The 288,358-nt window shown below is 37.4% G+C and overlaps 1 protein-coding gene across 2 annotated transcripts; it reads right to left on the bottom strand.

Annotated features, from left to right (window-relative positions):
* Positions 1-99,820: 99,820 nt before the first annotated feature.
* On the bottom strand, positions 99,821-262,890 carry LOC136337642 (sodium channel protein type 9 subunit alpha). 2 transcript variants are annotated; one of them, XM_066279172.1, is made up of 27 exons: positions 262,722-262,890; positions 209,789-210,095; positions 204,715-204,833; positions 204,282-204,371; positions 203,625-203,753; positions 201,478-201,569; positions 200,252-200,452; positions 191,162-191,225; positions 189,804-189,945; positions 186,736-186,942; positions 180,893-181,183; positions 178,730-179,101; positions 175,776-175,905; positions 170,552-170,790; positions 158,747-158,920; positions 157,605-157,961; positions 154,313-154,786; positions 128,456-128,576; positions 120,989-121,143; positions 117,820-117,993; positions 115,560-115,682; positions 110,653-110,928; positions 109,946-109,999; positions 108,950-109,091; positions 106,574-106,674; positions 105,694-105,964; positions 99,821-104,385 (listed from the first exon to the last, which is right to left on the bottom strand). In XM_066279172.1, exons 2-27 carry the CDS (start codon positions 210,044-210,046, stop codon positions 103,196-103,198), a joined length of 5,946 nt encoding a protein of 1,981 aa, XP_066135269.1. In that variant the 5' UTR covers positions 210,047-210,095; positions 262,722-262,890; the 3' UTR covers positions 99,821-103,195. The 2 variants fall into 2 exon arrangements, with proteins under 2 accessions (XP_066135269.1, XP_066135268.1); XM_066279171.1 differs by lacking the exons at positions 201,478-201,569; positions 204,715-204,833; positions 209,789-210,095; positions 262,722-262,890 and adding an exon at positions 201,263-201,354 and having other exon boundaries at positions 204,282-204,366.
* Between the last annotated feature and the right edge of the window lie 25,468 nt (positions 262,891-288,358).

Below are 288,358 nucleotides of genomic sequence, written 5' to 3'. Positions count from 1 at the left end.
ATGAGGTCTTTATTGCAATATTGGTACAAAATGGATATTAAATTCCAAAACTAGTCTGACCTATGATGGCACAGTATATAAAGTGTTAACCTAGAATGCTGATGTCACCAGTTTAAAACCTTGGCCTTGCCTGGTCAAGGCACATACTGTATAGGAAATGACTGCTGTGAGTTGATGCTGTCCCCTCCTCCCCATATCCCCTTTCTCTCTCTCATCTCTCTAAAATCAATAAATAAAAATCTTTGAAAAAATTACAAAACACCTTTTTATCACTTATATAATATTATTCTTCCTCTGTTATATGACCATCCAAAAATATCTTAAAAATCACATTATTTCTTAGTATACGCATAATATATCAAGTCATTACACCTAAAACTAATCCAATGTTATATCAATTATGTCACAACTTTAAAAATCACTTTAGTGTTCTGTATGAATATTCAGTTTTAAATCTTTTCTCATTTGTGAGCCTGGTTTATTTATTTGTTTATTTATTTATTTATTTTCTTCAGCTAAAGTATAAGAGTACATATCAATCTTTACTGAGGATGACATTAATGTCATTTTTCACAAAAACAAACCTTCTGCCTTTCCCAAAATAAGCAACCTTCCTTCATTTCCTCTGCTTAAAGACCTTCTCTTCTCTGGCTACATCCCCTCTATCCTTCATCTGTGTACCTCGCCACCGTCTGCCCCATCCACAATCTCTTTAAAAGCAAGAACGATGTCTTATATATTCTGCTTTCCAAACATGTGCCAGTGTCTGTGGTTGAATTCAGGTGTTCTCTGGAGATGAATTGATGACATCTGCTGACTACTGATGAATCAAAATCTCAGAATAAAATCCCACATACATCTATATGTTGGATAAAATAACTTTTATAATCTTGTAAAACACAATGTCAACTGACACTAATGTTTATTACTACTTTATAGAGGTGATAATCATGGAGGAATTGTGGAGCTCAAAAATTCTCAGAAGCCATCCAGACAAGGATGCTTATTTTGGAGATGAGGAATGATGTCAAGAGAAGCAATGTGATTTGTCCAAGGTCACACAGCTAGTTTTATACCACAAAAGTCCATTCAAATTTCTTCCACATGAAGAAAATTAATATTGAGTACGTACATCTACACATAAGAAGCAAAATGGAAGTGAGTGGAATATTTCTAGAAATGCCACAATTGATTTTCACTCATGTTTTGACAGAGATAGATGTGATGGAGTGAATGATTGCAGTTATTGTTTAAAAAGGTGATGAACTAACCAATACTGGTTTTAGCAAAGGTTAAAGAAAATGACTGTCCTTCAGTTTTGCTCCATGTACTGATCTTAAATATTAATTAACCACAATGAGTTCAAGCTCAAGGGCATGAGCACCAGCTAATCAGAGTATAATGCTGACAGATTTCAGGAATGCAGGCCCAAAAGGATCCCTAAGAAATTATCCAGAAAGCAAATAGTAATAAAGTTCTAAAATTACTCTGTAAATCCAAAATGTAACCTGAAAATATATTTTCTGTTTCTTTAGAATCATAAGCCATATTTATATGGCAGTTATCTTTCATGTATAAGAACAAAATTTAATGTTTCACATACTTACATTTTTATGCCTTTCTTTAAATATATAAAAGCTCCATAAAGCTTTGACTCTTGAAACAAGATAAAATACATCACAATATTTAAAACATATGTCCAGAGCTACTGCCACAGAAGGATAAAGAGAGAAAAGAATGATAAATATAAATTGTAAAAATGCATGAGCAATCATAAAAAAAATAAGTTACTGTGCTGGGTTCTATTCTGTGCTTACCTGTGCTCTTTTCCATCCTCTTATATCAATTAAACATTATGCTTGGGTTTTTGCATCATCTATTTTATGTAGCAATTCACCCCCCCCACACACACACACCACCACCACCACCACCACCATACTCTGCAAAGAAGAGTCAGTTAAAGCTAGCATTAAGAAAAATAGTTTTGATTACTTATTGGAACCAAAATACCAGTTAGCTATTTCAACATATTTTTAAATCAACTACACCCTTGTCTATATATTGAAGAGGTTTAATTAGATATTTTTAAATGTTTACTTTATTTACTTTAGAGAGAGAGAGAGAAAGAAATATTTATCTGTTCCTGTATGTGCCCTGACAGCGGATTGAACTGGCAATCTCTTTGCTTCAGGATTATGCTCTAACCAACTGAGCTCTCCAGCCAGGGCTAATTCAATGTTTTATGAAGAGGACTGTTTTTACACTAAATAGCTTTTATGCAGAACACTCTTTACAGAATAAAAGTAAACTTTGCAATAACTTAATATGAGCAAATATATAGTCTTGTTCCATGAAAGGATTCTTACCAACATCTTTTTATTTCATGTCCTAAGGCAGAATACCATTGACCTCACTAAGAACATAGCAAAGCTATTCATAATGTGTGCAAATATCATTAGAATATCTGTTTCTCTGGGAGAGTTTACACACTCTTAAGTAGTTTCAGTCTTCAGAAATCTATTCACAAATTTACATAACTCACATATGATTACATGTCTTCTTCTTTATCTCCTTGGGTAAAACAAGAACTCCACTGTGGCCAAATAATGGACAGAGGTCATTCAAGACCCGCTTTAGGGTTTCAAATTCTTTAGAACAGATTGGCAAATCAGTGGGCAGAAGTCTTCAAGGAGAGGCGGACAATAATTACAGTTACTTTATTTCTCCCAGAATGCCTTAGAAATTTTGTCGCCCATGAACTGAGTTGCTGCTTCTGGGGTTGTTGCCATTCATATTGGATAGCAGAGCACTAGAATGTTTTACCTACAGCTGGGTCACTGGGGCTTGGGTGTAGGAGTGTGGTGCTGGTGCCGTATTTCCATGCCTATGGCAGTCTCCTCTCCCTGGTCTGCTGTAGTCAGATAACAGATTTCTCTACTCAATAGAGGGTGCTGACATGACAAAACCACTTTGTTTTATGTTTTCTATGACTCTTCATACATAGGAGGCTCAGAGACCAATATGCCTGCTTCCATGCTCCACTCAGTCTCTGAAAGACTTTACATTCTGGTTGTTACCGTTACATTCAAGTAAGCTGTTTTCATGTGCTTTGTGGGCAAGAGCAGGCTGGATGACAGAAAAGGGCTCTTTCTGCATCTGCACCTCTTTTATTATCTCCTATGTGATGAGACAATTTACATTTCTGCTCCTCTCACTCTTTCTGCAACTAAGTGAATATAAAATGGGGGTCTTTCATGACTTTAGCAATGATGAAACACAGAAATTATTTGCCCTCTTCACATAGTAGTTGCTTCTAAGATTTCAAATATCTATATTTTAGCTGTTTGTTAACATCTTAACTCCTCTTTTCTGCTTTCCTACTCTTTTCCCCTCTGTTCCCCAAGACAGCCATCCCTTTATTCATGTTTTCATCTGCCCAGCCTCCTCTCTAGGGGGTCGCAAGAGCCACCCTGCCATGAAATGTCAAATGCTTTAAATTTCAGGATCCTGGCAGAAATAGATATTTCCTTCAAAAGAGGTTAAATAAAAATAATTTAATTTAGAAACTATTTACTGAGTAGATTAAGATGGTGGATGGAGCATCCAGGAACCAGCAATGAAAAGAACCAAGGCCACTCTTGGAATTAACAGGCAAGATGTGGCCCCAGGTTCCAGTGAACGCTGAAGAGCTAGAAGACCCGAAGGGGAATACCCAGAGAAGAATCCAACCACTTCCTTTGGCTAGAAGGTGGGGTGTGGTCGGAGAGAGCCTCCAATTTTCTACTAATTCCTGCCTTGAGCAAAACTCCAAGAAGCAGGGAGACAAGGGGCTCTCAGATTGTATCTATGAAAAATGAGTGTTGGGGGCTAAGGGTCTCTCCAGCCTCTGGTCCCATTCCCTGACTCCTGGCTCTGAATGTGCATTCTGCAGCTTCTGCTGACACAGCCCCTCTTCCGGCCTCACCTCTTGCTGGGCTGTGGAATGCCGTTTCCTCCATGTGCATGTTTAGTGCTCCTCAATTTTGCCTATCACTTGGTACCCCATCATTTTGCTTTGGTTCTCTTAAACCTACTTTGTGTGCAGTCCCTCATTCACACTGTCATTAAAACTTCCATTCTCTTGCAAGCACAGGGAGGATGGCTTGCAATTTCTATCAAATGTGAGGGGCTAGTGAGAAGTACGGAAAAAGTTGAACTGTGTCTCATCCTACCTCTAAAAGCACTCCTTTATTTTTGTTTTAAAAATCAAACACATGAATTTACACTATTGTACAGAGATAGACAACATCTTTATGATATGAGGTTCTATTTAATTCTTTACTTTTAGCACAATGCTTAGTATACAGTAGGCACTCAGAAATAAATATATTGATATTCCAACATCACTATTTTCAAATCATTTCTAGTAATGATTAAAGACAACTAATGATTAATATTGGCTGAAAACTTACAGCAGTCTTACGAAATAGATTCTGATATCATTATAATTTTGTAGATAAAGAAACAGACTCAGAACAGTTGAGTAATTTGGCCATGGTCACACAGTGTGGAGATGATTCAGTGTGGTCTTGAAACCAACAATCTGTCTCCAGAGTAGCTGATCTTTCCACAAGTTCATACTGTCTTCTTTTATATAAATCTCTGCAATGTCACATTATTAAAATTATTGTGGTAAGTCTCTGGGATCTAAGTTTAAAGGTAAACAAATAGGCAATGATGGAGCTGCTCCTTAGTGGGCTGAATTACAACACATTGCACTAACACAGGATACAATGGAGGAAAGATATTTCTTCCTGTGGCCAACCCAAGGTGTAAGTGTATAGTAGATATACAGCCCAATTTCTGCCAAACATGTTGGGGGGATATGGTCTGTGGCAGGGCGGGAGGGTGGCAGGTGGCAGTTCTTCCTTTTCTCTTGTTTTGGATTCTTCGATCTTCCACGAATGTGAAAGAATGCAACTATGTTTGGAAATATACTCTCCAAGTCAACAAATAAATTAAACACATGAGGAGTGGAAAGGAGAAGCTGGCCTCAGTCTGTCAATGCTTTAGTGTCTAGAAGTCTACATTCGTTACAAAGGGAAAGGTTCCTCAAGTGGTACTGCTGATCCTGAACATTTGACAGTAAGATTGTTTTGGCAAAACATCATGTTGCAAACATCATACTCACTGAGCTGTTTTCTCTCTGCTTGTTTTTGACAACCAAAAAGTAAAGCACTTTCTGGCTCTGCCTGATATTTTTGGAGACAAAAAACACATGAAAACACCATATTTTCTAAGTTTTAAAGCCTTGCTTCTCAAAGTATGGCAGTGGACTTCAGCCTGGGCTTTCCTTGGCAGCTTGTGAAAATGCAGAATCTTGAGTTCCTTCCTCCCTGCTACAGCAGGATTTGCATTTTCACAAGACCACAAGGTGATGCCTGTGCACAGTAAAGGTAAAAGCAGTACTGTTGGCAATGACCTTCACAATCTGCCTCAGATCCTTAAGACTACCCACATTCCTCTGCACCCAGGATGTGTAAATCTGCACTGTCTTTCTCGCCATTCCTTAATGCTCCCAACCACCTTTAGAAAGTATGTTTGTATGACAAGTTGGGTGGGTACTCCACTTCTTCAACCAAGAAAACTCCTTACCTACATTCCAGGTAACCTTTGAGCATCAGTTATCCTTTGTGGACCTTAACTTTCTCTCTCTCCAGACCCATACTGCCACGCCTTACTTCTCTGAGATATCTTGTGTCTATCCAAGTATCTGAAATATATGCTATATATATTTTACATATGTTTTTAGAATTGACAATGTACTATACAATGTAGTATACACATGTATATTGATGTACATGTTGTTTGGGTTACATAATTTATCTTGAATCTCTTACCTTGTTTGTTTGTTTTTTCTTGAGAGAGAAAGAGAGACAAGAAGAGAGAGAGATGAGAAGCAACACCTCATAGTTCTGTCACTTTTAGTTGTTCATTGATTGTGTCTCATATGTGCCTTGACACAGGGGTTAGGGTGGCTCATAATGAACCAGTGACCCCTTGCTCGAGCCAATGACCTTTGGGCTCAAGCCAGTGACTTTGGGATCATGTTGATGATTTCACACTAAAGCCAGAGAGCCCATGCTCAAACTGGTGAGCCTGTATTCAAGCCAGATGAGCCCATACTCAAGCCAGTGACCTCAGGGTTTTGAACCTGGGTCTTCAGCATCCCAAGTTGACGCTCTATTCACTACACCAGGGGTCTCAAACTCGTGGCCCGCAGGCCGCATGCGGCCCGCCCACCAATTTTGTGCAGCCTGCAGACTAATCAAACTTCGTGGATTAGTCTGCGGGCCAGTCTGCAGCCGCACAAAATTGGTGGGCGGGCCGCATGCGGCCCGCGGGCCGCGAGTTTGAGACCCCTGCACTACACCAACACCAATCATGCCTCTTACCTTGTTTTTATTTAGAGTATTACAGTATATTTATATACATATATGTATATAAATTTTATTCATCAGTCCTCAAATGATAAACAATAATAAACACTTATTTCCAGGGTTATTTATTTATTTATTGAGGGTTTTTTGTTGTTGTTGTTGTTATTTCAAACAATGCTGGTGTAAAACATCACTTTACAAGTTTTTGCCCCACTTATACAAGGCTTTCTGTGGGCTTCATTTTCAGGAAATGGCTCTGTTGAAGGCGAGTGTATGTGCCTTTTAACTGGTAGATATACTAGTCTTTCATCCGAAGTCGTGGCACCATTTTGTACTCCAGCAACAGTGTTAACCTGTTTCACACACCTTTGCCACGTGAACCCTGAGAAAACAAATACCTACAAGAAGGACTCTTGGTGGCTAACTGGGCTCAAATTTTAAAAAACAGAGCCTAGCATCCATTCTATACAGAGGCCTCTCACATACACTGCACTTCAGGGAGAAGCCTGCACTGCCTGCCTCTGCACTGAACTGCCTGCTTGCACTGTGTTCTGCCATCTGAACCAGCCATTCATTATAAAGGAGTTTCTAGAATCTTATTTTAACCAATAGGGTTGAGCTTACCCCATACAATCTGAGCTGTGTAGCAATAGCCCCATCAGTGTCTTCACTGATTAATCAGAGTGGTTTCATTTTGACCAACCAGCACAGTGCCTTTTGAACCAAACAAACTGCGAGGATTTGGAGTCCTCAGTTACATAAAGATGAACCAATCAGAAACCAGGAATGGGGATTTTTGACTATATCGACCAACTGCACTCAGGCTATAAGGCACACTATCCTTTTCCATCAAAGACCGAAGACTACATTTCCCTTGCTGAGCTGAAACACTGAAGATGTCTCTCCAGAGAAGATCAGAGCAGAGCCGACCACCAAAGAAGAGCTGTCCAGCCAGAGAGGGGCTAGCCCCAGGGCTGCGTCAAAGCCTTGCTGTCTCCACAACGGTGCTGTATCACAGTTGAACTGCTTGGCACTGAATGAAGTTTCCTCTTCACCACAATCCAAATTGGGGATTCCTGTTGGTGCTGAATTGGTGCCAACATGGGTGAATAGGAATGATCAAACTTTTTTTCTTTTTTGACTAGGAAGTGAAATCTAGGCTAAGTTTTGACTTAACCTAGAAGTTTCCCATAGGAATTTACTAGGAGAAATACAAAGATATGTGGAGGAGAAAGAGAAAGTGCATGCTAAGAAAAGGAGTACTGTTACAGATGTGAGGTTCTGTCAATAGATAGGTAAACAGTTGGCCAGAGCACACAGGGCCTGGGATACTTGCTACAGAAAGAAAGATGAGACCATGTTCACAAGGAAACCAGGAGAATACAGTTTTGAGAAGCTAAAACCAAATATTTCATAATTTTTTTTTCTACCAGTTTGAGAGAGTCATCTATTTTTGTCAGGGCACTGACTAATACAGCAGTGTTGTTATAATTGGCTTGTTTGTTCCTAAAATCCTATTTAGACAAGGTGGGTGTGTATGTGGGAGGGCTGGCTAATTGGCGAGGGGATAGTGGTTAGGAACTCTGGATACCAAAACATTTCTTTCTTATGTCCCACTTGTGCTAATACAAAGTTTTCTTTAATGCTTTTACGAGAAACTATACAATTGAAATCCAAACTCTCTTACTATTACTGCCATGCCACTTTCCCTTCCCCCAATATTAGACAATCACAGAATTTTTTATAAAATTTCATATGGAAGATTGACACCTGTTCTACTTTCCTTGTATCCCGAAATCAAACAATCCTACCAGCACATTGACAATTCTTTTAGATATCTTATTTCACTGCTTCACTTTTCGGACATAAAAATAAGTATAATGCTGCCTGACCTGTGCTGGCGCAGTGGATAAAACGTCGACCTGGAATGCTGAGGTCACCGGTTTGAAATCTTGGGCTTGCCTGGTGTCAAGGCACATATGGGAGTTGATGCTTCCTGCTCCTCTCCCCCTTCTCTCTCTATCTCTGTCTAAAATGAATAAATAAAGTCTTTAAAAAATAAATATAATGACACTTTATCAAGGAACTATAATTTTATTTAAAAAACAATAATTTTTTGGTCAGTGGAAGTGGCTAGTTTGGATAGGTGGACAATTGGCCAGAGCACACAAGAGCAATAATTTTTCACAAATGAGCATATTTATCAAATAAAGTCTGATCATGAGACATATGCAACTAATGATGCACATTAAAATAATGATACAATGTCAATATTAAGAGTCACTTATTTATCTTTAATTATCAATGGATAAATAAAATGGGTCTATTAAATCTGATCAATCGTCTTGGATTTGGTTGTTATTTAGGTAATCATATTCCAGAGTTAAGCATATTTACACAGAACATTATGATTAGAAAAATATTGGAGGAATTGTTTTAGTTCAGGTTCTGTTTCCCATACATTAACTTGATAGTTTTATCCTTATGTCCAAATTGTTTTTATTTAAATAAATAAAATCAGTGTACCTTTAAATTTATTTTACTTGTTCTTTCAATAATTATTCCTTGTACTCTGGAGAAAAAATTCTACATTTCTTAGGCTTTTCAGCATCTCTCAAATGCTTATTTATCCTGAAAATATAATTTTTTAAAAATAGGGGCTGATATCATAGAAAAAAACAAACGACATCTGGCTGACTAGTGATCTTAGGATATTAATTTTAAAAAGTATCTTAAAGACAGGGTAAGCAAATCCAGGCATTCATTCATTGTTGGTTAATGTTGTCCTACCCAATCACCACTTTTTAACCCATCAATTCTCTAAACCTCAATTCTTGCATCTAGCAACTTCTGAGTTTCAAATTCTGATGTTGATATCAATGTCCTAGTTGCTCAAGAATATTAGGAACACCCTCTGCGATAGCCTGATATATTTGGGAATATATGATGTGAAATATTATTATAAACTATGATTTTCTCAACACTTTTATTTATTTATTAAATTAGCAAGAGTGAGAGAGAAGGGAGAGAGATGAGAAGCGTCAACCTGTAGTTGCGGAACGTTAGTTGATCATTGACTCAGGGTCTCCCGCCAAGCCAGTGACCCCTTGCTCAAGCCAGGGACCTTTGGGCTCAAGCCAGTGACCATGGGATCATGTTGATGATACCATGCTCAAGCCAGTGAGCTTGCACTCAAGGAGTTGAACCTGTGCTCAAGCTGGTAACCTCAAGGCTCGAATCTAGGACCTCAGCATCCCTGGTTGATACTTTATCCACTGAGCCACCACTGGTCAGACTTAACGCTTTTAATATTATGAAAAACACTATAATAGGGCACTTGACATAACACTATTTCTTTTGAATTCTGACAAGGGGATAGTAAGAGATTTTCAGAGAGGTTAAATAAATCATCTGTGGTCACACAGCTAACTAGTGGTGAGAAAGGGAATTGGTTGACTACAAACTCACACCCCTAACTCTACAGAGATAGGATGTTGTCTGAGACCTTCCACTCTGAACAGAGGACTCTAATCCTAGGTGAATGACAGCTTCAGAAAAACAAAATCACATATACTGCCAGTCCATTTGGCTCTCACTCTGTTGAATATGTGTTTAGGTTAGCTTTTATTTTTGATAATTTTTTCTGAATTAATATTCTGAAATGGAATAAAAGATCTTTCAAGTTCTCAGGTATGTAAGATCAAATAAAGTTGCAAGTGATTGTGTGACCAGGTATTGGAAAATAAGACTTTAAAGAAAGAATTTATATTTAATGTTGGAAATTTATTTTCAGGTTGTTAAATTTAAGTAAGTTCTATATCAAACCCAAAGGAAGGATTTTTTTCTCTAGTTAAATAAAGAAAGTAGCATGAATGAGTGAGAGTTGTAGGAGGTTTCATATACATTGCAGCAATAGGGAATCCACTTCTTTCTTCTGGAATTTGATTTTCCCTTTTAGATCTCATTTGTAAGTTGCTATTTAATTGACGTGGGTGAATAAGGTTACGTAAAGTGAAAAATATAATGAAACTTGGTAGCAATGACAGTTTTTTGACACTCACTCCATAAACAATGTCCGGCATTGTGCCATGCACTGGGCACAGCAGTGAAGAGAGGGTCTGTTGCTCTGCATTGTTGCATGAAGACTGAGCAAATAACTGGGTCAATGCAGTAACTCTGCTAAAGCTCAAGTTTAAGCTAAATGGAATTTAATGATTTCTTTTAGGTGGGGAATTATTCCATCCTCCTGGAGATTCTGAGAGCTCTAAATGACATAATACATATGATTAGTAATATAATAAATGATATGTTGAAATCACTCTATAAGTACTTAAGTAACATATAAAGAACAATTAATTGAGCATATTATTTAAATAAGTGCATGATAAGTCTGGACAAATTTATTAATCTTGGCAAATAAAGCAAAGAATTGGTAACACATATCAGCCCGTTAGCTATATGAATGATTTTGGAGCCAGCAGATTCTTGAAATAGTTCTTTATCAAAAATTGCTTAGAGCCTGACCAGACAGTGGTGCAGTGGATAGACCATCGACCTGGGATGTTGAGGACACAGGTTCAAAACTCCAAGGTCACCAGCTGGAGGGTGGAATTATAAACATGACCCCATGGCTGCTGCTGGCTTGAGCCCAAGGTCACTGGCTTGATCAAGGGCTCACTGGCTCAGTTGAAGCCCCTGGTAGAGACACATATGAGAAAGCAATCAAAGAACAAGTAAGGTGCCGCAATGAAAATTGATGTTTCTCATTTATCTCTCTTCCTGTCTGTCTGTCTCTGTCTGTCCTTCTCTTTCTCTCTCTCTCACTAAAAAAACCCAAAAAACAAAAAACCACTTTGAAAGTATATTCACCAAAGTGTTTAAACTACATACAGTATTGAGACTTGCCTTGTAAAATAGTGGAAAGAGAAGCACATTTAGCATCTGGGGATCTTGAGGTTTTATTTTCTTATCTGTAAAATGATAACAGTAATGGGACCTATCATACAGGTTTGTTTTAGGTCTCAGAATGAATCATGTGCATAAAATCACTTGGAAATACAGATACAGTCATTCAAAAATAAGCTATAATTATTTTTATTTTAAAAATATATCTATTTGATATGTTTTTTAAAACATACACTTTAGATTAAGTCCCTAATTCACAGATATCTTGGAACAACACTTACTTTAAAGTTGTAGTACAATGTATTAAAAAGAATTCCTAAGTCTTGGAAAGTGTGTGTGTGTGTGTGTGTGTGTGTGTGTGTGTGTGTACTTACCTATTTCTACCATACATAATAGCTTTAAAAGATGTCAGGACTAAGTTGCTGACCTGTTGAGGTAACAGTTCATGGGCTGATATAATTTAAAATTCTTTGTCAGCCCTGGACAGTTAGCTCAGTTGGTTAAGAGTGTGGTCCTGAGCTTGACCAAGTGGTGGCACAGTGGACAGTACATTGGACTGGGACAAGGAGGACTCAGGTTCGAAACCCCAAGTTTGTTGCCTTGAGTGTGGGCTCATCTGGCTTGAGCAAAGCTCACCATCTTGAGCCCAAGGTCACTGGCATGAGCAAGGGGTCACTCAGTCTGCTGTAGCTCCCCGGTCAAGGCACATATGACAAAGCAATCAATAAGCAACTAAGGTGCCGCAATGAAGAATTGATACTTCTCATCTCTCTCCCTTCCTGTCTCTCCCTATCTGTCCCTCTCTCTGTCTCTCTCTGTCCTGAAATAACAAGGTTCCGGGGTTTGATCCTGGGTCAGGGCACACATGGGAAAGAACCAATGAATGCACGACTGAGTGGAATAACAAATGAATGATTTCTTTGCCCTCCCCTCTCTGTCTCTTCCTCTTTGTTTCCCTAAAACTCAATAAATAAATTTAAAAAATAATTAAGGCCTGGCCAGATAGCTCTGTTCATTGGAGAGTCGTCCTGGAGTGCGGAGGTTGCCAGTTTGATTCCCCAGTTAGGGCACATACAGGAGAAGCTCAATGTTCCTGTCTCTCTCTCCCTGCCTTTTCCCTCCCCTCCCCCCAAAAATTCCATTTCCAGCATGCAACACATGTAATTTTAAGGGTCAAGAGCTGTCATTCAGTATGACTTCTAAACACATAAAAATAAACTTAACTCAATGTTAGTTTCAGCCTTATGATTTTATGATGATATATAAGCCCAACTGCCTTTTGGGAAGGGGAGATGGCTCTAAACAAAAGGCCCTTGATCTTCTGAACTCTTTGAAGGATTTGGGCATTACATATAGACATAATAGCTGTGAAATATCTGGATTATTGTGAATCTTAGAAGAGGAAGAATTTGTAGCTTTCAGGACATCTTATGGGGAAGGGGTAAGAAGATAGGAGAGAGATGGGGGAGGATGATGGGGAAGAGCCCAATGCCTTCATGAAATCTATTAAACCCAAATGATGATTAATATAAACAAATATCTTGTGGAAATTAGTGGTGGTTCGAATCTGGGTCACTTTTTTAGAATGATGAGGTAGTATACATGCTTGGAGCTGGGACTTCAGGGCACAGAGGATAACGTAAGACTTGAAGTCTCTGAGAGGTTACAGAAGAATTTTGGACTTCCAGATTGTGAAACCGATGGGTATTTGAGAAAATTATATCTACATCATTAAGGGGGCAAAGAAGCCCAGCTTATACCTGTGTTATACCAGTAAGATACATATTAATTTACTTATAATTTTTAATCTCCCAGCTTTCAAAAGGAAAAATAATACATTTGTTGTATTATTTAATATAATAGAAATTTAGGTAGTCGAGTTAACCTAGGCCAGTCATTATAAAACATGGGAAGGGAAAAGGAAACATGTGAGAGGGTAGGAAGGGCAATTTTGCCCTCAGGGCTCAGGATAAATGCAATAATGTCTGGAAATAATTTTACTTTTCAGAATTGTGGGTTGCTATTATCATCTTGTGGGTAGAGGCCAGGGATACTCCTCAACAGATGATGGTGCAAGACAGACTCTATAGAACAGAATATCTGACCCAAAATGTCAACAGCATCAAGTTGTGAAACCCTGACTTAGGCCAACCCCTCATAATATGAATGAGAAGATCAGAGAAGGTCAGTGATGCATGCTAAGTCACACAGTGAGCAAAGAGAAGGGATAGGTCCTTTAGTGTTTCTCCCGTCACACTATGTAACTTCTAAAAGCTAAAAATGAAACTGTTGGAAAATACAGCTTCTTATGGACGAATTTAGGCTTAAAGATGTCTAAATATGCAATTGCATAAACCTTAAAAACACAATATTGCTTACATTCGGAAATCTGGGCAACCAGGAAAATAGAGAATTTCATTAAGTAATGCATATTTGATTGCATGTAAAAAAACCTTATTTTTTATGATATTTAACCAAAGTACTATTCAGACAATAGTTCTCAAACTTTAGCATGTTTAACAGTAACCTGGGAAGCTTGTAAAAAAAACAACCCCACCACAACCTTAGAGGTTCTTACTCAGTAAGTCTTGAGCAAGCCTTGAGAATCTGAATTCTTAGCAAGTTCCCAGGTTGATGCTGCTGATTAGATGACACTTTAAGAACCACTGGCTTAGAACAGGTACTCCATGAAGGTTGGCCCAATATCGTAGGTTTAAAAAATATAATCTCACTTTATAATGTAATCTCACTTTAGCAAAAGTTAATCAATAAAGCTAATTCACCCTTATAGAATCTACAGATGGTAGAACCAAAACTAATTTTATACCTCATTTAACTAAAATCTCTTACTTTAAAAATAAAGAAATTAATTTCACTTTTTTTTCTTTTCCAATGGAGGGAGAGGGGATAGAGAGAGATAGACTGCCACATGCATCCTGACTGGGATCCACCTGGCAACCGCTATCTGGGGCCAATGCTTTGCTCATCTTGGGCCATGTTCGTAACTGAGCTATTTTTAGCACCTGAGGTGAAGGCTCCATGGAGCCACCTCATCACCTGGGGCTGATGTGCTTCAACAGGGAGGGGAAGAGAGAGAGAAACAGAAAAGGGAAAAGAGAGTGGTGGAGAAGCATATGGTTGATTCTCCTGTGTGCCTTGACAAGGAATCAAACCCTGGATATCCACAGGCTTGGCCAATGCTCCATCACTCAGGCAACCAGCCAGAGCTTAATATAACTTTGTAAGCCTCTTTGACAAAAAAGAAGAATCTTTTGACAATAGCTAATTAAAAGTATCAAATAAAATTATGTATAGACAATTTGAGTACTGATGGCATTGTCTTGAAAGAGACATAAACCCAAAGATTGTGAGTACAACTATGTAAGTTGTAAGTGTCATTTTAAATATTACATTTATAAGGGATATTCTAAATGCCAAACTGAGTATAATCTGGTCTGATGAGTCTCTTATGCCAAGCTAAGTGTATGGGGAAAATGCCTATTGACATCAGTAATATAAAGGCAAGCCCTAAGGGACCATAACTGTCTCTTCAAATTATTTGGAAAAACATGTACACATTTAATCAATTAAATATAGCATAAAATGATAAGCAGTATATTTCCATCATAAGTAATCAATGTGCTCCTGTTAATCATGATTAATAGAATGAAAAGTACACCCAAAGAAATTTATTTTAGCAACACTCATTTTTATTCCTTTAATTTAATAACATAAATGCAAGAAATTTCAGATACTTAAAATGATCTGTTTACTTAGTGAAGATGCTCTGATTAACCTTGTGACATACCCCCTCCTTGACAAACACCCAATGACTGACCATTCAACTTCCCAACTAGCATTTTACATCATGGAGACAGTTTACACAGCCTTCATTTTACTAACTCATGACATCCTGTCCAAGGGACTGAACTTCACTTGCCAAGGGCACACAGGAAGCCAAACCCTCTCAAATGTGCTGCATTTGTTTTCAGTTTTTTAAATATCCACCTATCTGCTAAATTTGGTGCCATCTGTTGTATCATCCCTCTGGTAAAATCTTATTAAAATTCCTCACCCATATCACACTGCAGCTGCAATCTCACCCTGCCCCTTCTCCGGTTTTTCTGCAGCATTCAATGAGAGCCTGCTATTTTAATTAATTCCCGTACCAGCACACCGTGTGTGAGCCTAAAAAGGAATCAGCACTCTATGGTTTCTACTTTCACTCAGGGAGTGAATAACTGTCCACGTCAAACCTGGGGTCATGCCTCTAGGTCCCCAATGCAGCACAATTTGAATCAATGTAGTTAACCCAACACCATTCAGTGCTAGGATCAAATGGCACTCTTACTGCAGTATTCACCTTGGCACTAGGTAAGTAGGATTTATTATTTACTGAAGTCACATCACTGCCAGGTTATTCAGGTTCTGTTCTCACATTAGCACAATCACAACAGAAGACACATACAGTAAAACAATTAGCTCATTTGCAAGGGAAGCAAATTTGCAATCAGACAAGAGCAGTCATAACAGTCAGGAACTGCAGTAAACCTCTTCAAACTAATAGCCACATCTAATCATCTCTCCCACAACACCTCCAAGCAGATGGGTTCTAGGCAGAGTTTAAACAGTCAAATCAATAACAGTCATTCCTTGACGGTTAGAGATGATGCTTGATAAGCAAACACTAATTTATGATTCATTCACTCCTTAAATGCCTTAAAGCTAGATTTTATAGAACATTTACTATGCTTAGTCAAGCATACTTACAGAATGGGAATCTCTTAGTAATTTCTTCCTGCACCTCTCAGCATGGCTGACGGGCATCTGCCAAGACTATAGCATATAAATCACTGAATCATGCAAAAAATATTTACCCCCAAAAGATGTAGTACAAGCTCAGCTTCCTCCAGCTTCCATAGCCCCTGAAGTGTTAATCTGAAGGTAACAGTTCCATGAGTTTTCACAGGCCAGCAGTGTCTCCTACACTTGACCTAGACAGCCTTACATAAGAAGCATCGGGACTGGAGAGCTCACTGAATGTCATCACCAGCAAGAGTAAGAAGTATTGGCAGCAGCAGGCAGGCGGGCAGGCTGGGAGTTGCATGAAAAACATACAGTCTTTCTTGTATTTCTTCTTTGAAATGTTTTGGAAGGAGAGTTAAGAATAGCCCAGAAACTGATTGCATTCTTTTCGTGGGAAGAATGACCAGAAGCATAAAAGCTAAAATCTTCCAGCAAGTGCAAGACACCTCTTTTAGTGTTTGCAGTAAACCTAGCAGGATGAATTGCTGTCTGTAAAGTCCTGTGCCATGACACCTGAAATGACGGGAATGGTAATGCAAAGTAGTGACCCAAAGGCTGCCACCGAAAGCTTGTGTCTACCTTTAACTCATTGTGGTGAGTAAAGGGGTATATGTGTGTATGAAATGAGTGTAATAGTTGGAGGTGTGAGTTGGTTTGCAGGATGACAACTAAAAGATTGTACAGAGTGTTTGTGTTCCTTAAACATCTTGTTACAAGCAAGATGAGAGTATTTTTAATCTTGTATATCAAATTCAGAATGGGTTAAACTGGTTGTGCTTAATTTAAAGTATTTCAATTTGAGATATTTTTGTGAAAGCAACAAGAAAAACAGGTACCTCTACGTGGTGGTTTGCAGATAACTGTCAGATGTATTAATTAATTCCACTGTCAATACTAAAAAAGAAGATATGAATTTCAGCCTTCAGATTTTGCATATAAGGAATTCTTTGTTAGAGCAATTTCTTAGAATGGGGCAAGAGCATTACTGTGGTTTTGAAATAAACTTTGTTCGAATCACTTCTAAGTATGGGAGGGGGGATATTTTAAAATAGTTTTAAGATGATATACTATCTCTATCTAATTTCCATTCAACTATCTCAAATGTGCGCAATACATGTCCTGGAGAGCTAGAAATAGTAAAACCAACCCTGTATTCTTGAGTACAATATGGTATTATAAATAAAAGATGAATTATTATTTAATTATATATAAAATTATGGTTCGATATGGGGTTGTGGGCTAAGACATAATTCTTGAGAGAACAGAAATTGAGAGGAAGCAATGTAATCATTTAAAAATAATCTTAATGTGCTGTCCTTAGCTGGAAAACTTGTCTATTAATGCATCACACTGAGAATAGAGCAGGGAAATAAGAGAATTTTAGGTCCACAAAACAACATAATGATATAATTTCACCCATCATTTAACCCCAGAGGAAACTGAGGTAGAAAGAAGTTAAATGGGGTGCCTAAGGTGACAGAGGGGAAGAGGTGAATATAAAGTGGTTTTCCTGATACTCGTACCGTATTTTGCCTAGTGCACTCCAGTGAATAATGGTCTTTGGATACTGATGAAAGGTATGATTTTTTTTTTTTAATCATAGAAATGGCAGAAAACAAAGTAGAGTAGAACTAGTCTTTTTTAGCAGTAGCCTGATTTTGGGAATACAAGTTCTGTAGTGGACAGAATGGGAAATTTTATTCATTTGTTTCTCACAACTAATGTTGAACATTTTGGTGCATCATTGAATTAAGTTTTCAAATTACAAACGTGTTCTGAGCTTTAAGCAATGGACACCACTATGGTGGCTAAGGACCTTTTATTTTGCTAATACCAGTTGTGATGCTGGGCTTTTGTGTCTCTTGTAGAACTAATGTACATGAAATAAACAACCCGTAGGAAGCAAGGAACTGGAAAATAGAATGCTTTTTAAAAGACTTGTCCTATTACCTTTAAGTAAACTGAGCCCCTTGTAGTTAAGTATTCCTTTTCACCCGTGCATTTCTGCCCCTAGCACAGTGCTTGCTGGGTCCTCAATAAATGATTGCTGAATGAAAAAGTGGAGGGGTGCAATGGATTCATAATAATCCATTTATGGGAGCTGTATATGTTATTGTCCAGTAGAGTTCCTTGGAGGGGTCATTTTAAGAAATGTAAAAAGTCATTCATGGATATATCAGTTTAATAATTGCCAATGTAAATGAATGTTTTTGAAATACTTGTTAGGAAATTATTCTTATTAAAAAAATTTTTAGCATTCTCCTTAAAGCCTAATTGGGTCAACTTGGTATAGGTTTGACAGCTTATGAAAGTAGTCCAACTTTCACTAGGTTAATTAAAGAGAGGTTTTGTTTTTCTCAAGTGACATTCAGTCAGGTCAAGTGACACTGAGGTCAAGTAATATTAAGGTAAGATTTCACAGTCCTGGCAAACCCACAGTCCTTGGGGACCTTAGCTCATTTTTCTTCTGCTTAGCCATCCTTAGTATGTGGCTTTTATCCTCTAATTTGTTGCCTTGTGGTCTCAAAATGGCTACCTCATTGTCAGCATCCTGACTATATTGCAGGTAGGAGAACAGGAAGTATAAAAGGCCAAAGGCAAGTGTTAGCTGAATCAGCTCTTTCTCTTAGAGATTTTTCAGATCACCTACATATTTTGACTTGTGTCTTATGGTCGTAGCTGTAAAAAGTGCTGCCTCTCCTGCAGGGGAGCCTGGAATGATTGTGTCTTATGGTCGTAGCTGTGAAAAGTGCTGTCACTCCTGCAGGGGATCCTGGAATAATTGAGTTTTTAGCTGAGCCCATTGCCACTCCAAGTAAAGTTGGGTTCCTTTTCTAAGGCAAAAGGGTTTGCTTCCCCCATATCTGTTCTCCCTTAGCATGTAGTTCTGATAGCTCTGGTAAAATTATAAAGCATTCAGTGTGATCATTTCATCTAAACTGATTTATCTTCCCAAAGAAGGAAAAGGATTTTCATTTTATATCTGGGTCTTCTGTGGAAAAAAATATCCTCTTTTGCACTAGAACGTTGCTTGTGTTAACAATGGATTTCTACATGCATTGTAGTCAAATAGATGAAATGAGAAGGCTATCGATAAACTTTTTATAATGAAAAGAAAAAATAATCCCGTGCCATTTCATCCCATATTCACTGCCAAAATAAGGCTGTCTAAAGTAATTTCTTTCTGAAAAGATTTTGATTATAGAAGAATGAATAAACACTGAATTAAAGCTCTAATCCCTAAAATTTCTGCAATTAGCAAGTAAAATGGTGTCACAGTTAATACACACGCACACACACACACGCACACACACACATTTTTCCAGTTCTCCCTGTTATCTTGCTGGAATCAGCTGGATTGAGAAGCATGTGGGTCCTCCTGCTGGGCCACGGGAGGGCTTCATAAAATACACATTTAGCTTGCAAAAATTCCTCTCTGAGCCAAAAGCTGCTTTTTATATTGGGATGAGGAATAATACTGACATCTTTTAAAGGACCTGAAACAAGATGGCCCCTCAAACCAAATGTTTTACTTTAACTTGTAGAGGGTTCTTCGGGTAAACTGACACAGAAGTCTCTAACTCTAGAGGAAATTAATAATGGCTTTCTTAGTTTCTAGTAAACTAAACTTTTACATGGAAAATAATTGGCTTCTGGAAGCAAGTCACAATTACCTTAAATTAACCTGTTCAAAAAATTTTTGAATATTGCAGTAGTCGCTACTAAAAAGCCACATGGAGTATGGTATTTATGAGTGCACTTATAGGAATAAAGAGAGAAATTATTTGCAGAGAAGCAGACTATATCCAGCCGAACAGGACACAGAAAAATTTAAATACATTTAGTAATTGACAAATATGTTTTTTTAAGACTGTATTATTTAAAAGAAGGGGGGAGAGAGAGAGAGAGAGAAGGGGAGGTGGAGACAGGAAGCATCAACTCCCATGTGTGTCTTGACCAGGCAAGTCCAGGGTTTCAAACCGGGGACCTCAGCGTTCCAGGTCAACGTTTTATCCACTGTGCCACCACAGGTCAGGCAGGTATGAGTTTTATAAATTGTAGACTCAAGGGACAATAAAACTGTAACTGTCTTCATTTTTCTGTAAATTAATTTTTATTTTAATGTTCTATTTTTGCCTAATGGCAGGAAATTTAATTATTTGTAGGCCAGCTCGATCACCTTAGTACCTTTTTAGTTATCTTAGGTTTAAACTCCATAAAATGTGAGGTTTTTATTTTTTCCATTTATATTGATTAGAGTAACACTAGCTTAGGCAACCAGTACACCCAAAAGTCTTGGTGGCATAGCACAGTAAGATTGCGTTTTTTACTGATGCGAAGTTCTGTGTGGTTGTTCCTGGCTGGCAGGGGGCTTCCATGTGATCACTCTTAAATCCTGGGATCTCTCTATCTTGTGGATTCTCTTGCCTCTGGGTACTCAGAGGCAGCCAGCAAATGGAAGAAAAGATCAGAAAGAATTACACCTACTTCTCAGCCCAAGAGATACATGTGAACTGGCTTTTATTTCAATGGGGAGAAATAGTCACACTGCTCCACTTTAATACAAGAGAAGGTTGAGGAATGTTTTCCCTAGCTAGGCAGTTACTTCCAAGAAGGGATCCTTAGTTATTGTAGTCACCAAGCTAGGCTGCTTACCAGCAAATCACGCAGTCAACAAACCTTTCTTGTGTGCCACTCTTTATGGCTTCTGTAACATCCTCAAGCATTTTAATCAGAATTCCAAATTAAGCATTGTATTTGAAACCCCATTTTAGAAATGCTGTCTTTAAATAGCAAATATCAGCACCATCAGATCTTTTGAACATGAAAATCTGTAAGTTTTAACATGAAAATCCAGACCAACAGAGCTCCCTTTGCTTAAAGCCAGAGTTCTCCTAGAAGTTGAAAATTAAGGCTATAGATTCTGAAGCAGGCAACTCAGCCTTATTTGTTTGTTCCTCTGGCCTCATCTCTTTTCTACCCCTCCTCCTCCCCAACCCTACTTTTCAGTTGGCGAAAGATGGAAAAATTAGATAACTTGCCTGAGGCCACATAGCTTGTTGTCCCTAGGGCTTGATCTACATAGAGGTTCCTTAACTAGGGTCAACTAAATAAAAAATCAATTATTAGAATAGACAATAAATAGTTCAGATTTTTTTTGTACATATAGCTGGATTATAAAAAAAATTAAAATGTATTCCATTTAGTAAAACCTCCAAATGTGTTCTTCATAGTGACATTATCCTTTCTTTCTTTCCTTTTTTCCTTTTTTCCTTCCTTCCTTCCTTCCTTCCTTCCTTCCTTCCTTCCTTCCTTCCTTCCTTCCTTCCTTCCTTCCTTCCTTCCTTCCTTCTTTCCTTCCTTCCTTCCTCCCTCCCTTCTCTCTCTCTCCTTTTCTTTCTTTCTTTCTTTCTTTCTTTCTTTCTTTCTTTCTTTCTTTCTTTCTTTCTTTCTCCTTTCTTTCTTTTTTTTGCTTTCTTGCTTTTTTGTAATGAGGGAGAGAGAGAGAGACAGATAGACAGACAGACAGACAGGGACAGACATGAGAAAAATGAGAAGCATCAACTCAAAGTCCTGGCACTTTAGTTGTTTATTGATTGCTTTCTCATATGTGCCTTGACTGGGGTGCTCCTGCTTAGCCAGTGACCCCTTGCTCAAGCCAGAAACCTTGGCTTCAAGCCAGTGACCATGGGGTCATGTCTATGATCCCACGCTCAAGTCAACTTCGAGCCAGGTGATCTCGCGCTCAAGCTGGTGACCTCGGGGTTTTGAACCTGGGTCCTTGGTGTTCCAGGTTGATGCTCTATACACTGCGCCACCACCTGGTGATATACTTCCCTTTCTAAGTGAAGAAATTGATAAAATATTGAGCTAATGACAGACAAATGTTAATCATAACTTATATTTGTATGAACATGTTTAATATTTTAAAAAGCACATTCTTTTATTTGATCTACTAAGACAGCAATCTTCAACCTTTTTCATCTCATGGCACACATAAACTAATTACTAAAATTCTGTGGCAAACCAAACAATAGGTACAGTTTTGATTCGTTCACACTGCACAGCTCTTGTGTTGGCTGTTGTAATTTTTTATTTGAAAATCTAAGGGAAAGGAGGTCACTGTCCCTGACTAAACAGTCAGATATTTGCATGTTTTAAAAATCCTTATGGCACACTGTTTGAAAATTGCTGTACTATAAATCAAGGTCCTTATCAGATCCACACAAGGTCTGTAAGGCAGTCACTGGCCTAATTCCCTGCTTCTCTTAGGACGGAATCAGGGCATATCCCAGGTCATGAAATTCTGTACATCACACCATAGGATTCTCCTAATCAAGTGTAGGGCTATATGCATAAGAAGTGGAAAATGTGAGTAAGGAATGTCCAGTGCTAACCCCAAACCAGCGACAGAGAATCTTGTTAGCACTCAGGACTCCCCGTGGCCCTCAGGAAGAGAAGCTCAGGATGTCAGAGATGGGCTCAGGCTTGTGAAATCCAGTGATGAATAGATCTGCAGAAATGCCAAGCCCTTTTACTATTCTGCCTAACAATTTGTCCCCAGATGATTTTTATTTTTAGGAAAAAAACCTCAGAAGTGATTAGTCAACTAGCGGAACAGCTGCAGATGTCTTTAGATTTGAAAACATTGCCCTTTTTGCAGAGGACAAGCAATAAGGCTCCAAATGCAAGCACATTTTGCATATGCGAGGAACTACTTTGTCAGCAAGCTTAATGAGGTAGAAAAAAAGGGTGCCTCTAACTCCAGTGTTACGGCACATAATAAACCAGCAACTCATAGGATTTGGACACTGGAGGAAGTCCCAATTTTCTATCTCCTCACATGGTTACCTTGACAAATACAGAAGCAGACAAAAATCTGACTTTGATTATTTTGTTTAAGAAAAGATATTTCTAGAACACATTCCAACCCACATCTTTTTTTACTAATATGACAATTTTTAAAATGTAATGTTTATAGTTTGTTATTTAAATTTTGAGCCCTAATATATATTTTTAGCCTAATAAGCAGTATCTCTTGATATGTATTGTTAAAAACACAAGCTATTTTATTTCAAAATAAATGTATTTTATAAAAGACAGCAAAGATTGCCTATAAGAAATATCACATTTGTCCATATTCTCTCTGTCATCCTGGTTCCCTAGCATCCAGGGAAACTTTTGGAGGAAACATGAGAACAATACTGCCTCTCTTAGGATTGTTGCCAATTTTAGGGGGGAAATATATGGTAGTCACTAGGCATGTGATGGTGGCCGTTCACATTCACTTCTGCCTTTCTTGTTTTCCTCATGCAGAGATGGGGATTATGTTCCCTGGCCCACCAAAGGAAGATTGTTTTTAGCTAAGTAAACTTTCAGATGAAACTAAATTGGAAATCTTTTCTTTGAGTTCCTTTTTAAGCCATTTCTGTTCTTCTTAATTCTCTGTAACAGGAAAGGCTGAAAGTGTTCTTTCTTCACAGAAAAAGTCCACTTTCAGCATGTGTGTTAACCAATGACCCACTGATTGAATTTCTAAACTATCCTTGCTTCTGATGCACTTAGCCATTGCTATGCATTCAGTCTATCTATTATACCTACCTTGTAGAACATATACAACTCAATCCTTTTGTAGTGTTTAAGGTCTGGGGAATATATGATGATATTACACTGTGTGATCAGATAAGTATCAAGTGATGGAAATATAAAGTCCGTTGCAATTCAAAAGAAAACAAGGTTGCTTCCTCTTTTGATGATCTGAGATATTTTGGGAGAAAGTGAGACTTGATTAACAACAACAACAACAAAAAGTGGAGGTGGGTTTGTCACAGGGAAGAATATAAAGAGGATGGAGTGGTTAATTCTCCCTGAAGAAAAAAGGGAAGGAGAAGAATATTCCAGCAAGAAGGAATAAGACAGTTTATCCAAAGCTGAGTGTTTGTGCATTATCATGATTAATCATGAGAACAGTTGCCAAGCTTTCATCATAAAAATATTCTTCAGGAGAATTCATAATGGTCTATTGCCTATTAATTCTACTGATGCATTTCATTTAGCATTTTCAGTGACAGAGGATACTTTTTTCTGAAAGAAGTGAAGGCAAGAAGATAAAATTCATTAGAGGAATGACTTATGTGTGATATTTAAAAACTAAGCAATGTCACCGCCCCAAGCAAATTACACATCTTTAGTTTTAGTACAGCTTTCAGTGTCCTTGAAATTTCTAAATACATGACTTGACATTTTTACTTGGTACTTATCAATTGAGCATTTTATTATCCTATATTTATTATTTATCCAGTAATTATAAAACAAAGCAATGTATCTTGTGGCACATGTTTTGACTTAGAATGAGTAAAACATGGTTTATCATCCTACATTTACTATTAAATACTTGTTTGACCTTGAATATATTTCTCATCTGTGAATATGTATAACCATGTACAAAATAAGCATTTAATTCCTTTACGTTTTAAAATTATGTAAAATATTTTCAAAAAACCCTCACACTCTTCTAATATTTTTATACTTTTTAAAAATTACATTTATAATAGATGGGATCTGCACAGTTTAAATGGCTTTTTCATAGGTAGTGAAAGAATTTTTCAAGGGCTACCTAACAGCTTTTGGTCCAGTTAAGTCTTAATGTTAACGAGAGGACTGGCTGAAAGAAGGTGAAAGGACTAGTTAGTAAAACAAATATGCATAACACATGGACACAGACAACAGGGTGGCAATAGTCAGAAAGAAAGAAGGAGTGGGGGTTGGTGGAGGAGGGCAAAGGGGGTGAAATGGGGATGGAGAGAGACTTTGCTTGGGGTGGAGGGTGCATGATATGGTGTGCAGACGGAGTTATATTGAATTCTACACTTAAAACCTGTATGGTTCTGCAAATCAATGTCATCTTAATAAATTCAAATAAAAATAATATGACAAAAAACACAAAAGATCGTAATATCAAAACCAACATCCTAAAGAAAGTTAGATAAAGAATGATGTTAAAAGAAGGTCTTGCTGCTCTTGGTTGGGGTTTACAAGGAATTCTGAAATATGTGTAATTTAACATTCATTAAAGCAAATCAAGAGGTCCCAAGGCGTATGCACTCATATAATACATTTGCCCAAAATACCTTTTAGTGACAGATAGTAATGTATTCAAGCATCGCCACTGGACCTGGAGATGGGTATACTGCCCTTATGAAGAGTGTGTGCTATCTTCCATGTTGAGGATATACCTGCAGGAGGACAACTGCTCATGGATGGTTAGCCCACCCACAAGTATAGCCAAAATGTTTCTCTTTTGAGAAACATTGAGAGAGATAATGTTGTTATCTCTCTCAATCTCCCAGCAGGAAGACTGAGCTCCTTGTCTCTGAGTCTATGTGTGTTAGAGAGGACATTTACAGATATCAACCAGCACATTCCATGATGCATCTCTACCAATGGAAGCCACAGGGGGACAGGGAGGTGTCAGACTCCTGCAAAGAAGCCCACAATAGGCTTCAGTATAGTTATGGTTTCTCATATCCCTGAGAAACCCTACCAGACATTTTCATAAGCCTGGGTCCTATATGGGAATATAGTTCTGGCTACACATAAGTAAATAACATCAGTGCTAATAGTACATACACTTTTTGTTGTGAGGTTATTTTGTCCTAAATGTCTGCTACTATACATTTTTAATTCCCTTCAGATTAAATTAAACAGAAGTTTTTTTTAACAAAGTTGTTACTGAAAGATAAAGCCCTTCTGCCTGGTCAGGTGGTTGTGCAGTGGATAGAGCGTTGGACTGGGATGCAGAGGACCCAGGTTCGAAACCCCGAGGTTGCCAGCTTGAGCATGGGCTCATCCAGCTTGAGCATGGGCTCATCCAGTTTGAGCACGGGCTCACCAGCTTAAACACGGGGTCACTGGCTTGAGCATGGGACCACAGACACGACTCCATGGTCGCTGGCTTGAAGTCCAAGGTCGCTGGCTTGTCAACACACTGAAACTCCATCCCCAGCTTTACTCAGATATTTATTAGCAAGTACAAATAGCTTAAGGAAGCAGACAGCAGTAGTTTTCAGAGAGTGAAGTAAAGACAAGGAACATGTTGATTTCTTATCTCTGTTCTGAGAGCCTCAGCATTTTCTGTGTTGCTAAATCTTATTCTGCTCTTTCTATCATGCACTGTTTCCAGTATGAGATCAGAGAGGCCCTGGACTCTAGTCCTCTTAGAGCTTTCACCGTAGGGCACATCGCTGTCTCTAATTGCATCCCAACTCTGCATATTTTCATAGCACATTCCTACATGTCCCCTTTTTTGTTTCAGTAAAGATTAACAGAGAGTAAGATGGTTAAGTGGTTGCAGTGGAAGGTGAAGGGCAAGCATAGAGAGAAACAGGTTTTTTAGGGGTTACAGGAGTGTCTGTATTTTGCAAAACTTCTTCAGCACGCCTGTTTAAATATTTCAAAGTGTCCCAGGTGATGTCAGGTGCTCTCTGAGTGCTTGGAAGTGAGTTAGGTGTCCTCTTTTTGGATTTATTTACAGAGGTGAATTCACTATCAGCTTCTAAATCTCTGGAACCAGTTGCTTTCTAGGGGCTGATGCCAACTCATGATAAGACTTCATATTCCTCTTTGCTGGTATTCAAAGAGAACCTGTTGATGACAAAATTGCAGCAAACCATCACCCCCAGGTTAGTAATTTGACTTCATTCTGCCACTCTGGGCTAGCTAATATATTCCAGAACAACTCGAGAAGTTTGGGCCATTGCTCAGTTGGTATAAAATGCCTCTTGGCTGCAGTAAGTCCAGAAGAGGAAGTATTTAAAAGATTTAGAGTAAAAAGAGCCTTATACAATTGTTTTTGTGGGGTATGTCTCTCTTTCTGACTCCCCCTTTTTTGTTTGTGTAGTTGGGGCTTAAAAAGGTTATTGGCCCTTTCTGTATACCTTTACGTTTGGGTGAATTTCTCAGGCTCCTGAGGCCCCTAAGCATGTTATAATGTTCCTTTTTCTTTTCTTTTCCTTTCTTTTCTTTTTTCTTTTCTTTTCTTTTCAGGACAATCCATTTTTAAAAATCCTTCCTCTCCTTTTCTCATCTTTGTATACTTTTTCAGTTTCTTCTCTTTTTGTTTCTTCCCTCTGCACAAACCTTTACATCCTGCACAAACCTTCTGCAACTTACATAAATGTTCTTTCTGCAACTTTCATAACCTTTCTTATCCATTCAGAAATGACTAGCTTTCTGAACTTACTTACTTTCTTTTTTCCTTTCAAAAGTACCTTTATACCTTATACTTTTATATTAAAACTATTTAATTTCCTTCTAATTAATCAGAATTCCTAATTTCTAAAAACCTTAACTTTCAGTGAGGACTAAGTTAGTAATTAGCAATTTAAATTATACTTTTAGGAACATATTTCATGACCTTTAGCAACAGGTTCTTTCATTGGCAAAATATTTTTAGAAGATACAACAGAGATAACAGTAACCTTTTGTAAACCCAGGCAAAACAAACATATATTTTCTATTAAGAACTTCAAAAGACATTAATTAAATCAAACTAGTAGTAATAACAAATGTATTTCTAGATCGCCTGGTTAAAAAATATGGGAAAATAACTTTATATTTTACAGTATTACTAATAGTTGCAGAGAAAGCAAGACTCCTTATTCATCCTTGGCAGCAATCCAGGATGACTAAAATGAGAGGAGGGGAAGGGCTACTGAGCTGCCTGGATTTTAAAAAGTGCCCTTTATTCCCCTCCTTTACATTGAGATCCTGGCATGACCCCTACTTAATAGGAGATGAGTGAGGGGAATTTGAGTTTAAAGGAACCCTGAACCCAAACCTAACATTCCAGCCTTTTGTTTTTTAAGGAAAAGGGGTGAAGGTCTATCTTCTGTCCTTACTTCCTGCTGATTAGGGTTGGTGAAATATCTAGAAGGAGGGGCTGGTCTGAGGTTCAGGCTAGGTGGTGAGAGCAGTTTTTACAACGCTTTCCAATCCCAAGGAATCATTTCATATCCCGTCCCAATTGCTTTAATCATTCCCTTGGTAAAAGTGCTTTCCCAATCTTCTAAGTCTAAACTTCCTTCCTTCAGAAATCAAGGACATTGTTGTTGGATAGTGAGAAGGAGGGCAGTTAAATTTCAATCTGACACCCTGCAGTCCGGAGGAGTCCCCATTGCTTTAACTTGAGATTCTGCTGCTCAGGGGAAAGGGAATTCCTCATGAGGAAGGAGAGATGAGGGGAAAGGGAAATCCCCTGGCTTGTTTCTTAAAAATGATCTCACCAGAACATCTAAGGGCTTTCCCCCTGCTTCTTGTGTCCCTTACCAAATGGAAGGAGCAGATCCTTTTCCTTTGTCAGGTTTTGGGAGGTCATTTATTACTGGATCCTCATGTGGGGACCCACTTGTCATGGCAACAATGAACTAATCAGAGTAGCAAACCTGTTGTTTGATTCCCATTCCTCACACAGGACACCACTTGTCACGGTGACAATGAACTAATTGAAGACCAAATAAAATACTCCAAGTGGCTGACGAGAGGCAACAGTCCTGGTCAGCAGACCAAAGGACTAAAGCCCCATCCCCAGCCCTACTCAGATATTTATTAGCAAGTACAAATAACTCAAAGAAACAGGAAGAAGAAGTTTTCAGGGAGTTAAGTAAAGGAAAAGGAAAATGCTAACTTCTCATCTCTGTTCTGGGAGCCTCAACATTTTCTGTGTTGCTAAATCTCTTATTTTTAATTTTTTATTTATTCATTTTTTTTTAGAGAGGAGAGGGAGAGACAGAGAGAAAAGGGGGGAGGAGCTGGAAGCATCAACTCCCATATGTGCCTTGACCAGGCAAGCCCAGGGTTTCGAACCGGCGACCTCAGCATTTCCAGGTCGATACTTTATCCACTGCGCCACCACAGGTCAGGCTGTGTTGCTAAATCTTATCTTGTGGTTTTAATGTTTCTAGTATGGGATCAGAGGCCCTGGACTCTCGTCCTACAGGGCTTTAATCCTAGTACACCTCTCTGTCTCTAATTGTTATTCTAACTTTGCATATTTTTATAGGTTTTTCCTACAGGTTGCCTTCACTGCCACTCAAGAGTTGATATTGAAAGCTCTCTCCAGTAAATTTCCTGCACAAAAACTTTAACCTAAGTCTATTTCCCAGAGAACCCAACCTTGACACAAGACTCTCCCATGGACAATTTAGCATTTCAGCTTCAGTCTGTATGGCTTCTTCCCTTTATATGCTATCCTTTATTTAGTCTGACCTAATTTTAGTTCTTCAACTATATAGCACTCTGCCTTTGACCTTGGTACTTGTCTTTTCCTCTGAGCTCTCCTCCCCCTCATTCTATTGATTTTTTTTTTTCAGAGACACAGAAAGAGAGGGATAGCCAGGGACAGACAGACAGGAACTAGAGATGAGAAGCATCAATCATTAGTTTTTTCATTGCGCGTTGCAATACCTTAGTTGTTCATTGATTGCTTTCTCATATGTGCCTTGACCATGGGCCTTCAGCAGACTGAGTAACCCCTTGCTGGAGGCAGCGACCTTGGGCTCAAGCTGGTGACCTTTTTGCTCAAACCAGATAAGCCCGTGCTCAAGCTGGTGACCTCGGGGTCTCGAACCTGGGTCTTCTGCATCCCAGTCCGATGCTCTATCCACTGCGCCACCACCTGGTCAGGCTTATTGATTTTTTTTAAGTATAACTTCTTTCAGGAAGCAGTTCTGATCTGAATTCTAGTTAAATGTGTTTCCTTTGTATTCTCTTGACATTTCCTTCCTTTATAGCTCTCACCACTTCCACATCATAATGTTACAACCCCTGATCATGTCTAGTTTATATTATTGACTAGCTGTAGGTGAATAAATTATTCACCATTGTATCTTAGTGCATTTCAGTGTTTGGTTTATGCTATTTCCTCAAATATATTTGCTGAAGGACTGAAAGAACAAGTAAATGAATGAACTGTTATTGAAGACTGGATTTACAGTGGTTAGAATTAAGACACTCAAAAATGAGGAATTTATTTGTATTTATTTTTAAATGATCATATATATACACATATATATTTTAGATGAGAACTTTAGTTATCACTTAATATACTCATGGGTGTGTTAATTTAGACATAAATACTCATTTATCATTCAAATGCAGTGGTTTTAAAAATTCCATAATACATAGCCCTCCATAAGAATTGCTTAAAATGTCAATTTGATCTTGTTAGGAATTTATGTCTAACTATACTAACATTATTCTAAAACAGAACTTCCATAAAGAACTAACTTGAAAACTTGTCAGAACTTATACTACTTTTCCCTGCCATCTACTCTCCTTTTGCTATTCTCAACAATGGACTGTCTGAAAAAAGAAGAAACAGAATTGATAAATTTTCAGGGTGGTTTTATTAAGTGACCCAAGAAATTAAATGACTCAAAAAGGATTTTTATATTAGTAAATTTCTGTCCTATGCCATAAAATGGAAAAGAAGGAGGAAATTTGATATAAATGCCGACCATCCTCCACACTGACAACCACAGGGTGAGTTCCCTTAAAGCAGACTTTGAGGCATCAGATATTCCCTTGGGAGAGACGGTAGGACTTGTCATGCATTTCCATATGAGGAAGACACTCCTGCTAGACTTGGGCAGGAAAGGGGAAAGCTATGTAAGTTTTTTATATCAGCATTGACAACAGCTGGGAGAGCTGTACCTTGTCCTGGTAAAAGTATTTGAGTGAGGACCACAGCTATTACACTATTCCCCTACCTCTGTGTCCATGTTTGGAGATAACTGCAGCCTGTCCACGCTACTCACTATCTCCTATATTTAGATCTTATGCCCTTATTTTGAAACAGATAAACCTGTATCAAAATTTCCTCCATTGTTCAGAAGTTATCACTAATTTTCTTAGGATTTATAGTAACCTTATTGTAATGGAACAGCGAGAAACAAACATCTTGCCACACAATCATGAAGCCAAATTAAGTAATTAGGGAGCTTTTATTTTTTTATTTTTAATTTAATTTAGACATTAATTTTAACATGACATTGATCAATTAGAGTGTATAGATTCAGAAAAAAATATCTCCAGATCATTTTGACATTTGATTATGTTGTATACCCATCACCCAAAGTCAAATTGCCCTCCATCACCCTTTATTTGGTTTTCTTTATGCCCCTCCCCTCCCCTACTTTCTCCTTCTCCTCCCTCCCCCTCCCCCTGGTAACCACTGCATTCTTATTTATGTCCATGAGTCTCAATTTTGTGTCCCACATATGTATGAAATGATATAGTTCTGAGTTTTTTCTGATTTACTTATTTCACTCCGTATAATGTTATCAAGGTCCATCCAATGTTATGGATCCAATATTGGATCGTAAATGATCCAATGTTATCATTTCTTATGAGTAAGTAGTATTCCATAGTTTATATGATATGTACCACATCTTCTTTATCCAATCATCTATTGAAGGGCTTTTTGGTTGTTTTCATGTCCTGGCCATTGTGAACAATACTGCAATGAACATGGAGCTCCATGTGTCTTTATGTACCAATGTTTTTGAGTTTTGGGGGTATATACCCAGTAGAGGAATTGCTAGGTCATATGGTAGTTCTATTCTTAATTTTTTGAGGAACTACCATACTTTCTTCCATAATGGTTGTACTAATTTACATTCCCACCAAAAGTGAATGAGGGTTCCTTTTTCTCCACGGCCTCTCCAACACTTGTTGTTACCTGTCTTTTTGATAATAGCTAATCTAACAGGCATGAGGTGGTATCTCATTTTAGTTTTGATTTGCATTTCTCTAATAGCTAGTGAAGATGAGCATCTTTTCATATATCTATTGGCCATTTGTATTTCTTCCGGGAGAAGTGTCTGTTCATCTCTTCTTCCCAATTTTTATTGGATTGTTTGCTTGTTTGTTGTTGAGTTTTGAGGGTTCTTTGTATATTTTGGATATTAGGCCCTGATCTGAGCTGTTGTTTGAAAATATCGTCTCCCATTTAGTTGGCTGTCTGTTTTGTTGTCAGTTTCTCTTGCTGTGAAAAAGCTTCTTAGTCTGATGTGGTCCTATTCATTTATCTTTGCTTTCACTTCCCTTGCCTTTGGAGTCAAATTTATAAAATGTTCTCTACTGCCAAAGTCCACGAGATTAGTACCTATGTTTTCTTCTATGTAATTTATTGTTTCAGATCTTATATTTAGGTCTTTGAACCATTCTGAATTAATTTTGGTACAAGGGAACAAACTGTAGTTGAGTTTTATTCTTTTGCATGTGGCTCTCCAGTTTTCCCAGCACGTTTTATTGAAGAGGTTTTCTTTTCTTTATTGTGTGTTTTTGGCTCCTTTATCAAAGATGATTTGACCATATTTATGTGGTTTTCTTTCTGGGCACTCTATTCTGTTCCACTGGCCTGAGTGTCTATTTTTCAGCCAATACCATGCTGTTTTGATTATCGTGGCTCTATACTATACTATAATTTGAAGTCAGGTATTGTAATACCCCAACTTTGTTATTCTTCCTTAGGATTACTTTGGCTATTCAGGGACTTTTATAGTTCCATATAAACCTGATGATTTCTTGTTCCATTTCTTTAAAAAATGTCATTGGAATTTTGATGGGAATTGCATTAAATTTGTATATTGCTTTGGGTAATATAGTCATTTTAACTATATTTATTCTTCCTAAGAACAAGGAATACTTTTTCCATTTTATTGTATCTTTTTCAATTTCCCTTAACAATGCTTTATAGATTTCATTATAAAGGTCCTTTACATTCTTTGTTATGTTTGTTCCTAGGTATTTTTGTTGTTGTTGTTGCAACTGTGAAAGGGATTATTTTTTTTAGTTCATTTTCTGAAGTTTTATTGTTGGCATATAAGAAGGCAATAGACTTCTGTATATTAATTTTGTATCCTGCGACCTTACTGTATTGGTTTATTGATTCTAATAGTTTTTTTTGTGGAGTCTTTGGAGTTTTCAATGTGCAGGATCATATCATCTGCAAAAAGTGAAACCTTTACTTCTTTTTTTCCCAATATGAATGCCTTTTATTTCTTGTTCTTGTCTTACTGCTCTGGCTAGAACTTCCAGCAATACATTGAATAAGAGTGGAGAGAGTGAGCAGCCTTGTCTTGTTCCTGATTTGAGAGGAAAGATCTGCAGTTTTTTTGCCATTTAATATACTGTTAGCTAATGGTTTGTCATAAATGACCTTTATTATGCTGAGATATTTTTCTTCTATACCCATTTTGTTGAGTGTTCCAAACATAAAATGATGTTGTATTTTATCTTTATTGAATGCCTTTTCTGCATCTATTGATAGAATCATATGGTTTTTGTTCTTTGTCTTATTGATATGGTGTATTATGTTAACTGTTTTACATATGTTGAACCATTCTTTTTTTTTTTAATAAATTTTTATTAATGTTAATGGGATGACATTAATATTTCAGAATACATATATTCAAAGAAAACATGTCTAGGTTATCTTGTCATTAAATTATGTTGCATACCCCTCACCCAGAGTCAGATTGTCCTCCGTCACCCTCTGTCTAGTTTTCTCTGTGCCCCTCCCCCTCCCCCTAACTCTCTCCCTCCCTCCCTCCTGCGTCCTCCCTCCCCCCACCCCTGGTAACCACCACTCTCTTGTCCATGTCTCTTAGTCTCGTTTTTATATTCCACCAATGTATGGAATCATGTAGTTCTTGTTTTTTTCTGATTTACTTATTTCACTCCGTATGATGTTATCAAGATCCCACCATTTTGCTGTAAATGATCTGATGTCATCATTTCTTATGGCTGAGTAGTATTCCATAGTGTATATGTGCCACATCTTCTTTATCCAGTCTTCTATTGAAGGGCTTTTTGGTTGTTTCCATGTCTTGGCCACTGTGAACAGTGCTGCAATGAACATAGGGCTACATGTGTCTTTACGTATCAATGATTCTGAGGTTTTGGGGTATATACCCAGTAGAGGGATTGCTGGGTCATAAGGTAGTTCTATTTGCAGTTTTTTGAGGAACCACCATACTTTCCTCCATAATGGTTGTACTACTTTACATTCCCACCAACAGTGTATGAGGGTTCCTTTTTCTCCGCAGCCTCTCCAACACTTGCTATTACCCGTCTTGTTGATAATAGCTAATCTAACAGGGGTGAGGTGGTATCTCATTGTAGTTTTGATTTGCATTTCTCTAATAACTAATGAAGCTGAGCATCTTTTCATATATCTGTTGGCCATTTGTATTTCTTCCTGGGAGAAGTGTCTGTTCATGTCCTCTTCCCATTTTTTTATTGGATTGTTTGTTTGTTTGTTGTTGAGTTTTATGAGTTCTTTGTAAATTTTGGATATTAGGCCCTTATCTGAGCTATTGTTTAAAAATATCAGTTCCCATTTAGTTGGCTGTCTGTTTATTTTGGTATCGGTTTCTTTTGCTGAGCAAAAACTTTTTATTCTGATGTAGTCCCATTCATTTATCTTTGCCTTCACTTCTCTTGCCATTGGAGTCAAGTTCATAAAATGTTCTTTAAAACCCAGGTCCATGAGTTTAGTACCTATGTCTTCTTCTATGTACTTTATTGTTTCAGATCTTATATTTAGGTCTTTGATCCATTTTGAATTAATTTTAGTACACGGGGACAGGCTGTAGTCGAGTTTCATTCTTTTGCATGTGGCTTTCCAGTTTTCCCAACACCATTTGTTGAAGAGGCTTTCTTTTCTCCATTTTGCGTTGTTGGCCCCCTTATCAAAGATTATTTGACCATATATATGTGGTTTTATTTCTGGGCTTTCTATTCTGTTCCATTGGTCTGAGTGTCTATTTTTCCGCCAGTACCATACAGTTTTGATTATTGTGGCCCTATAATATAGTTTAAAGTCAGGTATTGTAATGCCCCCAGCTTCATTCTTTTTCCTTAGGATTGCTTTAGCTATTCGGGGTTTTTTATAGTTCCATATAAATCTTATGATTTTTTGTTCCATTTCTTTAAAAAATGTCATAGGAATTTTGATGGGAATTGCATTAAATTTATATATTACTTTGGGTAATATGGCCATTTTAATTATATTTATTCTTCCTATCCAAGAACAAGGAATATTTTTCCATCTCATTGTGTCTTTTTCTATTTCTCTTAGCAATGTCTTGTAGTTTTCGTTATATAGGTCCTTTACATTCTTTGTTATGTTTATTCCTAGGTATTTTATTTTTTTTGTTGCAATCGTGAAGGGGATTATTTTTTAGAGTTCGTTTTCTAATATTTCATTGTTGGCATATAGAAAGGCTATGGACTTTTGTATGTTGATTTTGTATCCTGCGACCTTACTGTATTGGTTTATTGTTTCTAGTAATTTTTTTGTGGAGTCCTTTGGGTTTTCGATGTATAGGATCATATCATCAGCAAAAAGTGATAGCTTTACTTCTTCTTTTCCGATATGGATGCCTTTTATTTCTTTGTCTTGTCTGATTACTCTGGCCAGAACTTCTAGCACCACGTTAAATAAGAGTGGAGAGAGTGGACAACCCTGTCTTGTTCCTGATTTAAGGTGGAATGTCCTCAGTTTTACGCCATTTAATATGATGTTGGCTAATGGTTTATCATATATGGCCTTTATCATGTTGAGATATTTTCCTTCTATACCCATTTTGTTGAGAGTCTTAAACATAAAATTGTGTTGTATTTTATCGAAAGCCTTTTCTGCGTCTATTGATAAGATCATGTGGTTTTTGTTCTTTGTTTTGTTGATATGGTGTATTACGTTAATGGTTTTACGTATGTTGAACCATCCTTGAGATTCTGGGATGAATCCCACTTGATCATGATGTATTATTTTTTTAATATATTGTTGTATTCGATTTGCCAGTATTTTGTTTAGTATTTTAGCATCTGTATTCATTAGAGATATTGGTCTGTAGTTTTCTTTCTTTGCGCCATTCTTGCCTGGTTTTGGTATGAGGGTTATGTTGGCCTCATAAAATGTGTTTGGAAGTATTGCTTCTTCTTCAATTTTTTGGAAGACTTTGAGTAGAATAGGAACCAAGTCTTCTTTGAATGTTTGATAGAATTCACTAGTATAACCGTCTGGGCCTGGACTTTTATTTTTGGGGAGGTTTTTAATAGTTTTTTCTATTTCCTCCCTGCTGATTGGTCTGTTTAGGTTTTCTGCTTCTTCATGACTCAGTTTAGGAAGGTTGTATTGTTCTAGGAATTTATCCATTTCTTCTAGATTGTTGTATTTGGTGGCATATAGTTTTTCATAGTATTCTACAATAATTCTTTGTATATCTATGATGTCTGTGGTGATTTCTCCTCTTTCATTTTGGATTTTATTTATTTGAGTCCTGTGTCTTTTTTCCTTGGTGAGTCTTGCCAAGGGTTTGTCGATTTTGTTGATCTTTTCAAAGAACCAGCTCCTTGTTTTATTGATTTTTTCTATAGTCTTTCTGTTCTCTATTTCGTTTATTTCTGCTCTGATTTTTATTATCTCCTTTCTTCGGCTGGTTTTGGGTTGTCTTTGTTCTTCTTTTTCTAGCTCCTTAAGGTGTGAAGTTAAGTGGTTTACTTCGGCTCTCTCTTGTTTGTTCATATAGGCCTGAAGTGATATGAACTTTCCTCTTATTACTGCTTTTGCTGCATCCCAGAGATTCTGATATGTCGTATTTTCATTTTCATTTGTCTGTATATATCTTTTGATCTCTGCACTTATTTCTTCTTTGACCCATTCATTTTTTAGAAGTATGTTGTTTAGTTTCCATAATTTTGTGGGTTTTTCCTCCTCTTTTTTACAGTTGAATTCTAGTTTCAAGGCTTTATGATCAGAAAATATGCTTGGTACAATTTCAATTTTTCTAAATTTGCTGATATTGTCTTTGTGGCCCAACATATGGTCAATTCTTGAGAATGTTCCATGTACACTAGAGAAAAATGTATACTCTGTTGCTTTGGGATGAAGTGTCCTGTAGATGTCTATCATATCCAGGTGTTGTAGTATTTCGTTTAAGGCCACTATATCTTTATTGATTCTCTGTTTGGATGACCGATCTAGAGCCGTCAGCGGTGTATTGAGGTCTCCAAGTATGATTGTATTTTTGTCAGTTTTTGTTTTAAGGTCAATAAGTAGCTGTCTTATATATTTTGGTGCTCCTTGGTTTGGTGCATATATATTAAGGATTGTTATGTCTTCTTGATTCAGTGTCCCCTTAATCATTATGAAATGACCATTTTTGTCTCTGAGTATTTTTTTTGTCTTATAGTCAGCATTATCAGATATGAGTATTGCTACACCTGCTTTTTTTTGGGTGTTGTTTGCTTGGAGTATTGTTTTCCAGCCTTTCACTTTGAATTTGTTTTTATCCTTGTTGCTTAGATGAGTTTCTTGTAGGCAGCATACAGTTGGATTTTCTTTTTTAATCCATTCTGCTACTCTGTGTCTTTTTATTGGTAAGTTTAATCCATTTACATTTAGTGTAATTATTGACACTTGTGGGTTCCCTGTTGCCATTTTATAAATTGCTTTCTGTTAGTTTTGTATCTTGTTTGATTCTTCTCTTTTGTTTTTCTATCATTTGTTTTTGTTTGTTTGTATTCCATACTTCTTTCTTCTGTTGCTACCTTTTTTAAGTCAAGTGTTTTTGTGGTGGTTTTTTCAAGGGTGGTCACCATTAAGTAATGAAAAGGGTACCTACCATATTCATTGTAGTACCCTTTCTTATGAGTATTTCTGCGCTTCATCGTCCTTTGCTACTGTTAACCTTCATCCTTTCTCCCCCTTTTTTTCTTTTGTTGTCACAGTTTAAGTTTGGTTTTATTGTTTTCTTGGTGGAGCTGTTACTTGTGGTTTTGTTTTCTTTTGTTCTTTGAATCTGGTTGGAAAACCCCCTTTAGTATTTCCTGGAGTGGGGGCTTTCTGATGATAAATTCTCTCATCTTTTCTGTATTTGTGAATATTTTTATATCTCCTTCGTACTTGAAGGATAGCTTTGATGGGTATAGTATTCTTGGCTGAAAGTTTCTCTCTTTCAGGGCTTTGAATATTGGGGTCCACTCTCTTCTAGCTTGTAGAGTTTCTGCTGAGAAGTCTGATGATAATCTAATAGGTCTTCCTTTATATGTTGTATTCTTCTTTTCCCTGGCTGCCTTGAGAATTTTTTCTTTGTCATTGTTTTGTGTCATCTTCATTATGATGTGCCTTGGAGTGGGTTTGTTGGGGTTAAGAAAACTCGGTGTTCTGTTTGCTTCTTGAATTTGAGGCTTTAGTTCTTTCCACAGGCTTGGGAAGTTCTCGTCTATTATTTGTTTGAGTATATTCTCCATTCCATTTTCTTTCTCTTCTCCCTCTGATATACCTATTATTCTTATGTTATTCTTTCTGATGGAGTCAGACAATTCCTGTAGGGCTTTCTCGTTTTTTATTATTTTTGAGTCTCTTTCTTCTTCTCTCTGTTGTGCCTCAAGTTGCTTGTCTTCTATTTCACTAATCCTATCTTCTATCTGGGCTGTTCTATTAGCTAAGCTTGTTATCTCGTTTTTCAGTTCGTGAATTGAGTTTTTCATTTCTGTTTGATTTGTTTTTATAGTTTCAATTTCCTTGGTAATATATTCTTTGTGATTGTTGAGTTGTTTTCTGATTTCCCTAAATTGCCTTTCTGTGTTTTCTTGTATATCTCTGAGTATTTTTAAGATTTCTATTTTAAATTCTCTGTCATTTGGTTCCAAGGCTTCCAGTATGTTAAATCTTTTCTCCATAGATCTTTCCACATCTATTTGTGTTACCTCTCTATCTTTTGTATCCATAATATTCGATTTCCTTTTTCTTATTGGCATCTGAAGGTGGTCTTGTTGATATTGTTAATTAGAATTAATAAAGAATAAAAAGGGGGGGGAAAAAAAAAAGAAAAACACTCCACACTCAAAAAAAGTAATGATTTATTATTTTCCCCTTTTTCCTTTCTTCTCCTCCCCTCCTCTCACCTCTTTAGGTAAATATTGTGATGACCTGTGAATTATATTATGCTAAATGGAACAAAAACTGCCTATAACAGAGGGCCTGATTTGGGGTGAAGAGTTCAAGGGGCAAAAAAGGGAGTAGGGACCTACTAAATGCAAAAAAAAAAAAAAAAGGAGGATATCTTAGACAAGCATAAAATGATTTGCTTGTAAGTGATGGTCGACTAAGAGATATAGTGAGAGGGATAAGAGGGAAACTGAAAAAAGGAGAGAAAAAATAATATTTAAAGAAGAAAAAAATAAAAATAATAAGTAAAAATCTGTTGTATTAAGTGGAGTGAAGACTAAATACAATGGAGACTTTGGGTTGGGAGGAATGCTAGTGAGTTAAAAAGCAATGTAAAAAGTACCCAAAATGCCACAAAAACAAACAAACAATGGAAAACCAAAAACAAAAGCAGAAAATAAAATTAAAAAAAAACAAACAAACAACAAAAAAAAAAACCTTGAGTCCCAAATTAAATAATTTGTTCGTGATTGAGGATTAAATGAGAGGAAAAGTAAAAGGAGAAAAGAAGGAACGAATAGAAAGGAAAAAATAAGAAAAAGAGAAACGAAGGAAGAGAAAAAGGAAAGGGGAAAAAAACAAAAAAGAACAAAAAGAAATCAAAAGGGGAGAGAGTGAGAGTTAAGGGTTTTGGAGTGTAACCCTAAGGGAGAGTAAGGATGAAGAAAAGAAATAAAATGTAACACTCATGGGTAGTGTAGTTCAAGAAAAGGGTAGCATAAGATGGGCAGAGAATAAAAGGACGGAGATGGAGGAAATACAAATAAAGGCAATAAGAAAGAAGAGAGAAACAACAACAAAGAATTAGTGGAACAAGTTATAAAGTCTGTGGATTTTTCTTGATATTGAGAGGTTAACTTCTTCCTTTTTCTTTTCTCTCCCTCTTCCTGGTCGATGACTCTGTACCCCAGGTTCTGCCCCTGTGTCACGCTTAGGTAGGGATTTGCAGTTGATGGGATTCTATGGCAATGTCATATAATTGGCTTTAGTCTCGCTGGTAGTCAAGGCTTGTTGGCGTTTGTAGAGTCCAACAATGAGAGAGAGTTTGCTTTCCTGGAGTTTCTCCCCTAGTCTCCCCTTTCTGAAATAGCAGCCTGGTGATCCAGCTATGAGGCTGCCACTGCTTCTGTCTGGGGAGTAAGAGGCTCAAAGAGCTGGGAAATCCCCACTCTATCCTCACTCAGCCCAAGGCTCTGGGTAAGGCTCTGGCAGTCAGAGCCTCCAGCGTAATCAGGTGGGGCTGGGAGTCAATTGTTGTCAAGGTGACTGTTCAGCACCTACCATTCAGTTGGACCACTCAATCCAGGCTTTCCACACTTTGTAGCCTGTTTTGGCTGGAAAGAAGATGCACTATTCGCTGCTTGCTATATAGATCTTAATATCTGCCAAGTCCCTCTTGTTAGGTATATCCCTGAATATGGAGGCTCTGTCAATCAGATATTGCCCCTGCCCCTTTAGCGAAAGGCACTGAAAAATATTATGCCTCTTGTCTTGGATCACTGAACTGGGAGAGATCTTATCAATTAGAGCCCCGTGGGTGCGTAGATTTCGTGGGTTAAGCTAATTTCAGTGATTGGATCCGCAGCTGTGCTCCAGAGAGTATTTCAGGCTGCCTACGCGCCCCTCGCCCAACGCTTGATTGTTAGCTCGAATGGCTGGGTGAGGTGCTCCGTTCCCGGAGAGAATCTCCTGACTAGGAAAGACAGGTTTGGCGCCCCTCCCAGACTATGGCACGGGGCCCGTGGCTTCTCAGAGCACGCCGGTGGTTGCCGGCACTCCCCGGGACGCGGCTTGGGGTGCGTGCGGCTTCTCAGAGCACGCCGGTGGTTGCCGGCACGGACGTGGCCGCTCGGGGTGTGCGCGCGCTCGGCTTCTCAGAGCACGCCGGTGGTTGCCCGCACGGACGTGGGGGCTCAGGGCACGCGCACGGCTTCTCAGAGCACGCCGGTGGTTGCCGGCACTCCCCGGGCCGCGGCGGCTCGGGGCGCGCGTGCGGCTTCTCAGAGCACGCCGGTGGTTGCCGGCACTCCCCGGGATGCGGCTGGGGGGGGGGCGCGGCCTCAGAGCATGCCGGTGGTTGCCGGCACTCCCCGGGACTCGGCTGGGGGGGGGCGCGGCCTCAGAGCACGCCGGTGGTTGCCGGCACTCCCCGGGACTCGGCGGCTCGGGGCGCGCGCGGCTTCTCAGAACACGGTTGGGGGGGCGCGTGGCCTCTCAGAGCACGCCGGCGGTTGTGGGCACTCCCCGGGACGCGGCAAGTGGGGGGGTGTGTGCGGCTTCTCAGAGCACGCTGGTGGTTGCCAGCACTCCCCGGGACGCGGCGCGGGCAGCTGCACGCGTGGGTTGACTCACCACAGGCGTATTCCCTCCTCAGCAACAGTCCTTTTGTTTTCAGTGTGTGTGTGGAACTCTAGGATGCTCCGAAGATAAATTTTTCTGTTTCTAGTTGACAAATTTGTTGATTTTGGGGAGATTTGTCGGACGCGCTGCTCACGGTGCCATCTTCGTGACTTCCTCAGCAGCTTGGGTCTCTTGATGCAGCAATGTAAGACCGGTCAAGTCTCTATTCTCCATCTCCTTCTCCTACAAAAACTGGCTTCTCCTTCAGCGTTCCGCCATTTTGGCTGCCTCTGTTGAACCATTCTTGTGATTCTGGGATGAATCCCACTTGATCATGATGAATTATTTTTTTAATGTGTTATTGTATTTGATTTGCTAGTATTTTGTTTAGGATTTTAACATCTGTATTCATTAGAGATATTAGTCTGTGGTTTTCTTTTTTTGTGTTGTCCTTGCCAGGTTTTTTGGATGAGGGTTATGTTGGCCTCATAAAATGTGTTTGGAAGTATTACTTCTTCTTCAATTTTTTGGGAGACTTTGAGTAGAACAGGAAATCTTTGAATGCTTGATAAAATTTACTAGTATAGCCATCTGGCCCTATATTTCTATTTTTTGGGGTTTTCTTTTATAGTTGTTTCTATTTCCTCCCTGCTTATGGGTTTGTTTAAGCTATCTACTTCTTCGTGACTTAGTCTAGGAAGATTGTATTATTCTAGGAATTTATCTATTTCTTCTAGAATTTTTAAATTTGGTGGAATATAGTTTTTCATAGTATACTATAATAATTCTTTATATTTATGATATCTGTGGTGATTTCTCCTCTTTTATTTTTGATTTTGTTTATATGAGTCCTTTCTCTTTTTTCCTTAGTGAGTCTTGCTAAGGGTTTGTCAATTTTGTTGATCTTTTCAAAGAATCAGCTCCTTGTTTTATTGATTTATTCTATAGCTTTTTCATTCTCTATTTCATTTATTTCTGCTCTTATTTTTATTATTTCCTTTCTTCGGCTGGTTTTGAGTTGCCTTTGTTCTTCTTTTTCTAGTTACTTAAGATGTGATGCTAAGTTGTTTACTTGGGCTCTCTCTTGTTTGTTTATATAAGCCTGTAGTGATATGAACTTCCCTCTTATTACTGCTTTTGCTACATCCCAGAAATTCTGATATGTTGTAATATCATTGTTGTTTGTCTGTATATATCCTTTGATCTTTGTTTTTATTTCTTCTTTGACCTACTCATTTTTTAGAAGTATATTATTTAATTTTCACATTTTTGTGAGTTTGTTTACTTCTTTTTTGCAGCTGAATTCTAGTTTCAAAGCTTTGTGGTCAGATAATATGCTTGGTATAATTTCAGTCTTTCTAAATTTGTTGATGTTAGTTTTGTGGCCCAACATATGGTCAGTTCTTGAGAATGTTCCATGCACACTGGAGAAAAATGTATACTTTTGTGTTTTGGGATGAAATGTCCTATAGATGTTTATCATATCCAATTGTTCTAGTGTTTCATTTAAGGCCAATATTTCTATATTGATTTTCTGTTTGTATGAACAATCTTATGCCTTCAGCAGTGTATTGAGATCTCCAAATATGATTCTATTTTTGTTAGTTTTTATTTTTAGATCAGTTAGTAGATGTCTTATATTTTTTGGTGCTCCTTGGTTTGGTGCATATATATTAAGAAGTGTTATATCTTCCTGATTCAATGTCCCCTTTATCATTATGAAATGACCGTCTTTGTCTCTGATTACCTTTGCTGTCCTGTGGTCAGCATTGTTAGATATGACTATGGCTACACCTGCTTTTCTTTGGATATTATTTTCTTGGAGAATTGTTTTCCAACCTTTCACTTTGAATTTGTTTTTATTCTTGTAGCTTAGATGTGTTTCTTGAAGGCAGCATGCAGTTAGATTTTCTTTTTTGATCCACTCTGCTACTCTTTTTATTTGTGAGTTCAATCCATTTACATTTAATGTAATTATTGACACCTGAGTATTTCCTATTGCCATTTTATATATTGCTTTCTGATAGCTCTGTATCTTATTTGGTTCTTCTCTTTTGTTTTTCTGTCATTTGTTTTTGTTTAGTTGTATTCCATACTTCTTTCCTCTGTTTCTTCTTTTTTTAACTCATGTGTTTCTGTAGTGGTTTTTTTTCAGGAGTGGTTACCATTTAGTAATAAAAAGAATATTTACCATATTTAATGTAGTACATTATCTCATGAGTGCTTCTGCACTCCATCCTCCTTTGCTATTGTTAATCTTTGTCCTCTCCCATTTTTTGTTCTTTTTGTCACAGATTAATCTTGTTTTTATTCTGATCTTGTTGGAGCTTTTACTTGTGATTTTATTTGGCTATTTTCTTTGCATCTGGTCTGATAATCCCCTTCAGTATTTCCTGAAGTAGGGTTTTCTGGTGATAAATTCCTTCATCTTTTCTATATCTGTGAAAGTTTTTATTTCACCTTCATATTTGAAGGATAGCTTTGCTGGATATAGTATTCTTTGATGGAAGTTCCTCTCTTTTAGAACTTTAAATATTGGGGTCCACTCTCTTCTGGCTTGTGGAGTTTCTGCTGAGAAATCTGATGATAGTTTAATGGGCCTTCCTTTATATGGTTTTTTTTTTTTAACAGAGACAGAGAGAGAGTCAGAGAGAGGGATAGATAGGGACAGACAGACAGGAATGGAGAGAAATGAGAAGCATCAATCATCAGTTTTTTGTTGTGAAACATTAGTTGTTCATTGATTGCTTTCTCATATGTGCCTTGACTGTGGTCCTTCTGCAGACCGAGTAACCCCTTGCTTAAGCCAGTGACCTTGAGTTCAAGCTTGTGAGCTTTGCTCAAACCAGATGAACCCATGCTCAAGCTGGCAACTTCCAGGTCTCAAATCTGGGTCCTCTGCATCCCAGTCCAGTGGTCTATCCACTGTGTCACAGCCTGGTCAGGTTCCTTTATGTGTTGTATTCTTCTTTTCCCTGGCTACCTTGAGGATTTTTTCTTTGTCATTGATTTGTTATAATTTCACTATGTTGTACCTTGGAGTAGGTCTTTTTGGATTAAGATAACTTGGTGTTCTCTTTGCTTCCTGGTTTTGAGGCTCTAATTTTTTATACAGGCTTGGGAATTTCTCATCAATTATTTTTTTGAGTACATTCTCCACTTCATTTTCTCTCACTTCTCCTTCTGATATACCCATATTCTTATGTTGTTCTTTCTGATAGAGTCAGACAATTCCTGTAGGGCTTTCTCACTTTTTAAAAATTTCTGACTCTCTCCTCCTCTTTCAGTAGTATCTCTAGTTGCTTGTCTTCTATGTCACTAATTCTCTCCTTTCTCTGGCCTGTTCTATTAGCTAAGTTTGTTACCTCATTTTTCAATTCATGTATTAAGTTTTTTATCTCTGGTTCCTTTCTATAGCTTCAATTTCCTTGGTAAAGTTTTCTTTTTGTTCATTAAATTGTTTTTTGAGCTCTCTAAATTGCCTTCCTATGCTTTTTTTGTATTTCCCTGAGTATTTTTAGGACTTCAATTTTTAATTCACTGTCATTTAACTTCAAGGTTTCCAACCCATTGGAATTCTTTTCTAGAGATTTTTCATCATCTATCTGAGCTACATCTCTGTCTTTTGTATCCATGATATTTGATTTCTTTTTCCTTAATGGCATTTGAGAGTGGTATTGATAATAACACTAATAAGAGATAATTTAAAAATAAAATAAAAATTGAAAAAATACAGTGAAAAAATGAAAATTCTATAATGATAAGTGGAACAAAAACTAAAAATTACAAGGAGCAAGGACTGAGGAAAGATGACAAAAGAGATAAAAAATGAAGTAAAAAACACGCAAAATGCCACAAGGAAAAATGTGAATCCAAAATATAATAATTTGTTGTTAAGTGACAATTGAATTAGAAAAAAAGTAAAAGAAAAAAAGGAGAAAAAAAAAGTAAAGGTTTTTGAAATGAAACCTTCATAAAAAATAAGAATGAAAAATGTAACTACTATGGATAATGAAGTCAAAAGGAAAAGGAAAGAATAATAAGGAAAGAAGATAAGATGACCAAAATGAAAAAAAAAAAGTTATAAAAATGTAATTTTTTCATGGTTTTGAGAGTAGCTTCTTCCTTTTTTTTGGCAGTTGGCACTGTACTACAGTTTTTGGGCAGAGATTTGTTGTTGTATCGATTGGAGGCTCTGACAATGGGAGACTGTTTTCTAGGTGCCTCTCCCCATGTCTCTCCCACCTGAGTTAGCAGCCTGGGGACTTAGCTGTGAGGTTCACCTTAGCCACTGCTTGCAGAGCAAGAGGCTCTAACAGCAGCCAGATCTTTCCTCCAGTATTGCTCAAATCACAGTTCTGGGTAAAGCTGTGCCAACCACAGCCTCCAGTGAGAGCAGGCAGGGCTGGGAGCTGATTGCAGATCTAGTGGCTTTCTAAGAGCTGGTGGACAGGTCTAGCAAGTCTCAGTGTGCCACAGACTGAGAGCTGTTTGCAGATCAAGTGCCATTCTAAGGGCCTCTGAGCATGTCTAGTATGTCTCAGTGCCCCACAGGTCTAATCTCCACAGACCTCTCCCTTGTGGACTGTTTAGTAGCTCACAGCAAGCCATGTCGGTGCCCAGGCCCCATGCCTTCAGCCATGCACATGGAGACTTGCACCCACCCACTTAAGTGGATAGCACCTGTGATCTCAGTCAGATCCAGGAATGCAGGCCAGTGGAGGTGCCCCACCTGGCCAGTCTTAGGCCCAGGGATCCCAGTGTTTGTGCACATCTCGTGCTGGTGGTGGAGCTGGGAATGCACAAAGACGCTGGCAACAGCCTATGCAGATGTCTATCACTGATAATCTTGGGCTATGCCCTCCATCCCACATGCATGTGCACCCATGCCAGTGATGTTTGATGGAGCCATTCGCGCACCACCTGAGATTGCAGAGCCAGGAGCACACAAAGCTGCTGACCCCGGTGCTGGCTTAGGGAGCCTTTATTAGCTAGCTATGAGTGAGGACCACATGGAGGACAAAGCCTTTCAAATCATGCAGCCCTTACTGAGTTTGGAATTAGCTTTTACAGGCAGAGTTACATACTAATTGAGAAATAGGGAGGGGGGAGTAAAACAGAGCAGTGAAACCAACTTTCTTACAATGTTTATCTATAAGGAGAAACATTTTGAGAACACCTGCTAAGAGCCTCTTTTTTTCTATATTTCAGCCTCTATATTGTAAATATAGAATCTCATTTCTAAATTGAAATTAGAAAATAATTCTAGCCCAGAATTTAATAATAACATCCAATTTACTATATTAAATCTCTCATTTAGAAATGAGAAGATATTGAAAACTAGAAGATTCTTACACAGTTGTTAGTAAAAACAAAAGTTATTTATTCATTTATTATTTGTGGCAGAGACAGAGTCAGAGAGAGGGAGAGATAGGGACAGACAGATAGGAAGGGAGAGAGATGAGAAACATCAATTCTTCATTGAGGCTCCTTAGTTGTTCATTGATTGATTTCTTATATGTGTCTTGACCAGGGGGCTATAGCAGACCGAGTGACCCCTTGCTCGAGCCAGCAACCTTGGGCTTAAGCTGGTGAGCCTTGCTCAAACCACATGAGCCCACACTCAAGGTGGCAATCTCAGACTCTTGAACCTGGGTCCTCCACACCACAGTCCAAAGCTCTATTCAGTGCACCACCACCTGGTCAGGCAAAACAGAAGTTATCTTTTGAAGTTCCACTATAATCCTTATTTTTTAAATACTTGGGGACATTGTTGGTGTCTATGGGAAATCTGCACAGAATTATGTGTTCATTCCCAATGAAATAGAAAAGAGATAAATTGGTAGTAAAACAATTGGGCAGTTGTAGAGTAAGGGAAGCCATACCATGGTTCCATCTCCTATGTAAGATACTTGCTTAAGATGTTGTTCACTTTAGACCCTTGTCAGAAACTATAACATCAAATTCTGTTTCCTGACCCTTATCAAAAGTTATAAAAGTGAAGTTTATAGAGGATTCTCAGAGGGCCTACATTTCAGTCTTTTTGTATTGTTTCTAGACCTCATTATTGGATAAGCAGAGAGCTCTATCCTGGGATCGTGTTTTTTTCATCCAATATGGAAACTGAATAGAAGCACACAGTGTTCAAATTCCAGAGAAACCCACTACAGGTTTGATTTGATTATGATTCTGTGCTTTCCAGTGATGTCAAATCATAAGATGATGCTGTTGAAACCAGCAGAGTCTATTGATAGTCTGACAAAACAATTGTAGTTTAAAACTAATCATTGTTTAAATATGCGTCTTTTGGACAAAAGAGAAGGAAAAACAATTCAAAGTAAGAATTGGCTTCACACTCATGTTCAAAACCATTATGGAGGAAAGTATGGTGGTTCCTCAAAAAACTGCAAATAGAACTACCTTATGACCCAGCAATCCCTCTACTGGGTATATACCCCAAAACCTCAGAATCATTGATACGTAAAGACACATGTAGCCCTATGTTCATTGCAGCACTGTTCACAGTGGCCAAGACATGGAAACAACCAAAAAGCCCTTCAATAGAAGACTGGATAAAGAAGATGTGGCACATATACACTATGGAATACTACTCAGCCATAAGAAATGATGACATCAGATCATTTACAGCAAAATGGTGGGATCTTGATAACATCATACGGAGTGAAATAAGTAAATCAGAAAAAAACAAGAACTACATGATTCCATACATTGGTGGAATATAAAAACGAGACTAAGAGACATGGACAAGAGAGTGGTGGTTACCAGGGGTGGGGGGAGGGAGGATTCAGGAGGGAGGGAGGGAGAGAGTTAGGGGGAGGGGGAGGGGCACAGAGAAAACTAGACAGAGGGTGACGGAGGACAATCTGACTCTGGGTGAGGGGTATGCAACATAATTTAATGACAAGATAACCTAGACATGTTTTCTTTGAATATATGTACCCTGAAATATTAATGTCATCCCATTAACATTAATAAAAATTTATTAAAAAAAAAAAAGATTTTAAATGAGATTATGTAGATTAAACTAAAAATTCATGCAAATCACTACCTAAATACTGACCATGAAACTTAGCACATCAGTTACTAAACTAGAAAGTAGTTGGACAATTCTTTGTTCTCTGGGGAGTGTGAAAACTTCCAGGCTGGATGCCTGGTTAACTTCAAGCTGGCGAACACTTGCTGTTTAAACTGAAAGCTTATCAAGTGGCTCAGGTGTAACTTTGGCAGATGGGGTCTGAAGAAAAGCGATAACACGGCCAAGTTTTCCATCTCAAAGAGCTTCTCCAACCTTTGCCAAGTATAGTGTTTTCTTGTAAAAGACTGTTTACAGATTTTTAAGAATATATACATGTGTGTATGTATGTATGTATATTTCAACTTTTATTCTTAAAAGCATAATCAATTTTATGCTTTAAGGTTAAACATTTTTCTTAGTTTTTGCATAAAACATTTTTGTTGATTCAAAGAAAACACAAGAGATCTTTAGATTTGTAATCAGAAAATGCCAAAAATAAGTTACTTTCAGAGTTATCTCGCAGGACTAACTCTTATAGTCACCTTCTACCCCCTCGGTGGTACATGACATGGAACTGCTGTTATTTTGTACCAGGTTTGTATAGACTTCCTCGGCTTATTTTAGCCAGGTGTTCAGAGAACTCTGAGGCCCCTGCAGGGAGTCTTTATCTCTTTCACCACATCTGGTTCTATGAATCATAGTGCTACACGGGTGGGCAGGGTGTTAAATTTCTGTGGGACAAAAGGAGAGGAAAGATACAGCAGATAGATTTCCTCTCTTTTCCCTCTTCTTATAAACAGTTTCAAATCCTAATATTGTTAGCTAACATGTCCAGAGAAATCCACATATCTGAGTGACAAGTTATGTCTCTTGGTGAAGCAGGCCAGCTCCAGAATGCCCCACCAGAATTTACTCCCCTTCCCTAGCTCAATCCCATTGCTTTCTCACTTGTTCCTCTGAGATTGATGGTCTCAGGCTGTTTTCTAGCTGACCTAGGCAAAGATGGGAGCATAATCCCTGAACTACTGCTTGATGAAATAACTATGAAACACTAAATTCTAACCATATGCCAACATTCCTAACTCCAGCTTAATACTTCTTTTCATCCTTTATTGACATTACGAAAACAGTAGCTAAAAGCAAGAGAAAAAGGAAAGTTTAACAGAAAAGTAATAAGAGTGGTTTCCTTTGGTAAATTTATTAGAGATTTTTAGTTTTTATTTTCTTTCACTTTTTTTTTACATATTCCTACTTTAAATTTTTTCCTCAAGTGTAGGTATTTATGTATTTAAAGAACTATTAAAATGAAAATACTTTATATTATATTTTAACATGTTATAGTGTCTATTTTTGATTAAACTTTTTTATAGAGATAAATAGAAGAAGGGATAAAAAGAGAGAGGGGAAGCATTCATTTGTTGTTCCACTTAGTTATGCATTCATTGATTGCTTCCCATGTGTGCCCTGACCAGGGATCAAACCCACAATCTTAATGTTTCAGAACGGCACTCAGCTAACTGGTCAGGTCCTTATAGCTACTATCTGATTTTTTTGTGTGTGTGTGAATTGGCTTAAAGTATCATTCTACAATGTTTTATTTTCATTTTTATATCTCAAGTACCAAAACAGAACTTGGAGGTGCTTAACAAAGGTTTAAATAAATAAGTGAGTGTTTTGAAGAAAGCTTAGGAAATAGATCTAAAAGAACATTATGTCTTTTGCAATATTACATCTGCCCTCCTTTATTTTACTGCCTAATCCAAGACCCCATTATCTCTTGACTACACTATTGTAAAACCTTCCTAATTATTTATATAATTCCTGCTTCCACACACCCTGTTTTTACTATAGCAAGCAGCCAGAAAGGTCTTTTAAAAATGTAAATAATTTATTGATGATAGCTATTCTGACAGTTATGTTGTGATGTCTCATTGTGGTTTTACCAGTGATTTGCATTTTTCTGATGATTAGTAAAAGTTGAGCATCTTTTCATATGTCTATTGGCCATACTACTCTACTGTAAAAAAGAATGAAATTTTATGTTTGCAGCAGCATAAATGGAACCGGAGAGCATTATCCTGAGTGAAATAAGTCAGTCATAGAAAGATAAATACCATGTTATCTTACTTATATATGTAATCTAATAAACAAAAAACTAACAAACAAAATAGAAACAGATTCATAGATACAGAGAACAGACTGACAGCAGTCAGAAGAAGGGTGGAGGTTATGGGCACTGGATAAAAAAAGGTAAAGGGATTAAGTAAAGAAAAAAAACCCATCATAGACACAGACAACAGTATGGTGATGACCAGAGAGAAAGGGGATGGGAGGAGGTAGAAGAGGGTAAAGGGAGGATAAATGGGGATGGAAGCCTTGACTTTGGATAGTAAACACACAATGCAATATATGGATGATATATTATAGAATTGTGTACTTGAAACCTATATATAATTTTATTAACCAATGTCACCTTAATTAATTCAATAAAAAACAAGTAAGTCATTTCAGTTTAAGACATCCTTAAAAAACCCCACAGCCTTTATCAAATTACACAAAGCCCTACATGATCAGGCCCTGGCCTATCTCAGGCTTCATTTCTTATCATTTACACCAGCTTTCTTTTCCTCAAATAACCTGCACTCAATTTCCCCCTAGTTATTTGCCACAGACCAGCGCAGCTCGTAATTCTGGGTCTTGAGTGAGAACGGTGTGGAATTAAGAAAACAGACTCATTAAGAAAAAAGGATGAGACCGGGAGGCCTCTTCAATGCTGATGGCAATATCCAAGTGCCCCATAGCCCCAGTTTGCTTTATTATATAGCCATATGCAAATAAGGACATCTTTGATACAAAGTCACACATCTGAGGCAAAAACAGAAACTCTCCCAAGGCATAAACAGGAATCCCCCCACCATGCGCAAGCAATATCACCCAATATCTGAATCAAAGAGTGAAAGGAAGGGCATGTAAATCGCTTCCAGCAACTTAAGCAAGTAAGTGAAGTGGGGGCAAATATTCAGCATCACAGCCAATATGGAGATGGAGGAGGGAGAACTTAGCCTTTTGCTAAGCCTCAAATCTACAAAGGCTTTTTGCCATTTACAGCCTACAACAGTTATTTGCCCATACTGTTTTCTTTGTCAGGAATGCTCTCATTCTGGATCTTGAAATGACTTGTTTTTTAGTCATTCCAGCTTCTCAGCAAGGTCTATCTCTAGCGAATAAATCCAATTTAGCCCTCTCCTGCCCTACTCCACAGTTATTGCCCCTCATACCCCACTGATTTCCTTTCATCCTAGAATTTACCACTACTGGAAATTACCTTGTTCATTTATTTGATTAGTTTTTCTAAAAAAATTTCAGATTCCTTACCTCACCCCTAACCCAGCATACATATATTAGAATATATACTCAGGCGAACAGGGGTGACTAATGTTATGTTCAGACCTGATGCATAGTAGATATGGAATAAATATCTCCAAGTTTGGCAGCGTTTTGTAAATTGATTTTAAGGTTTTTCATCTTAGAAATGTTATCTGAAACCTCAGGTAGATTTAACTTAGTGAAGGAAAAATAAGCTTATAAAGTACTTCTTTGGTCAGAGTATTCCATCAAGGAACTAAATAATATCTAGCCACTTATTTTTAAAAATTGGGTAATGGGTAAGAATATCCATAGGAAGAACTAATTGTTCACCAACTGAAACTCACATACTGTGTTACCACTCACTCTCCTTTTTAAAAAGCCTGTTATAATCTTTCTGGCATATTAAAATACATTAGGGTTTCCATGTTTTTGTAGATGATGCTTTCTGGGTCTAATAGAAGTGTCTAAGTCTTCAAGTTGAGATGATGCTACTTTTGCTTTTTTTGGAGGCAAATACTTGAAGTATTTCTCTGCAAAATTTAAGACCTAGATTCCTAAAAGCAATTTCATCTAGTTAATTGCTCCACCATGATCTAAAAGATCTTTCATTCCCACTGCTGTTATCAGAAACTAGACATCATCAGATAGTGCAGCAAGAAGGATGGGCAACTGAGACAGAATGATGGCCTCAGCACTTTTGCAATAAACAGGTTCCAATTACCAGCTGACGAGGAAGTAAGAGAGGTTGCTGCCTTGAGAAAGCACTTCCTGGAGCTGGAACCTCAGGTCAGAAAACCCTCCAAGAGCTTTGAAAACTGCATTGAGATTTTAGTTTCTTCTACACTTATTTGCTCACCTCCACTTCAAACACATTTTTATGCACCCCAAAAACTAATATTAAGTAGTAATATTAATATTGCACAAACAAGCACACACACATCCTAGTTCATTGTCCTGGGGATATGATGATATAATAACATTTTTCTTAAAAGAAAACCTTTATTTTGTAAAAGATATCTCCTCCAAACTTCTTTACTTTTCAAGCATGCTCCCTTTATTTTCCTGTATTAGAAAGTACACAGTAGTCAGTAATATTGCTAGTCTGCACCTTGATTTAGGGTCTGCAGATGGAGTTAAAAACACTTTAATCTATTCTTCAGTCCAATATTACCACTTCCTAGATAGTTAAATTGGGTTCAAGTGCTTCAGTGTGTACCAATAGCCAAGTCCATGTTAAACAGTGATTGTGGGGCATATATGTTTCATCAGTATTTTTGCCTGGAATCTCGGATGCTGTCTTTTTTTTTTTTAACAGGGACAGAGAGAGAGTCAGAGAGAGGGATAGAGGGATAGGTAGGGACAGACAGACAGGAACAGAGAGAGATGAGAAGCATCAATCATTAGTTTTATGTTGTGACACCTTAGTTGTCATTGGTTGCTTTTTCCTATGTGTCTTGACCAAGGGCCTTCAGCAGACTGAGTAACCCCTTGCTCGATCCAGTGACCTTGGGTCCAAGCTGGTGAGCTTTTTTTTTTTTTTTTTTTTGCTCAAGCCAGATGGGCCCGCACTCAAGCTGGTGACCTCGGGGTCTCAAACCTGGGTCCTCCCCATCTCAGTCCGATGCTCTATCCACTGCAACATCGCCTGGTCAGGCCAATTCTGTCTTTATATAGGGGAACTAAGTACAACATCCTGGATATTTTCTGTATGCATTGGAAAAAATATTTAAATGTAGTTGTTGAGAAGATATAACATTCATATGTCTGCTCTGTACTTTTATTTCTCTTTTAGTTGTACCCTAAATATGAAGTGAGCTTCACTTTGCAGAACACATCTTTTAAATTTCCTTTTTTTCATGGCTAGTTGGTAGAAAGGAAAGGGCTGATGTGAATCCATTTTCCTATCTAATCCTTGGAAAGCCATAAGAATGGAAATTTCTTTGTTTTATTTGTTGTCTCTTTAATCCAAGAAGTAAAATAAACTCACACATATTAGAACACTCCTTAGCAAGAGATTAACAGTTATAAATATAATTTTTAGGAAGCAGTCTCCAAATATTTAATCAAGGATTAAAGAGTTCTTATCAATTTAGTGATACCTGTTCTCTAACTGAAATACCATATTTGTCTATGAAAATAGGGCTGATTCATTGTCTTATCATTTCTCATGTTTATCAAAAATAATCGAGCAGCTACTCACTGGTTCTCAACTCTGTTCCATATACTATTATATCTGGACAGCAAGGAAGGAAACGTTTTGCCATACAATTAAGTAGCCAAATTAAGGAGTCTTTATTCTAAGGCCAGGGACCATGAGTGGATTCACATCCTAAAGAATTCGCAGCCCTGAACGAACTCAGGGGTTTGCTTTTAAAGGCAAAAAGAAGCGAGTGAAGGGGGTGAGAGCCTAGCTAATGCAGTTTTACAAAAACAAAACAGGCTTTTGGTTATTGTTGGGACAATCTAGGGAGAGAGTGCTCAGCAAAGCATTTTATAAAAAGCAAAAGAGTGTGCTCAGTTATCTTGGCCTTTTACAGAGGTTGTTAAGGCCTTTTACAGAGGTTGTTAAAGCCCTCCTGAGGGCTTTCTGGAATCTAGATATTAGTGAACATTTATGGCCTTTACAGAACTCTTTTCATTTACTCATTTGTAAATCTTGCAAAATTCATTCTATGGTCAGGGATATGGTGTTTCTACATTTCATTCCCTACTGGTTTTACGGGTACTTCTTATCAGCTGCTTGATTTCCTCTTGCCTCCAATGAGTTTCCTTTCTGGTGCCCTAGGCAATGAATGAGAGCTACAGTCTCAGGTAAGTAAATGGCTTCTAATAATGCTAAAATTTCTTCTTTGTATTTAATGTCCTTATAAGTAGACATCCTTATAAGTCAGAAATCCTCTCTCTTTGTAAATTGCTGCATGAACATGAGCAGTAGCAAAAGCATACCTACTGTCAGTGTAAATGTTGACCTTCTTTCTTTGGCCCACCTTAATACCTAGGTGAGAGCGATAAGTTCTGCCTGCTGAACCAAGGTCCCATGGGGCAAGGCTTGGGCCCAGATGACCTTATCAAGAGTCACTATAGCTACTCCCATATCTGAATCCCGTCCAAGTCAAAACTGTTACTATCTGTGAATAACTCTTCTTTTACCCCAGCTAGGGGTTTATCAGTGAGGTCCTGCCTGCCTTGCAGTTTGAACAATCTAGTACTGTAGAGCAGTCATGCAAAGGGATGCTAGGATCTTTATCAGGCTTGCTGAGTTGATAGCCTGCGTCTGGACAAACTTGACGCGAGGCTGATCAATGAGCAGAGCCTGATACTGGGTCTAGTCATTTGGAGAGTTAAGCAATAGGCCTGCACCATGGCCCTAGCATCTGGGTCAAGACCCCTTTTGAGATTCCTTTGTTTTCATGAACAAAGGGCTGGAAAGGCTTTGTAATATTGGGCAGAGCCAGGGCAGGAGCCTTAGTGAGGGCCCTTTTGAGGATTTTGAAACCTTCATGTTCCTTATCTGTCCAAATTAATTCTTGGGTTCTTGCCGTGCAGAAAGATAAAGGCTTGGCTATCTCTGCAAACCTAGGGATCCACAACCTGCAGTATCCAACTGCTCTGAGAAATTCTCACAATTGTCTCTTGGTGGTGGGAGTTTGGATCCAAAGGATAGCTTCTATATGGCTGGAGTAGGGAGTGCACTTCCCTGACTCAATGTGGTAGCCTAAATAGGTTACCTTGGAAGTGCAGAGTTGTGCCTTTTTAGTTGACTTGTTATCCTGGAGTCTGCAGTGTTTGTAAAAGACCCTTAGTGGCTGTCAGGTAGCTTACCTCAGTTTCTGCAGCTAGGAGCAAATCATCTACGTACTGTAGCAGCGCCCAATCTGGATGTTCCTGGTGGAAGTCAAGCAGGTCCTGATGCAGTGCCTTGTCAAAGAGGGTTGGTGAAGTCTTGAAACCCTGCAGTAATTTGGTCCAGGTTAGCTGTTCTGAGATGCCTGCTTCCAGGTCACTTTTACTCAAAGGCAAAGATGGACTGATTTATAGGGGATAGAAGAATACTGAAGAAAGTATCTTTTAAATCTAAGACTGTGTAAAATTTCAAGTCCAGTGACAACAGGCTCAAGAGAATGTAGGGGTTAGGCACAGTGGGGTGTACTGTGTATTTTTTCAACCCGCTTATTTATCTCCTGTAAGCCCTGGACTGGACAGATAGTCTCTGGTGCCTGGCTTCTGAACAAGCACTTAAAGGGGATTGACAAGGAACAGAATACTAGCTTCTTTTTTATTTTATTTATTTATTTATTTACTTATTTACAGAAACAGAAAGAGAGTCAGAGGAGGGATAGAAAGGGACAGAAACAGAGAGAGATGAGAAGCATCAATCATCAGTTTTTCGTTGCGACACCTTAGTTGCTCATTGGTTGCTTTCTCATATGTGCCCTGACTGTGGGCCTTCAGCAGACCGAGTAACCCCTTGCTCAAACCAGCGACCTTGGGTCCAAGCTGGAGAGCTTTGCTCAAACCAGATGAGCCCGCGCTCAAGCTGGCAGCCTCAGGGTCTCAAACCTGGGTCCTCCGCATCCCAGTCCTACACTCTATCCACTGTGCCACCGCCTGGCCAGGCAGAATACTAGCTTCTAACAGTCTTTTAATATGGGAAGTTATTCCCGTTTTAGCTCCCCTTTCTTTTTATTCTGGTGTTCTAAAACAGCTACAACTACCTTAGTTATTTTCTCAGTTTGTTTCTTCTCTAAGGTGTCTCTATTATTGTAAACTTTCTAAGCTATCTCTAACAGTTAGGAAATTACCATCTCTGGGAAGCCTTCTAATTTTTGTTGCTTCTTCCTAATATTTGTAGCTGAATGGGACATGAAAGCTAAGTTAACTTCCCTAGCATTTTTTGATGCCTCTGGAGCTAGAGGTGTATAGACCCTGTAGGCTTCCTGCAGTCTTTCTAAGAAAGCCGCAGGAGTCTCCTGAGGATCTCAAGTAAATTTTAACACCTTAGATAAATTCATGGGTTTCTTAGTAGCTCCCCTGATCTCGGCTAACAGAAACTGGTAAAAAGTACTCAAAACTTCCCATCCCGCTGTGATGTTAGGGTCACATTTAGGCCAGGTAATTGGAAACACCTTCTCGAGGTGGTCTCGGTTATCCTCCTCAGACCCATTCATTCCTATCATAGTAGCTTTTCTTGCCTCTGATTTCATTATTTTCGTTTCTTTGGCAGTGGACAAAATAACTAGAAGCTGCTGACAATTGTCCCAAGTGGGGCAAAGTGTGTACAATACAGATTATAACAGTCTTGTTAGAGCCTGAGCTTTCTCTGAGAAAGGGGATTCTGAGCCTACTAATTATACAAGTCACTAGAAGAGAAAAGGACATAAACTATGAAAGGTGGCTTCCCTCAGGGACAAAATGGTTTAGAACGGGCAGTATTTCCTAAGTCTTCTCCTCAGGTCTGGCTCTAGGAATGAGGCAGTGATTTCCCAGAGCCAAAGCGGGGGGGGGGCTATAGCAAGGGGGTTGCAACCCTGGATTCCTCTAAAACTCTCTTAGGTCTTTAGTTAATTTTAGCTTTAAGCAATATAATATTTCTATAAATTTTGCTTTGCTATTATTTTTTTTATAATTTGTATGCTTTAGAAAGGTTTTCTCAGAGTTGACCTTCAAAAGTGACAACCATCTGCTGAGTTCACCTTGAGATATTAGCTCTCCTTAGCATAGGCCGGTCAGTATGCACCCCTGACTAGGTCGGACCCGGAGATGGAAGAGGTTTTCCTTAGCTTCCAGTGGACAGCCACTAAACCATATGGAGTTTATGAATTTCCTTCACTTTTGCCCTCTGGTTTTAAGCAAGAAATTTCCAATTTTAATTGCACCAGAGATTTTTCTGACAAACAAAGAGAACCTACAAAATAGACAGTTGACTATTTACATTTACACTTGACTTTTCAACACAGTTTAACGAACAAGAAAAGGGGTTGCCCCATGAGGGGCTACTTAGGTGCCCACCTGGCAGTGTCCCTTGCGGGAGCTTGGGCATCTCATAGCATTAGTGGAGCCAGAAACTGGAAACTCAGGTACAGGCATCAGAGATCCTCATTCACACACTAATCAGGGGTTTTCAGTGTAGAGACAGAATAACAAAGAAAAAGCAAAGAACAAGATCTCAGCAAGAACAGACAGCACAAACAGACGTGTCCTGGGAAGCCCAAGGTGAGACTTACCTTAGTCCCTGAAATGTCTTCCCTGAGAGCACACTTACTCTCCGCCAACATCTTGGCCCTGGAGAGCCCATTGTGGTAGTGCGATTTCATCCAATCTTCAATCGCAACAGTTGCAAGACGGCTAGCCACAAACACATTATGAATTTGAGCAAATTGCAAACTTGCTTTACTCACCTTTGGAGGCTTTCTAGAGGTATATAGACCCTGCAGGCTTCCTGCAGTCTTTCTAAGAAAGCTGCGGAAGTCTCCTGAGGATCTCGAGTAAGGTTTGACACCTTAGACAAATTCATGGGTTTCTTAGTAGCTCCCCTGATCCCAGCTAACAGAAACTGGTAAAAAATACTCAAAGCTTCCCATCCCGCTGTGATGTATTAGGGTCCTATTTAGGCCGGGTAATTGAAAACACCTTCCAATTGGTCTTTCCATTTGGAGGAAACACCTCCAAATGGGTGGATGGACATGCTGATTGTCCACAGCTGACTGTCAGCCAGACAGAAAAGACCAGCGAGGCCCTGGAACATCTCAGGTGGCACCTCCCCTGCCGGGTTTCCGTTCCTGGCAGTCAGGCCGAGGAGGCCAGTTGCCCGTGTGTGGCAGAAACCAAATGTGTCCGGAGAACACAATCCTGGACAGGGCCCTAAATGTTATATCTGGACAGCGAGGAAACAAACATTTTGCCACACAATTAATTAGCCAAATTAAGGAGTCTTTATTTTAATGCTGGTGACCACGAGTGGATTCACATGCTAAAGAACTCGCAGCCCTGAACAAACTCAGGGGTTTGCTTTTAAAGGCAAAAAGAAGCGAGTGAAGGGGGTGAGCGCCTAGCCAAAGCAGTTTTACAGAAGTAAAACAAGCTTTTGGTTATCGTTGGAACAATCTAGGGAGAGAGCACTCAGCAAAGCATTGTACAAAAAGCAAAAGAATGCGCTCAGTTGTCTTGGCCTTTTACAGAGGTTGTTAAGGCAGCCTCCGGAGGGCTTTCTGGAATCTAGACATTAGTGAACATTTATGGCCTTTACGGAACTCTTCATTTACTCATCTGTAAATCTTGCAAAACTCATTCTATGGTCAGGAATGTGGTGTTTCTACATTTCAATACTAAGAAAATAAAATGCTGATTTTTTTTGTCTTCACTTTTTATGTTCTAGTCATCCTCTTTTTCTGTCTAGGTTCATTAACTTCACTAGTAAAATAAAATATTTCGTTCACTTCTGAACAGCATGTGCAACCAGAATCATTCTGTAAAGTGTTCATACTGAGATTAGCTCTCTTCACTCTAAAAAATCATATTTTATTAATAACCTTGTTTTTTGTTTTGTTTTTAAAAAGACAACATTTTGGAGTGCACTGTAAGAATAATTAGAATCTTCTTACAAGTAAACTTTGTCTTTACTTTTCTTTAATATCATATGAACAGTTAAATGTAACACAAGGTAAATTATTTTTTATTTAAACTTCATATAGTCAATTGTTTATTTGCAGGCTCAAGGTATTCTTTTTTCAAAGTAAATTATTTAATAAATGTATTGTTGATTTTTGAGTATATCCAGATATTGAATGAATAAATAATAATTTCTAAGACCTTTGTGCTTGTTTGGAGATTCCTGATAAATAAGTGGGAAGCTTATCTCATCTACTGCCTGTGATCTTGAATATAATTCTATGCAACCTAGATGCTGTTTGGGCACTAGGGATCCATGTCAGGTATAGCATTGCTATATTTTCATAATTTGTCCCTTTTTCCTTTCACCATGAAACCTTTCATACACAAAGATTCAAGTCAATGTTAATCAGCTAAAATCTTTATCAACATGATTTTAAGGGATATTCAAATAGTAAGGTCTGAATCCTGCATATCCTCAACTGGTAATCAGCCCATTCTCTGCATTCATCATTGACCTGGTTGTGCTTCCTGTCCTAAAGCTCAGACTACTACTCCAGGGCAAAGTCGGCCCCAAAGTTAAAGCCTCAGTGTAGTATTCCAATTTTATTTTATTTATTTGTTAGTTAGTTTGTTTATTTATTTGTTTATTGGTGACAGAGACAGAGAAAGGACAGATAGGGACAGACAGACAGGAAAGAAGAAACATGTGAAGCTACAATTCTTCATTGCATCTACTTAGTTGTTCACTGATTACTTTCTTATATGTGCCTTGACTGGAGGCTTATAGCAGGATCAGTGATCTCTTGCTCAAGCCAGCAACCTTGGGCTTCAAGCTAGCAACCTTTAGGCTCAAGCCAGCGACCATGGGGTTATGTCTATGATCCTATGCTCAAGCCAGTGACCCCATGCTCAAGTCGGTAACCTCGGAGTTTCGAACCTGGGTCCTCTGCATCCCAGTCCAACACTCTTTTCACTGTGCCATTGCCTGGTCCGGTGGTATTCCAATTAAAAATAATCTCTCTGCCCTATGATTATTCTACCTGCTAAACTGATTACAAAATTTATTCACCAGAATGAACATCGATCTATGAAAGCTCACAATTATATTTATTAGACTATAATGTATACTAGTTTTTTGAGTTGCTCTTTATTTGAAAGTCTACTTTCCATTATTTTCCTTTTAGTAAAAATGCCAGGATTCACTTTGGAAAATTTTATGGACCTCATTTTTGCAAAGTCAAGGTGTCTTGCTCTCTGCTCGTTAAGAGGAAGAACAAATAACTAAGGTTAAGCCAACTCAATTCTCCCCCCCACACACACAAGACTTGAGCCAAGAGCGAACACAAGAATTGAAAAAGTGGTCACAGCCTATTCTTTGGGTAGTGACACTGATGGGTTTCCTGTTTTAGATCTTTAGAGTCTTGTTCACAGCTTTCTTCCCCCCCTGAGTCTTCTACTTTAGCCTTCTCATAAATTTTGAACTACGAAATATCCTTATGCTACATTATTTTATCCTTAAGTTAGCCAGAGTTGATTTTGTTACTTGTAACCAAAGAATTCTAGTTGAAATGTGTGGCCTTCTTGAGCGTTAAGTCTGAATTGTATCTATGTCCCTTGTGAATTTAAAAACATTTTTGCTTAATGTGTACTTCTGGGTAAATTTTGACAGTTTTAGACATGGTTTCAGAGAAGGACATAATACCAGCTTTCATTTTATGCCTATGTAAAGAAAAGAGCAAATTAAAATTATATTATTAGTCATTCGATAAGTATTTATTTGGGTGCTTATAACCAGTATGTTTCTATCTATGTTTGATTACAAGGGGGCTATAAAATAATAAAAGCTCCACATCTTCATATGAAAAAAGTTTAGCTTCATATCCTAATAAGTTTATAGTAGATACAACCACAGAAATTCAAACAAATGTAAGTCTTAAGTAAAAATAAAACCACAATACAGAAGACGTTTTAAGGCAATCACAGGAGTCATTGCCAAATGTGGGGCAGAGATAACAGTGCTGTGATGTGAGAGGAAGGTGAGATTCCTAATGTTGAAGTGATCTAAGAAAGTGTCAGAGTCCCAGAGTTGATTTGATTGAACTGGGTCAGAAAGGATGTTTCCAGTAGAACAGTGTAGTTAATTTAAGGATCGCCCCAACTCTGCAAAGCATGCCAAACCACAAGAAAGGACAGCTATATAGGATACATGATAACAATATTCCCGAATTGCCTCTGCCACACCAATACCTACCCCTTTTACATCTTTCAAGTCAACTCTCACATTAACTTTCTGATTTTTCATTTGCTCAGAATGTTTGACTTGGAACCTTGTTTGATCAAATATCAGAGCTCTTGATTCTTCTACTTTACCCTCAGGTTGAAAATTGCCTTCTTCTTCCAGTATTGATTCTGGAGTACCTCTTGGTAACACCCTTCTTCCCCCTGGCTCCTCTCCTGGAGCAAACTGTCCTTTTGAGCAGCACCTCCTGGGTACATGCCAAGCTTCTTTCCTTTGCAGTCCCAAAGGTAGTACTCAAACAATGGGGAGGACTTGAATAGACTGAGGAAAAAATATTCTAGAATGATAAAGTGCAGACAAAATAGCATGAGGCCAAGGGCAGATGCGGAAGAGTGTCTGAACTATTCAAGGGTGCAGCCCTGATCCGCTAGGGTGATAGGCTTGAATGGGAGAATAGTGAAAGATTAGACTGACACAGCAAGTTGGAGCTGATAAGAGTGGTGGCACCAGAATAATCAGCACTGATTTTATCCTGTAGGAAATGGAGCACATAGACTGTTTTCAAGCAGCACCGTCTGTGTGAACATTGACAAGATCTTGAAAAGATTAATTTGGGAGGTTATGACCGATGGATTGAAAACAGAAAACTCTTGCAACAACCTAGATATGAAAAGATGATGTCCTTGACTAGATGGTGACAGCAGATATGAAAATAAGTGACTGATGCAAGGAGCATAATATGTTCCTATGACCCCAAATGGTTTTTATTGTTCTGGGCTTATGCAGACTAAATTACCGACAATATTTTCTATAGATTATAAAGCAAAGTATAATAAGAAAAAAAATTATTCCTACTGTTTTATTCAAATTAGGGTTGTCAAAAATAGTCTGATTCCTCAAAATTTTTCTACTTGTGATGTACAGACAGAATAATTAGTCAGCAAAATGGTGGATTAGGAGACCCCGTTTTTCATCCTCCCACAAAGATAAATCATTTGACAGCTATTCTCAAACACACACAGCTCTGGTAGAGCTCAGGATTCCACGTAAGAAACTTCAGCAACACAGTGGAACAAAAAAACAAACTAACAAAAGCCTGTGAGAAAACAAAAGGGAAGGCAGTACAGCTCATTTTGTCCTCACTGTCCCCAGCCTCAGGTTGTCACAGCCATGTGTCTAGCAGCTCTACAGCTAGAAGAGTAGAGGACATGGATGAGTGGAGCTTCCCCAGCCTCTTGGGCCACCACGGGAAGGACCTGGTTTGGTTTCAATGAGGAGACCTGCGAAGCTGCAACATATAGAGATGCTAGAAACAAGGAAGGAGAGTGGGAGCTACTACCACTGTCAGCCACATAGTGGGAGCCATACCTCCTGCTGGTCAGAATGACAGCAGAGAGAGAGAAAAAATTATGAGGAAGATGTGGAGATAAGGAACCGTGGTGCACTGTTGGAGGGAATGTCAATGGGAACAAATGGAAAACAGTGTGGAGCTTCCTCAAAAAGTAAGACTAGGACTACCAAATGATTCAAAAATCCCATATCTGGCTATATAATATATCCAAAGGGAATGAAAGCACTATCTCAAATAGATATCTGCACTCTCATATTTATTACATCACTATTTACAATAATCAAGACATGGAAACTACCGAAAAGCCCATTGATGGATGAATAAAGAAAATGTGGCATATGTTACTCAACCATAAAAATGAAGAAAATTCTGCCATTTGTGGCAACATGGATAAACCTTGAGAACATTATTTAAGTGAAATATGTCAGACTAAGAAAGATAAATATTATATAATCTTATTTATAGTGAAATCTGGAAACGTCATACTTATAAAAATAGAGATTAGAATGGTGGTTACCAGGAGCTGAGGGGAGGGGTAAATGGGGAGAGAGTGGCCAAAGGGTACAAACTTTAGGTGGGAAGATGGGTAAGTTCTGGAGATCTAAAGTATGGCATGGTGACTGTTAAGGCCAGTGGCCAAGCTTGTGGCCATGCAAATTCATATTGGATTTGAGCAGACTGTAAAGGAACTGTGGAGCCTGAAAATGGTGGGCCTTTCCGTTTATTAGAGTCTTGTAATGGCAGACAAGCAAGCAGGCAGGGAAGACTGCTTCCCTTTCTCTAGGGACTCACCAACCTCAGCACTCCCCAGCCAAACAGCTGGGTAAAAAACTCGGGGCTCCCAAGCCCCTCAGCGCTCTCTTTGTCTCTCTCTCTCTCTGCACTCCCTAGCAAAACAGGCTGGGGGAAAAACCCCTACTCCAGCAAACAATAGCAAACAATCTGCCACCTTGAGGGCAAGCACTCGCAGCCTTCCACAGACTATACACACATGGTGCTGCCCCAATACAAGCCAGCAAACCTAAAAAAATTTGCTTACCAAAAGTGACTACAGTTAATGATACCATATTCTATATTTGAAAGTTGATATGAGCCTGACCTGTGGTGGCGCAGTGGGTAAAGCGTCGACCTGGAAATGCTGAGGTCGCCGGTTCGAAACCCTGGGCTTGCCTGGTCAAGGCACATATGGGAGTTGATGCTTCCAGCTCCTCCTCCCTGTCTCTCTCTCTCTCTCTCTCTCTCTCTCTCTCTCTCTCTCTCTCCTCTCTAAAATGAATAAATAAAATAAAATAATTAAAAAAAAAAGTTGATATGAAAGTAGAGTTTTAACATTCTCACCATAACAACAAAATAGTAATAAAGAATGTGTTTATTAACCTTATGTGCTAAACATTTGCAATATATACATGTATTAAGTCATCATAGTGTACAGGGGGAAATAAAGAATTATCAGAGCTGTAATACTAAAATAATTCATATTCCAAAGTCTTTTTGCTAAAGGTTTCTTCTAGAAATATTTTTTCCAGTTTCAACATAGTTTTAATCATTTTATCTTAAGCCTTGTTCTTTGAAGAAAGCAGTCTGTTATTTTTATTTTATTTTTTAAAAAATAATAATTTATTTTTCAATCATATTTGACACACATTATTATATTAGTTTCAGGTGCACACCCCAGTGATTAGACATTACATAACTTGATACTATACATAGTTATTAGAATATTATTGACTGTATTCCCTATACTGTACTTTACATCCCCATGACTGTTTTGTAACAACTAAATTGTACTTCCTTTTTAAATACCTTTATTTTATTTTTTAAAATGTTTATTATTGATCTTAGAGAAAGAGAAAGGGAGAGAGGCAGAGTCAGGAACATCAGTCTGCTCCTGCATGTGCCTGACTGAGAACAGAACTAGCAACCTCTGAACTTTGAGACGATGCTCTAACCAGCTGAGCTATCCAGCCAGGGCTAAATTGTATTTCTTAATCTCTTTGCCTTTCTCACACATCCCCAAAACTCCTCTTCTATCTGCCGACAGTCAAATGGTCTCTGTATCTATGAGAATATTTCTGTTCTGCTTGTCCATTTATTTTGTCTACTATTTCACTGTACTCGATGAACTAAAGAATGTGGGTAAATTGTGTTATGTTTATCAGAGGAACAATTACATAGACTGGAAATAACATGTTTCCATGAGATTGCTTTCCAAATAATAAGTGGGTTCACAGAATTTTTTAAATTAAGTACACATTGTTTCTATTTATTTAAACATAATGCTTTCCTGCCTGACCAGGTGGTGGTGCAGTGGATAGAGCAGGGCTCGGGAACCTTTTTGGCTGAGAGAGCCACGAACACCACATATTTTAAAATGTAATTCCATAAGAGCCATACAACAACTTGTGTACCTTACGCATTATCCAATAAAAATTTGGTGTTGTCCCAGAGGACAGCTGTGATTGGCTCCAGCCACTCGCAACCATGAACATGAGCGGTAGGAAATGAATGGATTGTAATACATCAGAATGTTTTATATTTTTAACGTTATTATTTTTTTTTATTAAAGATTTGTCTGAGCCAGATGCAGCCATCAAAAGAAACACATCTGGCTCACGAGCGATAGGTTCCCGACCCCTGGGTTAGAGCATCGAACTGGGACGCAGAGGACCCAGATTCAAAATCCTGAGGTCACTGGCTTGAGAGTGGAATCATAGACATGACCCCATGGTCGCTGGCTTCAGCCCAAAGGTTGCTGGCTTGAAGCCCGAGGTTGCTAACTTGAGTCCAAGGTCTGGCTTGAGCAAGGTGTCACTCTGCTCTGCTGTAGCCCCACGGTCAAGACATATATGAGAAAATAATCAATGAATAATGAAGGAACCACAAGGAAGAATTGGTGCTTCTCATCTATGTCCCTTTCTGCCTCCCTGTCCCTATCTGTCCCTCTCTCTGTCACAAAAAATAAAAGTAAATAAATAAATTAATTAATTAATTTAATGATTTCCAGCTGGTCTTTGTCCTTATAGGGTAGGCTGAAAACCTCCAAAGACCTCTATTTATTAGGTTTACATCTGCTCTTGAGAGTCTTTTTTTTAAACTGATTTTATTATTTTTATTAAAATTTTAAATTTATTGTGTTAACATAAATTCAGGTGTCCCACTCAATATAACACCCTCAACCAAAAACAACATGCTCCTCATTGCACTGCCTTTACCCCCATCCTCCTGACTCCCTCCTCCCTTTCCCTCTGGGGTTTGCTGTCCTGTTATCTGTATCTATGTGTCATGTATATATTATTTTGCTAATTCTTTCACTTTCTCTGATCCCGCCCTTCATTCCCCTTCCATCTGACAGCTGCTCCCCATGACTCCGCCTCTGCCTCTTTTCCATTTATCAGTTCACCTTGTTCATTATTTTCGACATATAAGTGAGATAATATGATATTGTCTTTCTTTGCCTGGCTTATTTCACTTAGCATACTAATCTCCAGGTTTATTTATACCATCACAAAAGGTAAGATTTTCTTCTTTTCCACATCTGTGTAGTATTCCATTGTGTATATATAACCACAACTTTTTTTGTGTGTATGACAGAAACAGACAGAGAGAGGGACAGATAGGGACAGACAGACAGGAAGGGAGAAAGATGAGAAACATCAATTCTTCGTTGCGCCACCTTAGTTGTCCATTGATTGATTTCTCATATGTGCCTTGACTAGGGGGCTACAGCAGACCAAGTGACCCCTTGCTCAAGCCAGCAACCATGGGCTCAAGCTGGTGAGCCTTGCTCAAACCAGATAAGCTGGTGCTCACGCTGGTGACCTGGGGATTTCAAACCTGAGTCCTCCTTGTCCCAGTCCTACACTCTATCCACTGCGCCACCACCTGGTCAGGCTATACCACAACTTTTTTATGCACTCCTCCACTGATGGACACTTGGACTGTTTCCAGATCTTGATATTGTAAACAATGCTGCAGTCAACCTGGGGGTACATATCTTCTTTTGAATTAGTGTTTTGGAATTCTTAGAATATATTTCTAATAGTGGGATAGCTGAGTCAAAAGGCAGTTTCATTTTTAATTTTTTGAGGAAATACCATACTGTTTTCCATAGTGGCTGCACCAGTCTGCATTCCCACCAGCAGTGCAGGAGGGTTCCCTTTTTTCCACACCCTCACCAGCACTTATTGTGTATTCATTTGTTAATGAGCGCCATTCTGACAGGTGTGAGGTGGTATCTCATTGTGGTTTTAATTTCCATTTCTCTGATGATTAGTGATGAACATTTTTTCATATGCCTATTGGCCATCTGTATGTTCTATTTGCCCATTTTTTAATTGGATTGTTTACCTTCCTGGTCTTGAATTTTAGAAATTTTATATAAGTTTTGGTTATTAACCTCTTATTAAATGTATCAGCCAGTATGTTCTCCAATTGAGTGGGTTGTCTTTTTATGTTCTAAATGGTATCTTTTGCTGTGCAAAAGTTTTTTAGTTTGATATAGTCCCATTTGTTTATTTTGTTCTTTATTTCACTTATTTGTGGAGATATATCAGCAAAAATATTGCTATGAGAGATATCAGAGAGTTTACTGTCTATGTTTTCTTCCAAGATGTTTATGGTTTTGTGACCTACAGTTAAGTCTTTTATCCATTTTGAGTTTGTTTTTGTGAATGGTGTACATTGGTAGTCTACTTTTATTTTTTTTTCATGTACCTTTGCAATTTTCCCAACACCATTTATTAAAGAAACTGTCTTTATTCCATTGTATACTCTTGCCTCCTTTTTCAAATATCAATTGACTATAAAGGCACTGGTTTATTTCTGGGTTCTTTGTTCTGTTCTATTGATCTTTATGCCTGTTCTTCTGCTAATAACAAGCGGTTTTGATTACAATGGCCTTGTAGTATAATTTGATGTTAAGAAGTGTGATACCTTCCACTTTGTTCTTCATTTTCAAGATTGCTGAGGCTGTTTGGGTTCTTTTTTGGTTTCATTTAAACTTTTGGAATATTTGTTCCAGATCTGTAAAATATACCACTGGTATTTTAATAGGAATTGCATTAAATCTATAAATTGCTTTGGGTAGTATGACATTTTAATGATATTAATTATTTCTATCCATGAATGTGATATATGCTTCCACTTGTTTGTATCTTCCTCAATTTCTTTTTTCAATGTCTTATAATTTTTTGAGTACAAGCCTTTTACCTCTTTGGTTAAATTTATTCCTAGATACTTTATTTTTTTGTTGTTTTTTCAATAGTGAAGGGGATTGTTCTCTTAATTTCTTTTCCTGACAGTTTATTATTGCTGTATAAAAATGTCACTGATTTCTAAATATTAATTTCATACCTGTTACCTTGCCAAATTCATTTATCAGGTCTAGTAGTTTTTTGACCGACACTTTAGGGTTTCTCTGTACAATATCATATCATCAGTAAATAATGAGAGTTTTACTTCTTCTTTTCCAGTTTGGATGCCTTTTATTTCTTCTTCTTGTCTAATTGCTGTGGCTAGGACTTCCAGAACTATGTTGAATAAGAGTGATGAAAGGGGCATGCCTCTCTTATTCCTGATATTAAGGGGATAGCTTTTAATTTTTGCCCATTGAGTATGATGTTGGCTGTCAGTTTGTCATATATGGCCTTTATTATGTTGAAGTATGTTTCCACTATTCACATGTTTCTTTGAGTTTTGATCATAAATGGGTGCTAGATTTTATCAAATGCTTTTTCTGCATCTATTGATATGATCATGTGGTTTTTAATCTTCATTTTGTTTGTGTGATAAATCACATTTATTGATTTGCCAATATTGTACCAGACTTGCCTCCCCGAGTAAATCCCATTTGATCATGATGTCTAATCTTTTTAATGTATTGCTGGATCTGGTTTGCTAATATTTTGTTGAGAATTTTAGCATCTATGTTCATCAGAGATATTGACCTATACTTTTCTTTCTTTATAGTGTCTTTACCTGGTTTTGAAATGAGGATAATGCTTGCCTCGTAAAATAAGCTTGGAATTCTTTTCTCCTCTTGAATTTTTTGGAATATCTTAAGAAGAATAGGTGTTAGTTCTTTTTTGAATGGTAAAATTCACCTGTGAAGCCATATGATTCAGGACTTTTGTTTGCTGGGAGTTTTTTGTGTTTTTTGTTTGTTTGTTTGTTTCTTTTTGTTTTTGTTTTTGTTTGGTGAGGGGACATACTCCCATGTGTGCCATAACTGGGATCCACCTGGCAAACTCACTAGGGGACTATGCTGGGCCCATCTGGGGCCATTGCTCCATTGCAATTAGAGCCATTTTTTATTTAGTGCCTGAGACGGAGGAGGCCATTGAGCCATCCTCAGCACCCAGGGCCAACTTGCTCCAATCAAGCCATGGCTGCAGGAGGGGGACAATGAGAGAGAGAGTGAAAGACAGAGAGAGAGAGAGAGAGAGAGAGAGAGAGGGAGAGAGAGAGAGAAGGGAGAGAGGTGAAGAAGCAGATACTCCCTCGCTTCTCTTGTGTGCCTTGATAGGAAATCAAACTCGGGATATCCATGCACCAGGTCAACTCTCTACCAGTGAGCCAACTGGCCAGGGATTGCTGGGAATTTTTTTATAACTGTTTCCATTTTATTTGTTGTAATCAGTTTGCCTATGTTTTCTGATTCTTCCAGATTCAGTTTTGAAAAATCATATATTTCTAGGAATTGATTTATTTTGCTTAGGTTGTCTAATTTTTTGGCATGTAGACCATAGTACTTTCTTATAATCCTTTTTATTTCTGTGATATCAGTTTTTACTTTTCCACTTTCATTTCTAATTTTATTTAATTGGGTCCTCTCTCTTTTTTTCTTGATGGATCTCTTTAAACATTTGTCAATCTTATTTACCTTACTTACCAAAGAACCAGCTCTTGGTTTCACTGATTTTTGTAATTTTTTAGCCTCTATGTCATTTATTTCAGCTTTGATCTTTATTATTTCTTTCTTTCTACTTTAGGCTTTATTTGTTGTTCTTGTTTTCTAGTTCTTTTAGGTGCAGGATTGGATTGTTTATTTGAGCTTTTTCTTGCTTCTTAAGGTATGCCTGTAAGGCTATGAAGTTCTCTCTCAGGACTGCTTTTGCTGTGTCCCATAGATTTAGGATTGTTGTATGTTCATTTTCATTTGTTTCAAGGAAATTTTTTATTTCTTCCTTGATCTCATTGTTAACACATTTGTTACTTAATAACATGCCATTTAGCCTCCAAGTGTTTGAATGTTTTTCAGTTTTTTTATTGTAATTGATTTCTAGTTTCATGCTATTGTGATCAGAGAAGATGTTGGATATGATTTCAAGCTTCTTAAATTTATTGAGACTTGTTTTGTGTCCTAACATGTGGTCTATCCTAGAAAATATATCATAAGCACTTGAAAAGAATGTATATTCTGCTGCTTTGGGGTGCAAGGTTCTGAAGTTAACAATTAAATTCAGTGGATCTTGTGTGTCATTTAAGGCTGCTGTTTTCTTGTTAATTTTCTGTCTGGAGGATCTATCCATTGATGTTAGTGGGGTATTAAAATATCCTACTATTATATGCCGCGGACCAGCGCAGCTCCAAATAATGGTGCGGAATTAAGGAAACACACTTTGTCAGAACAAAACCGATGGGACCGGGAGGACTCCTCAAACTGCCTGGCAGCATCTGAGTGCCTCATAGCCCCAGTTCGCTTTATTATATAGACCTATGCAAATCAAGGACCCTGATACAAAGTTGCACATCAAAGGCTAAGACAGGAACTCTCCCAAGGCAAAAACAGGATACATTAGTGAAATTTACAAACATCTGAAACAAACAAAGAGTCAGAGGAAGGGCATGTATATTGCTTCCTGCAACCCAAGGAAGGAAGTGGAGTGGGTGCAAACACTCAGCATCAAAGCCAAATAAGGAGATGGAGGGGGGAGAACTTAGCCCCCTGCCAAGCCTCGAATCTATAATGGCTTTTTGCCATTAATGGTCCACAACATATCCCCCTTTTCTTTATAATTTGTGTGCTGAGATTTGCACTCATCTGATTTTCTAATTTGGAGGCAGATGGAAAAAATACAAAACAAACACAAAATTAGTATAGCTAATGCTAACAGATACCCAAAACAAGTATACTAATACATCACAGTGATTAAAGCTTTTAAGCAAACTCTTTAAGCTAATACAACAAGAATCTATAAAAGAGTAATGTCCTTAAAGTCTTCACCAAGTCCAAGTTGGCACCAACACCATTCCAAATCTCTGCAAATGCAACCCAACCCCAGTTCAGTCCATCAAAAACTGTCACAGGAGCAGGAGTCCAGGAAAAGTCCACATTCAGGAGAAGTCCACATGGCAGTGGAATTGCCGTCTCACTTCCACACTCTGCAGCTAGCATCAAAGTCCCAATGACCGCTGATTCTAGCTGGTGATTACCCAGGTAGACTGGAAAAGCCATCTGCAGCATGCATTAAGATGGAGCTTTCATTTTCTTTAAACTGGAAAGATGAACCCAGGGGTCCTATACTGGAGCTTTATAGTCATGGGTTGGTGAGGAGAACCTTGGGATACACTAAGCTGGGTGGCAGAGGTAATTTTGTAAGTTGGCAAAAAAGGAAAAAAGGAGCTCTGAATTAGGAGTAGGTCCTTGCCTAAAATATGAGTGGGGCATTGAGGCAGGAGGAATAAAGGAAAGACTATATATTAATCAAAGCAGCAGAAAACAGGACTATCAAAACCCACAACAGAGATCTTCGAGGGAAGAATAAAAAACCTGAATATTCAGGCAAGACATAGTTAAATGGCCCTTGTGTAAATGAGACCAGTCTACCAGCTACTTGGAAGAAATACCCCAGGCTCATCCACAGTGTCATAGATGGGGCCGACGGCCCTGGGCATCTTTTAGCCTTCAGTGGCAAATCCCAGTATTCTGGGGAAGGTTAGGTCACAGATGGCTGAAGCAGGACTGGAAGAGACTGAACCCTCCCTTAGAGGAGCGAGGGGAAAGCCTACTTTCCAGTGTCCCTTCTTCCTCACAGCAAAAGCATGTAAGCCTGGCAGGCTTTGGCTTAAATGACCATCCTTTCCACAATTGAAGCAGGGCCCTGATGAAGTTCCAGTTGGAGCGTTGGAGCCTCTGAGGGCATATGCCAAGAGCTAGTATTTTACCTGATCTCCTTTGGGCTTTTTCTGCCTCTTGGTACCTTAAAAGCCATACTCAGAAGATCTCGCTGAGGGGCTTGAGAGTCCTATCTGCCTATATATCTGGAGCTATTCGGGAAAAGACAAAACAGTGTTATTAGCTGAAATCAAATTTAAAAAAAGGGGGGTAGTAGTTTGCAGGACAAAAAAATTTGGCATCTCTTGTACATCAGCATTCAAAAGAAACTGGACCTGCAGGAGCTCCAGGACATGACTCCCCTCCCCTCTTTCTTTTTATATTATTTACAATTGAATCTTCAAGCAAATGTTAAGCACACTTTACAATATTTTGACTTCAAAGATTGCAAGAAATTCTTGACTTTGTTAACTTTCAACAAAAACAGAGCAAATGCAACTTCAAGCAACATTCCCACACTTTTCAAAACACCCCCTTAATATTAATTAACAGGCACCTTAAGGAGTATATATCAAAACTGAAAAATCCCAGTGTGATCTTTATTATTCTCCTATAGTAAAAAAATCTTTACACTTTTATTATGTAAATCTATGCTGCTTCAAGCCTTTCACTTGCAGCCTGGAGCAGCCTGGCCAAACCAGCAAGTCTTTTGGATCCAAAATGAGCATGCTTTACTTATTCCAAGCAAAATTATATTTATGTAGGGAAATAAAATTATCCCCATTTTGTTTTCAATACTAGAGCCGGCACTTCCAAAACTATTGTCATTATTACTTTTCATGTAAGAACTTAATTCAGGCCTTATAAACAAAAACACTTAGACATTAAACAAAGACTTCACATACAATCACACAAATCAAGAGTGAAACCCGGGGTTTTAGAGATTAAATTATGGCCTGCTTGATCTTAAGTAGGGCTACCTTAATAGGAATGTAATAAGGATATAGACTAAACAGAGATCTCTCTCAAAAAATCTCAAGATGGCTGTATGAGATTTCTATTCAGCAATACCCATATCAGGCCCCCCTTTCGCCCTCTTTTCAAGCAGTGGAGCAGGAAAGAAATAAAATAAAACATTAAAAAATTAGATAATAATAATTGAGAAAGGGAAGAGAGCATAGTAAGTCTTATGCAATTGCTCTTGTGAAGTGAGTCTCTCATCTAGAATCATGGTGTCTCACCAGTTGTTCAGGAATCCACCGAGGAGCTTCAGCAGACCTAGGAAAAACACACACATATCCTCGGCCCCATAAGAGAAGAGGGTCTGGCCCTTGCCAGATTCCTGTAAGTGGGTCCCTCCATTGCACTTTAGGGAAGGCTTTCCTTGCAGGGTTCCAGAGTCTCTGCTGCTGAATGACCCTGTACATCAGTATTCAAAAAATTTAAAGTAAAAAGAGCATGACAAAGAAGATTTGCAGGAGTTTCCTAATACTTAAGTTGCTATTTGGCTCCTAACTCTGAACACACCTCACAATGCACTATCCAAATCAGTAAGTCTTAAGGATCTACATTCTATTCTATTTAAATTTAAATGAGTGCTCCTTACAAGTTCTAAAAACATTTTATTTTTTCTAAATATTAGAGTCAGCATTTCCAATTTTTGCATGCAAAACAAACTTAATTCAGGCCTTAAAAACAGACACATTTTGACAACAATAACAAAGACTAAACAGAAACAAGAATTTGACAAACCAGACAAACCATAGAGAAACCCGGGATTTCAGAGCACATCCAGATTAGAAAGATGCCTGCCTGATATTAGTTAGGGCATTTTCTGACAGAGAGACTGAAGGATGTGACTAAACAAAATCTCCCCGAGAAAATTTGCTCTCTGCAGCTGCTGGGATATTTCCTATAGTCAGATCCAACACAGGTCCCCCGCCTCAACCTCCAGGCAAAGAACAAGAAAGAAATGAAATGATAGTTCAGAAGACCGCAGTCAAAACAAAGAAAATCAGCCCATGACAGAAAAAGCTGTAATTTTCCTAATACCTGAGTCTCCTATCCATTCTCAAATTTTATATTCGCTATAACTGGCAGCTCAGGTTGACTATGCTGAGATTTTTCTCTTACCTCAACAGACCCTTCATGAAAGTCCAACTTCCACAGCAAATAATTACCCCCAGAGAGCCAAGCACAAGCAATCACCTTCCAGTCATTTGGGGGAAGAGCCTTTGCCCTAACAGTATCTAATAAACCAAGTGAAAAAGGGGCAGTAAGTGCATACTGAACACAAGCAAGTTTAAGCTCTTTCAGAGTTCTAAAACGTACAGGTTCATGTTCTTGCACTAGTCTCCCTGTATCATCCTGTCTTTCTACAACAGGAAAATGGGTAAAGCCATCATTTATTGTTTCCCCTACATTTTGAGCCTGGTAATCAGCCTGATAAGGGAACAGAGGAGCAGAGGGTTGAATGTAGGAAGGAGCTGAGGGCAGCAGAGGCCCCGTGGCTAAGGCACCATAGTCACGAATTTTTCATCCCCCCTGTCATCCTCAGACTCCAAGTAATCCTTGTATTCACATCCCTCTGTTTTCAGCTTACTCTGATACTCTTCAGACAATGATTTGTCTTCATATGGAAACATTTTTACAAAAAGGTCCCTTAATTTTGACCCTATCTGTCCCATATTCTTTTACTCCAAACTACACTTTCCCCAAAAACTTTCTTTACTCACTGTGTGCACTTCACTTTGGGGAGTTCCGTCACCTTCCTTCAGTTTTAGTTTCCTCGTACTCAAGTCGTCTGTTCAGGCACCACTTGCCGCGGACCAGCGCGGCTCCAAATAACGGTGCGGAATTAAGGAAACACACTTTGTCAGAACAAAACCGATGGGACTGGGAGGACTCCTCAAACTGCCTGGCAGCATCTGAGTGCCTCATAGCCCCAGTTCGCTTTATTATATGAACCTATGCAAATCAAGGACCCTGATACAAAGTTGCACATCAAAGGCTAAGACAGGAACTCTCCCAAGGCAAAAACAGGATACATTAGTGAAATTTACAAACATCTGAAACAAACAAAGAGTCAGAGGAAGGGCATGTATATTGCTTCCTGCAACCCAAGGAAGGAAGTGGAGTGGGTGCAAACACTCAGCATCAAAGCCAAATAAGGAGATGGAGGGGGGAGAACTTAGCCCCCTGCCAAGCCTCGAATCTATAATGGCTTTTTGCCATTAATGGTCCACAACAATTATAGTATTGTCAATCTTGCCCTTTGTGTTCATCAAAATCTGCTTTATGTATTTAGGTGCTCCTATATTGAGTGCATACATATTTATAATGATTATATCCTCCTGTTGGATTGCTCCCTTTAACATTATGTAATGATCTTCTTTGTCATTTACTGTAGTCTTTGTTTTAAAGGCTATTTTGTCAGATGTAACTATTGCTACCTCAGCTTATTTTTTCTGTTTGCATAAAATATATTTTTTTGGCCCTGGCTGGTTGGCTCCGCGGTAGAGCATCGGCCTGGCGTGCAGGAGTCCCGGGTTCAATTCCTGGCCAGGGCACACAGGAGAGGCGCCCATTTGCTTCTCCACCCCTCCCCCTCTCCTTCCTCTCTGTCTCTCTCTTCCCCTCCCACAGCGAGGCTCCATTGGAGCAAAGATGGCCCAGGCACTGGGGATGGCTGTGTGGCCTCTGCCTCAGGCACTAGAATGGCTCTGGATGCAACAGAGCGATGCCCCAGAGGGGCAAAGCATCGCCCCCTGGTGGGCATGCTGGGTGGATCCCGGTCGGGCACATGTAGGAGTCTGTCTGACTGCCTCCTCATTTCCAGCTTCGGAAAAATGAGAAAAAAAATTTATATATATATATATATATGTATATAATAAATATTATATATATATAATCCCTTCACTTTCGGTCTATGTGTATTTATTATTCTGAGGTGGGTCTCTTGTAGACAGCATCTATATGAGTCTTGTTTTCTTATTCATGCATCTACCTTATGTTTTTTGATTGGAGCATTTAATCCTTTTACATTTAAGGTTATTATTGATATGTATTTATTTGTTGCCATTTTATACTTTAAACCTACAATCCTCTTTCTTTCGATTTTTCTTTGCTCTTTTTATTGCAGGCCCTTTAACATTTCTAGCAGTACCGGTTTCATTGTAATGAATTCCTTGAGCCTTTTTAAAAAGATTTTATTTATTCATTTTAGAAAGTAGGGATAAAGAGAGAGAGAGAGAGAGAGAGAGAGAGAGAGAGAGAGAGAAGGAAGAAAGAAGCAGGAAGCATCAATTCCCATATGTGCCTTGACCAGGCAAGCCCAGGGTTTCAAACTGGTGACTTCAGTGCTCCAGGTTGATGCTTTATCCAGTGTGCCACCACAGGTCAGGTGAAATTTTTTTGTCTGGGAAGCTTTTTATTTCTCCTTCAATTTTATTTTATTCACTTATTTACTTATTTTTCTTAAGTGAGAAGCAGGGAGGCAGAGTGATAGACTCCTACATTCACCCTGCCTGGGATCAACCTGGTAAGCCCCCTACTGGACAATGCTCTGCTCATCTAGTGCCATTGCTCTATAGCTCGGCAACCAAGTTATTTTAGTGTCTGAGGTGAAACTATGGAGCTATCCTTAGCACCAGGGGCCATTTTGCTCCAACTGAGCCATGACTGTGGGAGGGGAAGAGAGAGATAGAGAAAAGGAGAGGGAGAGAGCTGGAGGAGCAGATGGGTACTTCTGTGTGTCCTGACTGGGAATTGAACCCAGAACATCCATATGCCAGTCAACACTCTACCACTGAGCATACCAGCCAGGGCCTCTCCTTCAATTTTAAATGGTAGCTTTGCTGGATAGTCTTGGTTGTAGGTTCTTGTTTTGCATTACCTTGAATATTTCTTACCAATCACTTCTGGACTCAAATTGTTCTGTTGAGAAGTCAGATGTCATCCTTATGGGGTCTACTATCTAGGTAATTAACTGCTTTTCTCTTGAAGTTTTTAGTATTCTTTCTTTGTTTCTTTGGCATTTTAACTATAATGTATCTTGGTGTAGGCTTCCTTGGGTTCATCTTTAATGAACTCTCTGTGCCTCTTGAACTTGTGTGATTTTTTTTTCATCAATTTAGGAAATTTTTCAGCTGTGATTTTTTTCAAACAAGTTCTCTATCCCTTGTTTGCTTTCTTCTCCTTCAGGAACCCCTATGATGTGGATGTTGTTTCTCTTCTTGTTGTTGCAGAGGTCTCAGAGCTTTGTCAGTCTTTTTGAGCCTCTTCTCATTTTGTTGCTCTACTTCTGTGCATACATTTGTCTTGTCCTCTAATTTGCTGATTTGATCCTTTGCTTCAGTTAGCCTGCTATTGATTCCTTCTAGTGCAGTCTTCATTTCTGATATTGCATTTGTCATTTTTAACTGTTTCTTTTTTATGATTTCAATGTCCTTTTTGATCCTTGCTATCTCTTTGTTTAAGTTCTCATTTTGATCATCCATTGTTGCTCTAAGATTCTTGAGCATCCTAATAACCATTATTTTGAACTCTGCATCTGGTAGATTGGTTACTTCAATTTTATTTAGTTCTTTTGCTGAAGATTTCTCTTGTTGATTCATTTTGGTCATATTTTCTTGTCTGCCCATTTTGTTTGTGTATTTGACTTTGAAATTTGTTATGTCTTTATGAGAAAGATGAACTTAGTGGTAGTGACTTCCAGGCCACCTGAGTTTCTTAATTTAGGAATGTTATTTGAGGGTAATGCTTACCCCCCTGTTGTATGTGAGTATTGAATGTAGTTGGCCCTTTTGTGCGTATGCTTACCCTTGCAGGCTGGCAGGCAATAAAAGTTAACCTTGATCATGTATATTAGACACTGTTCAGTGTCTGTCTTGTTGAGCATAGTTCTTCCAGCTGGGAAGCCCCTAGTCTCAGAGAGAAAAACTGAGGGAGTCCTCATCTGGGGCTGACTGTGCCCCCCTCCCCAGAAAGTGGCTAAGCCCTTTGACTAGACCAAACAATATGCCCCAGGAGACCTATACCTTGAATGTTCATGCTCCAAGCTTCTTTCCCTTCCCCTTGTGCAACTGAGCCCAGAGGAGCAGGACATCTAGGACCTGGGTCAGCTGACTGTGAAGCTCCTCCCTGTTCAATGTGGACAAGCCACTGTGTTGGTGTTGATCACAGAAAGAAGAATTCACCTCAGCTTGGCCTAGTGTCCAATGAACTCTCCCTAGGACACACTTCCAGCAAGGGTTGTTAGGTCCTAAACCAATGCTCTCTGCAGCTGGGCCTCTGGGTTTGCTGGCCCTGGGACTTACTGGAGGAAACCCAGTGCAGACCAGTGAGGGATACTTCCTGTGACTGGCCCTCAGCAACCTTCTTGGAGCTATAAGCAAACCAGAGTTTGTGGCTGCCTCTGCTGGGTGCAGGTTCCTGTGGAAATACCAAGCCACACACCTAGGCTGGCTTTTACACACACTGGTCCTGGGGGAAGGTCTGCAAAAGGCCAAGGTTCCCTGAGATCTGACTCCTACAACCTCTGTTTGCTGGCTGCTTGTTGGACTTAGCCAGTGAACTAAGACCTTTGGTAGATAGAATCTGGAGCCTGGAGCAATTCAGGGATTAGAAAGGGTGGAAGTTGTGGCTCCCACCCCTCAGCTCCAGGTGTCAGTCTGTCCAAACTTTTTTCACAGACCTCAATAGGGTATGGCCACCAGGAGCTGAGTTGGTATGGCTTCTGAGACCCAGGAATTTGGTCTGCCACAGTCCGGACAGTTTCTACTGAATCTTCTGTGAGGTGGAAGCACCAGGGGAAAGCTCTGGCCTTAATGCCAGAAAGCTGAGTCACTGATGCACCCCCTGCTTCCTGGCTGATTTCTCAGAATGGCCCAGTCTCCACAGGTGGGGCAGGAGAGATTCCTGAGGTCAGAGCAGTTGCTTCCCCCCAGGTTGATGCCACTCAGAGGGTACTGCTCCACCCAAGAAAGATGGTGACTGCAGTATTGGAGAATGATTTAGCACAGGGGTTCCAGTGACCATCCCCAACAGTGTCTTTCCCTGGGCCACCAACTTCATACTCTCCTTACACAACTCTAATCCTCTCAGGCTTCCTGACACTGGGGCCCCAGGTAAGTGGCTATGAATGAGATTTTCTGCACTGGCCCTTTAAGACGAAGCCTATGTCTCTGAGAGCTCCATCTCTCTCACAGACAGAAACTCCAATTCTTTTCACTGCAAATGCTGTGTGGTCACCTCTTCTAGGCTCTGGGGCTCTAGGCTGGGGCTTCTGGCCTGGGGCTGAGGACCCTCCCCTCTCAGGGCAACTTTCCTTGTCGTGAAAGCCCCCTGGATCCTTCACTCAGCTCACTCCTGGGAGTGGGGCAGCCCTATCCACTTTTGGCAGAAACTTTATAAAATTTATCCCAAATTAGAATTAAAAGTTTGGTAGAGGGGGTGACATATCAAATGTGCATGAAGTCTCAGGAGTAACAGCAGGACTTGAGTGCCTGGGAAGAATTGCCCAGAGAGAAGAATGGGGAGCAATGATGGAGGAAGTTAGAACCGGACAAACACAGCCACATTTGCTTTTATATGGCAGCATTAGAGAGATAGGGATCAATTTAAATAATAAACAAAGTAATATTCCCAGAGAAAACATTTATTTAAGTTTGTGGCAATTTTCTTAAAAAAGTCACCTTATTCTTTTATGACTCATACGAAGACACGTTTATTTGTGGACCATGAGTTAGGACTGCAGTTTTGAGCCTGAAAACTCTTCATTTCATTGACCAGGAGGTGGAGCCATTATATAAAGAATTTTTAAAACTTCCAGGCCAAAATGGAACTAGGATTTCACTCTTTACTATGCTATCATTTAAAAACATTTTATGGAATGAGCAGTCTGAGTATTATGTTTTTAGCAACAGAAAGGCAGTAATGTGTTTTAACCTCACATATGCACAGAAATAATACATTAGGCAATTAGCACTTAGTTAAATAAGGACACACATAAAAAATACATAGCGTCCGTCCTCAACCTGTGAATTCTATAAGAAGATACATCTGTAAGGTGGAAAGAAATGTTATATATTTATACCATAGAATTATAAGCCATTGGACCAAGGTAAGTTTCAATAAGCAGGTAATATATGAGTTGCTAATCTTTGACACGCCTATTTGGGACTCTCATATATCAGATTTAGGGGGGAGATTTTTTATTGTTTTATTTTTATTATTTATTTAAGTGAGGGGGGGGAGATAGTGAGATAGACTCCCACATGCACCCATACTGGGATCCACCCAGCAACTCCCTATCTGGGGCCGATGTTAGAATCAACTGAGCTATTTAGTGCCTGAGGCTGATGTACTCAGACCAACTGAGCTATGCTTAACACCCAGGGCTGATGCTTGAACCAATCAAGCCACTGGCTGCAGGAGGGGAAGAGAGAGAGAAGGGGGAAAGGGTGGAGAAGGGAAACAGATGGTCACTCCTCTTGTGTGCCCTGACCGGGAATCAAACCTGGGACATCCACATGCTTGGCCAATACTCTATCCAATGAGCAAACTGGCCAGGGCAGGATAATTTTTTAAACTAGGATCTGGACTAAATTTTCAATTTATTCTATACCATCTATGAGTACCACTGTCATTGTATCCAGTAATAATAATTCTTCTCTATAACTCTAAACTTTTCCAATAATTTTCCAAATTTTTTTATATACTGCTCACAATAACCCATACTTACCCAGAACAGGAGACAGAGAAGTTAAATGTCATATTCAACTAGGTCAGGTCATACACAGACTAAGTAGCAGAGACTGAATGGATACACAGGCGAGCTTCCTAACCTCAGCTTAGGTTGAGACCCAGATACTGATACTCGGGTCCCCAGATGATTGCAATGTACAATCAAGTTTGAGACACAGAGATCTTGACCAATACCTTTCCAGCTGTAATGTATATGCAAATTGCCCAGCACCTGGAGCAGTCCTATTTCAACTCTGGTTACTGAATGAAAAGCCTCAGCATCACCTAGGAACTTGCTAGAACTACAGATTTGGGGCCCCACCTTACATCTACTAACCAGAAACTGGGTGTGGTGATGATTCTGCTGTGTACTAATTTCTATGAAGCACTGGTCTAGTTCGGGACCAGTCTTCTACTCCTTTTATTCCTGGCAGGTGGTGATTCTATCTTTTAAAGGGGTAAAACTTCTTCACTGACTTATAGACAGTTTCATCCTGATAACTGATCTGTTTTTTGCTTTTCACTTCAATTACAAAACAAATAGACAAATCCTGTTTGACAGTGACTCACTTATTTTCAATACCTGTGCTTCTTAATGTTTAGGACGTTAATGTTTAGAAGGAAGGGATCAAAAATAAAAAGAGCTAGCAAAGAAAGAAGAGTAGAGAAAGGGGTTCCAAGATTGTTGGTGCTCTGTACCCTGAATAATATTCTACTTTTACAATTCTCACTCCATCTAATTATATGCTCCATAAAGATTGATGCTAGCAATAAAATTCACATCATCTGCCAGAAGTCCAGGATAGGCAGAAAGTAGCCATGATCTTAAGAAGCAGCTTGACATTTAACCAAGGTCTTGTTATTTTGCCTGTTCCTGAGTTTTTGAGTGGCTTTTTATTTATTTATTTATTTATTTATTTATTTATTTATTTATTAAGACAATTTTACTTTTTTTTTTTTTTTTGTATTTTTCTGAAGCTGGAAACGGGGAGAGACAGTCAGACAGACTCCCGCATGCGCCCGACCGGGATCCACCTGGCACGCCCACCAAGGGGCGACACTCTGCCCACCAGGGGGCAATGCTCTGCCCCTCCGGGGCATCGCTCTGTTGCAACCAGAGCCACTCCAGCGCCTGGGGCAGAGGCCAAGGAGCCATCCCCAGTGCCCGGGCCATCCTTGCTCCAATGGAGCCTCGCTGCGGGAGGGGAAGAGAGAGACAGAGAGGAAGGAGAGGGGGAGGGGTGGAGAAGCAGATGGGTGCTTCTCCTGTGTGCCCTGGCTGGGAATCGAACCTGGGACTTCTGCACGCCAGGCCGACATTCTACCACTGAGCCAACTGGCCAGGGCCAAGATGATTTTACTTTTTAATTTTGAGATAATGACAAAGTAAGTGCCTGACACGTGGTGATGCTTTGAAAACACCTTTCCTTCCCCTTTTGGAAGAGGTGGGTCTCCCCAAGGGACTGGTACTGACTGGAGAGCCCCGAGGGTCATGCAGTCACTGCAGCCAAACAGGAGAGTCCAGCTGAGGCTCTGTCTGAACAAGGCAAGGCTGCCGAGCTCTGCGCATGCCTCTCTGACCCTCCTGCTCCTCTGAGGGCTCTGTCTTCCCTTATTCGTGACCCCTGTGGGCTGGGGGGTGGGTAGGAAGGGGTTTGGAATCCTCCACGACTTGACTGACTCCTGAGGCAATGAAGGCAATGACTCTGTGGAGAAAGCCACTCACCTCCAAGGGTAGCTTTGGAGCCCGGAGATGGCGCATGAAAATTTAACAAGCAGAGGGGGAGACCTAAAGTCAAGGGAAAATGTGGTGCCTGGAGTCAAAGAGATCTGGATTTGAATTCTTGTTTCATTCATTTCATAATGTGTGTCCTTGGGCAAATTACCTAAGTTTATTATTACCTTATCTCTGACATATGTCTAATAAATCAGTTTTAAGGGCTGCTCTAAGATAGGAGAGACTGAATATAAAATGTTTCATTCATCCTGTTCTTGGCACGTGGTAGACATCAGGGGGGTGCTGAAACGAGCTTGGGTCAGCTGGAGAGGGCTGCTGGTGCACAGAGGTGGAATAAGTTTGGTTGAGGCCCCAGGCACAGAAGAAAATATTGAGCCCCTTAAAAAAAAGAGAGAGAGACAGGAAAAATAAAAGTACATGTTAATTATATTTTTAAATAAATAAAAGATATTATGTACTATTAATGTTAAAATTGCACATATGAAACCAAACTTGGTGTCACTAGAAAGAAAGTGTAAATTTGGGGTTTTGCAAGGCCCTTCAGAAGTCGAGGCCCACCGTTAATTTTGCCTCTGCTGGTGCTCATCTCCTGTCTTCCCCACCTTTGTTCACTTCCGGTTGTTTGCTTAAAAGTGGCTGTGGTGGGAGTATTTATATGACAGAAACTGACAAAAGTTACACACACATAAGAGCCTTTTTCTAAGAGAACACCAGCTATTAAATATTTTTCAGCACACTATGGGTTGTTCCTTTGTGGTTATTTTTATCTTGATGGGTTCATATAAAAGGTAATTTGCATTTCTCTTATGAAGCAAACAACAATTGCTAAACATATCACAAAATGGGATGTGTATGAAGATTCCCTTCCCTCTTTGTCCTCTCCCACTACCTACTCCCACCATTTCTTTTTTAATTTTATTTTCTTTTTTTTTTAGAGAGAGAGAGAGGAACATATAGGGATAGACAGACAGATAGGGTGTGAGATGAGTAGCATCAGCTCATCATTGTGACACCTTAGTTGTTCATTACTTTCTCATATGTGTCTTAACTGGGGGCTCCAGCTAAGCCAGTGCCTCTTGCTCAAGCCAGTGACCTTCAACTCAAGCCAGTGACCTTTGAGTCAAGTCAGCAACCATGGGGTCATATTTATGATTCTACACTCAAGCCAGCAACCCTGTGCTGAAGCCATCAAACTCAGGCTATTGAACCTGGGTCCTCAGCATCCCAGGCCAATGCTCTATCCACTGCGTCACTGCCTGGTCAGGCAATCCCACAATTTCTTGGCTAAATTCATCAACCAGTGGAAAAGTAAAACACTAACCTATTAGCCAACACTGACCTTAACATGATATTAGTCCATCTGAGTTTTTCCTTTTCTAGTCAAACTGGTGAAGTTCAGTTCTCTAAAGTAATCTACAGTGTGTCCGTAAAGTCATGGTGCACTTTTGACCGGTCACAGGAAAGCAACAAAAGACGATAGAAGTGTGAAATCTGCACCAAATAAAAGGGAAACTCTCCCAGTTTCATACCTATTCAGTGCAGTTTGATGTGGACTCATGCACAGATTTTTTAGGGCTCCTTAGGTAGCTATCCCGTATAGCCTCTACAGACTCGTCACTGACTGATGGCCTACCAGAACAGGGTTTTTTCACCAAACTGCCGATTTCCTTCAACTGCTTTTCCCACCGAGTAATGTTATTCCTATGTGATGGCGCTTCATTATAAACGCGCTGATATTCACGTTGCACTTTGGTCACGGATTCGAATTTAGTGAGCCACAGAACACACTGAACTTTCCTCTGTACCGTCCACATCTCGACTAGCATGGCCATGGGCTGCTCCGCTGTATACATGGTGTTACGTCATCATCTGCGCATGTGCACATGTTGCCACATCATCCTACAGAAACTGGGAGGGTTTTCCTTTTATTTGGTGCAGATTTCACATTTCTATTGTCTTTTGTTGCTTTCCTGTGACCGGTCAAAAGTGCACCATGACTTTACAGACACACTGTATTTAACTAATACTGAGCATCTGTTGGATGTCAGGTCGTCTGGGTATGGAGGTAGCTGAAGTGAATGAGGTTGTACCTCTCTGGAGTTACCTTTATTAACTGAGAGGAAATAAGTAAACAAACAGATGTAATAATAATATTATATAACTGTTGGGAAAACAGCTGTGTTAGGCTTGCTCATTTGTACTTTCTTTGATTAGTGTGTGAGCACGTGGCGGTGCCATGTGTGTATAGTCTATGTAAGGCTGGGGTGCTTGTGCTCAGGGGGATTGCAGAGGGCGGATTGCCTGCCTGCCTGCCACTGTGAGGGGCAATTTTGCTGTTTGTTTACCTGAGAGGCGGTTTCCCCTGCCTGTGTGCTTGTCTGCCATTGTGAGACTTTGTTAAGTGGGACTGGCCCAACACTTTCTGGCTCTGCAGTTTCTCTACCTGAATCCAATGAGAATTTGGCCTCAGCCACCGGCATGACAATAGAGTATATGGTGAGATGAAAAGTTTAACATGGGAGAGAGTGACTAGAGCAGTGGGGTTGCTCTAAGTAGGCTGATTGGGGATGGCCTCTCTAATGCGAAAACATTCGAGTGAAATTTAAAATGAAACAGCTGTGCTCTGAGTCACCTGGAGAAGAGCGAGAGCAGAGGCCCCGGAACAGGAGTGAATTTACTGGACTGAAGAACAGAGACAAAGTCAAGGGAGCTGCAGAGCTGAGTTTTAGAAGGTGGTGTGACATGGGGCAGTGCAGTGGAGCAGGGGCCAGATCATGCAGACCCTCTGGAATGCTGACAAGTCTGTCTTTCATGCTAAGTGCAATAGAAGTTCTGAAGAAACTGAAGAGGAATTGGGACAATCGGGAGGATGGCTTGATCTAAATTAGAGTTTCAAAGAATCACTTCATTCTGTGGAGAATAGAGTGTAAGGAATCAAAAGTGGAGCTAAAACACCAGGTCAGTGGTTACTCCAATAGGCTAGGTAAATGATAACGGTGGTTAGGACTAGGGTGAAGGTGGTCAAGATGGAGAGAATGGGATGGATTTTACAGGTAAAAGCAGCATTATGTGTTGATGAGTTGGATGTCTATGTAAGGGAAGGAAACAAGAATACTCTGAGAATTTTTTTTTTAACTTGAAAAATAGGGTAGATATCATGTTTATCAGCTAATTTCCAGTCTGAGATAAATTATAAAGAGAATGAGTTGTCTAAATAATGAGAAAAAGAAAAATCTTTAGACTTACTGAACATTGAAGAGAGCTTTCATATTACATCCTTTATTTCAAGCCTTTCCTCCAAAGAGAAATGATTAATGTGTTTATGGTACATCCAGGTTCTCAGAGATCTTTGTGTATTTAAGTGAAATGCAATTCAATGCAGTATAAGAATGATGCTTCAATCAGATTAAATAATCACTCCTCTATAGAAGAATTAAAACATTATCTAAATTTACAAACTTAAGTCTCCAGCTAATAGTCTCCTTGAATGTTATTTTTTTTCCCATTTCCCTACATTGTTGTTGTTGTTTTTTTTTTAGCTATTTCGATAATTGCTTTAAGAGGCTTTAGAAATAGAGATAAACATTATTTCGGAAACCCAAGTTTTATTAGAATAAACTTAGTTTTTATTAAAGTTGCAGGAGATTCCTAGACACTAAATCATTTGGTGTCAGTTTAGTTCTTAGCAATTAGATGACTAGATATCCTGAAAATATTAATCCTAACATAAAATATCTGTTGGATAAAATTTAATAAATATTTTTTAGAGTGCAAGGCAAAGCTTACAAGAAACTAAAGGAAATTCCCAAGACCCAAAACAGAGAGCAGCAGGACAGAGAAATAAGATGGCACTGTAGTTGAGCCACCTGAACCCTCCTTAACTGTAGCCATTCCCATTGTGAGCAAATGATAGATATTTCACTGCTGTCTTAATTTTCAGTTCTCTGATTAATAACTCAAAAAAAGCCAAAAAGGGCCCTGGCCAGTTGGCTCAGCGGTAGAGCGTCGGCCTGGCGTGCGGGAGACCCGGGTTCGATTCCCAGCCAGGGCACATAGGAGAAGCGCCCATTTGCTTCTCCACCCCCCCCCCCCCCTCCTCTCTGTCTCTCTCTTCCCCTCCCGCAGCCAAGGCTCCATTGGAGCAAAGATGGCCCGGGCGCTGGTGATGGCTCTGTGGCCTCTGCCCCAGGCACTAGAGTGGCTCTGGTCGCGGCAGAGCGACGCCCCGGAGGAGCAGAGCATCGCCCCCTGGTGGGCAGAGCGTCGCCCCCTGGTGGGCGTGCCGAGTGGATCCCGGTGGGGCGCATGCGGGAGTCTGTCTGACTGTCTCTCCCCGTTTCCAGCTTCAGAAAATCGAAAAAAAAAAAAAAAAAAAAGCCAAAAAGGTAAAAGACTAACATTCCAATGCATTGATTTCAGTTTGACATTTTTTAATTCTCTATTTATCTTATGTCCTTTTTTCTCCCTCAATTCCTCCTTTAATGCCTGTGTGTGTGTGTGTGTGAATGTAAAGTAGATATTTTCTACTATTATTTTTGAATTTCCTTGCTATTTCTTTAATTCTATTTCTTAAGTTATTTTCTTAGTGGTTTCCCTGGGTATCATAATAAACATTTGAATTTATAACAATATAGTTTATAGAGGTAAAATACATGTACAGTACAGAGAGAAAATTATACAGCTCAAATATGCATATGTGTACTTCCATGTAAATACAACCTAGATTAAGGTATAAAACGTATCTGGTATCTTAAAATTCTCTTTTATTCCCCTCTAAGTCACTCTTCTAACATCTAGTATCAGAAAAAGTCTGGCCATTATTAAGCTTCATAAATTAATTCATACATTATATAATTTGTGGTGTCTACCTTCTTCAGCTCATCATTATGTTGTTGAGATTCTTTCTTATGTTGTGTGTACCAGTAAGTTTTCCTGTCTTGCTGTGCATAGTATTTTGTGGTATACCTATACCACAATATTCATCCTTTCTAATTTTGATGGATTTTTACATTGTTTTCTGTTTGAGGCTAGTATGAATACTGAATCTCTGAACCTTTCTCTACATGTCTTTTGACAGCCAGAAACACTCACTTTTTGTGAATATAATCCTAGTATAGAATTTATAATATAGAATATATATATGTGTATATATATGTATGTGTATACATATATATATTTAGCATTAATAGAAACTAACATATTTGTGAAGTACTTGTACAAATTTATATTCTTACTAGCAATGTATGAAAAAAAATTTTTTGCTCTATATCTTTAACAGCACTTGTTATTGTCAATTTTCCTTAAATGTAGCAATTCTGATAGTGGTCAATGATAATTCATTACTATTTTAATTTCTACTGTGATTCATAACAATAAAAAAAGAAAAAACAAACATTCCAATACATTAATAAGGTAGCATTGGCTTGCCATTTTGTTATTTATTTTCTACATGCCTTGTCTTTTTTCTCCTCCTATTCCTCCCTTACTGCCTTCTTCTGTGTTATTTTCTAGTGTTGTATTTTAATTCCCTTGTGTTATACTTTTGAGTTTTATTTTAGTGGTTGTCCTAGGGCAGTGGTTCTTAAAGTATGTGCCAGGGCGCACTGGTCCGCCCTAGAAGATTTCCAGGTGTGCCCTATGGCAGTGGTTCCCAACATTTTTTGGGCCACAGACTGGTTTAATGTCAGAAAATATTTTCATGGACCGGCCTTTAGGGTGGGACAGATAAATGCACAAAATAAAATTATGCAACTGGCATAAAAACTGTGGTATTTTTAAATAAAAAATTGTCGAACTTATGAGACAAGCAACAAGAGTGAGTCTTAGATGGATGTAACAGAGGAAATCTGGTCATTTTTTAAAAATAAAACATAGTTCAGACTTAAATATAGATAAAATGGAAATAATGTAAGTTATTTATTCTTTCTCTGCGGACTGGTACCAAATGGCCCACAGACCGGTACTGGTCCACGGTCCGGGGGTTGCGGATCCCTGCCACACAGAGAAATATGTGCCTGTTGGGGACCAAAAAACCAACAGGGTTCTTGGAATTTAGATTTTGGAGGGACAGAGGTGTGGGGAATTGACTTTAAGCTGACAGTCTGCCCAACCCCCCCCACCTCACTCGCCTGATTAGGTGGCAAAAGGCTGCTAAGCTGTGGTGCTGGATTGTTTACACTATCCCCCATGTTCCCCAGAAAGACTGGAGGCAAGTTTCTTCTATCCTTTGTTTGGTGTAAAGTTAAGATGATATGTATAGTGGGGGTTTTCTGCACTCAACACAATTAAGAGTAAAAAGAGAGGAATTCTTCAATGTATTGACGAGGAAATGAGAGTTTGCCTTTCAAATATATGCCCAAACATTGAAAAAATTGCTAGGACACATCAGGCTCATGTTTCTCATAAACACAAGAATGAAAAAACTGAACACATTTGTGCTGGGACCTGCCGAATTTACTAAATCTTACTAAGAATGTATCTATATATATAACGATAATGTTTTTGTTGGTTTTTAAAATTTTTTAACCCCTCTATTTTTATGAATTCTAAAAAGCATAACTCAAAAAATGTAACATAAAAGTATTTTTTAATGTCATAATAAATTTAGTTTTGTCATATTTATTTCATTTAATTACCATAAAAGCACACTTGGACTTTATATTTTTTCTTTAATATTTGACTTAATTATTATAACATATTTCTCAGAAATTTGTATATAGTGTGCCTACAATTATTTGTAGGATTTTATTTTATTTTATTTTATTATTTTTTTTTTTTTAATTTTTATTTATTTATTTATTCATTTTAGAGAGGGAGAGAGAGAGACAGGGGGGAGGAGCTGGAAGCATCAACTCCCATATGTGCCTTGACCAGGCAAGCCCAGGGTTTCGAACCGGCAACCTCAGCATTTCCAGGTCGACGCTTTATCCACTGCGCCACCACAGGCCAGGCTATTTGTAGGATTTTAAATGCACCCCAACTTCAAAAAGTTTGAGAACCACTGTCCTAAGAGAATAAAATCAACATTTTAACTAGTCTTTTAAATGCATGTCATTTGTGGAGATTCCCAAAAATATGTTTTGTCTTTACAAAATCCATTATGAACATCTCAGGCCCTAGTTTTACATTTACATTTTTGTATAATCTTGTTAACTTCAATTATTATTATTGTCTCAGGCAGCTGCAATGTTAAATAATTGCAATCACCCTCAGGAAAAAAGCTGTTTGCACTGGCTGAGCTCTGTGCCAGGCCAAATAAAGACAGTTTTGCAAGGGAATTGTCTAGGGAATTGACAATTTTTTGAAAACTGGACTTTTGGGAAGCTCCAAACACAATCTGTTTTCTCTAAAGGCCTTTGTGCTGCAAGTTTTCACCATGATTGTGAAACTATTGATTTTCAAAACTACTCTGAAGCTTACTGTTCTTACTGAGATTCAAACTTTGATTTCCAGAGCCCTGAAAAGTTGATTTTGAAAAATTTTCCAGTGTTCTTGTAAGTTTTTTTTGTGAAGTGAATTATGAGAAGTTCTTACTCTGACATTTCCACTAATTTTCTGAAAGCCTAATTTAAAAAATAGATGGAAAAAGCAAACACATGTCCCAGAACAGGATATTCAGCTTGAATTTTTAAAGTTTTCAGTGCTATGTATTGGAAGGATTCATTTTCTGATAGATGATTTATGGTCATATTAAGCCTTAACATCCTTGTCATTGACTCATGCAATGTGGCTTGTATTAAAAAGTTGACACTTTAGTGTTGAGTTGTATAACAACTTTGTGGCAGTTTGTAATACTGATCACTCTCTCTTTGTTAATTCTCAGTCCACCATGTGCATGCCTCTAGTCACATGTATACCCTGTGATTGACTTAATCTGCTCTGTATTCAACCACTCCTAGGACACAGTGACTTCTGGCTGTGTTTCTGGCTATGTGTCTCTAACCCTGATGTCTTTTCTTTTCTTTTCTTTATATAAATATTTTTTATTATTAATTTTAATGCAGTGACATTGATAAATCAGGGTACACATGTTCAGAGAAAACATCTCCAGATTATTTTGACATTTGATTATGTTGCATACCCCTCACCCAAAGTCAAATTGTCTTTCATCACCTTCTATCTGGTTTTCTTTGTGCCCCTCCCCTCTCCCACCCTCCTCTCTCCTTCCTCACCCCTTCCCAACCCCCCAATCCTCCCCCCCATTACTATCACATTCTTGTCCATGTCTCTGAGTCTCATTTTTATGTCCCATCTATGTATGGATTCATATAGTTCTTAGTTTTTTCTGATTTCCTTATTTCACTCCATATAATGTTATCAAGGTCCATCCATGTTATTGTAAATGATCTGATGTCATCATTTCTTATGGCTGAGTAGTATTCCATAGTATATATGTACCAAAGCTTTTTAATCCACTCGTCCACTGACGGACAGTTGGGCTGTTTCCAGATCTTCGCTATTCTGAACAATGCTGCCATAAACATGGGAGTGCATTTCTCCTTTTTGAACAGTTCTATGATGTTCTTAGGGTATATTCCTATAAGTGGGATACCTGGGTCAAAAGGCAGTTCAATTTATAATTTTTTAAGGAATCTCCATACTGTTTCCCACAGAGGCTGCACAAGTCTGCATTCCCACCAGCAGTGCAGGAGGGGTTCCCTTTTCTCCACATCCTCACCAGCACTTATTCTGTGTTGTTTTGTTGATGAACGCCATTCTGACTGGTGTGAGGTGATATCTGATTGTGGTTTTAATTTGCATTTCTCTAATGATTAGTGATGTTGAGCATATTTTCATATGCCTATTGGCCATCTGTATGTCCTCTTCGGAGAAGTGTCTATTTATTTCTTTTGCCCATTTTTTTGATTGGATTGTTTGTCTTTCTGGTGTTGAGATTTACAAATTCTTTATAAATTTTGGTTGTTAACCCTTATCAGATGTATTGTTAAATGTGTTCTCCCATTGTGTAGTTTGCCCTTTTATTCTGTTCTTATTGTCTTTAGCTGTGCAAAAGCTTTTTAGTTTGATATAGTCCCATTTGTTTATCCTGTCTTTTATTTCACTTGCCCATGGTGATAAATCAGCAAATATATTGCTGCGAGAGATGTCGGAGAGCTTACTGCCTATGTTTTCTTCTAAGATGCTTATGGTTTCACAGCTTACATTTAAGTCTATTATGTATTTTGAGTTTATTTTGGTGAATGGTGTAAGTTGGTGGTCTAGTTTCATTTTTTTGCAGGTAGCTGTCCAATTTTCCCAACACCATTTGTTGAAGAGGCTGTCTTTATTCCATTGTATCCCCTTACCTCCTTTGTTAAATATCAGTTGTCCATAGAGCTGTGGGTTTATTTCTGGGTTCTCTGTTCTGTTCCATTGATCTATATGACTGTTCTTATGCCAGTACTAGTCTGTTTTGAGTACAATGGCCTTGTAGTATAACTTGATATCTGGAAGTGTGATACCTCCCACTTTATTCTTCTTTTTTTAAGATTGCTGAGGCTATTCGGGTTCTTTTTTGGTTCCATATAAATTTTTGGAATATGTGATCTATATCTTTAAAGTATGTCATTGGTATTTTAATAGGTATTGCATTGAATTTATAAATTGCTTTGGATAATATAGACATTTTAATGATGTTTATTCTTTCTAACCATAAGCATGGTATATGCTTCCACTTGTTTTTATCTTCCTTGATTTCTTTTATCAATGTTTTATGATTTTTTGAGTACAAGTCTTTAGTCTCCTTGGTTAAATTTATACTCCTAGGTACTTTATTTTTTGGGTTGTAAGAGTGAAGAGGATTGTTTCCTTAATTTCTCTTTCTGACTGTTCATTGTTGGTGTATAAAAATGCCTCTGATTAATTTTATATCCTGCCACTTTGCTGAATTCATTTATCAGGTCCAGTCATTTTTTGACTGAGACTTTAGGGTTTTCTATATACAATATCATATCATCTGCAAATAATGATAGTTTTACTTTTTCTTTTCCAAATTGAATGCCTTTTATTTCTTCTTCTTGTCTGATTGTTATGGCTAGGACTTCCAGGACTAGGTTGAATAAGAATGGTGAAAGGGGGCACCCCTGCCTTGTTACTGATCTTAAGGGGATTGCTTTTCATTTTTGCCCATTGAGTATGATGTTGGCTGTGGGTGTGTCATAGATGGCTTTTATAATGTTGAGGTATGTTCCCTGTATTCCCACTTTGTTGAGAGCTTTGATCTTGAATGGGTGCTGGATTTTATCAAATGCTATTTCCACATCTATTGAAATTATCATGTGGTTTTTCTCCTTCCTTTGTTTATATGATGAATCACATTGATTGATTTACAAATATTGTACCAGCCTTGCCTCCCCAGAATAAATTGCACTTGATCATGGTGTATGACTTTTTCCATATATTGTTGGATCCGGTTTGCTAATATTTTGTTGAGGATTTTAGCATCTATATTCATCAGGAATATTGGCCTATAATTTTCTTTCTTTGTGTTGTCTCTGCCTCGTTTTGGAATCAGAATTATGCTCGCCTCATAAAAGGAGCTTGGAAGTCTTCCTTCCTCTTGAATTTTTTGAAATAGCTTGGGAAGGATAAAAGTTAGTTTTTCTTTTAATATTTGGTAGAATTCACTTGTGAAGCCATCAGGCCCCGGACTTTTCTTTGTTGGGAGTTTTTTGATAACAGTTTCGATCTCATTTGGTGTAATCAGTCTGTTTAGGTTTTCTGATTCTTCCAGATTGATTTTTGGGAGATTGTATGGTTCAAGAAATTTGTCCATTCAATCTAGGTTGTCTAGTTTTTTGGTATACAGTTGTTCATAATATTTTCTTACAATATTTTGTATTTCTGTTGTGTCAGTTGTTATTTCTCCACTCTCATTTCTAATTTTATTTATTTGAGTCCTCTCTCTTTTTTTCTTGATGAGTCTAGTTAAAGGTTCATTGATCTTGTTTACCTTTTCAAAGAACCAGCTCCTAGTTTCATTGATCCTCTGTATTGTTTCTTTAGCCTCTATGTCATTTATTTCTGCTCTGATCTTTATTATTTCCTTCCTTCTACTACATTTGGGCTTTACTTGCTGTTCTTTTTCTAATTCTTTTAGATGCAAGGTTAAGTTGTTTATTTGGCTTTTTCTAGTTTCCTAAAATGTGCCTGTAGTGGCATGAGCTTCCCTCTCAGTACTGCTTTTGCTGTGTCCCATAAATTTTGAGTTGTTGTATGCTCATTATCATTCATTTCTGGATTTTTTTAAATTTCTTCTTTGATCTCATTCTTAATCCATTTGTTATTTAACAACATGCTATTTAGTTTCCATGTGTTTGAGGATTTTTGGGTTTTCTGTTGTGGTTGAATTCCAGTTTCATGCCATTATGATCAGAGAAAGTACTTGATATGATTTCAATCTTCTTAAATTTGTTGAGACCACTTTTGTGCCCTAACATGTGGTCTATCCTAGAGAATGTACCATAAGCACTTGAAAAGAATGTATATTCTGCTGCTTTAGGGTGAAAGTTCTGAAGATATCTATTAAATCCAGTTGATCTAGTATGTCCTTTAAGTCTGCTGTTTCTTTGTTAATTTTTTCTTGAGCATCAATCTAGTGATGTTAGTGGGGTATTGAAATCCCCTACTTATATAGTATTGCTATTGATCTTGCCCTTTATATCCCTCAAAGTCTACTTTATATATTTAGGTATTCCTATTAGGTCCATATTTATAATAGTTATATCTTCCTATTGGATTGCTCCCTTTATCGCTATATAGTGGCCTTCTTTATCTCTTAACTATATCCTTTGTTTTAAAGTCCATTTTGTCTGATATAAGTATTGCTACCCCAGCTTTTTTTTTTTCATTCCATTTGCATGAAATGTTTTTTCCTAATCTTTTACTTTCAGTCTATGTGCATCTTTTGTTTTAAGGTGTGTCTCTTGTAGACAGCATATGTATGGGTCCTGTTTTCTTATCCATGCAGCTACCCTATGTCTTTTGATTGGATTATTTCATCCATTTACATTTAATGTTATTATTGATATGTCATTGTTTATTGCCATTTTATTCTTTAAAGCTGTATTCCTCCTTTTCTATATTCTTTTCCCATTTTGATCTGTTTACAACAGGCCCCTGAAGAATTGGTTTGGTTGTAATGAATTCCTTGAGAATTTTTTTGTCTAGGAAGCTTTTTATTTCTCTTTCAATTTTAAATGATAGCCTTGCTGGATAAAGTTGTCTTGGTTGTAGGCTCTTGTTCTGCATTACTTTGAATATTTCTTGCCATTTCCTTCTGGCCTCAAGTGTTTCTGTTAAGAAGTCTGATGTCATCCTTATGGGGGCTCCTTTGTAGGTGATAGCCTTTTTTTTTCTCTAGCAGCTTTTAATATTTTTTCTTTATCACTTACTTTTGGTATTTTAATTATAATGTGTCTTGATGTAGGTTTCTTTGGGTTTCTCCTTAATGGAGTTCTCTGTGCTTCTTGAGCTTGTGAGAGTTTCTTCTGCATTAATTTAGGGAAGTTTTCAGTTATGATATGATTGAACAAAGTCTCTTTCCCTTGTTCTTTCTCTTCTTCTTCAGGAACCCCTATGATGCAGATGTTATTTCTCTTTATGTTGTCACAGAGCTCTCTAAGAGTTTCCTCAGATTTTTTGAGTCTCTTTTTTTCCTTCTCTGCTTTCATGCCTTCATTCAACTTGTCCTCTAACTCGTTGATTCAATCTTCAGCTTTATCCATCTTGTTTTTAATTCCTTCCATTGTGGTCTTCATTTCTGATATTGCATTTGTCATCTCTGACTGATTCTTCTTTAATATTTCAATATCATATTTTATACTTGCTATTTCTTTATTTAGGTGTTTGTAATTACCATCCATTGTTGTTCTAAGATCCCTAAGCATCCTTACAATCATTATTTTGAACTCAGCATCAGGAAATTTGGCTATTTCCATATCACTCAGTTCATTTCCTGGAGGTTTTTCTTGTGGTTTCATTTCGATTGCACTTCTCTGTCTTCTCATTATGTCTGTGTGTTTGGGTGTTTTGTTTGTAAAGCTGGTTGAGTCTAGGCTTGGTGTTGTCTGCCTCCAGTTTTCAATTGTGTTATTTCTAGGTCTTCTTGGGTTGGCATCAGCTATTATTTGTAATCCACTTTCAAATTTGGGCTGCTTGGAAGTCTTGATTTGTTTGTTTTCTTAACAGGTGATAGTCTTGTTTACTGATATCAGCAGGGGGCTTATTTGAAACTGTATCCAGGAATGCAGTGGGTGTAACCTGAGAATCTGAAGGCCTCTTCCACCAACTAATCTCTCTGGGGGCAGGGTGTTTTCTCAGCTTTAGCAGGGGGAGGTGAATTTCATATTTCCATGGAGACCTCAGTTACTGACCCTCCTCCCCACTTCTTGTTTTCAGCTGTGTCTTGTTGCGCTGATTGGAGCTGGAGAGATGTATGGAGATCTGTGACCCGGAAGCACTTTAGTCTTTTGTTTTGTGGAAGGATCAGCCCCTCCCCCAGCTACAGCCACCTCCACACTGGATGAGTCAGCTTCTCAGGTTGTCCCCTGCATTCCTCTGCCCCTCACCATCTCTCTCTCTCTCCCCTCTTTCTTTTTGGAAGACAAGCTGGCCTTTTCAACACACCTCATTCTCTGTTCACCAGGCAAGTGGCTATGAGCAGTATTTTCTGCTTTTTCCCTTGGAGTGAGAGCTCTTCTGGACTCTCAGCCTCACCCCCCCCGTTCCTGTAAGCAGGGGAGATTCAGGCACTCTCTACCAGGTTTGTTGTGGCTTCTTCTTTGCTCCTTGGTTTTTGAGAGCTCTTCTTGTAGTCCAGAGTTGGTTTTTCACTCTGATTGTTCCTAAATTAGTTTGTAATCCAGTTCAGTCGTGTGAGCTGGAAGTCTCTGTGTCTGCCTACTCTGCTGCCATCTTCAGGTCCTCCAACCCTGATGTCTTCACTGAACTTCAGTCCCTTTTATTAAATTGGTTTTAAGACTTCTTTACTTTGGTCCATAGTACTTCATACTCAACACATTTAAAACTAACCTTCCTCACTGTTTATACTTACCTCTAGATAAGCTCTTCTTCCTCATGTTTTCATGATACCATATAAAAATATAGCATAGTACTATTATCATTGGCTGATTCTTTCAGGACACAGTAGATGCTCAATAGAATTTTATTGAATTTATAAATGAATCCTAGATTGAGAGATACTTCAGAAAATGCATAATAGATTGTTGCCCTTTAAAGTTACTATTTATGGGCCCTGGCCAGTTGGCTCAGTGGTAGAGCATCGGCCTGGCGTACGGGGGACCCGGGTTCGATTCCCGGCCAGGGCACATAGGAGAAGCGCCCATTTGCTTCTTCACCCCCCCTCCTTCCTCTCTGTCTCTCTCTTCGCCTCCCGCAGCCAAGGCTCCATTGGAGCAAAGATGGCCCGGGCGCTGGGGATGGCTCCTTGGCCTCTGCCCCAGGCGCTAGAGTGGCTCTGGTCGCAGCAGAGCGACGCCCCGGAGGGGCAGAGCATCGCCCCCTGGTGGGCAGAGCGTCGCCCCTGGTGGGCATGCCGGGTGGATCCCAGTTGGGCGCATGCGGGAGTCTGTCTGACTGTCTCTCCCCATTTTCAGCTTCAGAAAAATACAAAAAATAAAAAATAAAAAATAAATAGTTACTATTTATGTAATTTGGAACTAGTCAGGGCTGTCTCTAATAGATTAAGAAACTGAGACTCAGCCAATATAGTGTGCATCCTTTAAGTTCACAGTCACATTGTTAGTTACAGAAAAATGTAAACTCATGATATTACATAATATAATATTACTGTGTATATGTTTTTATATTTACATCTGATGATCCTTAAAGGCATATGATTAGGTATTGCACTTTGAAAAACAGAACTTAGGTTTCTTTAAGTGCTTCCAATGCCACATCTAATTTGCTTTATTGATTTTATAAAAAGAAAGAGATTAGTTTTGAAGATTTTAGTTCCCAAGATAGCAAAAACAGGGTAGGAAATATTATTCTCTTACTCTAAGAAGAAATAACTGGACAAGAAGAAATGCTAATATGGAAAAAATGCCAAAGGCTGCCATTTTAAGCTGCCAACTGATTCCTCAGCTTTGTGTAGATCAAAGTGTTTTGTTTTTCTATATAAGCATTGGCTTCTTTAGACCACATTAATTATGCCCCTTCTAGCTCTAAGCATGAGAATTGGTGAATTTAAACTTTATTCCTAAGGAAAACTATTAAAATACTCTTGCCTGAAAATATGCACTTCTTCCTGCAATCATTCTTCCGATTTCTGCTATAGGCTGTGACTGAGTCACAAAGCTCAAAGAAATGGCTTCTCTTGTTCTCCCTGGCTCCCTCCCAGATCCCTTTCTGATCATAAGCTAGCTCTAAGTGGTATTCTGGCTGCAGTGTCCAGGAGACAGACCCATTTGTATTTAAAGTAAATGAATGATGTATACTGCTTTAGAAATAAACATTTCTTTTTATTGCAAGAGTTAGGGCAAAATTAGATGACTCTAAGTCTTTTATCAATCTTTGTTCAGAATTTAGGGTCAAAATGAGATGATTAGGGTAAGGTAAGTATATAATTGTAATTAAATTACAGAAAAAATGAAGCAAAGAGGAATTCTTTCCCCACTGGTTTTCTCCCACTCTTATCAAAACTGATTCTATTGACAGCACCAAATAGAACCAATATATCAAGATGTGCTGAATTGTTTAGAGAGATTACAAGAGAATTCTGTCTTTACTTGTTTCTTAAAGGTTGTCAAAATGAGGTTTTGATATATAGAACTTTGGTTGTTGTGAGCTTCATGGGATTCTTTAGGAAAAATAATATTTTCTTTAGAGTTCTGGTATCTATTTCTCATCCATAAAATTTTATTACAAAATTAGTTCTTAATTTTCAATATTGAGAACATCAAGGTTAATGATAATGTCCTAGCTTCAAAGAGAATCATATATTTTTATTTGAATTACATATTGTTTTCTCTTTAAGTCTTTGACCTGAACCGTCAAAAGTGAAATGATTATTCTAGATCTTTTTTTTAAAAAATCACTCATTTATAGGAATGAGAAATAAAATAGCTACTAGGAACCAAATATTAGTTCCTGAGTAATTTATTTTTTGGCAAAACAGCTAATAAACTATTGAATTGGATTACTAGGATACTTCTGGAATTATAAAAATTTGCAGTAGAAGAATATGCATAAACTCAAGTCTTAAGTTACGACCAAAAATTATAACATATACATGACTCATAATGAATGATAAAAACAATATAATATTACTCTCTGTTATTTAGAATCATTTGTGCATTGTTACTTTAGTCTTCTCCTCAAATAAGAGATTTGGATTGTTTATTTAGCTAAATAAAGGAATTATAACTTCAAATTTTTTCATAGAATAAGCTAATCCTTTGTAAATAAGCATGTTACTCAATTTTAGTATGTTGCTTGAGATCACAAATATCAAAAATAGCTCAATTTTGAAATATTTTGATTTATCAATATTGTCATATCACAAAATGTTCAGTATGTATCAAAAGGAGGCATGAGACTCTTTGGGGTAACATATTTACACAAAGCCATATAACTTAGGGAAAATACTGTTATTGTTTAACATTTATGGAGAATGCATTGTGCTCCTTTATGACTGAGAGGTAGCTTGGGTTCATATTTTTTGTGGCAAATTGACTGTCACACTTAAATCTATTACTAATATAAACACTTTATTCTGTGTTGTTGGATAGTGTTCCAATGGTTTCATGTGGATTTTCTCATTCTGTACTTATGACCATCTCTGTATGTTACTACACTCACACAAATGCATACTGTCAGTGCACGACTAAATGTTTATGTATTTTCACTTCCTGTCTCAATTTCTTTTTCCTTTGGCACAAACTCTGTCATGGATTTCTATGAATTGTTTTGGAACTCTGTTTTTTTTTTGTTTTTTTTTTTGTCCCACGTTTCTTTTATTTTGGAAGCCTTCTTATGGGGGCATTTAAAATAGGCCTTCTTTCAATTTTTTAAAAAAAGCAATCAGTAGCTGCAACTTGTTTCAGGATGCACTGAATTTATCTCCTTAAAGGTTATTCACAGAAACAGAAAATACATGTAAACATGATTTTATTTTTCTGATGACTTTTATTTATAGATTCTATTACAGTGTGTAAGTCTCAAATATAACTACAATATAACTGATGACAGGCTCAAACTCAAATCTGAGCATTCATAGATGTATAAAATTTGTAAAGACTTCTATGTAAACAGCATTATTATATTTATGGCTATTCATTTATTTTTGTGAAGCAATTCTTGTTTTCTTCAAGAACATAACATAACAAACCACAGATATTTTAAAAAATTGGTGGCCTCTATACATAGGTTCTAAACCCATTACATGGCCATTCTAACTTAGCTGGCCCTTATTTCACTATTTTCATTAACATTTCCCCAAAATTTCTATTTAGAACTACTTTATTTACATATGCAGTTTTCTTAACTCTTTTTAATAAAGCTATCAAAATTCTATAAAATCATGCCGAACATCTTGGATTGAGGTTTAACAATCAGCATTTTAGAATCAGCCCACAAGTCACTTAGATCTTTTGCAAACAATGTAACATTCAAAATATCCAAATTATATGTATAGATTAGTGTTCAAATCTGTTTGCTTCCATTTTATTCTAATTTAAATTTCCAGTGTAACTGCCATTCTGCATCCTGAGGTGAAATGAGTTCTGTGATCACGTAATTTAAATATTAGTATATCAATGACTTCTGGAGGGTAGCATCTCACAAGCAGTAACCTACATGAAAAGAGGTCTAATTTTTCTTCAAGCTTACTTTAGTTCCAAATATTTTGCCTAATTGATAAAAAGTAAAAACTAGACATTCCTGGGAATACATATATATGGACAAATCCTAAGTATGTTATATTTTTTTAAAAATTATAGTTGCATGTAATAGGAGGAAAAGCAACTTTATATACTTTATATCTTTTTTGAAATGCTAATAAGAAACCATGTGGAGGAATCAGTTACTAATATATTTTGTTTTACATAAAAATCAGAAAATGTAAAAACATTAATAGTAAATCACACATAAACCTGCCCATCATACATCTTTTCATAATATAATCTATAAATATGCAAAATGCAGGTATATTTATATGTTTTTAAAATAACCAGGATAGATTTAATTCAAATTTAAGGTGATATTAATTTCTTTATTTAATGTATTAAAAATCTTATAAATGTAATATATTTTGTATAGTTTCCTAATTAAATTTTCAAAATGTATTTTCAACATGCTTAGCAGTTATGTGATGAAATGCTCTACAGAGTTTAGGAAAACACTGCATGGTATCTTTCATATTAAATTGAAAAATGGCTCAAATAATCAAAGATAAATGGTTGAACACAGGTATAAAGAATCTTTGGCCCTAGATTTAATTTTATATGTACCTAAAGACAAATGTCTACAAGGGATGATCACTCTCATGGATCTCTCATAGATGTTGTGAAATATATCACAATGAAAATATTTTCTAGCTGGGAAGTTCTGTGTTAATGTCTTTGCTTCTGTCTGACTTTCTCATATCTGTTTCCTAGTCTCTCCTTTCTGTCTCTCATTCTCTCTGCATACCTTTTCAACTCTATAGGTATGTTTAAATCTCCTTTATTTATTTATTTTTTAAAGATTTTACTTATTCATTTTGAGAGAGAGAAGAAAGAGAGAGAGAGAAGGGGGAAGAGAGGAAAACATCAACTCCCATATGTACCTTGACCAGGGTTTCAAACCTGTGACCGCAGCATTCCGCGTCGATGCTTTATCCACTGCGCCACCACAGGCCAGGCTCTCTTTTATTTGTAACTAGCCAGAACAACACAAATGCAATTAAGGACTTATTTTAGAAATATAATTCATGTTCTTTTTAACTTAAAAAAGCAAATTAATGAAATATCTACTAAATGTTTTCTTTAAAAACTCCCACAAAATCTAAATAAAACTTTCTCCCTCTATAACTTAATTGTTGCCTGTGCATGTATAACTTAATAGGAGAGAGACCTCATATAAACTGAAATAAACTAAAGAAAAGACCTGAAAGAAACTGATGCAAAACTGCCATGGCCATTCTTTTCAAGCCACTATTAAGAATTTTTTAAAAAGTAGATTTGTAATCTTTGGTAGAAGAACAACAGCTAAAGCAAAATGATTACATGTTTGGTGAATTATAAGCACCGGGTACTTTACTGATTGATGCATAATATTTCTCATAGTTGTGTAACTTTAAGGAGAAAGTGACATCCTCCTTATTCTTAAATGAAAGAATAGTGGTCTAAAAGAATTGTACAAATTAGGAAAATGAATTAGTGACAAGAGAGCAAGTTTTCAAGAATCTCAGTTGAATGCTTTTTCATTCATACTAAATGCAAATCTGAGTGTCTTCTATGAGTTGAAAGCTTGCCATACACATTTAGGATGGTATACAGGTGATATAGTGAATTCTGTGCCCAAGTCATGATCTGCTCAGACATGTACAATGGTATAAAACAGCTCATATCAGGAAGTATTTCATTGAAGGGAAATATCAACTCTGTTTAGTGCTAAAGGATGACTAAACAATACTGCATGAGAAAGCAGAAAAATGTGACAAAAGAGATTAAAACTTGGGTTGTTATTGGTATTTTAGGGCAACAGAGTCTAGTATTAGATTATATAAATGATAGTAAAGTCTTCAGTACATTCCTTTTTTCAATTATCTTCTTTTTGTTTCTTTTGAGGAATATGATATATACTTAGAATAACTTTTCATGTTCTATGATTGTATGAACTAAGAAGGATATAAAAAAGACAGGCTATAAAGCACACTACTCTAAAAGTAAATCTTAATTTTGGTTGCTACATGAGTAAAGATAAATGAAAAGTAATTTTGGAAATGAATAGCCTACATATGTTTTTAAATTTATAGCACATGTAAATTGGTTCTGATGGAATACAGTAATTTTAAGCACCTCAAAATATAGAATGACTTCTGTACATGGATATGAGAGTTTTGTTCCCTAACTCCAAAAATGTTTTAACTAAGTATTCACTACTTATCTCCACTATTTCTTTCAGGGCATTTTATGGCAAAACCAAGGCAAAATACTTTTGTAGATACCCAAATGATAGATATGTAGGTGTGTGTTTGTATTTGCATGGGAAACATGAATGTTTACAATTCTGTGAAAAGATGACAAGGCAGACAGGTGTGAACATTTTCTACATGGTCTTGTGATTTATTAAAAGCAAATAAAATTAAATTGCTTTTGTTTGCTGTAACCAATAATCCCTATAGAGGTACTCTTATCATTCTTACAGAATCATTTACCAGTGCAAAAATAGCCGATTGCTAATGCTGCCCACCTACCTTAGGGAATCACGGCTAGTGACTGCACTGACTGAGAATATTTCAATAAATAGTTTTGGCATAAACCACCTTAAAGGAGTCTTATTGATACAAGTATATCACCTTCCTAGGCTGTAAACAGTTTATTAAATATGAAGCTCTATTATGTGCTTTCCCTTCCATCTTTTCCTTTGTCTTCCTTTTCTGTTTCGTCTTTTTCATATTTGTCTTTGTCTGGTTTTGTTACACTATCATACGAAGGCGGAGGGATGGTAGACGGGGTTGCATCTGCCTTTTCTATACTTGAGTTCTCATTAATGTTACCATAAACCATATCTTCTTTATGGCGCAAATAATCAACTCTGTCTCCATCTTTTAGGTATATACTTGATATATTTTTGACATTTTGCCTTAAGCGGTGATGTCTGTAGGCACGCTGAATGACGGTAGCAGACACATCTTCTTGCTTTCGTTTTAGTGTAGTTGTGATGGGTTCATAGGACACTTTAGAAGGATTTGCTGCCATGAACCTTTCTTCCATCTGTGAACGAAGAGAGTCCATCTCTCCACCTTCACCCAAAACACGCTTTGTAAAAGCAAATAAAATATCAAGACAATGAATCCGGTCGCCATTGACCATGGGCAGATCCATGGCAATGAGCTGGACTTTGTTTGGTTTTGCTATGAGAAGAGGAGGATCCAGGGCAGCTGCAAAATCAGAGAGTTTTCTGTATTCTATAAACTGGGTGGCATCGGGATCAAACTTCTCCCAAACCTCGTAGAACATCTCAAAGTCATCCTCAGTCAGGGGTTCGGTACTTTCTTCAGTCGCAACACTGAAGTTCTCCAGGATGACAGCAATGTACATGTTAACCACAACCAGAAATGAGATGATGATGTAACTGACAAAATAGAATATTCCAACAGATGGGATTCCACAGTCTCCCTTAACTGAGCTTCCGGGGTGATCTTTCTCAGGGTCGCAGTCTGGAGGTCCACTATTAAGAATAGGTGCTAACAATCCGTCCCAGCCGGCAGAGGTGGTAATCTGGAACAGGCAGATCATGCTGTTGCCAAAGGTTTCAAAGTTGAACATGTCATTAATTCCAGCTTCCTTTTTAACATAGGCAAAGTTGGACATTCCAAAGATGGCGTAGATGAACATGACCAGGAAGAGCAGGAGGCCGATGTTAAACAGCGCAGGAAGGGACATCATCAGAGCAAAGAGCAGCGTGCGGATCCCCTTGGCCCCTTTGATCAGACGTAGGATTCGGCCAATCCTGGCAAGACGGATCACTCGGAACAGGGTAGGTGATACAAAATATTTTTCTATCAGCTCAGCCAGAAACATACCTGGTGAGGAAGAAAGAAATAAAAAAGAAATATTTAAATTTCCATGTAACAAAAATTTTGGCTCTAAATACTATAGTTTTATTTGCCAGCTTATCTCTTATGATTTCAGGACTGGCATTTTATTGAAAGATATTTCATAAAGGATTGAACAATCCCAAAGGAAAATGATTAGACTTACCTCTATGACATTTTTCCTCCTTCACTAAGTCTGTGGACATTGGTTATTTTTCCTCCACAATAATTTATTTTAATTATAAAAATAATACCTACTCATGTAGAAAATTCAAGCAATAGGGTAAAATGCAAATATATATATATATATATATATATATATATATATATATTTGCATCAGCTGAAATATCACCAACCATAACTTTGTTTATATTTTGTTAAGTGTCACTCCAGGCAGTTTTCCATGCAAGTACATGTTTACCTACGTACACATATGAATGTAATCATGTTACATAAACATTGTTCTGTAATCTATTTTAGTCACCATGTCATAAAAATATTTCCATACAAATGACAACTACGTAATTTCTATAGTTGTAAAATGTTCTGTAAAAATAACCACATAGTGAAGAATTTTATGTTGTTTCCAAATTATGATCTCCACAATCTCTTCCTGTCTAAAATTTATAATTCTAAAATAAATGTAATCCTAAAATACCTAACAAGGCATTTACAAATAATGAAAAAAACAAAAGAATATAAGAACTGCTATGGTAATGAAGAGGGAAAAAAGTATAAAACAATGTACTTTGATTCATTGACATGACTGGAGTTAGTTGAGAAATGATTGTATTTTATAGATTTACCAAGTCTAAAGCCATAAGACATAAAGATGACATTTCTTGAGACCTTAACTTTACTTTGAATTCAGGAAGAATTTTTATAAAGAGTTACCAATATTATGGCTATTAATATTATCATTAATCCAAGGTCAGTTCTCACAGGGGCTAAAACTGGAAGTGACTTGAGATTCTCTGTTGGTCTCCTAGGACATACTTACATATAGACACAGTTGTTACCATTGTGAAGGATAATCCTGGAGATCAAATACTGGATCTAGAGGTATTATGTCCTTCCAACAAATACACAACTTGAAGCTTTGAGGGCTGTAATGTGAACTCAGGAATTCTGACATAACGTTTTTGTTTTATATAATTTTTTTAAGGTTCCTTCATTCTTTCATTTTTATAACTTACTCAAAAGTAAATTTATATTAAAAAATTCAGAAACTTCTCTGACCATGTGTGAAATTTAGTTTTATTCAAAATTAAAATCTGATTACTAAATGGTCTTACCTACAATGGAGATAATCACAATCACGAAATCAAAAACGTTCCAGCCCACAGTGAAGTAGTAGTGTCTGAGGGAGAACAGTTTCAGCACGCATTCTCCAGTGAACAGGACAATAAAAACCACATTTATCCAATATAAGACGTCAGTCATCTTTGTACTTTGTTCCTCTTTTTCTACCATCATGGTTACCATGTTGAGGCAGATAAGAACCATTATGGAGATATCAAAAACTTGGTTTGTTACTAGGTCAAATACAAATCCTTGGATTTTGTTCTGCAAATACACAAGAAGAGTAGGGCATAGATGGTAAATTTTGCAGGTAGTGTCCACTGATCATTACATTAGTAAAAAAAAAAATTAAGTATCTGTCTTCAAAACTTGCATAAATTATTCCTGGTCATCGGTTTGTGCTAATTTCTACAACAAATATTATTAATGGGTGAAATCAAAGTCAGAAACAATAAAACTTTTTGTTGTCTTTCAATATATCAGACCAGTATTCAATTAGCCTTCTATACCAACACTGACTTTTAAGTTTATCCACCCTAGTATGTTGTATTCAAATATACATTTATTTTGATATTGTACAGGCCATTGTAGTAATAAGTTGTGTGGCTAATGTGAAAGTAAATGCACATATAATTATTTTTCATTTTTAAAGAAAAATAAAGAATAATATTAAGATCTGGTACAGTATTCAAAATATTAAGTTTTATAAGGACATATTCAAACTATTAGCAATTTGTTTTAATTTTTCAAAATTAATTAAAATATTAATGTTTAAGAAATATTTGTATATTAATGATCATTAAAATAATTTGAAAATTTACATGCTAAAAGTATATATATATGTATTATATATATACATATATACATATTTACCCCTGGCCGAGGTATTGGCTTTTGTGGTTTCTTAGACCCCAGTTTTTTCATTGCATTATAGTATTTCTTCTGTTCTTCTGTCATAAAGATGTCTTGACCTCCTAGGTAAAAAAGAAAGAAAGAAATCTAGTTAAAACCAGAATAATTTCCTAGATTTTACTTCAGATTATTAACCAAGTTTAAAAATATATTGATATAGAAATTAAATGCATTTTATTATGTGCAATGTAGCTATAAATAAAACCAGTCTTAAGTTATTACTTTTGTGTAGGCACATGACTGTCCATACTTAATGTGAAGTGCTTAATATAAAGTATGTGTATTACATATAAAAATTATTGACTCAACTTTATTTTGGTGAGGCAACTTGGGTTATGTTAAGCTTAGTGTTGGTATTTCATTTCTTCTGCTACTTGCATTACCAGGCATTTTATTGCTAAATAATGAACATATTAGGAAGGGTTATAAGAAATTAAAGTGGTGACTATGTTTTTTGATGATTTAGCTAATAGTTTGGACTCTTATGAAGTGTAGGGGACAAAAAGAGTAGTAAAAATAGCATTAGATTTATATTCATTTGTATTCATTTAAAAATGTAACAGTGTGCTGGTTACCAGCGGCAGGGGATGGGGGGAGGTATAGGAGGGGATGGGGGGATAAATGGTGATGGACAGAGTATTGACTTAGGGTGGTGAACACAAAATGCAATGTACAGATGTGTACCTGAAACCTGTATAACTTTGTTAAACTGTATCACCAAATAAATTCAACACAAGAAAAGGAGCCAGAATACAAAGGCTTTGTATTTCACTTATGCTGATTGCCCAGAATAGGCAGATCGTAGAGACAGAAAGCTAATAAGAAGCTGTAGAGAAAGAGGAGTGAGGAGTAACTGCTTAATGAATATGGGTTTTCATTTGGGGGGGATAAAAATTTTCTACAATTAGATTGTGGCAATGGTTATGAAACCTTGTGAATGTACTAAATGCCACTAAATTAAATGTTTTAAAATGATTAAAATAGTAAATTTTGTTATGTGTATGTTACCACAATATAAAAGGTTGTATGAAAACAATACTACATTCTATTAATAGAGAAAAAACATATAATAAAAGGATGCAACACATACTGAAGTACTTTCTAATTGAATATACAATCTTTAAGATTTAACAGAAAAAAAGAAATATTAACATCTATATACAGTTTTTGATCCTTTCGCACTGCAAAAGCCTAAATTCCACAAAGAGGGCCCAGAAGACTTACCTATTCATTAAGGTCATCTAATTTCTTAAAAGTACCTCAAATTATTACAGTTTCATGCATGTTCTACATTGATCTGTGATATCAGCTTTTTGGTTATGGCATAGATTAGTATATATAATCCGTATCATTAGAATTTGTTTGGGGGATTCTGTTCTGACATCTTTACCGGTAGGGTCCTGGAGTTAAAGATGATCTGGTTTGGTTTCTCTTTAGTTTTCCTGGATTAGATAATATTCAGCTTCTAGTTATATTGTATTTCTAAAAATTTATCAAATGCCTAAAGATGACCAGACACCCCTTTCTGTCATAGAGTTTTTTAAATTCACCTTTCCTCTAATTGATAAGAGGTCTTTATGTAATTTTGGTCTGATCTACTGATGGTAGGCATGAGAGAGAGTCTTCGCGCCAATGTCAGGAGAAGCCCAGATTGTTTATTGCTTACTGATGGGGGCTGGCATGTCAATAACTTAACAAAAGAAGCTAGGAAAACAATGAAGAGAGAATTCTGAATTAGAGGTAAAAGTCAAAGTACAGAGTTTATCTTCCCTTGATGATATATATCCTGGTTGTCAGTATAATGAAGGGTGGCATAAAACCAAGGGAGATTAGATAATGCTCCAAGAGTCAAAAGAGGAATCTCAGGGGAGTGCCTCATTAGCAATATTAAACAAATATTAATTTCTATTACATGTGTCATTTCTTTTGCTATAATATAAACTCCTTGAGCTCAGGAACCATATCTTATTTTGTTCTTCTCTAAGACATACCATATGAAATAGTGGCTCAGAAAAGAATGAAATAACTATTAGTGAAATGTGTTTTTGAGTAAATAATTAGTACATTAATTTATCTTAATTATTCAATCTTCTACAGGGAATACTGAAAAAATCTGAATAGTTGCCATATTGCTTAAAAATAGTTATGACTTAGATTGTTTTCTATGCAGAGATAAATGAGATTAAACACATCTGTAATGAAATGCTGGCCAATTATTTAAAAAATAAATGAAGTTCTAATGAAGTTAATTACTAATTGATATAAAATTAAATTTCACATATTTCTGGGAATATAATTGTTTCTATTTTTCAGTGCAACCAAAGAAACTTAAAACACTTATCTTTTTTTTCTGTTGGTTGAAGTTATCTATGATGACACCAATGAACAAGTTCAAAGTGAAGAATGATCCAAAGATGATAAAGATGACAAAATAAATATACATGTAGAGGCTGTGTTCATATATGGGTTGCTCGTCTACCTATAAAATTAATAAAAGTTAGCAATATGTTGACAATAACATTCATCATTTTCTTTTTCACATGGTTTCACAGTCATCCAAACAGTGCTATTCTAGGTGAACTTGGCTTGTCAGAAGCCATAATATTATTGAGGCTCAACATAATCATTCTTAAAATTTTTTCCATATAAATTTTTTCAATTAATCAATAAATATTTATTATATGCTTGCTATATACAAGAACATATCCATATATAGTAATTGTTCTCAGATTGGTAGGAGAATTTAGAAATAAAATAGCCTAAATATATTTTTTACTTCCAGAAAAAACTATAGAAGAGATGATACCATTTTATATAATTTTTTTTCACTTGATTACAGAAATGTCTTCACTGAATTTAACTTTCTTAGTGTGGAACTTATCTTACATAAACATTTTCATGGCACTTTAACATATAAAAATAAAAACTATGAGTAAAATGTTACTTCATTTGATAAACTTATATTTACTGAGAACTTACTACTTCCAGGCTGTCCTAAGTGCTCTACTTGCATTTTCCTGTTGGACCCTCAGAACAATCCCGTGAGGTCGGCATTGAACACTATTTTTCTGTATACAGTCAAGAAACAGGCTCAGAGATGTAAAGTAATCTGCTCAAGTTCAGTTGGATAGCTTGTACGATATGATAGAGCCAGAATTTGAGTCAAGGTCTGTCTCCAAATGCTACACACCTAATCTCTAGGCTACTATTAGATGTGTTTCAGTGTGTGTGTATACACAAAGGACTCATGAAGCTACTGTTTGAAAATAGCCAAACTAAACTAAAGAGCTTTTTAAAATTGTAGATTTCAGTTTTATGTTGACCAATACTTACATCAACAGAATCAACAGCTGCATACATAATATCCATCCATCCCTTAAATGTTGCCTGTAAATATAACATGTATAGAATCTGAATGGGAAACTCATACTCTAATGCAGCCACATGAATTCAAGCCATATAGTGTTACATTTATTAAGTAATATCAACTCATTAAGTTTTACTGTATTTCAAAATACCGATTTACTATAAAGGTGCTATGTCAAGGAAAAAAGGTCACATTCTAAAATCACATTCTAAATCTTAGTCCTAGTTAGTTATTTCCAGGTGGTTACAATTCCTGAAAATTTTGCACGTGAACATTTATTTTTTACTAAGGTAGAGGAGAATTTTATGAAAAAGGCTGGAAACAATCTCCATTCTTTAATGATTAGCTGCGCTAATGTAAAACTCAAAGATTTCCATGTACGGTAAAAGTGGCAGTCCAAAAAAAAAATTACTATTGACTTTTGGAGCAATAATTAGATGGAACAGTATTGAAGGGTCAAATGACAGCAACAAGTCAACTACAGAGAAATAACTCTTGAGTCCAACAGAACTTATGATTTCTTAGTCATTTTGATAGGCAAATGTTCTAATCAACACCAAGGCTCTCTTTAAAGTCACAAAGTACTTTATTTCTAGTTAATAGAATATTTAAAATAATGACTTTGGTCAGCATCCTCTCAAATGTTAAAACATTTATTAAAGGGGTCACTTACGACTTGAAGCAAAGACAGGTAACCAAATCCAACATTATCAAAGTTGACCTTCAGGTTTTTCCATCGCGCACTATCATTCCTCAGTGCAGCACACTCAGAACGATTATGAACTTGCTCAAAAGGAAACCGTGACTCATTTGTGGTGTTAATACACTCATAGAACTTGCCCGCAAACAAATTTACTCCCATAATGCTAAATATTAGCCAGAATATAAGACACACAAGTAGCACATTCATGATGGAAGGAATCGCACCTATGAGTGCATTCACGACCACCTAGTGTTCAAAGAAAGAAAAGAATGATTAGGATTTGTAAACATGTTACATAGGCAACATTAATGAAACATAATGCAGAATTAAATAAGTTAGAAAAGCCACCCTTAAATGTCTAATATGATAAATCAAGCAATCAACCAATCAACATACGGTAACCGAATGACTACTATATGCTCAGCAGTATGCCAAGCAAGACAAAACAAGACAGGAGCCTTGCGATCAGCTTATGTGCAAAAATACATGATGGACACACAATGAAACTATAAGCAACAATATAAAACAAAATAACTAGGATGCTATGAAAGCTTAAATAAATGAAAATAATCAACCAAAACTTGATACATGTAAGATGAAGTAAAATCTGCATACTCTAGAAAAAAAGAAATTTATAAATATAAATCATAAAAAAATAAATAAAATGTACATTAAAGGTTCATAGTCCTAGCATTAACAGTGCTAGTATATATAAACTTAAATTATAAACTACTAGTATATATAAATTTAAATTAAGACTAAAAATATTTAATGGTATATACCCCTTAGATTTAACTGATTCTGCTAGTTGTGTGATATGTAAATTCAGTTAAGACCTTGGAAGCTCTATTTCCTCATCTGCAAAAGAGAGCAGCAATCTTTTAAAATGTATTATTCTAAGTAAAAAAATATTTTATATAGATCCATGGCTAAGTATAGATAGTGCTGCACTCAGTTAAAACAAAAATGAAGTATAGTTTATCTTGAAAACGTTATTTCTATTTTTAAGCATTCCATTACTATTGATTACCAGCGCCTCTTGCCACTCCAATTTTCCTGCACGGTAACTATTGTAGCATTTATCACTCTCCAGATTTTCTTAGTTACCACATCCTTCAAAACCTACTTGTTTTCTGACACTTGTTCTAGTCCAAATTGGGTATAAATGTGTAAAAAATTAATTTGCTAACAAACTAATTTGTTAATCATTGTGCTCCCACTTTTATTTTGTATTGTTTATATTTTTGGCAATACATCAAGGAAGCTTATAAGATTTTCAAATGCTGGAAACATTAAGGGTCTCTGATTATCTTTGAGATTGTCTGGAGTAGGAGTTGGCAAACATTTTTTTAATTATTTTTAGGCTTTGAGGGTTATATGATCTCTGTTGTAATTATTCAATTCTGCCATTGTAGCAAAAGTACACATAAATGGGCATGGCTGAAATCCAATAAAAATTCCTTTACAAGCATGGGTTTTGGCATGCTGACCCCTGATTCAGAACAATAGTTATTACTCTGGGGTCAGTGGACCTGTGGAGGTTCCATGTAGGCATGAAATATTATTAAACACATTATAGGTATGCTTTCTTTTCTTTCTCTCTCTCTCTCTCTCTCTTTTTATTCAATGAGAGGAGGGAAGGCAGAGAGATAGACTTCTGCATGTGCCCTGACTGGGATCCACCAGGAAAGCCCACTAAGGGGCGATGCTCTGCATATCTGGGGCATTGCTCCATTGCTCAGCAACTGAGCTCTTCTTAGCTCCTTAGGCAGAGGCCATGGAGCTATCTCAGCGCACAGGGCCAAGTTACTCCAATCGAGCCATGGCTGCGGGGGATGGGGGGAGAAACGAGAAGGGGAGGGGTGGAGAACCAGATGGGTACTTCTCCTGTGTGCCCTGACCAGGAATCAGACCCGGGACATCCACATGCCAGGCTGATGTTCCACCACTGAGCCAACTGGCCAGGGCCAGGTATGCTTACTCTATGGAGAGATAATTCATACTTTTATGAGATTTTTGCAGTGTACATGATACTAAAAGAGTTAGGAAGAAGAGGATTAGAGAATAAAGGTTAAAGGGGCCAACCCTTCTTAATAAGCCTATTATTTTATCCTCATTTCTTGCTACCCTCTCCACAGAGCTTATCAGCTAGGCACACTGATCCTTTTCAATGTTGCTTAAATATGCTTTACACACTCAACTCTGTACTTCTCTACTATGTAACATCTCTGCCTAAAATGCCAACCTTCCAGTGCTTTGTGGCCCATGCTCTCAGTCGTGGCTTCAGTGTCACCCCCTTGTGAGCCCTTCCCAGATGCCCTCAGGCAGCTACACCCACCTCTATGTTCCCATGGCACTGTATGCTTACTGTCATATAGAAAATGGCACAATAACTACTGTTCCCGTCTGCTTCTCCATGACCATTGTCCCTGCTGAGTCTTGGGAGACTGGGGTCTATTCACCATTGTACTCTTTTATAGCACAACAGTTGACCCATAATTTGTGTTATATGTTTGCTGAAAGAATGTGAGCAATGATAGGTCTCTTGGGGAGACAGGTACATATTACTCTGGTGAAAGACCATTGACTTGTGACAGTCACTAAGCTCAAGGGTCTCAAGAGTCAAAGAAAGCTAACTACAAAATGCCTCAAATCATTATTGATTTTTCAAAATAACACAGTGTGAAGAACATCTACTTGCATGGTTAATAAATGTAACTAGACATGTTTTCCCTTCCAACTATATTAAGCTATTCACCTGTATTATATAGATAAAGAACAAAGCAAATGGTAAAATAATGGGCTGGCTTAACCGCTGAGGAAAATAATTTTGTAGGAGAAAGTATATTTTTTGTTCATAAAATGGAGTATAATATCAGCCTGAGTTCAGAGATCAGGCTTTTTTTTTTTTTCCAGAGAGAGAGACGGGGGGGGGGGGGGGGAGAGAAACAGACAGGGAGAGAGATGAGAAGCATCAACTCATAGTTGTGGCACCTTAGTTGTTTATTGATTGCTTTCTCATATGTGCCTTGACCAGGGGGCTCCAGCAGAGCGAGTGACCCTTTGCTCAAGCCAGCGACCTTGGGCTTCAAGCCAGTCACCTTTGAGCTCAAACCAGTGACCATGGGGTCATTTCTGTGATCCCGTGCTCAAGCTGGTGACTGTGGGGTTTTGGACCTGGGTCCGCAGCCTCCCCAGCTGACGCTCTATCCACTGTGCCACTGCCTGGTCAGGCCAGAGATTAGTCTTAAATGTGGATAGACTGTAATATTCTACTAATGCTAAAAAAAAAAAGGAGGTTATGTCAATGAATTCCACTGGCATCTTTCTATATAAAATGTAACTTGTAATTTAAAAATTCTTATATGATAAAAAGTACTTGGATTTTATTTATGAAATTTTTCTTATATAATCAAGACGTATCATATACATGGATCCATCATACACTGCGTTCATTAAGCAGTAGAGGGGACAGTCATAACTGAGTTAGCAGGAATAATACTGAAGATCCTCTACTAAAAGATCTAATATACATCTGAGGCTTCAGATTTCTGAGCCCTATCCAAGAGTTTATGATTCAGTAAGTCTGGGGAGGGGCCTCAGAATTTGTGTTTCTAATCAGTTCTCAGATTGTGCTGATAGCTGCTCACTAGAGAACACTTAGGGAAGCAGTGAGCTAGACTAATCTGCTTGTTAAATTGTTGAGGTGATGGGTAGAGAGGAAGCCAGATAAATAAGTAAAACACAATACCATAAGGATTATGTGTACCTGAACATAGAGAAAGGTTGCTTAATTATGCTTACTGGTGGAGAGACAAGGAGATTTTAATTGAAGCTTAAAGAATGGTAGGTGTTTATCTGCTACACTGATAAGTGAGGGGTGAGATGGGACAGGGAGAAGCATTCCTGGCGAGGGGAACAGAGGCATAAGAAAACGGGTATAAATCTGGAAAAGAAGAATCCTGAGGAGAGCAGCAATAGATAGCGACATAGATTAATTACAGAAAACAAAGTCTTTGTCCTCCATGCAGTTTAGGAAGAACTTGGTTTAATACAGCCCTGAAAACTGCATTTCTGGTAGTCATCATTTATCTCATTTATCTTTACCAAATGAACCTCTTTTCTGGAACTATGCTGCCAAGTGAAAACTATGGAAACTCTCAGAGCTTCAGTTTTCTCAGATATAGTTTGGAGATAATACCACTTTTATTGAAACATTTATTGTAAGGATGAAATTAAAAGCAATAACTGATGCTACTTCCCTTCCTTTTTTTCCTTATGCCCCACGCCAAGGGTAGTTCCTTGAAAAATATTTTTTGAGCCCTCAGCAGTAGAGTCATAGACTGGATTTTGAGGACATAAATTTGGGCCAGGTGAGGAAACTTATAAGAAGCAATCTAATCAATACAACCACAACTAAGTGGAACAATTAACAAGTTGATGCTTATTTGAATCTTTCTCTCTCTCTCAAAAAAATACATATATATGTATTTTTATATATATAAAACTTGAGAACCTGTATAGGCAAGTCCTTGATGGCATATATATGAGATATGTTTTCAGGACTAACAGTGTCCCCTATGAATTTCCTAGCATAGGGAGGATTTTCATTTAAGACGAAAAAATTACTTACTTGTATCATCACCTAACAATGTTTGATTAATATTTGTTAAACAATATGCAATGAAACACTATGTGTATATGTACATGAATACACCTTTATATACATAAACAGTTAACATATATGTATATGTGTTTGCATAAATATAAACAGTTCATAATTTCTACATATCCATTTTTAAATATTTTGTACTCCATTTAAACAATAAGAATATTATAAAAAATACATTATGTTAGGAAGGTTAGTATTTTCTTACCCTCATTCCTTCAAATCTAGATAAAGCTCTTAGAGGTCTTAGAGCTCTAAGTGTCCGAAGGGATTTAATGGGGCCCATGTCTGAGTAGCCAAGAGTGTTTGCAACCAAAGTAATCAGAGAAACCTACAAAAAATAAAATTTTCATTAATTACTTGAATAAAATAATAAAGCATGAAAAGGAAAAGTTGATTTCAAATTCACTAAGAGCAGCTCAACAAGAACAATATGATTTTATATATCAAGTTCTCTAGTTATTGCCTAAATATACCTATTTCCATATACATTTATATACTTTTTCAAAATAAATAATATTTTAAACTAAAGCTAAATACTTCCCTAAGTTCTGCATATTACCTAGCCTTAAATATTAAGAGTCACAATATTTTCAAATATTAAATAGTCATATCTCTTACTTAATTTAAAATAAACTCAATTCTAGTTGTAAACTTTTATTTCCTAAGCTGCGTGATGAAAATAACTCTGATTATAATAATATTTTGAAGACCCACCATATTTATAGGTTAAGAAAAAAAAACTTTCTTTTTTATTTTGGTTAGCTGTTTTTTAAAACTATTATATTACAAAAGCATCCACTTTATCATTTATTTTATAGGCAGTAACTAGGTAACATATACACAAAAGATGAATCTAAAAACAAACAATATGAAATCATTAATATAAGGTATCAAAAAACAGATTTCTTTTTTCATACAAGAAGCCCAAGAGAACATATGAGGTATAATGTATTCCTTGGGAAAAAATTTTTTGTACATCACTTATAAAAATAAAAAATGTTATTGCTGTTAATATTTTACATATTAAGCTGTTGAAAAGGAAAGAGTTTACTGAGCTTTACAGAAAGTTGAGAAACAGAATTTTTGAGTCAATATGATTAGTTTGGCTTAACTTTGCAGTCAAATTTTTGCTGTTTATAGTCATGTTTACTTGTAATTTTGATATCTATGAATAATACTCTATTAATTTACCTTTTCTGCAAAGTTTGGTAATGCAAACTCTTAGTAAAATCTTAGAGCACTTGTTGGTGCTATATAAATATTTATGTTGTCCTCTAATTCCAGACTTTGGATGGAAAAAAAAATCTCCAAAAAACTATGACTAGTTATAGGATGCTCCTTCCCTAACCACAAAGATTAAATTTTGGAAACTGTAGGATAATTAATAAAAGATTGAAGAACATAGTTCCTTCTGAGAAAAATAAGATTAGGAGATTGAGCTCATAAATTAATTTAAGAAAACTTTAAAAAATATATTAATATCATATATAATAATTACATGATACAATTTAATGATATTATATTATATATTATTTGTATTTTATATTATATATAATCAAGTTATAGCATTAAAATATAAAATGAAATAGAGTACACAAAATAAGAATGAATTGACAATACTGGGTGTTGTATCATTAATTTTTATTTGAAGTTTCAACTTACAGGCTGTTTCAGGATCTGTTTCCTGGCTATTTCAAGAAGATGATTAAAAAATATTTTGCTTTGTTAAAAATAATACAAAAACTGAAGCATTCTTATGTACTTCCTATCATCCAAATAATCAGTTTCTCTGAATTTATTAATTGAAATTGTTATTGCCAATGTCTCTGCTCCACTGCCACTCTAGAGACATATGGTAAAGTGGATGTTTAAATGGCATAAGAACTGTGAGTAATTTTTGTTTTCTTTGTCATATGACTGAGATAAATATTTTGAAATTCCAGACCTTCTCTTCTCCCTAACACAGAGCTACATATTTGCTTTAATACCACCATTTTCACTTAACTTTCAGCTTACATATCAGACAATTTGATGCATCCATCACCTTATTTTCTAACTTTATATTGTGAACAAATCAATATATTATGTTTAATCTGTGTTTCTGCCCTTTTCCATTCCCACCTCCCACCTTCCAGTTTTTCTATTTGTTTATATTCCCAAAAACAATATCCACATCATGTATGTATACTTAAAAATCATGTCTTCTTTGATTTCAGAAAACACACCCCAGAATAAATTATACATGTTATAAAGGTACTTTAAAGAGTTTACATTTGTTGAAAGGTTTCTCTTTTAATATTCCTCAGAGATAGTTTTCTACTGTCTGTATTAATATTTCTAAAAACATAAACTTATAGCCTGGAAGTACAAAAAGCTAACCAAACAAAATATACATTAGTGAAGGCTATGTAGAACACTTAATTATAAGAAGCATTCCTCTTTTAAGTTTCACTCAAGGTACATACATCAACAATTAAGAAATCCAGCCAACACCAGGCATTGGTGAAATACGTTTTATAACCATATGCTACCCATTTTAGAAGCATTTCAAGAATGAAGATGTAAGTGAATATCTTGTCTGCATAATCCAGGATAATCCTAATGGTCTTTCTCTTTTCAATATATATATCTTCAAAAGCCTGTGGAAATAATATTCAAATTTTGATTCATTTACAACTGAAAGCTTATGATTCATAACAAATGCAGGAAATGAAATTTTGATTAAAAAAACCCACTGAACTTTTGTGGGCCAACTCACTTCTGGTTTATAGCTATTGTATAACACCCAGTTCTAGACTTCCTACCAGCCTCTAGTCACAGAGGTCATGAGAAAGAGGGCACAAAAATATGAAAGTGTTTAAAACCCTCTAAAAGAGCTATCTGGCACTTGTAGGGATTTCCACTTCATCTAACTTCCCCTTTATTCCTCTTCAAATTGGATAAGATATCATAATTTAAGACATGATTCCAGGGTGGGCCACTCTAATACACCTTTCTCACCCTGTGTTCTCCGTGACACCAGGATTTGAAGACTTTCCTTCAGGTCTTACCTGAACAATATTCATCATGTTGGAGAAATTAAAAGCAAAAGGGCCAGTGATCCTTAGTGGTTAACATTTATACTATTTGTCCACAGCCATGGCCTGTGCCATTCTTATTCTTCTTATTCCAAATTCTTCTATCAATACCTTAAAAATGATCCTTTGCACTTTTGCAAACTGTTGGTATGAATATTGAAGAAAACAAAGAGGTTGGGACAGAAAGAATGGGCAGATTTACTAAGAGGTTAAAAAAAGGTTCCAGCAGCTGGCAGGAGATCTGAAAGTCATGGAATTAAAGTACAAGGGGAGTCTTTCAGTCTTCAGGTTTTTTCCTCCCTCCGTTCTCCAAGTTGTAGAAGAATCAGGCCAGCTACCCAGACAGAAACTGTGGCAGGAGATAAGGGAGGACTTGATCACAAGGAAGAGGAGTGCAGAGCAGGACCAGTAGATGCCAATAGCCAAATACACTGCCCGAGTGCACCCTGCTCTGATAAGACCCAGAGCCGGAAACAGAGTTCAGCCTTCAGGCTCCTCCCTTCTAAGACTAATTTTGTGGATGTGGGAGCAAGGAGACAAAGAGGTCATGACATGAGTTCTATCTGATTTGGGGCATAGGCTTTACTATTACTCATTTCAGTTACCACTTATTCATCTATCAGGCATGTACTCCCTGACTAGGAGCCACAACATAGCAAAAATATATAGTGGCTTTGATTTTAGATATTACTTAAGTTATGGCTCTGTCATTTACTAGCTTGGAGACATTAAGCAACTTTTAAAACTCTATAGCTGGTTTCCTCATGGGTAAAATAAGCAAAATATCGTAATATCATTCTTTGACAATTAAAGGAGAAGAGCTATATAAAGATCTTGAAATATAATAAATATGTACTGAATTAGAGCTATTTCTTTTTATTTATTTTATAAACAGGTGTTTTAAAAAATCCATCTCCATTGGCAAATTCCCTAAGTACAAACAGCAGCTTCCTGAAATAGTTTTCCCTTCTTTTCCTTCTCTGATTCATTTGAATTTCAGTTTTGAGTGCCTCTTCTTAAAAATGTTTATCTTCCTTTTTAGACATTTTGAGCAAGGCATTAGTCTCAGCTTTTCTTTAATTTTTTGTAATCTCTTTTTCTGAGTCTCAGTCATATACAATTCAGAATGAGATAAACTTCCTTAGTTATTAGGAATTCAAGATAATGTCAATACTATTTCTACTTGCACTCCACCAGAAAAGTGAAGTAGCATCTTCTTATTTATCTGTTTTTGAGAGAGGAGAATTGTTAGGATAGGCAATCTACGGTATACCCTGAATGTCCCCACATGTTCTTGTTGGGTATGCCAAGAATGCAAAGCCCTGACTACTCTATATCCAGGCCATTTCTCAGGGTTGTTTTTGCAGCAAGCAACGTTGAGAGATGAGACAGTGTCACCCTCTGGGACAAAGAGCAAGGTTGCTTACTGCTTGGTATAAGAAGTTGGGTTCCCTAAACTTAGTGCTCTTCAGCAGCGATGGTAACCCACTGTGTGAACCATGCACATTTAGTTCCATGCTTTGGGCCCATGGGATCTGGGGACAAAGGGAAACTACACAAACACATTGAAGTAGGATCTGCTTTCTATGCCATGAGTAATAGTCTTTTGTCTCTGACTCAAAAATCTCATATCTTTCATCAGCATCCATGAAAGAGTAACAGGATATAACTTATTGTAAAGAGAATAAAATCAAATTCCAGATCCATCAAGACTGTCTTATGAGGCAATTTATAAAGTTCTTGCAAATTCTGTTTTAGTATAGTGGAATTTCCAGTGGCATCTCTAGCTGGAACTGGGCTTCTAATGGCTCACCTCTGTTAGTGTCAGCAGGAAAGAAAAACAAATTAAGAAAATTATCAGGGAGCTTGTAACTCCCAGATTCCTTTCAACTCTCACAGAAGGTGGTTGGTGAGAAACTTGTCCCGTTTTCACTCTAAAACTTTATTTTCCCTTATAATAACATCCAAAATGCTTTATAAGCTGACACGACCTCTTTGGTATAGCATCTCTGGCCACTACTTTCCTCTCTGTATTTGCTCTTCCTTCCAAAACACTTCCTTCAGTTTGGCAACTTTTAAATTCCGGCATATCTGATGCTATTTTATGCTTCCTTCCAGTTGTACGATGCTCCCCTCAGACCACCTTGCTCTGCTGAAAAATTACCATTGATCGTTCTAGATCTTGCAAAAACATCATACTTTTCTAAAATCCCAAGCAGACAATGGTTCTTGCTACTGGTTTTATCAAGTATGTTCTTCACTTCTAAACACACCCTGGTTCGTTAATGACTTGTGTTTCTCCCTTCCCTAATGGCTCTCTGAGTTCCCTATCTTACCTGGATCTTATCCACCTTTGCATTCAGAGCAGTAAGAATAATATCTGGCATGCAGTAGTGCTCAGTAAATATTTATTAAGCTGAACCAAAATTTTATCCTTGGTATTAATCATAGGGATTAACTGTTAAGTAAAACAACTTGACAAGATATGTTTATCTTCCAATTCATTTATTAAAAGTCCTGACAATCAACATATTGCTTTAAGTGTCAGATCACTTACCAGAGCACCACTGCTGAGCAGGATCATGAGAACAATAAAGCTTTCAAACCAACTGTGTTCAACTATACTGTAGCATGTTTTCCTGATGTTCCACCAGATTTTTCCTTTCCCTGAGTCTGTGTTAACTTGGCAGCATGGGAATCTCCGGACGCAACCTGGCAAGAAAGACATGCATGTAAAATCTTGATATTCGGAATTAATAAAATGTTTAAAATACATTATTTAATGCAAAGATTTCCCTATGCTGGTCCCTCATCTAAATACTTTCTAACAGACCTGCAGCTTCAAATAGAATCAACTTGAGTGCTTCCGTCTTTCATCTCCTAGCTCTCTCTGCTATTTTCTTAGTATGTGTCAGTTATTTCTAACTTAAAGTATATTCTTGTCTTCTTTACTACCCTATTTCTCACCAATCTCTTCTACAGTGTTTAAACAGCTTTTGTTGTTGTTGTTGTTATAGCAATCCTAATACAACCCTAATTCACAATCTTTTTTTTTTACTTTTATTAATTTTAATGGGGTGACATTGATAAATCAGGGTACATATGTTTAGAGAAAACATCTCTAGTTTATTTTGACATTTGATTATGCTGCATTTCCATCACCCAAAGTCCAACTGTCTTCTGTCACCTTCTAGCTGGTTTTCTTTGTGCCCCTCCCCTCCCCCAACCCCCTCCCTCTCCTCCCCCCCACCCCAAAACCCCCACACTCTTGCCCATGTCTCTGAGTCTCATTTTTATGTCCCACCTATGTATGGAATCATATAGTTCTTAGTTTTTTCTGATTTACAATCTAGATAAACAATGAACACTAAATTTGATGAAAGATACAGTTTCCTTAATGTAGATCTTGTCTGCAATCTGGTGCAGCTTCAACTCCTCCATAAAACAAACAAACAAACAAATGAACAAAACCAATCTTTGAGAAAGTCCTAAAATTATGTTTAAAAAATAGATCTTGATTAGAAGATGCTGATGAATTGTTTCAAGTACTCTAAGTTGAAAACAAATCTGAACCACAATGAGATTTCACCTCACACCAGTCAGAATGGTGCTCATCAACAAAACAACACAGAGTAAGTGCTGGCAAGGATGTGGAGAAAAGGGAACCCTCCTGCACTGCTGGTGGGAATGCAGACTGGTGCAGCCACTGTGGAAAACAGTATGGAGATTCCTCAAAAAATCAAAAATCGAACTGCCTTTTGACCCAGCTATCCCACTTTTAGGAATATACCCCAAGAACACCATAGAACGGCTCCAAAAGGAGAAATGCACCCCCATGTTTGTGGCAGCATTGTTCACAATAGTGAAGATCTGGAAACAGCCCGAGTTTCCATCAGAGGATGAGTGGATTAAAAAGCTTTGGTACATATATACTATGGAATACTACTCAGCCATAAGAAATGATGACATCAGATCATTTACAATAATATGGATGGACCTTGATAACATTATACGGAGTGAAATAAGTAAATCAGAAAAAACTAAGAACTATATGAATTCATACATAGATGGGACATAAAAATGAAACTCAGAGACATGGACAAGAATGTGATGGAAATGGGAGTGGGGGGGATGGGGTGAGGAAGGAGAGAGGGGGTGGGGGAAGGGAGGGGCACAAAGAAAACCAGATAGAAGGTGACAGAAGACAATTTGACTTTGGGTGAGGGGTATACAGCATAATCAAATGTCAAAATAATCTGGAGATGTTTTCTCTCAACCTATGTACCCTGATTTATCAATGTCACTGCATTAAATTTAATTTAAAAAATGGAAAAAAAAAGAAAACAAATCTGACACTAAAATCTTAACTTAAAATGATTTAGTTTTATTCATTCATTTCTCCAATAAACATTTAATGAATATCTTCTATATATTTAGCTCTGTATATATCATAGTTTCCTTTCCTTGGGGAATTTATTTTTGGTTTTGGTTAGGCAAACAGATATAGAAGTAAATGACTGTAATTTATTAAGCAACTACAATGACAGATACACAGGGGTATTTTGGTAGCATGGAAGAAGTCCACCTACCATGGCTTGTTGAGAAGATGTCTAAAGAGGCTTCCTAGAAGAGGCAGAGCCTGAATTGAATCAAAGTACTAGCCAAAAGTGGTTTTCATGGAACTCCAGGCCAAGGGGCAGCAAAATGTGTTGTGTATAGAAAGTATAAGCAGTTCAGAATTGTGATGAAAGCAAAGTATACACGGAGGCACAGGGGAGGTTAGAGGAATTGATCAGGTTACAGAAAGCATTTCCCCTGCCTTAAGGAGTTGGGTCTATATCCTGTAAACATTAAAGAGTCAGTGCAGGGTTGTAAGCAGAGTAATTAGGCAGATTACAATTTAAGTGGATGTCGCCAACAGTTGTGTGGAGGGTAAGTTGAAAGAGGAGAAAAAAGAGGGGTAAAGGTAAGGAAAGACCCAGAAAACCATTTAGAATTCTGGTTCAGGGCACTAAGAATAATAACAGATTCAAGACACGTTTAGCAGGTATAATCAGTAGGATTTGGTGACTAATTGGATATGGATGTGAGAGAAAAGGAAGAGCCCAGGATGATGACGGGAGCAGGAGCCACTTGGCAGGTAATGAGTCTAAGATGCTAATGAAACCTCTAAGTATGGATATTCTGTAGATATTTGGAGGTGTGAATTTGAATCTCAGAGAAAAAGTCTGAGCTAGAAAAGAATATGTAAGAACAGTAGCATGTTTGTATCATCTAAGATCTGGACAGTTTCTGAGGTCAGACAGAAATATTACTTAGGGTAAGGAGAGAAAAGAATCAAGTCTGGAACATTCTAGAACAGCAATATTAAGGGGCAGAATTCAGTGGTATCAGGGAGCCAGCTCACACCAGCTCTTAATAACACATTATTAAAGTGGCAGGATATTTTGCTAGCACATTTGTTAAATACAGCCATTATCAAAAATTCTATTGTATAAATTTAAAATGATAACTTGTTTTAAAAAAGGTAATAAATATTAAAAACATATTAGTTTACAATAATTTTACTATTATCTATGTTTCTGAGAATACTTTTGTATTTTATCTCAATGGCGGAAATTCATTATACTCTTGGGTTATTGTGCATCTCATCCCAACCCCACGTGTACTGAAGTTGTAGTAGTTTGGGATCATCCATGGTGGGAACGTTCACACTACAAAAGTCATCAAATGCTATAGATCAGCGCTTATTAATTTTCTAGAAGAGATTTAAAGTGATGAAGGAAATGCTAATAAATCAGATAAAACAGTAAAAGTATGTCATGTTTGTAACCATTACATTGAATAAGACAAAAAATTGAGAAAATATTTTTTCATTATTCAAATTCTATTATCTGATTCAGCAAAGATTTGCTCCACCATTGGTGAATGCGTCATATAGCTTCTTTGTTTCACTTTCACCATGCTGGTTAACATCACTGAAAACACCAGCCAACTTCCAGGTTAAAACTATGCTTGTTCATCAACTGCAGTCATTGATTCTCAATCAATACAAAATTTTGGCAAAATTCAACAAAATCATTCTGTGAGAATCAATGAGCTGTATAGAATGTGTAACAAAGAATATTGTTCACATTATTATTATAAACTGAGCAATACATAGCCTTTATATCAGTAAAATTTATAATAAACAGGTGTACATATGCATACTATTTTCTTTTCTTGGAAAGCTGGTGGTTAAAAATTTACTTGCATCCCCCCGGGACAGGTGAAAGGAGAGCAAGGCTGGAAGGAGAAGTCAGAGACGTGGGGTGCAGAGATGCAGTGAAGGCTGCGGTGAAAGAGAAGTCAGGGAACAAAAAGCTTCACGAAGAAACATTGAACAGAGTTATGACCCAAAGAGGCTCAGAGAGAAAGTGATTGAAAAATTTAACATTTAAATTAAAAATAATAAAGAAAAGGAGCTATGCATTCGAATTAGAAAAGTTAGTAAACATTTGATCTGAGAAGAAGCTTCATTGAAGCTTCATACATATCGCCTTCAGGATGTGCCGCCCCTCAGAGAGCTTCTCCTGTTTTGAGGTGGGAGCACTTGACTGCTTGTCTGGCTTTCATGCAAAGGCCTAGATTTCCAATTGAGCTGGTTAGCACCATTGTCACACATTCTCTTTCAAAAGAACTATTAATTAAATGTAAACATAACAAAGACACCGCAAACATTTTAATAGGCCCCTGAGGGTAAATCATATATATTTTGGGTGGTTTCATTAATTTGCTCTCATGATCCATTACATAAAGTTTATACTGGGTTTCATCATGTTAAACCAATGATTTCAAATAATAAGGAAACCAATGACCTCTTCCAGGACGGATTACCCATTAATAAAATATAGTAGCATGATCAGTATAATTAATGTAAACAATTCACTAGGGAAATTAATCATTGTTTCACCACCTCTTAAAAATTTCTTTAAAATTTATAAATCCTCTAAAACAAGTGTTCTTTCCACATTTTATTTCCAATAAAAGGCACAAAGGAGTTGGTTTCTGTGTTATTCAAGTTAGATTAGTTATTGTCATTTCAAAGGAAGTTGATGAATACAGAACATTTTGGAGAAATTGAGTTGTCTCCTACCTAATTAACAGAAATACATTATTTTAAGGACAAAATCGACTGACCAGGCAGTAGTGCAGTGGACAGAGCATCAGCTTGGGATGCTGAGGACCCAGGTTCAAAACCCCAAAGTCACCGGCTTGAGTGTGGCCTTATAGACATGATTCCATAGTCACTGGCTTGAGGCCAAGGTTGCTGGTTGAGCAATGGCTCCCCGGCTCAGCTGGAGCACCCAATCAAGGCACTTTTGAGAAAGCAATCAATGAACAACTAAGGGACCGCAACTATGAGTTGATGATTCCCATCTCTCTCCCTTCCAATCTGTTTGTCTCTCTCTCCCTCCCTCTCTCTCTCTCTCTCTCTCTCTCTCTCTCTCTCTCACACACACACACACACACACACACACAAAACAAAAACAGCTAAGGTGTAGCATCAATGCCGTCATAGCTTCCATGTAGAATTGTTTAAAAAATACTGTAGGCCCTGGCCGGTTGGCTCAGTGGTAGGGCGTCGGCCTGGTATGCAAGAGTCCTGGGTTTGATTCCTGGCCAGGGCACACAGGAGAAGCACCCATCTGCTTCTCCACCCCTCCCCCTCTCCTTTCTCTCTGTCTCTCTCTTCCCCTCCTGCAGGCAAGGCTCCATTGAAGCAAAGTTGGCCCAGGCACTGAGGATGGCTCCATGGCTTCTGCCTCAGGTACTAGAATGCCTCTGGTCACAACAGAGCTACACCGCAGATGGGCAGAGCATCGCCCCCTGGTGGGCGTGCCAGGTGGATCCCAGTGGGGTGCATGCAGGAGTCTGTCTGATTGCCTCCCTGTTTCCAACTTCAGAAAAATACAAAAAAAAAATAGTGTAAAAACAAAAAGGAAAGGACAGGTACTGTGCTAATTAAATTGTGTTATCTCGGCCCTGGCTGGTTGGCTCAGCGGTAGAGCGTCGGCCTGGCGTGCGGGGGACCCAGGTTCGATTTCCGGCCAGGGCACATAGGAGAAGTGCCCATTTGCTTCTCCACCCCCCCTCCTTCCTCTCTGTCTCTCTCTTCCCCTCCCGCAGCCAAGGCTTCATTGGAGCAAAGATGGCCCGGGCACTGGGGATGGCTCCTTGGCCTCTGCCCCAGGCACTAGAGTGGCTCTGGTCGTGCAGAGCGACGCCCCAGAGGGGCAGAGCATCGCCCCTGGTGGGCAGAGCATCGCCCCTGGTGGGCGTCCCGGGTGGATCCCGGTGGGGCGCATGCGGGAGTCTGTCTGTTTCCAGCTTCAGAAAAATACAAAAAATACAATAACAAAAAAAAAAATTAAATTGTGTTATCTCACATAATCTCTTTAACAACCCTATGATATGGATGTGGTTGTTTTACCCAATTTACAGATAAGGTATCTGAAGTATAAAATTTTAAATTGTGTTCTTGTTTTCACAGGGAGTTAGCTGTATTTTACATAGAACTCGGTTTATCAGGCTTCACATCCTGTGTTTGATATTACTGAATTATACTGCAACCCTACTCTAGGTTTGTGTTTTTACTTAGATGACACAAGCATTGCTTAGAAAATACTGCATACTTTTCTAGGTCTAGTTCAAATTTACTACTTTTTTAGAGAATAAAGTCTCTAAAAAAATCCAGGAGTAGTAAGAAAAAGGCAGAAAAGGAAAAGGAATGAAAGAAGATAGTGTTAGAAAAGAATATATGGAGGCCAAAGGTAGAGGGCTTTACATGCCAAATTAAGGACTTCAGGTTTTATCTTATGAACCAATGGCTCTTAAATTTTAGTGTGCATCAGATTATGCTGTAGGACTTGGACATTATCCTCGGAGTTTCTGTTCAACTTGTGGTTTTTGTGATCAACTTCTGGTTAGAAAGAGATCAGGACTGACTCAAAGTCCGTAGCTTGAGAAGCAGAATCAATCATGATGTCACTAAATGAGATGAAGATCAAAGGAACTAGAATGTTATGTGTGAGAATCCAGTAAAGTTTGTTTTAAACTTATTAAACTTCTGATGTTTAAAGGCTGCAGATAATGGGGAATTGTAGGCAGATCAGAATTCAAGAGTGAGGATAGGAGTAAAGGTAATGATATAAAAGTCAACAACACAGAAATGGCTGTTCAAGCTCTAGACATGGATGAAACCCTTAGGAATAGAGGTTAAGAAGATAACAAAGCATCAAAATGTGGGGGTCATCATTATTTAAGGAATGTATATAAAACCAGTCACTAAAAAAATGAGGGAAGAAACTCAGAACTCTCAGAGCTGTGAAAGAAGAACACAGGTACAGCGTGGCCTCTGAAACAAATGGTGGAAGAATGTTGATATGGACCGTGGTTAACAGCATCAAATGCTTTACTGATAGCACATAACTTAAACTTTTGATGAAAAGAACAATAGTGACACTTAGCCCATTAAATTGTACTCTAGTGTTCCTGTGGAGCTAGGAACATGAATTAAGGACTTAAAATGAAATGTATGAACATCCTACAGTTAGTAGAGTGGTTTAGTAGTATAGCACACTGCTATTGTAAATTATTGTTAGTAGGGTATCAGAAGGATGCGAGGGAGAGGGAAGGGGGAGGGGGAGGGGCACAAAGAGAACTAGATAGAGGGTGACAGGACAATCTGACTTTGGGTGATGGGTATGCAACATAATTGAACTTTAAGATAACCTGGACATATTATCTTTGAATATATGTATCTTGATTTACTGATGTCACCCCATTAAAAATAAATACAATAAAAAAAATAAATAAAAAGAAAGCTCTAATGACTTGCCCTTGGTCATAGAGCCATGTCTGACTCAGAAAGGAAAGGAGTAGTCAACTTTTTACTAAACAATCCCTAGTAAATGTTAGCTTTAAGACAAAACCCAAAACACTAATAAGTGCTTATGAACCAAGGTCTTGATTTTTCTCTTACCATCTGTAAAACAGGCCTCTGGCTCATCAGAATTCATAGATGCAGCCTCCGCTTCTACTCCTTCTCCTGGGACAGGGTTATCAATGGTGCTGCACTCAGAGGAACTTGATCGGTTCAGTCTCTAAAGAGATATTCACCACCCACCAGATAGTTCATTTAGAGTTCATTCAAATCTTGCATTTAAGCCATATTTTATAATCAGAGTCATGCAAACTGTTTAAAAAAATATTAACAGTCTGATGGTCATAAAAAACAAACACACAGAGGTCAAGTAACCTTACAACGCATATATGCTTGCTCTATCTATACATCCTGTGAAAAATAAATTTTGTTATTTTTATTAGGCCAACAAATATTTACATATAATTAGCATAAGGTGATATTTTGAGGTAAACTACAGCATTTGTAAAGTATTGGCTGCATTTTTATTATGTTTTATGTTTAATGAAAAATTTTGTAACAATAATTATTATTTTAGGACAGCCAAGACCCTAATAGCAATAACATGCATGTGCCAAATTGTCATTGCCTCATAACTGGAAGGTCAGATCTGGCATTTGGCAGAAAATACTTGTTGAAACTTAAAATTAAAAAAAACCCCACAAATTAGTATAAAATGAAATCCAAACACATTTACTCATTACCTCATTTCAGAATATGTATCAGGATGAGATAGATAGAAGCCTCTCATTGAGACCAAAACAGGAAAATATTATATTATAATGAAAACACTAAAGATCATCATAATTAACTCAGCCAACAACACACATTTTATTATAAAATTTCAGAGTACAGTACTGAAATTTTATAGTATAATATAATAAAAAAGATCATAAAGTATTACTTATCATGTCAAGAGATAGTGGCTACTAAAGTGAACACCACATGCAAACTCTAAAACAGATTTAATGACATTAACATGGCAGACTAGTACACAAGAAGAATGAAGTCATTGTCATTATGATCATATAACTGATCATAACACAAGCAAGTAAGTTCTTTCCATCCAGAACTTTTTGATCAAACATGATGTTTATACACAAACACATACACAAAAACTTTTAGAAAAAAAATACGTACAATTATTGCAAAACTCTGTCAATTTTTCCGAATATTGTTTTATAAAGGGTAGAGCTGCACATTAGTGGAAGAGTTCATTTTTCATTCTCATTTGCTAAATAACATGTGAATATTGAAAACTGCTAGTTATTACGTCACATCTTATATTAAGATTACAACTTTATTTTTGTTTAAAATTGTTAAAAAATTCAAGTGCTAAAAATGAGGAAATACTCATTTCAGTTTAATTCTCCAATCTATTAATTTGTATTAATATTTTAGGCCTAATCTAAAATATTAATTTTTTAGAGACTGACTTTGAAGCTAACAGTATTCTTTATGGGTACTGCGTTCAATTCTCAGTGCTATTATTATTGCACAGTATTCACCATCAGTGAGAAGGGAATTAATAAAATATTGTTAAGTAATGAATGATGTAAGCAATGTTCTTTTTATAACAGGAGCAAAGAATTATGAATATTCTATTAAATTAATACTGCTAATCTATTTTAGCGTAGAGGCATTATTTCTACCAGACTAAAGAATTATAATAATATCAGTTATGAACACTAACAATATGAAATTTCACTTAAAAAGTAGGTTATTTATCCACTGAACCAACCAGCTAGGGCAAAAGCAGGTTATTTAAAACTGATTGAATTAATCTAAAATTACTTTAAAATAAAGGAACTAGAGATTAATTAGGACTGAATACTCTGTAAGACTCAAGGTTATAAAATATACATCTTTCCAGAAACAATGGGAAAACTTACAATTATTATGTCCTATTGTGCCAATTATCACACACAGAAAAATACACTTTTAAGTACTATATCTAAAACTACAATTATTTGGTGTCCTCAGTTCTTGACCACTCAGCTGTGGTCACCAGGGAGAGACACGACACTCTGATTCTATGGAGATGAGACAAAGTCCTTCAATCTGGAAAAGGAATTATCAGTCTGGATTTTGAGGCAAAGCTGTGGAAGGGATTGCTAATGGGAAGAATACAAAGCACTTCCCTGATATTAGCCAAAATGTCGATAACTAGGACATAGTTATAATGGTTTTTTTCTCAGCTAGTAACAACTTTTATTTTTTAAAAAAAATATTTCTTCTTAGCTGGTAACACCTTTTAAATAAAATTATTCCAATTTTTAGAATTCTGACTGGCCCCAGCCTATTTGGTTGGCTCAGTGGTAAAGCGTTGGTGGCATGTGGAAGTCCTGGGTTTGATTCCCAGTCATGGCAGACAGGAGAGCCGATCATCTGCTTCTCCACCCCTCCCTCCTTCTCCTCTTGCAGCCCTGGCTCGATTGATTCAAGCAAATTGGCCTTAGGTGCTAAGGATGGCTCTGTGACCTCCGCCTCAGGTGCTAAAAAAAAAAAAAAAAAAAAGGCTCAGTTGCTGAGCAACGGAGCAAAGGCCCTGCATGGGCTGAGCACTGGCCCCCTAGTGGGCTTGCTGTAAGAATCCCGTAGGGGCACATGTGAGAGTCTATCTCTCTGCCTTCCCTCCTTTCATTAAAATAAAAAATTAAAAAAATTATGACTTAACCTAAATCAATGAAAACATCTTCAACTTCAATATTTGTTTTTTTCACTGTTTGAAAGAGCATTAACAAAGAAGAGTCATGTCAAGTTAATTTATAAGTAAGTAAAAGTTATGATTTTATAGAGTGTATCTTGTCATTGAAACTTTTACCCCCAATAGCTTTTATGGCAATTTTTTGTCAATTAAATTTAGGGTTTGGCTCAGATTTTTATATAATAAATGACAGTTATTCAATGTTATTCCTCACTGGAACAGAAATTATCAAAATTTTTAACATGAATTACAAATAATTTTTTTCAGGGACAGAGAGAGAGAGTCAGAGAAAGGGATAGATAGGGACAGACAGACAGGAACGGAGAGAGATGAGAAGCATCAATTATTAGTTTTTCATTGTGACACCTTAGTTGTTCATTGATTGCTTTCTCATATGTGCCTTGACCGTGGGGCTACAGCTGACAGAATAACCCCTTGCTCAAACCAGTGACCTTGGGTCCACACTGGTGAGCTTTTCTCAAACCAGATGAGCCTGCACTCAAGCTGGCGACCTCGGGGTCTCGAACCTGGGTCCTCCGCATCCCTATCCGACACTCTATCCACTGCGCCACTGCCCGGTCAGGCGAATTACAAATAATTTGTATCACAAGGCAAATTATTTGTGGCTCTTTGAAAATTAAAGTTTAGAATATTTTTAGAAATTCAAAGTTTTTCTGCAAATGCACTAAGTACAGTAGTCATTAAGTAGAACTATTTCAGTTCTGTGTATCTATTCAATATTTATGTGCATGTCCCAGTAATACAGACAGTTTGGTTCTGATCTATTCAGCCTTTAAGTTCAATACTTATTAAAACATAAGTTTGTTTAAGTAGATCCAAAGCATGCCTTTAAATAGAAGGCTAACAAGATCATGTCAAAATTTGTCATTTTATATAATTAATTATCTGATTATTTTTATTTCTATAGACTCAAGCATTGGTTATTTAGCTACCTTTCTTACAATTTTGGACATGGAAGAATGATTATACTGTACTAAAGGCAGTGAAATAAATAGTTTAGTATGAAAATTTTCCATTTTGATATTATAAATAAGCCATTTAGTATAGTTGATTTTCTTTTTTTAGTGAGAGAGACAAGGGGAGGGATAGCAGATTGGGACAGACAGAAACGGAGATGAGAAGCATCAATTCTTCATTGTGTACCTTAGCTCATTGATTACTTTCTCAGATATTATTTTTAAATAAAACAGTGAAATGTATTTTTTGCCTATTACTTCTTTGAATGTAAATAAAAATAATTTTTTTATCTTTCTCAGTCACCATAAAAACAAAAGTAAGTGGAGACACAGGACCATAGAGGCAGACTCACTAGTGTAAGAAATGGGAAATATGCCATCGTTAGTATCTCTGCATTTTTATTGAATAATATATGACTGTGGGTATTTTAAAAAATATTGTCATTCTTTACATAAAACCCATATAATGGAATAAAAATTTTTCAATATCGAACAGTATATAGTATAAAATACCCTTCCCCTGCACATTGCTTGATTCTATTCCCTTGCGGTAACTACTATACGGTATATATCTACACACATAGGTGTATATAGGGTGGGGCAAAAGTAGGTTCACAGTTGTGAGTACATGAAACACAGAATTTATACTTGTATTATTATTTTCCAAATGAACTGTAAACTTACTTTTGCCCCAACTGGGGCACATCTTTCCATATTTTTCAATATGTATCCATAAAACACTGAAGTACCATATTTTCCCATGTATAAGACACACCTTAATTTGGGGGCCCAAATTTTGAAAAAAAAATGTATTACATAAAGTTATTGAACTCAAGTTTTATTTATCATAAAATTGATACAACTCCTCATCACTGTCAATACTCCCCTTCATTAACTTGTCCTCATCTGTGTCTGATGATGAATCACTGTCATCAACAATGAGCACAAAAAAAAATGTGAAAAAGTGGTAAATGCAAGTAAAAAAATCTACAACCACTGTATAAGACCACCCAGTTTTTAGAGCCCCAAATTTTCAAAATAGGTGCATCTTATACATGGGGAAATACGATAGTTTGGAAATGTTCCTAATCTTCATTATAAACTTAAGTATGTATCCAAGCATCCCCTTTCAATTAGTGAAAATATCAAATTAAAATCTTTATAATTTTTATGATTCTTCATTTGATTGCCTAGCAGGTGTATTTTCTATAATGCACCTCACACTGCATATGAATAGAGGTTATAAATATAGGTGTCATATAAGAAATTTCCCTAACCTGGTCACTTAGAAATTTATTATTCACATTTCCTGAAATACGTAATCACATTGGAAAGCTATTTCATGGTAGTATGGATAGTGGTTAATGCTAGTGGGTCATTCCTTGTTTTGACAGGTATTATAAGTAGGATTGTCTAATAATCTGATACTCTGACCCTCAGAAGCAGATAATCATCAAACATATAGCAGCACTAAAAGAAACAAAACTTAACAAACACCTTATTCAAAGAGGATGACTTGTGTTGAAACATTCCAAAGAACTGACACATAATGTACATACTATAAAATTTGTTTTCTTCACATGACAAAAGCTATTCTTTGAAGAGAGCACCTAGAATAGTTATTTCACCTAACCCTCAAAACAAGATACACAGAGGACAGCAAGGATGATTCTGAACTCAATCATATGTCAATAAGCAAGAAAGACATTTTTCATTAAAATTAATATTACCCATCTTTTCACTTTATAGCCTCATTTCACAATTGAAAAACTATAATGAGGATCCTGAATCATTAAGGAGTAAAATATTAAAGTTCAGAATAAAGGGTCAAAATGCATTTAGAGCAGAATTCCACAGAGACAGTTACTATGCTTTGTAGGAGTCCAGTGTTTTCTAACTTTACTATTCTAATACGGGATAACTTAAAATTTTAAATATGCTTTTCTTTCCCTTGCAGTTGTGAGGACTTTTTTTTTTTCTTTTTTGCCTTCTGTAGAAATGCATAGATCCTGTCATCTGTGTATTAGAAAGAGAAAGACTGTAGCTCCTGTGATGAGAAAACAGCTATTTGGAGTTGCTTTTTAGGCATTTTACAGTATAGCAAGCCTGCTCACACCCAGAGTCTGGATATTTAAATAAGGACTTGAATTTAGAATTCCTGCTCCAAGTTTTTGCTCTGATTTTCCAAGGGCACCTTTGAAAATAACTGCATAGAGTTGGGCCCGAGAAAGTGAGTGACCTCTGCCCTAACTACCTAATAATAGGTGCTTGCTACCTTGCTTTCTAGCCCCTTTTTGCTCTTGACCTGGGATGGAGGGCTGCCCTCCCCCAAGCTCATTTTGTTGTAGCACCCACCTCATTTCTGGAATTTGTAAGTAATAAGTCTTGTGACTTGAAAAGTCTTCTTTTATCTTTTTAGCATTTTAAAAGTTGGAGATTACCAAAGTAGAGCATAGGGAATATAGTTAATAATATTGTAATAACTATGTATGGTGCCAAGTGGGTACTAGACTTATAGGAGGATCATTCTGTAAATAATATAAAAGACTATTGAATGTCAACTGCAACTGACAAATAAAAATAAATAAAAATTGTAAATTACCTAATATATTTCTATTTGTGTTTTTCATCTTGAGTAAAGTATTTTGTTTCTATACATGTTTTACTTTTCTGAGCCACTCAAGGGTCCTTCAATCTTTTTCTGGTCTCTCTGAAATTTCTCATTTCTTTAAAAATTTTAAAACATAATGCCCCAATTGAAAGCAATATGTAAAAAGATGTCCCCAGTTTAAAAGTGCTTCAGATATCCTTCATCAGTGAAAATTTAATACTATTTTCCTCTCTGTTATTCTAGATTTTCATTTTTATTACACTAATTTAGCAGAAAGTCATCGTTTTATTTACTAATTATAATAAACTCTTAGCTCACATTAGATTTATGTGCAACTATAAGTCCAGCACTTTTTCAAATAAAGGGCAAGAATATGGAGTTTTTCCTTTCCTGGTATTCTTTCTACCAGAGAAACTATGTAGGCATTTTGGAAACAGCTGCTCATTCAGCAGGAAATCTACTTAACAGATCCATCACAAGGTCAACATGGTATACAGTGTTAGTTGTTGGAGCAGTAATGAGGTCAAATCTCAGCCACTACCAGGGAAAGTAAAAATAAAGCCAATGATTTCACCAGGAGTTCTTAGTGTTCTCAGAATATTCTACCCAGGGCACTTTCTATTCAACAACATGACAACTTAGGTAATTAAAAGATAAGATCTTAAATATTAAACAAACAAACAAACAAAGTTTGCTTGCATAATAAGGTTGAACTGGTTGTAGATTTCTTAGCCAGATCCTACAGTTTTATCTCGAAATTTCTCTCCAACTGAAAGGGAAGCAGCATTCACTAATGAGGTCTTGAAATTTAAAGCAACTAAAAACAGTATTCAGGGGTCCTGTGCACTAAACCAGAAATGTTCTTTGCAGAAAATAGATATTTAAGAAGCTAGAATATAGTGAATCAAATAGAAAGAATGTCTTAAAAACTTTAGAATCAAATATTTAAACAGTTCTCCTGAGACATGCCAGAGAATTGCATCAAATGGGTGAATAAGGATGGAACAGAGGCAAACATGATGGCAAAACATGAGGTAAAAGTGCAGACTCTAAGACTTGAGCTCATTAACTGTTATTTATAATTTTTAAAACACCAGAATGTCAAAAACCAATCTATACATTGAATGATTAATGCTATCCCCTATACCTACTCAAAATGAGGAAGGACAAGGAAAGATAAATCCCAGTGAGTGAAACAATTACCAGTTTTTGAAATGTGAATTTCTAATACTGAAAATACAATATAAAATGAAAATCAGCACCCATAAAATATCTTTCCTACCTTTATATATGCAGTTTCTGCCAAAGAAAAGTATTTAAAGTCATTCTTTACAACTAAAATGTGCAGAGAATGACCATTTGTTAACATGTACCTAATGTTTTCTAATAGTAGTTTGGTAAAAATAAAATAGAATAATAATTTAAAAATTAAACACACCCATATATTACTGAAAACAGTTTTCTCAAAAATTATGTTTCCCCGGGGCGGGGGGATGGCGATGTAGTAGGCATATATTACAACTCTCACCTCCCAGAACCAAAGTGAATTACAACTTAACTTAGGAACAATCATCTTAGAAAACCAACTTTGGACTAAACTAAGAGGAATCTATAACCAAGCATAATGGAAGGAACCACACTGAGCTGGTAGAAAAGGCAGAGATGCAGAAAGGGCTGCCCTGTCCCCAGGAGTGAGAGAAAGCCCAGGGGTCTCTCAAGGTGGGGTTAGTTGCCAGGAGAGTTGTGGGTCCTCAGCCACAGGACTGGAATCCCATCCTGGAACCCTAGAGACTAGAGGAGGCATACAGACAGCATTTAGCTGAAAGAAGAGCTGGGTTACTCTTTGCAAGAGGGAGACAGAACTCTCAGACCCAGGCTCCAACTTAAAGGGACTGCTCAGACAGTCTCGATTAGCCACTTACCCAGGGATCCGGGAGTGGGGGCGCTGAAAGGACTGAAGTTGTTAGAGGAGAGTGAAGTCTTAGGGGCACAGGGAGAAACTGTGGGTGACAGCCACTCTGACCCCTGTACTGGGTCACTTCCCAAACCTAAAGTGGGTATTCTTCCTGGGAGAACCAAGCCAGCAAAGGTAAGCAATTACTTCACTAACCAGAGGCTCTCCTGCTCCAGTCAGTTCAGAGAGACACTTAGAAGTAGGGGGTACATCAGGGATACAGGTTTTGAGTGCTGAGGTCTGTGCTACACAGCCCCACAACCTGCTGAGTACCCTCCGAAGGGTGAGAGAGTCATGCTGTGGAGGTGACCACGAAGCTTGGCCCTCACAGTGATGGGGGCAGAGCCCAGCCAGGCAGCTTGTGCAGCAGTGGGGGGGGGGCAGAGCCAAGAGAGACGTCAAACTCACCGGAGGCGGGGGGTGGAGCAGGCAGCCCACATGACTACAAGGGGTAAAGCTCAGTGAGTTGAGAGGTCCTCCACCCTGTGGGGCAGCCTGAGCTGTGGTTCACGAGCCCACATCAGTGCCTGAGTGTCTGAGGCAGTGGAGGAAGCAGGCGGCTGGTGGAAAGACCACAATTCATGAATAGAGAGGCCACACACACTGGCAAAGACTAAATATAAGCCAGCCTAGGAGTGCAGCTGATATTTACAACTGCATCATGGCTGAGGAGAGGCAGCCACAAATTCTGGATTGCCTGAAGCTCCAAGAAGGTTGCTAAGAGCCCGTCAAAAGCAGTGACCCCCACTGGTCTGTGCCAGATTCTGGCCAGGGAGGTCCAGGGCTGATATATCCAGTGACCAGATATGGAGAGCATCAGCTCAGGACCTAACAACCCTACTTAGAGTGGTATCTTAAGGAAAGGCTCCTCATACCTGACCCAGCTAAGGCATAGAAAACGCTATCACAAATAGCAAATAGAGTAGTAGCAACAGATAGCCCACAGCAGAATACAAATAGCTGACCAAACCAAGAAGATCTAGAAACAACACAACTGAAAGTTGGAGGCAGACAACACCAACCCTAAACTCAGTTAACTACACAGACAACACATCCAAAGGAGTAGTCTATACAGAGACAAAAGGGAAAGGCAGAGAAATGGAATTCAAATGAGTCAACAAGAGAAATCCCCAGAAAAAGAACTGAATGAGGTAGAACAAACCAAAATACCAGATGCAGAGTTTAGAATAATGATTGTTAGCATGCTCAAGGATTTTAGAACACCAATAGATGGACAAAATGAGTACCTTAACAAAGAGATAGCAGGCATCAAAAAGGACTTTGAAATCATAAAAAAGAATCAGACAGAAATGACAAACAAAATATCAGAAATGAAGGCTACACTAGAAGGAATTAAAAACAGCCTGGAAAAAGCAGAGGATCAAATCAGTGATTTAGAGGACAAGATAAGCAAAAGCATGGAAGCAAAACAGCAAAAAGAAAAAGATGATCAAAAAGTGTGAGGAAACTCTAATAGAGCTCTGTGACAACATGACGAGAATCAACATCTGCATCATAGGGGTTCCTGAAGGAGAAGAGAAAGAACAAGGGATAGAGAACCTGATTGAAGAAATCATAGCTGAAAATTTCCCTGAATTGATACAAGAAAAAGTCACACAAGTTCAGAAAGCACAGAGAATCCCAGTAAAGAGGAACCCAAAGACCTACACCAAGACACATCATAATTAAAAGACCAAAGCTAAGTGATAAAGAAAGAATGCTAAAAGCTGCAAGAGAAAAGCAGTCAATCACCTACAAAGGAGCCCCCATAGGATGATATCCAACTTCTCAACAGAAACACTTGAGGCCAGAAGGGAATGGCAAAAAATATTCAAAGAAATGCAGAACAAGAGTCTACAACCAAGACTTCTTTATCCAGCAAAGCTATTGTTTAAAATTGAAGGAGAAATAAAAAGCTTCCCAGACAAAAACAGACAAACAAACAAAAAAACTCAAGGAATTCATTACAACCAAACCAATTCTGCAAGAAATGTTAATGGGCCTGTTATAAACAGAACAAAGGAGAAAAAAATCTAGAAAAAGAGAAATGTACATTTAAAGATTAAAATGACAATAAACAAGTACATATCAATAATAACCTTAAATGTAAATGGATTAAATGCTCTAATGAAAAGACATAGGGTAGCTGAAAGGATAAGAAAACAGGACCTCTACATATGCTGTATACAAGAGACCCACCTCAAAACAAAAGATACACATAAAATGAAAGTAAAGGGATGGAAAAAAATATTTCATGCAAATGGAAATGAAATGAAAAAAAAGTTGGGGTAGCAATACTTATATGACAAAATAGATTTTAAAACAAAAGCTATAGTAAGGGATAAAGAAGGTCAATACATAATGATAAAAGGAAGCAAGCCAACAAGAAGATATAACCATTATAAATATCTATGCACCTAATAGAAAAGCACATAAAAAGCAGATTTTGATGGACATGAAAGGCAAGATCAACAGCAATACTATAATAGTAGGGGATTTCAATACTCCACTAACATCACTAGATAGATCCTCAAGTAAGAAAATTAACAAAGAACCAGCAGATGTAAAGGACACACTAGATCACCTGAATTTAATAGATATTTTCAGAACCTTTCACCCTAAAGCAACAGAATTTACATTCTTTTCAAGTGCTTTTGGTACATCCTCTAGGATAGACCACATGTTATGACACAAAACAAGTCTCAATAAATTTAAGAGGATTGAAATCATATCCAGCACCTTTTTTTTTGTCACAATGGCATGAAACTAGAAATCAACTACAATAGAAAAACTGAAAAACACTCAAACACTTGAAAACTAAATAGCATGTTATTAAATAACAAATGGGTTAACAATGAGATCAAGGAAGAAATAAAAAATTTCCTTGAAACAAATGAAAATGAACATAAAAGAATTCAAAATTTATAGGACACAGCAAAAGCCGCCCTGAGAGGGAAGTTTATAGCATTACAGGCATACCTTATGAAGCAAGAAAAAGGTAAAATAAACAATTTAATCCTGCATCTAAAGAACTAGAAAAAGAACAGCAAGTAAAGCCCAAAGAAAGTAGAAGGAAGAAAATAATAAAGATTAGAGCAGAAATAAATGACATAGAGGCTAAAGAAACAATACAGAGGATCAATAAAACCAAGAGCTTGATTCTTTGAAAAGGTAAACAAGATTGATGAACCTTTAACCATACTCACCAAGAAAAAAAGAGAGAGGACTCAAATAAATAAAATTAGAAATGAGAGTGGAGAAGTAACAACTGACACAGCAGAAACACAAAGGATTGTAAGAAAATACTATAAAGAACTGTATGCCAAAAAATTAGACAGCTTAGGTGAAACGGACAAATTCCTTGAAACATCATCTTTCAAAAATCAATTTGGAAGAATCAGAAAACCTGAACAGACCAATTACAACAAATTAGATTGAAACAGTTATCAAAAAATTCCCAACAAACAAAAGCCTTGGGCCAGAAGGCTTCACAGGCAAATTCTATCAAATATTCAAAGAAGAATTAACTCCTATCCTTTTCAAGATATTTCAAAAAATTCAAGAGGAGAGATGACTTCCAAGCTCCTTTTATGAGGCAAGCATAATTCTGATTCCAAAACCAGATAAAAACAAAACAAAGAAAACTATAGGCCAATATCTCTGATGAATTTAGATGCTAAAATTCTCAACAAAATATTAGGAAACCAAATCCAGCAATACATGAAAAAAAATCATACATCATGATCAAGTGGGATTTATTCTGGGGAGGCAAGGCTCATGTAATATATGCAAATCAATCATGTGATTCATCACATAAACAAAAGGAAGGATAAAAATCACATGATAATATCAACAGATGAATAAAAAGCCTTTGATAAAACCCAGCAACCATTTATGATCAAAACTCTCAGCAAAGTGGGAATACAGGGAACACACATCAACATGATAAAAGCCATCTATGCCAAACCCACAGCTACTATCATACTAAATGGGCAAAATTAAAAGCAATCCCCTTAAGTTTAGGAACAAGGCAGGGGTGCCTCCTTTCACCATTCTTCTTCAACATAGTTCTGGAAGTCCTAGCCACAGCAATCAGACAGAAAGAAGAGATGAAAGGCATCCAAATTGGAAAAGAAGAAGTAAAACGATCATTATTTGCTGATGATATGATATTGTACATAGAAAACTCTTGTCTCAGACAAAAAACTACTGGACCTGACAAATAAATTCAGCAAGGTGGTAGGATATAAAATTAATATTCAGAAATCAGAGGCATTTTTTACACCAACAATAAAGAGTCTGAAAGAGAAATTAAGGAAACAATCCCCTTCACTATTGCAACAAAAAAAATAAAGTACCTAGGAGTAAATTTAACCAAGGATGTTAAAGACCTGTACTTGGAAAATTATAAAACATTGATAAAAGAAATCAAGGAAGACACAAACAAGTAGAAGCATATACTGTGTTTATGGATAGGAAGAATAAACATCATTAAAATGTCTATTTTACCTAAAGTAATCTATATATTCAATGCAATTCCTATTAAAATACCAATGACATACTTCAAAGATATAGAACAAATATTCCAAAATTTGTATGGAACCAAAAGAGAACATGAATAGTCTCAAGCTCATGTCTATGATCCCATGCTCAAGTTAACGACCCCCGTGCTTAAGCTGATGAACCCATGCTCAAGCCTGCAAACTGGGGGTTTTGAACCTGAGTCCTCTGCAACCCAGGCAGATGCTCTATCCACTGTGCCACTGTCTGGTCAGGCAGCAAGATTCTTTCTTTTTTTTATTTTATTTATTCATTTTAGAGAGGAGAGAGAGAGGAGAGAGAGACAGGGGGGAGGAGCTGGAAGCATCAACTCCCATATGTGCCTGACCAGACAAGCCCAGGGTTTCGAACCGGTGACCTCAGCATTTCCAGGTCGACGCTTTATCCACTGCGCCACCACAGGTCAGGCCCAGGCAACAAGATTCTTATTAACATAGATTCCTCCCCACCCAAGAAACTATTAAGAGTTCTGTCATCTAACAAGCTATACTAAAATTAAAGAGACATATTATATCTTTATGGTGTATTTTATTTGTGAAAAGTATCAGATAAGGCAATTCATATTAATCTGTTTCTAATTTTAAGTGTTTTATATCTTATTGACAGATTTAGTGTTCACTTCATTCATTTCATAATATATTTTATTTAAACCTCTTATCTTCTTGAGGCTACTCTGCATATCTCTGTATCAGAAACTTATTCTCATCCATGAGTAGTATTACTTCTGGAATCAAATTAAGTATTTCAAGCACTTATAATTAATTCATTCATAGGCAGGGCCTATTAAATTATTAATTGATGCATTTTATATATAATCAAAAAATAACCAAATGTTAATTACTGACTTGATTTTAAAAAATAGAACTCTAGCTATCACTGTGCTTAAAATCATTTCAAGTGTACTCAAGGTTTGGACCAGAATCAGGGTACCTTGGCTCTGTCCCCAACTTTCTAGATGTATATATAGAAAGCAGCTCATTTGTATGATGAGACAGTTCCTTAACTGTCAATACAGGTCTTGCATTAGAATGGTCATTTCCTGTTCTGAGATTTTATGTTTATGGCTAAAATATTTCTCCCACAAAGACTGTTTCTTCATAGAGTTTTAATTTACTGAATTTAAATGTGACAATTTTTCCAATTTTACGGAGTTATAATTGACATACAACATTGTGTAAGTTTAAGGTGTACAATGTACTGATTTGATACATGTATATACTGTGAAATGTTTACCACAATAAGTTAACACATCCTTCACTTCACATAATTAAGGTTTTTGCTGTTGTTGTCATGGTGAGAACATTACAGCTTTACTCTCACAGCAATGATGTGACAATTGAATGTGATGTATATCTATACATTTAGCAGCAGAGGAAGTTGATGAGGCTTTCAGGTTAAAAGTTGCTTCAGTTGCCTCTGTTACAGTCTATATCTTACTTACTACTTTTATAATATATTCAATACAAATTTATAGATCATGCACTTGAAATCACCTAAGGACATAAGACAGATCAAGAAAGCCATCAAGAGCATAACAAAAAATGATGGAATTGGCCCAGTGACATGCTGGGATGTCAGTTCATCCATGGAACTGTACATATATGTTCCTACTTTCTTGCAATGGGTCAGGCAGAACAATTTTGTAGCTGAAGAGCATGCATGATGCTGAAAAAAATATTATATACATAGGATTTATTTTTAGGTAACCTGTGCAAAAGTGGTCACATATGCCTCTGCCTGGTTAAAGCACAGAGCTGCATCCTTGATAGATCCAGTTTGTTATTACCCCTGTGAGAAGTAAGAAGGTTAGGTACTGAAGTTTAGAAATGCAGCATGAGGGACACTTTAGTCTACTGATTTAAAATGTTTAAGGTCACATACCTGTAAATAGAAATTAGTTATGTTTCATAATACATGCCATATGCTCAATACAAAGCAATATATTTGAAACACAGTAATAAGATTCAATATCTTTCAACACAGATTTAAAGATAACGGACTAAATAGCTATATAATTCTGTTATTTAGAAGAAGAATTTAAATATTGTAATGTGTTGAGGCAATCTTTTGTATTTTGTTTGTTCTTCATAAAAACATTATAAAATAAATGAGTCTCAATACTGGAGTGGGATGAAGGTAAGAGTGTAGTTTTTAAAAGCACATTGTAAAAGTAGACTTTTTATTTACTTTTAATTAGCATTCAAACAACATTACAGAAAATATGTTTCAAACTAACCAAAATCAAAAGATAAGAAAAATTAATTTAACTATGTCAACCCAAAATTTCATTGTTTTAGACAAATGAACAAATTCAATAAGGATAAAAGATTTTAAAACAGTTTGGAACCAATTTCAAAAATGAAATGGTCTAAGTAAAACTCTATATTAGAGTGGGTTTTTTTTTATAAGAACCATACATAAAGGATAGGGTCAAATGTCAGCTTCTCTGAAAGGTATAATTGTAACTAATCCCTAAATCTGCTAAGTCAAATGCATTTCTGAAAGAATTATTTTGTTTTCTAAAATGAAATAATGAGAATAATTCAAAACTGCTTTAACTTCCTCTTTAAGGAAAAACCTTTATAAAAATATCTAAAAATATAGACCTTATAACAATGTAATTAAAATCATTATATAATAAAATAACATATTATATTTAAATGTAATGACTATGAATATTTATAAAACCAATAAAAGGAATGCATTTAATACCAAGTAAGCGCATTTAAGTTTTTCCAAAGATGATGTCTTTTGAAAGAAATACAAAATATAGAATGGGTGGGTAGATAAATGAATGAGTGAATCTGGTGAACAATATGAATGTTTGTTCCTCTGCTTGAGATTTCCTTTTCCACCATATTCCCTCAATAAGTTTATCTCCACCCTTCAGAGTCTGGTTCAAGTGCCACCTCCTTTCATGGACCTTCAACCTGACACATCTCTGACTCAATGCATCCTCAATGAACTGGTTTATTATTCTGATATGGAATGTGCCTTGGTCTGTTCTATGTTATATTATTGAAGTAGACTATAACCTATTAAGTCACTTAAGGAGGATTAGAAGCTGAACATGAATCAGCAAATGCACAATACCATTATAACAGAAAATGTGATCCTGAACTGCAACATTACAGGCATATAATAGAAAGTAATTAAATCCCCACTCACTCTCTTGCTTTTCTATGATGGTTAAAAGTTGGCGTTCAAAGTCAAAAAGACCCCAGAAACATAATTGACTAACCAGCATCATCTTTTAGTGTGTTAGTCATCTGAAAATACAGATTAATATCTACTTTCCAGGGTTGTTATAAGGAGACAAGTTATAGAGTGTAGATGAAAGTGATTGATATATACATTTTTTTCCTTGGTGCTTTCTTCTTTTCTGTCAGCCTATCAAGTGCTGAGTTGACCACTTGATCTCTTACTTTCTACAGTCCCTGGAGTGTAGTGGTATCTAGTGATGCACTGCCTAGATACTCCTTCCACACAAGCCACTCATTCCTCCTGCTGCCAGTAGTGTTGGCAGCTGAGGGCTCACAGCTGAGTTCCTCTCTGGGAATGGTCATGCAGAAGGGGGCTGCCTTAGCCAAGTTTACACACTTTCTCCTAGAAGAGAAGAGGGAAAGCCAGGACCCAGAGACAAACTGGTTCTGGGAACAAAGGCCTAATGCCCTTTCTTCAGTTTGGGACTACTCCACAAAGTCATCCCAAAGCCACAGATGCCTGTAGGATCAGCCAATGCTGTAATAGCAGAGCATTTCAACTTCTCCTTTTGCCCAATCATCTTGTTTCCTTCACTTTTTACGGGTGTAAAAATTTATTCTTGGGAACACTACCCAGCAATTTTTTTTTCCTTTTAGGTGTGAGGAGGGGAGATAGTGAGGCAGATTCCTGCATGTGTCCTGACCAGGATCCACCCAGCAACCCCCTCTAGGGCTGATGCTCAAATACTGAGCTATTTTTAGTGCCTGAGACTGATGCTGAGACCAATTGAGCTATTCTCAGCACCTGGGACTGACACTCAAGCCACTGGCTATAAGAGGGGAAAAGAGAGAGAAGAAAGAGAAGGGGAGGTGGAGAAGCAGATGGTCAATTCTCCTGTGCCCTGACTGGGAATTGAACCCAGGATATACATATGCTGGGCCAATACTTAATCCAGTGAGCCTCCAGCCAGGGTTACACAATTTCTTACACAAAGATTTCTCCAACAGTTGGTTTCCCAGGGATTCTAACCTCAGACTGTATATTTCCATGATTAACATAATTTAACATACAAAATTCCAACCTGTCTATAACTCTGACTTCTCTTTTTAAGACCTATTTTTCCAAATACATACTGTTCAGCATCATCTAGCTATCCTGCAAGTTGCTCACAATTAAGATGTCCACAAATAGAAATGTTTGTCCCATACTCTCTAGTTTTTCTCCACCCCTGTATATTTTTAATAACATCAAAAGCTACCCAGTTTTCTAAGCCACAGGCTTTCATTATGTCAATTTGTATCACTCCAAAAGATACATCAAACTCTTAACTTCTGGTACCCTTGAATGTGACCTTATTTGAAAATAGGGGTTTTGCAGATATAGTTAAGTTGAGATCATTAGGGTGGGCCCTACTCCAATATAATTAATGCCTTTATAAGAAGAGAAGACAGAGACACACAGGGAGAATGGCATATGACAACAGAAGCAGAGATCAGAGTAATGCAGCTGCAAGACATGGAAGGCCAACCATGAAAGCCCACCTCTAGGAGCTAGAAAAATCCAAGAGAGGATCCTCCCTAGATACTTTAAGGAGAGCACTGGCCCTGATTACAGCTCCATTTCAGACTTCTAACCTCTGGAACTGTAAGAGAATGAATTTCTGTTGTATAAAGCCACCAAGTTTGTGATACTTTGTATGTTAGCCATAGGACACTAATATACCCTTAGAAACAGCTCGCAATTCATAGATCCAGACCTTAAGTAAGCCCCTATATTTTAACTTGCAAGTGTCATAGAGTTTATCCCCACCTGCCACTGGCACCCTTTCTTAGCTTGAGTCTTCATCAGCTGTCCTTGGGAGAATGGCAAATACCTTTCCCAGGCTCTCACCTTTCTCTCCTGCTGGGCTTATTACACCCCCAATGCAGTTTTCTTTAAAAGTATAAGTTTGCTAACAACAAAGTATTATAAAATAAGAACATAAAGCCTCCTCTTTCTGTTAAAGAGGAAAGAAAAACATATTTCAATTGCTTGTCATGTGCTTCAAGCCATCCACTATATGGCTCCAACCTACCTCTGTCACATCATACTTCCCACCGGCCATCCTAACCTGCGTTTAATGAGCCTTTTTGCATCTGGATGTTTCAACACTTGTGGTCCCTTTACCTCTACTGGAAAGGTTTCTGTCTCTCTCATTTCCTCTTTACCAGTCTCATTCTCTCTCTCTCTCTCTCTCTCTCTTCTGATATGCCTGATAGAGTCTCTTTTTACTATAAAACACACTTCAAGTGCCATCTCTTCTTTGAAATATTTCTATTTATTTTCAAGATTATTTGCCCCAACTTCTATCCTGCCTCAATATTTTGTCTAGAACACTGTTTTTATTCTTTTTTATATGGTTTAATCTTGCTTTACTCTATAGCACCTAAGACAGTGCCAGAGATAAATACCTTCTCGCTACATTTACTGAAGCAATGAGCACTGAGGATGGCGTCTTCCTAGTCTCCAGCAGGCGACAGTATGGAGCAGCTCAGTAAATGTAAACTGAAACATCACTAGTGATGATCTGTAGAATATGGACTCAGGTGTATTCCTTTGCCATTTTTTCTCCCAGTGATCAAGCTCATGAAGGGCTTATACAGACTTTGCTTCTTTTTTGAAAAATAAAGTTTTGCATTAATGTGCTTGGAGAGTTTGTAGCATCCCACTTGAGGGTAGAAAGTTTGATAGAACATTTGAGGCTTTCATTGATTTTCCTTCTCCAAGGACCTCAGCTGGCTCCACCACAACATTGATAAAATATTTCAAACAGTAAAGGACTATTAATAAAGTCTGCCTGTCTTGAGAAGGAATAAATGGGGATCTTTCCCTGAGGAAATTTTTACACAGGATGTTTTCTTCTCTGCTGAGTATACCAGATGAGCAAATTCACTTAAACCAGCCTTGAGAAGTGGATACATTTGTCAAAAGAGCAATAAAAAATATTTGGGTTGCATCTTGATTTAGGCAGGGAGAGTTCAAAGGGTCTGTCTGATAATGGAGAAAATAATGGAATTAAGCATTTCTAGGAAAGCCACTTAAAATAAAGTTCGGAGGCCACTGAGTAAGTGGGGCCTTTGCATATCTCATTCGTCAGTTCTCAGAACTGCTGTTAAATTGCTAACCTGTTGCTAATTTCAGATCAAGGCCAAGCCATGAATGTCCTGGAACAGCAGCTACTGCCTGGACTTTATCTGCCCACCTGTTTGCGTATTTGAAATAACCAATCCTGGTTAACCTAGCCAACAATCCTTCATTTGCAAGAAGGGTCTAAATGGGAGCTACTCTTGTGCTTCTTGCCTTTATAAACTCTGCCTTTCTTTGCTTTGTTCAGAGTGCAATTTAGATCGCTACCTGAATCTTGCCTACAGGATTGCAATCCTTTTTGCTCAAATTAATGCTTTTTGTAAATCTCTTTGGTTAACATGTCCTAGAACAGGCATGTGCAACAAGCTTCCTTCCTGTGTGTCTTTAGCCACTAAAACTGTGAACTACTGTTCTGCAGCTGCTGCCTCCCTTAAATTTAACCAGTAGCAAACAGCTCCTTACAGAGTGTATGTGACTCCTCAATTTCACACCCATAATAATTAAATGGACACTTACTCTCTGAGAGGCACTTGTCTAATTATTAACATAAATTCTTTAATATTCATTACAATTTTAATTTGCATATAAGGAAACTAAAAAAATGGATTTTTCTAAATTGTTCAAGATCATAGTAAATATCAAAGCTAAGATTCAGGGCAAGTACTCTATCTCCAGTAGCTGCATTCTTTTTTTTTTTCTAATTTATGTTTAATTTATTGTGTTGACATGGTTTCAAGTGCCCCACTCATTCTAACACCCACTATGCACTGTGTCATGTCCCCCACACCCCATGAAAAGTCTCTTCCCAACATTGTTTTATCCCCTTTGGCCCCCCTCTTCCTACTTCCATTCCCCCTTTCCTTCTGGGAATTGCTGTCCCATTATCTGTATCTCTGTGTTATGTATATATAATATGGCTAATACTTTCACCTTCTTTGATCCTGTCTCCTCTTCCCCCTTCCCTCTGACAGCTGTCCATCTGTTGACTGTGACCCTGACTCTGTTTGTATTTTGTTCCTCAGTTTATTGTGTTCATTAGATTCCACATATAAGTGAGATCATATGGTATTTGTCTTTCTCTGCCTGGTTCATTTCACTTAGCATAATAAATTCCTGGTTCATCCATGCCATCACAAAGGTAAGATTTCCTTCTTTTTCACAGCCACATAGTATTCCATTGTGTATACGTACCACAGCTTTTTAACCCACTTGTCCACTGATGGAAACTTGGGCTGTTTCCAGATCTTGGCTATTGTAAACAATGCAGTAGTTGTGTTCTTAACTACACCTCAAGGTAGTGCTTAAAATTTAAATAACCTAAATCTATTGAATAAGGCATTGCTTTCTGTTGGGTAATCAAGATTAACCTTTTGGGCAAGGTTCATCAAGAACATGGCAATAACTATTTCAAAGATATTTCAAGCATGAAAAAAATAAAGTTACAAAGGACGGAATAAGCAGTTACAAAAATCTGGGAACTCTAGTGGAAGCTAAGATTAGGAGATTTAGAGCTGGGAAGTTAGCAATGAAGGGTAATAGGACACTTTAGATAAAGAAAATCAGCATTTTTTAGTGGTTCAAATTGAAAACCAAAACCAAGTGGTAATTAGGAACATTTAAATCTCAAACAACTAAAAAGAGACTCTAGATACAGGGTTTCACAATTGATGACAGCTTAATATTATCTCTAAGCTACCTAAAAAATTTCCTATAAATCCTGAAGTTTTATTATTTCTCAAGTCAACCATATAGTAAAGTAGATATGAATGTATTCAAGATGACACACTTTGAGAAATGTCATGAAAAATTTCTCTTAAAGAGAGGCAAACTCTCAAAGTCCATAATTTTAAATGTGAACTTTTTTTAGATAATAAAGATGAATTCAATAATAAACACAAGAACTATAACTTTTTGGGGTTTACCAACTCAAACACTGTGCTAAATGACTTAAAGAGATTAGTATATGTTTATTATAACCTATGAAGTACCCTCATGTTCCTGTATATAACATGTAAATCACAGATATGAAATAGAAAAAGTGTGCATTTTTTCTCATAGTAGATATGACTATAATGTCATAAAGTGATAAGAATATTAGAGCATTACCATAAAACGGTGGTTGGATGGCAATTTAAGGACACTAAAGTCCATGCTTTTTAGGAAGGGTTTATGGGATAGGTGGCAGAGTAACTTTAGGGATGGTTAAAATAGTCTAGATAAGCAACCAATAGTCTTCAGACTAAATGACATCACAAGCCTCCTCTGGATGCCACAGAGTATATAAATTCTTCAGAAGCATGGATCAGTACCCCATAGGAGAAAATTTGGGTATTAACCCCAATAGGAATATGTGTTTTATACCTGAAATGGACAAAGAAAGGGAAAAGGAGGTAGAAATAGGATTGACATGAATCAAAAGACTGGGACTCCTTTCATGGTTCTGCCTTTAATTAGCGTTATAACTGGGTAAAGTCACTTCCTTTTACTGAGCTGGCTTTCTCGGTTACAAAAACAGGTGCTAAACAGGCAGATCTTTAAGATTCCATTTAAAATGTTTTCATTCAAAATACTAAGGCCTGACCAGGTGGTGGCGGAGTGGATGGAGTGTCAGACTAGAATGCAGAAGACCCAAGTTCAAAACCCAAGGTCGCTGGCTTGAGTGTGGGATTATAGACATGACCCCATGCTTGCTGACTTGAGACCAAAGGTTGTTGGCTTGAGCCCAAAAGTTGCTGGCTTGAAGCCCAAGGTTGCTGGCTTGAGCCCAAGGTTGCTGGCTTGAGCAAGGGGTCACTTGGACTGCTGTAGCCCCTAGTCAAGGTATGTATAAGAAAGCAATCAATGAACAACTAAGGTGCCGCAACAAAGAATTGATGCTTCTCATCTCTCTCCCTTCCTGTCTGTCTGTCCCTATCTGTCCCTCTCTGACTCTCTCTGTCTCTGTCAAAAAAAATACTAAGAGTGAGATTTTTACCAGCAACTATGTAGATTTTTATAAGGTTAGCCACAGGCTTTGAGCAAAGGAAAACTGACCAGGTAAGAAATGATTCCTCCCAAATATTAAGATGTCAGAAGTACTCAGAAAACTCTGCCAAGCTACCCAAGTGCTTTAACAACTGGAACCCCAGTGTATTCATAAAGTCTATCAGGCAAATGGGGTTTTACAACTCTAACCTTCATTAGCAGAAAAATGGGCAATTGCATTAGTTTTTCCTTTCTACCTGAGACTACACCAGGTAGACTACACTTCTGAATAAGGACCTGTGGAATCTGATTTCCTACCTTCAAGCCAAAAAAACACACCTTTTGAATTCTGGAGATATTTCTTCTTCCATGATAGGTTTAAAAATAATATCATATTTAATTTCTTACTTTGTCACCTTAGAAGAATTTCTTTGGCTACTTAGAAATATATATTCCTAATTTATTCACTCGATAATATTGAGCATTTACTATGTGCCTAGTACTGGTTATACAGCCAGTTTACACACACACACACACACACACACACACACCTGTGTATTTTTATTCTAAAATCCACTATGAATTCATGGAAGCCAGGTTTAATATAGAGTTTAGCAGATAGAAAGTATTTGGTAAATATCTGTCAAATACTTAGAAATGTGATCAAAAGAAAGGAAATATACTTTAAAGTGATACCTTAAAAGTTTAAACAGATGCCATTAAATGCTCTGTCATAAAAAAACACTTATGATTATATTCCATAGTAATAAAAATATAGCTCAATAAATCTTTGAATATATGTAACCAAGTGTGTGGAAGGAGGATACATACAAGTTTTAATAAATGGTTCCTGTTCTTAATGAATTTACAGTACTCTTTGATGCATACAACCATTTCTCAAAAAAGTTAAAATACAAGACTAAAAAATCCAGGAATAAGCATAATAGTGTGTAGCGTTCTGTAAAGCCAGTAGCCAGGGCTGCCATCACAGCAGCCTGGCCCATGCAGGTTTGCATTGTATTCGGACAGTCGGTAAAGAAACAATGGAGCCAAAAACTGATGGGCCATCATCTTTAATTGTAGCTTGCACCCAGCGGGCAAGTAAAAACACACACTGGGCTCCAAAACCCACTCACATTCAGTGCTCACAAAGATACTGATTTATCCAAGTTTCCTAGAATCAAAGGTTTCTAACTCACCAGACTTATTCACCTCCGTTCCCCATCTCTTTCCTTCCCCCTGCACAAACTGCACAAACTGGCTTCTCACTCAGCACTCCGCCATCTTGGCTGCTTCTCCTGACCTCCTCCAAGTGGCCTCTCTCCCCTCTCCTCTCTGCTCTCTCCTCTAATGATAATCTCAGGAACCGAGAGAGTAAGCTCCTGTTCTGCCCCCATTTTATAGTGTAGAAATCAAAACCTTTAATCCAATATACAAAATAGGGAAGTCTCTAATACAAAGTCACTTTCTGAGGCATGATGGGATTGCACCACCCCACATCAGAAGGGGTGGGAAAGGCTTAATCCCAAAACCAAGTCCCAGGCAACAAGAATCCTGCCTGCCCACAGCCTGCCCCCAACACACATTAATATCACCTGGGTGACGGCCTCCACGTGGGCAGCGCCATCTTTAACAAAGTGAGCATAATATATTTTATCTGCCCAACACGTTCAAAATGGGGAGAGATCACATCTGCTAGGGGAGAAATCAGAATGGATGTAATAGCTACTACCACTTCTGAGCATTCTGAGAACTTTCTAAGCATTTCACATGTGTTAATTCATTGAACCCTCACCCAACCCTATGATGCAAGGACTAAGTTTGCAAATGAGGAAGCTGAAGGCTTGTCTTTAAAGATGTTTATAGGATTTTGAATGAAGAAGAAAATCCCAAGCAAAGGCATTCAGGTAGTGTAAGGAATCACCCATCTAACTTGAATCCTCTAGGACTTGGATTGGGGAACTTTAGTTAAAAGCCCTGCCTGAATGTCTCTTGGATGCAAACACCAAGGAGCTTTGTGAGTGAGTGACCTTTGTGCAGACACAAAGGAATGCATGTGAAAGCACTTTAGAAAATTAGCCTAGAGGTTCTAGATTGCCCCTTCCTTTGTGCTTGTTAATTAGCAAAAGAAAAGAATGTACTGACCCAAATTACCCTTTTCTCCATGTCAGCAAAACAGCCATTAGTCATTGTTTCTCCTGTCACCTGATCTCCCTTCCTTGTAATTCTGTTACCTCTGTTTTGTTTCTGATCAACAAAAACTAAGAGAGAAGGAAATTGAGGAGGTCTTCTTTGCCACCCTTGGCAGGCCTCCCCCTCTCTTCCTCTTGACATAAATTTGTGTCTTGAGTAGGTTCTTCCACATGCCACTGGTAGTTCCCAGGGGGCTGGAGTACTACAAGGTAGTGAGTGTATGTTGCTCAGAAGGAAACTGGCTGCTTGTACAGGTGTTAAGAACTCCAGGCAAACACAAAGAGACGTGGTTGGTTAAAGCTGGTGTAGGCCATGATGTGAAGGCTTTATCTGCAGTCTATAATTCAGGAGACTTTGGGGAGTAAGGATACTTTAAAGGAGTGACATGATTAGGACTGAACCTGAGTAAAATTAATCAGATAAATAGACTAGAGAAAATGTAAAATGAAGGCAGAGATACCAGTTGGGACTTCACTGTGGTAAGGTACCAAAGAACTGTAAAACTTAGTATTGGCAATGCCATTTTAAAGAGGAAAAGTCAGGCATTGAAAGAATAAAGGTTATCTGAAGAATTTCCTTTCCCTTTCAATAAGAGACAATATTTACATAACCTACACTGATTTTAACTTTTCTTCCCTTCCTGCAATCCTGAGAGTAACATATACCTCTCCAGGGGTCCCCAAACTTTTTACACAGGGAGCCAGTTCACTGTCCCTCAGACCGTTGGAGGGCCGCCACATACAGTGCTCCTCTCACTGACCACCAATGAAAGAGATGCCCCTTCCAGAAGTGTGGCGGGGGGCCGAATAAATGGCCTCAGGGGGCAGCATACCACCCATGGGCCATAGTTGGGGACGCCTGCTAGACAAAGAATGGGAGGTAGACAGTAAAAGATTTGTGAATGACTTTGATATGTAAAATGACATCACTATTGTGTTACCTTGTAAGTTTTAATATGTAGGCACGTTTTTATAGATCCTATAGACAAATGTTATAAGCTTGTTAATGACTGATTACTGTGTCATGTTTCCCCTTCCTTTTCCCCCCAACCTGTATGTGATCAAGGGTATATAACTAGCCTCAGAGCTATATTCGAGACTACATGATTTGGGTTAACTATGCCCCGTGTAAGTCATACGCAGCCAGCTTATTAATAAATCTCCTCTTAAAAATTCTTCTATATCCAGCCTTGGTGTCTCTACATAACCCGTGGAATTAAGGTATGCTACTTTACAACACCACTTGGAATGGTTTAGGTGAGAAATAGTAAATTTAAATGCAAAGATGATAAAGAGGAGCAGTGGACTCAACAGACACTATGGAAGAAAACTGTTTATAACTTTATAACATATAACAAACTGGGGATAAGGGACATAAAGACTTAAAGATAACTGGTGCTTTCAAATAAAACTAAGTAAGATGAAATCAGCTATTAAGAAGCACTAAGTAAAACCTTACCAGATGAATCTTCAGGAAGCTGTTGTATAAACTCACATACAAAAAAGAAATATATCCATCAGTATGTAATATGAGACAGAACTTATAATACAAAAATCTCAAATTTTGATTCATTTCATACTCATTTATAACATGAAACACAATGCATATAAAACAATCTTACCCCTTTACTGTATTCACTATCTGAATCACTGCTAAGTTCCTCTGTGTTCATATTTTCCAAATCAGATTCCCCAAGTGCAATTGGCACAGTCACTGTGAGGCTGGAGTTATGAATAAATGACTGACAATCACTTTCTTCAATCATGTATTTGCTCATGTTTCTTCCAAGATTGCTGGTTTTGCCTTTTTCCTTGTGGAAATGATAATCTTTGTTCATTCCAGCAAGTGTACAGTTAGAGATATAGTTTTCCTTCTTACTGTTTTGATCTTCTGCTTGTCTTATCTCTTTGGAAATCTTTGGCTTTTTGGAAAATGCTTTCAGAATAAATTCACGTAAGGTCTGCTTCACATAATTTATTCCCTTCTTAATTCTGGCCACTGCAACCTGGAGGTTGTTTGTATCAGAGTCGTCAACTACTGTAAGATTGTCTGAACTAAATGAGCTCAGTAATAAAGCCAGAAATAGGTTGAGGACCTATATCAGGGTGGGAATGGGTGTGGAAAAATAGGGAGATAGGAAATAAAAAAGAGAATAAGTACATTTTTCTGAAATAAAGATAAAAATCCACACCAGCAATGAAGATCCCTGTACTTCTCCACTCACAGATAAGAACGTGGGTTAAAGGAAGGTAGATGAGAGGCGAGACTCCTCCCCAGTCTTTCTTTTTTTTTTTTTTTTTTTTAATTTTTTTTTTTTTTTTTTTTGCATTTTTCTGAAGCTGGAAACAGGGAGAGACAGACTCCCGCATGCGCCCGACCGGGATCCACCCGGCACGCCCACCAGGGGGCGACGCTCTGCCCACCAGGGGGCGATGCTCTGCCCATCCTGGGTGTCGCCATGTTGCGACCAGAGCCACTTTAGCGCCTGAGGCAGAGGCCACAGAGCCATCCCCAGCGCCCGGGCCATCTTTGCTCCAATGGAGCCTTGGCTGCGGGAGGGGAAGAGAGAGACAGAGAGGAAGGCGCGGCAGAGGGGTGGAGAAGCAAATGGGCGCTTCTCCTGTGTGCCCTGGCCAGGAATCGAACCCGGGTCCTCCGCATGCTAGGCCGACACTCTACCGCTGAGCCAACCGGCCAGGGCCTCCCCAGTCTTTCTAAACTAGCTCCTGGGAACTCTGAAGTTTGGCCATACCCATGAAGGACTAGCATAAGGCGCAAAGAGAACACTCCATTTACCATTATCATTCTAGCATTCTAAAGTTCATTCCTGCAGCAGAAGAAGCCCTTGGTTAAATTGCTTCTTATTGATTTAATAAATCCTGCTAATCCCTGCTAATGTTTACTTATACTTAATATATGTTACTAATGAGAAATAAGTAGAACAAGAAAAATGTGACTACTGTCTATTGTGCTGAATTAACTTAGGCCAAGTCAGTTTTCCCAGAAGGTAAATGTCACTTGTTGCAATAACTGCAACATGTAATACTTGCAGACGTCCTGTAATAAAATATTCTGTCCAAGAATTGTGCCCACTTGCAACTTAATGAGGCTTTTAAACCAGAGAAAAGGGCTTGCCCATTGAACCCAAGTCAAATGAGATACTGCATTATGATCTGGGTGGCTTCAGTGCTAGTCAGTGCCAATCACCTACTAGAGATTTTAAAGAGGTCAGGATAATTATCCTTGAAGCAAAATCTTGTTTGTGTGCAAAACCATTTCTGTGTTCCTCTCTAAAATAGAGTCCAGGTAAACTTATCATTTGAAAAAATAAGAAGTCGCACAAAAATTTGTAAATTAACTGAAATGATTAAAAATCATAAGTTTTAGAGGTAGTTTAGATAAAATGATTTTAGTAAGCTTGAGTTTATATTAGGAAACTGGTGAAGAGTATTAATCAGAATGACACTTTGAATAAAATATACATTTTATTAATATTTATTTCCTTCCTTTGTAATTTATTTTAAAACATTGTTTTATATAGAATGCAAAAATGTGACAGAATTACCCACTCATGTAAATCTATTCATGGTCAAAAACATATACCTCATCTTAATATAATCAAAATTATTAGAAAACAACTACCTATCGCCATTATGCCATTATTTTTTTGTGGAGAACATTTAACTTCTATTCTCTTAGCAGCTTTCAAGTATGCTATCTTGACATAAATTAGATTCCCAAAACTGATGATTCACCTTATAACTAGAACTTTGTACTTTTACCAATATCTCCTATTTCCACCACCCCTGAACCCTTTAATATTTCACATATTTCAAAAATATGCTTCTGTTTTGTCACATCTTGATTGAGAATAGAGTCTGACCAGGTGGTGACACAATGGACAGAGCATCAGACTGGGATGCAGAGGACCCAGGTTCAAAACCCTAAGTTTCTGGATTGAGTGCCAGCTCACCAGCTTGAATGCGGGTTCACTGGCTTGAATGTGGGATCATAGACATGGCTCCATAGTTGCTGGCTTCAGTCCAAAGGTCACTGGCTTGAAGCCTAAAGTTGCTGGCTTGAGCAAGGGGTCCCTCACTCTGCTGTAGCCCCCCATCCCTGGCCAAGGCATATATGAGAAAGCAATCAATGAACAACTAAGGTGCTGCAATAAAAAGTTGATGCTCCTTATCTCTTTCTCTTCCTGCCTGTCTGTCCCTATCTGTCCCTCTCTCTGTCTCTGTCACACAAAAAAATAAATAAAAAAGAGAATAGATACTAACAATTATTCTAATTTCATCAAGTTATAATAAGATATTACTATTTTATCAGTCTACCAGATATCACAAATGAAAATAAAGTCCATTCTGTATCATGTATCCATTTTCATATTAGGCAAGAAACAAGAAAATGAATATTAATAAAATACATATTTTACTCAGTGTCATTCTAATTAATGTTTTTTACCAGAGTCTTAATGTAAACTCAAGTTTACTAAAATCTTATTTTGCTAAACTACCCTCTAAAACTTATAATTTTTAATCATTTTAGTTAATTGGTAGTAAAATTACCTAAAAATAAATGAGAAAAACAAAAAGAAAGAGAGGTCTGTTTAGCATATAACTATAATATACAGTTTCTTTATTTTAAGATTCAATTCTACATCATTGACTCACATTGTGAAGTACCTTTCGTTGGCAAAATCTTGTAAAAAAATATAAGTGAGTTATCTGGCAGACTAATTAAGACAAATTTCATTATCTTTTCTGTTATTCCCTCTGCTAAAATTATCAATGTTCTATTATAATTAATAGCTTTGGAACTAATTAATCCTAAAATCATAAAATAAGTAGACATATCCTCATATGACTATTTTATGGGAATTTTAAATGTGTAAATATCTAATTACATACCACAAGGTTTCCAATGACCATGACCAACATGAAGACAATAAGGCACATGGGTTGACCAGCGACCTCCATGCAGTCCCACATGGTCTCTATCCACTCTCCACACAATATGCGGAACACAATCAGGAAGGAGTGGAAGAAGTCATTCATGTGCCAGCGGGGAAGCTGACAGTCACTGGAGATCTTGCAGACACATTCTTTGTAGCTCTTACCAAAGAGCTGCATGCCGACCACAGCAAAAATGAAGACGATGATGGCCAACACCAAGGTGAGGTTTCCCAGGGCCCCCACAGAGTTACCAATAATTTTTATCAGCATGTTCAGTGTTGGCCAAGATTTTGCCAATTTGAAAACCCGAAGCTAAAAGTAAACACAAAGCATATTATTAATTATTATAAGTTTCATGTTTCCAATCTTGAATTTTATTCCAAATTTTTAAGTTCTAAAGTACTGTCATTATCTGGAAAAAAAATAATTTATATTTTTCATTTTCATCTATTTACAATATATTTACAATATTTCTGTTATTTTATTATACTTGCCATAATATAATTACCACACATGGTTTTACGGAAGTGTGTAATTTTAGTTCAGAACTGCTACAGAAACTTCTTAATATAGTTTCCAATATAAAATGAATAATTTATCCTTAATTCTCTTTTCTAATACTTATATAAACTTTTAAATGTGGATATAGGGATTAAGGCCAACATGTTAGATAAAAATGCTTTATAAAGTCTTTAGTTCTTTTGTATTTTTGTTATTAGACAACAATTATTTTGGGAACAATGACTTGAGCTTTAATTATCAAATCCACAAAGTAATGAATTTATTATAATCATTGACATTCTGTAAACCATAGCTTCTTACTGGAAAATAAATTATTGTTATACTGTGTAAAGAAATATTTTCTATGGTACTAGTATATACAAATGAATATGTCTTCAAAATCATAAAATTAAATATTCATGTGGCTTTGAAATTTTTAAGTGGATTTGTTACTGAATGAACTTTATCTGACTAGCTATTAAGACCTAATCTTTTCTTTTGATTCAAACCTTCAAAAGTTTTAAATAATAATAATCAAAAAAGAAAGAAATACCTGTATATATAGAATATAATGTAAGGTTGGTCTATATATTTACCAGTCTGAATGATCGGAGAACTGACAGTCCATCTACATTGGATAGAAAAAGCTCCACTAAACTTAAAGTCACAATAAGGCTGTCAAAAATATTCCATCCCACTTGGAAATACTCATATGGATCCATGGCAATTAATTTTAAAACCATTTCAGCTGCAAAAATGCCAGTAAAGACCTAAATAAGAAATAGAATGTTTTTGTTTTTATGGTCTTATTAGAAGATATGGAATCAACATAATGATGATAAAGACTATTTGTTTCACATTTTTCTGTGCCTCAGACAGTGTGCTCAATACTTTACCAATGTATGTTATTATCTAGTTTAATCCTATAAACTAGGTATCATTATTCCTACAGCTTTAATACAAGCACTGAAGGTTTAAAAAGGCTCTAACTCTCCTATAAGCTCTTATTATCCTTAGCACTTTGGAAGAGCATATAACAATTTCTCATAAATAAAACCTTTGACAATTAACACAAGTACTCTTTAAAAAAATTATATGGTCAACATGTTATTCTGGAAGAAAATAAAAAGAAAATATAGATACTAAGATTTTGAACCAGTCTTTTTTTCTGGTCTGACTACTCTTAGAGTAAGTAATAAAGAACATGTTGACTCATTCTTTAAAGATTTATCAATAGAAGAAGAAAAGTATTTAACTGACATAGTGGCAGCTAAAGCAAGACTTCCAAAGCTTTGACATAAAATTGCATCAAAAACAATATTTAATCATGATTCTGGTATTAAAGGACTCCCTTAAAGGCAATAGTGAAAGACTTGTTTATGAATCGTTCAGGTATAATTTAACTCAAAGAAACTGACCAAAGAAATATTCAAGGGAAATGGTTAGGTCTATATGAGTCAATCCTAAAATAATGCAGCATCAAGAAGACTTGGCACTCAGACTTGGGATTGTGGTAATAGATAAAAAAAAAACACCTGGTGAATTCTTCGTGTTCACAGTGGTGCTGTCAAATTAGTGAGACAGTTTTGATTTTCATGATGTGAATTTTCACCAACATTTAGAAACTAGATAATCCTGCCCTTTTCTAAAGAGGACTAATAAGGGAAGAAGAATGTTAAATCAGAGAGCAAATGGAATATAATATTCTGATGAGGAAAAATATAAAGCAATTTGGGAGAGAAGACTGACCCAAAAACACCCTGGCTTTAAAGATCAACTGGTTTAGAACCAAGGCAAAAGTGAAATTATCTGATACATATATTCACAGATGTATCCAGAATGATTCATATTTATGAACAGTCATAAGCTGGGACCCTTTGGCCATGAAACGGAATCTCTGCTTGCTTCATGCAGACTGTCATAAACTAGCAATTTTTTTTTGTTTGCCATAAGGCATTATTTGAGCTGGAGTATGACTAATATGGGTACCTTTAAAAAATCATTTTGGTATTTTCTTTTTTGCATTTTTCTGAAGCTGGAAATGGGGAGGCAGTCAGACTGACTTCCGCATGCGCCCGACTGGGATCCACCCGGCATGCCCACCAGTGGGCAATGCTCTGCCCATCCAGGGCTTCGCTCTGTTGCAACCAGAGCCATTCTAGCGCCTGAGGAAGAGGCCACAGAGCCATCCTCAGAACCCGGGGCCATCTTTGCTCCAATGGAGCCTCGGCTGCGGGAGGGGAAGAGAGAGACAGAGAGGAAGGGGAGGGGGAGAAGCAGATGGGCACTTCTCCTGTGTGCCCTGGGCAGGAATCAAACCCAGGACTCCTGCACGCCAGGCAATGCTCTACCACTAAGCCAACCGGCCAGGGCCTTGATTTCCTTAATTGGATCTTATATCTTTTTTTTTTTAATAATTTTATTTTTTAATGGGGTGACATCAATAAATCAGGATACATATATTCAAAGATAACAAGTCCAGGTTATCTTGTCGTTCAATTATGTTGCATACCCATCACCCAAAGTCAGATTGTCCTCTGTCACCTTCTATCTAGTTTTCTTTGTGCCCCTCCCCCTCCCCCTTTCCCTCTCCCATTCCCCCCTCCCGCCCCCGTAACCACCACACTCTTATCAATGTCTCTTAGTTTCACTTTTATGTCCCACCTACTTATGGAATAATGCAGTTCCTAGTTTTTTCTGATTTACTTATTTCGCTTCGTATCATGTTATCAAGATCCCACCATTTTGCTGTAAATGTTCCGATGTCATCATTTCTTATGGCTGAGTAGTATTCCATAGTGTATGTGTGCCACATCTTCTTTATCCAGTCATCTATTGACGGGATTTTTGGTTGTTTCCATGTCCTGGCCACTGTGAACAATGCTGCAATAAACATGGGGCTGCATGTGTCTTTACGTATCAATGTTTCTGAGTTTTTGGGGTATATACCCAGTAGAGGGATTGCTGGGTCATAAGGTAGTTCCATTTTCAGTTTTTTTAGGAACCACCATACTTTCTTCCATAATGGTTGTACTATTTTACATTCCCACCAACAGTGTATGAGGGTTCCTTTTTCTCCACAGCCTCTCCAACATTTGCTATTACCTGTCTTGCTAATAATGGCTAATCGAACAGGTGTGAGGTGGTATCTCATTGCCGTTTTGATTTGCATTTCTCTAATAGCTAAAGAAGATGAGCATCTTTTCATATATCTGTTGGCCATTTGGATTTCTTCCTGGGAGAAGTGTCTGTTCATATCCTCTTCCCATATTTTTATTGGATTGGTTGTTTGTTTGTTATTGAGTTTTATGAGTTCTTTGTATATTTTGGATATTAGGCCCTTATCTGAGCTGTTGTTTGAAAATATCATTTCCCATTTAGTTGGCTTTCTGTTTATTTTATCAGTTTCTCTTGCTGAGCAAAAACTTTTTAGTCTGATGTAGTCCCATTCATTAATTTTTGCCCTCACTTCTCTTGCCTGTGGAGTCATATTCATAAAATGCTCTTTAAAACCCAGGTCCATGAGTTGAGTACCTATGTCTTCTTCTATGTACTTAATTGTTTCAGGTCTTATGTTTAGATCTTTGATCCATTTTGAGTTAATTTTTGTACAGGGGGACAAACTGTAGTCCAGTTTCATTCTTTTGCATGTGGCTTTCCAGTTTTCCCAGCACCATTTATTGAAGAGGCTTTCTTTTCTCCATTGTGTGTTGTTGGCCCCTTTATCAAAAATTATTTGACTATATATATGTAGTTTTATTCCTAGACTTTCTATTCTGTTCCATTGGTCTGATTGTCTATTTTTCTGCCAATACCATGCTGTTTTGATTGTCGTGACCCTATAATATAGTTTGAAGTCAGGTATTGTAATGCCCCCAGCTTCATTCTTTTTCTTTAGGATTGCTTTGGCTATTCGGGGTTTTTTATAGTTCCATATAAATCTGATGATTTTTTGCTCTATTTCTTTAAAAAACATCATTGGAAGTTTGATGGGAATTGCATTAAATTTGTATATTGCTTTGGGTAATATAGCCATCTTGATTATATTTATTCTTCCCAGCCAAGAACAAGGTATATTCTTCCATCTCATTATATCTTTTTCGATTTCCCTTAACAATGGTTTATAGTTTTCATTATATAAGTCCTTTACATTCTTTGTTATGTTTATTCCTAAGTATTTTAATTTTTTTGTTGCAATCGTGAAGGGGATTATTCTTTTGAGTTCGTTCTCAATTGTTTCATTGTTGGCATATAGAAAGGCTATTGACTTCTGTATGTTAATTTTGTATCCTGCGACCTTACTGTATTGGCTTATTGTTTCTAGTAGTCTTTTTGTGGATTCTTTGGGGTTTTCAATGTATAGGATCATATCATCTGCAAAAAGTGATACCTTTACTTCTTCTTTTCCGATATGGATGCCTTTTATTTCTTTGTCTTGTCTGATTGCTCTGGCTAGAACCTCTAGTACCACATTAAATAAGAGTGGAGAGAGTGGACAACCCTGTCTTGTTCCTGATTTAAGGGGAAAAGCCTTCAGTTTTGTGCCATTTAATATGATGTTAGCTGATGGTTTATCATATATGGCCTTTATCATGTTGAGATATTTTCCTTCTATACCCATTTTGTTGAGAGTCTTAAACATAAAATTGTGTTGTATTTTATCGAAAGCCTTTTCTGTGTCTATTGATAAGATCATGTGGTTTTTGTTCTTTGTTTTGTTGATATGGTGTATTACGTTAACTGTTTTATGTATGTTGAACCATCCTTGAGATTCTGGGATGAATCCCACTTGATCATGATGTATTATTTTTTTAAAATGTTGTTCTATTTGATTTGCTAGTATTTTGTTTAGTATTTTAGCATCTGTATTCATTAGAGATATTGGTCTGTAGTTTTCTTTTTTTGTGCCATCCTTGCCTGGTTTTGGTATGAGGGGTATATTGGCCTCATAAAATGTGTTTGGAAGTATTGCTTCTTCTTCAATTTTTTGGAAGACTTTGAGTAGAATAGGAACCAAGTCTTCTTTGAATGTTTGATAAAATTCGCTGGTATAGCCATCAGGGCCTGGACTTTTATTTTTGGGGAGGTTTTTAATGGTTTTTTCTATTTCTTCTCTACTGATAGGTCTGTTTAGGCTTTCTGCTTCTTCTTGACTCAGTCTAAGAAGGTTGTATTGTTCTAGGAATTTATCCATTTCTTCTAGGTTGTTGAATTTAGTGGCATAAAGTTTTCATAGTATTCTACAGTAATTCTTTGTATATCTACGGTGTCCGTGGTGATTTCTCCTCTTTCATTTTGGATTTTGTTTATATGAGTTCTTTCTCTTTTTTCCTTGGTAAGTCTTGCCAAGGGTTTGTCAATTTTGTTGATCTTTTCAAAGAACCAGCTCCTTGTTCTATTAATTTTTTCTATAGTTTTTCTGTTCTGTAATTCATTTTTTTCTGCTCTGATTTTTATTATCTCCTTTCTTCGGCTGGTTTTGGGTTGTCTTTGTTCTTCTTTTTCTAGTTCCTTAAGGTGGGAAGTTAAGTGGTTCACTTGGGCTCTCTCTTGTTTGTTCATATATGCCTGAAGTGATATGAACTTCCCTCTTATCACTGCTTTTGCTGCATCCCATAGATTCTGATATGTCGTATTGTCATTTTCATTAGTCTGTATATATCTTTTGATCTCTGCACTTATTCTTTGACCCATTCATTTTTTAAAAGTATGTTGTTTTGTTTCCACATTTTTGTGGGATTTTTTTCCTCTTTTTTGCAGTTGAATTCTACTTTCAAGGCTTTATGATCAGAAAATATGCTTGGTACAATTTCAATTTTTCTGAATTTGCTGATGTTATTTTTCTGGCCCAACATATAGTCAATTCTTGAGAATGATCCATGTACACTGGAGAAAAATGTATACTCAGTCACTTTGGGATGAAATGTCCTGTAGATGTCTATCATATCCAGGTGCTCTAGTGTTTTGTTTAAGGCCACTATATCTTTGTTGATTCTCTGTTTGGATGACCGATCTAGAACCATCAGCGGTGTATTGAGGTCTCCAAGTATGATTGTATTTTTGTCAATTTTTGTTTTAAGATCAATAAGTAGCTGTCTTATATATTTTGGTGCTCCTTGGTTTGGTGCATATATATTAAGAATTGTTATGTCTTCTTGATTCAGTGTCCCCTTAGCCATTATGAAATGGCCATTTTTGTCTCTGAGTACTTTTTTTGTCTTGTGGTCAGCATTATCCGATATGAGTATTGCTACACCTGCTTTTTTTTGGATGTTATTTGCTTGGAGTATTGTTTTCCAGCCTTTCACTTTGAATTTGTTTTTATCCTTGTTACTTAGATGAGTTTCCTGGAGGCAGCATACAGTTGGATTTTCTTTTTTAATCCATTCTACTACTCTGTGCCTTTTTATTGGTGAGTTTAATCCGTTTACATTTAGTGTAATTATTGATACTTGTGAGTTCCTTATTGCCATTTTATATCTTGCTTTCTGTTAGTTTTGTGTCTTGTTTGATCCTTCTCTTTCGTTTTTCTATCTTTTGTTTTTATTTGGTTGTATTCCATACATCTTTCCTCTGTTGCTATCTTTTTTATCTCCTGTGCTTCTGTGGTGGTTTTTTCAATGGTGGTTACCTTTGAGTAATGAAAAGGGTCCCTACCCTGTTCATTGTATCGGACTATTTTGTGAGTACTTTTGCACTCCATCGTCCTTTGCAACTGTTAATCTCCATCTTCTCCCCCTCTTCTTTTTGTTGTTGTCACAGTTTAAATTTGGTTTTATTGTGTTCTTCTTGGAGCTTTTACTTGTGGCTCTGTTTTTTTTTTTTGTTCTTTGTATCTGATTGGAGAACCCCCTTTAGTAATTCCTGGAGTGGGGGTTTTCTGATGATAAATTCCCTCATCTTTTCTGTATCTGTGAATGTTTTTATTTCTCCTTCATATTTGAAGGATAGCTTTGATGGGTATAGTGTTCATGGCTGAAATTTCCTCTCTTTCAGGTCGTTAAATATTGGGGTCCACTCTCTTCTAGCTTGTAGAGTTTCTGCTGAGAAATCTGATGATAATCTAATGGGCCTTCCTTTATATGTTGTATTCTTCTTTTCCCTGGCTGCCTTGAGAATTTTTTCTTTGCTGTTGGTTTGTGTCAATTTCATTATGATAGGCCTTGGAGTAGGTTTGTTGGGGTTAAGAAAACTCGGAGTTCTGTTTGCTTCTTGAACTTGAGGCTTTAGTTCTTTCCACAGGCTTGGGAAGTTCTCATCTATTATTTGTTTGAGTATGTTCTCCATTCCATTTTCTCTCTCTTCTCCCTCTGATATACCTATTATTCTTATGTTATTGTTTTTGATGGAGTCAGATAATTCTTGTAGGGCTATCTCATTTTTTTTAATTTTTGAGTCTCTTTCTTCTTCTCTCTGTTGTGCCTCAAGTTGCTTGTCTTCTATTTCACTAATCCTCTCTTCTATCTGACCTGTTCTATTAGCTAAGCTTGTTACTTCGTTTTTCAGCTCGTGAATTGAGTTTTTCATCTCTGTTTGATTTGTTTTTATAGTTTCAATTTCCTTGGACATATATTCTTTGTGTTCATTGAGTTGTTTTCTGAGCTCCCTAAATTGCCTTTCTGTGTTTTCTTGTATATCTCGGAGGATTTTTAGGATTTCTATCTTGAATTCTCTGTCATTTAGCTCCAAGGTTTCCAATATATTAAATTTTTTCTCCATAGATTTTTCCTCATCTAGCTGTGTTACCTCTCTTTCTTTTGTATACATGATATTCGATTTTCTCTTCCTTAATGGCATCTGAGGGTGGTTTTGTTGATAGTATTAATGAGATTTAATAAAGAATAAAAAGTTAAAAAAATAAAAAATCGAAGAGTTTTTTTAAAAAAAATTAATAATGAAATAAAGAAAAATAAAATAAAATAAAAATTTTTTAAAAAACAGAAATTATTCCCCCCCTCCTTTTTTCTTCTCCTCTCCTCTCCCCTCTTTCTTGAGAAAATCTTGTGGTGAACTGTGAATTATAACAAACAATGCCTGTGATGGAGGGCCTGAATTAAGGAAAAGTAATAAAGGGGCAAAAAAAAAGAAAAAAAAAAAAAAGAAAAAAAAGGGGGTATGGACCCACAAAAAGCAAATAAGGAAAAAATTTGTGTCAAGAATAAAATGATTTGCTTTTAGGTGTTGGTTATCTAAGCGTTATGATGAGAGGAATAAGAGGAAAACAGAAAAATGGGGGGACAAATTAAAAATTTACTATTGTATTTAGTGGAACAAGAACTAGATAAAATGGAGAGCCAGGGATGGGAGCACCGCTAGTGAGTTAAAAAGGTGAAGTAAAAAAACCCCAAAATGCCACAAACATAAGTTTGAGTCCCAGATAAGATAATTTGTTTGTAATTGAGGTTTGAATGAGAGGAGATGTAAAGGAGAAAGGAATAAACTAAACTAATATAGAGGGAGAAAAGAAAGAGAGAGAGAGAAAAAAAGAGGGAATCACTAAAAGAAGAAAAAAGAAAGGAGAGAGAGAGAGAGAGAGAGAGAGAGAGTTAAGGGTTTTGGAGTGCAACCCTCATAGAGAGAAAGGAAGAGGAGAGAAAAGATAATGGGAGATGTAATACTTATGGGTAGTGTAGTTCAAGGAGAGGAGAGAGTAAGATCAGCAGAGAGTTAATCGGCCAAATTGGAGGAGGAAAAAAAGTATCAAGAATGAAGATAAGAGAAACATACGAACAAATATAATAAAATGGGATAGGTTATGAAGTCTGCAGATTATTCTTGATTTTGAGAGGTTATCCTCTTGCTTTTTCTTTTCTCTCCCTCTTCCTGGTCGGTGACTCTGTACCCCGGGTTCTGCCCCTTTGGCATGCTCAGGTAGAGGTTTGCAGTTGATAAGTCTCTATGGCAATGTCATGTATTGTGCTTTAGTCTCGTTGGCAGTCGAGGCTCATTAGCATTTATAGGCTCCGACAGTGAGAGAGTCCGTGTTCCTGGAGCCTTTCTCCTAGTCTTTCCTTCCTCAATTAGTAGCCTGAGAATCCAGCTATGGGGTTGCTGCTGCCTCTGCCTGGATAGTAAGAGGCTCAAAGAGCTGGCAACTCCCCACTCTATTTCCACTCAGCACAGGGCTCTGGGTAAGGCTCAGTCAGTCAGAGCTGCTAGCTTAATCAGGCGGGCTTTCCGCCCACTCAAAGACCTCTGGCTCTGTCACTCTGTCCGGTAACACAGGCGGGCGCCCACTTCCGGGGCGCTTGGAGGAAACTCTCGCTCAGTATCTGCGTGCGCAGACCAGGATATCCGGCCAGCAGTCTCACGCTCTGAGTGAAACCCCCAACCGCATGGAAAAGTTGCAGCGTTGGAATTGGCTCTCGCTTTGTCCCCATGCGTGGCTTTTGCAAGGCGCTGGGGCAGCCCGAGATTCCGCTTTGGCTCACACAAAGGCCCCTGACTCTGCCCCTCTGTGCGATAACACGGGCGCGCACTGCCGAGGTACTCAGAGGAATCTCTCAGTCACTATCTGCGTGCGCAGACCAGGATATGAGGCCAGCCGCGTTTCCCTCTGAGTGAAACCCCCACCAGCACGGAAAATTTCCACCGTTGGAATTAGTTCTCGCTCCATCCCGTGTGCGGCTTTCCCAGGGTGCTGGGGCTGCCCAGAGATTCTGCTTTCGGCCCACAGAAAGGCCTCTGACTCTGCCTCTCTGTGGGGTAACACGGGTACCCACTCCCAGGGCTTAGGAAGAAATCTCTCGCCCACTAACTGCGCACCGACCAGGAGATCGGGTAAAATGGCTGCCCCACTTGTCTTTCTTTGTCTGGGTTTGGCGCGAGTGTTAGCTTCTATTGCCCGGGTTGCCACAGGATCAGATTTTCCTCGGCTTGGATCCCCGTGCCACAGCCTGGTTGGGCCGTTTGTGCCATGGCCTGGATCTATTCACCCCCTTTGCCCGCCTCAGTTTCTATATTCAGAGTTATCAGAGAAAGCCGCCCTGTTTAGGTTAGTGAGGAGGGGCGGAGCATTTCTTACTCCCTAATTCCTTCGGGGTTTGGTTATATATTTAGCCAATTTTTCACTCGACCATACCTTCGGGTGTATTGCGAAGCATCTGGAGGCTCCAAGTATAGGTTTTTCTGTTTCTGGTTGAAGATCTTGTTGAGTTTTGGGGGAGATTTATCGGTTTCGCTTCTTACCCCGCCATTACTCTCTGGATTTTATATCTTCATGAAGCCTTCAGGACACCCTCTCACCTGCCCTTGTGTCTCCTGAGTTCAGTTCAACCATTTTGGTTTCTCAGTATTCTTGTTTTTAAGGCTTGTTTTGCTGATTGATTGAAAGCATGATGAGGACAATGATGATGATGACAACAATCATCATCAAAAAGTTTAATTTGGTGAGGAGAGCGGAGCCGGAGTCTAGACCAGAGGCCAAACTTGGGATCTGACAAGATGGCCGGACTGTCCTGCAGGATTATCAAGGAAACCCAGCATTTGCTGGCAGAACCAGTTCTCGGCATTAAAGCAGAACCAGATGAGAGCAACGCCAGTTATTTTCATGTGGTCATTGCTGGCCCCAATCCAGATGACCCGTTAGCAAACAGCATAGCTGAGCAGTTGAAGACCAACAAAGTCCAGGCCATAGAAACAGCTAGAGCAGGGGTCCCCAAACTACGGCTCGCAGGCTGCATGCGGCCCCCTGAGGCCATTTATCTGGCCCCCACCACACTTCCGGAAGGGGCACCTCTTTCATTGGTGGTCAGTGAGAGGAGCATAGTTCCCATTGAAATACTGGTCAGTTTGTTGATTTAAATTTACTTGTTCTTTATTTTAAATATTGTATTTGTACCCATTTTGGTTTTTTTACTTTAAAATAAAATATGTGCAGTGTGCGTAGGGATTTGTTCATAGTTTTTTTATAGTCTGGCCCTCAGTGGTCTGAGGGACAGTGAACTGGCCCCCTGTGTAAAAAGTTTGGGGACCCCTGAGCTAGGGCATGGACTAGGCTATATGCCATGAATAATATTTAAATCGATCTGATCATCAAGTATGCATCACTTCTCCTGTTCTGCCAAGACTTCTTTTTTATTTTTGTTTACATTTAATGGACACAGTCTTAGAAACATTACAGAATAAAGGCCCAGACATCTTCAGTCCTTTGGTGATTAAATGTACATTAGTAAATCTGTATCTTGTTCTGATTCACTGAAATAAAGCATGAGCGGAGGCTAGAAGTATCATCTGGATTGTTGTGAAACATTCAAAAGCAGGTGTGGCCCCTCTCTGCTTTTATTCATTGCTCCCATCATGGTTTAAGTATTAAGTACTGTGAATGAAGGTAGTTGTCAGGGTTAGCTGCAGGGGTGTGGGTGTTTTTCTCTTTTGAGGGGGGAGGTAGTTTTATTTGATTTATTTTAATTGTATGGGCTCCTTTCCCCCCTTTTATGGTGATCTAATTGCATTGGTTAAAAGCAGCTAACCAATTCTTAAGTATATGCTCTCTAGTCAAGTCTAACTTTATTTAGACCTTGTAGATGACAAGCTTGATTGTTTGAGCCAAAATGGGAACACTAAACAAACATCACGGCGCTCACTAATAACATTGTGACTTTGCTGTCAAATGTAATATCCTCCCTTCAAGAAAAAGCTTGTGATCATTTTGTATGGCTTGTCTGGAAAGTTCTGTAAATCTTATGTTTTAGTAAAATATTTTTTGTTATTCTAAAAAAAAAAAAAGAGTTTAATTTGTTGAATATTTCCTGCAGGTCAGTTTAATAAATTACATAGAAAGTATTTAATCATCTCCCAACAATATGATAAAGTATTATCATTATATTAAAATACTTATTATTCTTCTTTCATAATTAAGATATTATTATTCTATATATTAAAGATTACAAAGATTAATATATCAATATTTGTCCAAAGTCATATAACCAGTAACAGGCAAAATCAGGATTTAACCCAGTACTTTGGAATTCTAAAGGCCCATATACTTCACCTATTGTATCAAAACAAATTATTCATAATTTTTCTGAAATTATGTGGGATATGTACTTTCAAGGAAGCTGCAGTGTTATTATAAAATGGGCAAGAGAGTATCAAATTTTCAAAGTATTAATTCTAAGAAACATGCTAACAGAAAAAAAAAAAACACTAACAACTCCCAAATGGTGATTCTTCATGAAAGTATTGTTCTTTATAGACCTCAACAGTACTGAAAAATTATTTAAAAATAGAACTTATCACCAGAAACTTGACTCTGTACAATTATTCATTCTGGGAATCCTGACTATGCATAATCACCTGGCTGTGTATCCTTCTATCTTAAAAAAAAAAAAAAAAAAGGGAAAAGGAAAAGAAATGACAATCATGGTAACTACAGAGAGAATATAAGTTAAAAGACTCACCAAATTTCCCACAGAAAGCACGTGTTTGAATTCTTCTGTCATTGGGTGATGCTCCATGGCCATAAATAATGTGTTTAAGACTATGCAAATGGTAATAGCAAGATCTACAAAAGGATCCATTACAATAACATAAATAAGCTTTTTAAATTTTATCCAAAATGGAGAGCAATTCCAGATCAGGAACGTGTGTGCAAATCTGTACCACCACGGTGGACATTTTTGTCTGGACTCTTCAAGTTCTAGGAGGGAAGAAAGATGCAAGAAAAGAGAACATGAAGTCAATCATCTGTTACGTTCTAAACTCCTAACCAGTTACAAATCAGCAGTACCTTTTAACACTGAAACAAGACTTTCTGGTTTAGACTTTGTAAGTTTAACAGTACTGTTTCCATAAAATAATAGCATTATGACACAAAAATTGTCTATCACATGTTCACTTACTAGATCAAGCATAACTAAGGGGACAGCAGATATGGCACCCCAGAGAAACATGCACCTAATATGTGACAATAAACATTCTTGTTTTCTTAAGGGAGAAATGTATATTTTCCACCAATATATAAATACATACTTCCCTCCTGTAGCCTTAACCCCATGACAGCAATAAGAAAATTCTACTCTCTCCAGGAAACGTTCTTGCTAGTTCACAGGTGAAAACAATTTTAGAACAAGGAGACTAGAAACAATTTTTGTAGTGGCTCAGACAATTGATATTTCATACCATTAGCCCATTTGCTTCTCACCATAAGTTAGGAGGTTGGTGGAAACTTTGTCTGGCAAAGTGTCAGCCTTTGGACAAGGAAGGAACTAAACTGTATTTTGGGGGAGAGAATGGAAGCCAGAACATTATAAAGTTGTCACCCTTTGATGCTCTTTTCAATGTATATTGTGGGTAGATGGCAGAGCACAGTCCTAGCAGCTGTGGCTGATGCAATGCTGTGAGAATACTGCAGCTCCCAGAACCCTCCTGGGCATAGGCAGGAAGGAAGCTCGCCCACTATAAAGAAGTGACTTAGCGCCAACCACACAGCTCCCTGGTCATTTCAGCCATTGGCTATGAAGGACATGCTGTAACACCCTATAGGCTGAACCCATGTATATATATAAGCTAGCTTACTTCCTGAATAAAGTGGACCTGCATCACTGAACCTGGTCCCTGGAGTCGGGTCTTTGTGTCTGTCGTCCTCACCCCCAGCAGGACTTGTCCACAATGGCGCCCAACATCGGGCAGGGACCTAACCGGCATCCAAAGGACCCTCTGCAATGGGAAACCTTCTTCCCCGCTCTCGAGCCCCGCAGACTCAATCCCTGCCTGCCCTATTGCAGAGTAGGCGAGTTGAAGTTAGTGAAAAGGATCCCTGTACTTACTGGGAGATCCTCTCTGGTCTCAATCTCTGGATTAGGGATGCGCCCCTCTGGGACCTGGATACTTGGGCCCGAGCTCTCTGATGCATTTGCTGGGCCGAGGTACATGAGGGATGGGCCTTCCCTCTCAGCCTCACTCCTGCCTTATTGGCAATACATGCCTGCTTGACTGGTGCTCCTGCTGGGGACCCTCCGCCGGTCCCTAAGGTCCTACAGGCTACTCCTCTTTCAGAGGAGCCCCTGCCTCCGTATCCACCCCCCCTCCACTGAGGAGGAAAGAAGTTTAGCCTGAGTTTGTGGCTGAGCGCACAGAAACGAAACCAACTCAATTGCTAACTGCGCCATCAGCTCTGCCACCAGGAAAAGCAGAAGTCGCTACTTCCGCATTCCCTGCTGGGGCTCAATGCCCCACCCCAGCCTCTCAGATGCCATTTTCTACCCCAGCTTTAATTTCAACACATGTTACCACTGCAGACCCATGGGCCAGCCTATACGCCCCCATGTGTCTTTTTTCTTTCTGTCTGTCTATCTTGTCTATTTTTCTGTATCTCTCACTCTCTCTCCCACCCCTCATTCGTATCCAGCATCTACCCCTCTTCCACACAGCATGCTTGTGTTTACAGATGCCAGCCAGTCCTATTGTGGAATAGTGTTCAAAGCATAAATGGAAGGCACTAAATTCCACAAATTTAGTTATGAGGGATCCGAAAAAGTAGGTGAACTACTAGCCTTTTACTATGTGCTACACCTTTGGCAACATGGCCCCTTAACATTTTTTCAGATAGTGCTTATGCAGTACAAACAGTCAAAGGCCTTGCCCATTCCACCTTCCGGCCCAAGCAGACATTACTAGATAGGGCTCTCAGCCAGCTAAAAGAACTGTTAGAGAAGCGACAATACCCTTGGTATATTCAGCATCTTCGCTCCCATTCTGGCTTGCCTGGCCCCCTAGCGGCAGGCAACACACAAGTTGATCCTCTAGTTTTGACAGTCTCCCCTATTGAGCAAGCCAGACAACCTCATGCCTGGTTTCATATGTCTGCCCATTCTCTCAGATCTCTCTTTCCCCATCTCACTCACGCAACCAGCAAACACCTTGTTCATGTATGTAAACAGTGTGGGCCCTTACTACCTTTAGGCCCCTTACAACCACAGGGTGTCAACCCTTGAGGCTTACAGCCTAATGCTGTGTGGCAAATAGATGTCAATCATGTCCCCCAATTTGGCAAACTCCGCTATGTACACATAGCAGTAGACACCTTCTCTTAGCTGTCTTGGCCATGGCCCAAGCAGGAGAAAAAACTACACATGCAACTCGTGCATTTCGACAGGCCATGTTTTGCCTTGGTGTACATTGGGAAATTAAAACTGACAATGAGCCCTTTATACCAGCAGCCAATTTAAAGCCTTTTGTTCCCAATGGCAAATCACACAGCACCTTGGCATTCCTTATAATCCCCAAGGACAAGCCATTGTAGATGGCGACACAGAGACATTAAGCTTCAAATTCAAAAAGAAAGGGAGGATATGCCCCGGGCCTCACCTGGAGAAGTGCTCCTCAGAGCTGTATTCACTCTCAATTATTTAACTTTTCATTCTGAAGGAGTAACTCCCGCTTATAAACATTGGGGAGGCCTTCATAGCCAACCAACCCGTTGCCATTAGTACACTGGAAGGACCCAGCCACAGCTCAGTGACAGGGACTGCACCCCCTTCTAATACAAGGGAGAAGTTATGCTTGTGTTTTTCCAGAAAATAGCCTGCATCCAATTTGGACCCCAGGAAGGAACGTATGGCCACTCCCGGTGTCCCAAGATGACCCCACCAACGACACCTAGAAACCCTCCAGTTTCGGAAGCTGAGAGATGGAATGCAACCATATGCAGTACGCAGCCTGTAGCAAGCCATCCATCCCGTGTTGGGATGCTGGGACCTTTATGGGAAGGGGACGTGCATGGACCTACGTCCATTTTTTACAATCAAAATGGAACTGTGTTTAACGGCACCTGGAAGGTCTCTGTAACACTATGGGAGGGAAATGACTTCCTGACCCCTAGGAGGAATCCCCTGTTTAAGACCCCCATTCTATTTCCTAACTAGTCAAACATTATAGAAGCTTGCCTCATTGTTTAATCCAGCTAATCTATTAGCATATAGTATAATAGGTATTATAGTTGTTTTAGTTCTACTAGGGTTCTGATGCATAATGTGTAGCATTCAGAAGCTACAACAACAGCAAGCTGTCATTCCAATTGGCCTTAATTAAAAGAGAAGGGGGAAGGCCCTGGCCGATTTGCCCAGTGGTAGAGCGTCGGCCTGGTGTGCGGGGGTCCCGGGTTCAATTCCCGGCCAGGGCACACAGGAGAAGTGCCCATCTGCTTCTCCACCCCCCACCCCCTCTCCTTCCTCTCTGTCTCTCTCTTCCCCTCTCGCAGCCAAGGATCCATTGGAGCAAAGATGGCCCGGGCGCTGGGGATGGCTCCTTGGCCTCTGCCCCAGGCGCTAGAGTGGCTCTGGTTGCAATAGAACGACACCCCGGAGGGGCAGAGCATCGCCCCCTGGTGGGCAGAGCGCCCCCCCTGGTGGGCGTGCCAGGTGGATCCCGGTCGGGCACATGCCGGAGTCTGTCTGACTGTCTCTCCCCGTTTCCAGCTTCAGAAAAATACAAAAAAATAAAATAAAAAATAAAAATAAAAGAGAAGGGGGAGATGTGGGTGGAACACAGAGCACATTCCTAGGAGCTGTGGCTGATGCAATGCTGTGAGAATACTCCAGCTCCCAGAAGCCTCCTGGACATACCCAGGAAGAAAGCTCACCCGCTATAAGGAAGTGACTTAGCACCAACCACACAGCTCCCTGATCTTTTCAGCCATTGGCTATGAAGGACATGCTGTAACATCCTATTGGCTGAACCCATGTATATAAGCTTGCTTACTTCCTGAATAAAGTGGATCTGCGTCACTGAACCTGGTCCCCAGAGTCGGGTCTTTGCGTCTCCGTTGTCTTCACCCCCGGCAGGATTTGTCCACAGCATATGATATTCTAACCAATATTGTTGACATTATATTCATTACCTTGCTTTCTCTAATGTCTTTTCATTATAATTCTAACAGATGTCATGTCTCATGTTAACATTTTACAATTTTATAGAATGTGCTCAGAGGTAGCATTTTATCTGGAAGAATATACTATTTTTTTTTATATATTAGAGAGATAATAAATTCAGAAAGAATAGGTAAAGTTTCTATGATTACATAGTGGGAAAACCACACAGCCCAGTTATTCATTAATTTCTTGTTAAGCTATTTATCTCTGAAAGTTCATATTATCCAATACCTGTCCCCTATCTTTTTTGTGACAGAGACAGAGAGAGTCAGAGACATACAGGGACAGACAGACAGGAAGGGAGAGAGATGAGAAGCATCAACTCTTTGTAGCTGCACCGTAGTTGTTCATTGATTGCTTTCTCATATGTGCCCCGACTGGGGGGCTCCAGCAGAGTGAGTAATCCCTTGCTCGAGCCAGGAATCTTGGGCTCAAGCTGGTGAGCCCTGCTCAAACCAGATGAGTCCATGATCAAGCTGGAGACCTAGGGGTGTTGAACCTGGGTCTTCCCTGTTCCAGTCCAATACTCCATCCACTGCGCCACCGCGTGGTCAGGCTATCCAATGCCTGTCTTTAATCACAAATAATTTTATTCCATTTTAAGCACATAAAGATGATTCCATTAGTGTCCATTAGTTATCTTTAGCATTGCTTAAAGCCATTTTAAATTCCTCGAATTCTTCCAAAGAACGTCATGTACTGACCAGGAACTTTATTTAAAAATCTGTATAGTAAGAAGAATATTATCACACACCTTCTACAGTGTTTGTCAGTATGCTTGCTCTGCTCATTGCTCTTTGTCTGAGATGAGGATCATTCAACATATCTTCAGAAAGGAGAAAAGAACTGGAACGTCGCTTCTTGTGTATTTGATTGCTTGTACCCTAAAAAACATAATTAAAGTTTAAAAATATAATTCTAATAAATTATAGATATGATATATAAGATCTTGCTTAGGTAGCTGTAACAAGTAATTAAAAGTAGAGACAAAGTAGCTGGCTTCAAATCATGGCTTTGCAACTCACTGGCTGTATTGAGAGTGACTTGACCTCTATCTCAGTTTCGTCATTAGTATAATCACTATACTTGCATTATATCCTTGCTATGAGGAGTAAAGGAATTAAAATACTTAGGAAATAAAAAATTAAATGAGCTGCTTTTTTTCTTATAATCACTATCATCATCTCTTTTATCTTTTCTAGGTCTCTAATGTAATTTTACTGTGTAGAAGTCTTACATGAAAACAAGTAAACGAGTGTGTGTGTAAAAGGGTAGAACCTCAGTATTTTGTGATAAACTTCTTTAACTGTTCTTTGTTGAGGGAACAGCATTAATGGAGGTGATTTTAATGATTGTTTCTTATTGCCAGGTAGAGCTCATGAACGGATCTGATCAGAGGTCCCCAAATTTTTTACACAGGGGGCCAGTTCACTCTCCCTCAGACCGTTAGAGGGCTGCCACATACAGTGCTCCTCTCACTGACCACCAATGAAAGAGATGCCCCTTCCAGGAGTGCGGCGGGGGGCAGATAAATGGCCTCAGGGGGCCACATGCGGCCCACGGGCCGTAGTTTGGGGACGCCTGGAGTATATGATGGTAAATGACTGTAAATGACTCAGTTTGGAAAGGACAGTTAGACTGATGGGAGCTGCAGCAAAATAGAGAATGTAAGCTCCATCTGTAAAAGGTGACCACTGTTTTTAGTTCAAAGAATTGTTGTACCATGCAGGAATATGAGGTCAGTTTTACCAGTACACTCATTTTAATGTGAAATACTTCATTCTAAATTTTGGTAACTAATTCAAAGTTAAAGCACTATGCTGGTTCAGAGCAGATTAACAGTATACACACAAACACACATGCTTACACACATACATGAATATATGCAAACAGCTATACAACTTTACATTTATCATTGCTCTATCCACCTCTCAATCTATCTGTTTGTATGTGTTATGTGTGTGTGTATATATATATATATACACACACACATAACACATTTACAGACATATATGTATAGTTCTAGAATTGTAAATTTGTATAGTTGTTTAGATATATATCATGTATATCAAAACATAGACACACAGGCATAAATATGCCTGTGTGTGTATGTATATAGGTATGTATGTGCATGTTCACAGACATATACATATCTGCATATGGCTTTTTATAGAGCTCTTTCTATAGCCATGTTTTCTGAGTTTCAACTTTCTGATTTTTCCAGAAGCAGAGAATTCTTTCTACCCAAGTCAAGATAAAAATTTGTTTAATAAGCAATTGAAATGGGCAATTTCAACTGTTTAATCAACAATTCAAAAGAAATAAAAATATTTCATTTAAAAATATAAAATAATCTCCAAATTTGATATAAATGATGTAATCTTTTATAGGTAACACACATTGAAAAGCAAACTCAACAAAGATCTGATTCTACAGAAATTACACATGCTCATTTGATAAGGAAAAATGCCTTGGCAGAAGGTATAAAGCTGTATCATCATGCAAGCACAGAGGTCACACGTTACCTAAAAGCGCATGCATTTATTCAAGCTGAAATATGTGTGGCCATGGCTTTGATGGAACTTTATTCTCACTTGGAATGCTACATTGTCAGCACATAGGAATATATGAATATGTAGCATGAGTTCAAAGGTTGTGAGGTTAGTCAATGACCTTGCTGATATTTACTAAGGCAGTGTAACACAGTTAGTGGCTTGAATAGGTAGCCTGGAAACCTCAGAAACTAGAAACCTAATCAAATCCTTTGACCCTTCAATAATTCCTAAACTATTGACATTATTGCTTTGTTTTCCTTTTTATGTGTCTATTTGTATTAATGTGTGTTCTGATGTTTTTATTCATAGAATCTTGACCAAGTATATATTTTTAAAATTAAAAACAGTAAATTTCATTTATGTATGGGAAAAAGCATAGCTATTCTAAATTATTTCTATGCTACAAAACCTACCATACATTGGACAGAGAGCAAAGTATGGTGGTTTAGGCTGAAACAGAGGGCTTCTGTTTCATTAAATTTAGGGACTGTTAAATTTCAGGACTGCCATTTATTAGCTTCATTTCTCTGTGCCTCAGTTTTCCCTTTGTCACACAGGGGCAATGATACATCACCTCACAGGGCTGTTATGAATACCAAGTACATGCTTGCTATTTTTATTACTATTATTAACAACTCAAATAAGATCCCTTGCAATAAGTATAATAAATATTAAGCGGTAACTTGAAAACATAAAGCAGAAGGTGGCAAATAATCCAAATTTCTTTACAAAAATGGGAATATCAACCTATAAGACCAATATCATCATTGTATTTTCTATGCTGATATGATCTTTTATAAATTGTTTTATAAAAAGATGACTTATAATCTTCAAGTATAATATCAATAGATAAGCATCTATTTCAAAAATGGGATTTTATATTAAATCATTATGTTGTACACCTGAAACAAATGTTATAGAACAATTATACCTCAGTTTTTAAAAATGGGGTTTTAAATATCTTTGAATTATATGCCTATAGTACATACTAGAAGGATTCAGTCAATGGGTTAAAAGTGTGTTTCTACAGACACAGTATTATTGCAAGACGCAGAGCCATTCACAGGACCAGAGAAGGCCCCTCGAGCAAAAAAGAATGACTGATGCAAGAACAAGGGCAGAGCCATGCCTGAGCTATTTAAAACGTCCTTACGCTGTCATCAGAAGTTGCCTTATCTATTATCACCTCTGGCAGAAGCTGTCCATTGGGAAGCATGAGAGTTGAAGGGCCATCAACGAGAGAGACCACACCATTGCAGTCCACGGCACTGTGCATCTTTCCGTTCAGCGTCAGCCCTGGTGGGGACCTACTGGCTTGACTGATGTTACTGCTGCGCCGCTCCCAAGGTCTGTGGGGCACGAACAATGAGCCCCTTCTGCTCTCATCATCTCCAAAAATGCTGTGCTCATCGTCGGCAAATTCAGTCTCAGACCCAATATCTTTTCCTCGACCTATGAAACTAAAGAGACTTGTTCTGCTGCTTCGTCTTTGAGGAAACAAGGAGCCACGGATGCTGAGTGGTGACTGCAAAAAAAGAGATGACATGTACCTGCTGAAGCACCTGAAAACAGAAGTGTATTTCACAATATTACCATTGAAACCACTGGCCTGAATGTCTGGATCTACACTGGTTCAAATGAAACATATTTCAAAACAGCAATTTAGCAAGAAGATAAATTCTTCCAACTCAGGGATTGAAAAGCTGGAAGCACCCACCTTTCAAGACCAGGTAAAGTATTGCTGCTGCACAGCTCTATGCTATTCTGGCCTGAAGTGACCTCTCCACTTTTTCCTGTGCCATTTATTTTGCTAGAGAGAACATACCACTTCAAAACATTATTTGTTATTGATACCTGTTATTTAGATTTTCATATATCAATCCCCAAGTTCCATAAATATTAAGCTTTCTTGATTTATTTCCATTCTGTATGCTCTTTTGCATTCCATTGGTTAGAGCTCTACTTTATATAGTGAGGGCTCAGTTAAGGTGTCTTAAGAAAGAACTTTTGATACTAATGAGTTTATACAGTTATAAAATACAGTATTAGAACTTAGAAAAGAAGTTGCCCAATACTGAAGAGAGGAAAAAGTCACATTTATGTGATTCATGTCCAGGGTAAACCAAATTGAATGTATAGTCTTTGGAAGCATTTAGTTCAATAAACGGCAATGCTGACTATGTAAAGTCAAAGTGAAAGTAAGAGTGTGAGTAATGGAAAAGATGTATAATGCGATCTTTACCTTGATAATAGCTTGGACAGTTCTTGACACATTTTTTTGATTGATACTGCATGTATTAAATATCTTTCTCTTCAACTAAATTATGAAGTCTTTCAAAGCAGGGACTATATCTTTTATTTCTACACCTATCGAGCACACTTAAGGCTTAGAAGCTAGGATATTTCAATGAAGACACAGGTGAGAAGAAGAGTAATTGTGAATGGGGCACAGAATAGCTAACTGAGGGCAATGGAGAGTGCAAAGGGACATTTGGGTGATGGGTGGCACCTGAGCTAATGGGAGAGGTCTGGGTGGTATGACGCCAGAAGGCAAACAAGGAAGAAAACTGCCCTATTTAAGAAGAACATATGTGCTAGTAACAAAGGCATAAAGTATAGGACATGTTGTATAAGGTGAGAATGGAAAGCATGATGTACTGAGTGCACCTGAAGGGACAGCAAGGTAGGAAATGAGACTGAGTGACATGTGTGTCTTGTTCTCCAGGCAAAAGGTATTCAACAGAGTTTTTTTGAAAAAAAGGACAACTTTGATTTAGAAAATTAGTTGGAGGGGTTGTGAAATAGAAAAAAAAAACATTAAGAAGAATAGAAGCAATGACTCATCTTGGGAGTTTATAAGCAGAGAGCCCTGAAATATTGATATTTCAGTGGGAAATAAAAGAGGAAAAAAGAAATTCCACACAAGCCACAATAACTGGCCTTGGAACTGGATGTTAGTGTATGATGCAGTTGGGCATGGAGGCTGTCACGGTGTCTACAAGCTTCCAGCTGATGTGATTAATTTTCAAGTGGTTTATTACCTACAGTGGTGAAGAAAATAGAAAATACTAGTATAAAGTTAGTTTTTAAACCAATATAGACATGACAAAACACAGACTAAATAAAAATGTAAATGGAAAACTAAAGACATCCATATTCTTTCCATAAATACCCTGCAATCAATAGGCTTTTATGTAAAAACATACAAATGAGGTCCCTCATCTCCTCTCCTGAGGTCCCTTCATTCAGAATAGAACATTTTGCTCTCTAATCCTACCTCTGATGATATATATACATTTGCTAGTGTCAGTGGTACCTGATTAGGGGTAGACAATCTCTTTTCATGTGCTCGCCTGTGACCTTCAACACCAAGGTGGGAAGTTTTTCTCCTGATACCGTCATCTGATTCCGATTTGGAAAACTTCCTATCATCTCTCTTTTCTTCTTCTTCATTGGAGAGCTTCTTTTGATTCTTTTTCTTTCTTCTGTTTCTTCTTTCTTTGGCACTTTTAGAACTCAGTTTAGATGTTTCAGAAGAACTCTCAGAAAGGCCCCTAATCTGGCTTCTCCTGGTACTTGCATATTCGGTTGCTGCAATCGCTATTGCCTGTTGGACCCAGATGTTACACATACAGTGAGTCATTTCCAAAGTCTGGGAAACCTGATGCTGGGGCACCTCTCTACCATGCATTTAATTACATTATCCACATAATCATGTTCCTTAAATAGGGAGAAATGTTGCTTTGTCACTATGACCAGAGAGCTTACAAAGTATGTATTATTGCTTCTCCTTTAATAAAGCCCCATTGTGCTTTGGAATTAAACTATTAATTACAATTTTTACATTTATAGTAAAGCAATTTTAATTGGTGTATGTGAAAATTTTACTAGGTGATTCTGGGATATACAACATTAACTGTGTGATAAGATACTATGCATTTCTTATTCAGATAATTAACTTAATATTATCAAAAGAATTAGGCACTCTATAGTTTAGTAATGTCTAATTCCTAGAAACATACAATCTTTAAAAACTAAATCATAAAGAATCAGAGAATCTGGACAGAGAGATTACAACTAGTGAAACTGAAGCAGTAATACTAATAAAAAAACAACTCCCAAAAAACAGAATTCTTAGCTCAAATGGCTTCACACCTGAATTTTACCAAACATTCAAAGAAGAGCTAACACCCATCCTTCTCAAACGATTCCAAAAATTTAAGAGAGGGAAAAACTCCCAAGCTCATTTTATGAGGCTAGTTTTATCCTAACTCCATAACCAGATAAAGGCACTTGAAAGAAAGAAAATTATTTATCCATGATGAACATAGATGTTAAAATCTTTAACAAAATATTAGCAAACTGGATCCAGCAATACATTAAAAAGATCATACACCATGATAAAGTAGGATTTATTCTGGGAGGTAAGGTAGATAAAATATCCACAAATCAATAAATATGATACACCACATGAACAAATTAAAGGGTAAAGACCACACAATCATATTAATAGATGCAGAAAAAGCATTTGATAAAATCCAGCACCCATTATGATAAAAACTCCCAGCAAAGTGTGAATAGAGGGAACATGCCTCAATGTAATAAAGGCCACATACGACAAACTCACAGCCAACAACATACTCAATGGGCAAAAGCTAAAAGCATTTCTCTTAAGATCCAAAGCAAGACAGGGATATCCACTCTCATCACTCTTACTCAACATAATACTGGAAGTACTACTCAAGTAGAAGAAATAAAATGTATCCAAATTGGAAAGGAGAAATTAAAACTGTCATTATTCTCAGATAACATGATATCTTATAGATGAGATCCAGAAGACCCCATTAAAAAAACTACTAGAACTGATAAATGAATTCAATAAAGTAGAAGGATACAAAAATATATCTTTCCAGAAATCATTTGCCTTTTTAATACACCAATAATGAACTATTAAAAAGATAAACTAAGCCAACAATTCAATTTTTAATTTCATCAGAAAAATAAAATACCCAGAAATAAATTTAACTGAAAATGTAAAAGGCCTATACTCATAAAATTATGACACTGAAGAAAAAAAAAAAAAGATACAAAAATTGGAAGCATATACCATGTTCATGGATGGGAAAAATTAACATCATTATAATTTTCATATTACCCAAAGCAATCTATATATTCAATGCAAAGTCTATCAAGTTACCAATGATATATTTCATAAAACTAGAACAAATATACCAAAAGTTTATATGAAACCAAAAACGACTTTGAATAGCCACAGCAATCTTGATAAAGAAGAACAAAGTGAGAATTCACACTACTTGATATCAAACTATACTACAAGGCCATAGTAATCAAACAGCATGGTACTTAATCAAAAAAGCATAAAAACAGACCTATAAATTAATGGAACAGGATAGAGAACCCAGAATTAACCCATACCTCTATGGTTGATTAATATTTCACAAAGGAGGCAAAAACACACAATGGGATTAAGACAGTGTATTAAAAAATATGATGTTGGGAATATTGAAGAGATACACACACACAAAAATGAAACTACACCACCTTCTTTCTCCATACAAATAAATAAACTAAAAATTAATTAAAGACTTCAATGTTAGACTCAAAACCATAAAAATCCTAGAAAAAAAACATAGGCAGTAAAATAGCAAACATTTCTCATAGCAATATTTTTTTCTAATAAATATTGTCTTGGGTAAAGGAACAAATGAAAAATAAACAAATGGGACTGTATCAAATTAAAGTTTCTGCACAACAAAGGAAACTATTAACAAGTGAAAAGACATCCCACTAAATGAGAGAACATATTCACTAATATATCTGATAAGGGCTCAATATCCAAAAGTTATAAAGAACTTATAAAACTCAACACCAAAATAATAATCAATCCAATTAAAAAATGGGCAAAGGACCTGAGTAGATATTTCTCCAAAAAGGACACAGAGATGGCCAATAGACATATTAAAAGATGCTCAATGTCACTAATCATCAGAGAAATGCAAATTAAAACCACAATGAGATATCACCTCACATCTGTAGGAATGGCTATCATCAGTAAATCAATAAACATCAAGTGTTGGTGAAGATGTGGAGAAAAGGGAACCTATGTGCACTGTTGATGGGAATGCAGATTGTTTCAGCCACTGTGGAAACACAATAAGGAGTTATCTCAACAATTTAAAATGTAACTGCCTTAGTCCTGGCCAGTTGGCTCAGCGGTAGAGTGACAGTCCAGTTTGTGGAAGTCCTGGGTTTGATTCCTGGCCAGGGCACACAATAGAACTGCCCATCTGCTTCTCCACTCTTCCTCCTCTCCTTTCTCTCTATCTCTCTCTTTCACTCCTGCAGCCAAGGCTCCATTGGAGCAAATTTGGTCCATGTGCTGAGGATGGCTCCATGTCCTCCACTTCAGGCACTAGAATGACTCCAGTTGCAACAAGCATTGACCGCTAGTGGGTTTGCTGGGTGTATCCCCATTGGGCCTATGCGGGAGCCTGTCTCTCTGCCTCTCCACTTCTCACTTCAGAAAAATAAATAAAATAAGTAAAATAAAATGTAACTGCCTTTTGACCCAATGATCCCACTTCTGGGAATATATCCCCAAAAACCTTAAAACACTAATTTGAAAGAATATATACACCCCTATATTTATTGCAGCTATATTTATAATAGCCAAGAAATGGAACCAGCCCAAGTGCCCATAGTATATGAGTGGATAAAATATGCCATGTTACAAATCCTGGCCAGGTTGCTCAGTGGATAGAGCATTATCCTGGCACTCTAAGGTTGCAGGTTTGATCCCTGGTCAGAAGACATACAAGAAGCAATCAATGAATGCGTAACTAAATGATACAATGTTTTGATGCTTCTCTCTCTCTCTCTCTCTCTCTCTCTCTCTCTGTCTCTCTTCCCTACTTCTCTGTCTCCTTTCCTTACTCTCTTTCTCAAAATCAATGGAAAATTAAAAAAAAAAAATGCCGTGGCACATTTACATAATTGAATATTACTCAGCTGTAAAAAAGAAGGAAATTTTTCCCTTTGAGACAGCATGGATGGACCTGGAAAGCATTACACTAAGTGAAATAAGCCAGTCAGAGAAAGACAAGTACCATATGATGGCATTCATGTGTGGAATCTAATGAATGAAATAAACTAACAAACAAAATGAAAACAGGCTCATAGACAGAGCACAGTCTCACAGCTGTCAGAGGTAGGGGGAGTCTTGTGGGGTTGGGCGAAAAAGGTGAAGGAATTAAACAAACAAACAAACAAACAAAAACTTAGAGACAACAGCATGGTGATTACCAGAGGGAAACAGGACTGAGAGAAGCTAAAAGAGGATATAGGAGGGACCTGAAAACTATACAGTTTTATTAACCAATGTCACCCCAATTAATTCAATAAAAAACAAACAAAAAAATAAGTTGCCTGAAAATTAAAATTAATTATAATATCCAACAAAAAAGAGACTTCTAGGGGTTCTCCTAAGAAATTCCCAGGATAACCTAATGCTACTTACTCCTTTATAAAAAAGAAATCCTTATAGAAATTTAGAAAATATAAATATTGTGAATACAAAATAAAAATTACTCATAATCCAAAATCCCCCAAATAATTGATATTACTATTTCTTCCAGTCTTTTTATATAATTTTTAAATTGTTTATATCTTAAACTCAATTTTATATCATATTACTTAATACACCTTTTTCTGTCTATATTTAATACATAATTTTATGGTTCAAAAATATTCTATGATACAAATATATAATCTTCTTACCCCATTTTCCAATTTTTAAATATTTAAATGCTTTCTGATTTTTAATATTACTAAAATACTGCACTAAAGATCTTTCTGCATCTAACTTTCTTTGAATTATAGTTTACTACCCTCTCCTCAATAGGTTAGATTCCTTGAAGAGATTTAACTAGGTCAAACCATTAAATGACTGTTAAAACTCTTGCAGAACATTTACAATTTTGGGTCTGTTAGTATAAATCTTTTCAAACTTATCCACTATAGTACCCCATTAGAGAGGGTATTAAGGAGAAATCCTCAAAAATTTGTGACAGGACTGACGTGTGGTGGCGTAGTGGATAAAGTATTGACCTGGAACACTGAGGTCGCTAGTTCGAAACCCTGGGCTTGCCTGGTCAAAGCACATACGGGAGTTGATGCTTCCTGCTCCTCCCCCTCCTCTCTCTTTCTCTCTCTCTCCCTGCCTCTCTCCTCTCTAAAAATAGAATAAATAAAGTCTTAAAAAAATTTGTGATAGTCTAAAGTGGCCACAACCATGTCTAGTTTTTTAACATCTCACATTTTTATCATAAAAATTCTTACAACATAACAATAATTGAAAATCCTTAAAACATGAACAATAATTGATGTGCATTTTCTGTTCCACCCCATAGAGTAGCTGATAACATTAACATTACAATATTTTCCCCTGCACTTTTTTTTTTTTTACAGGGACAGAGAGAGTCAGAGAGAGGGATAGATAGGGACAGACAGACAGGAACAGAGAGAGATGAGAAGCATCAATCATCAGTTTTTGTTGCGACACCTTAGTTGTTCATTGATTGCTTTCTCATATGTGCCTTGACTGTGGGCCTTCAGCAGACCAAGTAACCCCTTGCTCAAGCCAGCGACCTTGGGTCCACGCTGGTGAAGTTTGCTCAAACCAGATGAGCCCACGCTCAAGCTGGCAACCTCGGGGTGTCGAACCTGGGTCCTCCACATCCCAGTCTGATGCTCTATCCACAGTGCCTTCGCCTGGTCAGGCTCCCTTGCACTTTTGTGTACAATTCTTCTAGGAAAATACACAATGTTTTAGGAGTTTGCATAATGCCACAGACACTGAGGAATCACAGTAACAGGTTTAGGAGGAACAGCTCAGAACATTCTTTGTGCCAAAGTGAGCTGTTAATGGGGATGGGGGGTGGAAGGGGACTGGGTTAGATGTCGACTGTAACTCAATCCAGAATTGGTCCCTTCAACCACACCAGAACAAAAATTCTGTTTATAGAAAGAAATCCATTAAGGAAAATTACTCTGGGGAAGGCTGAGCACAGACCACAGGACCTCTGTTGTTCCCCTTTGCACTTCTACTTCCAGGAAAAATATTAAACCAAATAACAATACCTCAGCTTCTTCTTGCTCTTTTTTAAGCCGATCTAACATCTGTTGAAATTCTAATTCTTTCCGCATAGCTTCTTCGATGTTTGCCTGGTTCTGTTCTTCATAGGCCATGGCCACCACAGCCAGGATCAAGTTTATGAGATAAAAGGAGCCCAGGAAAATCACCACAACAAAGAAGATCATGTAGGTTTTCCCAGCAGCACGCAGTGTCTAGGAGAAAATAGAAAATCATTATTGCCAGAGCAGGTGGTGGCTCATAGAGCATTGGCCTGGAATGCTGAGGACAGAGGTTTGAAACCCAGAGGTCACCAGCTTGAGTGTGGGATCATAGACATGACCCCGTGGTCTCTGGCTTGAAGCCCAAGGTCGCTGGTTTGAGCAAGGGGTCACTGGCTCAGCTGAAGTCCCCTGGTCTAGGCACATCTGAGAAAGCAGTCAATGAGCAACTAAAAGTGCCACAACTATGAGTTGATGATTCTCATCTCACTTCCTTCCTATCTGTCTCTCTCTTTCACTAAAAAAAATAAAAAAATGAAAATCATTATTTTAAGTAAAATAATTCTGAAAAATTTCCTCAATCTAAAAATTACTCAAAATTCATAAGATGGCTGCTTTGTTCATTTTCAAGTTATAGGAAAGTATTAGTGATGATTTATTATGGTCACACAGGACAGATGACCCTATCATGTGAAATTATTTATTTATCTTATATTTATTTTAATTAATACTAAAAAATTTTTTTAAATGGTAAAAATAATTCAAAAGATACAAATAGAAATAAAAAATATCTTTCCTATCTCTGATGCCTATTTACTGAAATCCTTTTTCTATCAGTTACTGATGTCTTGTCTTGAATAAATTCTTAGTATGTAGAAAAACTGTTAGCTAAACAGATAAACTCATTTTAATTTTCATAGAAATTCCTGAATTATTCTCTCCAGTAGTTTCTAGGAATATGTGAGAATGTCTTCCTCTACATATTTCAGTCAGACAGTATTTCTTTTTTGAGCTACTCTTTGATCTTTGTCATTCTGACAGGTAAAAAAAAATTGTATGTCACTGTCAATTTTATTTGCAGAAAATATATTTTTGCATATTTAAAAATAATTTGTATTTCTTTTTTATGTATATTTTATATCATTTCTACATTCATTTATATGTATATATTCTCAAAAATCATATAAACATAAAACAGGTCAAAAATGAATCTGTGGCAAGTTGAAAAAAGTGATTGGTTATTATTTATAATAAAGAATAATCAGGCCCTGGTCGGTTGGCTCAGTGGCAGAGCGTCGGCCTGGTGTGCAGAAGTCCCGGGTTCAATCCCGGCCAGGGCACACAGGAGAAGCGCCCATCTGCTTCTCCACCCCTCCCCCTCTCCTTCCTCTCTGTCTCTCTCTTCCCCTCCCACAGCCGAGGCTCCATTGGAGCAAGGATGGCCCGGGCACTGGGGATGGCTCCTTGGCCTCTGCCCCAGGCGCTAGAGTAGCTCTGGTCGCGACAGAGTGACGCCCCGGAGGGGCAGAACATTGCCCCTGGTGGGCGTGCCAGGTGGATCCCGGTCGGGCGCATGCGGGATGCTGTCTGACTGTCTATCCCGGTTTCCAGCTTTGGAAAAATACAAAAAAAAAAAAAAAAAGAATAATCATTTTTGGTCTTCTTGCTCTTGGAGAGAAAATAGAGCTCACAGGCCCATGAGAATCACATTCAAGTTAGAGGAGATGGCTGTGAATTAGCAATTACAGTACAAGAGATGGATGCTATAAACTAGACCGTTCAGAGATCATGCAAGTCTAGAGCAAGGAGCAATTAATCAGGAGAGGAGAATTTAGAGAAAGTGAATTGTGTTTTAATTCTTGTAATAATTTGCCAGAGCTGCTATAACAAAATGCTACAGTTGGGTGGCTTAAACAACAGAAATGTATTCCCAAAATCTGAATGAAGGCTGGAAGTTCAATATTAAAGTGTTGGCATGTGCCCTGGCCGGTTGGCTCAGTGGTAGAGCATTGGCCTGGCGTGCGGGAGTCCCAGGTTCGATTCCCGACCGGGGCACACAGGAGAAGCTTCCATTTGCTTCTCGACCCCTCCCTCTCTCCTTCCTCTCTGTCTCTCTCTTCCCCTCCCGCAGCCAAGGCTCCATTGGAGCAAAGTTTGCCCAGGTGCTGAGGATGGCTCTGTGGCCTCTGCCTCAGATGCTAGAATGGCTCTGATTGTGGCAGAGCGACCCCCTAGATGGGCAGAGCATCGCCCCCTGGTGGGCATGCCGGGTGGATCCCGGTCAGGCACATGCGGGAGTCTGTCTGACTGCTTCCCCATTTCCAACCTCAGAAAAATACAAAAAAAAAAAAAAAAAAAGTGTTGGCATGTACAGTTTCTCCAGTTTCTCCTGAGGTCTCTCTCCTTGGTTTGCAGATGGCCACCTTTTCACTGAGTCCTCACATGGCATTTTCTCTGTGTGTGTATCTGATGTCTCTCTTGCTGATGTCTTAATCTTCCTTTCTCATAAGAACACCAGTCAGATTGGATCAGGACCCTCCCTAACAGGCTAATTTTACCTCAGCTACCTATTTAAAGGCTCTAATTCCAAATATAGTCATTCTAAGGCACTGGGAATTAGGACTTCAACATATGAATTTGGGGGCATACAATTTAGTCCATAGCAATTGTATATAAGAGTTCAAATAATAAAGCATAGGAGCATAGGAAGGCCTGATTTTTAGCCTACTTCAAGCAGAAACACATGTGTGGAAAGCATGTTTTTAAGAGAGGTATGGGAGAACATTACAGCATATTTCTTCCTATTAACTCAGGACACTAAGGGATGCTGTATTTTCCAAAGGAGAAAAGAGATTTAGATATAAAATAAGTCCAGAAAAAATAAGAAAATAAATAATTTATGATTCAAGGACTATTCATTCTAATAGTGCTAGAAGTAAAAAAGTCTAATTTTAGTCATAAGGCAAAAAGTTTTCTTCAGTCTACATTGAATAAAACATCTCATATTTAAAGCAGGTAAGAAACATACATCAGATTATGCACTGAATGCAATGAATGTTTCTCTTGGCACTTACCTGTTGGTAAAGGTTTTCCCAGTAATCCTGGGTCATGAGCCTGAACAAAGCTAAGAAAGCCCAACCAAAATTGTCAAAGCTGGTGTAGCCATAGTCTGGGTTTCTGCCTTTTTTCACACATATGTATCCTTCTGGACACTGACTGCACAAGGAAAAGAATAACACAGTCAGAGTGTCTCCAGGATGCAAGTCTTACAGAAAAGTGGGAAAACTCAACGTTCTTTTTCTGGGGGACAATAGTGAGTAATGATTAAGACTGTATCATTTGGAGTTAGTAAAACTGGGTTTGAATCTGCTATTTACTAGCTGGTAACTTTGACAAATTACTTAAAATTTTCAAGACCCAGTCCCCTCTTTCTGTGAAAATAAGCAAACACCTCTCTTAAAAGGTTAAAATTGTTATTAAGTTTAAAGAAGATAATGTATGTAAATTACCTAGCCTAGTTCCTGCACAGAAAAGTATTTAATAAATAGTAGCTGCTATAAGTATCACCATCATCATCATCATCATCATCATCAATACATACTTGGAAACTTAAACCAGATGTCATATAATAGTTCTTGTATACATAAAAATTGATATGGGCCTCTAACAAAACCATGTTCCACTTCCCCCTTAAATTATTCCTGGAGTGAATTAGAATCTAGCTCAGTCAAAGCATAGAACTGTATAAGATTTGTAGCCTTAAGAGTTTTTTTCTTTCTAAAATTGGTGGGCTGGTATCTATGATGCCAAATAGACATAGTGTTCTGAGGTGTCTTTGGGAGCAGCAACCTGTGGTCTTCATTTTTATGTTCTCAGTGCAATACAGCCTGGAGAAGCGCCATGTTGGTGGCAGAAATGAAGCAGGAATATAGGAGAAATAGCAAGACGGATATCTGCATGAGTATGAGATTCTTCAAACATCTTTATCCAAATCCTTGGGAAACTTTTTTTTAAGAGTGGCCAAAATGGCGCTGCGTTCAGTCATCTGCAAGTCATGCAGTTGCAGAATTGATTAGAACTTGAGGATGGAAAGGAAATTTGATTTTGTGACCCTGGAAGAAAGTCTGAAAACTAACCAACCAACTTTTGATGGGGTTTCCTGGAAGTAACTTCTTTCTACTGTCCTAAGATTTATATGATGTGTATCTTGTTTTTATTTAAGCACTACCTCCAAGGTTTACTTTCGAAGATACACAGTAACTATGAACATTATACAGTCTGAACTAACTGTGGGACAAAAGCAGTCAAATAATGCCACAAACTATAATGCCACAATCTATATAAAAACACTACAGACTCAGAGGTTCTTATCAACAAACTGATTACATTTTGTACCTTTGCAGTCTTTACACTAAAAATAAATATTACATACCCTGAGTCTGAGCTGGTACCACATAGGAGAGCATCTTTAGACCCCTCCAAGAAATAAAAATAGTCTGTGCAGGAAGAAATTGAACAATATAAGGTTATGGTTTGTGTAAGCTTTAAGAGTGATACAGCAGGTAATTTAATTAATATAGACACATTTAGGCAAGATACATTTATTTATTTATTTATTTACTTACCTACTTACTTTTTATATTCTTATACATTTTCCCTCAAATATTTATTGATAACCTTTTACAGACCAGGCAGTGAATACAATGATGAACATGATAACAAAATAATTAGTTTTACAAAACTTTCTTTACATTTATGTAAGGGTGGAGTTCAGAGATGAAGAAAGACACTTAACAAGTACGTAAATAAATATACAGTGATAAATGCCCTTAAAAGAAATTAACACAACATGATAAATGCAGTCAGGGAAGGCCTCTCGGAAGAGATGACATCTGAGCAGGGACCTAAATGCAACAAAGAAGCCAGCCATTCAAAGACCCAGGTGATGATAATGTTGGCAAAGTAAAGATCAAGCACAGGCCCTGGCCGGTTGGCTCAGTGGTAGAGCGTCGGCCTAGCGTGTGGGAGTCCTGGGTTCGATTCCCGGCCAGGGCACACAGGAGACACGCCCATCTGCTTCTCCACCCCTCCCCCTCTCCTTCCTCTCTGTCTTTCTCTTCCCCTCCCACAGCCAAGGCTCCATTGGAGCAGCGTTTGCCCGGGCACCGAGGATGGCTCAGTGCCCTCTGCCTCAGGCGCTAGAATGGCTCTGATTGCGGCAGAGCGACGCCCCAAGATGGGTAGAGCATCACCCCCTGGTGGGCGTGCCGGGTGGATCCTGGTCGGGCGCATGCGGGAGTCTGTCTGACTGCCTCCCCATTTCCAACCTCAGGGAAACACACACACATACACACACACACACACACACACAAACACCCTCCCCCCCCCCAAGCGCAAAGGCCCTGAGGCAAACGAAGTTGGTGTATGAAGGCAAAGCCAGAGGGCCTGGCTACAGGGTAGTGAGTGGGGAGGATTGTGCTGCCAGCGGCAGGGCCAGATTGTGGAATGCTTTGTATATATGGAAGAAGTTCAGATTTTCAATATGACTAGAAGATGTGGGGAGTGGAGATATGAAACAATATTTAGCCTTTTAAACTCACTGTGGTTGCTTTGTAGACCATGGACTATAAGAGAGAAAGTGTGAAGCAGGAATCCCAGATAAGTGACTGCAGTGAGAGGTGTCATGGCTACAGTTCCGACAGTAACTGTGGTTATGGAGAGAAGGGGATAAATAGACCAGACAAGACTCGCTGCTGGAGTGTATGGGGGGTGGGCGGAGAGGATATATCAATAGGTACAATGATTGTGCCCGTGACTGAGATGAAGAGGCTGGAATAAGAAATGGCCTGAACAAAAACCAGAAGCTATGTTATAGCTGTCCTTAGTTTGAGATGATTATTCAGTATTAAACTCCATTTGTTAAGTGGGTGGTTGGATTGACATGAAAGTCTTCAGGTCAGTAGTGCTGTCAAGTATGGAGATGTAAAGAGGAGAGTCATCACCTGGTAGGCAGACTCGATGGGACTGGAAGGTTAACCCAGAGAGGACGGTAGCGATGGAAGGCAAGAGTAAGGAAGGGATGGTTAGGAAAGGTAGGAAGGGTGAGGGACAGAAAGAGAGGGAACTGAGTCCCTTACTGACCCCCAAGGAACTCCAGGAGGGGTGCAGTCAGCAAGACAACAATATAAATGAACAAATTTTGTTTTCTTAAGTTTCTCATCAGGGGGCTGATCCAACTCTGCATAGTAAAGATATAAAGGACTAAAACAATGTGTTCTTTTTTATAAGAGCCCAACTTCCTATTTGGCTCAATTCAAAGGAATACAGATGTAATCATTAGGAGGCTTTTAGAGTAAAAGTAGCAGAAAGGTTTTGAAGTTAGACACACTTAGATTTGAATGTTGTTTCTACCCCTTCCTATGGAATTGAATGTTGTTTCTCATCTTCCTGTGTAAGTTATGCTATTTGAAGATTTAGTTACTGCATCTGTAAAATGTGGATCAGAATAAGAATATGTACTTTGCGGGGTTGTGATATAGTATAAATAGCATATTGCAGGTAAAACATTTTATAGAGTGATCCACACATTCTAAACAGCTTCTCAAAGAGCAGTAGCAATTTTTATGAAGCTACTAATTTCAGATAAGGCTAACTGATTTACACATCAGCATTTTGTCTCACTTAGAATATACAAATTTTAGAAAACAGAGATAAAACAACAAAGCCTCTTCTTACTTTGAGGTAAGAATTTAAGTGAGAATGTAAAAGAAACAACTTTAAAAAAAACATCTGTGCATCAGGGACGGTGGGCATGGCAGAATAAGAAGAGAGGAGGTAACGAGGTACTTTTTAATACATAAACCTTCATGTGTTGTTTTTATGAAGGGATAACTTTAGAATTATTCTTTGAAGTAATACCAGTTGACATTACCCAATCAAGCGGGGCTGCTTAACAGGAACGGGTGGTGGAGCTGCCTGGGCGAGCCTGTTGCAGGGCTCACACCCTCGATTCAGTACAGTGATGACAGGTAAACAACGGGAATAGTTCACTCTGGCCTTGGGAAACACTTCTAATAATTTCTAAATAACGAGACTTAAATTACTGGGGGTAGTTAGCCTCAAGAGAATTTAAGATTAACATGTAAATGAAAAATGCAATGCAAAGAGAAAAGAAAACTTAATGTCCACAAACTCAGACCCAAATGTCCATAGCAGCATTATTGACAATAGCTAAAACCTAGAAGCAACTCAGCCATCTATCAGCTAATGAATGAAGAAATAAAATGTAGCTATACATACAATGGAATACAAGTCACAATAAAAAGGAATGAATTACTGCTATATGCTACTTGCATAGAACTTGAAAACATGCCAAATGAAAGAAGCCAGACACAAACGGCCACATTGTATGATTTCATTTACATAAAATATTTAGAATAGGTAAATCTGTAGAGACAAAAAGTAGATTACTGATTGTTGGGGGCTGGGGGGAGAAAGGAGTAGGGAGTGTTTGTCACTGAGCACAGGGTTTCTTATGAGTAAGATGAAAATATTCTAAGATTAGATGATGGTTGTGTTAACTCTGTGAATATACTAAGAAATAGTGACCTGTACACCTTAAAGGTGAGAATTTTATGATATGTGAATTATTTTTCAATACAGTTATTAAGTAAATGTAATATAGCATAATGGCAAAAGTTGTAGGTAGTAATGGATAAGTCTCAACTTCATAGTAAAATACATAGGAAGAAAAAAAAGAAATAGAAAATTACAAAATTCACACAACAAAATCTGGAACTGATATTTAATCTAGTACAGATTCTGGGGAATTTTCTATTAAATTGAAGTCTAATGGAACAGAATGGGAAAACCTAAGTGGTGATGTAAATGTCTATGATTACTTTTATCTGACCTTAGTCTGACTTTCTGCTCCTACTTCTTCATTCTCATTTTCTCCTGAACATCTCTGACGACTTCCGTGATGTGTAAGCAAATTTATATTCTCTATTTTCATCACCCTTGATCCTTGATCTTTTGTTTTTTTTGTATTTTTCTGAAGCTGGAAATGGGGAGAGACAGCCGGACAGACTCCCGCATGCGCCCGACCGGGATCCACCCTGCACGCCCACCAGGGGGTGACACTCTGCCCACCAGGGGGCGATGCTCTGCCCCTCCGGGGCGTCGCTCTGTCGTGACCAGAGCCACTCTAGCACCTGGGGCAGAGGCCAAGGAGCCATCCCCAGCGCCCGGGCCATCTTTGCTCCAATGGAGCCTCGCTGCGGGAGGGGAAGAGAGAGACAGAGAGGAAGGAGAGGGGGAGGGGTGGAGAAGCAGATGGGTGCTTCTCCTGTGTGCCCTGGCCGGGAATCGAACCCGGGACTTCTGCACGCCAGGCCGACGCTCTACCACTGAGCCAACCGGCCAGGGCGATCCTTGATCTTGAAGCATCACTGACCACAGGTACTCCCTTCTTCTCAACATACTCTCTTCTCTTGGCTTTATATCTTTGTTTGCTTCTTGCTTTACTGGCTGCTCCTTCTCTGGGTTCCTTTCTGGGTTCTCCTCCCTACCTGCTTTTCAGATATTAGCATTGTGGAGTTGAATATCTTCTAAACAAATCTGCTTTAAACACCAGCTGCCAATTCTCTACTTACTTATAAACACTAGGGTATTTCAGAACGATGTGTTTATATGCATGTAATATCCTTTCTTTTTGTTGATAACTCAAAAATATATATCGTCTTTTTTAAGTGAGAAGCAGGTAAGTAGAGAGAAACTCCCGTAGGTGCCTTGATTGGGATCCACCCTGCACACCCCCTACTGGGCCACTGGGCCATGCTTCCCCATCTAGAGCCTTTGCTGTGTTGTTGCTCAGAAACCGAGCTATTTTTATCACCTGAGGCAAGGCCATGGAGCCATCCTCAGTGCCCAGGGCCAACTTATTCAAACTGAGCCAGCCTGCAGGGAGAGAAACAGAGAGAAGGAAAAGTTGGGGGTGGGCTGGGGGTGGAGAAGCAGAGGTTGCCTCTCCTGTGTGCCCTGACCGGGAATCAAACCTGGGAATTTCACATGCTGGGCTGATGCACTACCACTGAGCCAAACAGCCAGGGCCAAAGTGTGTCAAAGTATGTGTATATGTGTGTTTTGGGTTTTTTTTGTATTTTTCTGAAGTTAGAAGCGGAGAGGCAGTCAAATAGACTCCTGCATGTACCCAACTGGAATCCACTCGGCATGCCCACCAGGGGGTGATGCTCTGCTGATCTGGGGCGTTGCTCCATTGCAGCTGGAGCCATTATAGTGTCTGAGGCAGAGGGCCATGGGGCTGTCCTCTGCGCCCAGGTCAACTTTTCTCCAATGGAGGCCTTGGCTGTGGGAGGGGAAGAGAGAGACAGAGAGGAAGGAGAGAGGGAAGGGTAGAGAAGCAGATGAGTGCTTCTCCTGTGTGCCCTAACCAGGAATCGAACCCGGGACTTCTACACACTGGGCGGGTGCTCTACCACTGAGCCAACTGGCCAGGGCCCAAAAGTATATATTTTTAAATCAGGCAGTTCCTCTAATATCTATGATTAAATATCCAGTTGTCATTATAGTTCCTCTTGGTTGTCACAATGACATCTCAGTTTTCACTTGTTAATTGTGACTTTCCCCTACAAACCTGTTCATGCTTCCTTCGCTTCCCTTTACCAGCCATTCAGTCATTGTAGCCAGAGACCTAGAGGACAAACCCTCCTCTCTTCTTTAATCAATAAGCATTTATTCTGAACTTACTCTTTTTACTTTCAGCCCCCCCTCTGGATGAAGTCAACTATCTTCTCTTGTTTAGATTATAGATACATCATTCTTACTGGTCTTCCTTACTCCAGTCTACCATCTATCCTTGCCTAATCATATGGCAGTCTCCATAAAGTGATTAAAACCACTGCATTTAAAATAAAATCCAAACTCCTTTCCATGGGCCAAAACATCCTTCATGATATTACCTGTGTTGTTTTTCTTCTTACTTTCTCTGTTGCTATTCTGTCTCTCCCTTGCTAATGTCTACCCATACTGCTTTTTTTCCATTCTGTAAACATATAATACTCTAGGGCCTTTCCATAATCTATTCCTTCTAACTCAAGCATCAGCAACCCCTCCACACATTTACACTGTTTTATCTTTTTTACTACCCCTTGGATTTCCTCCTAAATGCCACCTTCTGAGAGGTCTTGCCATTTTTTTTTTTTTTTTTTTTTTTTTTTTATTTTTCTGAAGCTGGAAACGGGGAGAGACAGTAAGACAGACTCCCGCATGCGCCCGACCGGGATCCACCCAGCACGCCCACCAGGGTCAACGCTCTGCCCACCAGGGGGCGATGCTCTGCCCCTCCGGGGCGTCGCTCATTGCGACCAGAGCCACTCTAGCGCCTGGGGCAGAGGCCAAGGAGCCATCCCCAGCGCCCGGGCCATCCCCGCTCCAATGGAGCCTTGGCTGCGGGAGGGGAAGAGAGAGACAGAGAGGAAGGAGGAGAGGGGGGTGGAGAAGCAAATGGGCGTTTCTCCTATGTGCCCTGGCCAGAAATCGAACCCAGGTCCCCCGCACGCCAGGCCGACGCTCTACCGCTGAGCCAACCGGCCAGGGCCGAGAGGTCTTGCCTTTTAATTGGTATCTCAGCTCCTAAGATTCATTTTATTTGCATAGAATTTATTAAAACTTGTAATAATTTTTATTTGTCTGTTCCCCTACTTTTAATCTTCTATTCCTGGCTTTAGCCAAGTAGCTAAGTTGGTAGAGTGTTGCTTCAATGTACCAAGGTTGTGGGTTTAGTCTCTGGCCAGGGCACATACAAGAAGTGATCAATGAATGCATAAATAAGTGGAACAACAAAGCAATCTCTCAAATTGATAAATAAATTTTAAAAATTAATAAAAAGAATTTATTCCTGACCAGGCAGTGACACAGTGGAAAGAGATTAGCCTGGGATGCAGAGGACCCAGGTTTGAGACCCTGAGGTCAACATCTTAAGCACGGGGTCATAGACATGACCCCATGGTGTCTGGCTTGAGCCCACAGTCGTTGGCTTGAGCAAGGGGTCACTGGCTTGAGCAGGGGTTCAGTGGATCAGCTGTAGCCCCTTGGTCAGGGCACATAGGAAAACATTCAATGAACAACTAAAGTGCCACAACAAATTGATGCTTGTCATCTCTCTTCCTTCCTGTCTTTCTGTCCTTCTCTCTGTCTCTGTCCCTCTCACTAAAAAAATAAATAAATATTTTTTTTCTTGTCTTTCCATTTAAAAGATTTTCATTCCCACTGGAATATAGTCTCTGTGAAAGCAGGGGCTGAGGCTAACATTTTCATTTCTATAGCTCCAAGGAAACACTTAAGCACATGCTGATAAAAAAATACCTGAATAAATACTATAGTGAGACCTGGTTTCTATGACACAAAATCAGGTACAGAACCAAAGTCAAACTTGAAACAAACATCTCCTTTCTAAAACTATATTTCAGAAGAAAATCAAGACTTATTTTCCTTTCTCTTTATGTTTAATGTACAGAATTGAGGGAAAGGATTATGGAATAAAATGGTATTGTTAGCTAAGATGTCACTCTCTCAAGTGTAAAGAAAATACAAAGGCACAATGCAAAAATTCAAGGACATTTTTTAAAAGAAAAATTGCTTGAGACAATTCCAGAAGGTTTTAAAAAATCACTCAAGTTATAAACTCAAGTAATGAAACCAAGAATTGGAATAAAAGGACAAGTGGTGATCCTAAAGAAAAAAAAAGTTTAAGTAAAAGTTGTACATTGATCCTCAAAAGAGAAAGTAAATGCCTATAATTACCCACAGGATATATTATTTTTGTAGCATATCAATTGAGAAATAACATTCTTTGGCAATTGGAAATAAAGTTAAATATCATATTAATAAAAATCAGAATCTAGAAAAATAAGTAAGCATAAAGAGAAGGGAAAATAAGTTAAATTCCCATCAAAAGCTTGTAGTAAAGAATTCACATTACATATTTTACTTGAAAACCTTCAGTGTTCTTGTTTTAGGCTTTTTTGTCTTTACCTACAGTACTTTAAGCATATTACCTAGGTTTTAATTGCTTTTATCTTCCTCAGTGAGTGGAAAAGTCCATATTTAGTAAAGCAGGGAAATGATGCTTAGAATTCTTTATTATCTGGGGAGAATCCTGACCTTACTCCCTGACCTCCTTCTGTCATAGGCACAGACATTTGAAAGGTTTCTTGATTTATACCCCACCACTATGTCTAATTTATCTCGTAAGGTTGATGGGTTCATGTGGGCAACATCATACAGACACATTGCAGGTGTTAGACAGAAAGCACAATTTTGCTTGGTCTCATTCTCACCCAAACTTATCAACTGCTTTGCTGAGAGAAACTATGGTTTACATAAAGCTTTAGAAAACATGTAGTTCATACTTTCTGTAGCATACTCTAAAATACACTTGTGAATTAAGCAGACTTCTGAGGCTATGTGTACAGATCATCTTATATGGTGCTTACAGAACTAGTTCTGATAAATTAAACTTTGATGTGATGTATTAGCTAGATTGAGGAAGCCATTAGAAAGAAGTACAAAACTCATCATTTTTTGTTGTTGTTTTGTTTTATTTTTTTTAGAGAGAGAGAGAGACAGGGACAGAAAGACAGGAAGGGGGAGAGATAAGAAGCATCAACTCATAGTTGTGTTACTTTTAGTTGTTCATTGATTGCTTTCTCAGATGTGCCTTGACTGGGGGGCTCTAGCCGAGCCAGTGACCCTTTGCTCAAGCCAGCAACCTTGGGGTCATATTCATGACCCCATGCTCAAGCCAACAACCCTGCACTCAAGCTGGTGATCCCACGTTCAAGCCAGTGACCTCAAGGTTTCAAACCTGGGTCCTCAGTGTCTCAGGTTGACACTATCCACTGTGCCACTGCCTGGTTAAGCTCCTCATTGGTTTTAATGTAAGGATAGTGCTAACAAATCTGAGTAAACTGTTCTGCTTTATACAACTCTTTAGAAATACTATCAAGACAGACATTTTAGTATATAATAATATTATCATTGTTAGAATTAATATAAGTATATCATGTTATATTATAGTTATAAGTATAATATATATGTAAAATATAATTATCTTATATAATAAATTATACTATAAAATAAATATAAGTATAAATTATACAATAAAACTAAAGTACATAAAATATATATCTTATGATAAAATATAATAATTAATATTAGTTCATTGCTAAATTTAATTCTCTAGAGCAAATTTATTCTTTCTTATCTTATGGAAATTGAGAATTTTGAAGGTATCTCACATTTCCAATGCCAGGATTGCTAGGAAGCTTTGAACCAGAAAGATTTAGGAAAATATAATATGATCCAAATTCACATTGTAGCACCTTTCTTCATATTTGAATAATTTTGAAATAATTTAAATAAAAGCAACAATTCATTGCTAAAAGAGACCAATTGTTAGAGCCTTATTTCAAGCTATTATCAACTGTAGGGAAAGTCTTACCTGGGTAGTTTGAAACATCGGTATCTGATATATTTAATGTGTCATTAGTTAGAAACGAATTCAGACATTTGTACTTGAGGTTGCCCATGAAGAGCTGCAGTCCGATGAGCGCAAACACGCTCAGACAGAACACAGTCAGGATCATGACATCGGAGAGCTTCTTCACTGACTGGATCAGGGCCCCCACGATGGTCTTCAGGCCTGAATAGAGGGGGTAAAAAAAAAAAAGATATTCATAATGAAATAAAGCCTCTGAACGAGAAACAAACACAAATACAAACTTCCCTAGAAATGCATGCATTATGTCAAATCAATAACCCTATAAAACCTAATTCAAAAAAGTTCACAAGGTCAAAAGGATGGATTGCTGATTTATACATAGTTCGTTTTTTATATATTATTGCAATTTACAATATATTATAATTATATATTATTTACAATTTAAAAATTGTAAAATATTTCCAAAGAATAACTAAATTGTGAAAATAAATAATTTGGTTGCTCAAACCATATCCATACTCATTTGTAAAAAGTAATTTTTAAAAGTGCCAATTCAGTAAATGTTTGTCAAACAAACCATTTCCCTGTACACTAAAACAAAGAAGAGGCTGAATTGCAACGTATAGTGACTACTTACTAATTTTCAGTTAAGAAATGGTTTGCTGAGAAATGTTTAAGAAATATGTCATGCAATACCTTCATGCTGATATTTTTTCTTTTGTCTCTTAACTCTTTGAAAAGCAATTAAAACAAACTGAAATTTTCATTCCTGAATAAGCCAAATGGAAAATAAACTGTTAAACAGGAGGGAAAATTTCAAGTTGAGATGTAAGCCAAATGGCCATCTTCATCCTCTAAGACCCATGCAATTGATTAAACTCAAAGGCTGACTTTTAATAAGGATTCTGAAAAACATAAGAAATTAGATTCATTAAATTTTCATTAGAGAAAGTTTTTCATGTCTTTCCTCCAAATGATCAAAGTCAGTCCCAGAGTTTAACCCACTCTCACCTGGAATGACTGAAATTGTTTTCAGTGCTCGGAGAACTCTGAACGTTCTCAACGCTGAGACATTGCCCAGGTTCACAAACTCTGTCACATATCTGCAATAGGGAGTTCACACACAAACACAGTGACAACACACACAAAGACAAAAAAACAAAGAACAACTCCCAAATAGTTGGAGTTATGAGTGGCCTAAATGCTTCACACCAATCACTTCTTACCTGGAATTACAGAAATAGTTTTCAAAGCTCTCAACACTCTGAAAGTTCGAAGAGCTGAAACATTGCCTAGGTTTACAAATTCTGTTAAATACCTGTAGAATCAAATCAGAGTTATTCAGAATTTAGATAGAATCTATGATACTTACCCATGCCTTTAGTCAGGGTATTTCCTACATCTGGAACATCTTATTTAAAAGTATAGTTAGGCAAACCTTTTCTTTTTCTAGCATAACTAATTAAATTTAATTAGATTTTATTTGATATATTTGATGAGAGAAAAATACAAATATATTATTAAAATGGTTTCATATACTCAAATGACTAAATAAACAATTAGATACTTCATTAGACCTTAACATTATGGTAAATATAGATATTTAATGATTTCATAGAATATCAGTGGGAAGCCTTGAAAACTGTATGTTAATTAAAAGAAGCCAGACACAAAAGTCCGCACATTATATGATTCCATTCATGTGAAAAGTCTAGTGTAGACAAATCCACACTAATGAAACATGGATGAGTGGTTTCCAGGCGCTGGGGGGTAAGGAAGGAGGAAATAGAAGGGACTGATCTTTGGGGTGATGGAAACATTCTGAAGTTACAGTGATGATGGCTGCACAACGTTGTGAACATACTAAAAAACACAGAATTTTATACTTTAAAAGAGTAAATTTGGCCCTGGCCGGTTGGCTCAGCCGTAGAGCGTCGGCCTGGCATGCGGGGGACCCGGGTTCGATTCCCGGCTAGGGCACATAGGAGAAGCGCCCATTTGCTTCTCCACCCCCCCCTCCTTCCTCTCTGTCTCTCTCTTCCCCTCCTGCAGCCAAGGCTCCATTGGAGCAAAGATGGCCTGGGCGCTGGGGATGGCTCCTTGGCCTCTGCCCTAGGCACTAGAGTGGCTCTGGTCACAGCAGAGCGACGTCCCGGAGGGGCAGAGCATCGCCCCCTGGTGGGCAGAGCATCGCCCCTGGTGGGCGTGCCGGGTGGATCCCGGTCGGGCGCATGCGGGAGTCTGTCTGACTGTCTCTCCCCGTTTCCAGCTTCAGAAAAATACAAAAAAAAAAAAAGAGTAAATTTTATGATATGTATATTTATTTTAATAAAAAAGGAGACTCCCCTGAGAAGAGGCTGCCTTGTTTGACACAATGTTGTCTTAGCAGCAGGTGGTAGGTACCACTGCAGCCATACGTGATCATGAAAGGAGGGAGCCTAATGAACAAGAAGGTGGGTGAGTGGTAAGGGAATTGGAGATTAGAAATCTAAAAGCTGTTTGGTATTGTAAAAGTTCCTCCAAGGAACGTAAACTACTTTTACAATTCAAAATGATGGAGTATGTAAGTTTCAGGTGTAAAAAACAAACAAAAATAAATATATTTTGGAAGAGAGTAGCACTAGGAAAAAATTAAAATTACATGTTAATGCAATGTTTTCCCCTTGAAAGTAAACTGTGGATGCATGTGAAATACATATACAATGTATTTATGTCATGTTTATTATGCAGTGACAGCTCTTACAGAAAGATTTACTTGTATATTTTAATATATTTTTAAGCATTTGAATAGTATAGATTAATAAAAAGGGCACCATAGTTATAATTAAAGACCTGCTTTGTTTTCTGTGATTCCTACAAGTTTTTTTAGTTTTTAAATAATAACTTGGAAAATGTGTGAACTTAACTGACACCACATAAACTGTCCAACCAAGTACGGGGTGGAGAGGGAGATGATCAATCTTAATGATGTCATGCACTTTAAAAAATATTTGTAAAAATTATTTATTGACTTTTTTTTAGAGAGAGAGAGAAAGAAAGAAACATTGATTTGTTGTTCTTCTTGTTTATGCATTCATTGGTTGATTCTTGTATGTGCCCTGATTAGGTATCAAACATGCAACCTTGCAGTATCAGAACAATGCTCTAACAACTGAGCTAGCCCTCCAGGGCTATACACTATGGACTGAGAAATAATTTTTCTGAAAAAGTTAATTTTGCCTACAAATGTCTAGCTTTCATATAGTTTTCTTCAAATGCAATCACTACATGCAGAAAAAGTCAGACCCCCAAAAACTTTGTTCTTACTGAAATACTGTGCTGTCTGTGATTTTCATGAGTTTGCCATTTTAAAGAAACTGAATGTAGTACTTACGCAAAAACAATGACGATAAAATCAAGCCAGTTCCAGGGGTCACGAAGGAACGTGAATTTTCCTATACAGAAGCCTCTTGCAAGGATTTTTATAAGTGATTCAAAGGTATATATTCCAGTAAAAGTGTACCTACACACAAGAATCCATTGGGGTATTAAGCACAAAAACAACACAGCACATGTGAATCTTTATAATTTATTTATTTATTTTTTTCTGATCAACTAAAGGCATCGACTGCAGTGTGGCTCTTGGTTTATGGACCCACTCTAACTATTAGAATAAAATACAGTCAATATCAGAAACTCCTGCAGAAAGTAAAGGTACCGAAAATTAATAAGAATATAGGTTTAGCTCTGCCTAGAAAATTCTTACATTGCTTCTATCAAAAATATACCCAAAGATAAGAAATATGTTACATGTCTAACAACAGGCAGTGTATCTCATAAGTTCATTCTTCCAGAAAAGACTATCACTTAATTATTCTATTCTACCACTACCAGGTTTATATGGAAGAGAAGGAAAAAATAATTGCAAGAAAAGCAACTATATAACACGAGAAGATAAACACTATGATTTTTTATCAATGGAATAAGTTCTTGGTAGAATAAGGAAATGATAATACTAAGGCCGTCTTCAGATGTACTTATACCCACTTACTCTACATTCTTGGTCCAGTCTGGAGGGTTACTCAAGGTCATAAATATGCAGTTCGTCAGAATAGTGCACATGATAAGCATGCCAAATAAGGTAGCTTAGAATTAAGGAATATGATGAAAGACCATGGTGGGAACCTTGAATATTTATTAATAACACTTATTGAAATATTTTCCTTAGAAAACAATTATAAATAAGTTTATAGACCTTCTTTTTAATTTCATTGAACATAGAAGTAATAAGTAAAAGTAATTATCCAAACATGTTAAAACTGCCATTCTCCCAATATTCTCAAAGACCTACACCAAATTATATTGAAATGAGAAACCAAAACCAGTCTTTTCAGGTACAAAAGGACTAGACATCTATATTTAAGTAAAACAGAAAAGCTACACTTTTAAAGAACCATGGCAACTAAGCATTTTAAAAAGGATATGCATGTACTAAAATCTTAATAGATATTCTTCTTAGAGGATTGAAAGGAGAGAGCATGTACAAAGCAGGTGTGGCATTGAAACGGAAGATGGCTTTCCCTCTGTTCAATACTATGAAAGTCTACAAGATCAAAAAGAAAATAGGATAAAATTGAGAATCCAAAACTTTACTCTAGTACATGAATCTCAGCAGTTTAAGTCTCCATGTGGCAATGTCCTATTAAAGAAACCCTGCCCTCAGACTCCAGCGGAGCAGTTCCAACACCATTGATGCAGCTGTATGAATCATCTTGGCCAATGACCTCTAAGTCCGTTACTTCTCAGCAGTTTAAGCAGTGAACTATTTATGTGCATGTGTTGTTTAAAGCTCCCAAAATACATCTTTTTTTTTTATATATCACTTCAACACCATATCAGTAACAATAACGTGTGGCCATTGGAATTAGTTTAAAATACGACTTTTTTCTTTTATTACGTTTCAGTGCAAACAAACCAAACAGAAACTATCTATCCCTGATTGTTACTATAACACCTTGAGACTTTTGCTACTTATTGGCTACTGTCATGATTAGTAGCAAATGCTCCAAAATATGAATTCCTTCATAAAATATGTTCACAAATTTAAGGAATATTAGAGTTGGAAGAATCTTAATACCCAGATCAATGTTCTTATTCTAGATGTAATACTAATTAAAGCAAAAATAAAAGGACACAAATTAAAGGACTTGCTTGCTATTATCCATGGTGATTTATTTATATATCAAGTGAGAGGCAGGGAGGTAGAGAGACAGACTCCTGCATGCACCCCAAATGGAATCCACCAGGCAACCCCCATCTGGGGCTGATGTTCTGTCCATCTGGGGCTGCTGCTCTGTTGCTCAGCATCCAAAATATTTTAGTGCATAATGCGAGGCCATGGAGCCATCCTCAGTGCCCAGGGCCAACTTGCTCATTCGAGCCACGGCTGCAGGAGGAGGAGGGAGAGAGAGAAAGAGAGAGAGAGAGAGAGAGGAAGGAAGGAAGGAAGGAAGGAAGGAAGGAAGGAAGGAAGGAAGGAAGGAAGGAAGGAAGGAAGGAAGGAAGGAAGGGGAAGGGAAGGGAAGGGAGGGAGGGAGGGAGGGAGGGAGGGAGGGAGGGAGGGAGGGAGGGAGGAGAGGTAGAGAAACAGATGGTCGCTTCCCCTGTGTGCCCTGACCGGAAATTGAACCTGGGACTTCCACACACTGAGCTCATGCTCTATTGCAGAGCCAACCACCCAGGGCCTGTGGTAATTTTTTAATATGATACACATAGAACAAAACATTCTTAAAATATGTAACGAATATGTAATGAGTGGCAGGCAAATTCCTTGTGTTAACTAGAACACATTGTTGCTGTTGTTTAATCTGAATTTTATATAAGTTTATGCGTAGGTTTCTACTAATCAACATTATTTCAATTTGAGGACATAAATTTCAGTATCTTGCTTTTTAATTGTATATGGCACTCTTCCCAAGAAAATAAACCTGAACCTGTTATATTCAGATTCCCTTTTAAAGTCCTGGTCCCTTTCATTATACTGGTTATGTCTAAATTAGTTTAATACTAATACCTAGTGTTTGAGTACAACTATTGTTTTCTTAAGTCTCAGAAGACTGTGTTTGTTAAAATGAGTTCATCCATTATTTTTCTACAATCGTGTAGTGAGCAACTATGGCATAAGAGACAATGAAAAAGGGAGTTTGAACATAAATGAAGCATAAATTTTGCATTCTAAGAACTTCCTAGAAAAGTGACTAAAAACACAAAAACTCTAATATGGAACAAGAGGTGACAGGTATCATACATAGAAAAACAAATGGGAGGATTATGAGAATAAAGAGAGAAGAGGTTCACATGTCTGTCAGAATTATCAGGGAGACTTTAGGAACTTGAGCTAATGTGAAATTCACAATATTACCACAGCATTGGCCAGAGCAAGTTACCTTTTAATTGAAATTTTAAAAAAAATTAGCATGTAATTTTTAATAAATCCTAAAATTGTATCAGCAAATTCATGGATGTCTAAGTCTAAATGAATTCTTTTTCTTATTTATTTAAAAAATTATTGAACATGAAATTGGAGTGCTTAAGGAGAACAGGCTTTAGAGTTGGACAGATGTGGTTCTTAATACCAGTATCCGCTCTTCTGAAGCTTGAGAACTAGCACTTAGCATCTGTGACATTTGTAAGTTTCTGGTACATCTGAACTCTTAGTAAATGGTGGGAGCAGCTGCTGCTATTATAGGCAACATATAAGTCACCAAGGATATGAAGATAATAAGACAATGTACCTGTCTTCTTAATTCCCATAGTAGAAGGTGATTGGTAATTTGTTCTTTCATAAAATTTCACTTATCATAATGGTACCACATAGCACTATTTAAAAGCACTTATATACTTGTCACACCTAAAATGAAGCCCTAACTTCTATCATTAGTTTAAGTCTTCTTTATTTTAACAAAGCATTGATAATTACACTCAAGTGTAAATTAAAATCTGAACCCAGGTCAAATTAGGGATCATTAAGGTTTTTAATTCAAGCAATGATTATAATGTAGCAGAAATAAAGTTTCATTAACTAGTGTGAATAATGTGAAACATTGAGGACTCAGGTCATAGAGAAGTCAACCATAAAACTACAAGCGGAAGTCAAGACTACCTTTATCAAGAAAGTTTGAGGAACTAGGAGAAGGCATAAAAAGTTGATCATTTAAAGCTCCAAACTAAGAAGAAATAAAAAGACTTAGTCATTCCTTAGTATATGTATTTTTTCAGATCTTAAGAATAGAGGACCATAAAAAAAGATTTTTGACCTAGTTCTACCCAAGTATATCGAGAAGAAGTGGGTTAGGCTTTTAGGTGGTTAGTGTTCTGTGATTTGCAAGGAGCTGGGGTTAAGGTGAGGGCTTGAAGTCTCACTCCAGATATTCTCTATTGAATTAGTTTACCACATAGCTAAAATTACTCTACTAGTTCATAAATCAATTATCTTCCATTCAAATGCAAACATTTTCTCCTTACCTCCCAAGTCACTTTAAGCTAATATTAATTAGTTTATTTCTCTGAATTGGGGATTATTCCAGAAAGATGCCTTTTCTCCTTAATAGGTAGCTGGTTAAGAAATACCTAAGTCTGCTCTGGAAATGGGAAACACAGTAGCTTTCCAGAGAGCCAGAAATGTTTCAGGATCAAGTGCTATGTAAAATGGGAAAGTACTTTTTGTTTTGATTGTTTCATTATTTACTCATTCATTTTTTTAAAGGTCGTTAGCATTGTAGTTGTTACACAACAGAAACTAAACTAAAAGGAGTTGCCCAATAGAATATCTCAGTAAGGAGTCAAACCAACTTGAATTTAAAAAATCTAATACAAAATTTACTAGTGTGTAATATTTTGCAAGTTAGTTAATTTCCCCAAGCCCTTTATCTCATCTAAAAAAAATAGGGTATTACTTCCTATCTCATCAGGTTGTGATAAACATGTATGCAAATTTGTCTAAGATGTCTGTTCACTGACACAATGACCCTCAATACATATTAGCATTCTTCCTTTCGGTCAGATTACTGACTGGATAAGTAGATGCTGTGTACTATTTCAAAGGCCTCTCAGGTATTCTCTATCGCCATACCATCAGCTTCTTGAGATGTTGGTTCTATGTGAAGTTAACTATTAGCTATTGCTGGTCACAGAAACTACTGCTGGGACAGATGTGTTTCTACCATCAAAATTAAATTCGTCACATTTTCTGTTACTCAAGACATTTCACATGTTCTTTATTTTATTTGCTAGATATCTTATCAAGAAATCTCCCTTTATTTATTTCTTACAAATCAAAATAATTTTTTATAACGACTTTAGCTTCCCTTTGCTGACCTCTCAAAGCCAAGTCTGCGGGCACTTGGCTGTGCACAAAGCCTTGTTGGAGAAAGTTACGAAACATGCTGATATTATCCTTTACTGTCTCCTCTATTCTACCTGGGCGTGTCTGCTACTGTGTCAAATATTAAATGTAATCCTTCACACTGCTACTTTCAACATTGACTCAACCGCAGTTTTTACTCCTGTTCTATGGAAAATATTAACACAACATTTAACATGGATTTCGCTGATGTGCCTACATTTACTTCAACATATTAGACTCTTAAATCCATTCAGTTTGCCACACAATCTTCATACAATAAGGCTTCTCTCCACCTTTCTAATGCAACTACAATCTGATCTGTAACTTGTATCTTGTTGTAAACTCATCAGCAACTAGCTACATTATTCCAACACTCCATTTTTCTCCCTGAATGAGAATAATTATTTTTACTTTCAAATGTGCTATTTTACACTCTATGTATGAAAGGTTTTTATTGATTTGGTACCTCAGGTGACCACTTTTCTGGTGGAAAATTTCTTAACATGTACTTATTGCCACCAACTTCCTCTTTTTATTTGCTATCTACCATTATCTTGCTTTGATTTCCATCATCTAACACAAACTGCTTACAAGAAGTTACCAACCCATCCTCCTTGTTGATTCCAATAGACTTTCTCTATCCTCATCTTTCTGGGTAGTTTAATGAGATATTCTTTTCCCTTCTTCTGTGAACAATAGAAAATTTTCTGTTTTATGCCCTACCTCTCTGACCATCTCTGGATCCTCTTTCTCTCTAACACCACAAATGAACCAGCTCTCAAAACTTCATTATTAGTTGAGTGATCTTATATATTCCCATGGAATCAGCTGTCGCTTCCATATAAATGCACTCTGGACACATCCCCAGGACTTACTTGTCAATTGACAATTATTTTGTTTCTACTGGTATGCATTTATGGCATGTCCAACAAGGCAGAACATTACACTGAACACTTATGAAAGATTACAGAAATTATAATGGTATGACAGAACCAGTTTCAATAAAAAATTAGAAAAAGTATACATTGTGAATACGTATTTACTTAAGTACTTTTGTCATGACATGTTTTTTCCTTAAATTTCACTCTAATTTAAAATAACTTTCCGTACAGACAGAAGCAAAGACCACATGCAAGCAGTCACAGTAAACTCGCCTTCTGATCTGCGTAGTAGGGGTCCAGGTCCTCCAGAGGCTCCGACACCATGCCCGGGGGGATGTCTCCATAGATGAAGGGCAGCTGTTTGCCAGCTTCCAAGTCGCTGCTTGGCTTTGGGCCTCTTTCATCATCATCTTTCTTTTCTTCTTTGGGCTCCTTTGTTTTTCCTTCAGCAATACGTTGTTCAATGAGGGCAAGAGACTCTTTTGTGAAGTAGACAAAGCTCTGAGGTCCCGGGGGAGGCAACATTGCCATCTTTTCATCCTGTAGATTTTATTTCCCCTTCTGCTCCTTCATAACAGGCCTAAGTGGAAACAAAAGCCTTAAGTGTTTGCCAACCAAGGGAGGCATATGAAAATAATAATACCAATAACAATCATTATTATTATAAATAAACAGCTTTCTGTTTTCAACTACAGAAAGTAATGTTCACACAATTATTAGCATGTTAAGTTAGCATTGATTAAGTGACTACTATGTGCTTATTTTCCATGCTTTCTAACCATCTTTATTATTTTTTAATTATTTTTTCCTTTTTTTTTTTTAGATAGAGCAAGAGAGAGAGAGAGAGAGAGAAAGAAACAGGCAAGAAGGAAGAGAGATGAAAAGCATCAACTTGTAGTTATGGCACTTTAGTTGTTCATCGATTGCTTCTCACATATGTCTTGAATTGGGGGGCTTCATCCAAGCCAGTGACCCCTTGCTCAAGTCAGAGAGCTCTGGGTTCAAGCCAGCAACCATGAGATCATGTTAATAATTCCACTCTCAAGCCAGTGACCCTACACTAAAGCTGGTGAGCCTGTGCTCCAGTCTGTGACCTCAGGACTTTGAACCTGAGACCTCACCATCCCATGTCCATGCTCTATCCACTGGACCACAGCAGGCCAGGCCTTTTTGTCCTTTTATTATGAACAAAGAACAACCTGCTTTCCACAAGCAATCAATAGTATTGCTTGTGAACAGAATTTCAATACAGTGGTACCTTGAGGTACAAGTTTAATTCGTTCTGTAACTGAGCTCATATGTCAGTCAACTCATATATCAAAAAAAATTTCTCCCATTTAAAATAACTGAAATATTTAATCCATTCCAGCCCTGTGAAACATCCTCAAACCATCTTAAATTATGAAAAAAGACATGATTTTAATTAAGAAACACACATGTATACTTTACCAATGCATAACAAAATATATAAAATAAAATAAAAAAGTGTTATTTAGTACTGTATTCTTACCTTGGAGACAGACGAGTGTGGCTAACGGAGGTGAATGGCAGAGGAGGAGGGAGGGAGGGAGGGATACAGGCACTGTAGACACGTAAACTAAAACTGCACTTTCTTAACACTAAATGTAAACTAAAACTGCATTTTCCTTACTTTAAACAAAACTAAAACTGCACTTTCTTTACTTAAAATGAAACCACAAAAACTTAATTGTAAAAAAAATACACTTTCTTAACTTTAAACTTAACCTAACCTTAACATTACATATTTTTTATTTAACCATCACCTGTTTTTGCCTTTTTGGCTACACTTTGGCACTTTCACTTGCAGGACTTTTGACTATAAATCCATCCAAAGAGGTTTGCTTTTGCCTACCTTTTAAATGTTATGGAAATGTGACAAACAAGTGTCATTAAAAAATGCTGAAGCATGACCAGCTGAAACTTTTCTGGTGTTTCTTTTCAATAAAAATTGAAAACTTCTCCCACATTGCCAGCATGTCTTTAATTTCACTTGTAGAAATCACTTCCTCCGACTCTACCTCCTCCTTATTACTAATCTCTTGCAGAAGCTCCATATGTTGCATCATCTGTAGCTCCTTCGACTCTTCAGTTGAGAGTTCCTCCTCTCAAACGAGCTCGTTTACATCACACTCATCTACTTCCAGACCCATTGACTTTCCGAGGGACACAGTCTCCTCCAACGCTTCTACCTCAATCTTGGTCTCTGGTTCAAATCCTTCGAAGTCCCTGTCTGCAACAACATCAGGCCATAACTTTTTCCATGCCGAGTTCAAGGTTCTTCTTGTAACCTCAGGCCATGCCAAGTCAAAAATGCGTAAACATATCATGATGCTGTAGTGATCTTTCCAAAACTCTTGAAGGGTTAGATTTGTATTCTCAGTCATCTCAAAAGAGCGGCAAAACAAGTGCTTTGTGTAAAGCTTTTTAAAGTTGGAAATGACCTGCTGATCCATAGGTTGCAAGGTTGAAGTCATGTTGGGTGGGAGGTAGAGAACTTCCACGAATTTGAACTCATCGAGAATGTCATCTTCAAGACCAGGTGGGTGGGCTGGAACATTTTCAAGGATTAGTAATGCTTTCATCGGGAGTTTATTTTCTTGAAGATATTTCTTCACTCAGGACCAAAGATGAGATTTACCCATTCAGTAAAAAACTGTCATGTAATCCATGCCCTAGCATTGGTGCACCATATAACCTGCAGTTTTTCTTTAAGAATCTTGTGAGCCTTAAAGGCTCGAGGATTTTCGGAATGATACACTAGCAGTGGCTTTACTTTACAGTTACCACTAGCATTTGCACACAATGCAAGTGTCAGACGGTCCTTCATGGGTTTATGGCCTGGCAGCTTCTTCTCCTCTGTAGTAATGAAAGTCCTCTGGGGGCGGGCTCTGTAGCGCAATGGATAGCGCATTGGACTTCTAATGACAAAAGTCCTCTGGGGCATTTTTCCTCCAAAACAATTGTCACAGTTGAACACTTGTTGGGGGATGTAGCCTTCCTTTGTGATAAGTGAAGCAAAACATGCGGTGTACTCCTCAGCTGCCTTAACGTCAGCACTCGCAGCTTCACCATGCCTCACCACTGAGCAGATGCCAGATCTCTTCTTGAAATTTTCAAACCAGCTGTGACTTACCTTAAATGTATCTTCTCTTCTGCTGCCTCTTTTGAGGTTGATGGTTCTTCCTTCTTCAATTGTCATAAATAATACGTGCCTTTTCACATATTAGTCTCCGTCACTGTATCTCCTGACAGCTCTTTCTCTTTCACCCACACCAGCAGAAGTTTCTCCACTTCTTCATGGACATTTGTCCTTAATTGGGACAGAATTGTAGTTCCTTTCACTAAATTTGCGTTCTTGATGTCATCTTTTTGTTTAAGGATGGTACAAATTGTAGATGTGTTGCGGTTGTGCAGCCTTGCCTGTTCAATCACTCAGACACCACTCATGTTTTTCTATTATTTCTTGCTTTACTTCTATTGACATCGTTCTCTTCTTCTTACCACTGTCCTTTAGACTCACTTTCTTCAGCCCCATCATAGCACACAAAAAAAGTTAGTAAAAAATTCAAAACTGATGCAAGAACGAGTACAGCACAGGAGATTTGACTTGATTCTGCAGGTAACACATGAGAAAGAATGAGATGCTGGTGTTGTGCTGCAGATACTGGACCCGTGCACCAACTAGCGGCAGCTTCCCGAATAATGACTCATATCTCAGAATTTTGCTCGGGTCTCGAACAAAAATATGAACTGAGTTGTAGATGGTATCTTAAAAAATTTGTATGTTAGTCTGCTCATATCTCAAGGTACCACTGTAGTTAATTGACTATGTGTTTGCTGGTCTGTCCAGTATTTAAAGCATTTTACTAAGATTATTTACTTCATTATTTCTACAAATTCAACACTATTAAGAACATATTTTGATTGAAACTAAAGTTGAGATGATTTTTTAAAGAAGGTAGTATAAATAAGAGACATTTGCATGTATACATGCAAAGGTAGAATAATTCTGAAAGATAAGAATGCATCATGACTCAGCAATTCTACTACTAGGTATGAACTCAGAAAAACTGCAAACATATAACCTCACAAAAACTTGTACATGAATGTTCATAAAAGCATTATTCATAGCAAAATGAGTGGAAAGAACTCAAATGTCCATCAACTGATAAATGGATAAACAAAATATGGTGTATCCTCACAATGGAATGCAATTTGACAATAAAAAGAAAGGAAGTATGGATGCATTTACAACCTGAATGAATCCCCAAAACCCTGAGAAAAGCCAGATATAAAAGGCGATATGCCTCTGAATCACTAAAGCAGGTACAAACCTCAGGGGCAAAGGAGATGAGTGTCAGTGGTACAACACAAGGAAGATATTTTCCTGACAGGCTCAACTAAAGTAAGATTCTCAGCATCTTCTTAACATTAGGGTCTTCAGAAAATAAGTTGAAGAGACCCTGATCAGATTCCATCAACATCCCCTAGGTTGGAGGGTATAAGGAAAGTCATTATGTCTATCTGGATGATGGGAATAAATAATGTGTACAAACTTTTTTAGTGTAATTTTGAAATATCTATCAAACGTCATAAATACATTGATTCATTTATATTGCCTTTTAGGAATATATTCAAAACCAATAATATCAGATGTTCTCAAACATTTATGAGATGTTTGTTACAATGTTTTATACTACTGAGAAATTGTAATCAATCCAAAAGAAACAGGTTTCATTAAACAAAAAATAGGCATAGAATGAAAGACTGAGCAACTGAGCAACCTTTAAAAATTGCTTTCAGACTATTTAATAAATTGTAAAAACAACTTATAATGGACAAAGGAATCATTTTACACACACACAAACATGCATTGTATATTCATCTCAATTTAAAAAATGTATAAAGTAAATCTGAAACTAGATAGACAATGTATTTAATGAAGCTTATCCCTATCTGAGGGATTGTGAATTTTCAAATTTATTTTTCTTTATTTTTCAAATTTTACAGGGAAATGGTCATGCTTTTTATTCAAGAAGTGTATACTTCTCACAAAAATTAAGGGATATTTTATCACTGCATATTCATTTTGAAATATCCCCTAATTTTTGTGAGCAGTATATTTAAAAATCAGTTAAACTTATTTAACCTGAATTTAATATATTTAATAGAATCAATATTTAGTCTTTTCATGTTTAATTTATAATTTTGAAAAACATATTTCTGTTTTTAATATTATTATGATGACATCCTCTTTGGAGATCACGATATTGCACAGACACAAAAACTACCTTTGTGTTCTTATGATTATTTTGCCCATCTAATCTCATACTAGAGGATACTGAGAAAACTAGTGCCTAATATTGTATTTCCAAACTGCCACTTCCAATTAATTTATTAATGTCAGAGTATCACTCTGTTGTGGTTCAGGTAAGATATGTGTGTATTATGTCCACATAATTTTGTAATGTGAATTGTGCTTCAGTAAATGATTATCAGCATACTTTGTCTTACATACGAAATCTATATTTTAAAAATAAAATTAGTTATTCTATTAAAAATATTTTGTATAGAGTTCCTTTAGCAGGAAATTTTCATGTTACAACTTTTAACATTTCTTGTAAAAAGTAATATCTGAATTTCTTGTTTGTTATTTTAACCATGATGAAAGGAATTAAGATATATTTCATTATTTCAAAAAGCAGGAGAATAATTACATGCATATTCATAACTCCATAATAACCTCAAACTCTGTTTTATATTTCATCATTGAGTCTTTTACCTGCAGGTATCTTAAGTCTACTTATACAAAATTAAAATTGGTCCAATAAACAATTTTGAATGTCTGCCAACATCTGAATCAAATTAGGTCAGATCTAAATTACTTAAGACAGTGGACAAATGTAAAAGTAAGTAAAATAAAATGTTTTATTGATGCTCACTGCTGGCAAATGAAAAGATTGTTTTTGAAAGTAATTTCTCTGCAAACAAATGATGATATTTTTGCACAGGTAAAATTTTGGCTGGAGTACCATTTATTTTTGAAAATATTATTTATTGATTTGGGGAGTGAGAATAACATTGATTTGTTGTTTCACTTGTTATTTATGCACTCATTGTTTGATTCTTATATGTGTCCTCACCAGGGATCTAAGACACTAACTGACTGAGCTCCCAGGCCAGGGCCTCCCATTCTTTTTTTTTTTTTTTTTTTCTGAAGCTGAAAACGGGGAGACAGTCAGACTCCCGCATGCGCCCCACCGGGATCCACCCAGCACGCCCACCAGGGGGTGATGCTCCGCCCATCCGGGGCATCGCTCTGTCGCGACCAGAGCCATTCTAGCGCCTGGGGCAGAGGCCAAGGAGCCATCCCCAGTGCCCGGGCCATCTTTTTGCTCCAATATGGAGCCTCAGCTGGGGGAGGGGAAGAGAGAGACAGAGAGGAAGGAGGGGGGCAGGGGTGGAGAAGCAGATGGGCGCTTCTCCTGTGTGCCCTGGCCGGGAATCGAACCCAGGACTCCTGCACGCCAGGCTGACACTCCACCACTGAGCCAACCGGCCAGGGCCCTCCCATTCTTTTTTAAAGCATTCTCAAGCCACAATGAAGTCCATACATGAGCATTTCAAAAAAAAATTCCTAGCTAAGATCAATAGCGATAACTCCTGTTGATAGCACATATATTCCGTCAATATGATGAGAATGGTACTTGTACATATAATTTTCCTCCCCCAAACTCATAACTCAGTTCTAAATATGAGTAAAACATCAGAAAAATCCCAAGCCAAGGATATCGTCCAAAAAACCTGACCAGTGTCCCTTCAAATGGTTAAAATCATCAGAAAAAAGAAAAGTCTGAGACACTGCTACAGCCTAAAGATGCGTAAGGACATGCGGTAAAATGTAATATGGTATTTTGGATGGGGTCTTGGGAAAGAACAAGGACAGTAGGGAAAAACTAAGAAAATCTGAATAAAGACCCTAGTTAATAACAATATTTTATCAATATGGTTTCATTAATTGGGGTAAGTATACCATACTAATGTAAATTGTTAATAATAGAGGAAACTTAGTATGGAGGACATGGGAATTCTCTGTCTCATGCACATATTTTTTCCATGAATCTAAAACTATAGCAAGAAAAAAAACGTTTATTTTTTAAAAAAAGAAATCTCTGATGTAGAATGACACTAATGTTATATAACATTAACAATGTCTCAGTGAACTTGACTTTGTCAAGTAAATATATTGCCATCATCTATAATGTAGCGAAATGATAAAAGACCTACAAATCTGAACTTTTAATTAAAATAGGTCATAATTAATATATAAAAATAATACTTTACAAAGCACAAAATAGTATCAGTTTGATCAATAAGAGATCCATTAGAAATGCTGGTAAATTTTTTAGTCATGTTTGGGAATGTAATTTTCTACAAATGTGCTCTCTTGAGTAAAAAAATGAGCTTACAACTTATTTATAAACATAGAACTAGACTGGAGTCACAATGTCTGAGTCCTAATTATACCTGAGAGCCATTATGATTAAGTAGGCTAAAAAATACATCTGTAAGAGATTCTGTGTGTGTGTGTGTGTGTTTTTTTAAATAAGGGTAATTTAACTCACTGGGTAGTGTTAAACATACTATTTTTTTAAGTTGTTGAATTAAGGCTTTATTATATATGTCTTAATGATGCTATTATGATACAAAAAGCTCTCTTTTTGTTTCCCTGTTACTCTAGGAACTATGAGGTAACAATGAGATGAAAGAAACCTACATATTTGACAGCAGCTCTCACTTTGCTGACATCTGAACACCGTATATAATCAACAAAACAAGGCAACAGACAGCTCCACTCTGGCTGTTAGGGATACACTTAAAATTACAAAGATCTCTTTTGCCACCTTAACATTTTAAAATCCATTCCCATGGTCAGTGACATCCCCTTTATCATTTTCCTATTCAAAATCTAAAATCCCATAAAAAAAGAAAGACTTCATCAGGAAAGATGAAGGAGGCAACATTTACTTCCGGTATGAACTATTATAAGCTTTCTTCCATGAGAACTCAAGACTTCTGTACCAGTCTGGAAGTTGTGCTCTACAACTTGGCATCACAGTAAGTGTCAGACTCCTTCCAAAAGCCACCCTGGGTATGTGAGCGGCATAGCAATATCATTCCAATCTTACGTCAACAAGGCAGATAAGGCTGATGCATTCAAAGAAGAGAAGCAGTGCGCTTTATCATCTAGTAGCACCACTATTTAGATAAGAAAGTGAAAGCTGCTAGAGACTGCATCTGGAAGAATATAGGGAAAAATAATTATTAAGCCAGATTTGAGTTCAGTCTTATCTGCTCTATGAATTGTAAGTAAAAAGACTTTTAACAGTGCTTCGTTTTACTGATATTTGAATGCCTGAGAACTTTACTGGAGAAAAGCAACAGACAGATCCACCTTGACTATGTAAGGAACTTACTTGCAAAATTGGTTCCATCCTTGGCAGAATGACCACAGCACTTATGTTACAAACCAAGAATTTTCTGTCAATAATAAATGTTACATCACACTGAACATCAAGACAACAGACATAAACTGGGACTGTTCTGGGCAAGCTTAGACGCATGCTCGTCTGACTTTTGAGAAGTCCTTGGAAAAATCACCAAACAGGACCTAAGATCCTGGCACTACTTTCAAATACTTTTTGTGGAAGCATATCAGACTAATTGTCTTGATTATTATTCTTTACCAAGGTATGCCTGAGTTACCATGCGCTGTTTTGGAAGGCAAATGTTATGGCTGCACAGAAGTATGAAAATAAACATGAGCAGAACTTAAATCTTAAATTAAGATTTAATCATACTGACATTGCTACTGTTTGGAAATCCCGCACCTTGCTTAAAAGGCATTCTAGTGAGTCTTAGCACCTGGGATCTCAGATAACCCAAGATTCCCAACTTCAGTGATCCAGATACTGCTTGGCATTGCATTTAATATGCAGTAAAAGGCCCATTAATGCCCTGACCAATCTTTTAATTTGCTATCTAGAAATTTGTATTATTTTGATCAAAATAAAATACATATTTTAGCTTTAATTATGGCAGACACTACTATACTTCCTGAGGATCATGTTTATTATTTTTGAAGATGTTTGTGCAAATTTTCAAACTGTCAACTGTTCTACCTCTGATGCTTTATCTTCTCCTTTTCTCATTCAGTAAAAGCAATGGTTAAAATCCATTATATTTAGATATTAGGTAATGACCATATTATTTGTTTTGTGACCTGAAATTTAAAAGTTAACCAAAACTTTTACACTTAAGTAGGGAGTGAGAAGACTGGATTTACGACAGCTTTTATAAATCTATATATGGTCTTCTTTTTTTCTCAGTATAATACCTCAAATTGCTTTTAACATTATGCAGTTTCTTCAAATGGCATCAAATATTAACAGTCAAATGTTAATTATCAATTAATTGCCTATCTTCCTTATGGATTTATCTAGCCCCTTTCACTAGAAAGCTGGTTTGAACCAGGATAACTTTCCCCTACTCCCTCAGCCCTGACAACGCCAAGTGGTTCCTCATGCCTCAGCAGTACTAAGGGGCTTTTCCTGACAAGGTGGGCTATGTACACTTACCCATGTCACCTTTGAACTGTAGTCCATAAATACATAGCTTCACTTAACTGTTAGAATTAGATTATGAATTCTTAGAGAGCAGTGTATCCTTAGCCTGTAAATGTGTTGGAACAAAGTTAACCTGTGGCTTGATTTCATAGTTTTTGTGACCCCCTCACAATCTAGAATATTAGAGGAAGTAAAAGTATTCCTCCAGAGTGAGGGAGTTCTGTGTTTTAATTCTAATGCTCGTTGCATTATTTGAATAATTTGGAAGAATTCTTTAGACTGTATAGGATATATGTATTTTTCTGTAAGAATATTGTACTTCTTGAAAGGTTAAAAAAGGTAAGTGTGAGATTTAAAAATAAGACAAATAGAATTCATCACTGTATTAAAATAAAAGTATACATTAAAATAAATTTTGGGGCAGAAACAAAAGATCCTTAGAGCAGGAAAATGAAAGTGCAGAGTTGAAAACATCAGCATGGGTACATAGCTGTGTACATATCAGGAAAAATAGACTCTACCATGCGCAGAGAACAAATATAGTCCAAAGCAATAATGATCAGTCTTATGGATTTTAAGACTATGTAGAATAAAATGTATGAATGAATTCCAATTTGTTATTTTGGTAAAGCCTTCAATCCTAATATAATATATATACAAACTATATTTCCTTTCATCTTGTTTGACTTTTAATTATTTTAGTCTATAACATTTGAGGGGTTTATTATTAAGGTAATTGTTCTCAGTTTTTTAAAAAGTAGATGGAAATTTTCTCTGTTGTGGAGAAAAGACAGTCCAAGAATTCCCTTACAGTACATAAAAATTCCCTTACTGTTACATAAAAATGACTATTTTTCAAAGTAGCCTTATTTTGAAAAATGCTCTACTACCCTAAAAGCAATTAGAGTATGATTCTTAAATGACCAGTCATTAGTTACATTATTTGCAATATTATTATTTGTATTAAAATTCATTTTTTTAAAACCATCATAATAACCTGCTAGAAGAATTAGCAAAGTATGCTTTGGGGATTTTTCTTTATTAAGTTACAAAAGACTAAAGCAAGACCTAAGTGTTTTCAATTCCTTATTGTACACGTTTGACTGTTACATGTGAAATCATGTGATGCCAATATTCCTTTCATATGTTAATCCCATGTTTTTTACTCTTCAACCATATTTTTAAAAATGCCTACTAAGTGTTAGACACAATGCCAGGTGCTGGATACACAAATATAAACTAAGCAGTCTTGATCTTTTTCCTTTGGGACATACTATTTGGCGGGTAAAAAATTGTAATTCACCACCTTTCATAAGAAAGCAATGAGATCACACTGCCTAGAAAAGTCACCTGCCCAGGACGTAGTAAGGGAGGTTTTGGTCAGGGCAAAAGGTTGAGTAGAAGTTTGCTGTTCTTCACCAGGCCTGGTATCCCTAATAAGCCCTCTCCTTTGACACTCTTCATTCATAAGATTATTTATTGAGTTCTTGCTATGGTCCAGGAGCTGTCACTTTTTTGGTTTTTCTCCAGTCTGATCATCTTCACCACTCTCAGCTTTTCTAGACAACAAAAAGTCATCTTTGGCTTTGTCTTATTTGACACATATAACTTCTTAAACTCTTTACATTCTATGTCTAGATTTATCCAAACTTATTCTATTTTAAAATACAAAGTTTGCATAAAGCTTGAATAATAATTTAGCTATATTGGGGATAATATAAGCCAAAGTTCCTGAATTCTATAGATTTTCTTTGAATCTCGGATTTAGGCAGTTAAAACTCCACAGTGATGGCACGTTGCTGTCATTGTCCATGCAAACCTCCCTTTACTGCTATTTTTTCTGTGTCAGCCCATATCCCACTCCCTCCCACTCCACTCCCTTCCCATTTCCATCCTTAGGCAACCATTCAAATGTGTTCACTGTGCATCTTTGTATTACTATGTTTTCTTGAAAATTGAATATAATCTTCTACGCATATATGTTTGATTTATATAAATTGGATTATATACATCATTCTCTTTTTTTTTCTTTACTAAGCACTATGGGTTTAAGATCTATCCATACTACCAAGAGTACATCTAAACTATACTTTTAACTACTACACAATACTTCAATATACATGACACCGGGGAACAAAATTTTTTGTTGCATCCACAAAAACACTTGTTCTTACCTAATTCAAGTGTGCTGATCTCAAATCTAGACATTAGTTTTTCTCTGTAAGCTACAGTATTTTTGCAACTCAAGATTTTAGTTTTTCATCTTATTGTAAAATTTTCAACATTTAGTTTAATATAATGAAGTAGAATGTCTTCTTGGGCATCATCTTTGTAAAAATATAATAATTTATATAATGCAGTAAATACATTAAAATATATGATTGCATCAGAATTTGTCTACAATTTCAAAATAGAACATATTAAAACACTTATTTTAATCATAAAATTTGCACAAAACTTATTTAAATTCTATTCAAGCAAAACTTTGCATTTGTAGCTCTTGTGTTTGTGTACTTGTTGAGGACAATCTCATTTGATGCTCCAGCAGTTGTCTGCTCATCACTAACAACTCCAAGATTTTCAGGAAACTTAGCAAGGTGACTGTTCAGGAAATAAATATTAATGCTCATGTTACATCCAACGTCGCGGAAAGCCAACAGCATCCTTTGAACCAGAAATTCACAGTTTTCTGCTTTTTTGTTGCCAAGGAAGTTCTTTGTAACTGCCATAAAAGACTGCCATGCTGCTTTCTCCTCCTTATTCATTTTCTGAAAATTCTTCATCACATATGAGGGTTCAAATTTGAAGTCCATTGAATACATCTGCTTTTATCTTCTCAAAAGACAAGGTAGGAAAAGCAGAAATAATATGTTGAAAGCATTCACTTTCTCTATTCAAAGCTTGAACAAACTGCTTCATTAAGCCAAGTCTGATGTTAAGTGGGGGAAAAATGATCTTGTCTCGATTAACTACAGGTTCATTCAAAATATTTTGCATCCCTACTTCCAGAGCTTCGTGTTTTGGCCACTCCTTCTGTGTCCAGTGTTTCTCCCGAGCTCAGCTGTCCCACAAACACAGAAAGCAAGGATACTTCGTGAAACCTTTCTATTGTCCTAGCAGGAAATTTATCATTTTAAGATCCACACAAATGATCCAGTTATGTTCCTCATACTTCAGAAAGTCAAAGACAATTTTTATGTCATTATAATCTTCTTGCAGATGAGTTGAATAACCAATTGGAACCGCTGCATAAACAGTACCGTTGTATAGGAGAACACATTTCAGACTTCATTTAGAGCTGTCAAGAAATAGCCGCCGTTCTGTTGGACTGTAAATGGTAACACCTAGCTGGCTGAGAAGACTGCTGATATCATGACAGTAAACAAACTGTCTTCGAAAAAAAGTCCACAAAAATTTTTTCACGCTTCCTGAAATGGGATACTTTAGCTGACTGGTGAAGTACATTATTTTTTTAAAGCCTGGAGGCTAATAACACAGCTGCTTTCTTTGATAGGCCCAAATCTCTTACTAAGTCATTCAATTCAGGTTGGCTAAACTGCTATTAATTACTGCTTGGCATCAGAAGAAGACCCTTCAGATTCTACAACCATTTCCTCATGCATCTTACCAAAATACACTTGATCACCATGTTCACTTTCTTCATCCTTAGAAGAAATAAAACCTTGAAAACTGGAGCTGGGAGTATCTCAGAGTGTGGGATAGGTTGTATTGCTGAAGGAATATTAGGATATGCGATCATATGCCATTTTTTCTAGCCAATGCCCTTTGAATGGATCAGACAGAAATAATAGTCACTGCTGTGGTCCTTAGGTTCACGCCAAACCATGGGAATACCAAAGGGCATTCCTTTGCCTTTTCCTTTTGTCAAGTCACGAAGCATTTCCTCACAATTACGACACACAATATAAGAAGCCCAATTCTTGTCTTGATCGCCAAGGGGAACTTGAAATAGTCAATAGCTGCACGTGTCATGAATGATGAAATATTGCGCCTTTGACATTAGAGTGTGTAACAGCCACATATATAACAGAAGGTGTCAGGACTACGCCTACTCAAAGAAGCCATGATTCAATCTTAAAACAAAATAAGAGGGTGTTTTTATCAGATAATAATTTTTTACATTTAAAAACAACTAAAATTATGTAAAAGTGATGTTTGTAAAACATTAATTGTCTTGTGGTTATGTTCAATCCAAGAGTCATTGCCCTTTAACTCCAATTTAAAAACCAATGCATGCCATTAACTGTAATAAAAAGAAATTAAAATTGCATAACAACTAGAGCAGGCACCAAAAAACGGATTTCAGATTTGGAATCAGCGATACAGATTATATAGAAACAGTTCTAAAACCTCATGTAACAGAAAATGAGAAAACATTTGTTTCCCAGTATAATCAGACATTTTACCTATTTGCTCTCTTGTTGGAATGTCTGGGTGCCATTTAGCTCCCCACAACCCAGAGACAGATCCAGGTTTTATAGGCCTGTAGCTTATACAATTTGGGGTTGGGGGAGACAAAAATATAAAATAAAAATACAAATTAGATACAAAATTATTATTAAATGTGACCTCAGAAATTAAATGGATTGCACATTTAAAAACAAACTACCTATCACCACAAATTCCAAAATTTAATTAATAAATTCTCTTGCACACTTTTTAATACTTTCCCCACATTTTTGCCTTCATGCTTTTTGATTATCTTCTTAAAGGGCAGCAATTTTGAAATGAAGGGAACAGAGAAAATTTAGTCTTTCTTTCAGCATGACTGATTGTGTGTGTGTGTGTGTGGTGTTTTTATTACTGATAATTGAGAAAATGATCTCAAATATTTTTTCTCCTTTTATTTCATTTTTTTTCTTGGAGCACCAATAAGAAGGATGAATAAATATTTACTACCAGGCATGGATGAGAACTGGGAATTTAATGAGGAGACAAATTTGCCTGCCCTCAATTTTAATTGCTTCTTTTTTTATGTTTTTAGTGCATTACCTCTTGCATTCATTTATCTCTTCATAATATACTACTTCATAGTTCCTTTATCAAATTAGAGAATAGTCATAGTTGGGTCTAAACCACTTGGGAATTCTCTGAACTATAGAATTACAACTTCACAAGTTATAAAAGTACCACAAATTACCTAGTACCTTGATGAGGAGGGGCCAACCATTGCCATTTGATGGCACTTAAATTCAAATGTAAGATGACACTCTTGAATGTTATGCTACCTGTGGTAAAATGCCTTTCTTTGCTTCAAGTATATAGGATGTGAATATTTTAATTATTCAGTCACTCCATGTCTGATTACAAATACCTGATTGATAAGATACAATATCCCTTTATGTTTAAAACACTCAATAAAATCTGAATAGAAAGTACCTCAACATAATAAAGGCCACACATGACAAACCATTAGCTAATATCATACTAAATGGTGAAAAAGTGAAGTGAAGGCTTTTCCTCTAAAATCAGGAAGACAAGACTGCCCACTCTCTCTACTCTTATTAAACATAGTTCTGGAAGTTTTAGCCAGAGTGATCAGGCAAGAGAAAGAAATAAAAGGCATTCATATTAGGAAAGAAAAGTAAAGGCATCATTTTCTGCAAATGACATGATTTTGTACATAGAAAACCCCAAAGATTCCACCAAAAAAACTATTAGGAACAATAAACCAATACAGTAAGGTTGCAGGATACAAAGTCAATATATAAAAGTTCATTGTTTTCCTATATGCCAAGCATGAAACATCAGAAAATGAATTCAAACAACAATTCCTTTTACAATTACAACAAAAAATATTAAAATATCTAGGAATAAGCTTAACAAAGTATATGAAAGACCTATATACTGAAAACTACAAAACATTACTGAAGAAATTGAAAAAAAACACAATAAAATGGAAAACCAGTTCATGTTCATGGATTTGAAGAATCAACAGAGTTAAAATGGCCATAATACCCAAAGCAACATACAAATTTAATGCCATCCCCATCAAAATTCCAATGTCTTTTTTTTTTTAAAGAAATAGAATAGAAAAATTACTAGGTTTGTACGGGACAATAAAAAAACTCTGAAAAGCCAAAGCAATCCTGAGGAAAAAGAATGAAGCCAGAGGTAACACACTACCTGACTTCAAATTATACTACAGAGCCACAATAATCAAGAGAGCATACGATTGAAAAAGACATACAGACCAATGGAACAGAATCGAGAGCCCAGAAATAAAGCCACATATATATGGACAAACCATCTTCAACAAAGGAGCCAAAAACAACTAATGGAGAAAAGAAAGCCTCTTCAATAATGGTGCCGGGAAAATGGGAAAGCCACATGCAAAAGAATAAAACTTGACTACAGTTTGTCTCCCTATACAAAAATTAATTCACAATGGATCAAAGACCTGTATGTAAGATTCAAAATAAAAAATTACATAGAAGAAAACTTAGGTCTTAAGCTTATGGACCTTGGCCATAGAGAACAATTTATAAATTTGACTCCAAAGGCTAGTGAGGTGAAGGGAAAAATAAATGAATGGGACTATATCAAACTAAAAAGCTTCTAAACAGAAAAAACAAACAAACAAACAAAAAAAACCTGACAGCAACAACAACAAAAATAAGCAGCCAACTAAATGGGAGATGATATTTGCAAACAATAGTTCTGATAAGGGTTTAATATCCAAAATATATAAAGAACTCACAAAGCTCAGCAACAAACAAGCAAATAGTCCAATTAAAAAATAGGGAGAGGACCTGAACAGAAGAGAACCTAAATGGGCACTTCTTCCAAGAGGACATACAAATGGCCAACAGATATATAAAAAGATGCTCATCTTCACTAGCTATTCAAAAAATCAAATCAAAACTACAATGAGATACCACATCACACCTGTTAGATTAGCTATTATCAACAAGACAGGTAATAAGTGTTGGAAAGGCTGTGGAAAAAAAGGAACCCTCATTCACTCCTGGTGGGAATGCAAATTATTGCAATCATTATGGAAGAAAGTATGGTGGTTCTTCAAAAAATTAGGAATAGACTTACCATGTGAACCAGCAATTTCTCTACTGGGTATCTGCCCAAAAACCTTAAAAATATTGGCACGTAAAGATACATACACAGTGGCCAAGACATGGAAATAATCAAAGTGTTCCTAGATAGACGGTTGGATAAAGAAGAAGTGGTACATCTATACAATGGAATACTACTCAGCCATAAAAACTGATGACATAGTGACATTTACAACAACGTGGATGGACCTTGAGAACATTATACTGAGTGAAATAAGTAAATCAGAAAAAGCTGAAAACTATGACTTCACACATAGCTGGGATATATACTGAGACTCATGGACATAAATAAAAGTGAAGTTGTTACCGGGGGGAAGGGGGTGTGGAGAGGGAATGAGGGGTAAGGGTATAAAGAGGGACAAATATATGGTGAAAGAAGATGATTTCATCTTAGGTGATGGGTATACAACACAATTAACAATTCAAACGCTATAGAAATGTTTACCTCAAACCTATGTACTCTTATTGATCAATGTCACCCTGTTAAAGTTAATTTTATAAATAACATTTGAAATAAAAAAAACAAAAAATAAAAACATATACCTGACTGATCTTCATTTTTCAATCCAAAAGCAAATTATATATGCATATGCATATTATATGCATGTATATATGTATATGTCTACACACACACACACACACAATATAATATTATCATTATGTTTACCCACCATCCAAGATTTTTTATTTAGAATCAATGGAGATTTCCCATTCTGAGTAGTGGTGATGGAACTTGAGACCTACCTCTTATTGTGGGAATCTAAGGTAAATTATCCTTTCCTTTCCACCCTTCTTGGTATGGTGAGGCCAAACTAACTCCTAAGCTTATCCAAATGGATTCATTTGCCCTTAATTTTGTTCCCAGAATAAGTAAAGCCAAGATGAAGGAAGGTCTGGCTGGAACTTCTTTGTGCTGGAGCCTTCATGCAGTTCTGGTGGAGTCTGGTGTGGCAAGCAGAATCATTCAGCAGTCCTGCCTAGATAAGTCTGCCAAACAGCCTCCACTCCTCCTTTTAGATTGTTCATTTCCCCTCCAGCTCATCCAGCTACCCAAAACTTTCCAGTAACTCTGAGAACTGAGCACGTTCCAATAAATCTCCCTTTGGCTTGGGTCTGCCAGCATTTGTTTCTCTTGCTTGCAAGTGAGATTATTGTTTAATATGGAGAAATTAATTTTGACTCATGGTGTGGAAAGCAGACAGAGAAGTTCTGATGAGAGATTAAAGCATTTCTTTAGAATTATCTGAAAAATAAATAACCTCAAAAATAGTGATTTTCTTTCTTTTTCTTTTATTAAGTGAGAGGCAGGGAAGGAGAGAGACAGACTCCCACATGTGCACTGACAGGGATCCTCCCAATAAGCTCCCTACCCAGCCATGCTCTGCCAATCTGAGGTCACTGCTCTGTTGCTTGGCCACCAAGCTATTTTTATCGTGTGATGGGAGGCCATGGAGCCATCCTCAGTGCTGGGCCAACTTGCTTGAATCATTCAAGCCATGGCTTCAGGAGGGGAAGAGAGAGAGCAAAGGGGGAAGGGAAGGGGTGGAGAAACAGATGGTCACTTCTGTGCGCCCTGACTAGGAATCAAACCTGGGATTTCCACATGCCAGGCTGCCACTCCACCACTGAGCCAATCAGTAGGGACAAAAGTAGTGATTTAAAAGAAAAAAAAATGTAGTCTGTAAAGTACAATCCATTTCATATGACTTCTTAGTTTATAAAATAGATATATTTATGTTGCTTATAATCTCTATAATATTTTATAGAAAAGTATTTCTGTAAAATAAGTAGTCCAAAATTTCTATTATGGACTAAATTCAATCTTTAACCCTCACTTTAAATATACTGTATTTTATTTCCCCTACTATTATTCTCAGCCTTTAAAGGAATCATGAACATAATAAGCTTGCAATAAACTCAAGCCCATTTTATAACCTGACAGGACCATAATCTTCCAATGTGACCTTCTGGCTGGAAGACAGAAGTACCCAGAGCAGGAAGGCAGGAGGAACTGGGTCCTCAGAGACTTGATACCAGTTTCAGATGTCTACCTGGGGCTTCTATTAAGTGAAAGCATAAAGCCTGGGCAGTTGAGCTACTGTGTTCAGGTCCTTATCATTAGCAGCTGGATAGAATTCCAAATAGCAGTAAAACTGGATTAAATAACTATCAAAATAAGTGACATTAATCTGATTTATAATGAATTAAACTGCTTAACTCTGAATAAAGTTATTCTTAGCAATATTATAATACAATAACAAAACACATTTTATATGCTTTTGTTTTTTTCATGTTTATCAAATTTTATTTCATTTTTCACAATAATTTCTAATTTTAAAAAATTATCCTTCTCAGTGTTTGACATTTTACCATGAGGTTGGTTCCCTCAAAAAGCAAAGACTTTGTAATTTGCAAAGGGTTATAAAAAAATCTCACAATGAACAATTTTAATACCATAATTAATATTTTTTCAAAGAGAAAAATAAAGCACAGGGCAACCATATCTTAGGTAGCACTCAACAAAAGTTCAGAGTACAGTAAAATATCAGTTTTACTTACAAGAGAATCTCATAAATCTAGAGGTAATATTTTAATAAGAATCCAGCAATTATAGCATATATAGACTTTAGTCCAAATGGTCTGTATATAAATTACTATGTTAAAACATTTCTTCCAAATTGAAGTTTTCCCAGACCAAAATACTAAAATCTATTTTATAGCCTAGAAATAAAAAGACAATTTGAATATTTAAGGAGACTACATTAAGAACTATCTACCAAGGCTCAACAATTATTAACCATCTTGATTTAATATGCAAATCTCAGATGGCAATTATCAGAATCATTGTTCTGAAAGGAACAGGGTGCAGCAAAGCTTACATTAAAATTTAACCATTAATTGACTTTTAGGATGCAGTAACTATTTTAAAACACAGCCAATACTTTAAGATGCACCTCATCCTAAGAGGGAACAATATTATTTAGTGCCTTAAACACATTTCTCCTTTCCATGACAAAATGTAGGGTATATTAAAAAGAAACAAACAAACAAAACTCAAAAAACCTATGTCATATACATTCCAGGCATTAAATTATCCTGGTTTTTGTTGGCTTTATTTTGAGACTTATTGTTTTGAAACATGATATTTGTAAGACAGTAACAATTAAAAATCTGTTTGGGAACAAATATTATTTGCTAAGTTTTTCATTTCCAAACATTATAAATATAAGTGGGAAGGTTGGTTAAGATTCTAGAGAAGTTATCTTCACAATTTTAGAGCATGACCCCCAGGACAAACTATATATGATACTGGGTCTGAGTATTAATATTTACTTATATCTAAAACAAAGTTTCCCACACAATATTTAATCTTACTGTATAATATTCACTGATGTTCCCTCTTCCAGTCTACCCCCATTCCATTTTGTGTGTGTGTGTGTGTGTTAAGCCTACACCCTGACAACTCAACAATCCCATTTAAAAATATTATTCCAGAGTGACTAAAGCTTAGAGAAAATCTACGTCAGACCTCTCACAAAACAAGGAAACTGAAACAACACCTAGAGGGTTACTTTGTCGAAGGCAATAGAGCTGTGTAGACCAGAGGCAGGACAAGGAAAAAATAACAACATTAGATAAGGGATGTCTGTGTTTTTAAAACTTCAAAACAGAAATATATGGCTTAGGATATGTACCTGTCATCAGGTCTTGGCATCTGAATCACTAGAGTTTTTAATTGACAACTCATTTGGCTTTTTTTTTAGCAGGCCTGATTTTAGAAATTCAATCAGTGAGTAGTTTATTTGCTAAATTACCCCTGTAATAAATAGAACAATCCCTAGAAACTTAATCGAAGAATGCCTACCCATCAGTAATGCCTAGAAGCTATACTGATTCTGACACACCGCTCTCTGAAAATCAAATTTAAAAGGACAGGCAGGTTTCTCTTAAGTTCCTTAAAGGCATGAACAAGTAATTGCAAACTCTCAGATATTTAATGTGCCACTGAAAAGGCTCATTTGGCAGGTAGTAATCTTTCATTAACAGCAACATAAATTGAGAATTTTTAAATTTGTAATTTAGAGTTTATTGTAATTAAATATGAATAAGTATGCAAAAATAAGTGAAGAGAAGGAAAAATTAAAGAAATGCTTTGAGAAGAAAATACATTTTCTTAGCATTTTGTTGAAGTAACACAAATCTATAGGCCCTTATATTTTTATCAGCCCCCAGCTCCTAAGTATAATAAGTTTATAAAAGTGGTGAAGAGGCCCTGGCTGGTTGGCTCAGTAGTAGAGCGTCGGCCTGGCGTGCAGAAGTCCTGGGTTCGATTCCCGGCCAGGGCACACAGGAGAAGCGCCCATCTGCTTCTCCACCTCTCCCCCTCTCCTTCCTCTCTGTCTCTCTCTTCCCCTCCTGCAGCGAGGCTCCATTGGAGCAAAGATGGCCCGGGCGCTGGGGATGGCTCCTTAGCCTCTGCCCCAGGCGCTAGAGTGGCTCTGGTCGCAACAGAGCAACGCCCCGGATGGGCAGAGCATCGCCCCCTGGTGGGCGTGCCAGGTGGATCCCAGTCGGGTGCATGCGGGAGTCTGACTGTCTCTCCCTGTTTCCAGCTTCAGAAAAATACAAAAAAAAAAAAAGTGGTGAAGAAGCTTCTTCTTTGAGGTGTATTTTCCAAAGTGAGAAACAGTGGGGAGGCAGACAAACAGACAGACATTGGCATGCACCAGACCGAGATTCACCTGGCATGCCCACCAGGGGGTGATGCTCTGCCCATCTGAGGCGTTGCTCTGTTGCAACCGGAGCCATTCTAGAGCCTGTGGCAGAGGCCATAGAGCCATCCTCAGCGCCTGAGCCAATTTTGCTCTAGTGGAGCCTTGGCTGCAGGAGGGGAAGACAGATAGAGAGGAAGGAGAGGGCGAAGGGTGGAGAAGCAGATGGGTGCTTCTCCTGAGTGCCCTGGCTGGGAATCAAACCTGAAACTTCCACATGCGGGGCCGACGCTCTACCGTTGAGCCAACCGGCCAGGGCCAAGAAGCTTCTTAAATCTATTATCTTTTATCCCAATATTTGATACTGAGTCTATACATTTAAATAAAAAATATATTAACATTAATAAATTTGATTCCCTTGCATCTAAATGTCTGCTCAATAGGTATTTGCTAATTAATTGCAAATTTACCATCTCAAAGAAAAAAGTTAATGTTGGTATAAAAATCATGATGTATCAGCTCTTTTAATAATCTCTATATAATAAAGTGGTAAGTGAAGTAAATGGGAATCTTAGTGCAGAATATAAGTACATACAACATTTCTTATGCTATCTCTTTGAAATGAAAGTCTGCTGTCTACAGAAGCAGCGTATTATAGTTAGAAAACCATGATCTCTGTAGTCATAAATGCATAGGTCTGAATGCTGGCTCTACCATAGTCGGTGATGAGCATGTGATTTATTTTCTTCCTCGGGAACTAGACATCCCATTTCACTGGTGAGATACTCATCTGGCTAATCTGTTGGGAAAGAGGGCATGAGATAAGGCATGTCAAGAAACTGATTAGTTTTACTGTATAGCATTACAGCTAAAAAAAGAAAAAGAGACTGACTAGGCGGTGGCACAGTGGATAGAGCATTGGACGGGGATGCGGAGGACCCAGGTTCAAGACCCCGAGGTCGCCAGCTTAAGCGCGGGCTCAACTGGTTTGACTAAAGCTCACCAGCTTGGACCCAAGGTTACTGGCTTGAGCAAGGGACCACTTGGTCTGCTGTAGCCCCATGGTCAAGGCACATATGAGAAAGCAATCAATGAACAACTAAAGTGCCACAACGAAAAACTGATGATTGATGCTTCTCATCTCTCTGCATTTCTGTCTGTCTGTCCCTGTCTAACCCTCTCTCTGACTCTTGCTCTGTCTCTGTAAAAAAAATAATAATAAAAAAAAGTAAAGAAAAAGACAGAGAGAGAGAGAGGAAGGAAGGAAGGAAGGAAGGGAGGGAGGGAGGGAGGGAGGGAGGGAGGGAGGGAGGGAGAATATAAAGAAGGGAAGGAAAGGAAGGAAGGGAAAGAAGGGAGGGAAAAATGAAAGGAAAGGAAAGAAAAAAAAGAGAACAAGTGGGAAACCTGAAAAACTCCCCAAATAATAAAACAGGAAAGAATGTACTTTAAAAAAATTTATAATTCATATTAGCTGCATTTGACAAGGAGTTTCTTCCAAGCTATACAATTTTAACATTAATAAATAGTATTTAAATGAAATATATATGTGTAATTATACCAAATATTGTTTCTGCATCAATTCTACCACTACTTCTAACTCAGTTTTACTTTCCCTCTTTCTGGTTTTCTATTTTTTATTTTAACAAGTTTCTAATGTTTTAGACTTAGTACTCTAAGCACATCATAAAGTTTACTTCTTGGTACACATTTTATACAAATGTGTACCAAAAATATGGTATTGAGAATACACAGTAAACTTTATGATACTTGCTCTAACAACAACAATAAAAAAGGCACCAGCTAATATGCCTAAATAAGAACACGGGTCTCTTTGTTTTAAGACTCTCACAAGGAGACACTGATAAGAGTTCATGAAAATAAACCATGTTTATCATTTTTCCAGTGCTGTAGGAAAAATGAAAAATCCAAATACAAAGTCTGAAAGGTTTCTTATAATTAGTGGCTATTAGGTTACTTTTGCTTAAGACACAATACAGTGAAAAGCGAAAAATGGAAGAGAAGTTGCCATTTCATTTCTTTATTATATTCCTAATTGCTTTACTATCAGCTTATGTTTCAAGGAAGCCTAGCCATAATCATTTCATCAATAACATTAACCTATCATTCACTCAGGAAATATGAGCTAAATTCTGATCATAATTTTAAGAATACTAGGAGATTCTGGGTTGCTTATCTTTTCTTGTAAGCATGCTTGTAGAATAATGCAGTTAATAAATAGAAAATGTCTCAGATTTATATTTCTCTGTGTGTGGCATAAGCACCTATCAAAATAATAATTAACTGAGTAATGACTGTGCATACTTTCCAAAATTCTTGTCATGTTGATACTATACTGACTTTGACATTTGGGAAATTATGATGTCTTACAAATAGAAAAAAGAAAAGCAAATAAATTTATATGAACACCTATCTATAGAATATATAATACTAATAATACAAGGTATTTACTTTCAAATATTTAGAATTACTGTGTTATTTCAAGATTGTGTAGGAAACACAAATGATTTAAATCAGTAGTAGGACCAATCTATTCAATCAATGTCATATAGAGATGTTTGTGTCTGGACACTTTCTAATCCATCAATCATGATCTCTAAAATATACTCAGTCAATTTCTGCAGTCAATTTTCCTGACTTTGTTTAAGATGGTGATAATTATAAAATAATGTTTTCAATTCTAATCATTAAGAAAATATTCCAGATTTATTTTACTACCAAAACAATAATAGTAGTAGTAATAAAAAATTGAGCATCTCCCATTTTTTGAATTTATCATATTGCTAAATTTAAAAAAAATCTACATGTGTAAATGTAAAACATTTTATTCAAAAATGTATATGAATATTTGAAATTTAAATATAAGGATTAACAAAACAAACAAACTCTTCCATTCTTCAGTGTGCACATTCCTCTCAGAGTCTACAGATTATGCATTTACGTGTCCAAATCATAACCTCTCGCAAGGCTCAGCTCGGTTTCACACCCACACCAAACCTTTCCTGGAGAACCCAGGCAAACATGTCCCGACCTATTCCTACCTACCTTCATACTGCAAACATACTTTTAGCACACTGAGTGCGTTTGATTTTAAAACAAGCATTCTTTCAACACATAGATTAATTGTAACCTCTTCTGTATAACATCTTTCTAGGTACTATAAATTAATTAAATAATTTAGTGCTGGTGGTGAAAAGTCTTAAACATATAAAATAATTTTAAGTATTATTTAATTTTTTTTACTGGTTGGTTTGAGAGAGAGAGGGAGGAAGAGGACAGAGAGAAAGAGACAAGAACATCAATCTGTTTCTGTATGTGTCCTGACTGGGGTCTGACCAGCAACTTCTGTGCTTCTGGATAATGCTCTAACAACTAAGCTATACAGCCAGGGCTGAAATAATTTTAGAGGACTGATTTCCCTAGGGTGAAAAAGAAAGCACATAAAATGTTTGTCATATCTCTTGCTAGTTTTACAATAGGAAATTATATATTTGGGATAACTCATTTAGAATTCTAACTGATGTTTTATTTTGAAAGAAAACAAAAGTAAAAGTCTTTACATGTGAAACCCCCAAGCTTTCAGAAGATTTAATATATGTCACTGGAAATGTATGTTTTCCCAATTGATGCAAAATATATGGCAGATGCCATTTTGGGGAAAGAAAAAAAAATGTGTTTTTTTTCCAAGAATTATTCTATACACTTCAAAATCAGGCAAGAATGAGCCTTTGGTTTAACAAAGAAAGCATAATATTTCCAATTAAGAGTCTAACAAACCTGAGTTTGATTTCCGACTCCATCATTTTTTGGCTATGAGTGATAAGACTAGTATCCTTTACTTCTCTAAGCCTCGGAGACTAGTATCCTTTACTTCTCTAAGCCTCGGAGACTAGTATCCTTTACTTCTCTAAGCCTCGGTTTCCTCATCTAAGAAATCTCATGCTCTCTATGTTATGTTTCAGCATTACAATGGCTAATGCTTACAGAACTATCTACTTTACACAGATACTTTATATGTACAGTGTGGGAGGAGTGATGAACAGAAGAACAATTCAATAAATGTTAAAAAAAACAAAATGCTGTCAGTTCCATGATTATATGAGATAACTCTCTAGGGTCAAGTAGGACTGTGTGAGAAAATGTTCTCCGAGGAGAAATGCAAAGCATTCCTACAGGGATGCCATTCATCGCATTAGCTTCAGCAGCACGATCTTCCAATCAATCGGACAAAACTGGCACAAATAGTTAAATGAAAAATGATTAACCACAGCACATTACTTAGAATAAATAAAGCATCGTTGAAACCATATTTTGACTTTTTTTTTTTTTGTATTTCTCTGAAGCTGGAAACAGGGAGAGACAGACAGACTCCCGCATGCGCCCGACCGGGATCCACCCAGCGCACCCACCAGGGGGCGACGCTCTGCCCACCAGGGGGCGATGCTCCGCCCCTCCGGGGCGTCGCTCTGTCGTGACCAGAGCCACTCTAGCGCCTGGGGCAGAGGCCAAGGAGCCATCCCCAGCGCCCGAGCCATCTTGGCTCCAATGGAGCCTCGGCTGCAGGAGGGGAAGAGAGAGACAGAGAGGAAGGAGAGGGGGAAGGGTGGAGAAGCAGACGGGCGCTTCTTCTGTGTGCCCTGGCCGGGAATCGAACCCGGGACTTCTGCACGCCAGGCCGACACTCTACCACTGAGCCAACCGGCCAGGGCCTATTTTGACATATTTTTAACTTTCTAAAGCTTTTCTGTATCTATCATTTCATTTGAATCTGACAACATTGCACTGTTGAAAAATGCCATTAACCAACACCTAGGAGTGAACACAAATGTGAAACACGAGAAACCACAAAATAAAGCCTTTTGGTGAGAAGGCCCGTAGTGAAACGAAGGAATTGTAATTTCTTACATTGATTTTGAAAGGGGTCCTCCTAGTCATCTGTCATAAGAATCGTTCAACCTTTTGAGAGTACTGGGCTTTGTCAAAAGAAAGCAAAGAGTGATTTTTAAGATGTACTTGAGCTGTAATCATCATTCTAGCTATTTATCAGTAGGTGTTAGATCTTGTGTAAAAGACAAAAGAAAATTCTCTGTTGTTTGGGTTTTGTTTTGTTTTGTTTTTTGCTACTGCAAATACTATCTGATTTATTTTGAAATACCTTTTAGTAGTACCATTCATGTGTATGTGTTACGGAAAGCCACCTAAATCCTTTGTGCAAATAGAAGAAAAATAATACGACGACAAACCAAGATGGAAATTTCCACCACTGATATCACTGATGTCACAGCTGTGATTCTAGATGAGCAGACCCAAAATATGTGAAAGGAGAAGGTCACTAAACATAAAACTCCCTGCCTCTGATGTCAAGCAGGAGTGCCCGTCAGAAAGTAGTTGAGTCATGTCCTTTGTTATCTCGTCAAACATCTTTTTCTCAAGGCACCGAAAAGGGAGCTTTGACCATGATTCAGAACTCATAAAATTGATAAATTAGATTTGAGCTGCTTGTATTGCAAATACACCCCAATTACTTCAGAAGTTAAAATATCACAGCTGTCATGAACAATGGGCATCAAAATGGCCTAACCAGATTTCAGCTATCATCTGTGTGGAAGAACAGCAAGCAAATCCCTGCTTTATAATACAGATCCTGACTTCGTAGTACCCAAAGTTTGCTCATAAGTCTCCCTTCTTAGGCTATCGTTAGGACATTTCACAAGAAAATTGGTCCTGAGCTGTGATATGCATAGCTTAGAAAATTGTCCAAAGATAAACGAGTTCTTACAAAGCAGTGAAGCCATCAGGAGAGAATAAGATTTCTGAGAGTAGGTGGAGTTCAGCTGTGCTGTAGAAGAATAATATATATATAGCAGGTATAGGTAAAGTGTTACATAATGTGTTAGAAATGCAATTTTTTTAGCAAGATTAAGAATGTGTTATTATTATTTCAATTCATGGAGACTTTCACATGTCATTTGATGCTGCTATAAAGCGGGCAGAGACAGGGTTTAAATTCAATTCTGCCGGTTTTGAAAGCTTTCACCAAGTGAGGTCAGCAGGCTCTTGACAAAAGGAAAAAAAATACCTAGGGAAGGGGATTATTGACTGACATAAAGATGCAAGTTACAAGAAAACACAAAAGAAATAGGGATTTCAAATCAATGAGGAATTGAAAATAAAGAGTAATTCTGCCTGAAGGGCCTGTTGAAGGTGAGGGCATTTGGAGCTTCCCTTCCTTCCGAGCACTCAGTTGCCATAATCAGGAGTGAGGAGGATAGCCATGGTTGTGTTTACCCTTTTATAACTCCTTCCTAAATAAAACTGTCTAGCCTGTATCTTTTTATTCTCATTCCATAAGAACATCTTTGTAACTGTAGAAGTTATAACCTGTTATTTAAAAAAGACTGCTTAAACATAGGCATTATAAATTACATTTTCCAATAAGCTGACTGAAAAACAATAATACCTAGCATGCTCCCTGAATCTTGAGAACACTTAAAACAGCCACTGTGGAGCACATATTGATGTTCTATGTCATTAGGTCTGAAAACCGGGATCCGTAGGTTCAGGTTTTGTCATCCACCTCGAAACCACCAAACAGAGGTGAATCTGTACTGAAATATCACTAAGGACTGTCCCATTCTCCTGCTCCTCTGAGCCTCTGTGTTGCTGTGGGAGGTATCTTGTCTGGCCACTTGTAAACAAGCCAGGAAAGAAGCCTCAGTGATGCCCTAACACTCGCCCCCTCTTTCCTGCCCGAGTCCCTTGCTCCAATGTCATGGGCTTTGTCAAGGGATATAAAAATGGAACAGATCACCATGAAAATCTTCTCATTATTTAGTTCTAACCTTAATTCTAAAATTCAAATACCAAAGACCATGAACTTTTTGACTCGAATCTTTTATTCTCCCCCAATGAATGTAACATGACTTGGCATTTTTCATGTATTGTTTCAGTGTTTCAGTCTTGCCTTTGATTCATCTCAACAAAGTAAGAGGATTTACTAAAATTCCTACTATTTTAAATCAATTAAATACTGTACAATAAAAAACATAGTAAAGATTTTAAAGTATACAACGTTTGAGCTATGTCGAGGACAAAGAGATGAGCCTCTAGGGGCATTTTTTCCTAATAAATGGGAGGTGCTCTGCCCAAGCTGGAAAATAATGTATCACTTGTTTGTGAAAGATACAGTTCAGCTGCTACCTTGACGACAAAACCGAGCACAATAGCGACCTAATGGACTGCAGAGATACCTGCTATTGTTTGACACCAAAATGAATTAGAAACTTACAAAACATAGAGCAGGTGCAGGCAAACCCATCACTGTTCTCTCTAAAGCCTGGGTTCAGGTAGGAATTGAGCTTGCTGAAAAGAACATATAATATATAAGAGCAAATAATAAAGTGTATGATGTCTAAGAGTAGGCAGAAAAGCCAGGCCAGGAAAAAAAACAACCCAGAAAGACAACAAAAATATAGAAAAATAAACATCTGCACAATAGTTGAGACAATCTCACAAATCATTTGAGCCTCAGACTGAACAGAATTCAGTCTTCTTGGAGATATATACTTTATATTTCAAATGAAAAATAAAATGAGGAACTGAGACTGAGCCATCTACATGTCCACCACATCTCTCCACATCAGTTCGCTGATATCTGCCTAGTATTGTTTTTAAAATGTTTTTATGTATTACGGTGACCCCACATAAGAATGATATTTAGAGAACACAAACAAGAAGTATCAGTATTGCGAGTTTGTCTAAAACCTTTGGGCACTGGTGCACCACTCTCTCTTTCCATCTTCCTAGCCACTGCCTTCTCCTTCTTCTTGCTTTCCTCTTGGATCTTATACTTCTGGAGGATTCTGTTATTTCCACTTCCACATAACTCCTAGATCAATACATAAAACATTATATTCATGTCAACTAAGAATACAGATGAAAGTAATTTCATAATATCATCCTAAATCCAGAAGGTTCCTGAATCACTGCTTTTAGAGAGACTTTGACACCAGGGGATACTTTTTCATGCATTCCTAGTGGGTGACGCTCCTCACATAAAAGTTGTGTTTGTTTTTCCTGGCTTAGTAAAGTACTATTTAAGTGGACCCCCAATTCAGGTGAAAAGCCCTGTGTTCTGTGTTATTTAGAATACCTCTCAACGAAATGTTTTATAATTAACTAAATAATGCTCCAAACACAGCTGCGGCATTGTTAGTATTATTCCATCCTTGTTCCTAAGTATAAACACATTAGCCTTTATGTGAAGTAATCAATAAATGACAACACTGAAAATATATCCGGGAATCAGTGTCTGAAGTTTGTGGAATTGACAGGTAGACTATCTTTCCCTAACCTCATCCTTCACATGCATTAGAAATTCATGTTCCAGAATTTAAGGGGTCTGGTACATTCTGATCTAGAGCTTATATATAATGGAGTCTTGAGGAAACAGAAAAGAGGATTTGAAAAAAACATGGTATAGAATTGGCAGATAAAGTACATGTTGCCCACATGTATCTGAATTTCAGATAAACCCAGGGCCTACATAGAAATTGACAACTTTTTATGAGCATTTTCCAGAAGGACTAAGACTTATTCCCATAGTAAGACGGCTGGGTACTGAACTTAAGTGTACATTCGGAGATAACATGTGGGAGTGACTCTACTCACTTCGCAGCTGATAACCTGTGACTCTCAAAGAGGATGCCAGGAGCAATCAACTCAAGAGTCAAAGAAAATTAACTAATATATCACCTTTGCACATGTGCAATTGTTTGTTGATTATCATATAGATTGTTTGCTACAAACTAAGAATTGAAAGGCTTCCTCCAAGGTAAGAATATGAAAAACAACTCTTTTCCAGTCTAGATAAATCCTTCAGGTTCAGCAAACTCCTACCTAATTTTTCATTTACTTCTGTATTACCCTGCTCGTTTAAATGATACTAATAATCAGTAGCCACTGCTAGAAATGAAAAATATCATTCACTAACTAGGGAGTCAGAATAGACACTTAACATATAGGCAACAAGTCCTATTGATTATTCTTACTAAATCATCTCCAAATTCATTTCTTTTTACAAACCCACAGCTTTTTTCTTTATCTTTTTACTTCTTACCTGCCTTATCACAAGGCTAATCTCTATGTTTCAAGTCTCTTCTCCTTCCATCTATAGGCTACACATCACTTCAGAGCGGTAAATAAAAACTAATCACATCACTTCTTCCTTTAAATGTTGTCAATTGTCAATCTCTCCCCCAAGGTTTATAAGATTAAACTTCCACGGCCTTTTCTAAGTGGTCCCACTCTGATTCCCTGCAATGCTCTGGACAGGGGGCTATCGTCCAGTGTAGCATTCCTATTCATCCTTCAAGAGGCAGTCCAAAGGTTATTTCACCAAAGGTGATTTGACATCTTATTCATCTTTCTGCTCCCAATGTTTAGCCCAACGGGGCATACAGTCGTTAGTCAACAAACATCAAGTCAACAGTTACACAATTTTTTCCCTCTCTTCCTTATTTCACAAAGAAGGGAACAGGATAGGTGAGTAAAGTCTCAAAACTTAAGGACCCAATGAAAAAGAAAAATGTCAAAGTTATGTAATGAGTTTTTCACTTTCTTCTTGTAGTTATTATTTTCTATTCATTTTATTTCAGTTTCTGCATTGAACCAGATGTTTTACTTACCTTTTAAATACATTATTATTATCCAGCAATTTAGGAATATTAAATATTATCAATGGTCATACAAAATTAAAACATTACTAATTCTGCAAATTATAAAATATTTACCATGTTTTAAATTAGGGAAAATTTTTACTAAATACTCTAAGGAGATATTGGAGGCAGTGTATCATAAGAGGCTAGAAAAACCATCTATATAAAAATGTTTCAAATCAACTTGCTTGTTCTGCTATATTTTCCATTGAAAAACTTTCTACTATTAGTTCATGCAATAGGAAAACTATCTCTGGGCATCAAGAACATTTATAAAGAGTAGCTTAGATTGGGACATCTATAAGGTTCCGTTCAGTATGAAAATGGTATGATTCTATTTTTTCCTGCCTGCATAATTTACAAGTAATTTGAGTATTGCATACAACCACAGAGATTATCAAACAGGTTAGTGAAGATGCCCCTCCAGTCATTTCCTATTCATTCCTGTCTAGGCTTGTTTCTGAAACCTCTCTCTTTGTATGTAAAATCCCCAACACTTGGTCTCCTGGCATGAGGCATCCCTATCAGCAGCAGTAAACCCAGTGGAATCAGAGCTCCTTCCCATCCTCTCTGCTGACTTTGAGGATTTAGAGACTAAAGAATATGGAGAGAAAATTTTTGATTTGGGGGATAAGGTTAGTATGCAAAGAGGTGTGCTCAGGAAGTCACTAATAAAATTATTTAAGTGACAATTACTTCCAATAATTTCTTTAACTGTGCTTCCTATTACCCTGGACACATCAAATTGAGCTCTAAGACACATATTTGTAAAATAAGAAGGGAGATTATAATTTTTGAATGCACTTTCAACTTAGTTATGTATAATTCCATCATTGTAAATACATTCTCTGTCAGTCATCTTGCGGTTGCCTAATACTGATACTAACCAGGGAAAAAGTGAAAGGTTATTCCTAGCTATTCACATATGATGGGCAGCATATTATTAATAACAAGATGGTAAAGAGTGAGAAACAAATTTCTAGAACTATAGTCATGGCTAATTCTATTGGGTGATATTTATCACCAAGTTTTGTTTAAACATTTTAATTTTAAAAAGCTGATTTGGAAAGCTAAAAGAAATTTTCATGAACATACACATATATTTTTTCTAATTAGATATTTATTATATGTTTATCTAAGTGAAAAATACTCTAATTTAGGGACACCAGGCTTCTATTGGGAGAATTTAAAAAATAACTTGAAGTATAAAATGTCTAAAACACGTGGAAGAATTATATAAAACAAACAAAAGTGTGTGTGTGTGTGTGTGAGCAAGCTTGAGCAAGTCAAAAAATTTTCTTTTGAATATTTTATTAACCACACAATTACTTTATAGTTCACACACACACATACAAAAACCATGAACTGCATAAACCCCATCAGGAAAAAATGTCTTTCTGTGACTGAGCTAAGGAATTAAGAGATGATGCATGTCAAAGGTAAAAACATGTTTCTTTTTCAAGCAGGAGAGATTGGTCACATCATAATGTTCTACTGCAATATCTTTATGGCTCCCTTGCCAAAGGACTGATGTATATTTAATCACTTTACCTAATGGATGTGATTTTTCAAGGCAGAGTTACCCATTAGGAAAGCTCTCGCTCTGGGTTCAGCTGAGCACTCTGATTACATTTCCTGACTCTGTGGTTTCAGAGAAGCAAAGTTAGTGAAGAATTCCCTGGCTGATCCATCTGTCTTTGCTGGGGACAAGTGAATACCAAATGACCATCCAAGTCATTAGGCTTGGGGGTTGGGTAAAAATACCATGTGAATTCATGGTGTCCAAATCTTTTGAATGAGGTTTCCATATTATTAACTTAAATTACCAGAAAACAAATCTTTTATTTTATTTTATTTCTAAAACACCTTTTTCTTCTTGATTGGAAGGGGAACAATTCTCATTTTGGAGTGTTATATAATTACTATGAAGCACATGAGCATACTACTGCCTAAGAATATGCTTTCATGCCAAATAATACAGTGAATCTTGAAAAATGTTTTCATTCCAATACAGTCTGATATGTTTTTTACTATTGTAATACATAGTAAAGATGAGGACTGGACTCTATCACAAATACTCTTTCTCTCTATCCTTTCTCAGCATATTGTTAAGAAACATGTACAACCCTGGCCGGTTGGCTCAGCAGTAGAGCGTTGGCCTGGCGTGTGGGGGACCTGGGTTCGATTCCCGGCCAGGGCACATAGGAGAAGCGCCCATTTGCTTCTCCACCCCCCCCCCCATCCTCTCTGTCTCTCTCTTCCCCTCCCGCAGCCAAGGCTCCATTGGAGCAAAGATGGCCCGGGCGCTGGGGATGGCTCCTTGGCCTCTGCCCCAGGCCCTGGAGTGGCTCTGGTCGTAGCAGAGCGACGCCCCTGAGGGGCAGAGCATTGCCCCCTGGTGGGCAGAGCTTCGCCCCTGGTGGGCGTGCCGGGTGGATCCTGGTTGGGCGCATGGGGGAGTCTGTCTGACTGTCTCTCCCCATTTCCAGCTTCAGAAAAATACAAAAAAAAAAAAAAGAAAGAAAGAAAAAAAGAAACATGTACAGTGTTGAAACTATACTTGAAATTGCTAGCAAATAAATTTTATACCTGTAAGACCAAAGAAAAACTGCTAACTTGAAATATTGGTACGTCTATCACAATTTGAACAGAGTATCACTTTTATATAGCCTTGCTTTTCACAGCTTAATAGAAAATTTAAAATAGTTAAATTCATATTGATTTTAGATCCTCCCTTGCTTAAAAAAAATCCTCTAAAGCTGACCACTACCTACAGGATAACATGTCATGTCTCTGGCCGGGCATAAAAAAATGTCTTACTCTGGTGCTAGCAGCCTTTTTTCTTCCCCTGCTTCCGCCTGCATTCCAGCTATGTCCGTCTACATGTCATTTCTCCCAGGGGCAGCCAAATATTTGTACGGTGCTTGCCTTCTCATGCTGTTCCCTCTGCCCAAACAGTTTTAACTATCCTGATCACTCAATTGCTTCTCTTTTCATATTCAGCTCAACACCTTTTCTATTAAGAGATCTGGCCTCATCTCCCACCATCTTTCCCTCACATATAAATTAAACTGTTCATCAGTTTCTCTTTCTCTCCTCTCATGTCTGCTTTGGGATACCAACTGCCCCAACGCAGGTTTTTACCATAGTTTAATAATGCCTCATTTCTTTCCCTCCTTCTCCATGCCTTTTTCAGATAAGCTCCTAAGATAGAACATATTCTCAGGCACCCTGTATCATCATAGCATGACATCTGGACTCACAAAAACTTTTTAAACACTTGATAGACTTTTTCTAACCCAAACACTTGAACAAGTAAGCATTTTGTCCTTAAGATAATATGTATGTCACACTGATTTGTAAGCAAACATTAATTATTGCTTAACAGAATTATTTTAGATATTGCAATATTTTGAGAGCACTTTTAAATACTTGTAATAATCAATAACTATCATTGGCTTTACAAAAAAACATTTTTTAAATTAATGCACTCTCAAGTTTTCTTTTTCTCTTCATTTAAAATATTAAAACATATTCAGAAAAAAGATAAATTCCTAGAACTTGTAGGTAGCCTGGTGTGTACAAGAAATGTACAAATTTTGCTATTATAGCTCGTTTCTCATTTTAATGACACCAAAATAAAAACTGTTATGTATCTGCTTAAGTTTAATTAAAGCAACTTTCTACCAACCATAAAGAGTAGAGTGAAAAGCTTGATCAGATGGATGAGAAGGAAAACTAATATGGTGGACATTATCTAATTAAACTTTAAAATTCTCTAATTCTGAATTACACTAGACACAGCGGAAGTTAAAAATCTATGAAGAGTATTTTTCCACTTCCTTCCAACACTGATGTACCCCAAAACCGTAAATATTTCATTTGAAATATATGTATATTTATATATTTTATTACAAACAAATCACCAAATGTCTGGATATAGAACAACTGTTTTAGAAACACAGGCACATATACAATACTAGATTATTGATTAATCCTAACTTAATTTTCCCTTAAATAATGCAGTTTATTTAATAGTTTGTAGGTAAAGAACAGGATCAAGTTAGAGAGGAAACATTTTACTTCATTAAATCCAAAATACAATCCTTTGCAAAAAGCTGTGCATATAATTAATTTGAGGTTATGAATATAGTTGAATATAAGTACAGCAAAATTTTTCCTGGCCTGTGGTGGCACAGTGAATAAAACATTGACCTGAGGTCACTGGTTCAAAGCCCTGGGCTTGCCCAGTCAAGGTACATACAGGAAGCAGTAAGTACAAGTTGATGCTGCCCACTTCTCTACCCTCTCACTCTCTCTCTCTGTCTTCTCTCTAAAAATCAATAAAAAAAATATAGCAAATTTTCATTGATAGAAAAATTGGAAAATGTTGATAATCATAAAATTAACCTTTTTAGAGAAAATTACAGATGTTTTTAGCTATTTACTTTGTTTGTTTTAGTGAGAGAAAGAAAGGAAGGAAGGGAGAGAGATGAGAAGCATCACTTCTTCATTGTGACACTTTACTTGTTCATTGATTGCTTCTCATACATGCCTTGACTGGGGAGGGGGCCTCCAGCTAAGCCAGTGACACCTTGCTCAAACCAGCGACCTTGGGTTTCAAGCCAGCAACCTCTGGGCTCAAGCCAGCGTTCACGGGGTCATGTCTATGATCCCACGCTCAAGCCAGTGACCTTGCGCTCAAGTCAGCAATCCCGCGTTCAAGCTAGGTGAGCCCCTGCTCAAGCTGGCGATCTCAGATTTTGAACCTGGTACTTCTGCATCCCAGGTTAGTGCTCTATCCACAGTGCCACCACATGTTAGGCTACTTTGTCTTTTTATGTATATACATAAAGCCAACATGTTTTCCATAAGGACTATGATAATTTATGTCCCTCCAGTATTATATAAGCATATATTTTTTATATCAGAACAATATTAACAAAATAAACAATATTACAAAACTAAATTTTAAAATGGTTCCCAAACTGACAGGAAAAATGTTTCCTTTAAGATGTGCAATACAGGGAACATTTCTGTTTCTTATTTGATAATTCTATTGATTCTCTTTGTCTCTTTTCTATTGGGGTACTCAACATTTTCTTGATATGGAGACTTTTTATGCTAAAGATATGGATCTCTTTTTACAAAAGTTTCCATTTATTTATTTATTTGTCAGTTTGCCATCTTTCAATTTTTATCTTTGGTAAACCTGGTTTTTAAAAATAAAAAGAAATACAAAACAGAACTATGTCTCTTTTTACAATTAAAATATTCACACTTTTGTGCATGTTTATATTTTTTCCTAGTACGAGAGCAGAGTTTTATTTCAAAATACATTTCTGGGATGTACAGACCTGGGAATGAGATCTTCATGGTCCCTGGAGTCCTGGCAGAGGCTGAGGTTGCCCATTGTACCTCAGAGGGAACCATCCAACTGAACCTTTGCCTTTGCTCTTTTCTCAATATTTGGGCCATGCACCTCCTCAGATCTTCTGTACAACCTTATTTTTTCCATTTGGATTTTTGTATAATGCAATTTTTTTAAAGTTCAAATGACTATTGTCAATAAGTCTAATAATAATATAGATTTTTTTATATACATTATGGTATGCAAAACACATGCATCATTCATCACTCATTCACATTCACCATTGAATTCATTCCAGATTTTTTTTTTTGTATTTTTTTGAAGTAAGAAGGTGGGGGTGGGGGGGCAGGCAGGCAGACAGACAAACTCCCACATGCACTGGATTGGGATCCATCAGCATGCCCACCAGGGGGCGATGCTCTGTGGCAATTGGAGCCATTCTAGAGCCTGAAGCCAAGGCCATGGAGCCATCCTCAGCGATGGGGCCAACTTTGCTCCTATGGAGCCTTGGCTGTAGAAGGAGAAGAGAGATATAGAGAGAAAGGAGAGGGGGAAGGGTGGAGAAGCAGATGGGCGCTTCTCCTGTGTGCCCTGACTCAGAATAAAACCCAGGACTTCCACACGCCTGGCCGATGCTCTACCACTGGCCAGCTGGCCAGAGCATTCCAGATATTTTTGAGGACGCTTTATTTGATTATAATCCTAAACTTCTGAGAAATTAATACCTCCGAGAACAGACTTTTTTTTTTCTTATCATTAAGTGAGAGGCTGGAACTCAGATTTTTGGAACCTCTGATGTTAAATATATCATCTATAAATAAAATATAAAATAATTATTTTAATTAACTACTTTCATTATTGCTGAAATCTTACCTTTGCTTTTTTCATACTTAGCACCATCTTAGTCATATTAATAAATTCTCTAAATGATCATTATGTCTCAGAGATGCATAACTTGAGGGTTAATAAACACTAGTAAATGTTTCAAAGGAGTTATTCAATATTTCATGTCCTAAAATTGCTCAAAAAGTTTTAAAATATTTTATGGTACTTGAACAATCAGTATGCAAAAAAACTTAAGGTTGTAACTGATAACTTTAGATTTACAGTGGCAGATGAATAGAGATTTATTTCTAGATTAGTTGATGAAAATATATCCAAAACATTGTGGTCTAAGCTTTCATAATATCCTATAATTATTTCCTATATTATACTTCAAGAAAGAAGCTATCTCTATGCAAGGATATTCAAAATAAAGAACTCCTCAAATTTACAAAAAAATGGAGTTTAAAATCTCAAGGTTGTTGTCAACGACTCCCAGCATATCTGAAAATTTTAATGGAAAAGTTCATGTATTCTCATGTATACATGCTATATGAAAGAAAAAGGGAAAATATTTCTTAGCCTACATTAATTTTCTATTGTCAGAATTAACCCTTACCTGAAAGCACAAAATGATCACAGAGTTAGATGAGCCTTGATCACTACAATACATCTACAAAAGAGACCCTACACCTTTTTATAAAGTGCTGTATAAAGAGTACATTTCCACTCTTTGAATATGCACACATTGACTTCCTGCAAAACATCAACTTGGTGTAGGAGAAAGGCCTGACAGTTTGGGTGTCAGGTAGACCTAGGTTTCCATTCCTGATTAAAACATGTAACTAGCCCTGTGGCATTATGCAAATTCCTCATAAATGAAATGGAGAAAGTATCTGTCTTCAAAGATTATTAGACAAAATAGAAACCGTTTCTGTAAAGTACCTACCACAGTGCCTAGGCTAAATAAATATTATCTTTTTTCTCCTGATAGATATTGCACTTTTATCAACTGTAATTTTAAATGATAAACCATGAGCTGGTGGTGATTAAAAGTAAAACTTCATTAAAATTTAAGTGGAGAATATTTGTTACATATATTTTATTTTATTGTTATAACATGTTTATAGCTTTAGTCTAAAATAGGTCTGCAGTAAAATAGAAAGACAACCTAACATAGTTGTTAGGTTTCTGGCTCAAGAGTGAGAGACTTGGGTTCAGATTCCATCTCTACTGCTACTAGCTTGTGTGCTTGGGCCAATTCATTAATCTCTCTAAAGCTTGCTGTCTGCATCTCAAGACACAGCTGAAAATGAGTATCCTATAAGGTCATTTTAAGGGAAAAAAAATCACACTTTAATTATTAAACACATTTCCTAGTACACTTTAAGTGCACAATACATTCTAACCACTCACTTAGCACACTCCCTGATACATTAAAAAAAAAAAAAACAACAACCATCTAACCATTATTATTAGTGATTTTTGTCAACTTTTCCATACATGGACTCTGCACACCTAACGTTCTTAAGGGCAGTGAATCAATTTGGTTACTTCATGATAGATTTTTATAGTGCATGTACAGAACCATTTCTCCTTAATGAGATTTCAATTTTGGATACATTAAAGATTAAAACAAAGTTATGATCATTGCAAAGTCAAGATCACACTGCTTTTTACCAAGAGATGGCGATATATTTCCCACACAGCCATTTGTCAAGTTCCTGCCAAGGTAAGACTGACCAGTCCATGCAGGACATGCAGGATGTGTGTGTTGTTTTTAAGTGGTGAGGAAGGCTAAGTCCATCAAGCTTGTTAAATGCAAACATAATGAGAGTGTGGAAAGATTTAATAATCAAAGGAATTAGAATGTTATGGAAACTAAAGCAGAAATAATAAAGTGTAAAGGAATGTGGCAAGTGCATAAAAGATTTATTACCTGACAGTAGAAATGATTATTTAGGACTGACCAGGGCTATACAATAGGTTAAAAATTCTGAACTTAGGCAAAAAGCTAAAAAAGCACAAAGAAAATATCTAAGGGAAAATGTTCTAGGTACAGGTCAGATAATGTATTTTCCCTGGTAGAGGATGATCCAGATCAGGCGTCCCCAAACTACGGCCCGCAGGGCCACATGCAGCCCCCTGAGGCCATTTATCCGGCCCCCCACCGCACTTCCGGAAGGGCCACCTCTTTCATTGGTGGTCAGTGAGAGGAGCACTGTATGTGGCGGCCCTCCAACAGTCTGAGGGACAGTGAACTGGCCCTCTGGGTAAAAAGTTTGGGGACCCCTGATCCAGATTCTAATACTAAAGCAAGAGAAGGCTAGGTACTTGCTCAAGAAGGTAAAATCCAAGCATAGTAACAACTTCTGATGAAACATTCCACAGTCCAGGAATGGTTTAATAGAGTCAAGGTTCTTTAATTCAATATCAGAACAAGAGAGTTAAGTAACATGCACGCCAAAGGATTCCTTGGAATATTTGTGGATATTATCAAGAAAAGTTGTTATCCACCTATAGGAGTTTTGGGTTATTCTTTAGAATGTATATTGGCAGAGGAAGGAGATATCACATTTTATGATTCTAAAGAAACAGCTTATTTAGTAGAAATTCATCTAAGAATGCTAAAATTCTACAGAATAAATCACATAAACTTAAAAACAAGGCTTTTGAGAACTAACATGTTCATAAACAGAAACTTTCGTGTTTCTTATTTCTCTACTCTTTCATGGAACTACAGGTTATAATTGTGGCATGCCATTTAGTAGCCTTGTTCTTAACCTGGGAACAAGATGAAACCCACATAATACTGTTTAAAACGTATTCTTTTTGGAGGTTGTTGTTTCAAAGGTATTTAGGAATGAAGGGCATAGATTTTATTTTAATGAGTGATTTTATAGTATTTCTTACTTTCTACCATTTAGAGACAAGATTTTCAGAATCTCAAAGCAGATGTAAACAGGCTTAGAATCATGGAGAAAATTCCAGATTAGATAGTTGCTGCAGAGTAACAAGTAAATAGGAAGAAAATAGTTCCTATCTTTTTTGAAATTTATATTCCTGTATAAATCTGATCAGAGGATTTGGATTCTAAGATAAGGTGAGTGTTCAGGTGAAGAGTATCCAATGGCAAACTTTTATTTACAGGCTTTAACTCTTTAAACTATTATTCTAATTAATGCATTGAACTGTTTATAAACAAAATATGTTCATATGTCTTATTTTCATGACATTATATACTGTACTCAGTGACCTACAGTTTCCATAAAGAGTCACCATTTTCATTTGCTGGTAGCTACCCATGGGACTTATCTCTACAAGGACTGTCTATTGGGACAATATTTGTGGTACTATCTCTAACATTCAAACTTCAGTACTCAGTAGCAAATTCTTTTAAAAACACTTCTAACAAAATTGATTGGAAAATTAGTGACTTTACTAACTTCTAACAAAATTGATTGGAAAATTAGTGACTTTACTAATTTTCTCTGAAGAAAAAAGAGACTTCTGAACTTATTTTATTAAAATAAATCTAAGATTTAAAAGAAGTCAGATCTACTGAACATTTAAGGAAACATAATGTCTTTCTTTTTCATTCATTTACTCATTTTTTTTATACCAGTATTATTGGAGTAGCCACTATATACAAAATATTCTGTGAGGTCACAGGCGACCATGATTGCAGCAGATAGAATTCTTCCTCCACTTAATCATCATATAATCCCTAAGATTAGAATATCTTGCATCTATTAACTAGTTAGCAATGAATCAGAATTCCTAGACCATAGAGGAGAGATCAAATCCAAACATTTCAATAATATGATTGGTCAAAAAGATGAATGAATCTCATCAGACAGTAGCGAAATAGGAATATATAATACTCTTTCCACATCAGAAATCCTCTTAAGTTATTAGTATACTCTTCCAACAATTCAAGAATTTTAATCCTGGCATATATAAAAAATGGCATTATTGGGGAGAGTAAATGCTTAGAGTACAAAATATTACAGCTAAAAACTAGAACTCTGGGACTGATGGGTGAAGGGAAGTTGGACAGTGATAGACCCTGTAATGTTTATTGAAAAAAATCTTAAGAACTAAAACTATAATAAGAAAACATAGGGAAAAATGTAGAATGTTGGATTTAACAATGATTTCTTAGATATGGCACTATAAGCACAGGCAACAAAACAAAAGAATAGATAAATTGGACTTCATCAAAATTACAAATTTTTGTATATCAAGGGACACTATTAGAGAATAAAAAGGCAATTCAGAGAACTTACAAAATAATTATAAATCATACATGATAAGGGATTACTATCCACAATATATAAAGAACTCCTGCAACAAACAACAAAAAACAAACAAATCTATTTAAAAATGCTCAAAGGATTGGAATAGACATTTCTGCAAAGAAGATATACAAATGGTCAATAAGCTCATGAAAATATATTCAGCTTCACCAATGATTGGGAAAATACAAATCAAAATGGCAATATGTTACCCCTTTCTTCCCAGTAGGATGGCTATTACAAAAAAGGAGAAAAAAAAATGTAAGCCAGGATTGTTGAAAATTGAAATGCTTGTGCATTGCTGGTAGGAATATACAATGGTGTAGCCACTATGGAAAATGGTTTAGTATATGATCCAGCAGTTCCAATTATGGGTATATACTTAAAAGAATTAGAAGCAGGGATTCCACCAGCTATTTATATATCAATGTTCATACAGCATTATTCATAATAGCCTAAAGGTAGAAATAACCCAAAATTATCAACCCAATGGATGAGTAAATAAACCAAATATGATATATACATAAAATAGAATATTATACAGCCTTAAAAAGAGAGACCATTCTGATACATTCACATCAATGAATCTTAAAAATATTATGCTAGTTGAAATAAGCCAACATAAAAGGACCAGTATTATTTGACTCCACATATATGAGGTACTTAGAATGGTCAAATTAATAAAGAAAGCAGATGGTGTTACCAGGGATTGGGGAGGGGGTGGAGGGAATAAAGAGTTATGTTTTAATGGGTACACAGTTTCAGTTTGGAATGATGATCAAGTTCTAGAGATGGATGGCGATTATGGTTGCACAGCATGGTGAATGCACTTAATGTCCTGAACTATAACACTTAAAAATGGTTAAAATGGTAAATATGTTATGTATATTTTACCACAGGTAAATATTTCTTAATTCACAAGATTTCCCTAAAACTATAATGTAGAGAGAGTCAGTAGGGTACCAAGGTCACAGTATCAGCAGTCAACCTTGACAGGATACACGCGTGCTTCCCTGGTATGTAATATGCAAAATATTACTGTATTAGCACCATGTTTTACTTTTTAGAATGGAAATACTTGAAGATACCCTCAATTGTAACCTCTTGTCATATAAGCCGTTTTTTCTTCACAGGGTAATAAGAGCTTTGAAGAATCTAAGCCATTGCAGATGGGAAGAGACTCTAAAAGAATTACATGTAAATCACCAAAAAATGACAAAAAGATTTTACTTGGAAATTAGCAGTTTCTCAATCATTTATTTGTTCATGTGGGATCCAGAAGGAGGAAAAAAAAGCATAATTCATCTCCTTCCAGTTTGTCCCATGCCTTTCATTGTTGAATTGCTTATCATACAGACTTCTAGGCAGACTTAGCAATATTTTCTAAATTAAGAAAAAGCCGCTTGATCTGTGGTGGCGCAGTGGATAAAGTGTTGACCTGGAACACTGAGGTCACTGGTTCGAAGCCCTAGGCTTGCTGGTCAAGGCACATATGGGAGTTGATGCTACTTGCTCCTCCCTTCTCTCTCCCTCTCTCTCCCTCCCTCTCTCTCTCTCTCTCTCTCTCTCTCTCTGTCTCTCTCTCTCCTCTTTCTCTAAAATTGAATAAATAAATTTTTTTTTTAAAAAAAAGAAAAGGCCCCCATCTTCTACTAATGTCTCCCTTGTTCTCCGCCTGTCAGCCACACTGATTTCCTAGCTATTCCATACACATTAGATATGTCTTGGGGCTGTTGCAATTGAAGCTTTGGTGACTAGAATAATTTTTCTGTTGCATAGGTGTCTCCTTCACTTCCTGACTCCTAGTCTCTGCTCAAATATCACCTCTAAAAAGGATTTTTTTTAAATGCTTTCAGTTTTATATCACATATATCAGTGAAACAACATGGTTCTTGACTTTTTCCATCTGATTTATCTCACTTAGCATGGTATTCTCAAGATCCATCATGTCATTGCGAATGGCAGTATTTCATCCTTCCTTATGGCTAAATAGTATTCCATTGTATATATGTACTATATCTTCTTTATCTAACCACCTACCAAGGGACACTTTGGTTGTTTCCATAAATAATGCTGCTATGAACATAAGAATGCATATATTTTTGCAAATAAATGTTTTCAAATTTGGGGGGGGTAGCTACCCAGAAGAGAGGTTGCTGCATCATAAGGTAACTCTATTCTTAATTTTTTGAGGAACCTCCAAAACTGAAAGTAATAAAGGAACAAACAAGACAAACAAAAACACCCAGATACAAACAACAGCATGGTAGTTACCAGAGAGAAGGGGTTAGGAGTAGTAAAGTGTAGAGGATACCAAGTATATGGTGACAGGAGATTTGACTTTGAGGTAGACACACAATACAATATACAGATGATGTTTCATAGAATTTTACACATGAACCTATATAATTCTATTAAGCAATATCACCCCAATAAATATAAGAAAAATAAATTTTAAAAATGATAAAAAATATTAAAAAGTTTTTCTAACCACCCTTATTAAATAATGTATCTTTCTCTCAATTCTCCCTGTCCTGCTATGTTTCTTGACAGCACTATTGTAATACAAGGACATACAGTGGTAAGTATCTGTATATTTATTCATTATTTGTCCCCAAACTGGCATAAACTTCCATGTTTTGTTTACTGCTATATCTACAATGTCTACAGTACTGCCTGAGTAGTTGCTCTGTAAATACTTGCTGAAGAAATGGAGTGAATAAGGGGAAAGGAGGAGTTACTGTTAAATTTCAGAAAGCATAGGAATGTTGAGAATAGTGATGCTAAGAGTTCTGGGAGCTGAACTGGAACAGCTTAGCATCTCTTTTCCCCTATCCTTGGGATCTCTGCCAGGTTCTCCCATCCCGCAAACCTCAATGGCATTGATACCAACTTGGATTCCAATTTTTGACCTATACTTTTTGAAGCCAACCAGATAGGGCTTCATGATTGATGATCAGGTCAAGAAAAATCAGTTTGAAATTTTAGTTCTAACTTTTTTTTTTTTTCACTATCTGACTGCAGTCCAACTCTTAAGCAACTTAAGCAAATCCTCCAATAGATAACTCTGCGAAAAGGACTCAGGCTCCAGTCTTTGTCAATGCTAAAATATTTTGGCTCTTTTATGTAAATAAAGAAGACTACAGTCATCTAGAATTAGTGAACCGACACTGTGGCAGAAAATAAGCAAGAGTGCTATTCTTCTTCTGAGTGAAAAGTAAGATATATGACTGTTTCATCAGGATGTGGGAATGATAGAAAGCTAGGTGTGGAAAGGATAAATTATTAAAACCTTAAGTTATTCCTCCTACATTCTTAGAAAGTTTCAGTGATAAAGAATTATTTTTTTTCCAGACCAGGTGGTGATGCAATGGATAGAGCGTCAGACTGGGATGCGGAGGACCCAGGTTCCAGACCCCGAGGTTGCCAGCTTGAGCACGGGCTCATCTAGTTTGAGCAAAAGCTCACCAGCTTGGACCCAAGGTTGCTGGCTCGAGCAAAGGGTTACTCGGTCTGTTGAAGGCCCACGGCCAAGGCACATATGAGAAAGCAATCAATGAACAACTAAGGTGTCGCAATGAAAAACTAATGATTGATGCTTCTCCCCTCTCTCTGTTCCTGTCTGTCCCTATCTATCCTTCTTTCTGACTCTCTCTCTCTCTCTGTCTCTGTAAAAAAAAAAAGAGAACTATTTTTAATAAGAGTTAAGCATATATTGTTGTGCAATAAATGATTCATTTATCCAGTAACTATGGATTAAGAATGACTGCATGTAAGACATCATGTAGGGATGCCAATAGGAGCAAACTATGGTCTCTTTTCTTAAAACCTTAACAGTCTAGTATAGTGATTTTCAACCTATTTTATCTCATGGCACACACAGACTAATTACTAAAATTCTATAGCATACCCAAAAATATATTTTTGCTGATCTGACAAAAAAAAATGGGTATAATTTTGACTCATTCACACTGGATAGTTATTGTTGTGATGGCTACGGTCATTTCTTTATTTGATAATCTAAGAAAAAAGATGTCAGTGCCCCTTACTAAATAGTCAGGTATTGCATTTTTTTTAAGTGAGAGAGAGAGATTCTCGCAATTACCCAGATGGGGATCCACCAGGCAATCCCCAACTGGGGCCAATGCTCTGCCCATCTGGAGCCATGCTCAGAACTGAGCTATTTTTAGTGCCTGAGGTGGAGGCTCCACAAGCCATCTTTAGCACCCAGGGCCGATGTGCTCAAATCAATCGAGCCATGGCTATAGGAGTAGAAGTGAAAAAGAGAGAGAAACAGGAGAGATGAGGAGAAAGTAGATGGGCACCTCTCCTGTGTTCCCTGACCAGGAATCAAACCTGGGCCTTCCACCACTGGGTCAACACTCTATTGCTGAGCCAACTGGCCAGGGAAGGTATTGCATGTTTTAAAAATTCTTAGGCCCTGGCCGGTTGGTTCAATGGTAGAGCATTGGCTGGCGTGTGATGTCCCAGGTTTGATTCCTGGTCAGGACACACAGGAGAAGCACCCAACTGCTTCTCCACAACTCCACCTCTTGCTTCTCTCTTCTTCTCTCTCTCATATCCTCCCCTCCTGCAGCTCAGACTCAGTTAGAGCAAGTAGGCCCCAGGCACTGAGGATGGCTCCATGGCCTCCACCTCAGGTGCTAAAAAGAAAAGGCTCCAGTTACAACAGAGTAAGGGCCCCAGATGGGCAGAGCATCGCCCCGTAGTGGGCCTGCCAGGTGGATCCCAGTCCAGATACATGCAGAAGTCTCTGCCTTCCCTCCTCTCTCACACACACATAAAAAAACTCTTGTGGCACACTGGTTAAAAATCTAGGAAACAGCTACCAATCCACAAACATTAAAACAGATTTATATATATCTTAGAACTTAGGGGTCCAATTTCTTATGATTTTAACATCCCGAACAATGTATGTAGTATATACTAAAAGAAAATAATTTGCATTAGAAATTATAAGTATTATGTATATTAAATTAGTATTTCAAAACTTTTTAAAACCCTTAAGAGTAAACATCTTGAATCATTGGTGTTAAAGAAACACTTTAATTGACATAAATCATTAACTTTTTGTGACAATAAATACTATGATATAGGTTACATTTGAGCATATCAATTTGTGGTACTAAGAATCTCCTATTTATAAAATGTCTACAGTCTTAATTTCTAGAACATAAGAACTTTAGAGGAATACTGTCTTCTTTCCTTACCCTACAAAAGCTTACTTTGCTTTCTCTACTTCTCCATCCTCTAACACCAGGATCTCTCTCACATGTATAACTTCATTCTGTTTTCTCCATTACAACACTCAAAGACACATGAACCTTTTGCAAGTCATTCCATTTGCATATCTTTTCTTTTTTGTGTGTGACAGAGACTAATAGAGACAGATAGGGACAAACAGACACGAAGGAAGAGAGATGAGAAGCATCAATTCTTCGTTGTGGCACCTTAGTTGTTCAGTGATTGCTTTCCACTATGTGCACTGACCAGGGCACAGGGCTATAGCAGACCAAGTGACCCCTTGTTCAAGCCAGTGACCTTGGGCTTCAGCTGGTGAGCCTTGCTCAAGCCAGATGAGTCTGCGCTCAAGCTGTTGACCTTGGGGTTTTGAACCTGAGTCCTCCGCATTCCAGTCAAACACTCCATCCACTGTACTACCGCCTGGCCAGGCTGTATATCCCTTTTAAGAGGAGTAAGACATACTCCTCTTCTTTCAAGTCTTGTCTACCTTAGAAAAGTCACTTTTCCTGTGTGATTTCCCTCATAATAAAACAAAAGACTCTAATCATGGCCAAGTCAAGTCAGCATAGTACAATGACAACCCTATCCCAGAAAAGCAGTCACTCAACCTCTGAAACACCCTTACTAATGTACAGATACATTCATAATGCCTTCAAAGATCCACATAATTCTCAATTTCAGTTCAACACAAATGCAATCCCCAAGAGTCAGCATTCAAGATGAACATTTATACAATCTTTAATCTTTCTTTTTCTTGTTGTCTAGTATTATAACTATTGATACATGCCTAGTTTGCTATGTTCAATTACAAATGTAGATGATCTCAGCTCCATTATTGGTAAAAAGACTTTTATGAGATCCTTAGTAACATAACCAGAAGGGATTACCTGTGTGGAATACATGCAAGTATATTCTTGGAATAAATAAGGTTTTTTCTTCTTTAGAAAGATTGTGTATGTTACTCAGATTCAGTAATCTCTGTGAGTCTGTGGGAAGGTAAGGTAACTTCTGAGCCTTAGTGTTCTTACCTCAAAGGGTGGTTGTGGGGATTAAAAAGAAGCATTTGCCAATCTCTTAACGTACTGCTTGGCAAAACTAAAACTGCCATGTTTGAGGCTGTTAATGTTTTTTCAGTAATACTAACAAGATGTAAACTGTGCTGTCTGTATTTTCTCTCATGGCAATGTACCTCTTATATATTCAGTTTCTGTCCTCATGATATTTCCCTGGCCCACCTCTTGCAATACATAGTCAATCATTCTTTATAACTGGGGAAGAACTGTGAATTGATAAAGAAACAAAAATCATTCATTTATTAACCTTAATTTGATAATTTGCTTGATAAGATTCTGATCTTTGTAAATGTGTCACCAACGAAATAAAGCAAGTGAATGGACATGTTGGCAAATATTTCCCTCCTTATTTGCTGATTTAAAAATTCAGATTTATATTCTTGATGACTGAATTATTAGAGTAACTTTAATTTCCTAAGTGAAAATTTATATGAAATGCTCTGAATAACTTATGCTCTGATAAGTGGTTCAGAAAGCTTTGTCAAAAATCCAAGGAGACATTTTAAAAAAATTTATGATCAATAATAGCAGTCTCTCAAACACTTGAGAGAAAAAAAGGAAATAATAAAATGAATAGCAATAAAATTACAACTAAAGTAATGGTATATTTTAATAATAATATACAGCATATTTGGCTCCCTGTTATATCACTTTAAAAACCCAAAGGTATTCATTCCATTGCCTATATAAAAGCAATAACAGAATGTTTCACTTAAAATACATTAAGATTTATTTTAAAGAGAGAACTGTTCTCCCAGTGAGATAAAAAGATATCAAATTCAATTCTGTATATAATGTCAACTCAAATTTGTCGTGGTAGATTGTTTATTGGCACTGTACAAGGCATCCCCTTCTTCTGCCTCTGCTTATGATGGTCTGGCATTTTTCCTCACCACCCAAGTTTCAATCCTCCAAACTTCATTCCACCTTTAGCTGCTGAGAGCTGAGGTTTTTCCTGTTATCTAAAGCCATTTCCTTCCAGTTATACAGAGAGGAAGTAGCAAGTTAAACCTTCAATGAAGAAATTTCATTTTGCAGGATGGCAAGACACAAAATCTGTCCTTTCATATTTCACAAAAGTAGTTTAGTCACATTCTTTCAATGTTCTCCTATAAATCATCATATGAAGATGATTTTTATATAATCTTATAACATCATTTATTATGATCTTGCCATATTAAGTGATAATCTGATTTTCCGTAGTTCTGAAGAAGGAAGTGGTACTACCATTGTGTAGAAATAAATTAGCTAATTTGTGACATGTAAAGCAGGGCCATCTTCAATTAATACATAGATTAGCTCTAAGACAACCGCTATGTGCCAACTCAATAGCAAATTTAACAAAATCCCTGGTGACAATTAATAAAATAGTTAAGTCCTTCAGAAGAGACAAGATTGCCAAATTCTTTACAACCTCCCCTGTGCAAAAAAAAGTATATATATATATATATATATAGAGAGAGAGAGAGAGAGAGAGAGAGAGAGTGTTTGATTTATCTTTAAGTATAGTTTCAAAAATTATAATGGGGGACTTATTGACACAGAAAGTTGTGAATGTGTGTTTATGTATGCATAAATACAATGCCATCATTAACCAGTATGTATTTTGAAGCCCCTCCTCTGGCATCCAATAATAGTGATGGATCTTCATGGATTGCCCACAGTGCCTCTCTGGACCTTTCTTAGTGAATACTTTGGATCTGTGAGATACTTTGCTCCTGGAACCTGGAAGGAACACCAACTTGGACCATGTGAGCAGAGGATCCAAGGCCTCACCCTCATTTGACTATATTTACATTGGATGAGCCTACCTAAGTATTCATATTTATTATGAAAGAATATTTTTAATTTAGTGATTACTGAATGACCTTAAATACTTGGTAAAAGATACACACTTAAACCTAATACAGTCATCATTGCATACTAGGAGTCACTCATACTAAAATTATAATTGACTTATATACTCCAATTTTTCTATAAAATATATTTTAATTCAATGTGGTCACTACTTTTCTCAGAATATATTATGATCTACTCACCTTTAAACACATTATTGTGTAATAACTGCTAACGGTGGAAATACATCTTAGGATATTTTAATTTTACCTCTTTAAAATCATAGTACAGGGTTATAAATGCACCACATGCTGAACAACAGAAAAGAAATCAAATTATAAAATGCATATATTTATTGGCTTGCTTGATGTGCTCTATGATGAAATATGTCATATCTTTGTACTTTATAATTTACATAAATATCTAGAAACACCTTCCCCATCCCATTACTTCATGCCAGGCACTGTACTGGAAGTTGAATCAACAGTAAAGTCTTGCTGTATGGAGCAAGCAATACACAAATCCATGTAATACCTGCGTGTTATATAATAAGCACTATGAAGGAAACAAACACAGTACCAAGACAGAGACTAACAGATGACATCCTGCTTTTGACAAGGTGATCAAGAGTGACCTGAGTAAAAGGCCTTTGAGCTGAGGTTTAAATTTTGAGAAGGAGTTAGCCATTCAAAGTGTGGAAGGAAGTCCAGGCACTAGAAACAGCATTTGAAAATGTCTCAGGGAGTGACATTTCTCTGTGTGTTCCAGGTACTAAGACCAGTGTGCCTAGAGTATGTAAAAGGGGGTGATGGGTTCAGTGAGGTTGTGGAGAAGGGCTAGAACAGAGAGGGAGCTGTATGTTAACAGGAAGAATTGCTGTTGATTGGTTTCTTTGTTTCTGCATTTATTCATATTTTCTATGCAGTCACGATCCAATTAATATATGTAAGAGGCATCATTACTCATTCTGAAGAGTGACTTGCAGAGTAACAAATTGTGGAGTTGGAGCAAACTATGAAGGGTGTAACAGGAATCCAGGTAAATTATGAAGATGACCTAAATTTATTTGGTGGCAATACAGCTAAAGTTAACAGGGTATAAAAGATACAGATAACAGGATGGAAGAAGTTTAATTGAATAGAAGTGTGTCTAAGCAAAAATAGTGATAAATCTAAATACAGCCTGGTTAGGGATGAAATGCTATCATGAGGAGAGAGCAATCCACACTTGGATGATGGTTGAGCCATTTATTCAAATGATGGCAATGGGAAAAGAATCTGAGAACACAATTTTAGGGAAAATCATAAATTATTACCATTAGAACATTTAGAATGATATGACATTTAGAATGACCCATTCATATTAGTAAACACTAAGGTACTTAACAAGGTTAGAAAAATATCATATAAATCCTTTCAGCACTTCACACTCACATGTCTAAAAAGAATAGGTGATAGATAAATATTAGTTTTCATTATTCATGCAAAATGTAAGATTCCATTTTCAGTTTTTGTCACAGAGGAAGTGGGTTGGTCATATTAAATGAAGACCCTCAGATTTCACCTCCAAATTTCTTACTTTGTCTTTGCTGCCAAAACTCATCTCAGCCACAGGTAGCAAAAACACAAGCACTGCCACAGGGCTCCTTTGATTATTTCTGGGTTCTAGGAGACACAAGGAGACACCAGAATGCTCTTGGCAGAGAGCCACACCTGACTCATCTTTCCACTGTAAAAGCATCAGGTACTCATTGAGCCCTGCCCTGCACCATAAGAATCATGGCATATTGTGTATACAGGCTCTGTAAAAATATGTCACTGTGTCCCATGACTGCACAATCGTTCGCTCCCAAAAGGGAACCTTTAATAGGTATTTTAAACACCTACAAAATACAAAGACTTAGGTTAAGCAGTTATTATCAGTTGCTTAAATAAAGAACATATCCCACATTACATCAAATGCCATTTTTTTCTAGCATTTTGTTGTGAATAGCAGTATTCTAACAATCATGACAATTTCATTCACAGGATCAGATTAGACTGGCTTTCAAATAATCAATACATTATTTTTAAAAATGCAAGAAATTGAAATCTAGTTTATTTTTAAGTGAAAAAGAATTAGAAGATTTTTCAATAAACAAAGACTACTTAATAATTGGATTTGGTTTGCATATTATAGGTTTACAGGTTTTATTGATGCTAAAGTAAAAGTCATAAAAATATTTTTTAAAAAGCAAAAGAAAGAAAAATAACACAACAATATCTTTCTCCTGCCCACAGGGAAGAAAGGAAATAGAAAAGAACATTAATTGTGTTTCTGAAAAGAACTTAACCTCCCAACACTGACACTCAACAGCTGAAAATCCATCATTCTTTTAAAAACTCAGGTAGATTTGGTCTTTATCTCATTGAAATGAGCTTTTTTAAAACTCCCTTAAGATTCCCTCACATGAAAGTTGCTCTTAGCTTCAGAGGCGATATAAATTACTTGGAATGCTGCAACTGTAATATTTTTTTAAAAAAACCACTAAAATAATGAATTAAATGTTTGCTATAATCATAGCTGACATATTTTCCGGTATGGCAATGTTGCTTTGATCTTTTAACTGTCTTCAATATAAGTATGAGAGGTACGTACCTGGGTTTTTTTGTTTGTTTGTTTGTTTGTTTGTTTGTTTTAGAAGAAACTGACAATTTCAGTTGAGAAGTCGATAAAAAGTTTAAATGATTCTGAATCTTATCTGAATTTTACCATAAAAGGGTTAAACATTTGAAAAGCAAACTGCGTCGAGAAATGGGGCTAAGCAGTCTTGTCAATTATTTATGTTTGTGTGCTAAGAAGGGGTGCGGCGTTTCTTCGGGGTCCCCACGGGTAGTATCAATCAGCTGCTGGTTCTGCACGCTCACCTTTGCTGATGGAAAATACAACACGTTTTTTGCTCATAAAGAACATGACCGGTCCCTGGAACCGAAACCCATCTAACAACTCTGCTAATATCGACAGGAAGAAATAACCGACAGTGAACCATCAGGTACAGCTGCCTCTCCCTTTCCACGTTTTCAGAACAGGGCAGCAAACTCACTGGGTCAAACCTCGCAAAGGATCGGCCCAGCAGTGGAAACAGTTGCCTCTCCAGCTCCTCTCGCCCCAGACGCTAGGACATCCCGCCCCCACCCGCCCAGCTTTCCCTCTCTCCACTTTCCAGGTGGCCTTAACACCCTGTGGCCAAAGCCCAGAGACGCGGCTGTGGACACAGGTGGGTGTGGCGGTTGAGCAGAGCACTGGCAAGACTGATGGCTTCCCTGCCCGCCACACCAGACGCGCAAGAGAAAAGGCACTCACTCGAGACCTTACCCGCCGGTCATGCCCACACAGTGCGCTCGCAGAATCTGGCCCCCGGGAAGGGCGCGGACTTCTGGGACCCTTCCCCGCTCCCAGCCTCTTTCGCCCGGCGTTCTCTCTGCTGCTGCTGCTGCCTTTCTTTAGGTTCCTGTTGCTCAGCGGGCGGCCTCCACCACCTGCTTCTGGCACCCAAGCTAGCCCAGCCCCGGCGAGCCGAGCCCAAGAATTGGCAACCAGACACCCGCCGCGGGAGGCTGGCGGGGCCGGCCGAGACTGCGCCCCTCCTCCCGGGACGCGCCCTGGCCCGGCAGCCCCGCCCCATCGCTCGCCCGGCGCCGCTCCTGCTGCGTCCACGCCTCTGGAACCGCCCAGTCCGCACCCTCCCGCCTCCTGCCCGGCGCTCCCGCCGCTGGTGCAGGGCTGGTACCCAGCTTGGGCGTGGTGGTGGCAATGCTGCATCCTGTCCACTCTGAGCCAGACAGAAGACGGAGGAGGGGTCACGACCTCTCCCTTACAAGCTGCTTCATGGGGTCGTGGTGGTGGTGGTGGTGGTGGTGGTGGTGGTGGTGGTGTGTGTGTATGCGCGCGCGCGCGTGAGCATGAGTCCAGCAGCCTGAAGAGCTCTTCTCTTACCTCGCCCCTGCCCCCATCACCCCTTTCTCCCTTCCTGCTCAGCAGAATCTGCTAACGTTTACGAGAAGTCACTTAGTGTGGCTTGGTGGAGAGCCGAAGGAGAACTCTGAGCATGGGAGGTGGGCCAACGGCAAAAGTCGGTCCAATGCCTCCGAGGCCCTGGGCTCTGAGGATTCGGGGTGGGAATCAATTCCATCCCTGGGGCTTTGCCCACGGAGACGGGTGGTGGCGCGCAAGACCTGTGTCTAGGCTACGACTTTTCTTTCTTTCTTTTTCTTTTCTTTTCTCTTTTTAATCGATCGATCGTGTAACGAGTATTGCAGGCAGGCAATAAATATATTTTCTTTCTAAGGTGGGAGTGAAGAGTCAGAGGTTGTCGTGGGTGGAGGAGATGTGGGGAAGAGGCTGCTATCTCCGAGCAGCGATCTGCTCGTCGGATACACCGTCAGTCATAAAGGTTCTGAGTTTGAGTTAGACAGGGGTGACTGGTACAAGAAAATTTTAAAATCCGTGTGTGTGTGTGTGTGTGTGTGTGTGTGTGTGTGTGTGTGTGTGTGTGTGTTCTACAGCGGCCTGCTGGGAGAAGATTAACGAAAACAGGACTGAATTACCTTTCTCAAAGAGAAATAGAAAATTTTCACCAACGGGAAAAAAGAAATCAAAAAGATTACATTGGGGCAGAGTGGATTTCTGGATTCAGGCCTTAAAAAAGGATAGCTTACTTCGTGGTATAAACGCCAATGATGGGCATTTGCAGCTTCCGTGTTATTTGCTTCCACACCTTTTATTGTGAACGTGATCCTTAGTGGTAAACACACAGGATTTTAAGCCCCAGAGGTTACCCTTCCTTGCTGCTTAATGAGCTTTTGAGGTTTGCTTTGGGCTTTTGAACCTGACATTCTCAATTTGTAAGGTGCTACTGAAGTAAGGGAAATTTCAGTTTCTGAGGCTCTCCACTGAAGGGTGAACTTGGTCACTTGGGAATAATTCTCAATGTCAAGCCACCTTCTCTTCTTTGATTGGTTACAGACATAAGAAAAGTTCAACTGTACTAGTAGTGACAGCCTTTTTGATTATATGCAGTCAATGCCAGTTTTTTTCTCTTGGTACCTTCAAGTTCTCCTTTAACTAAATTGTCACTGAGAAATAACATGAACTCAGTCAACCCTTTGTCTTATAACTCTGACATCTGATCTCCTTTCTATCAGGGAAAAATCTATGTAACACAGAATAATTATAACCTACAGGATTTCAAGTCTGTTATATTTTCCTTAAGAGGACAAATTAGGACATAAAGATTAGCTGATTAAAACAGCTAAAAAATATCAATGGTTCTAAAATTATAAAATTTATGAGTATAATTAACACAGATTTAATCAACAAATTCCAAAATACTCAGTTAATCAAGAATAAACCAAATTGCTATGTTATAATACAAAGAAAGCTTATTGGAATTGTTATTCTAGAAATAATGCAAAGTGGAGACAAAAATAGATCCAGGATGAATTGATAAATAATGGCACTATATGGAATTATTATAGGAAGTTTAGGGCCACCTTTGAGGGTTAATGTCATATAGCACTACCCAAAATATTACTTGAGATAGGAATACAATATTGGGCTGGTGTGCCCATTGTTTTATTGAAGTATAACTTTTTTTTAAATTTATTTTTATTTTATTTATTTATTAATTTATTTTTACCGAGACAGAGTCAGAGAGAGGAGCAGATAGAGACAGACAAGACACAAGAGAGATGAGAAGGATCAATTCTTTGTTGTGGCACCTTAGTTGTTCACTGATTGCTTTCTCATATGTGCCTTGCTGGGGGGGGGCGCTACAGCAAAACATGTGACCCCTTGCTCAAACCAGTGACCTTGGGCTTCAAGCCAGCTACCTTTCGGCTCAAAATAGTGACCATGGGGTCATGTCTACGATCCCATGCTCAAGCCGACAACCTCAGGGTTTCAAACCTGGGTTCTCTGTGTCCCAGTCTGACGCTCTATCCACGGTGCCACTGCCTGGTCAGGCTAACAATTCTTAATACTGGACAGCATTTAATACAAGCATGTAAAGAAAAAGGAAAACATGAGCCTGTTTTGCTAGAAAGAGCAGAGAAAGAGTATGCTGAGGCACTTGGGAGCCCTGCTGTGGCTGGTGGGGGTCTGAGTGTCAGGGAGAGTCCCGGGAATGACTTGGGGCTTTGGGGAACCCTGAGTGAGAAGGAAGCAGTCTTCTCTGCCTGTTTACTTGTCCACCACTAAGAGACTTTAATAGACGGGATGGCCCACCATTTTCTGACTCCACTGTTCCTTTACTATCTGCCGGAATCCAGTGCGAACCTGCATGGCCATGGCAGCAATGACCTCTGGTCTTACATCTATGTTGTCTTTTTTCTGCTCTTTAGGCAGCTCTGAGATTTTTGTCTCTGTTTAAATCAAGAAAAGAGATGTCCTGAGTCTCTCTAGATTATTATACTAAACACCTCTGAGAATTTACCGAACACTAAGTGATGGTGCCACATGTAAACATAAGTAGATAATGCCAATGAGAAAGCCAAATGGTAGGCTTGAATTATGAGGAAACAAATAAGATACCTGGTTGAACCAGCCAATAATCAATAAATTCCTAAGACTATTCACAAATGATTGCCTATTATTTAGGTAGAAAAAAGTAGAGGCTTTCATAGGTTGAAACTAATATTACACTTCAAAACCAAAGTAGGAATAAAAATTTTTATTTTACTTGGTGGTACTTCTGTCTTTTCATAATTGCCAGTCCTGTTTTCAAAACTATAGAAGTTCCTGGGAGAGAGATAAATATACACTAATATAAAGACAGTGAATTAAACAAAAGTATCTAAGACCAGAAAAAAAAAACACCTAATGTAAAGCAATAGGTCAAAAGAAAAAAATCTCTGAACTTCACACAGGGCTGGGAATAATTTGTGTTTCCCCCAGCCAAAGTGGAAATACCTCATCACAATGCGATTTGGGGTATAGTACTTAGAAAAGGATTTTCCTAGTAATGGGTCTAAATTAACTTTAGATTAAAGTTGCTCTTAAATTTACCCCAACAAAGCTTAAAAGAAAGACTTAAAAGGACCCAACTTGTTTTAACTTGCTTAAATACTAGAGCTATGACAAAATTCAATATTTTCTAAAGATCTTAATAATAATATAAAATTAACACTGACTGGCATCTAGTTTAACAAATTACCAGGCATGAAAAGAAAAAGAAAAATATGAGCTGTAGCCAACAGAAAAGTCAATCAACAGGAACAGACAAAGGTATGACAAAGATGATGAAATTAACAAATTAAGACATATTCCATATTATCAGTATGCTCTGTATGTTCAAGACAGTAAAGAAAAACCTGAACAAGATAAAGGGAGAAATAGAAGATATAACAAAACAAACTATAACTTCTAGATATGAAAAACACAATATAAGAAATGAAAGTTTATGATATACTTAATATGCAAAACTCAACTGAAAGAATATTTAAGGAATGTATAAGTATATGCAAAATAGAAAATTAATGACCTCTGTAATCCCGCACTTTATTTTCACCTGTTTTAACAGATTGTTATTATTTTAGACTTTTCTTTACCTGTTTAAATAAGCATATCATCATTATTTGAAAGAATAAAATATTAAAACAATAACTGTTTTATGATTATAATAATTCAGTGGGAGCTGTGATTATCTTTAACATTATATCAATAATACATATTTTGATAGATTACATTCACCTAAGATATTATATTTATACTATGATGATTAAGTTTACCCTCAAGGATCAGAAATTGTTTTTCATTAAAGATATTAAAATCTGGTCCTAAAGATAGTTCCAAAAGAAAAATATAGAAACATTTCAGCAATATCACTAGTGAAATCAAGATGTAACTTCTCAAGCTGCTATTTTAAGGTGATAATAGCTATTTAAATGTATTATCTCCAGTATCTTTACTACAGTGAAACTTTTATTATTCGGCATAAAAATGTAGGACTTCTTTTTTTTTTTAAAGATTTTATTTATTCATTATAGAGAGGAGAGAGAGAGAGAGAGAGAAGGGGGGAGGAGCAGGAAGCATCAACTCCCATATGTGCTTTGACCAGGTAAGCCCAGGGTTTTGAACCGGCAACCTCAGCATTTCCAGGTTGACGCTTTATCCACTGCGCCACCACAGGTCAGGCCTCGGCATAAAAATGTAGTTTGGAAATACAGGCTTTTTGTGTGTGTGTATGATTCTTTTGATTGCTGTCAGAAGTAGACTATTGACAAATTTCAATGTATAGTCTAGGATATGGTAATAATTGAGTTTTGTCAGAGTAGTAGATGTTAAAGCAAAATGGGGATGGAACATTTAAGAAAGAAGAGAACAATGGAATAAATGTTCCCAATTTGTGGATCAAAAAGTTCTGAAAGATTTAGAGAGAACTAATAGAGTGATAAGACTGGGGAAATCTGCATAGGCTGGAAGTTCAAAGGATCTTGGATGCATTTGTAAGTTGTTTGCTATTTATAGATTTTCCACATTTTAAGTACTAAATTTATTATTTAAAGACCAAACTGCAATTTTTAATTTTTTTTAATTTTTATTTATTTATTTATTTATTTATTTGTATTTTTTCCGAAGCTGGAAACGGGGAGAGACAGTCAGACAGACTCCCGCATGCGCCCGACCAGGATCCACCGGGCATGCCCACCAGGGGCAACGCTCTGCCGTGACCAGAGCCACTCTACCGCCTGGGGCAGAGGCCAAGGAGCCATCCCCATTTCCCGGGCCATCTTTGCTCCAATTGAGCCTTGACTGCGGGAGAGGTAGAGAGAGACAGAGAGGAAGGGGGGGTGGAGAAGCAAATGGGCGCTTCTCCTATGTGCCCTGACCAGGAATTGAACCCGGGTCCCCCGCACGCCAGGCTGACGCTCTACCGCTGAGCCAACCGGCCAGGGCCTGAATTGCAATTTTATTCATGTAATCAAGAATCAGTTAAGGTTTGCCTGACCAGGCAGTGATGCAGTAGATAGAATATCAAACTGGGATGCGGAGGACCCAGGTTCAAAACCCGAGGTTTCCCCTTGAATGCAGGCTCACCAGCCTTAGCACAGGGTCGCTGGCTTGAAGCCCAAGGTCACTGTCTTGGGCCCAAGGTCGCTGGCTTCAGCAAGGGGTTACTCACTCTGCTGTAGCCCCCTGGTCAAGGCACATATGAGAAAGCAATCAATGAACAACTAATCAAGGAACAACTAAGATGCCTCAATGAAGAATTGATGCTTCTCATCTCTCTCCCTTCCTGTCTGTCTGTCCTTATCTGTCCCTCTCTGTCTCTGTCAAAAAATATCAGTTAAGGTTTATTTATGAAATCCTAGATTTTCAAATGATCAGATTACCACCATTGTGAAGTGTTTTCAAAAATTAAGAATTTCTTTACCTTGTTGTGTTTTAGGCAATTTAGTAAATAGACTAAAATTTTTGTAGCAATGGAAAAAGATTCCTCCCCAAAAGAAAGAAATCAAATTTTTTTAAAAACAAGATATATTTATATAGTGATGGTTAGGATGATAATTTTCTAATTTGAGTCCTGATTTAGTGATGTCTGAGTTACCTAACCCAAATGCATGTTGATATTCTTGAGAATGCGTTATCAAGTGAAATGTAGTAAAGGCATGTTGAATGATAAATAATATTACATTTAAAAAATGATCAGCATGTTTTTATTAAAAATTCAGAAAAGTAGTTAGGTTAAATGTTTGAAATTATTTTGGTTCTTGCCAGTCAGATTAATGATAACACTTGATGAACTTTTTAATATATACCAAGTATTATTTTTAAAAGTTTATTTTAAATTTTTAAAAAATTAATTTGTATATATATATATATAGAGAGAGAGAGAGAGAGAGAGCAAGAGAAAGAGAAAGAGAAACATTGATTTGTTGTTCTGCTTATTTATTCATTCATTCATTGATTCTTGTATATTCCCTGACTAGGAATTGAACTTGCAAACCTTGGCATGTTGGGATGGATGATGCTCTAACCAACTAAGCTACAAGGCCAGGGCTTTTTACTTGTTTAACTTATTTAATTCATACAACAACCCTTGCAGGTAGGTAATATCATCATTCCATTATTGCAGATAAGAAAACTAAAACATGAAGGACTAAACAACTTGTCTGATGCCACACAGCTAATATGAGGAAGAGCCAATCAGCTCACTCTATATTTTAAGTAATCAGGCTCTGAAGCCGGTGTGCTTAATTAAGTAATTTTAGAATAAAGTGCTTATTTTATGTCTAATAAAGACAATATATTTATATATATTTAGAAAATATCAGCCAGGCTACATTATAATTATGAATGGAATATAAAATTTGGTAAGTGTAGAACAAAATCAACATAAAGTAACCAAAGCTCTCAATAGTTTATTCACAAATAAACTTGTTGACTCAACTAAAACACGTCAGAGAAGTTAAATCTCGTAGTATTGCTGGAAGAGGACAGAAGCCATTTCTAATCTATAGGTTACTACTGTGTCTTTCAGTGGGCATGTATCCTAATCTCTGAGCATTTCAGGTATGTACTAAATTAATTTTAAGGTCCTTTCCTTTCTTTTCTAATCTTTTAGATTTGTCTTTTATATGAATATGTGCAGTTTTCTAAGTAAAATCTAAATAGAATATTCTTTCATTGAAACCCATTTTCTACAAGGGAATTGTTTGTGAGCAACATGTATTTATATTTTCTCTGTTTTGGCCACTTTCAGAAGAGGAATAATCAAATGAGATTATGAAATAAAAGCTATAGACTAGAATATGAAATTATCTTTAGTCAACTCAATTATTACTGTCTCCTTCAGAGATACCCATGTAAAAATTCTATCACAGTGTAGACAGTGGGCACTGCAGATACTATTAATTTGTATAAATATAGTTAAAGTCAGTTCCCTCTGCCCTCATTCATTTTTGGTATATGCTACATCTACTGCCACCTGGTGTTCAAAATAACTCAACTGTCTTAAAAAGTCATCTAAAACCCTTTTGCTTTTATTTTTATTTTTTTAAGTGAGTTTTAAGTCTATAGCAAAATTGAGAGGGAGGTACAAAGATTCCTCATATATTCCCTTCCCCGACTCATGCATAGCCTCTCCCATTAACATCACTCACCAGAATGGTACTGTTTAGTGTGTGTTTGTGTGTTTTTTTTGTTTCTGTTTTTTTTACCCAAGTATGAACCTACACTGACACATCATAATCATCAAAGTCCATAGTTTACCTGAGAGTCAGTCTTGGTGATGTACATTCTATGGGTCTGGGCAATTATATAAATGACACATATCCATCATTATAATATCATACAGAGTACTTTCACTGCTCTAAACATTTTCTATGCTCTGCTATTCATCTCTTCCTTCTCCCTCTCCACCCCTAAAAACTATGAATTTTTTTATTGTCTCCACAGTTTTGCCTTTTCCAGATGTTATATTGTTGGAAGCATAAAGTACTCAGCCATTTCAGATTAGCTTCTTTCATGTAGTAATGTTCTTTCATTATATTTTCATGACTTGATATCTTTCTCTTTTTTTAGTGTTAGAAAATCTTCCATTGTCTGGATATATGACAATTTATTTTTCTATTTCCTATTCATTCACTGAAGAACATCTTGGATGCTTCTAAGTTTTGGCAATTATGAATAAAACTTCTAGCAATATTTGAGTTCAAGTTTCATGTGAACATAAGTTTTCAACTTCTTTGGATAAATCCAAAGGAATACAGTTGCTGGATCATACGCTAAGAGTATGTTTAGTTGGTAATAAATTGCAAAACTGTCTTCCAAAGTTGCTGCATCATTTTGCACTCTCACCCGCAATGTAGGGTAGCTTCTGTTATTCCATGTCCTAACCAGCATTTCATGTCTCCCTGTTCCAGATTTTGGCCAGATTGTGGCCATTCTATTAGGTATGCAGTGATATTTCACTGTTGTTTACATTTGCATTTTCTTAATGATATACGACATTGGGTATCTTTTCATATACTTATTTGCCATCTGTACATCTTCTTTGCATCTTAGGTGTCTATTAAGGTTTTTGTCTCATTTTTAATAGGATGTTAGTTGCTTATATTTGAGTTTTAAGAATTCTTTGTATATTTTTATTTTATTTTATTTTATTTTATTGAGAGAGAAAATGAGAGAGACAAAAAGAGAAAGAAAAGGTGAGAAGAATCAATTTGTAGTTGCTTCTACCTTGTTGTGCATTGATTTCTTCTGAGAGAGGGAAGAGAGAGTATGAAGCATCGGCTCGTAGCTGCTGTCACTTTAGTTGAACTTTTAGCTTCTTTAATGTGCCTTGACTGGAATCATACTACTGTCCCCTTGCTCAAGCCAGCGATCTTGGCTTTCTATGACCGCAATCTTTGGACTCAAGCTGTTGAGCTTTTGGGATCATGTGGACTATTCCCCACTCATGCCAGTGACCCTGTGCTGGCAAGTCACGATCAGAGCCAGCAACCTTGCAGTTTGGAACTAGCGACCTCTTTGTTCCAGGTGGACACTTTATCCCCTGTGCCACCACCTGTCAGGCTCTTTGTTTATTTTGGTAAGAGACCTTTAAGCAGATGTGTCTTTTGCAAATATTTCTTCCCAATGTGTGTCTCCTCTTCTAATTCTCTTGATATTGTTTTTCACAGAGGAGTTTTCTATTTTAATGAAGTCTACTTATTAATTTTTTTCATGGATTGTATCTTTGGTGTTGTACCTAAAATGCCATCAAAATATGCAAGGTTATCTAGGGTTTCTCCTATGTTATCTTCTAGGAGTTTTATTATTTTGCATTTTACATTTAGGTCTATGATCCATTTTAATTTAATTTTTGAAAGGGGTGAATGCTCTGTGTCTATATTAACTTTTTTTTTGTATATGGATGCCTAGTTGTTCCAGCATCATTTGTTGAAAATATCATCTTTGCTCTATTGTGTTTTTCAGATAATTTTTTACATTCTTTTTTTAAAACGTATTTTAATTTATTGTCTTTACATATATTCAAGTGTCCCACCGAGTACATTCCCCCCATCCCCGTGTTCAACATCCCCCTTGTCCCCCTCCCCCCCACGCCCTAACCCCTTCCCTACAGGATTTGCTGTCCTGCTCTCTATAACTCTGTGATATATATATATATATATATATAAATATAATTTCACCAATCTCTTTCCCTTCTCTGATCCAGAGAAGAGAATTTTTTACATTCTGTGCTTCAATAACACTGTTGGAGAAAAAAGGATATTGTTTGAATATCCAGCCATCCATATATATATTTCTTTTTGTGGCCATCCCCAAAAATATATATCTGAACTAGACCATCAGTGAACTATAAACTGAAACTCAATTGGTACAATTGCTTTTCCTGTTCTTTTAGGCCATCAGCCCACATTAGGGGATGTTATAACATCAGCCTTATGGGACTTGGAGATGGAAGAGGGTAGTGACAGAAGGCTGAAATGATGGCTACTGGCTAACTGTAGCTTTTAATGATCTGCGTTACAGGTTTTTGGAAGTCTCCCATATTATACATATTTTAAAAATTATCTGTATCATCAAGCTGGATTGGCAGGGATATTGTATTTCTCCAGAATTAAGAATATAATGACTCCATTTTGATAGATTTATGTAATTATTTATTTCCTTAAACATTTTTAAAATCAATTACTTTGCTTTCTGTGTACACATACATTTTGTTTTGTCTGTGTCTCTCTGTGGAATGTGTTCTCTGCAAAAATTAGGGACCTTGCATCTTTCGATTACCACTGTAGCTTTAGCACTGAGAATCATGTCTGAAATAAAGTGAGCACTCAAATTCCTACTCACTAAAACTTGTTCTATATTCTGTCAGTTATTTATGGCCAAAATAATAATGCATAACACACAGTCAAAAAACTCACTGGCATCTAACATTCATTGTTTATTGCCACAGTTAGGAATTCACTGGAGGTTGGTTAGATGGCTCTGCTGATCTGGGCTGGGCTTACTCACACTTCTGAATGTTGTTGGCTGGATGTAACTAATCTAGGCTCAAAGACTGGCCTTCATTGGGGCACTATGGACAGCTTCGTTCTAATGGACAGATGGCTCATCATCCATCAGGATAGCGTAAGCATGTTTTCAAGCACAAGACAGTAAGTGGAGATAGGTGTGATTTCTTTCAGTCTAGGCTCAGAACTGGTACATGGAGCCTTTTGCCACATTTTTAGTGGCCAAAGCAAGTACATGGCTAAGCTCAGATTTGAGGGTGGATAAATGAATTTATTTCACTCTTTAGTGAAATAAACTGTAATACCACACAGTAAGGGGCATGGATACAGGGAGCAGAGAAGAATTTGTACCATAAATGCAATCTACCATATAAGTATTTATGAATATTTTCTTAACTCCATTCTAAAACAAGATGGGTTACCAATAAATATTTATAGAAATATGCTTTTCTTAATTTATGAAAACCAATAAGTAAGGCACTTCATAGGATTTACTTAGAAGTATTGAAATGTAATAAAGTGTAATTGCATAGGCTTGAGTCTTACCCCTATCATATGAGCCTAAGAATCATCTGTGAAATGGAGATAATAATAATACCTATCCAATGGATTTTTTTTGTAAGGAGATAATCAAATAAAATTCTTAGCATAGTATCAGCTTATAATAAGTATTCAGTAAATTATAGCCACTGCTATTAGCTATTGGCATTCATTACCATTGAGGCAGGAGTGGAATTTATAGCATTATGCATAAAATGGCTTTTATACATCCTCCATTACTTTAACTATTAAAGTGTTTGATACAGATTTTTAAAAACTTTTTTTCTTAAATTTTCATGTGAATAATTTGGTTTGTGAAAGATACCCCTAAAAATAGGCTGCCCCCAGTATATCTATTATTTATACTACTGACTGAATAAAAGAAAATCATGGTCGGAATTAAGAATAAGACTAGGGCCTGACCTGTGGTGGCGCAGTGGATAAAGCGTCGACCTGGAAATGTGAGGTCATCGGTTCAAAACCCTGGGCTTGCCTGGTATTTGCTACAATAAAGTGAAATATCTCGTGATTTATTAAAATTATATATTAATTATTAATCCATGATAACCTTGATTGGTACTATTTTATTAAATCATTAATTCTACTAGAGTGCAACTTAGGGCCCATCTGGCTACCTGAAAAGCCCTACTTCAAAGTCACTTCACCATTTGAATAGATTTGATGGCAGAGTGAAAGAGTATTGACTACTTCTACAGATAAAGTGTTCCTGAAATTATTATGTAAGGTAAGGGAGTGTGTGAGAAGTCACTAGTCCAAACACTGTTTTCTAATATCTTGGCTGAAGTTATTCTTTTCCATTATGGGATTAGCTACATAAATAAGTAAAAAGGGGGAAAGAAGGGAGGGAGGAATAAACAGAGACTAAGAGGATTTAAGGGAAGCTAGGAAGGAAAGGAAAGGTAGTGAAGGAAGAAAGGAGAAGAGAAAAAGGAAGGAAGGGAGGAAAGAAATTGTTGCTATTTTTTATGTCTGGAAATGTGATTGTTTTATTTTTTACTTGTGTGTTTGTGTATAATTATAATTACTATGCTTGGACAATATCTCTTCCATATGAATTTCAGGATTAGCTTGCCTAGTACCAACAATATTTTAAAAAACATTAATTGGAATTAATTTTACATCTTTCTGATATTGAAGTTTTTTCAATCTGCACATCTTCTATTCCTTTTAAAATACGATTTAATAGTTCTTAAAATGTCTTCATAATGTTCTTGTTCATTTTTAAAATTAGAAATTTTAATGTAAATGTTCATCTTCTTTTAAAATTGTATATTATTTATTTGTGTGTGGGTTAGGTCAAGCTCATAAAAACTATTCTTCTTCGGCCCTGGCCGGTTGGCTCAGTGGTAGAGCGTCGGCCTGGCGTACAGAAGTCCCGGGTTCGTTTCCCAGCCAGGGCACACGGGAGAAGCGCCCATCTGCTTCTCCACCCCTCCCCCTCTCCTTCCTCTCTGTCTCTCTCCTCCCCTCCCGCAGCCAAGGCTCCATTGGAGCAAAGATGGCCCAGGCACTGGGGATGGCTCCTTGGCCTCTGCCCCAGGCGCTGGAGTGGCTCTGGTCACAACAGAGCGACGCCCTGGAGGGGCAGAGCATCGCCCCCTGGTGGGCAGAGTGTTGCCCCCTGCTGGGCGTGCCGGGTGGATCCCGGTCGGGCACATGCGGGAGTCTGTCTGTCTCTCCCCATTTCCAGCTTCAGAAAAAAAAAAAAAAAAAAGAATGCTTACCCTTTTCACCACACAAGGAAGACATGAGATAATAAAAGATGTATCAAATGAAAAAAAAAAACTATTTTTTATTCAAAGAAGTATGTTAAAATATTTCTTTATATGAATATATAACTTTTTCATTATAATGCTGTTGCTTTTTGCACCACCTATTTTAATGCCACCTTATTAAATTTATGGTTTTTTAAATTATTAGGTAGTGGTTATCTTTGTCTCTTTTAATGCATTTTATTATGTATTTAATGTTATATAATGTTAATATTGCTCAACCTCTTTTTAATTAGCATTTATGTTTCTATTTCTCTGTTTTCAGTTGTACTCCATGATATCCTCTTATATGTATATCTTTTGAGGAATATATATGTTTTAAATTGAGAGGTAGGGAGGCAGAGAGACAGACTCCCATATGCAGCCCTGATGGTATCTATTGTGCAAGCCCTCTACATAGTGATGCTCTGCCCATCTGAGGCCATTGTTCCATTGCTCAGCAACTGAGCCAACTTGCTCAATTTGATTGAACCATGGCTGTGGAAGGAGAAGAGAGAGAGATAAAGGCGAGAGGGAGGGGTTGAGAAGCAGATAGACACTTCTCCTTTTGTGTCTAAACAGGGAATCAAACCCAGACATCCACATGCTGGGCTGACACTCTACCACTAAGCCAACTGTCCAGGTTTTATATATATATATAAATATATATATATTGTATTTATGCAGTCTTAAGACTGTATTATTTAAGAAAGTATTTTATGGAGTTACTTTTATTCTTCTGTGAATATTTTTTTGGTTTTATTTTCTTAGCTTTTTTTAAAGCTTGTCTTTACTCTTCTTTTATTTTTGTGTTTTGAGCTAAATACATAACTTATTACTATGAACTTTTGAACACTATAGTTTTAACTGTGCAGGTCCACTTATACTTGTTTTGTTTTTTTCAATAAAAATATTTGGCCTTTGTATCTCTGGTTTTTGCATCATGGTCTCAATCAACCAACTTTGGATGGAAAACAGTATTTTTGCATTCCCAACTGCAGTTTCCCAACCTCAGAATGCGAAACACAGATCTAAAATACTGTTTTTGATTTGCAGTTTGTTGAATATGTAGATGCAAAGAGCAGACTGTAGAGTCGAAAGTTAAAGTGGGTTTTCAACTGCATGGGGTCAGTGCTTCTAAGGCCATGTTGTTTAAAGATCAACTGTAATTTGTCACATATACATATATATTTATATATATAAATCTATAACACATTTTAATATTTAAAATAAAAAATTATCTGAGCAATTTTAGATTTACAGAAAAAAATAGGTTAGTGAAGTACCTATATACCCCACACCTAGTTACCCTAATTATTGTCTTAAATTATTACAGTGCAGTATGTTTGTTACAACTAAAGAACTAATGTTCATACATAATTATTAATATAGTCCATAGCTGATTAAGATTTTCTTAGTTTTTACTTAATGTTCTGCTATTATTTCTGTTTCAAAATCCTGGAACAAAATATCACATTGCATTTACTTGTCATGTCTCCTTAGGTGCTGCTTGGCAGTGATAGTTTCTCAGACTCTCCTCCTTTTTGATGACAGTGACAAATTTGGGACTATTATAAAAATACTTGTATAAACACCTTATAGAGATTTTATATGGTCATTTGTATTTATTTCTCTTTGATAAATACCTATGAATGAGTTTTTCTAGGTTACCAGACCATGCTTTAAGAAATAGTCAAAGGTGGAAGAGCGTATAAAGGTGATAAATGGTGATGGATGAAAACTTGACTTGGGGGGGGATGTGAATACACAATATGGTGTACAGAGATGTGTTGTAGAATTGGACACCTAAAACCTGTATAATTATGCTATCTAGTGTGGCCCCAATAAAATAAAACTAAAATTATAAAAGTAGTCAAACTGCCCTGGCTAGGTAGCTCAGTTAGTTAAGAGTGTCATCCTGATATGTCAAAGCTACAGGTTTGATCACTTGTCAAGGCACATACAAGAGTCAATCAATGGGCCCTACCTGGTTGGCTCAGTTGTAGAGCATAAGCCTGATGTGTGGATGTCCCCATTCGATTCCTGGTCATAGCACACAGGAGAAGTGATCTAGTTCTCCATCTCACCCCCTCTACTTCTTCCTTTTCTGCAGTCATAGCTTGATTGGTTCAAGTGCATTGGCCTGGCACTAAGGATGGCTTGTGGAGCCTCCACCTCAGGTGCTAAAAATAGCATTGCTGTAATCATGGTCCCAGATGGGTAGAGCATGGGCCCCTAGACTCTGGGTTGTTGGGTGGATCCTGCTAAGGGTCTATGTTGAAGTCTGTAACTCTATCTCCCCTCCTCTCACTTGGAAAAGAAAAAAAAAAAGAATCAATCAATGAGTTCCTAAATAAGTGAAACCACTAATTAATGTTTCTTCCCCCCCCTGCCCTTTATTCTTTCTCTAAAATCAATAAATAATTTTTTAAAGCAGTAGTCAAACTATTTCCCAGAGTGGTTGTATCATTTTGCATTCTCACCAATAACACATGGCAGGTCTAGCTGCTCTGCAGCCTCACCAGCACCTGCCATTACCATTTTAACAAACTATCTATTCTAGGCCCTAGCCAGTTGGCTCAGTGGTAGAGCATCAGCCTGGTGTGCAGGAGTCCCGGGTTCGATTCCCTGCCAGGGCAACCAGGAGAAGCGCCCATCTGTTTCTCCACCCCTCCCCCTCTCCTTTCTCTCTGTCTCTCTCTTCCCCTCCGGCAGCCAAGGCTCCATTGGAGCAAAGTTAGCCTGGGCGCTGAGGATGGCTCCATGGCCTCTACCTCAGGCACTAGAATGGCTCTGGTTGCAACAGAGCAACGCCCCAGATGGGCAGAGCATCGCCCCCTGGTGGGCATGAGGGAGTCTGTCTGACTGCCTCCCCATTTCCAACTTCAGAAAAAATACAATCCCCCCCAAAATCTATCCATTCTAGTGGCTATATACTGTTATATCATTGGGCTTTCGATTTGCATTTGCCTTATGACTAGTTATCTTGAGCTTATTATTTGTTACCTTCATCACTTATATTTGTCACTTATACATTTCCTTTTGTAAAGTAGCCAAATTTTTGCTATTTTTCTTATCTGTTTGTTTATCTTTATTATTGATGTCTTCTTTATATACAATATATTGGATGAAAATTTCTTGTCAGATACATGTAATAAAATGTTCTTCCTAGATCATAATGGACTTTATTTTATTTGCAGTGTATTCAATGAGCAAATGGTTTTAATTTTTATACAGTCCATTAATCATTTTTGTAGTAATTTTTGCTTTTTGTGTCTTATTTAAGAAATCTTTAGTTATCCCAACACCACAATGATTTTTTAAAATGTGGTTACCCTACTACTTCAGAATCATTTGTTAAAAAAGTTTTCTTTGTCCAATTTATTACGCTGGTACCACTGATGACAATCAGTGGATCATATAATATAATTTTTTATTTATTTCTGGTCTTTATTCTGTTCCAAAGATTTATGTATGTCTATTCTTATTCCAATAATATACTATCTTGGTTAGTGTAGCTTTTCAAATCAGACAATGTAAGTCATTAAAATTGTATTCTTTGTCAAAGTTGTTTTGGCTTCTGTAGGATCTTTGCATTTTCACATAAACCTTATAATTGGTTTGATGATTTCTACTGTGATATTACTTGGGATTGTGTTGACCTATAGATTAATTGGGTAAAAATGGATATCTTTAACAATATTGAATTTTTCCAATCCACGAGCAATGTATCTCTTTCCATTTGTTTACATCTTTCTTCACTCTTCTCAGAAATATTTTACAATATTTAGAGTATAATCATGCATATAATTTTACTAAATGCATCCCTACATACTTTATATTCTTGTACACAGTATTATTTATTTAAAAGAAATATCCCAATAATTAATATAATAGAGAAACACTCACTAATTTAGTTTATTGACTTTGCATCTTCTAAATTCTATCAGTGAAATAGCTTTTTCAAAAATTATAAAAACATCTGTGGGATTTTCTATGTATACAATGTTTTTGTCTCCAGTAAAGACAGATTTAGTCTATCTTTTCATTCCTTCTTTAAAAATTTTGTTAATTTTTAGAGAGAGAAGGAAGAGAGAGTGAACATATTGTTAAATTCAAATTTTGTAATCCTTTTGTTTTCTATTGACTCTTTTTTTATTGTTGTTTTTGTTTTCCAAATTTTGCTCCTTTTTTAAAGATTATGTTAGTACATTTTGAGATTCCAATAAATCCCCTATATTGGTTTATTAACCTCTTTGTGTTATATTTTTAATGGTTATTCTATAATTTGGAATATGCTTCTTTAACTTTTCAGAGTCTGGCTTCAAATATTATTATACCTCTTCAGATATAATGTATAAAATCTTATTTTAACATACTTTCATTTTCTCAATCTTGTCCTTCATGCTATGTTGTTATGAATTATTCTTATACATGTATTACAAACATGAAAAACATACATTGTTATCTTTGCTTTATACAACCAATTAAAAAAAAGATATTAAAATGAGGAAATGTCTTTTTTTCCTTCTTTTCCAAGTAAGAGTAGGGGAGATAGAGAGACAAATTCTTGCAATTTTTCCAATTGGGATCTGCACTGCAACCCCTATCTGGGGCTTATGCTCTGCCCATCTGGGACTATGCTTGGAACCAAGCTATTTTTAGTGCCTGAGGCAGAGACTCCAGGAAGCCATCCTCAGAGCCAGGGTGATGAGCTCAAACCAAAGAGCCATGGCTGTGGGAAGTGAGAGAAAAGGGAGAAGGGGAGGGATGAAAAAAGTGATGATCACTTCTTTTGTGAGCCTTATCTGGGAATCAAACCCAAGACAAACACATGCCAGAACAACATTCTACCACTGAGCCAACTGGCCAGGGCAAGAAAATGTCTTCTTTATATTTATTCACATATTTACTATTTCTAGTGTTCTTTCCTCCATTGCTTAAATCTACATTTCAGTCTGATATTACTTATTTTCCATCTAAAGAACTTTCTTTGACCTTTCTTGGGTATTATACTACAAGTGATAAATTTTAACTTTTGTTTGCCTACAAAAGTGTTTATTTTCATTTTGGAAAAAAATACATATAAATAAGATTGTCCGATATTTTCCCACAGGTTACTGAGGCTCTGTTCTTTTTTTTCAGCTTTATTTGTATCTGTTAATTTTGAATACTTTTTATTCCTATATCTTCAAATTCACAGATCTCATCTTCTCCAATTTCAAAATTGCAGTTAAACCCATACAGGTTTTCATTTCAGACGATTTTTTTAAAAAATCTCTGGGATCTGCATTTGGATTTTAAAAATATTTCTTAATTCTATCTTTATTAACTCATGGGTTCTTTTACATCCTGCTTATAGTTAAACTATTTAGAATAGCCATTTTAATATTGCAGTCCACTTATTTCATAGTTAATATCATAACTGAATGTTTTTATTTATGGCTGCTTAAGAGTCATATTTTCCTGCTCCTTACCTTGTCTGGCAGTTTTGATTGGCTACTAGACATTTTGAATTTTTTGCTACTGAATGATTCAGTTTATTGTAATTCTTAAATACGGCACATACTTAAATGTCTTCCAGATTAGTTTAGTTTGTTTTGAGGCTTGTATTGAAGTGTATTTAAGTCAGGTCTGCAGCAGCTTTTTAATATTAGGCAGGGATTCTGAACCTCACTTGTCTCAGTACTCCTTCTGTCAGATATCACACTTCTGTGCTGCTGCCTATTGGCTGATGTCTAAAAATATGTGTTTTATACATTTTTGTCAAGTTCCTACTTGTATACAGTGAGATGTCAATTTCCACTGCAGTTAACCTCTCATAAGTGGAAGCAAAAGCTCCTGACTTTAATTTTAGATAATCTCAAGTTAATTCCTCTTCCCCAATGGTGGCCCTCTCAGTAATGACAGTTTTTTCTCTTCCACCTTATCATATTTAATTTTCATGCATTAACCCAACAATGATCAGCAGGAATAACTAAGGTATGGAGAACATAATAAAACAAAGTAATAACATAAATAAAACTTTCTACAGAAAACTTGCAACATTGACTCTCCAGAGCACCTATATAAATAACTTTATAATTTCAGAGAAAAAAGTTAATCACAACTTACTGATTGCATAATAGTCACTGAGATGAAACACTATAAAACAAATAAAACATGCAGAAATCATTGTAATGCTGTCTTACAAATACCTATAAATGCTTGCTCTAATGATAACAACTCATGGTATAATTGAGATTATATACCACATTTCAATCTTCTTAAAGAAAATTTGTGTAAAAGAGTGACGAGCTTATATTTATAGTATATGACTTGGTCATCAGGGTCATCTCACCTGTCCCCTCCACCAACAACAGCAATTAACTTGAGTCAATGGTGTTGATAATTTTAGCTAGTTGAGGTGAATGCACAAAGGCTTTTGTTATATTGTGGGTTTAACAAATAGTATGTACTTGAAGGGAGAGAAAGTACCTATTATATATATTTTGTAAAATAATAAAAAGGTAATGTGATCATATCGGAGATTAATGATGACTGTTCCAGGAAGGTGCTTGGAGCTTCCTGACAATTCTTGTCACCAGTCTTAAGAAAATGGACTAGAGTGGATTCACATCTTGCAAGCTGGTCCATTGGTAGTAAGTACATCAGCAGTCAGCACTGCCTTACAAGCACTTACCCAATTATAAGGTGGCCTCACAATAAGCTGCTTTTGCTTTTTACATACTCTGCAGAGGAAGGATTGCTCTGGATTCTCATACTTGTGGCTTTAAAATAGTTTATATTTCTGTTAAGCCTCACAATTCTGGTTATTGCTACAATGTACATGGTTTTTCAGTAGAAAATAATGCAGGTCAATGTAAGCTAATGCACATGCAATCAATGCCTTTCAAAGCTTTTAATCACACTTTCTTCCTGTACAGATCAATCAGTAATGAAGGTATCCAATTACTTCCCTCAGATTGTGTTTGGGAATAGCATTAAGTGACGATATCTTGATATGGCCACCTGTTTATAACTGTATATTATTCATGAGACCTTTCCTATGTGCATCAGATGCTGCAACAGCAGCGATCCTTGGCAGACATCATCTGGCTTTGCTTGGGTTGCATTGCAGTTAAATCTTTGTGTGCATCATACGGATGCAGTGTATTCTTCTCCAGAAAGCAATGTGAAAACAACAACAAACAACAGCAACAAAAAATAATTGAAATAAGCCAGTCAGAGAAAGACAAATACCATATGATTTCACTTATATATGGAATCCAATGAACAAAATGAACTAATAAGCAAAATAGAGACAGACTCAAAGAAAGCAGGCTGACAATTGTTGGGAGGTGGGAGCTGGGTAAAGGGATGAGGGGTTGAGGGAATTAAAAAAAAAGAAGAGAAAAGTTGTCTTACTTCTCCCAAACTACACTCTGCTATACTATTATCTCAAGGAGTATTCAGACAACAGCAGAAGGGAAAAGATACATTTAGGGTGCCTAGGAGGAGACAAGGAGGAAAACACACATAGTCTATTTCTTAGAGCCACTTCACTGCTTAACTGTTTAAGGAAGTCTGACAAAATGAAGAGCCTACAGCTTGTTCACAGCCTTTTGTGCTCAACTCTTCCTTGTGGTCTATATCCAGACTCAGTAAATCATAGTTGGTTTAACTAAGTCGAATTATCATGTTGCTTGTACAACAAACATTGAGATAAAATAATAAATAAAACATGATTTCTGTAATAATAAAAAATATTTTTTTTTCCTTTAAGGTTCAGGAGAAAAGCAGATATCCTAAGAATGATTCTTAATCACTTCTGTGATGTAAAAGAAAATAAATCAACACATCTGTATTAGTATGCAAAGTCTTGCTTGTCCTAAAGTATTGATATGTCAGTGCTTTGCCTTGGAGCATGCTCACTCAGTTAAGAGAACAAATGCTTTTCTTCACCAGACTATCAAGCATGATTGATAGAACAATTAAAAAAAAGTATTTGTGGCCCTGGCCAGTTGGCTCAGCGGTAGAGCATCGGCCTGGCATGAGGGGGACCCGGGTTCGATTCCCGGCCAGGGCACATAGGAGAAGCGCCCATTTGCTTCTCCACCCCCCCCTCCTTCCTCTCTGTCTCTCTCTTCCCCTCCCGCAGCCAAGGCTCCATTGTAGCAGAAATGGCCCGGGCGCTGGGGATGGCTCCTTGGCCTCTGCCCCAGGCGCTAGAGTGGCTCTGGTCGCAGCTTAGTGACGCCCCATAGGGGCAGATCATCGCCCCCTGGTGGGCAGAGCGTCGCCCCTGGTGGGTGTGCCGGGTGGATCCCGGTCGGGCGCATGCGGGAGTCTGTCTGACTGTCTCTCCCCGTTTCCAGCTTCAGAAAAATACAAAAAAAAAAAAAAAAGGATTTGTTCAGCAAAGATAGTTGTTCCACATACTGAAACAACATGATGTACCCAACGATTCAAAAAGCATTCCTGCCTCACATTGCACTATATTGTGTTCTTATGATAATTTCCTTCCAATTCAGTTGTTGTTTAAGAACCTTGAAGAGATTTATACTGGAGAATATTATGTTCTCTGTTGCACTACTATATAACAATTATTCACGTTTAAACTCTATGAAATACAATAGTACAATAATGGTGTGTATTTCTTTTTTTCTTAAGGTTTTATTTATTTTTATTTTAGAGAAAGGAGAGCGAGAAAAAAAGGGGAGGAGTGGGAAGCACCTACATGTATTAATTGCTTCTCGTATGTACCTTGACCAGGCAAGCCCAGGATTTCGAACTGGTGACCTCAGCATTTCAGGTCGACGCTTTATTTACTGCGCCACCACAGGTCAGGCTGTATTTCTTTTTAAAAATAATTTAGACCTTTGCCTGAAATTTCTGGAAAATGTCTGAGACCACCTCAATGACTTTCAAAGTTTCTTATTTATCTTGATAGCTTAGTTAAAGGCGACAAATTTAATCTACGTATTCTCTGCTACTTTATGATTATTTGAATCAAGTTTGTCTATCACATTCATTATCATTCATTGATTGTTGGCTTCACTTTTTTCATAACAGATTGCCAACCTCTTCATCGATGCTCCAATCAGTAGGAAGAGTTAAAAAGGATAGAATTAAATTACATGGTCAATATTAACTGAAAAAAAAAAAAGGTATTATGAAATGTACTATTTATTCCAGAAGAACACGTGTCTAGCTATCATAGAAGAATAAAAAAATGAATTTTGGGGGGAAAATGGTCATTTGTAACATCATTAGTCTTTTCAATGATGATACCTAGTTAGAAAATAAACTGTAGTTTATTTGAACTTACACTTATTAAAAGCAATTTATTGAACAATTTTCATCACCATGCCTGGAATTGTCTGCAGTTTTGTTCCTCAGAGTGATAGTGTGGTGCCCATTTGGGAAATTGGCTGCCGTCTCTGCTTCTACTAGATAGACAGGAAGCTCTGAGAGCATTAAGACTCAGTATCTTTGGTGATGGATTTTCAAGTGCTCAGGCTGGGCGGTGGCAACAAAGAAACACTTTTCTGTGCACAGGATTCAAAATAGTGAGGAGCTGATATAAAGGAAGAAGCATTGGGCTGAAACTTGTGAAAATATTGTTTATCCTAATCGTGTGCATACTGTTAGTGTGTGAGAAGTGATATCAATATAGTGCTTGTGATACGTTTACTTCCATTGATAATTTGAGGTGTAGCATGTACTACCTTTAATTATTTATATGCCATTTTGTTCAGGATCTGTTGTCTCACCTAGATGATAATTTTTTGGGGTCAGAGAGTCTGTATTTTACTTTGTTTTTGTATCTAAGTATGCAACTTGATAACAAGAATTGACTAGCTTGGTGGCATATGCTCTAAGAATTTCAACACAAAAAAATAAAGACTATATTTGCATATTTTAAGCATTGTTTGATATCAATTCAGATCTTTGCATTCTATATTTTACTTTTCTCTATATCTCCCCTACTTTCCAAACATCAGGTAAATAATTGATTTCTTTTTTTTACAACTCAAGCAAGTTATTTGTCAACACTGTGAAGAGAAATAGCCTACAAGTGCCTAAGGATTTAATTTTCAAAATCCTAGATCCTTTTGAAATCTTACAGCTTTAGGTCAGTTCGAAATATAAGCACAATATCATGAAAAAGAAGAGGGGGAAAATGACTTTCTCCTTTTCAGAATAGAAGCCACCTTTTCCTCAGGTGAAAGAGAAGGTGAGTTGTCTCATGGCAGTGCCACGAGGGAGGTGAGCACGACTTGAAAAATTCACTTAAATGTCCCCACTAGATATGCCACTTCTCCCCAACTTTTCTTACTTAGCCCTTCAATACTCACATTTTCTCGTTTAATTCCTGTGTTCTCAGAGACATATATTTTTCTCTATTCCCAGCAAACAATGCGGTTGTGGTTCCAAGCTGTGTAACACAGTCAGCAATATACAGTATCACAGCGTGTACTCAAAAATAAGCAGTTTCTCATTTTTTTCTCTCTCTCTCTTACCTCCCTCCCTCTCTCCCCACTCTCTTTTTCCCTCTTGATTTTATTAAGATTTTTATTTATTCATTTTACAGAGAAATGTGAGAAGGTGGGGAGGAGTGGGAAGCACTAACTCATCCTAATTGCTTCTCCTATGTGCCATTGACCAGGCAAGCCCAGGGTTTCAAACTGGTGACCTCAGCATTTCAGGTTCGACGCTTTATCCACTGCACCACCACAGGCCAGTCTCCCTCTTGATTTTAACAAAAAGAAGTAATATTTAATCTTACTTTGGGGGAAATTATTACAGGGGATGATTTTGAGTTCTTTTATTTTCAAACTATAAAAGGCTAAAAGTTTAGTTGGTATAAGGATTTTATAAGGTCTTATTGTAAAAAAAAAATGTCAGTCACATTATCAGGGGAGAGTTTAGTACAGGGATCCCCAAACTATGGCCAGTGGGCCGCATGCAGCCCCCTAAGGCCATTTATCTGGCCCCTGCCACACTTCCGGAAGGGGCACTTCTTTCATTGGTGGTCAGTGAGAGGAGCACAGGATGCATCCTATGCTCCTGGAGTACTGTATGTGGTGGTGCCGCAAAGCGCTGCGTCACTCATGTACAGTACTACTTCTGGTGACGCGGGATTCAGGCTTTACGGCTCCAGAAGCGCGTCATAGCACTTGTTACAGCTAGCAGTGACAAATATGGAACCGGACATTGACCATCTCATTAGCTGAAAGCAGTTCCATAGTTCCCATTGAAATACTGGTCAGTTTGTTGATTTAAATTTACTTGTTCTTTATTTTAAATATTGTAATTGTTCCTGTTTTGTTTTGTTTTTTTTTTAATTTTTTTTATTATTTATTCATTTTAGAGAGGAGAGAGAGAGAGTCAGAGAGAGAGAGAGGAGAGAGAGACAGGGGGGAGGAGCTGGAAGCATCAACTTTCATATGTGCCTTGACCAGGTAAGCCCAGGGTTTCAAACCGGTGACCTCAGCATTTCCAGGTCGACGCTTTATCCACTGCGCCACCACAGGTCAGGCCCGTTTTGTTTTTTTTACTTTAAAATAAGATATGTGCAATGTGCATAAGGATTTGTTCATAGTATTTTTTATAGTTCGGCCCTCCAACGCTCTGAGGGACAGTGAACTGGCCCCCTGTGTAAAAAGTTTGGGGACTCCTGGTTTAGTAAATAAGTTTATAAAAAGTATGAGCATGGTTTAAGGAATTTTGTTTCTAGGTCTGAAAAGCTGTGTGTGTGTGTGTGTGTGTGTGTGTGTGTGTGTGTGTGTAGACGGCGGGGGTGGGGGCGCAGGTAGGGGTGGTCAGACGCTAGATACTGCTACAAGAATGGTCTCATTACAAACACTGTGGCCTTAGGTAGAACATGGAAAATAAATCTGCAGGTAAGGCATGGGGACTTAACCTGGGAGGGAGAAAGCACTTATTTGGGTGCTTCTCATTGGCTAAACCCCACCAGAAGCTGGAGGACAAAAACCTATTGAAGCAACTTTGTGAGTGAGTCCCTAAGAGCACAGAGCAAGGAGAAGAATGGACAGTGGTTTGGGAAGGACAAAGGGAAGACATCTAATACTGCTGACAATTCACAGTTATAAATATATTAATTTCTGACAACTTTCATTTGTTCCTAGATCAATGCTATCTAATAGAACTTTCTGAGATGATAAAGTATAATATGTTTGCGCTGTCTATTATTGTAGACTCTGGACAGATATATACTGAGCACTTGAAATGTGGTAAATAATTTAAATTTAAATAGGCATGGCCCTGGCCGGTTGGCTCAGTGGTAGAGCGTCGGCCTGGCGTGCAGAAGTCCCAGGTTCGATTTCCGGCCAGGGCACACAGGAGAAGCGCCCATCTGCTTCTCCACCCCTCCCCCTCTCCTTCCTCTCTGTCTCTCTCTTCCCCTCCCGCAGCCAAGGCTCCATTGGAGCAAAGATGGCCCGGGCGCTGGGGATGGCTCCATGGCCTCTGCCCCAGGCGCTAGAGTGGCTCTGGTCGCGACAGAGCGATGCCCTGGTGGGCAGAGCATTGCCCCCTGGTGGGCGTGCCAGGTGGATCCCGGTCGGGCGCATGCGGGAGTCTGTCTGACTGTCTCTCCCCATTTCCAGCTTCAGAAAAATACAAAAAAAAAAAAGAAAAATAAATAAATAAATAAATTTAAATAGGCATATGT

The sequence above is a fragment of the Saccopteryx bilineata genome, chromosome 5 (genome assembly GCF_036850765.1).
Source record: "Saccopteryx bilineata isolate mSacBil1 chromosome 5, mSacBil1_pri_phased_curated, whole genome shotgun sequence".
Lineage (NCBI taxonomy): Eukaryota > Metazoa > Chordata > Mammalia > Chiroptera > Emballonuridae > Saccopteryx > Saccopteryx bilineata.
The sequence above is the reverse complement of the archived record's forward strand: the minus strand, read 5'-3'. Positions and strand labels throughout refer to the sequence as shown.

Bases quoted from the DNA above. Each gene is read 5' to 3' on its own strand.
- LOC136337642 (XM_066279172.1), bottom strand. From the start codon at position 210,046: ATGGCAATGTTGCCTCCCCCGGGACCTCAGAGCTTTGTCTACTTCACA. The intron at 175,906-178,729 runs GTAAGGACGTTT...TATGTTTTTTAG, and splicing joins AGGCAACTTCTGATGACAGC to GGTACAAGCAATCAAATACA. The intron at 105,965-106,573 runs GTAAATATGTAT...GTGTATTTGCAG, and splicing joins AGCCAATACCTCGGCCAGGG to AACAAAATCCAAGGATTTGT.